Below are 210,214 nucleotides of genomic sequence, written 5' to 3'. Positions count from 1 at the left end.
AGGATGAATGCAGGGTCTTGGTGGAGGACTTTGTCCAATGGTGCAAGCTGAATCATCTGCAGCTCAACATCAGTAAGACAAAGGAGATGGTGATGGACTTTAGGAAGACTAAGCCTGCACTGCTCCCTGTTACTATTGATGGTGAGGACCAAAAAGTACCTGGTAGTGCACCTGGATGACAGACTTGAGTGGAGAACCAACCCAGAGGCGATGTACAAGAAGGGCCACAGTCACTCTAAATCCTAAGGAGTCTGAGTGAGGTCTTTTGGAGTATGCAGGCCTCTCCTTCACATGTTCTACCAGGCAGTTGTCGCCGGTACAATCTTTTATGCGGTGGTGTGCTGGGGCAATGGTATCAACACAGGTAATGCCAGCAGGTTTAATAAACTGATTAGAAAGGCTGGTTCTGTTATAGGAGTCAAACTGAACACACTGAGGCTGTGGTAGAACAAAGGACCTTACAGAAAATCCTAGCAATTCTGGACAATGTTTCTCATCCCCTTTTGGATGCGATGGGAGATGAGGACCTTGATACAATATCTCACTAAAGAGGTAGTGCTGAGCAAACCTGTGGGTCTGAAGATAGATAAACTCCCCTGGTCCTGATGGAATTCATCCTGGGGTACTGAAAGAAAAGGCAGAAGTTATAGTAGAAGCTTTGGTGATAATTTACTAAAATTCTCTGGACTCTGGGCAGGAACCACAGAATGGAAGACGGTTAATGTCACACCACTGTTTAAAAAAGGATGTAGGCAAAAGGCAGGTAACTATAATCCAGTTAGTTTAACATCTGTAGTTGGGAAAATGCTTGAAGCTATCAGTAAAGTAGAAATGGCAAGGCATCTGAAAAGAAATACATCAGGCAGATGTAGCATGGATTCAGCAAAAGCAGATCCTGTTTGACAAACTTACTGCAGTTCTTTGAGGATAAAATGAGCGCAGTGGATAGAGGGGGACAGATGAATGTTATTTACTTGGATTTCCAGAAGACATTTGATAAGATGCCACATAAAAGACTTATTATAAGATAAAGATGCATAGAGTTGGGGTGATGTATTAGCATGGATAGAGGATTGTTTAACTAATAGAAAGCAGAGAGTTGGGATACATGGGTGTTACTCTGGTTGGCAATCAGTGATGAGCGGTGTGCCGCAGGAGTTGGAACTGGCCCCGCAACTGTTTACGATATACATTAACGATCTGGAAGACGGGACTGAGTGTAGTGTATCTAAGTTTGCTGATGACACGAAATTGAGTGGAAAAGCAAATTGTGCTCAGGATACAGAGAGTCCGCAGAGAGATATAGATAGATTAAATGAGTGGGCAAGGGTCTGGCAGAAGGAGTACAATGTTGGCCATCCACTTTGGAAGGAAAACTGGAAGAGCAGATTATTTTTTAAATGGTAAAAGTAATGCAGCATTGCTGTGCAGAAAGACTTCGGAGTACTTGTGAACGAATCACAAAAGGTTGGTTTGCAGGTGCAGCAGGCTATCAAGAAGGCAGATGGGATGTTGGCCTTCATTGGTAGAGGGATTGAATTTAAGAGGAGGGAGGTGATGCTGCAATTGTACAGGGTACTGGTGAGGCCGCACCTGGAGTACTGTGTGCAGTTCTGATCTTACTTGAGAAAATACTGGCTTTGGGGGTGGTGCAGAGAAGATTCACCAGGTTGATTCTAGAGCTGAGGGGGGTTAGACTATGAGGAGAGATTGAGTTGCCTGGGACTGTACTCATTGGAATTCAGAAGAATGAAAGGAGATCTTATAGAACACAAAGTTATGGAAGGGATAGATAAGATAAAGGCAGGGAAGTTGTTTCCACTAGTAGGTGTGACTAGAACTAGGGGACATAGCCTCAATATTCCGGGGAGTAGATTTAGGACGGAGATGAGGAGGAGCAGCTTTTCCAAGAGGGTGATGAATCTGTGGAATTCTCTGCCCAATAAAGCAATGCAGGCTACCTCAGTAAAGATATATACAAGAGAACAGATTTTTGAATAGAATGGGAATTAAGGGTTATGGGGAAAAGGCAGAAGGGTGGAAATGAGACCATGGCCAGGCCAGCTATGATCTTATTGAATGGAAGAGCAGGCTCGTTGCACCTATTCCTATTTCTTATGTTCTTATCTCATATTTTCTCTCCAGTAAAGATGAAGGGTCTTGGCCTAAAAATATCGACTCTTTACTCTTTTCCATAGATGCTACTTGTCCTGCTGAGTTCCTCCAGCATTTTGTGTGTGTTGCTTGGATTTTCACCGATTTGTAACAATATGACTTCTCATTCCTGTATGGTGCAACTGAGCACTGAATAAAGGAAGAGGTTTTGAGTTTAGTTGTTGTGTAGACAATTACAGTATTATATGGACTTGGCTTTGCTCCAAATTGTTTCAAGCACTCACTGTACTCACTTCTTAAGTGTTTTGATTCTTGATCTTTGCTAATTGGCCTTGTTAAAACTAATTTCCAGATTATCAGTATGCAGGCAAGACAGCATACTGCCTTGGATTCTCCAAGTGTAGCATGGAATCTGTTAAGTATCAATCTGCCAGCAGAGACAAAGAATACGCTCTCTTGTGTAGGAGTGTTCGGGCCTGGACATCTCATCTCTAGTATCACCAAAGCAGATTAGCTTATATTCTATTAATAAAAACAAAAACAGTCTTTGTAAGCACGTTTTGTTCAGTGACAAAGATCTGTGATTAGTTCTTGGTAATGTAACTTTAAGTGATCTTTGGTGTTCAGCAGAATTGATGATACCAATGCAGGTATGAAAAATCATAATTTTAAAAACATTTACCTGTATGAAATACTGGAACATCCACAAGATTTAATTAAATCTTAAAACCTTCTAAAATAGTCTTTTCAAAAAATTTGAGGAAGTCACAATTTGATTTAATTTTTAGGGGGTCGAGAGGTTACCAGTAATTATGGCTGTTACGAAATGCACCTCATCCAATATTTGCAGAATATTCTCCCAGAGGAATATTTTGTTGCAGCATTTGTCTAGACTTTTAGAGAGGGGTGCAACACTGCACACCATGAGGAATTCCTGCCAGAAACAGCTGGGTTGTTGTTTTTAACTGGGCATTTGTGCACTCAAAAGCTTGTTAGTTTCATAGTAATGATACAAATTTGAATCAGGTTTAACATCTTCGGCATATGTTGTGAAATTTATTAACTTTGCGGTAGTACAATGCAATTGATAATTTAAAAACTGAATTACAGTAAGTAAGTATATATATGCATTAAATAGTTAAATTAATTACCGGTAGGTAGTGGAAAATAAAAATAAAAGTGTAGTGGGGTAGTGTTCATGGGTTCAATGTCCATTCAGAAATTTGGTGTCAGAAGGGAAGAAGCTGTTTCTGAATCATTGAGTGTGTCCCTTCAGGCTCCTGTACCTCCTTCCTGATGGTAGCAATGAGCAGAAGGCATAATCTGGGTGATGGCGGTCCTAAATGATGAATGCCGCCTTTTAGAGGCATTGCTTCTTAAAGATGTTCTGGATACTGTGGGGGCTAGTGCTGATGAAGAAGCCAACTACCTTTACAACTGTCTGCAGCTTACTTTGATACTGAGCAGTAGCTCCCCACAACGCCTCCCCCCCCCCCCCCCTTCCAGACAGTTAGAATTCTCACCATGGTATATCTGTAGAAGTTTACAAGTGTTTTTGTGAAATACCAGATCTCTTCAAACTGCGAACTTTGGGTCAGTAGCTTGAGATGGCTTGTGGAAGTTTGCTGTGTCAATTAGCCTCAACAGTTTTAAACATTTTTTCTTAAACTGTATTTCAAAACCAATTTATTGGCTTCTCTGTCCAATTCCTTCTTCAGTTTTTTACTTTTTCCACCTATCACCCCCCTGCTTCTCACTTCATTTCTCACCCACCCTCGCACCCACTTACCTATCCCCTCACCTAGTTTCAGAGTTCAAAGGCTTCACCCATCACCTGCCAGCTTGTACTCCTTCCCTTCTCCCCACCTTATTCTGGCTTCTTCCCCATTCCTTTCCAGTTCTGCTGAAAGGTCTCAACCGAGAACGTCGACTCTTCATTCCTCTCCATAGATGCCACCTGACCTGCTGAGATCCTCCAGCACCTGTAGAACCTCGTATTTGTTATTGACACTGGGGCACTTTGATTTGAAAGATACGCCTCATCTTTTTTCCTCTGGTCCTGCTGAAGGGTCTTGGTCCAAAATGTCCAAAAGAGAAAATCTGCAGATGCTGGAAATCCGAGCAACACACACAAAACACTGGTGGAATTCAGCAGGTTAGGCAGCACCTATGGCAAAGAGGATAGTCGATTTTTCAGTCCAAGACCCTTTATCAGGACTGGAGAAAAACAGATGAGGAGTCAGAGTAAGAATGCGGAGGGAGGGGAGGAAGAGACACAAGATGATAGGTGAAACTGGGAGGGGGAGGGGTGAAGGGAAGAGCTGGGAATTTGATTGGTGAAAGAGATACAGGGCTGGAGAAGGGGGAGTCTGATAGGAGAGGACAGAAGCCATGGAAAAAAGAAAGGGGGAGGAGCACCAGAGGGAGACAAGGGGCGGGCAAGGTGAGAGAGGGAAAAGGAATGATGGAGGGGTGCAGGCATTACCAGACGTTCTAGAAATTGATGTTTGTGCCATTAGGTTGGAGGTTACCCAGACAGGCGTTGCTCCTCCAACCTCATTGTGATAGTAGAGGAGACCACGGACTGGCATGTCGGAATGGGAATCGGAAGTAGAATTAAAATGGGTGGCCGCTGGGAGAACCCGTTTTTTCTGGTGGATGGAGTGTATGTGCTTGGGGAAGCAGTCTCCCAATCTACATTGGATCTCACCACATCAATGGGATTATATTATAGACCACCCAATAGTCAGGGGGATTTAAAGGAGCAAATTTGTGGAGAGATCACAGACTTGCAGTTGTGATTGTAGGTGATTATAGCTTTCCACATATTGACTGTGACTCCCATATTGTAGAACAGCCGGGTGGATAGTTGGTCAAATGTGTTCTGAATATAAAAGTCCCAACTGGATAGAGTATGATACTAGATCTCCTACTAGGGAAAATGACAGGGCAGGTGACAGAAGTTTGTGAAGGGGGAACACTTTGCCTCTTGTAACCATAATGCCATTAGTTTCAGGTAATTATGGAGAAGCATAGGTCTGGTCCTCGGCTTGATATCTAATTTGGAGAAAGGCCAATTTTGGTGGTATCAGAAAGGATAATACATTTTACTTTGATATTTGCCAACGATAGCATATTTTCAATGAACTGGATCAGCAAATTTGTGGATGACACCAAGATTGAGGGTGTAGTGGACAGTGAGGAATGCTATCAGAATGCAGCAGAATCTGAGACCAGCTGGAAAAGTGGGCTGAGAAGTGGCAGATGGAGTTTAATGCAGACAAGTGTGAGGTGTTGCATTTTTGGGAGGGAAAACCAGGACTTACATGGTGAGTGGTAGGGTACTGAGAAATGTGGTAGAACAGAAGGATCTGGGAATCCAGATCCATAATTCCTTGAAAGTGACATCACCGGTAGATATGGTCATAAAGAGAGCTTTTGGCACATTGACCATAAATCAAAGTTTTAGTACAGGAGCTGTAATGTCATGTTGGGATCATATAATTTCTTGGTGAGGCCTGATTTGGAGTATTGTGCACAGTTCTGGTCACCTACTTTCATGAAAAGTATCAATAAGACTGAAAGAGTATGCAGAAAAAATATTTATTTACTGATACAATGCCGAGTAGGCCCCTCTGGTCCTTCGAGCCACACTGCCCCAGCAACCCCGGACAAACCTGACTGACCCTAACCTAATCACAGGGCAATTTACAACGACCATTTAACCTACCCAGTACATCTTTGGACTATGGGAGGAAAGCGGAGGAGCAGGAAGAGACCCACACATTCCATGGTGAGGACACACGGGGACTCCTGGCAGAAGGGCACCGGTACTGAACTCCGAGCTCCGGAGTGCCCCAAACTGTAATAGCGTCACGCTAACCGCTACAGTACTGTGGCTCCCTATTTACAAGAATGTCACCAGGACTTGAGGAACTGAATTATGAGGGAAGGTTGATTAGGTTAGGACTTTATTCGCTAGAGCGTAGGAGAATGAGGAGATATTTGATAGAGGTGTACAAAATTATGAGGGGTATAGATAGGATAAACACAAGCAGGCTTTTTTCACTGAGGCTGGGTGAGACTAGGCATGGCACGGACGAGTTGGCCAGTTTCTGTGATGTAGAACTCCTTGGCAGTAAATATGGGCACAGGTCTGTTACTGCTTAAGACTGAGGTACATGCTTCTCCCCGGCACTAACTGTAATTTTGATGGGCTCATTGATCTGAATTGTTAACTCCACTCCTCTCTGTCCTCACAGATACCAACTCACCTGCCGAGTGTTTTCAGAACCTTCTTATGGGAGATATTAGGGTTGTTGACAAGGTGAAAAGGAGTGTAGAAGGTGTGGTGGATGGAGCGATGGGAATGATGGAATTTTGTCCTATAAACACAACTGGCAGGTGGACATATGGGGGTGTAAGGTGCTCCTTCCCTCCACTAGCCTGCAGGTTATGGATGCCTGACCTATGGGTGCCCACTCCTCATGTTGTTAAAGTATGATTCTTGTACTTTATGATACAAGAATGTTAAAGTATGATTCTTGTACTTTATGATACAAGAATGTTAAAGTATGATTCTTGTACTTCTAGTATGTTCATTCCTAGAATTCCGAGAGTGTAGGGGGTGCATCTCTGGCGAAGGGGCTTGCTGTGCCCATTCTGAGGCAACTCACTCACCTTTGGTCCCCACCGGATTCTCAGCTTTCACCTGTGGCTCCAAGTAGCAGCTTGCATACAGTAGAAGCCACACTGGGGACACTGCTTTGACAAGTGGGCTAAACCACTTGAGGGTGGCTAGTGGGTCTCATGCCTCGGTCAGATAGGGGACGTGCCTGTCCTAGCATGCAAAGTCACCTCCAGTGGACTGGGCGGATGAGATCTACAGTGGGATCCAATGGCCAAGAATGCGACTCTGAAATGCTCCGTGCAGAGTGAAGGATGTGACGAGGCACAGAAGTTATGGTTATCCCCGGCAACCAAGGAAGACCCCAGCTGTGTCGCCTGTTCGTGCCCCTGGACTCGGACCTCCAAGGTCGAGGGAGTGGAACTGCCCCAGTGCAGCAGCTTTTCCACTTTAAAAACTCTCCCGCACAGGTTCCCTGTTCTGGTTGGACATGACAGACAGCTACCGCCACTTTCCTAGAACTAGTTTTCTTCTTTCTCTCCCACTGTTAAAACTTGTTATTTTTTCGTGCTCTTAGGTACTTTAGATACCAGTTATTACAATACTGCAGTTACCATATTATGTAATTTTTGTGTATTCTCCAATCTATGGACAAAATTGACTTATGGGCACCGGAGGCAGCCTGACCTGGGTCTGTCTGTGTGCTGGGTTGCCGGAGTGGGGAAGGGGCTTGTTTTGCTGTTGTTGCTTGTACCTTAACGTTGTTATAGCTGGGAGTGGTAGTGGGACAAGCTCACAGGACCTATTAAATACTCCCAGTGTCTCTAATAGCCTCTGACAACCAAGACCAGCTCCTGGATTAACTATTAAGCCCAACAGAACCATTGCTACAGACAGGAAAAGGGGCAAAGGTAGGTAACTGGTGCCTTAAAACCAATTGCTTTGGGCAAATGGGGCTGGTCAGCCATGGTTGGCAGCTCATCTAGGAGAAGGAAATCTCTGATCTCAAACTTCCGCTGTCTTGTGGCTGTACGCACGTATAGGGAAGGCTTCAGGAGTAAACTTTGAGGAAAATTCCGGAGCTGGAGTCCCTAAGGCAGTCCTACATTGAGTTCAACCCTGACTGGCAACTCCTGTGCCACAGCTGGTGACAAACCGTATCAGTCTCTGCCGTTCCTTTGAATTCATTAGCTGCATAGAGAGGGAGAACTTGCAGCATGGCAACAGTTAGCTCCCCGTATCATACTGCCCCGGACTGTGTACTGGCTTGCATATCACGTAGACAGCTTGGATGCAACTTCCACGGTCGACCCCATCCAGCGGAGGGCCTCATTTGTTGCTGGTTGTATGTTGGCTGTGTGTTGCTCTGCTGAGCATTGTGGGTATGCTGTGTTGACGGTGGAAGGTGTGGCGACACTTGTGGGCTGCCCCCAGCGCATCCTCAGATTGTGTTCGCTGTTCAAAGTTCAATATAAATTTATTATCAAAATACATATATAGCACCAAATACAACCCTGAGATTCATTTTCTTACAGGCATACTCAATAAATCCATAGAATAATAACCATAATAAAACTAATGAAAGACCACACCAACTTGGGCGCTCAGCCAGTGTACAAACAACATATTTCACTGGATGTTTTGATGTACATCTGTAATTAATAAATAAATCTAACCTGTAGAAACAGATTTTTGTAAAGGCCCATCTGTAATAATTTTTCCTTAAACATTTTCAAATCAGATTTGCCACAGTTGCTTCATTCCTGCTTTCTATCCATCACAAGATCACAAGACAAAGGAGCAGAAGTAGGCCATTCGGCCCATTGAGTCTGCTCCGCCACTCCACCATGAGCTAAACTATTCTCCCATCTAGTTCCAATTTCTGGCTTTTTCCCCATATCCCTTGATACCCTGACTAAATAGATACCTATCAATCTCCTCCTTAAACACTCTCACTGATTTGGGCTCCACAGCTGTATGTGGCAACGAATTCCATAAATCCACGACCCTCTGGCTAAAAAAGTTTCTCCTCATCTCTGTTTTAAATGGGTACCCTCTAATTCTAAGACTGTGACCTCTTGTCTTGGACTCACCCACCAAGGGAAACAGCCTTTCCACATCTACTCTGTCCAACCCTTTCAACATTCAAAATGTTTCAATGAGATCCCCTCTCATTCTTCTGTACTCTAATGAATACAATCTAAGAGCTGACAAATGCTCCTCATATGTTAGTCCCTGCATTCCAGGAATCATCCTAGTGAATCTTCTCTGAACTCTCTCCAATATCAGCACATCCTTTCTAAGATAGGGGGCCCAGAACTGCACACAGTATTCCAAATGAGGTCTCACCAGTGCCCCACAGAGCCTCATCAACACCTCCTTACTCTTATACACTATTCCTCTTGAAATGAATGCCAACATAGCATTCACTTTCCTTACTGCCGATCCAACCTGGTGGTTAACCTTTAGGGTATCCTGCACTTGGACCCCCAAGTCCTTTGCACTTCCGATTTTTGAATTTTCTCCCCATCTAAATAATAATCTGCCCGATTGTTTCTTCTTCCAAAATGTACAACCGTACATTTCTCAACATTGTATCTCATCTGCCATTTCTTTGCCCACTCTCCTAAACTGACCAAGTCTCTCTGCAACCTTTCCGTTTCTTCAACACTTCCTGCTCCTCCACCTATCTTGGTGCCATCCGCTAACTTAGCCACAAAACCATTTAATCCATAATCTAAATTGTCGATATACAGTGTAAAAAGAAGAGGCCCCAACACCAACCCCTGCGGAACACCACCAGTAACCGGCAACCAACCAGAATAGGATCCCTGTATTCCCACTCTTTGCTTTCTGCCTATCAGCCAACGCTCCACCCATTCCAATATCCTTCCTGTAATTCCATGGGCCCTCGTCTTATTAAGCAGCCTCTTAAGCGCCACCTTATCGAAGGCCTTTTGAAAATCCAAATACACAACATCCACAGCCTCTCCCTTGTCAATCTTATTTGAGATTACCTCAAAAAATTCCAATAGGTTGGTGAGGCAGGATCTTCCCTTCACGAAACCATGCTGGCTTGGGCCTATTTTGTCATGCACCTCAAGGTAATTCATAATCTCATCCTTGAGGATCGACTCCAATAACTTTTCAACTACCGATGTCAGACTAATAGGTCTGTAATTTTCTTTTTGCTGCCTCCCCCCTTTCTTAAACAACGGAACTACATTTGCGACCTTCCAGTCCTCCGGAACTGTGCCTGAGTCTACTGATTCCTGAAAGATCATTTCCAATGCCTCCACAATCTCCAAAGCCACCTCCTTTAGAACCCATGGATGCACTTCAAGTAACTTCCATCTAAGTAACCCAGTTGTAAATTCAACTGCTAACCTTCTGACGTCACTAGAAGGGGAACTGCAGCAGGGATGGAGCGCACCTATCAATATTTTGTAGAAGTGTTTAGATAGTTTGTGAATGCTTTCCACACAATTGCAAAAAAATGTAAGTGGCGATGAAAAAGGAAATGGAAATAAGACTGGGCTGGAATTGGGATTAAAGTTCAAAATTAGAACGATTTAATAACTATAGTGCAGAGTAAAGCAACAAAAGTGATCCCAAGGGTAAAGAGGAAAAAATATTTCCAGTTTATAGTCTGCAAGCAATATGTGAATGTGTAAAATATATCATTAGAAGTGCATCAGCTATATAATATTGTATGATATAGTGACTACAGCTCAGCATTCAATATCATCATTCCCTCAAAACTAATCAATAAGCTCCAAGACCTTGGCCTCAATACCTCCTTGTGCAACTGGATCCTCGATTCCCTCACTTGCAGACCCCAGTCAGTTCGGATTGGCGACAACATCTCCTTCACTATCAAGAAGGACGAAAACAGCAGACAGCTGGGAACACCACTTGGAAATCTGCCTCCAAGTCACTCACCATCCTGACTTGGAAACATATCGCCGTTCCTTCATTGTCGCTGGGTCAAAATCATGGAATTCCCTCCCTAACAGCACTGTGGGTGTACCTACTCCTCACACTGCAGCGGTTCAAGAAGGCAGCTCATCACGACCTTCTCAAGGGCAACTAGGGATGGGCAATAAATGTTGGCTTAGCTGGTGACACCCACATCCCATAAATGAATAAATATTTAAAAAAAACAATCTCTATCAGCACAGGTGCACCCCAAGGCGGTATGCTTAGTCCCCTGCTCTACCTACTTTGCACATATGTCTGTGTGGCCAAGCACTGCTCCAAAGCCATATTTAGGTTTGCTGATGACACCACTGTTGTTGGCCGAATCAAAGGTGGTTGAGATTGAGAATCTGGCTGAGCGGTGCCACAGCAAAACCTCTCACTCAAAGTCAGCAAGACCAAGGTCCTGATTATTGACTTCAGGAGGAGAAAATCGGAGGTCCACGAGCCAGTTCTTATTCAGGGTCAGAGGTGGAGAAGATCAGCAACTTTAAATTCCTCGGTGTTGTTACTTCAGAAGACATATCCTGGGCCCAGTATGTAACTGCCATTATGAAGACAACATGGCAGTGCCTCTACTTCCTAGGGAGTTTGTGAAGATTTGGCATGACATCTAAAATTTTGACAAATTTCTACAGATGAGTGGTGGAGAGTATATTGACTGGCTGCATCACAGCCTGGTATGGAAACACCAATGCCCTTGAACGGAAAATCCTACAAAAAGTACTAAATACAGCCCAGTCCACAGGTAAAGCTCTCCCCACCATTAAGCCCATCTACACGGAGTGCTGTCATAGGAAGTTTGGCTGTTTGACCATCCTGTTGGTTGTGGTCCTTCATTGATTCTAGTGTGTTTCTTGTATTTATTGTGAATGCTTGCAAGAAAATGAATCTCAGGACTGTAGTATATGGAGACATATATGTACTTTGATAATAAATTTACTTCGTACAGCTGATGAATCATAAGGAACAGCAGAGAATGATACCTTTTGGCACCAGTGGTGTCACAGGAGTTGCCAGTCAGCATCGAACTCAACGTAGGATGGCCTTAGGGACTCCAGCTTTGGATTTTTACTTCGGGGTTTACTCCTGAAGCCTCCCCCATGAGTGGGTATAGCTGAAAGGCAGCAGAGGCTTGAGATCAGAGTGATGGCAGCAGAGAGAAGAGAGCACGGCCTGGATGGTGGGGATCCTAGATAATGGATGCTGCTTTCCTGCGGCAGAGCTCCTTGGCTGATGGGCTTAATGGTGGGGAGAGCTTTACCTGTGGACTGGGCTGTAGCCACCACTTTCTGTGGGCTTTTCTGTTCTTGGGCATTGGTGTTTCCATACCATGTTGTGATGTAACTGGTTAGGACACTCTCCATTGCGCATCTATAAGAGTTGGTCGAAGTTTTAGATGGCATGCTGAATCTGTGAAAACTTTTAAGCAGAGGCGGAGGCCTTCTTTGTAATAATCCCAGTATAAACCCTCTGAAATGATAAAACCAAGGAATTTAAAGTTACTAACTCTCTGATCCCCTGTTGAAGAGAGAATTTAATTTTATTTAGAGATATAATGCAGAACAGGCCATTCTGGCCCTTTGAGCTGTGCCACCCAGCACCCTCTGATTTAACTCTAACCTAATCACGGGATAATATGCAATAACCTACTAACCAGTGTGTCTTTGAACTGTGAGAGGTAACTGGAGCATGCAGAGAAAACACACACATTTCACGGGGCGTGCATCCAAACTCTGTACAGATGACATTGGAATTGAGCTCTGAACTCCAACGCCTCAAGCTGTAATTGCATCGCGCTAGCTGGTTGAACATTGCCAGTAAAGGCTGGGACTGCCTGGGGTAATGACGGCAAGGAATTGGACTTTGGGAAAGGCACGACTCCCACTGGAATTGCAGAATCACCCACCCAAAAACAACAACAACATAACCATCAGTCCAGGTACACTGAATTCTGGGTAAGGAAAATAAATGCCTGTTTATCAAATATCCTGGGACATTCCTTACATTAATGCTGCTAATATAAGTGCAGTTGTAAACATCTCAGAAATGGTTGCAAAGGACTGCATACGGAAAATAAAACCAAAGGGAGACTGGTCAAGGTTAATCACACAGTTCTTTGACAATCTACATCGTTTACAAGATTTGATCTGATGTTGGATCTGAGGATCAGAATCAGGTTTTAATATCACTGGCACATGTTGTGAAATCTGTTATGCAGCAGCAATACATAATAATCAAAACTGTGAATTACAGTAAGATATATATACACACATAAGATAGTTAAAAGAACACACACAAAATGCCAGAGGAACTCAGCAGGCCAGGCAACATCTATGGAAAAGAGTAAACAGTCAATGTTTCGGGTCAAGACCCTTCTTCAGGACTGGAAAGGAAGGGTCAGATTAAGAAGGTGTGTGGGGGCGGGGTGGGACGAGACGAAGAAGCACAAGGCAGCAGGTGATAGGGGAAACCAGGAGAGGGTGAGACAGTGAAGTAAAGAGCTGGGAAGTTGATTGGTGAAAGAGAGAAAGGGCTGGAGGAGGGGGAATCTGATAGGAGAGGACAGAAGGCCATGGAAGAAAGAGAAGGGGGAGGAGCACCCGAAGGAAGTGATGGACAGGTAAGAAGGGGAAACCAGAATGCGGAATAGTGAAGGGGGGGGGGGGGGTAAAAACAACTGAAAGTTCAAGAAATTGACATTTGTGCCATAATTGTTTGCACTACTTATTTAAATTAAATAAGTAATACAAAAAAAGTAGTGAGGTTCATGGGTTCAATGTCCATTCAGAAATTGGATGGCAGAGGGGAAGAAGCTATTCCTGAATAGTTGAATGTGTGCCTTTGGGCTCTTGTACCTCCTCCCTGATTCCAGATGGTAGCAATGAGAAGAGGGCATGTCCTGGGTGATGGGGGTCCTTCAAGTTGGATGATGACTTTTTGAGGCATCAGTCCTTGAAGATGTCCTGGATACTACAGAAGCTAGAGCCCATGCTGGAGCTGACTATGTTTATAACTTTCTGCAGCTTACTTCGATCCTGTGCATCCCCCCCTCCCACAATACCAAATGCTGATGCAGCCATTTGGAAGGCTCTCCACGGAACATCTGTATAAATCTGCAAGGATATTTGGTGACGTACCAAATCTCCTAATGAAATATAGCTGCAGTTGTGCCTCCTTTGCAACTGCATCAATTGCTTTGGGGTCGAAAACACTGACTCGTTATTCCTTTCCACAGATGCTGCCTGACCTGCTGAGTTCCTCCAGCATTTTGTGTGTGCTCCTCGGGATTTCCAGCATCTACAGAAGCTCTTGTGCTTTGGATTGGTATTAAACACATGAATTATCAGAAGTGCAATGTCATTACAGTTGAGAGTCAGGCAGTAAAATTAACTTTATTCGTCACGTATGTTTGTACATTTCACTGTGGGCTTCGCTGTACATGTGACAAACAAAGCTAATCTTTAAACTGATAGAGACTCAAGCACAACAAACTCACTCAGGCACTCCCTCTATAGTCTGTGCTTATGAAAATGATACGCATTAGATGCAAATTTAAACCAATACCCTGACTGTTCTCTCAGCTGGATGTTAAGGAACATAGCAGTCTTTTCATTGGCCAAAACACTAGATCCATCTCAGTCAACATCACATCGCTGCTCTGGACAGTATCACGTCGCTGCTCAGAGGATTCATTGTGCTGCAGCTTGTTGCCACGTCTCCCATATTTCGACACTTCAAAAACGTACATCGTTAGCTTCAACCATCTGCCTCCTGAACTGGTATAACCATATAACAATCACAGCACGGAAACAGGCCATCTCGGCCCTTCTAGTCCGCGCCAAACACTTACTCTCACCTAGTCCCACCGACCCGCACTCAGCCCATAACCCTCCATTCCTTTCCTGTCCGTATACCTATCCAATTTTACTTTAAATGACAATACCGAACCTGTTTGTAGACAATACCGAACTGGTGTGGATAACTTCACTCACCTTAACTCTGAACTGATCACTGAACCTAACCTATGGACTCACTTTCAAATGTTCTACAACTCATGTTTTCAGTATTATTTATTTTTGTGTATTTACACAGTTTGCCTTCTTTTGCACATTGATTCTATCATATTTCTTTGTTCTACTGTGAATGCCCACAAGAAAGTGAATCACAGGGTATGTTATGGTGACATATATTGTACGGACTTTGGTAATAAATTTACTCTGAACTAAAGTGATCTGGAATGTCCCAAGGATGTGAAAGGCAAGTGCAGGTCCTGAGTTATTTCATCCAATTATTCATTTCAAAATGGCACACAACTGTGTCAAGCCCTGTTTGTAACATTGCCTTTGAAAACCCCAAGGTTTTATTAAAGGTTAGCTTTCTTGTCACATGCACATCGAAACACTAAATCACACATAAAACGCTTGGTTTTGCGTCAACAACCAACACAGTCCGAGGATGCGAGGGGGGCAGTCCGTAAGTGTCACCATGCTTCCTGTGCCAGCATACCATGTCTAGAGCTCACTAACCCAAAATGCACATCTTAGGACTGTGGGAGGAAACTGGAGCACCTAAAGGAAACCCACACGGTTAAGGAGTGAATGTACTGTTACGAACCCCGTAACTGGGTCACTTACCAGCAAAGATGGAGAGGTCCGTTGAAGTCTGATGGTACTATTTTTAAAAGTATTTATTAGTAAAAATACACAAAAATAATATCAATGCAAATATACAGATAATATACGTCGTCAATACTAAATCTAAAAGTGCGGGTATAATAATAATCAATAAGAAATACGCTCTATCGTTGTCTAGGGGATAATGTATTGTCCAATGGAAATATAAAGTCACTCAGTTCATGCAGGCTGCAGCCATTGGGGACCGCTGGGTTTGCAATGGTTGGAGACAGAAAGAGATTTTGAGAAACTTGCCGGCTTTCCTTTTATGATTTCGATCCGTCAGAGTCTTGTTGGTGTGGCCGTTCACTTGTGGCCTCTCCTTTAGCTAAAGCTGTTCTTCCGTGGTGAGCCCGCCAATCCCAGGCAAGGAAAGGACGCACACGAGCCCCCCCACCGGCTGTCGCTATTAAACGCTGTCACGGGATTTCTAGCGTTTCTCCTGGTGCGTATAAAGGGGTTGTTCCCCAGACCCTCTTTTATTCTTACTCACGGGGTCTCAGATGTCAGTCAGGTTGGGATGATGCAATCTCTCAACCAGCCCACTCTGGTCGTCCCCTGAGGGGCTTCAATGAATAGTACAGTACTCAATACACAATTCCGTCTCCAAGAGACAATAGCCGTTATCAATGGTTTTGTTTCGCTGAGGCCAGGACACATTCCAAACCTTATGGATTCTCTCTCATTTCCTGGGTCCCGGACCCGAATTAATAGCGATCTTGCGATTCTCAAAAAGGAGGGGGCAACTTTGTACCTTTCGGCCCCTCAGAGTTGTGGCACATTCATAACAGTACAAACTCCTTAAAGACAGCAGCAGGAATCAAACTCCAGAATCACAGACACCTCTGCTTAAATTGTGAACATGAGCAAAGCTTAATTAACAAAAAGAATAAGGAACAATAGAGCAATTATGGCAAGTCGTCAACCAATGTTATGCTGAAAGCTCAAATGCAAATCCAGCATGTCCTGGTGAAGTTTACCACCTTCTTTTTGGAACAGAGACAAGCAGTAATTTCTTTAGCCAGAGGGTGGTGATTCTGTGGAATTTATTGCCATAGATGGCTGTGGAGGACAAGATATTTTACATTTAAAGCAGAGGTTGATAAGTTCTTGATTAGTCAGGGTGTCAAAGGTTATGGGGAGAAGGTAGGAGAATGGGGTTGAGAGGGATAATAAATCAGTCATTACGGAGTGGCAAATAAGATTGAAAGGGCTGAGTGGCCTAATTCTGCTCCTATGTTTTGTGACCTTATGGGTATAACTTCACTCAACTTCAATAGCCCCATCATTGAAATGTTCTTACAACCTATGGACTCACTTTCAAAGATTCTTCATCTCGTGTTTTTGATTCTTATTGTTTATTTATTATTCTTTTTCTTTTTGTATTTGTACAGCTTGTGTCTTTTGAACCATATATGTCACCATACACTACCCTGAGATTCATTTTCTTGTGGGAATACTCAATAAATACATAATAAAATCAATGAAAGACCACACCAACTAGCTTGCACATTCAACCAGTTTGCAAAAGACACAAACTGTGCAAATAAATTTACTTTGCTCTTTTTCCTGCACAAGATTTTACTGGGTTTAAAGCACTTTGGCGCATAGGTCACGGAAGGTGCAACAGAAATGCAAAAATTGTTTTTTTTCCCCCTTTAAGCCCTCCTAGGTATTTAAAGGGCAATGAAGTTCTGGCAGGGATGGTCTTTAGACAAGTATATGAAGGAACTATGTTCTGAAGAGTGGAAGTTTTGGATCATAAGAATTAGGTCATTCAGCCCATTGAGTATGCTCCACCATTCAATTATGACTGATTTCTTTTAACCACACTCTTATGCCTTCTCTCCATAACCTTTAATTCCTTTTACCAGTCAAGAACCTATCAGCCTCTGACTTAACCTTCACAACCATCTGTGGATAGAATGCTGGCTGATTAGTAGGAGGCATAGAGTGTGACTAAAGGAAGCATGTTCTGATTGGATCAGTGTTGGGACTGCTTCTTTTTACGTTGTATGTCAATAATTTGGATGACGGAATTGATGGCTTTGTGGCCAAGTTTGTGGACAATAAGTTTATTTTGAATTAAAGGTCTCTTTGCTAATAAAGATTTCCTTATCTCATCATCAACATTTATCTTATTCCATAAATCCATCAAATGTTTTAATATTGGAGATTCTTTCTTTTCCCGTATCCATTTAGATTCCCATTTATATATAAAATCTTCTGGTATATTTTCTCCTATTTTATCTAATTCTTTATTAGATAAAATAGGCAGGAATGGATTCTCAATATTCCTGGATTTCAGTGCTTTAAAAGGGATAGAGAGGGGAGGAAGGGGAGGAGGGGTGGCATTACTGGTCAGGGATACTATTACAGCTGCAGAAAAGGTGGGTAATGTAGCAGGATCCTCTTTTGAGTCAGTATGGGTGGAAGTCAGGAACAGGAAGGGAGCAGTTACTCTGCTGGGGGTATTCTATAGGCCCCCTGGTAGCAGCAGAGATACCGAGGAGCAGATTGGGAGGCAGATTTTGGAAAGGTGCAAAAATAACAAGGTTGTTATCATGGGTGACTTTAACTTCCCTAATATTGATTGGCACTTGATTAGTTCCAAGGGTTTAGATAGGGCAGAGTTTGTTAAGTGTGTCCAGGATGGATTCCTGTCACAGTATGTTGACAGGCCGACTAGGGGGAATGCCATACTAGATCTAGTATTAGGTAACGAACCGGGTCAGGTCACAGATCTGTCAGTGGGTGAGCATCTGGGGGACCTTTAGCATTATCATGGAAAAAGATAGAATCAGAGAGGACAGGAAAATTTTCAATTGGGTAAGGGCAAATTATGAGGCTATAAGGCTAGAATTTGTGGGTGTGAACTGGGATGATGTTTTTTCAGGGTAATGTACTATGGACATGTGGTCGATGTTTAAGGATCTCTTGCAGGATGTTAGGGATAAATTTGTCCCGGTGAGGAAGATAAAGAATGGTAGGGTGAAGGAACCATGGGTGACGAGTGAAGTGGAAAATCTAGTCAGGTGGAAGAAGGCAGCATACATGAGGTTTAGGAAGCAAGGATCAGATGGGTCTATTGAGGAATATAGGGTAGCAAGAAGGGAGCTTAAGAAGGGGCTGAGAAGAGTGAGAAGGGGGCATGAGAAGGCCTTGGTGAGTAGGGTAAAGGAAAACCCCAAGGCATTCTTCAATTATGTGAAGAACAAAAGGATGACAGGAGTGAAGGTAGGACTGATTAGAGATAAAAGTGGGAAGATGTGCCTGGAGGCTGCGGAAGTGAGCGAGGTCCTCAATGAATACTTCTCTTTGGTATTCACCAACGAGAGGGAACTTGATGACGGTGAGGACAATATGAATGAGGTTGATGTTCTGGAGCATGTTGATATTAAGGGAGAGGAGGTGTTGGAGTTGTTAAAATACATTAGGACGGATAAGTCCCCGGGGCCTGACGGAATATTCCCCAGGCTACTTCACGAGGCAAGGGAAGAGATTGCTGAACCTCTGGCTAGGATCTTTATGTCCTCGTTGTCCACGGGAATGGTACTGGAGGATTGGAGGGAGGCGAATGTTGTCTCCTTGTTCAAAAAAGGTAGTAGGAATAGTCCAGGTAATTACAGACCAGTGAGCCTTACGTCTGTGGTGGGAAAGCTGTTGGAAAAGATTCTTAGAGATAGGATCTATGGGCATTTAGAGAATCATGGTCTGATCAGGGACAGTCAGCATGACTTTGTGAAGGGCAGATCATGCCTAACAAGCCTGATAGAGTTCTTTGAGGAGGTGACCAGGCATATAGATGAGGGTAGTGCAGTGGATGTGATCTACATGGATTTTAGTAAGACATTTGACAAGGTTCTACATGGTAGGCTTATTCAGAAAGTCAGAAGGCATGGGATCCAGGGAAGTTTGGCCAGGTGGATTCAGAATTGGCTTGCCTGCAGAAGGCAGAGGGTTGTGGTGGAGGGAGTACATTCAGATTGGAGGGTTGTGACTAGTGGTGTCCCACAAGGATCTGTTCTGGGACCTCTACTTTTTGTGATTTTTATTAATGACCTGGATGTGGGGGTAGAAGGGTGGGTTGGCAAGTTTGCAGACAACACAAAGGTTGGTGGTGTTGTAGATAGTGTAGAGGATTGTTGAAGATTGCAGAGAGACATTGATAAGATGCAGAAGTGGGCTGAGAAGTGGCAGATGGAGTTCAACCCAGAGAAGTGTGAGGTGGTACACTTTGGAAGGACAAACTCCAAGGCAGAGTACAAAGTAAATGGCAGGATACTTGGTAGTATGGAGGAGCAGAGAGATCTGGGGGTACATGTCCACAGATCCCTCAAAGTTGCCTCACAGGTAGATAGGGTAGTTAAGAAAGCTTATGGGGTGCTAGTTTTCATAAGTCGAGGGATAGAATTTAAGAGATGCGATGTAATGATGCAACTCTATAAAACTCTAGTTAGGCCACACTTGGAGTACTGTGTCCAGTTCTGGTCGCCTCACTATAGGAAGGATGTGGAAGCATTGAAAAGGGTACAGAGGAAATTTACCAGTATGCTGCCTGGTTTAGAGAGTATGGATTATGATCAGAGATTAAGGGAGCTAGGGCTTTACTCTTTGGAGAGAAGGAGGATGAGAGGAGACATGATAGAGGTGGACAAGATATTAAGAGGAATAGACAGAGTGGACAGCCAGCGCCTCTTCCCCAGGGCACCACTGCTCAGTACAAGAGGACATGGCTTTAAGTTAAGGGGAGGGAAGTTCAAGGAGGATAGTAGAGGAAAGTTTTTCATTCAGAGAGTGGCTGGTGCGTGGAATGCACTGCCTGAGTCAGATCCACTAGTGAAATTTAAGAGACTACTAGACAGGTATATGGAGGAATTTAAGGTGGGGGTTTATATGGGAGGCAGGGTTTGAGGGTCAGCACAACATTGTGGGCCAAAGGGCCTGTAATGTGCTCTACTATTCTATGTTCTATTCTAATCCATGTCGGTTTATCTTCATCAAAAAAAGATGCAATAAATCTAAGTTGATTTGTTTTGTAATAATTCTTAAAATTTGGTAATTGTAACCCTCCTAGGTCAAATCTCCATGTCAATTTTTCCAACGATATTCTTGACATCTTACCTTTCCAAAGGAACTTCCTCACACATTTACTTAACTCTTGAAAAAACTTCTGCGGTAATTGTATTGGTAGTATTTGGAATAAATATTGTAATCTAGGGAATATATTCATTTTTACAGCATTAATTCTACCTAGTAATGTTATTGGTAACATCATCCATTTATCAAGATCCTCTTGAATTTTTTTCAATAATGGCAAATAATTTAATTTATATAAATTCTTTAGATCATTATCAACTCTTATACCTAAATACTTTATACCATTTATTGGCCATCTAAATTGAGTTATTAATTGATATTGACTATAGTCTCCTTTAGTAAGGGGTAGAATTTCACTTTTATCCCAATTTATTTTGTACCCTGATGTTTTCCCATATTCTTCCAATCTAGAAGATAATTTATGCAATGAATACAATGGGTAAGTTAAAGCAGAACGTCGTCAGCAAATAAATTAATCTTAGATTCCTCCTGATTAACTCTGAAACCCATAATATCTGACTCAGTTCTAATTAATTCAGCTAATGGTTCTATCACCAATACAAATAAAGCAGGTGATAATGGACAACCTTGTCTAGTTGACCTTGTTAACTGAAATAATGTTGAAATTTGGCCATTTGTCACTACTTTAGCTTTGGGATTAGTATTTAAGGTTTTAATCCATTTTATAAAAGATACTCCTAATCCATATTTTTCCAATATCTTAAATAAAAAAATCCCATTCCAATCTATCAAATGCTTTTTCTGCATCCAAAGCAACTGCCACACTCATTTCCTCCCTCTTTTGTGCCAGATGAATTATGCTAAGTAACCGAGTTACATTATCTGCCGATTGTCTATTTTTGATCAATCCTGTTTGATCCATATGTATGAATTTTGGTAAGTATTTAGATAATCTATTAGATAAAATCTTTGCTTTTATTTTATAGTCCGTGTTCAACAAAGAAATAGGTCTATATGATGTTGGCTTTAAAAGATCTCTATCCTTTTTTGGCAATACTATTAAAATAGTTGTCCAAAAAGATTCTGGAAGTTTATGCGCTCTTTCCGCTTGGTGTATTAGCTCCATAAAAGGAGGAATTAATAAATCTTTAAACTTTTTGTAAAATTCCGGTGGAAAACCATCTTCTCCTGGCGATTTATTACTCTGAAGTGATCCTAGATCTTCTTTGACCTCTTTTAATGTAAAAGGTATATCTAATCCCTTCTGTTCTTCCGAATTCAATTTTGGGAGTTATTTGTGATAAAAACCTTTCTATCTCAACAATATCATTTTGTGATTCTGATTGATACAGTTCAGAATAATTTTTTTTTTAAAGTTTCATTGATTTCTAAAGGTTTATAAGTAACTTTATTTACACTTGTTCTAATTGCATTTATCGTTTTGGAAGCCTGGCCTGTTTTTAACTGCCAAGCAAGAATCTTGTCTGATCTTTCACCTAGTTCATAATATCTCTGTTTAGTTCTCATAATTGCTTTTTCTGTTCGGTATGTCTGAAGTGTATTACATTGTAGCTTCTTATTAACCAGTTGTCTTCATTTTTCTTCTGTCATATATCTTTGAGATTCTTTTTCTAATTTTGTAATCTCTTTTTCCAATTGATCTATTTCTACCATATATTCCTTCTTAATTTTAGAAGTATAACTTATTATCTGGCCTCTCAAATATGCCTTCATCGCTTCCCATAATATAAATTTATCATCAACTGAATGTGAGTTTGTATCTAAAAAAAACTGAATCTGTTTTTCCATAAAATCACAAAAATCTTGACGTTTTAATAACATTGAATTAAATCTCCATCTGTAAATCGATTCCTCCTTATCCATCATTATCATTATCAAGGGGGAATGATCTGACAATATTCTGGCTTTATATTCCATATTTCTCACTCTGTCTTGAATATTCGTTGATAATAGTTAAAAATCTATCCTTGAATAAGTTTTATGTCTATTTGAATAAAATGAATAATCTCTTTCTCCTGATGAAGGGTCTCGGCCCGAAACGTCGACAGTGCTTCTCCCTATAGGTGCTGCCTGGCCTGCTGTGTTCCACCAGCATTTTGTGTGTGTTGTTGTTTTAATCTCTTTCTCTTGGGTTAATTCTTCTCCATATGAAGACAGGTGGAGGGGCAGGTAGTGTTGAGGAAGTAGGGAGTCTGCAGAAAGACAGATTACGAGAATGGCTGAGGAAGTGGCAGATGGAATACAGTACAGTGTCGGGAAGTGTCCGATCATGCGCTTTGGTAGAAGGAATAAAAAGGTAGGCTATTTTCTAGATGGGGAGAAAATTCAAAAATCTGAGGTGCAAAGGGACTCTGGAAGTCTTTGTGCAATTTTCCTGAAAGGTTGAGTTGGTGGTGAAAAAGGCAAATGCAATGTTAGTATTTATTTTGAATATAAAAGGAGGGCTGTAATGTTGAGGTTTTTTAAAGCACTGGTGAGGGCTCACTTGGAGAATTGTGAAATTTTGGACCCTTTATTTAATAAAGGATGTGCCGATATTGCATTAATATTATTTTACGCACTATATTTTGAACCTTGGCCCCGGGGGATGTTGTTTTGTTTAGCTGTATACATGTAAATGGTTGAATGATAATAAATTTGAATTTAAAGTGCGCATGTGGCTGGTTAATTGCACGATGAATGGACCCTTATACGGGGTGGGGTGGGGTGGGGGGGGCAAGGCCTCTCTCCTGTTGTGCAGACTTTCAAGAGTGCACGCTTTCATCTTGGCCAGCCTGGCTTGTTGCTCCCACACTAAGTTGCCCAACGTGAACCATGGCGAACATGACTCAGAAAAAAAGTTTATTCCTACTGCTCTGTTGTTATCCTTGCTCTGTGCATACATTATAACAAGAGTGTGGGAGAGAACTAAAAGTACATTTATGGCTAGGAAACTTTAAGTTCACCACCCAAGTCTTGTAAGTGCATACACTTTAAATAGTTGATTGGTTGTCCATCATATTCGATGATGATAGTTTAAAAAAAACACTGTGCAGAAGATTTTAAATACACAAGTTACGTATAAAAAATCACAGAAACCCAAAAGTTGAAAACTTTAATTTAAGTCAGTCCCTTATAACTAACAATGATTTTGGATTCCAGTGTTTTTGCACATAGAAGCAAGCCCAAGATGTGAACAACATTACAGCTGTTTTAATGAAGGGTCAAGAAGAAAATCTGTGCATCCAAATTGCGAGCATCACTTCACACTGGAAGCATAAAGCATAACTGTAAACAGCTGAAAATTTGGAAAACACTGAATGCTCAGCAGGCCAGTCAGCATGTGGAGGAAGAAATATTGCAAGTCATTCGTCCCTTTGTTTTCACTCTCCACAAATGATTCTAGGCTTCGTAAGTGCTACAAACATCTTCTGTTTCTAATCCTGGAAGTTGTTCCTTATCAAAATAAAGCAGAAGTCCAATTCCTTGCAACAGATGTACAGATGGACATTGTCACCAATATGCTCCTTGCACCGGGAGCCTCTTGTACACTGGAGAATATTTCATTGTCATCGGCCACTGGAACTACCAAGGTATGAAATGAAATCATTTACAAGTAAGCTTCCTGGCTGTAAACCATTTAACCCTCAGGTACAGTAGTCTAAGCATTGTCTGTTTAGTTGTCTCCACTGCTTCCATCTGCTTTCCTTGTTGGATCCATGTTGGTTCCTTCATATGTGACTTTGTTTTTCACACCCTCTTGCACCATTCGATTCTGGATCCTCAGCTTTGCATTCTGGTATCTGCAGAACACCCTGGAAAAGATTTAAGATTTTCAAAACCGTATCCTTCAAATACAAAGACGCGCCACTGGCTAGCCTCCCACCATCAACATCCTTGGGTCACCGCTCATCAGAAGATCAATCTGAGCAACCTAATCATGCAATGTTGGCACCGCAATGTGTGGTGACACTTGCAGGCTGCCCTAGCACACCCATGGGTGTGTTGGTTGTTAATGAAAATGATGCATTTTGCAGTATGCTTTGATGTACACATGATAAATAAATTTGAATCTTGAATCTCTGTCAAGGGTAGATCAGGAGCTGAGTATCACGCATTAGATAAGGATAAGACTGGTTTTCGGATGAAAATGACATAAGACAGTAAGACCCTTCAGCCCACTGAGTCTACTCTACCATTCATCAAGGTTGACCATTATCCCTTCCAACCAACATCAAGGGCCATGAATTGTCCTTGGCAAGTAGCACTAAGGATTTGATAGGTAAGTAAGGAACAAGCGGATAGTTTGTGAAATATTAGGTTCACTCAAAAACAAGAAGGAATTTATGCATGAAGCCAGAGAAAGTGGGCTACGAGCTTAACAAGTATCTTGCATCGGTACACATTCTTCTTGGGCTTCCAGCCAGGTACAGGTATCCTTTTGAACCAACGTTTTGATGACAAACTCTGCCACCTTCATCAGGGATGATGCCTAGGCATGTCTAGTCCAGTGGTGTATATACTGTATATACATACATACACACACAGGTATGTCTAGACCAGTTGCATATATATACCCCCAGACTAGACACGCACAGGCATCATCCCTGATGAATTTGACAGAGTTTGTCATCAAAACATCGGTTAAAACCGATACCTGCACCTGGACGGAAGCCCAAGAAGAGTTTATTTGTCATATACAGTGAGAAAGCACTAGATCCTTTTACATCTTGCATCAGTATTCACAAAGAAGAACATGGATGATTGTGTGAGATCAGACAGAGGTATGCTGATAATCTAAGGCAAGTAACTATTAAGAAGGAGGTGGTTTTGGGTGTCTTGTGGATAATCCCCTTAATACTACTGAATAAAAGTGATTCAGTACTCAAGTATGTTAAAGTACAGTAGATGAAAAATGACTCAACTTTCTGAATTAATTGAATTTACCTAACTAGACTAAAACTAGAGGTCATGCGTCAAAGGTGAAAGATGAAATGTTTAAGGGGAACATCTTTACTCCGAAGGTGGTGAGAGTGTGGAGCGAGCTGCCAATGGAAGTGATGGATACGGCTTTGATTGCAACATTTAAGAGGAGTTTAGATAAGCACATGAATAGGAGGGGTAAGGAGGGCTTTGGTCCAGGGTGGGACCAGGCAGAATAATAGTTTGGCATGGACTAGAGAGGCTGAAGGGCCTGTTTTTGTGCTGTAGTGCTCTGTAACTCTAAAATGTGTTCTGGGAGATATTGGAAATCTGTAAAATCTCCCTCCGTAGATGCTGCCTGACCTGCTGAGTTACTTCAACATTCTGTAAGTGTCTGTCTCCATGATCAATGCCACTGTTACAACGTACACAATGTAACAATTATTTCTTTGCTTTTTGCTCCTTGTTCAATCAGTTCAGTGTTGACCTCTGGCTTGGCAGAGGGTGACAGCTGGGTACTGGTATCCCCTCACTTCAGTCTGAATGTAGCTCACACTGCTGCTCTCCTATAAACAGCATTAATAGAATAACACAACACAGACAAAATGCTGGAGGAGCTCAGCAGGTCAGGCAGCATCTATGGAAATGAATAGAGAGACAATGTTTCAGGCCGGGACCGCTCTGCAGGACTGAGAAAGGGAAGATGCCAGAATAAAAAGGTGAGGTGGGGGAGGGGGGGGAAAGAGGTTATCTGGAAGGTGATAAGTGAAGCTAGGTTGGTGGGAGGGACAAAAGGCTGGACAGGAAGGAATCTGATCGGAGAGGAGAGTGGCCCATAGGAGAAAGGGAAGGAGGAGACCGGGGGAAGTGATGGGCAAGGTGGAAGAGGTAAGAGGTCTGAGTGGAGGATTTTTTTCTCTCTGTAAGGAGATATCTACATTCACGCCATCAGGCTGGAGGGTGCTTAGGCGGAATACACCCTGAGGGTGGCCTCATCCTGGCACAAGAGGCAGCCATGGAACTACACTTGCTTTTGGCGGATTGAGGTGCTTGACAAAGCGGTCCCCCAATTTCCGATGAGTCTCGCTAATGTAGAGGAAACTACATTGGGAACACCAGATACAATAGGCAACCCCAGCAGACTCGCAGCTGAAGTGTTGCCTCACCTGGAAGGACTATTTGGGGCCCTAAATGGAGGTAAGGGAGAAGGTGAATTGGCAGGTGTAGTACAGTCGGCCCTCCTTATCCGCGGATCCCGCATGCGCGGATTCAACCAACCGTGGATTGGAAAAACCCGGAAGTTCTCTCTCCAGCACTCATTGTTTGAGCATGTACAGACCATTTTTTCTTGTCATTATTCCCTAAACAATACAGTATAACAACTATTTACATAGCATTTACATTGTATTAGGTATTATAAGTAATCTGGAAATGACTTAAAAGTACAGGCAGTCCCCGGGTTATGAATGAGGTCCATTCCTGAGTCCGTCTTTAAGTCGGATTTGAAGTCGGAATAGGTACATCTGGTATTATTTAGCATCAGTTAGTCAAATGTTTGTCTTAGTATATAGTACATATTTTACCTTTCTATGCATATAAAACACTTAAGAAACATCTGTACAGTATTTCAATAATTAAACCACTGCGTTGCTTAGTAATAATTGTAGCTTTCATCGGGGCAGGGCCTTTCACGTGCTCCATTAAAATTGTTCCGATCGTTGACTGACTGTAGCCTAACGCTTTTCCAATGAACGATGGTGTTTCAGCTCTTTCCGATCGCTTTATTTCTTGCACCTTATTTTAATCGTGATCATTTTCATGAACAGAAACACTGTGGATTCATAACAGCACTGCAGGGTCCTAATGTCCACCGTACTATGACAGGTTAAATAAGGTCCAGGGTTCCGCTGGGTCCTAAAGATCACCGCACTGAGTCAGGTTAAATAAGGGACTTGAGCATCCGCATTTTTTGGTATCCGCGGGAGGTCTCGGAACCAATCCCCCTGCGGATAAGGAGGGCCAACTGTACTCTAGCCGCCTGCAGGGATAAGTGCCAGGAGGGAGATTAGTGAGGAGGTAAAGATACATTTGGTGGTAGGATCCTTCTGGATATGGCAGAAGTTGCAAAGGATGAGGTGTTAGAACTGGATGGTACAGACAAAAGCAGCAAACTCCTCAACACAGCAAAGAATGACCCACCAGGGGCAGATACAATAGGGGCATTTAAGAATCTTAAGATGTGAACTTGGATGATAGAAAAATGGAGGGCTATGTGGAAAGGAAGGGTTAGATTGTCCTTGGAGAAGGTTATATGGCGGTGTAATATTGTGGGCTGAAAAGCCTATGCTGTGCTGTTGTGTTCTACCTTTCTACAGTACTGTGCAAAAGTCTTATGCACATATATATAGCTGAGGTGCCTAAGACTTTTGCAGAGTACTGTATTTGTCAATGTGGAGGAGAGAGTGAGTTTGTAGATCTGGCAAAAGCAAAAGATGTTGGGAATGTTGAGGATAGAGCACTGTGGGATGGGTGGCAGAGAAGGAATGCTGGGCCGGAAGGTGGAGTGGATGCAGGTACATCCAGTCCTGAAACACCAGGCAAGGTCATTTCTTTCCTGATTACAGAATGTCTCTCTAGTGCTTCCCACTCTCTCCCCTGTCCTTACCCCTTTCCCCAACCGTGATTCCAACTCCCTGCCCCCTTCCCATTCTTAGTCCACAATGGAGACCCGTATCAGAATCAGGTTTATCATCACTCATCTGTCATGAAATTTGTTTTTTTTTGCAGCACCAGTACATTCAGTACATAAAATTACTGCAGTTCTGTGAAAATGTCTTAGGCACCCTCTCTGTATGCAGTATATATGCCTAAGAGTTTTGCATAGTATTGCATGTTTCAAACAGAAAGCAGTAAAAGATTAATTAAATTAATCCAAGTGAATGTCCAAATCTTCATAAAAGATGCCAAATGAGAGCATAAAACAAAGGGAAATCTTGCAACCAGGAAGCTAAAAAACATTCTTAGGATGAAATGACAATCAAACTTACCAAGTTCCCAAAGTTGTAACTAGGAAACTCCCCACACCAAAGTCAAAAGATCTCTTTATTCTGCCTGCAAAATAGGGAAGACAGGATTATTGCAATTCAAGGCTTTTTGGTTTCTCCTTCAGCATCTCTAACTTTCTCCAGGTCAAAGGTATAGCTATGGGCCCAAGCTATGCCTGTTTCTTTCTGGGATCGCATATGGAACAGTTATTGATCTGGTTTTACTCAGACCCACTCCCCTCTACCCTTTTGCTATCACAGGCCTGGCTTCTAGCACTTTCAGAATTCCATTTGTAGCCAAATGCTGGCCTGCCCTCACCTTCACATGCTCCACCTCCCGCCTTTCCCAGGTCTCACCATCTCAGGACTGGTCAGTCACCAACATCAACTTCAAGTCCATGAGCTCCCATTCTTCCTCCCAGGCTGCCTCCTGCAAGGACTCCATTCCATTCTCTCACTTCCTCTGTCTGACTCACTTACAAGGACTCTTTATCTCATGTTCTCAATATCTCCTGCTTATTTATTTATTATTATATTTCTTTTTGTATTTTCAGTTTGTTGTCTTTTGCACACCAGTTGTCTGCCCTGTTGGTTTGGTCTTTCACTGATTCTTTTCTGGTTATCGGATTTATTGAATATGCCCACAAGAAAATGAATCTCAGGGCTGTATTTGGTGACATATACTATATGTACTTTGATAATAACTTTACTTTGAACTTTGAATTCTGTCACATTTTTGTTCCACAGATGTCTCTCAAAACGTGTTCCTGATTCATGACTTCCCCTCTACTAATGTGGAGAGAACCTGTGTCCACAGAGATCCTTTTTCCCTGTGGCTATAAGAATCTACAACTCCTCCTAAGTACATATGGTTTAATTTCACATCTGTATTTTGCACTGTTACTTTTTCATGCATAGTTTGTATTTTTTTCATACCTCAATGTTTACATTTTGTATTTTAATGCATATATTTCTGACTGAGCAACCTTGCAATAATTTCCTTCAGGATAAATGAAGTTTTATCTTATCTCATCTCATCTACTACTCACACCGTTGACAGAACAAGACCAGAATTCCCTTGGATTAACCTGCCACCCCACCAGCCCTGCAGGCAATGTACTTTGAGTGCTCCCATCTCCTCCCACTAATTCCCTACATGCAGCTTTTTGCCATTTAGCTAGAGAAGACAGAACACTTGGTCCTTTCACCTCTTCCATTTCTGTCATCCAGGGACCCAGATAAAGCTGCAATTCTCCTCCACGATCGGAGTTCTGTGTGGGCAGGATGAAACCATCATTGCAAAGTGCTTTGAGAGAGTGGTTCTATCACATCTGAAATCCTGACTGCCCACTACCCTGGACCCCCATCAATTTGCCTATCTCACCAACAGGTCAACAGAGGATGCCATCTCCACGGCACTTCACTCTGCCCTGACCCACCTGGACAGCCCCAATTCTTACGTCAGAATGCTGTTCATTGACTTTAGTTCAGCATTCAATACTGTGATCCCCTCCAAGCTGATCGCCAAACTTCACCAGCTTGGTATCAGCTCATCCTTCTGCAATTGGACCTTGGACTTTCTGACTAACAGACCCCGATCCGTTAAGTTAGACGACCTCTCCTCCTCTGCTCTCACCCTGAACACTGGCGTGCCTCAAGGCTGTGTGCTGAGTCCTCTTCTGTACTCCCTTTTCACCTATGACTGTGTTCCTGTATATGGTTCATAATCGAGTTCGCAGATGACACCACGGTGGTTGTCCTGATCAGAAGGGATAATCAGACAGCTTACAGGGACGAGGACCGGCACCTGGCCACATGGTGTGCCGACAACAACCTGGCCCTTAACACCCAGAAGACCAAGGAAATCATTGTGCACTTCAGGCATGCTAGGAGCCACACTCATGTCCCCATCTACATCAACGGAGCTGTAGTGGAGCATGTATAAAGCTTCAAATTCCTCGGTGTCCACATTTCCGAGGATCTCACCTGGTCCCTGAACTCCTCTATCCTGATCAAAAAGGTGCAACAGCGCCTTTATTTCCTGTGGAGCATCAAGAAAGCTCACCTCTGTCCCAGGATACTGACGGACTTTTACCACTGTACCATTGAGAGCATACTCACCAACTGCATCTCAGTGTGGTATGGCAATTGTTCCGTATCGGACTGCAAAGCACTCCAGCGTGTGGTGAAAACTGCCCTGCAGATTATCGGCATCCAATTGCCCACCATTGAGAACATCTACCATAAATGCTGCCCGGGCAGGGCGAAAAGCATTATCAAGGATGCATCTCACCCTAACCATGGACTTTTTACTCTCCTCCCATCCGGTAGGCGCTACAGGAGCCTCCGCTCCCACACCAACAGGCACAGGAAGAGTTTCTTCCCTGAGGTTGTGACCCTGCTGAACCTCACATCACAGCGCTAAGCAGTATTGCACCCATATTGTACTGTCTCAGTACTTTTATATTTGTGTGCTGTAGCACTTACTTTTTATTCACAGTTATTTTGTAAATAACACTATTCTTTGCATTTCTCATTAGATGCTAATTGCATTTCATTGGCTTTGTATCTGTACTTGGCACAGTGATAATAAAGTTGAATCTAATCTAATAAAGTCCAATGACCCCCTGGGTACATGAATCATCGAGACTGAAGTTTGAGGCCTGGTGTTCAGTAAGCAGCAGCTCCTGGGGTCGATGTGATGCCGAGGATCAAGGCCCAAGAGCTGAATTGGAAGTCCACAGGTCAAGGCCCATTTGCTGGAGTCCTGGTCTGCAAATCTCTTTGAGCCCATTGGGGAAGTTGAAGGCCCAATGTCAGCATGTCTGCGTTTGAATCTGGGTCGAAGAAGATGGCCTGTCTTGGGGTTAGAGGGCGGTGTACGTGCGTGGGAGGTGAGAGGAACAGATTTTGCTTTGCTGCTGTTGTTTCGTTGCTTGTCATGTTCTGTGTTGTTCTCACGAGCATTGTGGGCATGCTACATTGGCACCAGAATGTGTGTCGGCACTTGTGGGCTGCCCTCAGCCCACCCTTGGGTGTGCAAGTTGTTAACGCAAACAATGCATTTCACTGTATGTTTCAATGTACACGTGATAAATAACGTTGAATCTAGTCTACTGTATTCAACGCTCATAAGTAGTCTCATCTACACTGGGGAAACTAAATGTGGAACAAGTGATTGATTTACAATATGTTCAGTCCTTAGAAGTGACCACGAGTTTCCAGTTGCCGATCACTTCCACTCTCTATTCTATTCTGGCCTGCTGCACTATTCCAATGAGGGCCAACGCAGGCTTGAGGAATAATATTTCATTCCTTTTCTGGGTATGTTGCAGCCCGAAGGACTCAAGATCAAATCCTATAGCTTCAGATGACATATTCTCTAACATCCTAATGGGTCTTGGCCTAAAATGTTGACTGGCTACCCCTCTCCACAAATGCTGCCTGACCTGCTGAGTTCCAACATTAATTTGTATTTGCTGCTCTGGATTTCCAGCATCCGTAGAATTTCTTGTGTTTATGACTCACTTTCTCTTTTTGGTTGTATCAGATCTGGTCCGTTCTGCGGTCAGACATTATTTTGTACTCATTGGCCTGCTGGGCTGATTACATGGTCTTCTAATTTAGCAGCACGTTACACTGACCTTATAGTCTCACCCTATCAGAGATATGCTTTCTCTGTAACCCAGTACTAACTTGTTTCTGCTCTCTCTTTCCCAGGAGTTTAGAGTTGAAACAATGGCTGTTTTCTCTTTGCACAGATGCTGTTGAGTATTTCCAGCACTTTCAGTTTTTACGTCAATCCTAAGCAGTTGAGAGACCATTTTACAATACTAAGGAATATTTTTGCTGTTGAAATGTTGATAAAGATACTTACTCGTTGCTAAGAAGTGGCCAAACCCAGCGATGACTGCACCAGCTGAGCCATACAGTACGGAATCTCGGGCGCAAGGAATGTTCTGCACATCCAGGATACCCAGGAGCTTAAATGACTAAAAGCACAAAATGAAAGGATTTTAACAACTTTCATTAATAATAGGTTAGAAATCCAAGGTTTACATAAAATTTGAACAGCACAGACAAAATGCTGGAGGAACTCCTCCTCATTCCCTTCCATTCATGGTCTATGCTCCACTGTCTTCTCATATTAGTTCCTTTCTTCTTCAGTCATTTACCTCTTCCTCCTATTATTTCCTGCTTCTAACTTCATTCCCCCTCTCTGCCAGCTATCCACCTTTCCCCTCGTCTGAACTCACCTATCACCTGTCAGTCTGTACTCCATCCATGTCCTCCCACCTTTTTTTCTTGGCTTCTGCCCCCTTCCTTTTCAATCCTGATGAAGGATCTTGACCCAAAATGTCCTCTCTTTATTCCCCTCCATAGAAGCTGCCTGCCTCCAAGAAGACCACAACCTTGTCATGATTAGGAGGCTTGAATGTCTCAATGATCTTTGTTGGTTGGAATCAGGGCTTTATGCTTTAGCTCTTGGTAGGGTCACCCATGCCAAACCAGTCAAAAGGTAGAGAACAGACTAAGATTGGTCCATTGGTTCTCCAAGATCAAAGGTTCAGCTCAGGGCTAACAACTCTGACTGGTAAAACAAAACTGTTACAGAAAAACAATAAAGAATCCTTCTACATCTGAGTGCATTCTGACTCTCCACCCGGAATCTGCATGGCTGACAGTAGTGAAAACTGAGGAAGCTTCTGACATGATGAAGGAAGTCCTGAACACTGCCAGAGGTGGAGGACCTTCACTGCTGTTCTAAACGCCAATGGCGTAACGGGGAGGAAGAGAGTAAATAAGATACTGCCTGACTCACTAGAATCACTTGAGCATATTTGTGTTGCTCGAGATTTCCAGCATCTGCAGAGTCTCTTGTATTAAATTTTACAAAATTAAGTTATACAGCTCACTCCATGAATGATTGTAAAACTTGGTCCCATTGATTCAAAAGCAAGCTCAACTGCCTGGATTAGAAGGCATGAGCTACAACAAGAGGTTGGACAAACTTGAGTTGTTTTCTCTGGAGCAGTGGAGGCTGAGAGGAGATCTGATGAAGGTTTATAAGATTATGACAGGCATTAGATAGAGTAGACAAACAGCATCTTTTTTCCAGTCATGAAATATCTAATACCAGAAAGGATGCATTTAAGGTGAGAAGGGGTAATTTTAAAAGAAATGCGAGGGGCAAGATTTCTTACACAGAGAGTGGTAGGTGCCTGGAATGGAATGTGCTGCCTGTGGTAGTGGATGAGGCAGATACATAAGGGACTTTTAAGAGAAGTTTACATGGGCACATAGATGTGAAGAAAATGGAGGGATATGGACATTGTGAAGGGATTAGTTCAGTTAACCACTTGATTACTAATTTAATTGGTCCAGCACCACAGTGTGGGCTGAAGGGCCTATTCCTGTGCTGTACTGTTCTATGTTCTAACTGAAATGAATGAATAAGCAGTTAGATGATTGTAAGTTTAATGGTTATAAATCTAATTTACTGCTCCTCCTACTGTACCATGAAAATCTAACACCTACCAGAAATGTTAGTCCCTTTCATACTTCAACTGAAACCAACTGTTTGGAATCAAATGACCTTATCTGGTGCCTCAGGGCTGAGTATGTCTGCACCTGTGCCAGCCCCAGCTCCTGCCACCTGTCTCACACCCCTCCCGCGGCGCTCCTCCCTCACCATTCCCAACATCCTTTGCTACTGCCAGATTTACAAACTCGCTCTGTACTTCACGTTAACAAATGCATTACTCTGCAAAAGTCTTTGGCTAAATACATGTGTCTAAGGCGTTTGCCATATCATGGTATTGTCCCTATTTTCTGCCTGCACTGAACTTTCTCTGTAACTGTAACATTATATTGTTATTGTTTTTCCTTTGTATCCCTTTGATGGGAAACCCCTGTGTGGATGGCATACAAAGCTTTTCACTGTATCTCAGAGCACATGTGACAACTATAAACCAGTCTAACAGTTCACATTCTTGACAATGCAGCATTCCTTCAGAAAGGTAAGGTACTGTTTAAAAGTCTTAGGCACATACAGTACATCCTTTCTAGGATACCTAAGAAAGGCACAGTACTGAGTGATGATTAGCCTGATTCTGATAAACCTGTTTCTATTGTGTACTGAGAGTGGGAAGGGGGCAGAGGGACTTTCTGTAATGATCGAAAAACCAATTGTTTCCAATCAAATGAGCTTGGCTGGTGCCTGAGGGCTGGGTATGACTGCACCTTTGCCACCCTCCCCCACCCCGGCACTCCTTCTTTCCACCAGTCCCACACCCCTTCTAGAATGGCGCTCCGTCCCCACCATTCCCAACATCCTTTGCTCCCGCCAGATTTACAAACTTGCTCTCTGTTCCATGTTGACAAGTACAGTACTGTGCAAAAGTTTTAGGCACCCTCGCTATATATACAGTGGCATGCAAAAGTTTGGGCACCCCTGGTCAAAATTTCTGTTACTGTGAATAGATAAGCGAGTAAAAGATGAACTGATTTCCAAAAGGCATAAAGTTAAAGATGACACATTTCTTTAATATTTTAAGCAAGAAAACTTTTTTATTTCCATCTTTTACAGTTTCAAAATAACAAAAAAAGGAAAAGGGCACGAAGCAAAAGTTTGGGCACCCTGCATGGCAGTACTTATTATTGCCTCCTTTGGGAAGTATCACAGCTTGTAAACGCTTTCTGTAGCCAGCTAAGAGTCTTTCAGTTCTTGTTTGGGGGATTTTCACACATCTTCCTTGCAAAAGGCTTCTAGTTCTGTGACATTCTTGGGCCGACTTGCATGCACTGCTTTTTTGAGGTCTATCGACAGATTTTTGATGATGTTTAGGTCGGGGGACTGTGAGGGCCATGGCAAAACCTTCAGCTTGTGCCTCTTGAGGTAGTCCATTGTGGATTTTGAGGTGTCCTGTTGTAGAAGCCATCCTCTTTTCATCTTCAGCTTTTTTTTAACAGACGGTGTTATGTTTGCTTCCAGAATTTGCTGGTATTTAATTGAATTCATTCTTCCCTCTACCAGTGAAATGTTCCCTGTGCCATTGACTACAACACAAGCCCAAGGCATGATCGATCCACCTCTGTGCTTAACAGTTGGAGAGGGGTTCTTTTCATGAAATTCTGCACCCTTTTCTCTCCAAACACACCTTCGCTCATTGCGACCAAAAAGTTCTACTTTAACTTCATCAGTCCACAGAACTTGTTTCCAAAATGCATCAGTCCTGTGGAATTAAAATAAACACACCTCAAAATCCACAATGGACTACTTCAAGAGGCGCAAGCTGAAGGTTTCGCCATGGCCCTCACAGTCCCCTGACCTAAACATCATTGAAAATCTGTGGATAGACCTCAAAAGAGCAGTGCATGCAAGATGGCCCAAGAATCTCACAGAACAAGAAGCCTCTTGTAAGGAAGAATGGGTGAAAATCCCCCAAACAAGAATTGAAAGACTCTTAGCTGGCTACAGAAAGTGTTTACAAGCTGTGATACTTGCCAAAGTGGGCATTACTAAGTACCAACCATGTAGGGTGCCCAAACTTTTGCTTCGGGCCCTTTTCCTTTTTTGTTATTTTGAAACTGTAAAAGATGGAAATAAAGAAGCAATCTTGCTTAAAATACTAAAGAAATTTGTCATCTTTAACTTTATGCCTTTTAGAAATCAGTTCATCTTTTACTCGCTTAGCTATTCACAGTAACAGAAATTTTGGCCATGGGTGCCCAAACTTTTGCATGCCACTGTATATGTGCCTAGGACTTTTGCACAGTACTGTAATGCCAGGGGTTACAATTGTATGTTCTTTAATTGTGAATGCTAGCAGAACTTTGACTGGAAAGTGAAGGTGATGAAGGGCCGAATGGCCTACTCCTGCACCTATTTTCTATGTTTCTAAGATGACACCTAATGGTTACTGATCAGAATACAGATCTGTGTGTGGCCAGTGATGAGGTATGTGAATCTTGGCCAAAGTCCTTCTTCTTAACCATCATCATTACGTGTTGTGTCGTTTGACGGGGGCAATCATAGTCTCATAACCAAGGTTATTCTTGGCAAATTTTTCTACAGAAGTGGTTTGCCATTGCCTTCTTCTAGACAGTGTCTTTACATGATGGGTGTCCCCAGCCATTATCAACACTCTTCAGAGATTGCCTGCCTGGCGTGAGATTGGTTGCATAACCAGGACCTGATAAGCACCAGCTGCTCATATGACTTGGATGACTTGGACAGGTTGGGTGAGTGGGCAAATGTATGGCAGATGCAGTTTAATGTGGATAAATGTGAGGTTATCCACTTTGGTGGCAAGAACAGGAAGAAAGATTACTATCTAAATGGAGTCAAGTTAGGAAAAGGGGAAGTACAATGAGATCTAGGTGTTCTTGTACATCAGTCAATGAAAGCAAGCATGCAGGTACAGCAGGCAGTGAAGAAAGCTAATGGCATGCTGGCCTTTATAACAAGAGGAATTGAGTATAGGAGTAAAGAGGTCCTTCTGCAGCTGTACAGGGCCCTGGTGAGACCCCACCTGGAGTATTGTGTGCAGTTTTGGTCTCCAAATTTGAGGAAGGACATTCTTGCTATTGAGGGAGTGCAGCGTAGGTTCACAAGGTTAATTTCCGGAATGGCGGGACTGTCATATGTTGAAAGATTGGAGCAACTGAGCTTGTATACACTGGAATTTAGAAGGGTGAGAGGGGATCTGATTGAAACATATAAGATTATTAAGGGATTGGACACGCTGGAGGCAGGAAGCATGTTCCCGCTGATGGGTGAGTCCAGAACTACAGGCCACAGTTTAAGAATAAGGGGTAGGCCATTTAGAACAGAGATGCAGAAAAACTTTTTCACCCAGAGAGTGGTGGATATGTGGAATGCTCTGCCCCAGAAGGCAGTGGAGGCCAAGTCTCTGGATGCATTCAAGAGAGAGTTAGATAGAGCTCTTATAGATAGCGGGGTCAAGGGATATGGGGAGAGGGCAGGAACAGGGTACTGATTGTGCATGATCAGCCATGATCACAGTGAATGGTGGTGCTGGCTAGAAGGGCCGAATGGCCTACTCCTGCACCTACTGTCTATTGTCTATTGACCATCCACCACCTGCTCCCTGGCTTCATACGACCCTGGTCATGGGTGGGAGGGGTGGGCAGGCAGGTGTTACGCCTTGTCCAAGGGTGGCCTGCAGGCTAGTGAAGGAAGGAGCGCCTTATACCACCCTTGAGCGAGATGTATCTCCACCCCACCACCCACCTTCTTAACCAATGACACCAAATTCCAACAGCAGTGGTTCCACTTCTAATATCTTACAGGATATAAGAATAACTAGCAACGTCAGAATTGCTTGTCATCATCTTCAATAACTGCTGTGGTCTGTCTGGGGAATATACTCCAGGATATAGAATGTAGAACAATACATCCAAGGAACAGACACTTCACATCATGTTGTGCTGAACTAATAAACCCCTAATCCTTTCTGCCCATACCAGTCCACATACCTGCTTTGTCTGCATATTCATCTGCCTTTCTGAGTGCCTCTTAAATACTGCTATATTTGCCTCCACTACCGTCCCTGGCAGTGCATTCGAAGCACCCACCACTCTGTGTAGAAATACTTTGCTGTGCATCTCCTTTTGAATTTACCCCCTCCCGCTTTAGATGCATGCTCTCTTACTGTTAAGATATTTTGACATTGGGAAAAGATACTGTGGACGAAGCGGCCTGTGCAGTGCTGTACTGTTCTATACGCCATTAGAGTGTAGCGGTTAGTGCAACGCTATTACAGCTCGGGGTGTCGGAGTTCGGATGTCAATCCTGATGTCCTCAGTAAGGAATTTCTACATCCTCCCCACGGAATGAATGATTTTTCCCTGGGTACTCTGCTTTCCTCCCATAGTTCAAAGATGTTAGTAGGTTAATTGGTCATTGTAAATTGTCCTGTGATTAGGTTAAAGTTAAATCAGGGGTTATCAGGGGTTGCTGGGCAGCATGGCCTGAAGGGTCAGAAGGGCCTATTTCACACTATCTTTAAAGAAATAAAATATATCTACTGTCTTAGCAAAAAAAATAAGAAAATCTGAGTACACTTGACCAGTTTTGGCATCATTACACTGGCTGCCTGTGTCCTTTAGGATCAATTTTAGAACACTCTCAATTGTATACAAGTCTCTGAATAATCTAGCTCCTCTGTATACATTGGACTGTCTATCCCTTTACATCCCTAATCATCATCTTATATTTACAAATATTGGTTTGCTTAGTGTTCCTAGAGCCAAGTACATTAGAACTGGTGATGTTGCTTTTTTTTCTTATGCACCAAAAATCTGGAATACACTACTGACTGAAATATGCCAGGCTTGTACTGTGGAACGTTTCAAAACACCGCTAAAAACCACATTTTAAATTTGGACTACTTATAAGATTACTTAAAGCCTATTGATGTTGATTACATTTATATAATTTAGTATATGCAATAAGATTTTATTCTATATAAATTGTGACAACCAGGTCATGCCTTGTTCTCATTGCTACCATCAGGGAGGAGGTACAGAAGCCTGAAGACACACACTCAATGATTCAGGAACAGCTTCTTCATCTCTCCCGTCCAATTTCTGAAATCAGTAGACATTGAACCCATGAATTAAATTAACTTTATTACTTACATCCATCATACACATGTGTAAACACTACCTCACTACTTTTTTATTTCTATTTTTGCACCATTTATTTAATTCAACTATTTATAAAACATATACTTATGGTACTCCACCTTTTTTTAAATTATGTATTGCCTTGTAAAGGAACATTAGGAGATAGTGACCATAATATGATATGTTTTAACCTACAATTTGAGAAGGAGAAGGGAAAATCGGATGTGTCAGTATTACAGTTGAACAAAGGGAACTATGGAGCTATGAGGGAGGAGCTGGTCAAAGTTCAATGGAACAATACCCTAGCAGGGAAGACAGTGGAACAAAAATGGCAAGTATTTCTGGGAATAATGCAGAAGGTGCAGGTTCGGTTCATTCCAAAGAGGAAGAAAGATCCTAAGGGGAGTAAGGGGCCGCCGTGGCTGACGAGGGAAGTAAAGGGCAGTATAAAAATAAAAGAGAAGTATAACATAACAAAGGTGAGTGGAAAACCGGAGGACTGGGAAGCTTTTAAAGAGCAACAGAAGATAACAAAAAAGGCAATACGCCAAGAAAAAATGAGGTACGAAGGTAAACTAGCCAAGAATATAAAGGAGGATAGTAAAAGCTTCTTTAGGTATGTGAATAGCAAAAAAATAGTTAAGACCAAAATTGGGCCACTGAAGACAGAAACGGGTGAATTTATTATGGGGAACAAGGAAATGGCAGACGAGTTGAACAGGTACTTTGGATCTGTCTTCACTAGGGAAGACACAAACCATCTCCCAGATGTAATAGTGGCGAAAGGAACTAGGGTAAAAGATGAACTGAAGGAAATTTATATTAGGCAAGAAACGGTGTTGGATAGACTGTTGAGTCTGAAGGTTGATAAGTCCCCGGGACCTGATGGTCTGCATCCCAGGGTACTTAAAGAGGTGGCTCTAGAAATCGTGGACGCATTGGTAATCATTTTCCAATGTTCTATAGATTCAGGAACAGTTCCTGCTGATTGGAGGGTGGCTAATGTTGTCCCACTTTTCAAGAAAGGAGGGAGAGAGAAAACAGGGAATTATAGACTGGTTAGCCTGACGTCAGTGGTGGGAAAGATGCTGGAGTCAATTATAAAAGAGGAAATTACGACACATTTGGATAGCAGTAGAAGGATCAGTCCGAGTCAGCATGGATTTATGAAGGGAAAATCATGCTTGACTAATCTTCTGGATTTTCTTTGAGGATGTAACTATGAAAATGGACAAGGGAGAGCCAGTGGATGTAGTGTACCTGGACTTCCAGAAAGCTTTTGATAAAGTCCCACATAGGAGATTAGTGGGCAAAATTAGGGCACATGGTATTGGGGGCAAAGTACTGACATGGACTGAAAATTGGCTAGCTGACAGGAAACAAAGAGTAGCGATTAACGGGTCCCTTTCGGAATGGCAGGCTGTGACCAGTGGGGTACCGCAAGGTTCGGTGCTGGGACCGCAGCTGTTTACAATATACATTAATGATTTAGATGAAGGGATTAAAAGTAACATTAGCAAATTTGCCGATTACACAAAGCTGGGTGGAAGGGTGAAATGTCAGGAGGATGTTATGAGAATGCAGGGTGACTTGGACAGGTTGGGTGAGTGGGCAAATGTATGACAGATGCAGTTTAATGTGGATAAATGTGAGGTTATCCACTTTGGTGGCAAGAACAGGAAGAAAGATTACTATCTAAATGGAGTCAAGTTAGGAAAAGGGGAAGTACAACGAGATCTAGGTGTTCTTGTACATCAGTCAATGAAAGCAAGCATGCAGGTACAGCAGGCAGTGAAGAAAGCTAATGGCATGCTGGCCTTTATAACAAGAGGAATTGAGTATAGGAGTAAAGAGGTCCTTCTGCAGCTGTACAGGGCCCTGGTGAGTCCCCACCTGGAGTACTGTGTGCAGTTTTGGTCTCCAAATTTGAGGAAGGACATTCTTGCTATTGAGGGAGTGCAGCGTAGGTTCACAAGGTTAATTCCCGGAATGGCGGGACTGTCATATGTTGAAAGATTGGAGTGACTGGGCTTGTATATACTGGAATTTAGAAGGATGAGAGGGGATCTGATTGAAACATATAAGATTATTAAGGGATTGGACACGCTGGAGGCAGGAAGCATGTTCCCGCTGATGGGTGAGTCCAGAACTTGAGGCCACAGTTTAAGAATAAGGGGTAGGCCATTTAGAACAGAGATGTGGAAAAACTTTTTCACCCAGAGAGTGGTGGATATGTGGAATGCTCTGCCCCAGAAGGCAGTGGAGGCCAAGTCTCTGGATGCATTCAAGAGAGAGTTAGATAGAGCTCTTATAGATAGCGGGGTCAAGGTATATGGGGAGAGGGCAGGAACAGGGTACTGATTGTGCATGATCAGCCATGATCACAGTGAATGGTGGTGCTGGCTAGAAGGGCCGAATGGCCTACTCCTGCACCTACTGTCTATTGTCTATTGTACCACTGCTTCAAACACAAATCTCAAGATATATGTCAGTGATATTAAACCTGATTCTGATGTTTGTTTTGACATATGGATTTTCTCATATTTTGAATATATTGATTTTTCTTTACAATCTATGTACAACACTGAGCCTGCAATGTATTGTATGAAAGGTGTTATATAAATTAAGTTATTATTGTTACTAGCTGAGCATATAACTTCTTTTATGGATCAAAGCTGTGCTCAATATATCTCTGTCAGTTTACGTTTCTCATTAATTGCTGGTCCCGCAGAAAGTAAGCATGTTAACAGATGGTCGCCGTGGTAGGGAGATTTATGGTCGCAACTGTTGAACAAAAAGGGCCGTGTTAAACGTTGTGAGATTGCTGGGCATTTTAAACCCAACTCTGAAGCCGAGTCCACCAAAGAAGCTGGACATGTTAAATGTAGGAGAAGAAGCACTGGAAATGGTGAATCTGTATCAAGAGTTGCGGGGTATTTCCAACAAGTTTCGGCCCAATTTTCAAAAGCCCATCTCACAAGGGGTGACCTTAACTTGACATTGAAGATGCCCACTGCGCTTGCGTCTGACCCTTCACCGCCGCTCCAGCCGGCCATTAATGACGCACTCACTCACCTTGGGTTTCTCCGCCTCACCCTCGCTCGACATGGCGTTCGCTGTCCTCGCTCCCCTGTCTGAAATGCAAACCTCTCTCGCCACCTTATTCGGTGCTCGATGTCGGTGATCAAGCGAACACTATCCGGCCGCGGCCGCGACCGCGTGATAGCTCCGGACGCCGGCTATCTGACGCCATGCGCGGAAGGGCCGGTAGGTAGCAGAGCGCATGCGCGCCCGTCCAGCCAGGCGGGGTGCGTTGCGCAATGTTCGGCGTTAACGATAAAAACTTCACAAAAACGTAATGTACTTTTGAAAATGACTTTAATTTAGCAAACAGAATCTCACCAACTGTGCATAGGTATTTTAAATAAATGCTCATGCGTCATTTGCCCAGTCATTAAAAAAAGTTAAGCGCAGAAACAGGCTTTTCGGCCCTTCTAGTCCGGGCAAGCCATTTAAACTGCTTGACCCCATCGACTTGCACCGGGATCACGGTCCTCCATACCCCTACCATCCATGTTCCTATCCAAACTTCTCTTAAACATTGAAATCAAGCTCACATGCACCACTTGTGCAGGGAGCTCTTTCCACACTCTCACGACTCTCAGAGTGAAGAAGTTTCCCCTCATGTTCCTCGTAAACTTCTCATCTTTCACCCTTATCCCATGATCCATGACTTTTTTAAATACTCCCACCCAACCTCTGTGGGAAAAGTCTGCTTGTACTTACCCTATCTATACCCTTAAAATTTTATATCAAATCTCCTCTCAGTCTTCTACGTTACAAAGGAATGAAACCCTAACCTATTCAATCATGCACTGAAGACAGTTCAGAAGATTGGTTAAAATGTGGAAGTTGTTGCAGCTGGATATAGTTTGGTTATGCATCATGGAAGCATCATACCTGTAGGTAAACATAATGTAGATTCACTAGTGTATCAAACAATATTTTGCAGCTGATATATGAAGAGATATTAGCGTACTGATCAAAAACTTTGTCAAAACAGTAGGATTTGAGAACTCTGGAAATAGGAGCATGGATAAGCTATTCTGTTCACTGAGCTGCTCTACTATTTAACCTGGTCACGGCTGTTCTTCTGTCTCAACACCCATCCCCATTTCATTTAATTCGTCTGCTATCTGGAAGTCAACCAACCTCAGTTTTGTATGCACCTTGGCAGTATACTGGAGAAGAGAATTTCAAAGGTTCGGAATCAGAATCGTGGTTATTATGATGGACGTGTCATGAAATTTATTGTTTTGTGGCAGCAGTACTAGGCAAAGCATAAAAAGTGATGATAAGGTACAATAAATCAATTGCGCAGAAGAGGAATAAAGAGGTAGTGTTCCTGGGTTATGGACAGTTTAGAAATCGGGTGGCAGAGGGGAAGAAGTTGTTCCCAAAATGTTGAGTCGCGATGGGCTAGATAGCCTAATTCTGCTCCAATGTCTTTTGAGTCTTCAGGGTCCTGCACCCCCTCCCTAATGATAATGAGAAGAGGGCAAGTCCCAGATGGTGAAGGTCTGTAATCATAAATGCCACCATCTTGAGGCACCGCCATTGAGTGAGGAAATATCTCCTCATTTCAGTCTTTTAAATGGCCTATTCTTATGAGTCTATAATTCCCCGTGGTTTAAACTCCTCAATGTGGGGCAACATCTTCCAAACACGTCCCCTTAGAATTGTCTGTGTGTTCCAAACACCTTTCGTTCTTCTAAACTTAAAAGAAATATAGCTCTCATTGTCATCATCGTTACGTTCCGTGTTGTATGACATGGGTGATCATAATCTTGGCAATTTTTTCTACAGATTGGTTTGTCATTGCCTCCTCTGGGCAGTATTTTTACGAGACAGGTGACCCCAGCCATTATCAATACTCTTCAGAGATTGTCTACCTGACGTCAGTAGCCTCATAACCAAGACTTATGATATGTACCAGCTGCTCATATGACCATCCACCATACGATCTCGCTGCCCAACCCAAAGCTGTTCTCGACCTGTACAAATCAACTCAAGTGCTTCGAGCGATCCAACCTCACACGTGGGTTAGTTGGATGGGCATTGAAACTGCTCTCTGAATCGCTCACTCCAACTCTATCTGCGTCGATTTTGCAATGCACCAGAATGGCTTATTCCTCAAATTTGCTTTGCCCTCGCTTACTCCTTCATTGTTTGCAGTGATAGTTTACCACAATTTACTTTAGAAAAAGTGTGATTAATGATGTTTTCAGTTGAATTTCTTGCCTTTCGAACTATCAGTAAGCTGATGCTAGTCTTCAGTAGTGCCATCTTAAACTTCATAGGACAAATACCAACCCTTTTCTCCCTCAGACTAATCTCACACTCCCTGTATTACTAGTACAACTTTCCTTAGGTAGTGTACACAATGTATTCAGGGTGCAGTTAACAAACATCGTGGTTCTGATGCAGGGTTTCAAGTTGAAATTGCAACAGTTAATTTCCTCTTGCAGGTGCTCCTTAACTCACTCAATTCCACTAGTAGATTGGTGTTCCAGATTCCAGCATCTGCAGTCTCGTGTGTCTCCATGGCCATACCAAGGTCCAATACAATTACAGTAAAATGTCTTTACTCTTTTACTCAAATCCTTTGCAATAAAATATTTTTGTTCAAGGATATTCAGATGTCCCACTACTCGAAAACGCTCTACGTTTCTGTTTTCTGTCCCAATGTGAATAACATTACATATTTCCACATTTTACTCCATTTTAGAATCAGTTTAATTTCACTGACATAGAATATTCATGGTTTTTTTGTTTTGTGGCAGCAGTACATTGCAATACATATTAATTTTTAAAAATAAATTGCATAAATAGTACAAAAAGAAAACAGAAGAAAATATTGAAGTAGTGTACAAAGGTTAATTTTCCATTCAGAAGTCTGATGGTGGAGGGGAAAAAGCTCCTGTGCTATTACCTAGTCTGTATCTCTTTGAAGCCTCTTTGTGTCCTCATGACTGCTCACATTTCCAATAAATTTCTCACCATCAATAAACCCCAATGACTCGACGGTCCCAGTGGCTCAGGTCCAGTTAGGGGAATCTGGTTGCTTGGTGATAATTTTGCCCTAGTTCTCTGTTTTATCCATCCCTAACTCCCTGTACTTCTCTCTCCACTTTTTCACCTAACTTTTGTTCACCCATCTCAATGTGACTTAATATGAAACATTGTTCAATATGCAAGGATTTGATAAATAATATTTGTTGTTGATGCTGCTTGTCATGCTGTAATTATGACATCCTGTCACAGATGGTGCAATGGTGCATCAGTTGTGCTGCTCCTGCCCCCCCCCCACTGTGCTGTATGGATAAACTTACAAACTTTATCACCAGTTCTTCATATCTCTGCTTCCAAACTTGCCGAGTTTTTAATTACTTAACAATTACTATAAATTATGGTATAATGGAAAGCAGAATGGTATAAACATGAGATTAGAGGCCTGTAATATATCCAACGCAAAATGGCAGCATCCTCCTCCTACCTTCTAGCTCTGACTCCTCATCTTACCTTCTCCAGTCCTGATGAAGGGTCTTGGCTCGAAATATAGACTATACTCTTTTCCATAGATGCTGCCTGGCCTGCTGAGCTCCTCTAGCATTTTATGTGTGTTGCTTGGATTTCCAGCATCTGCAGATTTTCTTATGCCTGTATTATATCATGTGCTCTGTTTACTCCCGCCATTTTACCTATCTACCTGAGTCAAACATATCTTGACCTGTATTGACTATTAGTTTGCTTGCCTGGTTCAAATTCAATCTCTACAGGCCTCATCCAGCCATAGTTGTGGCCTAAGAGTAGCAATTTAGTTCCGTTGATTGGATCTATCGTCTTTACAGCAGTAGAGAACGTGGGCATCACAGAGTAAGGCAGCCCTGAGGAGATGAGAGACCATTAACTTCAGTATTTGATTTAACAATTGGTATCTGGTTTTCCAGTCAGTAAGAGGTGATTATCTATAAGCAGACCAGTGCAGATGACTTCTCCTTTTTCCCTAAATTATCTGGTTATCCCATTACATATGAATTAAGACTATTTATTTATTTAGCAAAACAGTGCTGAGTCGGGCCTTCGGCACTGTGAGTCACACTGCCCCAGCGACCCCTGACAAACCCGATGAACTCTAACCTAATCACGAGACGGTTTACAATGATCAATTAACCTACCTGGTATGCCTTTGGACTGAGGGAGGAAACCGGAGCATCTGGGGAAAACCCAAGCATTCCGTGATGTGGGTGTACAGACAGTGCTGGAATTGAACTCCAATCTCTGGAATGCCCCGAGCTGGAATATCATTGTACTAAACTCTATGTATGGCACCCATTAGATTACGTCAGATAGTTTCCTGTGGCAATTTTTCTGGTGATTCATCTTCACAATTTGACTTGATACTAAAATGCATTCAATATAATTTGAGACAGTCCAGTGTAGTAATGATATTAATAATTATTTTGATGAACTCGATTTTTGTGATTAATAAGGAGATTACTGTGTAAGTACAAAATAAAGATCCCAAGATCCTGGAACAGTTTGGTGGCTTGACAAGCTGTAACCAAAACCTCAAAGACAGGGTTACTGAGGTGTTAACAGTGCATTTTATTGATCAATAATTCACTTTACTCCTCCCATTCTACTTCATAATTCTGTCCCAATACCAGCTAATGCCACAGCTAAAACAAAAAAGTCTCAAATCATGGTTTGAAGTAATTTTTATATTTTGAAATAGAATCTGATTTATTGGCACTGATATCAGCCATGACATTTTTTTTGTGGCAGCAGTACAGTGCAGGCATAACAAATTACGTACTGTAAGTTACAAAAAGCTGCACTGAGGGTACACGGCGGCTGCTGTGTCTGTGGGCTCTGCGACTTTTGCACCGTTCTGCAGTGAACTGAGGCTGAGGTCGTGGCTTCCAGCTGCTCCGGGCTTCATGTCTGTGGATTCACTTTCATTCCAAATGATATTTACTTACTTTTATTGTTTGCACGATTTCTTTTCCCCTGTCTGCATATTGGATGTTTGTTGGTCTTTTTTATGGGTTCTTTTGGGTTTCTTTGTTTTGTAGTTGCCTGTGAGGAGATGGATAAAAGTGTATACACACTTTTATAATAAATGTACTTAGAACTTAAAAAAAAATAATGCAAATGAGGAATAACTAAGTTCATGTGTTCATGCACCTTTCATATATATGATGGCAGTTCCTGAAATAATGAGTCAACAGCTTTAAGATATTTAACAAAAACATTTTAATTTATGCAGCTGGAGTATTTTTGTACAAAATTTTAAATATTATATATTATTCTAACAGGACTGTCAATGAGAATATCTATGCAGTATGACAGCACAGTAAATGAACATTAAGTTACTGTCTGGATTTTCATCTTTAAAAGGTACACAAAAGTTCTGTATGAATAATTCTTTAGATATATGAGACAAAAGAGACAGCAAAAAGGTGATGTGTAGTGCAGAATGTGTAGAATTTTCTCCAATTTAAATATTCAAGAGCTAGGAGCCATTATTCTCAGTAAACGGTCATAAACTTCTTGCCTGACCAATAAGTTAATCGCTTTGTCTGACCCAGTTCTGATCATTCACAACCTTGGAAATGAGCCTGATCTTGATGAACGCTTCCAACCCCTTAACTGATCCCTATCTAAAACTGCCTGTTTCTATCTGTTACCAATTACACTTCTCCATAGCTGGAGCTCATACAAAACTTTTCAATCCTCATTCTCAATCTACATCATCTGATTCGACATAGTCGTAGAGTCATAGAACACTATAGCACAAAAACAGGCCCTTCAGCCTTTCTAGTCTGTGTCTGACTATTAATCTGACTAGTCCCATCAACGTTAAGCAATTCACCTTTCACCAATGACCTCTAGGGTATAGTCTCATTCAATCTCAATGGAAAAAGCCTGCTTGCATTTCCCTATCTATACTCTTCCTAATTTTGTATACCTCTATCAAATCTCCTCTCAATCTTCCACATTCTAGGGAATAAAGTCCTAACCTATGTAACCTTTCCCTATAACTCAGGTCCTCAAGTCCCAGCAACATCCTTGTAAATTTTCTCTGCACCCTTTCAATCTTATTTACATCTTTCCCGTAGGTAGGTGACCAAAACTGGACACAGCACTCCAAATTAGGCCTCACTATTGTCTTAACAGTTTCAACATAAAATCCCATCTCCTGTACTCAATACATTGATTTACGAAGGCCAATGTGCCAAAAGCTTTCTTTACAACCCCATCTACATCTGAATTGAATTGAATTGACTTTATTTCTTACATCCTTCACATACATGAGGAGTAAAAAGCTTTATGTTACATCTCCATCTGAATGTGCTGTGTGCAGTCATAGTAATTTATAATAAATAGACCAGTCAATGTAACATAGAAATACACTCAAATCAGCGTGAGTTAATCAGTCTGATAGCCTGGTGGAAGAAGCTGTCCCAGAGCCTTTTGTCCTGGCTTTTATGCTGCAGTACTGTTTCCTGGATGGTGGCAGCTGGAATAAATTTTGGTTGGGGTGACTCGGGTCCCCAATGATTCTTCGGGCCCTTTATTCACACCTGTCTTTGTAAGTGTCCTGAATCATGGGAAGTTCACAACTACAGATGTGCGGGCTGTCCGTACCACTCTCTGCAGAATCCTGTGATTAAGGGAGGTACAGTTCCCATACCAGGCAGTGATGCAGCCAGTTAGGATGCTCTCAATTGTGGCCCTGTAGAAAGTCCTTAGGATTTGGGGGCCCATTCCAAACTTCTTCAACCGTCTGAGGTGAAAGAGGCGCTGGTGTGCCTTTTTTATCACACAGCTGGTGTGTACACACCACGTGAGGTCCTCGGTGATGTGGATGCCAAGGAACTTAAAGCTGTTTACCGTTTCAACCCCAGATCCGTTGATGCCAATAGGGGTTAGCCCATCTCCATTCCTCCTGTAATCCACAACCAGCTCCTTTGTTTTTGCGACATTGAGGGAGAGGTTGTTTTCTTGAAACCACGGTGTCAGAGAGATGACTTCTTCCCTGTCGACCACCTCGTTATTGTTTGAGATTAGGCCAACCAAGCCATTTTCAAACTATGCCATTTTCAAGGAATTATGGATCTATATTCCCAGATCACTCTGTTCTAGTGCGCTCCCCAGTGTCTTACCACTCATCATGTAAGACCTACCATAACTGGTCCTCTCAAAGTGTAAAACCTCGCACTTGTCTGCATTAAATTCCACCTGCCATTTTTACAGCTGGGACAGGTCTTGCTGCAAGCTCTGATTCTGTCCACTACACCACCAATCTTGGCATCAGCTGATCCAATTTACCACATTATCATCCAGATTGTTGATATAGATGACAAACAATGGACCCAGCACCGTTCCCTGCAGCACACCATTATTGACACTCTCCACTACCACTCTCTGGCTAATGTCTAATCCAATTTACTACCTCATCTTGAATGGCAAATGATTGAACCTTCTTGACCAACCTCCCATGCGGGACTTTGTCAAAGGCCTTGCTAAAGTCCATGTAGACAATATCCATTGACTTGCCTTCATCAAGATTCCTGGTATTCCTCAAAAAAACTCAAAAAAAAGACATATTTTACAATGCTCAAAGCCATGTTGACTATCCTTAATTAATCCCTGTCTATCCAAATATTTGTATATTTGGACCCTTAAAACCGCTGCAAATAACTTTTCTGCTACTGATGTCTCTGGCCTATAATTTCTTGGTTTATTTTTAGAGTCTTTCTTTAACAGCAGAACACCATGAGCTATTCTCCAATCCCCTGGCTTTCAAAGAATGTTTGAAATATGTCTGCTAGGGCCCCTGTAATTTTTACATTTGCCTTCCACAGGATCCGGGGTGGGGCATCCTGCCAGACCCGGGGATTTATCCACTCTTAATTTGCCTCAGGACAACAAATACCTCCTCCTCTGTTATCTATATAGGGTCCATGTGCTCGCTGCTGCATTGCCTCACATTTATAGACATTCTTTATCTTCTGAGTAAATACGATGCAAAAAATCCACTAAAGATCTCCCCCTCTTTTGGCTCCAAGCATAGATTGCCACTCTTCTTCTCAAAGACCAATTTTGTCCCTCCTATTCTTTTGCTTTTAATATATCAGCAGAAGGATGCTCCCTCATCTTGACTGCTAGAGCAACCTCATGTCTTCTTTTAGCCCTCCTGATTTTTTTTCTTGTGTTCTCTTGCATTTCTTATATTCCTTAAGTACTCCATTTGTTCCTACCTGCTTATAGCTGCTGTTCACCTCCTTCTTTTGTTTAACCAGGGACTCAATATCTTTTGAAAACTGAAGTTCCCTAAACCTGTTTTCCTTGCCTTTTATTCTGACAGGAACACTGTACTTTCAAAATTCCACTTACCAAATACACCTTAGCCAGAAAACAACCTATCCCAATCCACATTTGCTAGATCCATACTGATACTATCAAAATTGACCTTTCTCCAATTTTGAATCTCAACCCGAGGATCAGACCTATCCTTTTCCATAATTACCTTGAAACTAATGGCATTATTATCACTAGGTGCGAAGTGTTCCCCAACACAAATTTCTGTCACCTGTCCTGTGCCATTTTCTAATAGGAGCTCTAATGTCACACTCTTGTCTAGTTGGGACTTCTGTGTACTTATTAAGGAAACTTTCCTGAGCACATTTGAAAAACTTTCCCATCAAGTCCCTTTACGGTATAGGATACCCAGTAAATACGTGGACGGTTAAAATCAGTTGCTATTGTAACTTTATATATTTTGCAACCGTCTTCACTCTCTCTACAAATTTGCGCCTCTAAATGCTGCTAACTGTTGGTCTATAATATAATCCTCTTAATGTGGTCATATTTTTCTTATTCCTCAGTTCTACTCATAAAGCCTCACAAGATGAGCTCTCCAGTCGGCCCTGACTGGTAAATGATTGAACATTTTACCTGACTGGTAAGGCCACCCTTTAATCCCTCCTGCTCTATTACTTCTAAAACAATGGAATCCCAGAACAATGAGGTGCCAGTCCTGCCCCTTCTGCCACCAAGTTTCACTAATGGCTACAATTCCACTTGCTGATCCATCCCCTAAGCTCATCCCCTAAGCTCATCACAATACTCCTTGCATTGAAATATAAGCAGCTCAGAACATTAGTCCACTATGCTCAACCTTTGATTCCTGACCTTGTATGTAGGCTTAACAAAATCTTTCTCTGCAACCACTTCACTATCTATTCTGCCCCCTGCAACTGTAGTTTAGTCTAGTAGGTCCAATACAACCCCTCCTATTGTTGGACTTCTGACTTGATTTAAGAAACCCTCCTGGATGCACCTAACAAATTCTGCCCTATCTAAACCTCTTGCACTAAGAAGGTCCCAGTTCATATTAGGGAATTGGAAATCCCCCATGACAACAACCCTATTGTTTTTACATCTTTCCTTAATCTGCCTTCATCTCTGTACCTCAGTGTTCCTCAATCTGTCATGCACTTGGCCCTAGAAAACAAGGTCACTTATGTCAGAATGCTATTTCTGGTTTTCATTTCAGTATTCAACTCTTATTGTCCCACAGACCTTGGTGAACAAACGGCTACTTCTTAGTCTAAATCACAACTAGGTGTTGGTCTTCCTAACCACCAAACTTCAGATAGTCAGGATGCATAATCTCTCCTCCCTCCCCATCATCCTCAACATAGGTGTGCCCCAGGGCGGTGTGCTGATCCCACTGTGGTACACTCTGCTCACGTGACTGCATGGCTAAACACCCAAGTAATCACATTGTCAGGTTCACCGATGACCACGACAGCAGTGGGGCTCATCACCAACAACAATGTGACAGCCGACAGAGGGAGAAGACAATAGACCATAGACCAACCTCGAGGCCTGGTGCCAGGCGAATAACCTCTTCCTCAATGTCAACAAGATGAAGAAGATAGTTATCGACTTCAGGAGAACTTACACCACTCACACCCTTGTTTACAGCAGTGGAAACTGAAAGCAGTTTCAAACTCCTGGGAGCACACATCATGCACAATCTCTCACGGTGGTGGAACACATTCTACACAGTCAAGAAAGCTCTGAGGAGACTGAACAGAGCTGGACTATGCACATCTATACTCATGTCCTTCTACAAATGGCCTGCATCCTAACATGCTTCATCACTGCAAGGTACTATTGCAGTAAGGGTTCCCCCCCCCCCCCCATGCAAGCTGAGGATTTGCCCATCTAAGGAGCATTGCAGCCCTTCCATTGGCTGCCGTTTGGCACTCATGCCAGCTGATGGCACCATGGCACAGGTAGAGTATAAAACTAGCATGCTGAAAGCACCTGTTCTCCTTTGCTCTCTGGGTCACCATGAGCCAGCTCGTGGATAGTGCCATGGAAATTAGAAGTGTGCTGCAGTAGAGAGGGCCCAAAAATACACTTTAGTTAAGTATTTGTAACTGAGTGTATCTTGAATGTTTTGCATTTGTCAGTCCTGTAAATAAATGGGTAACTTATTTAGTATCTTCTGTCCCCACTCACCGAACCCTCAAACCTGATTTCACACGATTGTCACTGCGAGCAGGGTTCGGAGATTGAACAGATTAACCCACCCACCCACCTGTGATTGAAGAGTGCAGAGTATCAGGATAGACCGACAACAGTGCGGGACATTTGGGAGTCTCGCCAACCTACTGGTGGACCATGGGATGCCAGTAGACTGGTCAGACAGGTTGGACTCCTGCGGGGTGAAAATGGGACACAACTTTGTGTCCGTACATAATGAAATAGGGTTCCCCGAGAGCAAGGGGAGCCAGAAGGCTGCTGCCCACCATAGTAAAGCAGCAGTGCGAGACAAACTTACAGAAAGAGAAAGAGGTAAATACTTTGAGAAATGAAATGGAAATGCTAAACTAACAATATGTCATGGTAGCGTAGCTGTGAGTGTGACCCTATTACTATTTGGGGCCTTGGAGTTCGGAGTTCATTTTGAGGGTCCTCTGTAAGCAAGTTTGTATGTTCCTTCCAGGGTGCATGTGGGTTTCCTCTCACAGTTCAAAGATGTACTGGTTAACTGGTCATTATAAATTGTCCTGTGGTTAGGCTAGGGTTAAATCGGGGTTGCTGGGCAGCGTGGCCTGAAGATCTGGAAGGGCCTTTCCCGTGATGTATCTCTAAATAAAATCAAAATAAATAAATGTGCTACCGGGGAGTCTGCCTAGTCAGCACAGACTAATGGGAAAGTACAGGGATAGCCGCTGACTAGTAATAGTGCAGGAATGAAAGGCTGCCCACGGGGCTAACTGGTGGCGAGACCTCGTTAAGGTCTGAGCCCTGATGCTGCAAGGAGGTGACTCCAACATGTGGATGGGAGATGAGGACATTTAGTTAGATAGTGAGGATGAGGAGGAGAGGTTCGAAGAGAGCCTTTTGGTACTCCCCTCTCCAAGAGTGAGCGCCCTTCCCCTGTGCACCCATGACAATTAAGGCCAGACCGGTAGCTACGTTGTCTCAGGCCCAACAAAAGGGACACTGGCCCATTGCCCCTCCAGCTTCCATGGAACAGGGTGACGAAGAGGAGCAAGCTGGTGCAGAGGAACAGCATGAGGGAGAGGGACCTGGGGAGGACAACACTGTGTCTCACCAAAACGACTACCAACAGGGAGTTCTCCACTGAGGAAAGAGGATGTGATTAAATTTCTGAAATGTTTTATTACCAGCTCTGCACAGTCTTTTAGATAGCCAGTTAGTGATGGTAGTACATATATAGGGTCAATGATAGGTTTGTAATTGGGGAGGGGATCTGAAGTGAAGGGCATTTTTGCTGCCCTACCTAATTAGATCCTCCATAAAGTTTGGTCTTCCAGGGATAGGTTTCTGTCCAGAGGCCAAGAGGAGGAGGGTATATTAGGGAGTATTCTGGAGTTGTGTGAATATAGCAGATATTAATTCAAACAAGAACCAGTCTTCAGGTTTATTGTAGAATGTAAATTGAAAACAGTAAATTGAAGTTATATCACACACAAAATGCTGCAGGAACTCAGCAGGCCAGCCAGCATCTATGGAAAGGAATACAGTTGAGGTTTTGGGCTGAGACCTTTCAGCAGGACTGCACTCCTTTCTGTAAATGCTGCCTGGCCTGCTGAGTTCCTCCAGCAATTTGTATGTGTTACTTGGATTTCCAGCATCTGCAGATTTTCTCTTGTTTTGAAATTTAATTTAAAAGCATACTTTTGCAAGATAGTGGCCATAAGAGGTTTGCATATGAATCAGTCAAATGCCAAAACAATGTAGCTTAAGAAGGTTGGTGGACTACTGCAGTACGCTGGCCAGCAAATGATAATTCTGGGTTGTCATAGTGTTATGTTTTGTGTATGGCATGGTGGAATATCCACCGAGATTATACGCGTAATTAGCTCTTCAGGCCTGTGGAGGGAGCCAGAGAGTTTTGGGTGCTGAGGTTTCTAGAATAGATCACCTGTATTTGTTAATTGTATTAATGAGTCATTAAGCCCTGGTGCTTTCTGTTTAATCTTGTTAAAACTTAATTTGACTAGCTCAGGTTTTCTGTGTTCTGTGATTATTTAAGCAGATTCCCGATTAGCACTTATCACTGGGTCCTAGTTCTGAGAATGTTATGAGTTTTTGGGGGTGGGGGTGCATGTGTGAATGTGGTTTGGAACTTGTTGAGGGAAAGAGAGTGGGGAAGGAGCGGGAATTGCTGGGAGGGGGATGTGCAGGTCCGGTAATGGCGGACAAGGTGGGGGAGGTGGGGTTGAGGGAAAGAGAGTGGGGAAGGAGCGGGATAGGGATTTGGGATAAGAGGTAGGCAGCTGGGGAGAAATGGATTATGGTGAAGGGAGAAATAAAGGGAATGAGGAGATAGTGAGAGGATGGATGAATGAAAACGGAGACAAAGGGAATAAAAGTATAAGAAATGACAGTGGAGAGAGTTCTGAAAGTGAGGAAGATGAACAAGTTCAGAGAGGAGGTGTTGTCATAATTAGGTTTAATGAGGAGGCTCAAGGACACATGAAGAAAATTAACCCGTTTGTGCTAACAGCAACTCTGGCAAATAAGATAGGGGAACTAGTATTTGCAAAAGTCCTTAATGATGGCAACCTATTGGTAAGATGTGCGAATGAGGAACAACTTGAGAAAGCACTCAAGCTAAAAGAGATAGAAAAATGCAAGGTGGAATATACAGGGAGGGTGGGAGCATGAAATGGTGGTTGTAAAGGAGTGATCACGGATGTACCAATGAGTATAAATATGGAGGAGTTAAAGAGGAATATCAAAGGAGGAAAAGTAATGAATGTTCAAAGACTGAAAGCAACAAAGGAGGGAGTGAAAAAGGAAGGTGAATCAGTATTGATTGAATTTGAAGAAAAAAGAGTGCCAAGGAAAGTGTTTCTGGGTTTCATGAGTTACCCAGTAAGGGTATATGTGCCAAAGCCACTGAGGTGCTATAATTGTCAAAGGTTTGGACACATAGCTAAAAACTGTAAAAGGCAGAGGAGATGTGCTAGATGTGGGGGTGATCATGAGTATGGAAAGTGTGGAACAGGAGTGCAACCAAAATGCTGTAAATTGTGGAGGAGCTCATAATGTGGTATATTATAGTGGGTGTGAGGTTATGAGATGGGAGAATAAAATTCAAGAAATAAGAGTGAAAAGAAAGATCACTTATGTAGAAGCTGTAAGAATGTTAAGAGAACGGAATAATGCTCCTAATGATCAGGGAGCAAGAGGGATGCGAGAGATGCAGCAAAGAACAAATGACAGGATTTACGTAGACAAAAAGGCTTTAGTAACATTCATTGCAGGAGTGATTAATAGTACAGCTGAGGTAAAGTCAAAAAGTGACAAAATTCAGCTGCTGGTCAAAGCAGTAGTAAACCATTTAGGGTTATTAGGACTGACATGGGAAGAAGTGAGAGAGAACCTCACTAATCAGTCAAGCCAGGAAGTGTCATGGGTTGGTTAATACTCATTATGGTGATTCTTTTGTAATGGAATGCAAGGAGCTTACTGGCCAAATGCCAGGAATTCAAGCACTTTATTAAATAAATGGTTGTAAAACCGGATGTAGTGTGTATTCAGGAAACTTGGTTGAAACCAACTTTAGACTTTGTGGTATATGGGTATACAACGATAAGGAAAGATAGAAATCTAGGGGGAGGAGGGGGTTGTGCTATGTTAATCAAGCAAGGTGTACCATATAGGGTACTGGAAAAAGGAGACGATCAGGAATACATAATGGTGGAAATGTGGGAGAGAGGGGAGGGAGTGGTTATAATTAACTACTACAATCATGTAAAAGGTTGGATTTGGACAGCCTATTAAGGATACAAGGACAAAACAGACATAAAGTAGTGTAGTGTGCAGATTTCAATGCTCACAGCACAATATGGGGGGATCCGATTACAGATTCAAATGGAAAGGTAATTGAAGATTTGATGGAAGCAAGGGATTTGATGAGTATGAATGATGGTAGAGGAACAAGGATAAACATAACAACAACAGGAACTGAGTTGGTATATATTACGTTAGTGTCTAATGTCTTGGCTGGCATCAGTAACTGGGGAGTTTGGACTGCTTCAACAGTAGGCAGTGATCACTGCCCAGTTTTATGTTCAGTGTGTGAAAGAGTTGAAGTAAGACCAGGTGGGGGAGTCCCAAAGTGGATGTTTGGAAAAGCAGATTGGGGTAAGTTCCAGAAGTTAAATGAAGAAGCATTGACAAAGATAGACATTTCTGGAGATATAGATGAATTAAACAGTCAGGTGACTTCAGCAATTATTATGGCAGCAGAAGGATCTATACCCAGGAGTAAAAATAGGATGAATAGAAAACTAGTACCATGGTGGACAGAGGAATGTTTTCAGACTAAAAAAACAGAAATAGAGCATTCAGGCTAGTTAAAAGAACCCATAATATGCAGCATTTGATTCAATATAAGAAGGCACAGGCTTGGTGAGAAGAACTATACGTCAAGCTAAAAGGGCAAGTTGGAGGAGCTTTTGCAACAAAATAGGAAGAACAACACCTGTGGGAGAGGTATGGAGAATGATTAAGAGGATGGAGGGGAGATAGAAGGGATTGGGAGTATCATGTAATGATATCTGAGGAGGAAACAGCAGTCTCCAGCAGGGATAAGGCTGAGATCATGGCCAAGTCATTTGTAAAGATACATAGTTCAGAAAATTTGTCTGAAGAAGGAGAAGGGAAAGAACAATGAGTCAGTACCCAGGTGTGTTAAACAGGAGGGAAGAAACAGATGATATAATTGATGATCCGTTTACTTTGGCAGAAATGGTGAGAGCAATAAAGAGATCGGGAACAAACTCCCCAGGGAAAGATCTAATGTGCTATGTTATGCTAAAAAAGTCTAGGAGAAGGAGTGCTCTTGAAGTTACTGCATTTTTATAACAGAGTGTGGGAGGAGGGAAGGTTACCAAGTGCATGGAAAGAAGCAGTAGTAATTCCAATAAGGAAACCTGGCAAGGATCCGTCAAAACCCACTAGCTACAGCCCAATAGCACTAACATCAAATATATGTAAGATAATGGAAAGGATGATAACAGACAGGTTATTGTATGATCTTGAGAAGAGAGGAATGCTGGCAAGTTAACAGAGTGGTTTTAGGAAGGGAACGAATTCCGTGGACTCGGTGATAAGGTTAGAGACTGAAATAAGAAATGCCCAGGTAAATAAAGAATCAGTAGTTGCAGTGGTTTTTGACATTGAAAAAGCCTATGATATGATGTGGAAGGAAGGATTATTAATTAAACTGCACAAGATGGGGGTTGGGGGGGACAGTTTTTAATTGGATTAAAGATTTTTTGTTTGGTAGAAAAATTCAAATTGGGATTGGATCAGAATTATCAAAGCAGTACATAGTGGGAAATGGCACACCTCAGGGTAGTGTGACTAGCCTGTTACTTTTCATCATTATAATCAATGATGTCTTCACAAAGGTACCAGTGGATATAGGTAGGTCACTTTGCGGATGATGGGGCCTTGTGGAAAAGAAGCAGGAACATAGAGCATATAGTCAGGAAACTACAAGGAGCAATTGATGAAGTGGTGGAGGGGTTATAATTGGGGATGTAGATTTTCAGTAGAAAAAACTCAAACTGTATTTTTCACCAGGAAAAGAATTGAGGTAGGGAAGAAGTTAAGAATGTATGGGATTGAATTAGAAAGGGTTGGATCATTTAAATTTCTGGGAGTTATATTTGATTCACGATTAACATGGGCAGACCATATCAGGAAAGTTGAGGAGAAATGTAAAAAAGTAATAAATGTGATGAGATGTTTGACTGGTAGGGAATGGAGAGCAAGTTGTTCAGCGTTGAAGAGAATGTATGTGGCTTTAGTAAGATCTGTGTTGGATTATGGAAGTGTAGCATATGGATCAGCAGCTAGGTCTCTTACAAGGAAACTGGATGTGATACAGGCTCAGGCTTTGAGAGTGTGCAGTGGGGCTTTTAGAACATCACCAGTATCAGCCCTGCAGGTAGAAATGGGAGTAATGCCTTTGGAATTAAGAAGGATGCAATTGATGGTAAACTACTGGGCTAATTTGCAGGGGCACCATGATTCTCACCCTGCTAAAGGAGTGTTGCAGGAGTCCTGGGAAAATGAGAGGTTTCAGAGGGAAAACTTTAGTCGGGTAGGGAATGATATTGCTAAAGAACATGGAGTGTTTGATCTAAGGATAAGTCCTTCAGTAGTTTATCCAGTTGTAGCTCCATGGAAGCTTGTATGGCCTGACGTAGACTGGCATTTGTTAGAGGTAAAAAGGAAAGGAAAATATAAAACTGATTTGGTAAGTGCATTTGACGGTCACGTGATGGAAAAGTATAGTGATTATACTCAGATTTATACGGATGGTGCTAAGGAACCTGAGACAGGAGTGACAGGGTTTGGGGTGGCTAAACCAGCAAAAGCAATTGGAATCAGCTGAAGAACATCTGATAAGTTAGCGGTGTATACAGTGGAGTTGTTGGCAGTGTTGGTTGCGTTCGGTGGAGAAAGCTAGACAAGTCAAAGCGTTGATATGCTCAGATTCATCTTCAGTACTAGCAAGTTTAAGGTCTTTTCACTCAAACAGTCGGCAAGATGTACTTCATGAAGTCCTTCAGTCAGTCACAAGAGTTGCAAATCGGAGGTCAAGTTAAATTTCTATGGGTTCCAGCTCATGTAGGGGTGGAGGGGAATGAGAGGGTGGATGAGTTGGCAAAGAGGGTGTTAAAGAAAGAAAATATAGAAATGTGCATTAGTATCAGTAAAGCAGAGGTCAAGTGTGTAATCTGGGAAAAAATCAACCAAATGTGGCAAGAAAGATGGGACAGGGAGGGGAAAGGGAGGCATTTATATCAAATACAAAAAAGTGTTGCAGGTACTAGGGTAGGCAGTGGATACAGAAGAGAGGAAACTGTGTGGACTAGGTTAAGGCTGGGGCACTGTGCACTAAACCAAACACTGAAATTGATAGGCAAACACCAGACAAGACTGTGTGAGGAATGTCAGGAAGAGGAGTCAGTAGAACATGTAGTTCTGAGGTGCAGGAAGTATGGGATACAGAGAGAGATGATGAGAATTAATCTAAGGGAATTGGGGATGCAGGAATTCACATTAAAAGGGTTGCTGGGCATGGGTGAGAGAGCACAGGTTAGGGTATTTTTAGCTTTCTTAAGGGGTACAGGGGTTTTTTTATAGGACGTGATGGATAAACAGGAATAGGGTACTAGGATGGCCAAAGATGGGAGGATAAAGTGTAGGTTGGGGTATGTGTGTGATTGGGTGAAGGGATTTAGAGTGTGAGTCTATCACACACTCTGGAGCAGAAAGTGGCGGTAATGCACTACTAAGCTGGATGCCAACCGCCGTAAAACAAGATGGAGAGAGAGAGAGAGAGGGAGAGAATGTTACATCTCGTGGTGTCGGTTTGCTAAGCCACTGAGGTTTAATGGGAACTCTTGTGAATAAACCCTGGTTGCTCTCTTCAGGTTGGAGTCTGTCTTTCCCATGCACTTGGGTTCAGTCTTTGCCAGCCACACTGTGATAGCACTAGCTTGCAGACTGGATGTCTCAGTGTTACTTATTTTGAGGGATGGCATGTTGCATTAAGTGTCCATCTTACCTGTCTATTTCAAGAGAACTAGAATTTAAGAGCAAGGATGTAATGTTGAGACTTCATAAAGCACTGGTGAGGCCTCACATGGAGTATTGTGAGCAGATTTGGGCCCCTTGTCTTAGAAAGAATATGCTGAATCCGGCTCAGCTTCAAAGGAGGTTCACAAAAATGATTCCAGAATTGAATGGCTTGTCGTATGAAGAGCATTTGATGGCTCTGGGCCCGTATTCACTGGAATTCAGAAGAATGAGGGGTGACCTCATTGAAACCTTTCGAATGGTGAAAGGCCTTGATAGAGTGGATGTGGAGAAGATATTTCCTATGTTGGGGTGCCTAAGACCAGAGGACACAGCCTCAGAATAGAGGAGTGTCCTTTTAGATCAGAGATGAGGATGATTTCCTTTAGCCGGAGAGTGGTGAATCTGTGGAGTTCTTTGCCACAGGCAACTGTGAAGGCCAAGTCTTTATATATATTTACGGCGGAGGTTGCTAAATCCTTGATTGGTCAGGGCATGAAGGGATTTTGGGAGAAGGCAAGAGATTGAGGCTGAGAAGAAAAATGATGAAATTTCACCATGATGAAATGGCGAAGCAGACGCGATAGGCCAAATATCTTCTGTCCCCTCCTCGCTGAACCTGCAAACCTGATTTCACTCAGTGGGTACTGAAACTACAGGAAGGCTCTACAACAGGTAGTCAAACTGTCCAATACATCATTGGCATCAGCCTTCCCGCCATCAAGGACATGTATTCCCGCCATCAAAGGTACTGGAAAAGGGCCACCAGCAAGATCATGGCATATCGCACCCACCATGCTCATGGACCGTTTGTTTCACTCCCATTAGGGAGGAGGCTGCACAGCATCCACGTCAGGACCACCAGACTCAAAAACAATTATTTTCCCTGAGCATTTAGCCTGATCAACACCTCCACCCATTAACCAACCCCACCATTAATACTTTATCATTTCCTGTCAGAGTCACTTTATGGACATACAATCAATCTATGTAGAGCCATAGAACACTATAGCACAAAAACAGGACTTTTGGCCCATCTAGTCCATGCCAAACTATTAATCTGCCTAGTCCCATCAACCTACACATGGACTATATCTTTCCCATCCATGTACCTATTTGAATTTCCCTTAGGTCCTGAATACACCACCTCTGCTGGCAGCTCGTTCCACACTCAAACTACCCTCTGATTAAAGAAGTTCCTCCTCATGTTCCCCTCAAACATTTCATCTTTCACCTTTAACCTATGACCTCTAGTTCCAGTCTACCTAACCTTAGGGTAAATGCAAGTGTAATGGCCTGGTGAAGATTTTATGGCTATGCTGTAGGTGTTTCATTTTAGCAGTCTGTTCTGCTTTCAGCCTCTTTGGGTTTGAGCTAAGATAAGTGGCCCTGTTGTTCAAGTTTGGAATGTCAGCCAATCAGGACAGTGCAATTGGGAAAAGGTTCTACTAGAGAACGCTGGGCGGAGAGATTTTTGTGACGGATACTGGTTTGGGTTGAAGTCTTTTTCAGCGGGAGATGGAGAGTGAAGAAGCCCAAGAGAACCGCCACAGGATTTGATCCGGTGGGAATGCATGATCCGATGGAGTCCAAGAGGGGGATTTCTACTGGGGATCAGTGAATATGAGCTGGTGCCATGAGTAGATCGGACACAACAGCTTTTGGAAAATTTGAGCTCCAACTGTGCACATTTGATTATTTAATTATGATGGGCCCTTTTGTTTTTTCCTTTCTTTAATAACTGTTTGGGTGTTAACATTTATAAATATACCTTCTTTATAATTGTATGCAGTCTGTTATTTCTTGTCAATGGGCAATTGCTTTGGGGCAGTAAGTTACACAGTATTCACACAAATTGGGGTTCAGGTGGGTGAGACATCACAACCTCATGGGTTTGGCAGAACCCAAGTCATATCGACCCTAGATATACAGAGTCTGAGAATGGTGACTTTCTCACCATTGAGTCCGGTGGCTGTTAACGAGGGGCTAACAAGCTGCTTCTCTAGAGATGCCCAGTAAAGAGGGGTTTCACAAGAAGGCTTTTTCCATTATCTATAATTTTGTTTACAGTAAGACCAAAGAGCTGATTGAGGACTTCAGGAAGGGTAAGACGAGGGATCAGAAGTGGAGAGAGCGAACAATTTCAAATTCCTGGGTGTCGCGATCTCTAAGGATCTAACCTGGTCCCAACATATCGATGCAGCTATGTAGAAGGCAAAACAGCAGCTATATTTCTTCAGGAGTTTGAGGGGATTTGATTTGTCACTTAACATACTTGAAAACTTCTACAGATATACTGTGGAGAGCATTGTGACAGGCAGCACCACTGTCTGGTATGGGGGAATGGGGCTACTGCACAGGACCTAAATAATAACATTGAAACTAATGCATTATGGTCAGTAGATGCACAGTGTTTCCCTACATAACCATTTGTGATCTGCCCTGTCTTACTCCCTAATAGGAGACCTAGTCACAGTCCCTCTAGTTGGAACCTTATTGATTAAGGAATCTTCTCTCAACACATTTGACAAGCTGTATGCCACCCAGCCCTTTTACAGTATGGGAGTCCTAAACAATATTTGGAAAGTTAAAATCACCTACTATCATAAGCTTATGCTTGTTGCAAGTCTGTGATTCATCTACAAACTTACTGCTGTAAATCTTGGGTGGTCTATAATATAATCCCATTTAGGTGGTCATACTGTTCTTATTCCTCAGTTCCACCCATAAAGCTTCACTAGACAAGCTCTCCAGTCTGTCCTGACTGAGCACTGCCGTGACATTTTCCCTGATTAGTAGTGCCAACTGTCCACCTTTAATCCCTCCCACTCTATCACATTTAAAACAAAGGAACTCTGGAACTATGAGCTGCCAATCCTACCCCCTGCAACCAAATCTCACTAATGCCTACAATGTCATAATTTCACGTGCTGATCCATGCCCTAAGCTCATCTACAGTACTCCTTGCATTGAAGTATCCAGAACTCACCATGCTCAACCTTGTGATTCTTGACTTTGTATGTAGGTAATGCTGTGCACTTTTAGTGGTTGAGTTGTAATATTTTTCTGATCATCTATAATACAAGGGTGCATTATGAATCATCTCAACTGGCACATTATGAGTTGGGGAAAATTGACAAAAATATAACAACATCAAATTAAGTTACAATAAACTTCATAACTTCTAGTAGTTGTTGACTTGCTTGAAGTCTTCTGGCTGGTTAGTGATTTGCTGACTGTAGCTCAGCAGTGTAGGCAATGTGATGGAGGTTACTAACACATTAACCATAGAGCTAATCATTTTCATTGAGTACCACTTCAGCTCGCGTGCAGTGGCTGGCATATATCCACTTACATTTACCTTCTACTTTCACTGTTGAGTTGGGAACACTTGATAAGGACCTTCCCATTGAGCTCCCAGTGGTTCCTTAATCACAACCCACTCACCAGGAATCAGGGTGTGTTCTACTGTTGGATTACTCCAAGTGACAGAAACCTGTTGAGAAGCAGTCTAGACAGCTGGGGTTAATTTCACACAATAGTTAACCACACTGTCTGTCATAATGTGTCTATCAGCCTTTCTGAGATCAAGAGCTCCCAGCAGTGACATAGGATGTCCTGTTTCCACCTCAAACGGGTAAGTTTAGTTTTCTTGTTTGGGGTTGCTCTGTTGCTACACAAGACCAGGGTAGGCCATGGTAAGCCTTCCTCGTGATATTTAGTCAGTATTTGTTTTTTCTAATTCCATTCATTGTTCAACTTTTCCTGAAGATGTGGACAATGAAAAATCCATCATCAGTTCACATAATTCCTGACAAACACTTCCATTGAAATGTGTTCCTTGGTCAGAGCCAATGAGCCAATGTGAAATGGCAATCCACATTTACTAGGAATATAGTCCTTGATCAGAGTTTTTGCTATGTGTGTGGCAGTGGCCTTCCTTGCTGGAATAGCTTCCATCCATCTTAAAAACTTGTCCACTATTACCAGTATGTCTGAGTATCCCTGACACGTTGGTAAAGAAAGGTAATCCACTATTAAGTGTAAAAATAGATCAGGTGGGGCAGGAGAAAATTGTGGTAAAATTTCTGCTGCTCCAGGATTCTTTTTCTGGCAATATCATGCATCTTTCAAACATTTGTTAAGCTTGTGTCCCGAACTTTGGATTGCACCATCACTGGGAGAATCCGTTACTCATCTTTTCCACTCCAATGTGTTCTAGTGAGTGTACCTGTTGTGCCCTTCTCAGTAGATTGTCACCTTGTCGTGGTAGAGAAGCTTGTGTGGTCCTGAGATCCCGAGAGTGATGCCGTCTGGTACTATGCTCCTGGTAGGGTCACCCATGGCGGTAAGGTCGAGGGTGAGGTCCCTGACAAAGAACAATCCAACCAAGACCTCAATGGTGGAACAGGTGGATGAAGTTACTTCTAACTCAACGGCTGTGAAGGTGGATGAAGGCTGCAACAAATCCGTCAGCTCCAATCATCGTGGTTTCCATGCCATTGGAATCATTTGGTTTATTTGTGAAGTATTGTGTGCTTCTTGGAGTGCAACATCAAGTTCACGTTAAACAAATACACGCACAGGCGTCTTCGCTCTGTGGAAATGGAATGAAGACCATCATCCTCGACCTTGAAGGATAGCCATGACTTCTTGTGCCAAATAAGGAAACAATGTAGTTGGAGCTGCTTGTCTATAACTAATGCCATTTCTCCATGTTCTATCACTGTTTAACCTCTCACAATTCTCCACCTAGAACCACTTTTCTTGGTTAGAGCAATGAGCTTGCATCGCTCGATTATCTTCAATGCTCATCTATGATAGAGAGTCCAACTTTGTTTCCATAATTCCATTTGTAGGGTTCATTGTATATCTTCTCAGTACTTCCTCCAATTATTTGACCTTTTTAACTTCTTTTACTTTGTCTTATGCTGCCTTTTTCTCAATTTCATCCACAAATGTATTTCCACGTCTTTCCATTCTAGTAATTTTGGAGGGGCTTTTACATTTTAATACAGCAACTTCTGATGGCAGTTGTATGACATCCACAAGTCTTGTACTAGTTGGCCATTCTTGATTGGGATCCTACAGTCATAAGAAATCCCCTTTGTCTCTACAAGTTTCCAAAATCACAAAATCATACTGAATATCAGTGTGAATATTAGCTGATATTCCTTTTGCCAACTTACAGGCTTCAATCAGAGCTTTTAGTTCTGTCTGTTGCACAGGAGCCATGCTTCCTGATGATGCCTGCACTTTAGTTCCAGAAACAACCATTTCACTTCCTCTCTCAGTCATCCAGGAGCCATCAGTGTACTGAATCAGATCTTTGACAAAATATTAACCAACAGGACACTGTCAGTCTCCAAGTTCTTGAATGAAAACTGCCCTCATGTGTTTCTTGTTAACATACAGGATGAATTGTCTACATATATCAGAGATTCTTAATGCAGGTGCAGTGCACAACATCACCTTTAAAGTTTGATATGCTTTGAGATTTTCTTCTTTGACAGTCACAGGGTCATCTGAAAGCTTACTGTCTTTCAGCAGATTGTTGAGCAATAGTTGGATGGATCTGCCACTGCTTGTCAATGCATTAACCATGGTTTCCTTCCACTAGTTCTCTTCCATCACCACTCTTACCCTGTTGGTGGAACTGGTCCTTACTCTCAATAATTTTTCCATTGGCTCCTCCCACTTTCTTCAAACAAAAGCTGCAGCCATGGCCACTCGCATGGGCCCCCGCTATGCCTGCTTTTTTGTCGGCTATGTGGAGCAGTCTATGTTCCAAGCCTACACTGGTATCATTCACCAGCTTTTCCTACGCTACATCGACAACTGCATTGGTGCTGCTTCCTGCACCTGTGCCAAGTTCATTGACTTCATCAACTGTGCCTCCAACTTCTACCCTGCCCTCAAATTTACCTGGTCTATTTCAGACACCTTCCTTCCCTTTCTCGATCTCTTGTATCTATCTCTGGACTTAGTTTATCTACTGACATCTTTTATAAACCCACCAATTCTCACAGCTACGTGGACTTGTAGGAGGAAAACCTTATATTACGTCTAGGTAGCCTCCAACCTGAAGGCACGAACATCCCTCCCCTTCACCATTCCCCATTCCCATATCTCTTTACATGTCAATCACTTCCCTCTGCTGCTCCTTCCCCCTTTTCTTTCATGACCTGTTCTCAATCATATTCCCCCTTCTCCAGCCCTTTATCTCTTTCACCAATCGACTTCCCAATTCTTTACTTCACCCATCCCCCTCTCCCGGTTTCTTCTTCCCCTCCTCCCACCTCCTTACTCTTCTTTCCAGTCCCGATAAAGGGTCTCCGCCTGAAACGTCGACTATGTACTCTTTTTCATAGGTGCAGCCTGGCCTGCTGGGTTTCTCCAACTCTTTGTGTGTATTATCTGTAGGGCATCTGCAGATTTTCTGTTCTTTGTTTAAAAATGTTTTCATCTTCAGTCCCGCGTGTCTTTGCTCCCTTGGTGTTTACCTGGAGCAAGCTGTGACATTGCCGTCAATAATTATTTCATTACAACCATGCTGACTTGAGTCGCTTGGGGCCGCTGTAAAGTCCATGGCATGTCCTTTCTGTACGTCCTTGGAGGTCAGATGGTGTCGCTGTGTTGAGAGGCTCTCTGACGTAATTCTCCGAAGTATGGATGATGGCGCTGTATTGAGAGACTGTTTGTTGGAGGCTGTAATTTCTCAGATTTCGGAAGGTGTCACTGTATTTGGTAGATTTTTCAACGTAGGTTGTAATTCTTTGGAATTTGGATAGTGTCGCTGTTTCCAGAAATCCAGAAGAAGTTACCCAGGGCACAGCACAGGCGTCTCTAGAGTCACCAGTGTCACAGGCTGGACCGCCCACTTGAAATCACGGTTGCAGTTTTCGGTTTTGTGTTAGTCTGCTTCTGAGCTCTGGATGATGCACTCGGTTGAATTAATGCGTTGTTCTTTCGCTCATTTCAGTTAATGCTCTTTAGACTTTTTTTCTGCCTCTATCATTGTGATTTTGTAGTTAATCCCAAGTTTTGCGTTCCTTTTGATTAGTTAACTCTTTCGATCCCTCACACTCATCTCTAAATCAGTAGCAGGCATTTACACAATATCATCTAGGAGACATGTTTCAGTAGATTCAACATTGATGTTCCTCTCTCGTTAACTTTATCAATCTGGAATGTTTTATATGATAGGCATTCAGTTATCTGCGTGTAATTGGAGATTCTGTAGTTGGTTTCACGACTTTGGCCATTGTTTTTGATTCGATTTTAATTGTTAGATTTTATTAGACTGCAATCTCGAAATAACCCGAATTTATTCTTTTCCCCTTGCTCTGCTGCAAGCTTGCACACGTTTAAATTTTCTCATGCACTCTACTGGCTCCCACGAAATTATTATCTTTTTATCCGTGCTTGTACGAGTTTAATTTTTGAGGCTCTACCGGCTTCCATATTTAATTGGCACTCGACCGATTTGTACGTGGCTCTACCAGTTTATGTTTCTTTTTTTACAGATCTCTTTTCAAAATGGCAAGTTAGCTCCTTACTCCTAACTCCCAGCTGATGATGTAGAAGCCAGAACTAGTTTTCTGTCTGACCAATTGGAACATAAAATAAAATTCTTACCCCTTTTGATTAGGCGCTGAAAATTACACTTTGTGCGATTCTTCCAAGTTTTAAATCTTCATGATCATGCTCACCAACGACGCCATTCTTTGCATTCTGATCTGCTCTGTCCCACTTTCACATCCTAGATGCCCCTCTCCTTCTCTCTTCCCATTCTCACTGCACTCCAGAGACTCAGTCTGATTCTCCTATCGCAGCACCAGCCCCTTTTCTGAGCCGATCACACAGATTACTACCTTTCTGTCCACTCTCTGTCCTAACACAGGGTTCTAACATTGACTGTCCCTCTTCCTCCACAGATGCCGCTGGCATCACCAAGTCCCTCTGTTGGGGACACAAGATGTGGATGCTGGAAAATTCTTCGGGATAGGATATTTGAGCATTTGAAACCCATGGCCTAATTAAGGAGAACCAGCATGGCTTTGTATGGGGAAGGTCATGTAGAACCAAGTTGAGTCCTGACGAAGGGTCTCAGCCCGAAACGTCGACTGTACTTCTTCCTATGGATGCTGCCTGGCCTGCTGCATTCCACCAGCATTTTGTATGTGTTGCTTGAATTTCCAGCATCTGCAGATTTCCTCGTCTTTGCGGTTTTAGTACCAAGTTGATGGAGTTTTTTGACAAGGTGATAAAAGAGATTGATGAAGGTAGAGCAGTGAATGTTGTCTACATGGATTTTAGTAAGGTGTTTGACAAGTCCCTTCATGGGAGGCTAGTCCAGAAGATCAAGATGCATGGGGTTTGTACCAAATTGGCTGTTTGGATTCAGAACTGGCTTGCGCATAGAAGATAGAGGGTAGTGATCGAAGGGACTTAATCAAACTGGCGATCCGTAAGAGTGGCCTTCCGCAGGGCTTTCTGTGCTGGGACCTCTGATGTTTGTAATGCACATAAATGATTTGGATGAAAAAGTAGATGTGTGGGTTGGTAAGTTTGTGGATGATACCAAGCTTGGTGGAGTTGTGGATAGTGTAGAAGACTGGCAAAGTATGCATCGTGACATGGATCAGTTACAGATATGGGCAGAGAAATGGCGGGTGGAGTTTTATGCTGATAAATGTGAAGTGTTTCATCTTGATAGGCCAAATGCAAGGAGTCAGTACACTGTTCAGGCTCAGTGTTGCCGAGCAGAGAGTACTTGGGCTCCAAGTTCATAGCTCATTGAAAGTGGCGACACAGATCAATAGGGTGGCTAAGGAGGCTTATAGATGCTTGCTTTTATTAGTGGACACATTGATTTCAGAAGTCAAGAGGTTATATTGCAACTTTATGGAACTCTGGTTAGGCCACATCTGCAGTATTGCGTACAGTTCTGGTGGCTCCTCTATAAGAAGAATGTTGAAGCTTTGACAAAGATACAGAAGAGATTTACCAGGATTCTGTCTGGTTTAGAGGCCTATCATGAGGGGCTGGACAAACTTGGGTTGTTTTTATTTGGAGTGGCGTATGCTGAGGGGAGATCTGATAGAGGTTAATAATATTATGAGAGGCTCAGATAGAGTGGACAGGGCCATTATTTTTCCCAGGGCAGAATGTTTAATACAAGAGGGCATGCATTGAAGGTGAGAGGAGGTAAGGTCAAAGGAATGTGAGGGGTAAGCTTTTTACTCAGAGAATAGTGGATGCCTGGAATGCGCTGTCTGGCATGATGGTAGAAGCAAATACATTAGAGCTTTTTAAGAGACATTTGGATAGGCACATGGATACAATAGGTGCAGGAGGCCATTCGGCCCTTCGAGCCAGCACCGCCATTCAACGTGATCACGGCTGATCATCTACAGTCAGTACCCTGCTCCTGCCTTCTCCCCATATTCCTTGACTCCGCTATCTTTAAGAGCTCTATCTAACTCTTTCTTGAAAGCATCCAGAGAATTGGCCTCCATTGCCTTCTGAGGTAGAGCATTCCATAGATCCACAACCCTCTGGGTGAAAAAGTTTTTCCTGAACTCCGTTCTAAATGGCCTACCCCTTATTCTTAAACTGTGGCCTCTGGTTCTGGACTCCCCCAACATCGGGAACATGTTTCCTGCCTCCAGCGTGTCCAATCCTTTAATAATCTTATATGTTTCAATCAGATCCCCTCTCATCCTTCTAAATTCCAGATGTAAGGAAGATGGAGAGATATGACATTGTGTAGGTAGGAGGGATTAGTGTTTGTGATTTGCTTTTTAGCTGCTTGTTTTTAGGGCCTGTTTCTGTGCTGTACAGTTCTGTGTTCTATGTAACTCTGCATCATTTCTCCTTGTTACTCCCAGAATAAATCCAATCATTACGTGATCCTAACTCATCCCTGTCTTTATAAATGGAGTCAAAACGTCCGTTTGAACGGATTTCCCTATCTTCACCACCACCTTATTTACCTGTGATAACTGTGTTTCCTTTCCTCACATTTCAATGAAGAACCAGCAGCTGACGCTGAGCAGGAGGTCCAGAAGCCTGATGCCCCACGCCATGAGATCAAGAATAGCTACGTACTTCCCTTCACCCACTCAGTTCTGAAAGTAACCTCATCACTACCAACACCATAACTACTTTATACTGCAGTGACTTTTGTTTTAATTCTGTTCAGATTGTCGTCTTCCTTGCATAATTAATGTTTAATTTCCCCGTTTCTTGTGAATGTTGTGTTCTGATGCGATGTGCCTGTGATGCTGTACGTTTTTCATTTCAAATGTGCAGACTGCTTGTACCCATGAAAATAAACTCGGCTTTGAACTATACATCGAAATGGCTAACTCTCTGATTCGGTCTCTTGCTGCCCTGGGTTGTAAAATAAACGACTTAAGAGTATAACTTTACATTTCACCTGATTGTCTGCTTTTAAAAAAATACATCTTTCTTATTTTACGCTTTCTTATTTTAGTTTCAGCTCCAAACCTCTCTCTGGCGCATTAAATGTCACCGACAACTGAACTGATCGACACGGTTCCCATTCTGCATTGTTACTCCGACGGGCACTGGGTAGTGGGTGCGGTTTCTGATTGGTACAGCAAACAATTGCGTTACGTTTCTCTCTGATAGTCAATCAAGCATACGTCGGAATAAATCTGATGGGCGAATTGTTTCTCCAAAGCACACCGGTTTCCCGCCCTTTATTAGCATACCGCTGTGAGTGCTGTCTATTTCATCCGCATCCCAACCGGGGTTGCTCATTTTAGCTTTGGAAACCGTCTGAAGAAATGCCTGAGGCACAGAAATCCGCTCCCAAGAAGGGCGCCAAGAAAGCTTTGCCCAAACCATCGGGCAAGTCCGGCAAGAAACGCAGGAGGGTGAGGAAGGAGAGTTACTCCATCTACATCTACAAAGTGATGAAGCAGGTTCACCCCGACACCGGCATCTCCTCCAAGGCCATGAGCATCATGAACTCGTTCGTCAGCGATATCTTCGAGCGCATCGCGGGCGAGGCTTCCCGGCTGGCTCATTATAACAAGCGATCGACCATCAGCTCCCGGGAGATCCAGACTGCCGTGCGCCTGCTGCTCCCCGGGGAGCTGGCCAAGCACGCCGTGTCGGAAGGGACAAAGGCGGTGACCAAGTACACCAGCTCCAAGTGAAGAGTGCTGACAGAACAAACCGGAAACCCAACGGCTCTTTTAAGAGCCACTCACAGATTCACTGAAAGAGTTAATATGTAATATTTAGCATTAACCAGTGTCCCAAAGCCATTGAATTGAAGTAAATCTGGAAATTCGTTTCCTTTTTGTACGAGCTAATTCAGATTCTATCTATGTTAATCAATCGACTGTTCGATATAATCCCGAGGTCTTTGTTACATTCTTTCTACTGCACACACGGAAACATCTCTGTGTCTCTCCCGGTTATTAAAATCGTATTTTTGAAGCGGATAATCACTGTTTCTGATTTAATGGCGGTGGGGAATGTGGTTTATTAATTTCTGGCCCATTTTGGCAATTTAATTGAATCCCATTTTAGTGCCTGACATGACCTGGTTCGCGGTTATTTCACAGATATACAAGATATTTTGCTGATGCAGAACAACACAATGCTGGAGGAATTCAGCGGGTCAGGCAGCATCTATGGAATTGAATAATTTAATTGAATCATGTAATTACTACAGGCTAAACTCCAGGCTCAACTGAGTAGAGCGATCTGTTCATATCCTGATCAGGTTCACACAATGACCGACCGCAGCAGAAGATGAGAAATTATTTTTTTTGTTCAGAGCGTTTATGAATAGAAAGATTTCGGCAAATTAAATCCTTAGACACGGTTTCAATATCAACTACACATATGTTAAATGTAAAGTACCGGACTTCAGTAATGGGGTGAATAATGGGACAAACAGATCTGGAATAATTCGAATTTAGATTAGGTTTGAACGAAGGATTTTGGCGGGCTTTTTCAAATTTCATTGTTGTTAGGAAATGAGTGGTTAGTTTCCGCGCTTCTGCTGTTGCTGTCTCCTGAGTGGTGAATGAGGCTGCTCCTTGATTGGATTATTTACTCTCTCCACCAATCATAAACATTTCACTGCATTCCCCCAAAAGCTACAAGAAGGGCGAGGGCTGGCCTATTTCATCATTCTCTGTGAAGTAATTGCTGAGATTGTGAAAAATGACTGGACGAGGAAAAACCGGTGGCAAAGCTCGGTCCAAGGCCAAATCTCGCTCGTCCCGGGCCGGACTGCAGTTCCCGGTGGGCCGTGTTCACAGGCTCCTGAGAAAGGGCAACTATGCTGAGCGTGTGGGTGCCGGAGCCCCGGTCTATCTGGCTGCCGTGCTCGAGTATCTGACAGCTGAAATCCTCGAGTTGGCTGGTAACGCAGCCCGGGACAACAAGAAGACCCGCATCATCCCCAGACACCTTCAGCTGGCCGTCCGCAACGACGAGGAGCTCAACAAGCTGCTGGGAGGGGTGACCATCGCTCAGGGCGGGGTGCTGCCCAATATCCAGGCCGTGCTGTTGCCCAAGAAAACCGGCGGTGCCAGCAAGTGAAGCGACAGATTCTGACCAAGTGACCCAAAGGCTCTTTTAAGAGCCACTCACAGTGTCTGTGAAAGGGCTGTTCTGCGGTTACCGTGAGCGCGGGGGGAAAGAGCTCGAGTTCAGATTATTGCAGGGGGCATTGGCACTTATGTCGGGTTTGAAGCTCACAGCGTGAGCAGTCTGAAATGAGGCAGCTGTGTCCGTTAGTGACTGTTGGCGTGCATTCGGCTTCTCCGTCATCTATTTCATATATCAGCCGGGAATTGGGGGAGGGGTGAAGCATAATCTGTTTAGATGCCAGTGTGTGTGACTGGCTGCCCGGAGAGAGGGTGTCAATTTTAATTTTACTACTCTACATTGAACGACAGTTTAGTATCACAGCCGACACTTGGCACACGTTATCTGCGCCGTTCAAGATGCCGACTTAGATTACAGGAGTCACCCACTGTAATTATAGACAGGCAGGTTTTCTGTAGATTCGAGGAAATCTTGTGCTATGAGTCCGGAGTGAACCGAGCTGTCAGTGTTTCGATGAGCACATTAAGCAGCTTTTATTTCTGCTCCGGTTCACTGCTTCCTTTTGCGAGTGCGTGAGTGGCTCTTAGGAGAGCCTTTGTTTTGTGCTCGGGAGAAGGTGTGTGTCTGCCAAAGCCATAGAGAAATTTCAGAGTATATGTCACATGCATTGCCGTAACCGTCTTATTCCAGACTTGCACCGTGGAGGTGACCGCATTCCAGAGTGGCGGGGTAGGGAGTTAAGTCAGAATGACCGACATAGCAGACAGCGGCCTCACATTTTTCAGCGGTTTAGCCACGACAGAACAGAAACACAGTGTTCCTGATAAACCTAGAGATGCACCGGTCCTATATTGTACCACCTAACACCCTGGATTTTAGATTTCTGCTCAATTCGACGAAAATTAAACAACAATAATCTGGAGAAAGAACAAATACGAAGGACGGAATCCAGAAATTCAGGTAAAACACAGGTCAGGCAACAAGCGACATATGTGACAACAAGGTTTCGATCCCAGATGAGCCTAATGCTCACTTTGACCCTCAAAACATGGAGCCACCTTAACCAACTCCTACAGCTCCCGATGAGAGTGCATCCTCCAGGAGGGTGAACCCACGGAAACCATCTGGCCCAGACAGGGTATCTGCTGAGTTCTGAAGGTCTGTGCTAATCAACTGGCTGGGGTGTTCACTGATACCTTTAACCTCTCCCTTCGCAGTCCGAGGTACCCACCTGCTTTAAACAGGCTTCAATTCAAAAAAAAAACTTTGTAACTTCCCTTAATGACTATTATCCAGTAGCACTTATATCCACTGTGATGAACAACTTTGGGAGGCTGGTGATGAAGCCTATCAACTCCTGGCTGAAAAGCGACTTGGATCCACTCCAATTTGCCTACTGTCAAAACAGGCCAACAGCAGATGCCACTTCTTTGGCTCTTCACTCAGTCCTGGAACATCTGGACAGTGAAGTTGCTTACATTGCCCTCCCCACTTGCAGAGCCGAGTCAGTTTTGGATTGACACCTCCACAATCTCAATCAACACCGGTGCACCACGAGGCTGTGTGCTCAGCCCCCTGCTCTACCAAATTTATACGTCACTGGAACATAGAACAGTACAGCACAGGAACAGGCCCTTCAGCCCACAATGTTGTGCCAACCCAGTTAAAAAGTAAATCAAAACCCCCAAAAGCTAATCCCTCCTACCTACATCCATCTTCATCACATTCATGTTCCTATCTAAACACCTCTTAAAGGCCTCTGATGTGTTTGACTCTATCACCATACCAGGCAGTGCATTTTGGGCATCTACCACTGAGTAAAAAAGCTTAGCCCTCACATCCCCTTTGAACCTACCCCTTCTCACCTTCAATGCATGAAGACCAAGTATAGCCCCAATGACATATGTAAGTTGACCAAATCAATGGTGGCGATGGATAAGCATACAGGAGGGAGATTGAAAATCTGGCTGAGTGGTACCATAACAACAATCTCTCATTCAATGTCAGCAAGACCAAGGAGCTTCAGGAGGAAGAAACCAGAGGTCCATAAACCAGTCCTCATTGGCGGATCAAAGGTGGAGAGGGTCAGCGACTTTAAATTGCTTGGAGTTATTAAAGTTCAAAGTAAAATTTATTATCAGAGTACATACATGTCACCACATACAACCCTGAGATTCTTTTTCTGTGGGCATATTTAGCAAATCCATAGAACAGTAAACTGTAAACACCAGGAACTATACACTATAAACAAACTGTGCAAATGCAGATACAAATAAATAGCAATAAATAATGAGCATGAAGTAACAATATAACAGAGTCCTTAAATGAGTGTAGCTATCCCCTTTTGTTCAAGAGCCTGATGATTCAGGGGTAGTAACTGTTCTTGAACCTGGCAGTGTGAGTCCTGAGGTATCTGTACTGTCTACCTGATGTCAGTAGTGAGGAAGGAGCATGTCCTGGGTGGTGTGGATCTTTGATGATGGAGGCTGCTTTTCTATGGCAACATTTCATGTAGATCTGCTCAATGGTTGGGAGGGTTTTACCTGTGATCTACTGGGCCAAATCCACTACCTTTTGGAGGATTTTCCAGTCAAAGTCATTGGTGTTCCCAAAGCAGCCAGTCAGCACACTTTCCATCGCACATCTATTGAAGTTTGCCAAGGTTTTTGATGACGTGCCAAAACTCTGCAAGACTCCTGAGTAAGTAGAAGCGCTGTCGTGCTTCCTTTCTTTACAATAATATTTATACGATGGGTCTGGTACAGGTCCTCTGAGATGGTGACACCCAGAAATTTAAGGTTGCTGACCCTCTCTACCTCTGATCCTCTGAGGACTGCTGTCTCATTGACCTCCAGTTTCCCTCTCCTGAAGTCTACAATCAGTTCCTTTGTCATATTGACACTGAGAGGTTGTTATTATGACACCACTCAGTGTTGCACAAGTGTGGCGGTGGACGAACCCAAGTGCAGAACATGGGCTCGGAGGCAGAGTCAGGAGGCATTATTGACGTAGCAAGCATGGAATCGGTACCCAGGAGCAATGCTAGACTTAGAGCTGGCAGTCCTAAGAACCATGAAACAAGGTTACTCACACCAGAGTCAACCAATGAACTGGCAGCTCCTTGTTGTGATCACAGGGTCTTTATCCTGCATTTTCTGATGGAAAGCAGGTGTGTGTAGTTAGTGGAACCTGGGAATGACTGGAAACTAAATGAGGGGATTGAGGCCCAATTCCTGAGTTAAGTAGCAAGGTGGGGGATTGCCAGAAGGGACCATGACACTCAGCCACATTTTCAACCTCCCTTCTGTACACTGATTCATCACCACCTTTGATACGGCCCACAACAGTGGTGTAGTCAGCAAACTTGAATGTGGTGTTGGAGCTGTGCTTAGCCACACAGTCATAGGTCTAAAGTGAGTAGAGCAGGGGGCTAAGCACACAGTCCTGTGGTGGACCTGTGCTGATGGAGATCGTGGAGGAGATGGTTTTGCCAATCCAAACTGACTGGGGTCTACAAGTGAGGAAATCCAGGATCCAATTGCAGAAGAAGGTGTTGAAGCCCAGGTCTTGGAGCTAATTGATCAGTTTTGAGGGGATGATGGTAATAAATAATAAGCTGTATTCCACAAATAACATCCTGATGTATGCATATTTGCTGTTCAGATGTTCTAGAATTGGGTGAAGAGCCAATGGAATGGCATCTGCTGTGGACCTATTGTTTCGGTAAGCAAACTAGAGTGGATGCAAGTCATCATTCAGACAGGAGCTGATATGCTTCAGCACCAGCCTCTCAAAACACTTTATCACTGTGGATGTAAGCGCCACTGGCCTCTTCTCGGGCACTGGTGCGATTGAAGCCTGCTTGAAACGTTGGGGGGGGGGGGGGGGGGGAATAACTCACCTGCATGTGACGTGAAGTTTGTTAACTTAGCCGCAGCAGTTCAATGCAATACATAATCTAGCAGAGAGAAAAAATAAATAAAATAAAACATAATGATAAATAAACAAGTAAATCAATTACATATATTGAGTAGATTTAAAAAAAATATGCAAAAACAGTAATACTGTATATTTAAAAATAGTGAGGTAGTGTCCAAAGCTTCAATGTCCATTTAGGAATCAGATGGCAGTGGTGAAGAAGCTGTTCCTGAATCGCTGAGCGTGTGCCTTCAGGCTTCTGTACCTCCTACCTGATGGTAACAGTGAGAAAAGTGCATGCCCTGGGTGCTGGAGGTCTTTAATAATGGGTGCTGCCTTTCTGAGACACCGCTCCCTAAAGATGTCTTGGGTACTTTGTAGGATAGTGCCCAAGATGGAGCTGACTAGATTAATGACCTTCTGCAGCTTCTTTCGGTCCTGTGCAGTAGCCGCTCCATACCAGACAGTGATGTAGTCTGTCAGAATGCTCTCCATGGTACAACTATAGAAGTTTTTGAGTGTATTTGGTGACATGACAAATCTCTTCAAACTCCTAATAAAGTACAACCGCTGTCTTGCTTTCTTTATAACTACATCAATATGTTGGGACAAAGTTAGCTCCTCAGAGTTTTTGACACCCAGGAACTTGAAGCTGCTCACTCTCTCCACTTCTGATCCCTCTATGAGGATTGGCGTGTATTCCTTGTCCTACCCTTCCTGAAGTCCACAATCAGCTCTTTTGTCTTATTGATGTTGAGTGCCAGGTTGTTGCTGCGGCACCATTCCACTAGTTAGCATTTCTCACTCCTGTACGCCCTCTCGTCACCACCTGAGATTCTACCAACAATAGTTGTATCATCAGCAAATTTATAATTGGTATTTGAGCTATGTCTAACCGCACAGTCATGTGTATACTGTATATAGAGTAAAGCTGTGCGCCAGTGTTGATCGTCAGCGAGGACGATATGTTATCACTGATCCGCACAGACTGTGGTCTTCCGGTTAGGAAGTCAAGGATCCAATTGCAGAGGGAGGTACAGAGGCCCAGGTTCTGCAACTTCTCAATCAGGATTGTGGGAATGATGGTATTAAATGCTGAGCTATAGTTGATGAACAGCATCCTGACGTAGGTGTTTGTGTTGTCCAGGTGTGTGGAGCTGTGTGGAGAGCCATTGACCTATCGCAGATGATAGGCAAATTGCAATAGTCCAGGTCCTCGCTGAGGCAGGAGTTCAGTCTAGTCATGACCAACCTCTCAAAACATTTAATCACTGTTGATGTGAGTGCTACTGGGTGATAGTCATTAAGACAGCCCACATTATTCTCCTTAGGCACTGGTATAGTTGTTGCCTTTTTGAAGCACGTCAATGTCACCATATACAACCCTGAAATTCATTTTCTTGTGGACATTGCAGTAGAGCAAAGAAATGCAATAGAATCAATGAACAACTACACACTAACATGGACTGGCCAGCAACCATTGTGCAAGAGAAGACAAACTGTGCAAATACAAAATTACACAAAATAAATAAATACTGTTTGAGTTGTAGAGTTGTTCGAAGTGAGTCCATGTGTTGTGTTCTGTGAACAGTTCAGTGTTGAGGTGAGCGATATTGTCCAGACTCGATGGTTGAAGGTAACTGTTTCTCAACCTGATGGTGTGGGACCTGGGGCTCCTGTACCTCTTTCCTTAAGGCAGAGTGAGAAGGGAGCATAGTCTGTGTGGTGGGGGTCCTTGATGATGGATGCTGCTTTCTTGTGCCAGCGGTCCTTGATGATGTCCTTGCGGAGGACTTTTCCTGTGATGGACTGGGCCATATCATTATTTTTCTTAGGTGCAAATTATCTAAGAAAGTAGAGGTGATATAATAAAACCTGCTTTATTGTATATTTTTCCTGCCAAGATGTACAATTTCTCTTCCTCGCATGATATCCCAGCTGTCAGTCCTTTGTTCAATCATGTGACCTGTATATATCCCTTATAGCATCCTAACCCCATCTTCACAACTGACATAAGTACTGTATCTTCTTTGTGACACCAGCATATTCAGAAATAACTGTGAGCTCTCATTAACACAAGAGATTCTCCAACTGTTATACCATCTACCTCATTATCAGATACGTGATGTTGGTTGGAGTTCACGGGGTGAATGGGACAACTGACACGTGATGTAGGGCAAAGTTCATGGTGGCAATGCCAGGCGGGTTGTAAATGCCATTTTGTGGTTGGTTTGAACTGGTTCTTGCTGGGATAACTTACTCAGAGCAATTGAATGTGGACACAAGGAGTTTCTGCTAAACCTGAGACTATCCTCAGATAAGCTGTTTATCATAGAACCATATAATAATTACAGCACGGAAACAGGCCATCTTGGCCCTTCTATCCATGCCGAACGCTTACTCTCACCTAGAATATATATTATATAGAATATATAAGCACATATAGGAGGAGACTCGTACTCTCAGTTGCTTCACGCCACGGAAACCGGCATAAGTACCGGCCTGATGAGCCAATAAGGCTCAGGACAGACTTTAACTTTTAACTAATCTGGTATGCAGTAAATTCAATTTGCTGATTTATTGGATGTGAGCAGGGGTGGATGGAGGGGCCCTAGTCCTCGGTCACATCAAGGATTAGGCCTGAAGCTACGGTGTCGCTTGTTTGCAGCCGGCCAGAAAGAGGAGACGAAGCTGTTGGGCTTCACTGGGGGCGGTGCAGCACGATGCCCAGAACAGAGTCAGCGCTGCCCTCCCAGGGATTCACTCGGCAGAAGACAAGCTCAGTCGTGGCCCACTGCAGATTCTTTGGCGGCAGTCAATGGACTCTGAAGTTGCAGGGTCGCTTGCTTTTCAGCCACTGTAGGAGAGGCATTTGAACCATCACACTCTACCGGGGGCAGCGTAGTGCAGTTATGGTGACTGAAGATGTAAAATAGACTGAGGGGTCTGTACTATATACATATATATTTGTCTGGTTATGTTTTTCCTAATGCCAGTCTATCGCGAGGTTAACCCCCAGCATTTTGCCGGTATCCATTTTCAGCTGGGTGGACTGGAGCAGTGTGTGGCTAAGTGCCTTGCTCAAGGACACAACACGCTGCCTCAGCTGGGGCTCGAACTCACAACCTTCAGATCGCTAGTCCAACACCTTAACCAGTTGGCCACACAGCATACCGGATTAACCATGTCCAAAAGGGTCTTGCAGTAACAAGAAAAGCCACCATGATGGACACTCGCTGTTTCACTGTGAGCCTCCATTGATTCAGGCAGCAGTATGACACGCAGTTCCTTCATTATCTCCACCAGCAAGCAACTCGCTGATGCTGTAGACCTGCACTCCTTTGAATTCTTAACATACAGCAGGATCTTGCAATCATTAGACATACTTTTAAGTAGAATGGTAGCACTTTTTGTTTAACCTATAGAAGTCGCTGCTAATCTGCCCAGGTCCCATTTTTTTTTAGTTACTTACAAATTGGAAACTTTTTGAATAATATGTTACATACTTTTCCAAATTCATATCCATCTGATATCATGGAAAATTTTTTAGGTTTAAACCCTTATCAGAAGGGTTTAATAGCAACTATTTATGATACGATTATGAAAATACAGCCAGGTATATCAGATAAAATTAAGAATGAATGGGAAAGGGAACTTCAACTTTCTTTACCTAGAGAAATGGGGGAAAATTCTCCAATTAGTTAACTCCTCTTCTATATGTGCTAAACATGCATTGATACAATTTAAGGTGGTGCATAGGGCCCACATGTCTAAAGACAAGCTCACTCATTTTTACTCTCATATAAATCCTGTCTGTGATAGATGTCATTCTGAGGTAGCTTTTTGACTCGTATGTTCTGGTCTTGTCCTCTTTTGGAGAAATATTAGAAAGACATTTTTGATATTATTTCAACAGTTTTGCATATTGATTTACATCCTCATCCTATTACTGCAATTTTTGGCTTACCAATGGTGGAACATAGTTATTTATCCTCTTCATGTCACAAGGGGACATGGAGACTGGACCCAAATGCAGGACACAGGCACTGAAGTACTAGGGGCAGGACAGGAACAACTAAAGGATAGAACAAGATGGGGAGACCATGGCATGCAAAGGTGATCCTGGGGTTCAGAGAGTTCATGGCATGGCACTGGCTAGGCTAAAGGATGAGTCTATGGGACAAGGAATGCTGGGAGGATAGCCCCCTGGGCAGGCCACATAATTTCTGGGCAGGGCCCAGCCTCCCAGGCAGGAACACAGGGGCCTGGGCAGGTCCCAGAGCACCTGGGCAGGATGCAGGGCACAACCTATCAGAAGAGAGGGGTAGGAAAGGGTCAGAGTCCCCCACCAGGCAACTGCAGTCTGGCCTACTTACCTGAAAGAGGCAAGGGATCAGAAGGGAGCTCAGTCCAGGGTGACTACGAGAACAGACTTACAGAACTAGATGATTGACAGTGTGTACTCCAAGCCAGGGTCAAAACAGGCTAGACAGACAAACAAGGCAGAACAGCCCCCCAACTAGACTCAGTCCCAGAGCCCCTGCCAGTCAATAGGCATCAGTTTAAGCCAAGCTGATCCTATTTGGGCTTAAGGGTGAAAGGAGAGATGGCTACAAGACCCGGAGTCTGGAGTCCAAGGACCGGATCAAAACCCGGAATGCAGGCTACAGACCGGACCATAACACTTCAGCTCGTTGGATGATTGCATTCGTTACATTAATGGCTAGAAGATCCATTTTATTGAATTGGAAAGAGACTAATCCTCCTACTACATTCCAATGGTTTTCCCAAACTATATCTTGTTTAAATTTAGAAAAAATCAGAAGTGTCACTTTTGATCTTTTGGTTAAATTCAAAGAAACTTGGAGACCAGTTATTCAACACTTTCACATGATGTAACTTGACCTTTTCCAAATCCTTTTTATTAACCTTAAATATTTGGATAGAGGAGCAGAGTTATTGACATTATTCATTGTATCTGATGTAATATAATAGCCCAGCTTCGTTTAGTTTAGTTTAGTTTTTTTTTTGTTTTTTAATTTGGGTTTTTTTTGACATGTTTTCATTTTTTTCTACCATGTTTAATTTCATGAAGAGTTTGGGAGATTTAGTCCATTTGTGTTATCTATAGCTTTTACTCGTATATACTGTTTACCAACAATGGAATCCCAATCTCTCTGTACTACTATTGTTATTATGCTTAAGTATTTGAAAATTAATAAAAAGATTTAAAAAGAAAGAAAGAAGCCGCTGCGACCAGACGCGTCGCTATCTTGCCGAAAATATTTTCAATTGTTCTTCATTAAGTTTCACGTAGTGGTCTGAACACTTACTGTCTTTCAGCAGTTTGTTGACCAATATTGATGGATCTGCCATTAGCTTGTTAATCAATTAATTAACATTAATTATTAACATTAATTAATTATCATTGATTAACAATTGTTTTAGGTTCAGCCCTGCATGTCTTCACTCCTTTGCTGTTTACTGGAGCAAGCTGTGACTTAGCTGTCAACCTTACCATCACATCACAGTCATCCAGACCTGAAACACTAAGGGCCGCTCTAGAGCCTATGTCATGTCCATCCTGTAATTCCTCAGAGTTTGGATGGTGTTTCTGTACAGGGAGGCAGCGTAGGCTATAATTCCTCGGAGTTCAGAGAGTGTCGCTGTCTCCCGCAATTGTTTGATGTGAAGCATAATTCCTTAGGCAGAGGTTCAGAAGTAGGTGTTTCCCTGGCCGAGGCACCAGTGTCATTAGCAGGACTACAACTTGAAGTCACAGCTGTGCTTTCCCTTTTTGTTTTAGTTTACTTCTGAGCTCTGCACAATGCACTTTAATGAAGTACCGTGTTGCTTTAAATAGAGAAAATCTGCAGATGCTGGAAATCCAAGAAAAACACCCAAAAAGCTGGAGACCAATCCCCTCATTTTTTTTGTCCACTTCTGATGAACAGTCAGGCCTGAAACGTCGACTGTTTACTCTTTTCCTTAGATGCTGCCTGACCTGCTGAGTTCCTCCAACATTTTGTGTCTGTTGCTTAGACAGTTAGATGGAAACTTTATTGATCCCAAAGGAAATTACAGTTTCACAATAGTATTACAAATGCACACCTATACAAATATTAGAAGAGAAGCAAGAAAAAAAAGTTACCTTAAAACTAAGATGTATAAGATTTTGAAGTTTACACTGATAAGATGCAGAATTACCATAATATTATACAGTAATGGGTGCACATTCACACCCATTAAGTGATAAGTGATGGTAGTACTGTATTCTAGAATGCCTGCGATAGCAGGCTGTGGTAAACAGAACTAAACAGAGCTCTGGTAAACAGAGTTTAATAACAGTCTAACAGGAGGGGGTTATCACTTCCCCGGCTGTAGGTTGACTCATTATAGAGCCCGATGGCTGAGGGTAAGAATTAGATCATAAGACCATAAGACATTGGAGCAGAATTAGGCCATCTGGCCCATCGAGCCTGCTCCGCCACTCAATCATGGCTGGTCCTTTTTTTAAAAAATCTCCTCAACTCCAGTTCCCAACCTTCTCCCTGTAACCTTTGATGCCATGTCCAAACAAGAACCTATCAATCTCTGCCTTAAATACACCCAACGACCTGGCCTCCACAGCTGCATGCGGCAACAAATTCCACAAATTCACCACCCTTTGGCTGAAAAATTTCTCTGCATCTCTGTTTTGAAATGGCACCTCTCTATCCTGAGGCTGTGCCCTCTTGTCCTAAATTCCCTCACCATAGGAAACATCCTTTCCACATCTACGGAAAGGTTTAGGCCTTTCAGCATTCGAAAGGTTTCAATGAGATCTCCCCTCATCCTTCTGAATTCCAGTGAGTACAGACCCAGAGCCATCAAATGTTCCTCATATGATAACCCTTTCATTCCTGGAATCATCCTTGTGAGCCTCCTCTGGACCCTCTCCATTGCCAGCACATCTTTCCTAAGATGAGGGGCCCAAAACTGTTCACAATACTCAAGGTGAGTCATCAGCAGTGCCTTTTAAAGCCTCAGCATCACATCCTTGATCTTGTATTCTAGACCTCTTGAAATGAATGCTAACATGCCAGCCTCTCCTCACTACCAACTCAGCCTGCAAGTTGACCTTTAGGGTGTTCTACACAAGGACTCTCAAGTCCCTTTGCATCTCAGATTTTTGGATTTTCTCCCCGTTTAGAAAATAGTCTGCACATTTATTTCTACTACCAAAGTGCATTTTCCGATGACCCTATATAGCGCTCTTTGGAGCAGCGCAGTTGTCTTAGTTTTTTTTTACTAAAAGTGCTCCTCTGTTCAGCCAATTTGGCATGCAGAGGGTGAGAAACATTGTACAGAATTGCCAGGATTTTCTGGAGGGTCCTTTGTTCTACCACAGCCTCCAGCGTGTCCAGTTGCCTCTTATAACAGAGGCACCCCTTTCTATCCACCCCTGTTTTAAATATACCCAATGATTTGGCCTACACAGCCTTCTGTGGCAATGAGTTCCACAGATTCACCACCCTCTGGCTAAAGAAATTCCTCCTCAATCCATTCTAAAGGGACATCCTTTTATTCAGAGACTGTACCCTCTGGTTGTAGACTCTCCCACTACTGGAAACATCCTCTATTTGTCCACTCTATCCAGGCCTTTCAATATTCAGTCAGGTTCAATGAGATCCTCTTCATTCTTGTAAATTCCAGTTATTAAAGGCCCAAAGCCACAAAATACTCCTCATACCTTAACACTTACATTCTTGTAAATATCCTCTGGATCCTCTCCAATGCCAGATTCTCAGATATGGGAGCCAAAACTCTTCACAGTACTCCAAATGTGATCTGACCCTATGCCTTTTAAAGCCTCAGCATTACATCATTCCTTTTATATTCTAGTCCTCTTGAAATTAATGTTAATATCGCATTTGCCTTCAAAACCATCATCCAAATCATTGCCATATAACATAAAAAGAAACTGTCCAATGCCGACCCCTGGCAGAACACCATTAGTAACCGACAGCCAACCACAATATGGTGATTCACCAGGGAATAATCCCTCTTTAATCAGAGAATACTGTTGACTTTGAGTTAAACAAGACTTGTTCCATTTGTTGGGGAGGATTTAAAGTAATGAAACCCCTTTTTACCCTTTTCAACCCCTAGAAACATGGCTGGTTAGCTCCTCGCTAACAAGCCAATGGACTCAGCAGGCAGAAAACCACCTTTCTCGAACTCTGTACATCTAGGGTCAATATGACTTGGGTCCCACCAGACCAGGAGAGCCGGGATGTTTTGACCACCCACACCCCATTCTGAGCAAATACTGTGTAAATGTTGCCCACTTGCAATTGCCCATCAGCAGGAAATAACAGATCATACATTGCATGTAATTGCATGTAAAGAAAATACCTTTCCAAATGTCAGCTTTATCGAACAGTTAGTAGGAAAAAAGAAAAGGAAAAAAAAATAAAAAGGGCCATTACAGATAACCAAGTTTAAATGTGCACATAAGTTGGAGCTCATGTTGAAGTTGTCTTTAACTCACATGCTAGACCCATGGTTTGTGTGAAAGACACATCACCTTCCGAATGTTGGTCAAAATCCATCACAAATGAGCTCCCCTACGGGAGTATTGGTCCTTCCTCTCTGAAGCCATTCATCTGCACAAATCACTTGTGCAACAGGGACGGCATCCTCAGCCAGCTTCCCTCCTGTCTTCTCCCAGCTCCCACCAAAAAGACCTCGAACCACGCAAGTGTCTGTACAAAAACGTCTCCGTCCTGCTTCTTTAGAACCTTCTCCCAATTCCACCATCCTGATTGGCTGACAAAACATTCATAAGTTGAACAACATAGCCCCTTATCTTTAGCTCAAACCCAAACATGCCAAAAGCAGAATCAACTGCTCTTTCAGAACTGCTAAAATGAATTACCTACAGCTTAGCGGTGGAAATCTTAACCAGGGCCTCACACTAATTTGGCAGGGGGAATGGGAACTGCAGTGATATGGCTGAAGATGGTGAATTTGGTATACAAGTAGTTGCAGTGTGTAGTGAGACTGTGAGGATGGACAGATAGATGATAGGGCAAAATTGGAGTCAGTGGGATAAATTGAAAAGCAACATGGGAGGCAAAATCGAAAAGATTGACGAATATGGACTGAAGGTATTATATTTGAACACACAGAGTATACAGAATAAGGTAGCTGGTTTTGTAGCACAGTTAGAAACTGGCAGGTATGATGCTGTGGGCATCGCTTTGTTGTGAATAAAAGAAGATCATAGTTGGGAGCTTAACGTCCAAAGATAGAACTTGTATCAAAAGGACAGACAGTTTGGCATAGGGAGTGGGGTGGCTCTGTAGGTAAAATAAGAAATCAAATCCTTAAAATAAGTGACATAGGATTGGAAGATGTAGAATGGGAAATAGAAAAGGCATGTAAAAAGGGCAATGTTATAATAGTCAAGGCGGATTTCAATTTTCAGATGGATTGGTTGGAACTAGATCTCAAGAGAGAATTTGTAGAATGCCTACAAGGTGTTTTTTTTTAGAGCAGCTTGTGGTTAAGCTCACAAAGGGAAAGGCAATTCTGTTTGTGTAATAAACCAGATTTGCTTAGGAAGCTTAGGTTTCAAGAAAATTTCTAAGGAACAACTTAAAAAATACGACGCGTTACTGAAGCAACTGACAGATTTGGAGACCAGGAACCGAAGGTGCAATATCAGAATTCTTGGGAGTTTAATCAACCTATTGATTTTTGTGCTCAAATGCTGAAAGATTTATTCCCTGATATACTATCGGGAATGAGCGCGTTCACCGAGTTACCCCGCCTAATTGGGATCCTGCCAAACCTCGCTCTATTATCATTCGGTTTTATGACTATCAGATTAAAGAACAGATCCTTCATGAATCAAGGAAGAAACGCATATTACAATTTTGTGATCAACAGTTTCGGATCGTTCAAGATTATCCACCGGAAGTTTTAAGAGGTAGACAGGCTTTTAAAGAGGTAATGTCTGATCTTTTTAAGCTTGGCTGTCGCCTTTCTCTCAGAGATCCGTGTAAACTCAAGGTTACTACTTCTGATAATAAGGTTTCTTGGTTTACGAAGCCTGAAGAAGCTAAGAAATTTTTACATAGTCTCCATGCTTAAATTCAACCTTGAGTTGCTTTATGCTAAATGTTCTATTTTCAGGTGTTCAATCAAGTAATTGGCGCTTTGTTGATAACAAGGTTTCTTTGTTTTACGAAGTTTTAATCATTTGTTTGATTAAGTAACTGGCGCCTTGTTATCTTTCAAACTATGCAAAATATGCAGGCAGACTGCATCCATTTTCTCTTGTTGTTTTCCGCCTTTATATGGGTCCTCTAATGTTACTTTCTCGCAGCTGTTTTTAAACAAAACGTTATATTCTCTCAGTGTTATTTTTATTTTTACCTTCCTTTTAGTAATTTGACTGAAAGTAATTATGTAGGGTATACATGTAGTAATTACTGAGGAATGAAACTATAGGGTGTTTTGCTTTATTTTAAATTCATTCAGATTTTTCCTTTCTTTTGATTGTTTATACACTTTTCGGTCTTTTACTGTTTTTCAATAGTATACAATATTCTATTGCTGGTTTTTGTTTTTTTCATTATTTTACATTTTGTCATTTTGTTTTTTTTCTCCCTTGAATGCCTAAAATTAGTCATGTAGGAAGTTATCTAAACCGCTTCCCTTTCTAATTATTTTCTATTTGTCTCTTTACTCCCTTTTTTTGCACCCGCGAGTATATGTTGTTTTACTTATTGATTTTCCTTATTTGAGTTTCCTTATCTGTCTTTCCTCTTTACCGAGACTAATACTTATATTTTCCCATGGTTTTTTCTCGTAAATAGTGAACTTATTTACTTTGATATTTTGTTTTTGTATACATATATTTACAATCATTTATTCAGCACAACTATACATATATATTTTTTGGAGCCACCAGAGTTTTGGGTTGGGAATGTTATAAGTAGTTTTCAGCCTCCCTTGGCTGATTTTTTTCTTTGGGGGGGAGGGAGGGGGGAAATCGGTTCTTCCAGAAAGCTGATTGGAGGTTTTTACTGTTTTATTTATTCACTATCTACATGTCTGTGATTACCTTTTATACATTACTAAAGGATACTTGATGGATCCTTTTATTAATATACTCAGCTTTAATGTGAAAGGTCTAAATAACCCTGTTAAAGGAAAAAAGATTTTCTCTTGTATCAGGAAACTTAAAACTTGTATAATCTTTCTCCAAGAAACCTATATTCGTAAAGATGATAATTCATGTTCTTTCAAAGGATGGAAGGGTATATATTTTCACTCACCCTCTCAATCTAGATCGAGAGGCGTCTCTATCCTGTTTGATCAGAATGTATCCCTTATTCAACATAATGTAATTTCTGATACAAATGGGCACTTTGTTATTGTTTCAGGTAGTCTTGAGAATAAACTAATTGTATTTGCGAATGTATACACTCCAAATACAGATAACCCCTTGTTCTTTGAACGTCTTTTCTCTTTTTTTGCCTGATTTGAATCGGTATTCCTTAGTGATGGGTGGAGATTTTAATTTTTGGCTTGACCCTATATTAGATAATTCTTCAAGTAAAACCCCTGTCACTAATAAATCAGTCCTATTTTTAAAATCTTTTCTATTTCAATGTGGTATTCTCGACGTGTGGCGTTTTTTACACCCCCAAGAAAAGGAATATTCATATTTCTCTCAGGTTCATCATATGTACTCTTGGATTGATTATTTTTTTATAGATAGAAACTTGCTTCCACTGGTTCGATCCTGTGATTATAAGGAGATTGCTTTGTCTGATCATGCACCTGTGCTTCTGGCTTTAAGATTACCTGTTTACTCTGTACTAAATAGAAGTTGGTGTCTTAACTTATTGTTATCTGATAAAAATTTTCTAAAGTTTTTGGAAAACCATATTACTTTTTTCTTTAAAGAAAATTTTAAAGGAGATACTGCTGGTACTATAGTCTGGGATACTTTTAAAGCATATATTCGTGGAGAAATTATCTCTTACTCTACCTATAAAAAGAAAAAAGCTGACAAAGAAATGTCTGACCTAGCAGCAATATTAAAAAAGCTTGATCGAAAGTATGCCCTATCTCCAGATCCAACTATATATAATAAGCGTATTGAAATCCAATCCAAGTATAATCTTCTGCCGACTTACCCAATTGAACGAAAGCTGTTGAGAGATAAAACTCAATTTTACATTCATGGGGATAGAACAGGTAGTTTATTAGTCAATAGCTTAAAATCTTTTACAGTTAATCGTCAAATCACAGAAATTTTTAAAGATAATGGTACTAAGATATCCGACCATTCTGAAATTAACAATGTATTTAAAGACTTTTACCTTAAGTTGTATCAGTCTGACTCTTCTTTAGATAATACCTATATGAATGCTTTCTTCAGTAATATTAACATTCCTACATTGTCTGCTGATAGCCTAACACAGTTAGATCAGCCTATTTCCAATGAAGAAGTGACTGAGGCTATACGTGCTTTACATTCTGGTAAGACCCCAGGACCTGATGGCTTTCGTGGGGAGTTTTATAAAACTTTCACTATGTTACTTACACCTTATTTATCCTCTGTTTTATCAGAATCCTTTAAATCAGGTAAACTCCCTCAATCTTTTTATGAGGCTTTTATTTCTCTTATTCTTAAAAAAAATAAAAATCCAGCTGAATGTTCTTCATACAGACTGATCTCTTTATTAAATGTTGATACAAAAATCTTATCCAAAATCTTAGCTCGAAGACTTGAAAATATTTTACCATCTATTATATCACATGGCCAGACAGGATTTATTAAAAATTGTTACTCACATTTTAATATACGTCAGTTATTGAATGTGATATATTCACCATCCAAAAAAAAATCAAAGGATTATTATCCTTAGATGCAGAAAAAGCCTTTGATAGGATTGAGTGGAATTATCTTTTTAAGACCTTAGAAAAGTTTAATTTTGGGCCTAATTTTATTCGTTGGGTTAAATTAATTTACTTGTCTCCTACCACTCAGGTTATTACTAACTCTCAAATTCCTAAGCCCTTTAAATTACAGTGGGGAACTAGACAAGGTTGCCCTCTTAGTCTTTTACTTTCTGCTTTAGCTATAGAACCCTTAGCAATAGCATTTCGAGAATCTAAGGACATTTCTGGTATACTAAGGGAAGGTATGACTCATAAAATTTCATTATACGCTGATGATATTTTACTTTTTATCACTAACACTGAAACTTCTTTACCTTCTGTTCTTTCTTTAATTTCCCAGTTTAGTTCTTTTTCAGGATATAAGCTGAACTTACATAAAAGTGAGTTATTTCCTTTAAATAACCTAATGTCATCAAATGCCAAATTTCCATTCCAAGTTGTTACAAGTCAATTTACATATCTAGGTGTAACAATTACTAAAAACTTCAAGAATTTATTTAAAGGAAACTTAAACCCCTTATTGAATTATGTGAAAAAGATGCTTTCTAAATGGTCTCCTCTTTCTTTATCTCTAATTGGCTGAATTAATTCAATTAAAATGAAGATTCTTCCTAAATTTTGTATCTTTTTCAGGCCTTACCTATTTTTATTCCTAAGACCAACTTTGATTCTTTAGATTCAATTTTAACATCTTATATTTGGAATAATAAGCAAGCTAGTTTAAGTAAAGTTTACCTACAAAGAAATAAAGAGATGGGTGGATTAGCCCTACCCAATTTTAGGTTTTACTATTGGGCTGCCAATATAAGAATATTTCTTTCTGGTCTTATTATATTTATCGTAAAGATTGCCCATCATGGGTCTCCTTAGAAGTTAATTCTGTAAAAAATTCCTCTATTGTCTCTCTTCTTGGATCATATTCTTCTTTTTCAGCAAATAAAATAACAGATAACATAATTGTTAAGCAAACTTTAAGGATTTGGTCTCAATTTAGGAAATTTTTTGGTTTAGCGAATTTTTCATTATCATCTCCCATTCTCCTTAATTTTTTTTTATCCCTTCCATGACTGACAAAGTCTTTAAGGATTGGGATGAACTAGGTATTAAGTGTTTTTGGGACCTGTTTATCTCAGGATCTCTTGCTTCATTTGACCAATTGTCAACTAAATTTGCACTCCCAAAAACACATTTTTACAGATACCTTCAAATTAGAGATTTCTTACATTTCCAATTAACTACTTTTCCTATAGGTCCTGATAAAAATTTACTGGATGATCTTTTAAATTTAAAACCTTTTGTTAATGGTTCTATTACCGGTATCTATAACTTGTTGATTGAATCTAGACAAGACTTTTTAGATAAAATAAAAAAAGCTTGGGAGGATGACCTAAATTGTCAGATTTCTGATCATAGATGGAATAAAATTCTTAAACGGGTTAATAAATCATCTTTCTGTGCTTGTCATTCTCTTTTACAATTTAAAGTGGTTCATAGAGCTTATATTTCTAAACAGAAGCTGTCCAGTTTTTATCTGAATGTTTCTCCACTTTGTAATAAATGCAACTCTGCTGATGCCTCTTTAATTCATATGTTTTAGTTTTGCCCTAAAATTGAAAAGTTTTGGCGGGAAGTATTCCATACCTTCTCACAACTTTTTAGGGTCCAATTTGACCCAAATTTCCTTTTACTGCCTTGTTTGGTATTATTGCAGATGAAGATATAACTTTAAGTACTCCTAACCTACAGGTTTTAGTTTTTACCTCCCTTTTAGCAAGAAGAGCAATCTTGCTTAAATGGAAGGAGTCTACCCCTCCTACACATCTTCAATGGCTACGTGATATTATGTCTTATTTAAATTTAGAAAAGATCCGCTGCTGTCTTAAATTCGAAACAATATTTTTATGATATCTGGGGACCTTTCCTAAGTTATTTTTCCAATTTATAAAGTTTAACAGTCCACAGACTTTTATGTATATTTTTATCTTCTCTTCTTAAGCGAATATGTTTTCTTTTCTAATTTATCCATTATCATCCATCAGCATTTTTCTTTGGTAGCTGGTAGGGGGTTGACTTTTTTTATATAAAAAATTTCTTTTATGATGTATGACCTATCTTTAAATTTTTGCTTACGGAGTGGTATACCTTTATGTGTTATGCTATAACATTTTGATCAATTTTATCACAATATATGAATGTACACAAGTTATGTTGAGATGTATCTATGTGTTGCACTCTGTAAATCTTGTTTTTTTTCTTCTGAATAAAAATATTGTAAAAAAAAGAAAAAGAAAGGAAGCTTAAGGTAATGGAACCCTTAGGAGACAGTTATCATAATATGATAGAATTCACCCTGCAGTTTGAGAGGGAGAAGATAAAGTCATATGTTTCAGTATTACAGATTAGTAAGGGGAATTACAGAGGCATGAGAGCGGAGCAGGCCAAAGTTGATTGGAATATGACACTGGTGGGTTTGATGGCAGAACAACAGTGGCTGACCCCACCGCTCATCAGGCTTTTGAACCAGAGGGGATAAGTTCACTTAACTTCACTCACCCCATCACTGAACTGTTCCCACAACCTGTGGACTCACTTTCAAGGACTCTTCATCTCATGTTGTCGATATTTATTGCTTATTTATTTATTATTTTTTATAATCACACCGTTTGTTGTCCTGTGCACATTGGTTGCTTGCCCATCCTGTTCGGTGTGGCCTTTCATAGATTCTATTATGTTGCTTGGATTTACTGTGTATGCCCGCAAGAAAATGAATCTCATATGGTGACATCTCCATACTTTACTCTGAATCAGAATCAGAATCAGAATCAGACTTTAATCGCCAAGTACCTATGCACATACAAGGAATTTACTTCTAGCAGATGTTGTCTCTCAGCTCATAACAATAATAATGATAAATATAAATGAAAATATAGATTATACATACAGGTAGTGCAATCCAAGTAATAGTTAGCCGACAGTTAACCGGCAGTTAACTGTTCAGCAAAGTGACCACAGTAGGGAAAAAACTTCTCCAGTGCCTATTAGTCTTAGTCTGGAGGGATCTGAAGCGCCTACCAGACGGAAGCAGATCAAACAGTCCATGCGCAGGATGGGAGGAGTTCTTTATGATGTTCCCCGCCCCCTTCTTCAACCTGGAAGAGTACAGGTCCACAATAGAGGGCAGGGAGGCTCCAATGATGCGCTCGGCAGTCCTCACTGTGCGCTGTAGTCTGGTTCTATCCTGCTTGGTGGCGGCTCCAAACCACACAATGATGGAGGTGCACAGGACAGACTCAATGACTGCAGTGTAGAACTGCAACAGCAATTCCTGAGGCAGACCGTATTTCCTCAAGAGCCGCAGGAAATACATCCGCTGCTGGGCTTTCTTCAGGATGGAGCTGATGTAAATAGTGTAAATTGTAAATAGTGTAAATTGAATGTAAAAACAAATATTACATACCTTGAATGTTACATACAAAAGGTATGGAATATACTTTGAACTTTGGAGTTCCTGGGAGAAACTTGGAAGGTGCAGCATAGATACATCCCAAAGATGAAGAAGTATTCTAAAGGGAGGATGAAGCAACCATGGCTGACAATGGAAGTCAAAGATAGCATAAAAGGAAAATTGAGGTTATATAATATAGTGAAATTAGCGGGCAGTTACAGGTTTGGGAAGCTTTTAAAAACCAACATAAGGCAACTAAAAAAGTGAAAAGGAGAGAAAAGATGAAATATGAAACTGAAGTGGCCAATTATGTAAAAGAAGATTCCAAAATTTTTCTCAAATATATGGTGTAAAAGAGAGTCGAGAGTGGCTAAGTCACCACAGGAAAATGAAACTGGAGAGGTAGTAATGGGGATAAAGAAATGATGGAGGAACTTATTATGTATTTTATATCAGTCTTCACTGTGGAAAACCTGAGTAGCTTTGCTTTGGGACACTTATCTAAGAAAAGATATGCTGTCTTTAGAGAGCATCCAGAGGTTCACAAGAATGATTCCAGAATGAAAGGGTTAATATATGAAGAACGTTTGACGACTCTGGGCCTGTACTCGCTGGAGTTTAGAAAAATGAGGAAGGGGGGGGGGATCTCATTGAAAGTTCAGATATTGATGTGGGGAGGATGTTTCCTATAGTGGGTGAGTCTAGACTGTGACCTATATATTCACCATGCGGAGCTTCTCATCCCAGATCACAGGTGAACTTCACCCCTTTCTGTACCGTTGTATGACTGGGGGGCTGAGACACTATTTTTACTATGGAGTCTCATGCCTGATTTATTCAGTGATGGAGAATTTTAAATATTTGTCAACATGAAGTGAAGAGCAAGTTTGTAAATCTGGCAGATGTAAAGGATTTGGGAATGATGAAGTTGGAGCGCTGTGGGAGGGGCATGGGACAGGTGGCAGAGTAGGAGTGTGTGGTGGGGTGGTGGGGCTGCAGACACACCCGGCCTTGAGACAACATGCAAGGTCATTTGATCGCAAACAATTGGTTTATTGATCATTACAGAATGTCCCTCTGCTCCCTCCCCTCTCCCTGTCCCCTTCCCACTTTCAGTCCACAACAGAGACCCGTGTCGGAATCAGGTTTAACATCACTCACATATGTTGCAAAATTTGTGAATTTCTATTAGTTGCATTAAATAATTAAAAAAATATATAGTGCAAAAAGCATTGTCAAAGAGAGATTTGGAACCTCCTATGAAGGAGGAGTGTAAAAGTCTCGTAGCTTGGCACATGAACTTTTAAAGAATTCTGCCCTCCTTCCCCCACTTTCACATCCCAGATACCCCTCTCCCTGCCCCTTCCCATTCTTACTCCACTCAGAGTCTCAGTTTGGTCTTTCGGTTGCCCCATCAGCTGATCCTCCCCCCCACCACTCCACACCAACGACCTCCTTCCCCTACACACTCCATCCCAACACAGGGCTCTCTCACCTGTAACGCTGAGTGTACCTCAGCCTCCACAGACGCCGCTCACACCACCAAGTCCCTCCATTGGGGACACGAGAGATGTGGATGCTAAAATCTGGAGCAACACACAGGTTCTGTAACTGTTCTCTGACCAGCAGGTGTGTAGGAGCTGGAGGGGGTTACAGTCACATCCTTCCCCTGGCCCCTATACTCCCTCTTGTCTCCACAACCCAATCCTCCCCTACACCCGATTCTGGCTCTATAATCGGCTCTCCAGATTCTACACACCATCCTCCTCAAGTCCCTGCAGCATCTACATACCTTCTGATTTCTACAAACCTCTCCATCCCCTACACACCCTCTCTGTCTCTGTAACCCCCTCCATCCCCTACACACCCTCTCTATCTCTGTAACCCCCTCCATCCCCTACACACCCTCTCTGTCTCTGTAACCCCTCCATCCCCTACACCCATCCCTGTCTCTGTAACCCCTCCATCCCCTGCACCCATCCCTATCTCTGTAACCCCTCCATCCCCTGCACCCATCCCTGTCTCTGTAACCCCTCCATCCCCTACACACCCTCTCTGTCTCTGTAACCCCTCCATCCCCTACACACCCTCTCTGTCTCTGTAACCCCCTCCATCCCCTACACCCCTCCCTGTCTCTGTAACCCCCTCCATCCCCTGCACCCATCCCTGTCTCTGTAACCCCTCCATCCCCTACACACCCTCTCTGTCTCTGTAACCCCTCCATCCCCTACACACCCTCTCTGTCTCTGTAACCCCCTCCATCCCCTACACCCCTCCCTGTCTCTGTAACCCCCTCCATCCCCTTCACCCCACCTTGTCCCTGTAACCCCTCCATCCCTACACCCCTCCCTGTCCCTGTAACCCCTCCATCCCTACACCCCTCCCTGTCTCTGTAACCCCTCCATCCCCTACACCCCTCCCTGTCTCTGTAACCCCCTCCATCCCCTACACCCCTCCCTGTCTCTGTAACCCCCTCCATCCCTACACCCCTCCCTGTCTCTGTAACTCCTCCATCCCTACACCCCTCCCTGTCTCTGTAAACCCCTCCATCCCCTACACCCCTCCCTGTCTCTGTAACCCCTCCATCCCCTACACCCCTCCCTGTCTCTGTAACCCCCTCCATCCCCTTCACCCCTCCTTGTCTCTGTAACCCCCTCCATCCCCTTCACCCCTCCCTGTCTCTGTAACCCCTCCATCCCCTACACCCCTCCCTCTCTGTAACCCCTCCATCCCCTACACCCCTCCCTGTCTCTGTAACCCCTCCATCCCCTACACCCCTCCCTGTCTCTGTAACCCCCTCCATCCCCTTCACCCCTCCTTGTCTCTGTAACCCCCTCCATCCCCTTCACCCCTCCTTGTCTCTGTAACCCCCTCCATCCCCTTCACCCCTCATTGTCCCTGTAACCCCTCCATCCCTACACCCCTCCCTGTCTCTGTAACCCCCTCCATCCCTCACACCCCTCCCTGTCTCTGTAACCCCCTCCATCCCCTTCACCCCTCCTTGTCCCTGTAACCCCTCCATCCTCTACACCCCTCACTGTCTCTGTAACCCCTCCATCCCCTACACCCCTCCCTGTCTCTGTAACCCCCTCCATCCCCTTCACCCCTCCTTGTCCCTGTAACCCCTCCATCCTCTACACCCCTCCCTGTCTCTGTAACCCCCTACATCCCCTACACCCCTCCCTGTCTCTGTAACCCCCTCCATCCCCTATACCTCTCTCTGTCTCTGTAACCCCCTCCATCCCCTATACCCCTCTCTGTCTCTGTAACCCCCTCCATCCCCTACACCCCTCCCTGTCTCTGTAACCCCTCCATCCCTACACCCCTCCCTGTCTCTGTAAACCCCTCCATCCCCTACACCCCTCCCTGTCTCTGTAACTCCTCCATCCCCTACACCCCTCCCTGTCTCTGTAACCCCTCCATCCCCTACACCCCTCTCTGTCTCTGTAACCCCTCCATCCCCTACACCCCTCCCTGTCTCTGTAACCCCCTCCATCCCCTACACCCTTCTCTGTCTCTGTAACCCCCTCCATCCCCTCACTGTCTCTGTAACTCCTCCATCCCTACACCCCTCTCTGTCTCTGTAACTCCTCCATCCCTATACCCCTCTCTGTCTCTGTAGCCCCCTCCATCCCCTACACCCCTCCCAGTCTCTGTAACTCCTCCATCCCTACACCCCTCTCTGTCTCTGTAAGTCCTCCATCCCTATACCCCTCTCTGTCTCTGTAACCCCCTCCATCCCCTACACCCCTCCCAGTCTCTGTAACTCCTCCATCCCTACACACCCTCTTTGTCTCTGTAAACCCCTCCATCCCTACACCCATCCGTCTCTGTAACCCCTCCATCCCCTACACCCCTCCCTGTCTCTGTAACCCCTCCATCCCTACACCCCTCCCTGTCTCTGTAACCCCTCCATCCCCTACACCCCTCCCTGTCTCTGTAACCCCCTCCATCCCCTTCACCCCTCCTTGTCCCTGTAACCCCTCCATCCTCTACACCCCTCCCTGTCTCTGTAACCCCCTCCATCCCCTACACCTCTCCCTGTCTCTGTAACTCCTCCATCCCCTACACCCCTCCCTGTCTCTGTAACCCCTCCATCCCCTACACCCCTCTCTGTCTCTGTAACCCCTCCATCCCCTACACCCCTCCCTGTCTCTGTAACCCCCTCCATCCCCTCACTGTCTCTGTAACTCCTCCATCCCTACACCCCTCTCTGTCTCTGTAACCCCCTCCGTCCCCTCACTGTCTCTGTAACTCCTCCATCCCTACACCCCTCTCTGTCTCTGTAACCCCCTCCATCCCTACACCCATCCGTCTCTGTAACCCCTCCATCCCCTACGCCCCTCCCTGTCTCTGTAACCCCTCCATCCCTACACCCCTCCCTGTCTCTGTAACCCCCTTCATCTCCTACACCCCTCCCTGTCTCTGTAAACCCCTCCATCCCCTATACCCCTCCTTGTCCCTGTAACCCCTCCATCCCTACACCCCTTCCTGTCTCTGTAACTCCTCCATCCCTACACCCATCCGTCTCTGTAACCCCTCCATCCCTACACCCCTTCCTGTCTCTATATATCTCTGTAACCCTCCTCAGCCCTTGCATTCCTTTGTCTCTGTGACCACACAAAACAGGAGTAGAACTGGCCCGTTCAGCCCATTGAGTCTGCTCCGCCATTTCATCATAGCTGATTCACCTTCCCTCCACAAACGTCTCTAGCATTGATTTCCACAGATTCACTACTCCCTGGTTAAATAAATTCCTCCTCATCTCTGTTCTAAAGGACGTTCCTATATTCAGAGGTTGTGCCCTCTGGTCTGTTACCAACTGTAATGTTTTAGAAACAAATCAGCAGCAAGAGGTTTCACACTGAGTCCGGGTTTAATGTTAAAACCACTATGTTCATGAGTATTTCCTTATAATATAGTAACAATGAAATAAATGAAAGTTAATAATGTTATGTGTATATATATGTAACTATCAAGCTTAGAAATAATTATTGAAGTCTTAGGATGGCAAAATTAGAAAGGTTCAGTAATCCACGGAATAAATGAAGGAGAGAGATTTTTGTATTCCATGTTGTAATGTAGAGAGAAGGTAAGTACGAAGAAGGTATGGGGCCCAAATCTACTCACAATATCCCAAAATCTGATCTGACCAATGCCTTTATAAACACTCAGCATTACATCCTTGATTTTATATTCAACGTCCTCTTGAAATGAATGCTAAAATTGCATTTGCCTTCCTTACCACCGAATCAACCTGCAAGTTAATCTTTAGGGAACCCTGCACAAAGACTTCCAAGTCCCTTTGCACCTCCCATTTCTGAATTTTCTCCCCATTTGGAAAACAGTCTGCATCTTTATTCCTTGTACCAAAGTGCTTGACCATACACTTCCTGACACTGTATTCCATCTGCCAATTCTTTGCCTATTTCCATTCTGCTAATCTGCAGTCCAAGTCCATCGGCAGGCTAATGGAATGTTGGCCTTTATTACAAAGGGAATTGAGTACAAGAGCAAGGAAATCCTCTTGCATTTGTATAGAGCCCTGGTGAGACCACATCTGGAATATTGTGTACAGTTTTGGTCTCCAGGTTTAAGGAAGGACATCCTGGCTGTAGAGGAAGTGCAGCGTAGATTCACGAGGTTAATTCCTGGGATGTCTGGACTGTCTTACGCAGAGAGGTTAGAGAGACTGGGCTTGTACACGCTGGAATTAAGGAGATTGAGAGGGGATCTGATTGAAACATTTAAGACTATTAAGGGATTGGACAAGATAGAGGCAGGAAATATGTTCCAGATGCTGGGAGAGTCCAGTACCAGAGGGCATGGTTTGAGAATAAGGGGTAGGTCATTTAGGACAGAGTTAAGGAAGAACTTCTTCTCCCAGAGAGTTGTGGGGGTCTGGAATGCACTGCCTCGGAAGGTAGTGGAGGCCAATTCTCTGGATGCTTTCAAGAAGGAGCTAGATAGGTATCTTATGGATAGGGGAATCAAGGGATATGGGGACAAGGCAGGAACCGGATATTGATAGTAATTGATCAGCCATGATCTCAAAATGGTAGTGCAGGCTCAAGGGGCCGAATGGTCTACTTCTGCACCTATTGTCTATTGTCTATTGAAGGGGCTGGTGGGGTGATCGGAGGATCGAACTGAGTCTCTGGAGTGGAGTGAGAATGGGAAGGGGGCAAGGAGTGGAGAATATGGGATGTGAATGTGGGGAAGGGAGGGTGCAGAGGGATATCCCTCCATTCTCTGCACATTCATGTACCAATCTGAGACTTTTAAACACCTCCATCGAATCTGCCTCCATCAACAGCCCAACAGCACGTTTCAGGTTCCCAGCACCCTCTGTGTAAAAAGAATTAGCAAAGTTCCAACGTCCACATACGGCTCCTGTAACTCGATGTTCCTGACCACCTCTGGGCTCTGGTGAGAGGACTGGAATATAGACGTCCCTTGTCGATGTTACTTCAGTGATTTGCGAGATCCGGATCCAGACGTGCAGCAGAGTCCGGCTCGTAGTGAGATTGAGTACAGGGTCTGTTCCTGAGAGGGAGGGAACAGGGTGAGTGGGTAGGGTAGACATAGTTAGTGTCCTGGTATTTCTGTGCACTTGCAGTCACCTTCTCCCACTGTGTCTGCACGGTGTTACATGTGTTGGTCTCTACAGGATACAGAGACAGGAACTGTGCACTATGCTGCCAATGTAGGTCAGACTCAGGGAAATGGAGATCAGATCCAGACACTCAGTTTTGAGAAGAAAGGATCTGGGGATTATCTGACATTGCCTCTTAATTCCACAGTGGAGTACAAGAAAAATTGTTGAATGTATTACTGCACAATTAGACAACCATACAGTAAAGGCAGGCTGCTTTTCACTGTCCTCCTGTTGAAGAAGAGGGGTTGAAATTTCCAGCATCAGACAGTGAGAAATCACTTGAAAATTGAACTCCAGTGGGCTCTTGGGAATAACATCATGCCAAGCTTAAGATATCCCAATATTGCCCTGTAGACAAGAATGTTCAAACCCTTGCATATCTGATATTGTAAGTTGTCAACTGGAAGATCTTTGCTGGCCTTCTCTGTAGCAGGAATTGCCTGGTATTTGAATGTATCAATGCAGAACTCAGGAAGTGATGTAGCAAAGTCAGACTCATCAGGCTGATCAGTCAGGGGGTGTGGGATCCCGTAAGGAGAGGAATTAATTCTTTGGATGAGTGAAGGGATGTGTTATAGTTGGAGGGACCATCGGAGTCATGGAGTGTGCAGGTTCAGTCAAGGGGGAGAGGAATGGGCTGAGGGTTTGAATGGCTTTTTTCCTGCTCTTGCATCTGTTGGTGATTTGGGTTGGTGGAGAACTCACTGAAAGGCAACTTGCAAAGACACAGATTGTTTCTCTGGTGCATGAAAGACTGATGTCTGGACCTTGAATCGATGTTGCTGTCTCTTCTGGGAAATTCTAGGCTGTTTCTAGAGTGGGTTACATGGTCAGCACAACATTGTGGGCTGAAGGGCCTGTATTGTGCTGTAGATTTTGATGTTCTAAATGCTAATTCTCTCCTTTGGTTTCTGGCTGGTTTGTGAGAAATAAACAAATTAGTGTATTACTTTACAATTTTTCATCTGATTGTTTGCTTCTTCTTCTGACTTTTAATGGTGGTTGGCAGTGTAACTTAAGGTGCATTACCACCACCAACTAGACTGGAATGAGGTGTAGAGAGTTTGGAAATAAAACTTGTTCTTTATCAACTGAAAACTAAATTACCCGAAAAAGCCCTATGGATTTTAAATAATGAAAGACAATATTGTGAATTAAATTGAAGTCACTTCTATGACTTGGTAACGTTTTTAAATGAAGACTGTCAACCCTCGAAGCTAATAGTGCAGCTCACATTTGCTTTCTTTTAACCTTGTATGCTTCACATTGTAAAATAATGTATTCAACCATTTTATACTGATGACAGTACCTACACACCCAGAGTGATATTGTCCAACAAGGTGTAAGGAATAATTAAGCATAGTATGCCCAATTCTAAGTCAAGTCAATATAATCCCTTCCCTTCTTGTTTTACCCCCTTTTCTCATCAATCCAACAGTTTTATGTATTCTGTAAAGGTATCTCTCCTTTTGCCACAGTCTTGCATAACCCCCTAAAATAAAAACACTCTTCTTGCGATGTTCCCAACAGTCTTCCAACACACTTTTGACGGGGTGATCATTCCTCTGCCCCCTCAGGTTAACCCAGTATGTTAACAACAACTTTATCCTCTGCAACTGTAAGAGCAATTGACCCATTTTAACAGTAAAGCTGAAACAGTAGATGACCTTACCGCAACACAACACAGTCTTAAAGCCTGAGCTTGTATCTCATCCAAACATTTTAAGTTTGAAAATGAAGCTCACCCATGAGCCACACAGCCATAATCAAGTAAAGATCTAATTAAACAAATATATAAAGTCAACAGAGATTTTCATGTATCTCCCCAAGAATACCCACACAGACACCTAGGATATTTAATGCTCCTTTACATTTAACCATATAAACCATATAACAATTACAGCATGGAAACAGACCATCTTGGCACTTCTAATCCATGCCTGCACTCAGCCCATGACCCTCTATTCCTTTCCTGTCCATATACCTATCCATTTTTTTTTACTTGTCATTTTTTAAAAATGACAATATCAAACCTGCCTCTACTACTTCTACTGGAAGCTCGTTCCACACAGCTACCACTCTCTGAGTAAAGAAGTTCCCCCTCGTGTTACCCCTAAACTTTTGCCCCCTAACTCTCAACTCATGTCCTCTTGTTTGTATCTCCCTTACTCTCAATGGAAAAAGCCTATCCACGTCAACTCTATCTATCCCCCTCATAATTTTAAATACCCCTATCAAGTCCCCCCTCAACTTTCTACGCTCCAAAGAATAAAGACCTAACTTGTTCAACCTTTCTCTGTAACTTGGGTGCTGAAACCCAGGTAACATTCTAGTAAGCCTCCTTTGTACTCTCTCTACTTTGTTGACATCTTTCCTATAATTCGGTGACCAGAACTGTACACAATACTCCAAATTTGGCTTCACCAATGCCTTGTACAATTTTAACAATACATCCCAACTCCTGTACTCAATGCTCTGATTTATAAAGGCCAGCATACCAAAAGCTTTCTTCACCACCCTATCCACATGAGATTTGTCAATTATTTTACTGATACTGTGTTTCCAAGTCAGCTTGTTATCCAGCCACATGCCAAGAAATCTTACCACTGACACTTCGTCAAGTGTTTAGCTATACAATTTCAAACTGAGTGTCGGTCTATTGATCCTCTTTGTAAAACATCTAACTTGTGTTTTAGCTACTAACAGCTTAAATTTATTTGCCCACTGTTCGATCTTATTAATTGGTAATTGCATTGTGTGCTTTTTTAAAAATTCCATCTTCTTTAGTACTTTACGTTTGTCTTTTTAAATTTCAGCCCCAAACTTATCGGTCTTTCTGCACCAGATCGGCACGGTTCCCAGTCCATATTGTCATCTGGACCTAGCACCGGGCAGTGGGACGGGTTCTGATTGTTGGAGCGAGCGATAGCGATTGGTTTCCTCTCGTTTCAATCAAAACATTTGTCGGAAGAAATCAGAAGGGCGATTCGTTTCCAGAATTAACCAATGGGAATGTTCGGTTTCGACATCCTTATTAGCATCTGCAGGGTGAGCTGTCTATTTAATCCGCACTCCGAGCGAATTTTGCTTATTTCAGCGTGTAAAACCTGACTGAAGAAATGCCCGAGGCGCAGAAATCCGCTCCCAAGAAGGGCGCCAAGAAAGCTTTGCCCAAACCATCGGGCAAGTCCGGCAAGAAACGCAGGAGGGTGAGGAAGGAGAGTTACTCCATCTACATCTACAAAGTGATGAAGCAGGTTCACCCCGACACCGGTATCTCCTCCAAGGCTATGAGCATCATGAACTCGTTCGTCAGCGATATCTTCGAGCGCATCGCGGGCGAGGCTTCCCGGCTGGCTCATTATAACAAGCGATCGACCATCAGCTCCCGGGAGATCCAGACCGCCGTGCGCCTGCTGCTCCCCGGGGAGCTGGCCAAGCACGCCGTGTCGGAAGGGACAAAGGCGGTGACCAAGTACACCAGCTCCAAGTGAAGAGTGCTGACAGAACAAACCGGAAACCCAAAGGCTCTTTTAAGAGCCACTCACAGATTCACTGAAAGAGTTAATATGTAATATTTAGCATTAACCAGTGTCCCAAAGCCATTGAATTGAAGTAAATCTGGAAATTCGTTTCCTTTTTGTACGAGCTAATTCAGATTCTATCCATGTTAATCAATCGACTGTTCGATATAATCCCGAGGTCTTTGTTACATTCTTTCTACTGCACACACGGAAACATCTCCTCTGTGTCTCTCCCGGTTATTAAAATCGTATTTTTGAAGCGGATAATCACTGTTTCTGATTTAATGGCGGTGGGGAATGTGGTTTATTAATTTCTGGCCCATTTTGGCAATTTAATTGAATCCCATTTTAGTGCCTGACATGACCTGGTTCGCGGTTATTTCACAGATATACAAGATATTTTGCCGATGCAGAACAACACAATGCTGGAGGAATTCAGCGGGTCAGGCAGCATCTATGGAATTGAATAATTTAATTGAATCATGTAATTACTACAGGCTAAACTCCAGGCTCAACTGAGAAGAGCGATCTGTTCATATCCTGATCAGGTTCACACAATGACCGACCGCAGCAGAAGGTGAGAAATTATTTTTTTTGTTCAGAGCGTTTATGAATAGAAAGATTTCGGCAAATTAAATCCTCAGACACGGTTTCAATATCAACCACACATATGTTAAATGTAAAGTACCGGACTTCAGTAATGGGGTGAATAAGGGGACAAACAGATCTGAAATAATTTGAATTTAGATTAGGTTTGAACGAAGGATTTTGGCGGGCTTTTTCAAATTTCATTGTAGTTAGGAAATGAGCGGTTAGTTTCCGCGCTTCTGCTGTTGCTGTCTCCTGAGTGGTGAATGAGGCTGCTCCTTGATTGGATTATTTACTCTCTCCACCAATCATAAACATTTCACTGCATTCCCTCAAAAGCTACAAGAAGGGCGAGGGCTGGCCTATTTCATCATTCTCTGTGAAGTAATTGCTGAGATTGTGAAAAATGACTGGACGAGGAAAAACCGGTGGCAAAGCTCGGTCCAAGGCCAAATCTCGCTCGTCCCGGGCCGGACTGCAGTTCCCGGTGGGCCGTGTTCACAGGCTCCTGAGAAAGGGCAACTATGCTGAGCGTGTGGGTGCCGGAGCCCCGGTCTATCTGGCTGCCGTGCTCGAGTATCTGACAGCTGAAATCCTCGAGTTGGCTGGTAACGCAGCCCGGGACAACAAGAAGACCCGCATCATCCCCAGACACCTTCAGCTGGCCGTCCGCAACGACGAGGAGCTCAACAAGCTGCTGGGAGGGGTGACCATCGCTCAGGGCGGGGTGCTGCCCAATATCCAGGCCGTGCTGTTGCCCAAGAAAACCGGCGGTGCCAGCAAGTGAAGCGACAGATTCTGACCCAGTGACCCAAAGGCTCTTCTAAGAGCCGCTCACAGTGTCTGTGAAAGGGCTGTTCTGCGGTTACCGTGAGCAGAAAACCCCCAACCGCGTCGAATGGGTTCGCGTTCATAATCCGCCATTAATTTCACAAAGCCGCCTGTTCCAGAAGTATGCCGAGCGGTGGCTGGGAGGGAGGAGGGGAATTGGCATCCCGGTGCCTAGACACCGGTGTGTGTCAGCCCAACCTCAGTCAGTCTCCAGAGAGATGGATTTTGTTCTCTACACTGAACCACACTAGCTGACCAGACACTTGGCGCCGACCATTATGCCGATTTAGATTGTAACAAAGAAATTGGACAGACAGGCACAAGGTTTTCCACTATATATTTGAGAGAATCTAATTTCAGAATCCAGAGTGAACAGCCGTCAGGGTATCGACAAATATATTAAAAATAATAAATTACAAACTTTATCTATTTCCGCTCCGGTTCACTGCTTCATTTTGTGAGGCAGCGGGTGGTTCTCAAAAGAGCCTTTGTTTTGTGCTTAGGAGAAAAGGTTTGTGTGGAGGGCTGTTCTTCATTTGCCGAAATACACAGTGCGGACTTGGCGTTTCAGGCCGTCCAGCACATTCTTACACTTGACGTGATCGGCGCAAGTTACCGCATTTAGCAAGGCGGGGATGGGAGAAGCAGAGAGCCGGAATTCTGAAATTCAGGTAAAATACGGGTCGAGCAGCTGCAATCGACCGCAAAATTTCTCTCCTAGATGCCTTTTACGCTCACTTTGTCCTACAAAACATGGAGACACCTTCATGAACTCCCGACAGTCCCCTAACGACTCTGATTTCGGCGTCTGAGGCCGACGTGAATGCATCCTTCAGGAGGATGAACTCACGGAAAGCATCTGGCCCCGAAGGGGTCCCCGGCTGAGTACTGAAGACCTGGGCTGGGGTGTTCACTCTCGTTCGCCCATTTTCAAGCAGACTTTTCAATATACCGGTTCCCAGGGAAAACGTGCCTCAGTGACTATTGTCTGGTGGCACTAACACTGTGATGAAGAGCTTCGGGAGGGTGGTGATGAAGCATATCAACTTCCGCCTGAGCGGCGACTTGGATCCACTCCAAGCTGCCTACCCGCCATGACAGGTCAACAGCGGATGACATTTCATTTGCCCCTCGGTGAGCCCTGGAATGTCTGCGCAGTTAAGTTGCATATATTGATTTTCCTCACTCGCAGACCCCAGTCAGTTTGTATAGGCAACATCTCCTCCACAATCTGCATCAGCACCACAAGACGGTGTTATTAGCCCCCTGTTCTACTCACTTTATACAGTAAGGCCAATTGCGGTTCCAATGCGATATTTAACGTTGCTGACGACACCACTGTCGTGGACTGAAACCAACGAGTCAGCATATAGGAGGGAGATTGAAAACCTAGCCCAGTGGTGCCACACTTAAGAACTTTTTAAAAGCTATTATTAATGCTTTTTGAGATGGTGATTTAGATGCATATCATATTTTTTTTTACTGAGTTAAGTATTGTATGTAATTAGTTCTGCTACAACAAGTGTATGGGACATTGGAAAAAAAGTTGAATTTCCCCATGGGGATGAATAAAGTATCTATCTATCTATCTATCATCGACAGTCCCTCACTCAGTATTAGCAAAAGCAAAGAGCTGGTTATTGATTTCAGGAAGAGGAAATCTGAGTTCCATGAACCAGTTCTCATCAGGGGATCAGAGATGGAGAGGGCCAGCAACTTTAAATTTCCTCCCTGTTAGCATTTCAGAGGATCTGTCCTGGTCCAAGCACCTAAGTGCCATTAAAAATGCAGCACCTCTACTTTCTCAGATTGAGCACCTCACTTAAAAAATCGACAAAATTCTGTAGATGTGTATAGTAACTGAATCATGGCCTGGTATGGAAACACCAATGCTATTGGACTGAAAAGCTTACAAAAAGTAGTGGACACAGCCTAGTACATCACCGGTAAAGTCCTCCTTATCACCAGGTTCAGGAACAGATATTACCCCTCAACCATCAGACTCTTGAACCAGAGGGTTTAACTGCACTTTTATGGACTCTACAATATTTATTGGTTATTTATCATCATTACTTTTTGTTCTCTTCTCTGTAATTGCACAGTTTGTTGTCTTTTGCACTTCGGTTGGCTGTCCATCTTTGGTGTGAGTTCTCACTGATTCTGTTGTGTTTCTTTGTATTTACAGGGAGGTGACAATGCCATCTGGATGTGGAAGAGGACTGATGGAATTTGGTTGACCTGACTGCACCTCAAATGTGGACATCAGCCTGTCTGCTTCTGGGTTACTACCCTGGGAACAGTACCAGCTCCCTGTCTTAGGTTTCCAATTTTCATCCTTGGACTCACATCCCTCCTCGATCCTGCCCCATCCCCCCCCCCCCCTCTTTCTGTAACCTCCTCCCATCCTGGTAAACTCTCACTGCTCTGCACTGCTCCACCAGTGGCCTCTTTTGTACGCTCACACTAGTTGTTTAGACCAGATGTACTGCTGGGGAAGGGATTGTGTGTTTCATTTGTCATAGTTTGGATGAGAATATATGTAGGGTATTTACTAAATTAGCAGTTGACACCAAAACTGAAGGTATAGTGGACAGTGAAGAAGGTTGTCCAAATTACAATAAAACATACATCAGCTGTGAAATTAGGCAAGGAAATGACAGGTGGAATTTAATTAGGACAAATGCCAAAAATTGCATTTTAGTCAGTTAAACTGGGGCACAACATTACGCCGTAAGTGTCAGGGCCCTGGAGTTTGTTGCAGAACAGAGGGACCTCCAGATAGAATTCCGGAAAGTGCCAACACAGGCGGACAAGGTAGTGCTTGACTTCATTTGCCTTCTTTAGAGTCAGGCCACTGAGTACAGGAGTCGGGATGTTATGTTGAACTGTACAAGATGTCAGTGGGACTGTACTTGGGGTATTGTATGCAGTTATAGTCACCTAGCTATAGGAATGAGGTGACATAGCTGGAGAGTGTGCAGGAAACATTCACAAAGATGTTTCACTGGGACTGGAGGGCTTGAGGTACAAGGACAGATTAGGGCAGGCTGGGTCTGTTTCTCTGGAGCATGAAGTGATGGGTTTATATATTAATTCATGGATAGATAAATCTATATTACTCTGTAGCCTCACACTCTGTAATGTCCTCCAGTCCCTGAGACCCTCTGACAGGTCTTCTCTCCTACATCCTTGGTCTCTTTTGATTCCTCACTTCCTGTTTTAGATTGGAGCGTTGTGCTCCGCTGTTTGCCATATGCATTGGTGATTTGGGTGAGAACATAAATGGAAAAAATAATAAATTTACAGAAGTTCACCCTCCTGAAGGATACACACACAGAATAGCAGGGTTGTCGGAAGTTGTGGAAGTTCATGAGGATGTCTCCATGTTTTGTTGAACAAAACCTTCTCAGATATGTCCTTTGGTTTTGCTTTTGAGGTGGTGATTGTAGTCAAGGCCTGATACAGCTGTTGCAGCTTCTGTGGTTCAGAATTGGCATTTCACGTCTGTACACACTTTCCAGAGGTCATTGACCACAAGACAATAGAAGCAGAATTAGGCCATTTGGCCCATCGAGACTGCTCTGCCTTTCCATCACGGCTGATTTATTATTGTCTCAACCCCATTTTCCTGCCTTCTCCCCGTAACATTTGATGCTCTTCCTAATCAAGTATCTTTCAACCTTCACTTTAAGTATACTCAAATGAGTTGGCCTCCACAACCATCTAAAACAATGAATTCCACAGATTCAATACCATCTGGCAAAACAAATTCCTCTTCCTCTCTGTTCTATAGGAATGTCCTTGTATTCTAAGGCTGTTCTGTCTGATCCTACGCACCACACTATGGGAAACATTCTCTACCAGTTCACTCTTTCTAGGCCTTTCAATATTTGATAGGTTTCAATGTTATCATCCCTCATTCTTCTTAAATCCAGAGAGTACAAGCCCAGAGCCATCAAACACCCCTCATATGTTAACCCTTCCATTCCCAGGATCATTCTCGTGAACTTCTTCTGGACCCTCTCCATTTAGGTTATTCTTTGATAAAGGGCTCAAAACTGTTCACAATACTCTAATACAGTCTAATCAATGCCTTATGAGAGTCAGCATCACATCCTTGTTTTTCTATTATAGTCCTCTTGAAATGACATCACTTAATATCACTGCCATTTGTTATGAAATCAGCTGTTTTGTGGTAGCAGTACATTGCAATACATAAAAATACTATAAATTGCATAAGAAGTGTGTGTGTGGCCTCTGTCGGTCGTGGTTGACCATGGGTACTGCGCTCCTGGTCGAAGCTGGAGTGGCCTCTCCAGGGTGCAAGCCAGGGCAGAGCTGATATGGAGATCCGTCTGTTGCCCATGCAGTGGGTCCCCCCCCCCCCCCCCATGCTGATGACAGGTCCAAAGGAACGATGAAAGTCGATACAGTTTGGTGCCAGCAGCATCGCAGGAGTTGCCATGCCGGTGCTGGGTACAGCAGTCAGCCGCCTTCGGGGCTCCGACTCCGGATTTTTCCTCGGGGTTTACTCCCAAAGCCTTTCCCGTGAGCGGGTATAGCTGCAAGGCAGCGGAGGTTTGAAATTGGAGTTTTCCCTCTGCTAGATGAGCTACCATCCATGATTAACGAGCCCCATCTACCCAGAGCAACTGGTTTTAAGGCGCCAGTGGCCCGCCTTTGCCCCTTCTATCAGTGAGAACAGCTCCAACGGGTATAAGAACTATGCCACACGTGAAGGCCAGGAGTTGGACTTGGTTGTCAGAGGCTGTTTGAGACGCACGCCATGAAGAGCATTTGTTTAGCAGTGGGAGCTCGTCCCCACTACCTCACTTCGGCTATGACCACCTTTGAAGCCAAAAAGAAGTGTGTGTGGGTGTATATATAATTTATCTATCTATTTATATATATATATATATATATATTAAATTAGATTAGATTAGATTTGCTTTTCAACTGGTTCGGCAAAATAATGAATGTGACATTGTGTTCTGGTGCTGTACTATTCTATGATCTATGTAGATACATAGTGCAAAAGGAGAGGGGAATATACTGAGGTAGTGTTCATCGGTGCAGTATCCATTCAGAAATCTGATAATGGAGGGGAGGAAGCTGTTCCTGAAATGTTGAATGTGTATCTGTGAGTGTTGAGACATTATATTGCAGTTGCATAAATCACTGTTGAAACGTACTTGGAGGACTGGTCACTTTATTACAGAAAAGATTTGCGGGGATGTTGTCATGACAAGTGGGCTTCAGGCATAAGTAGAGGTTGGCCAGGCCAGCTCTTCATTCGCTGGATTGTAGCAGGGTGAAGGGTGACATTATAGCGATGTTTCATCCTGCTTGAGCTCTCAGGTCTTCTTACACCAGTCTCTTAGATTTAAAAAATCTTCCATAGAAGATAATTGGCAGGTCAGCTTTTTTGAACTATGCTCCTAAACTGGAATTCAATACCTAAAATTATAAGGAATGCAGACTAAGTTGATGCTTTTAACTGCCAGCTTAAAACTTATTTCTTTGACCTTGTTTTTAACTAACAACTTCCTGTCTTTTATTTTTGTGTTTGTTTTTATTTTTTATTTTATTTCAATGGTTGTACTCTTATCCCATTCTAAAGCACCTTGAACTACATCATCTGCATGAAAAGTGCTTTATAGATTAAATTATTATTATTATGAATCTCACCCAACCTCAGTAGAAAACTCCTGCTTGCATTTACCCTATCTATCCTCCTCATAATTTTGTATAGCTCTATCAAATCTCCCATTGTTCTTCTACACTCAGGGAATAAAATCTTAAACTATTCAACCTTTCCCTATAACTCAGTCCTCAAGTCCTTGCGATATCCTTGTAAATTTTCTCTGCATTCTTTCAATCTTATTGATATCTTTCTAAGTGATCAGAACTGCACACTCTACTCCAAATTAAGCCTCACCAATGTCTTATACAAGTTCAACATAACATCCCAACTCCTGTACTCAGTACTTTGATTTATGAAGGCCAATGTACCAAAAGCTCTCTTTACAACCCTATCTACTTCTGACACCACATTCAAGGAATTATATTTTCCCAGATCCCTCTTTCTACCATATTTCTCAGTGCCCTACTGCTCACCATGTAAATCCTACCCTGGTTTGTCCTCCCAAACTGCAACACAGCTCATACTTGTCTACATTAAATTGCATCTGCCATTTTTCCATCCATTTTCCCAGCTGGTCTAGATTCCACAGCAAACCTTGATAACCTTTCTTGCTGACAACTATGCCACCAATCTTGGTGTCATCTACAAATGTTGGTCCAGTTTTCTATATTATCATCCAGATCATTGATATAGAAGACAAACATCAACAGACCCCGCACCAGTCCTTGCAGCTCACCACTAGTCACAGACCTGCATTGTGAGAGACAACCATCTACAATCAATCTCTAGCTTCTCCTGTGAAGCCAATGTCTAATCTAATTTTCTACTTTATCATGAGTCAAATGACCTATCTCCCATATGGTACCTTGTCAAAGGCCTTGCTAAAGTCCATGAGGAGAACATCCATTGCCTTTCCTTCATCACCATTCCTGATAACCTCCTCAAAATACTCTATAAGATTGGTTAGATATGACCTACCACACGCAAAGTCATGTTGACTATCCTTAATCAGTCCATCTATCCAAGTACTCATATATCCAGTTCCTTAGAGAACTTTTCAATAATTTTCCCACTATCCCTAACAGATATCAGGCTCATCAGTCTATAATTTCCTGGTTTCCTTAAACAATGGAACAACTTTAGCTATCCTCAGTCTCATGGCACCTCATCCATTGCCAAGAACGTTTTAAATATCTCTGTTACGGCCCCTGCAATTTCTGCACTAGCCTCCCAGAAGGTCCAAGGAGACACCTTGTCAGACCCTGAGGAGTTACTCACCCTAATTTCCCCAAGGCAGTAAACACTTCCTCCTTTGTAATCTGTATATGATCCGTGACCTCTCTGCTGTTTTTCCTCACTTCAAAGACTCCATACCCAACTTCCAAGTAAATACAGATACTAAAAATCCATTTAAGATCTTCCCCATCTCTTTTGGTTCCATGCATAGATGACTACTCTGATCTTCAAGAGGACCAACTTGAACCTTGTACTCCTTTTGCTCTTAATGTATCTGTCGAAATCTTTGGGTTTTTCCTTCATCTTGTCTGCCAGAGCAAACTCATGCCTTTTTTTAGCCCCCTGTTCTCCTTCTAAAGAGTTCTCTTGCATTTCTTATCCTCATCAAGTACCTCATTTGTGCCTGCCTTTATCTGTTATGCACCTCCTTCTTCTTAGGACCCAGAACCCCAATATTTCTCAAAAACCAAGGTTCCCTAAAGTTGTTAGCATTATTCTGAAAGGAATATACAAACTTGATACTCATAAATTTGACTTTTTAAGGCCTCCCACTCACTGAACACACCCTTGTCTGAAAACAACATGTCACAGTCCACACTTGCCAGATCCTTTCTGATACCATCAAAGTGAGCCTTTCTCCAATCTAGAATCTTAACCTGAGGATCAGACCTATCCCTTTCAATAATTACCTTGAAACTAATCACATTATGATCATTAGATGCCAAACATTCCTTACACAGTGTTCTGTCTCCTGCCTTACTTCATTCCCTAATAGGAAATCTAGTATCACACTCCCTCTAGTTGTTACTTTGACTTATTTGATTCAGGAAACATTCCTGGATACATTTGAGAAGATCTAACCCATCCAGCCCTTTTACAGTGTGGGAGTCCCAATCAATATGTCGAAAGTTAAAATCAGCTACTATCACAAATTCATGTACTGTATTTTGCAACAGTCTGCAACCTCTCTACAATTTTCTCCTCTAAATCCTGCTAACTATTGGGTGGTCTATAATATAATCCCGTTAATGTGGTCATCCCTCTCTTATTCCTCAATTCCACCCATAATGCCTCACTAGATGAGCTCTCCAGTCTGTCCTGCCTGAGCACTGCCGTGACGTTTTCCCCCGACCAATAATGCCACCTCCCCCACTCTCTCATGTCTACAACAATGTAATCCTGGAACACTGAGCTGCCGGTTCTGCCCCTTCTGCAACCAAGTCTCACTACTGGCTACAATGTCATAATTCCACATGCTGATCCATTAAAGTAACAGCTTGTTTCTCAGTGCAACCATTGAGATTAGCAAAATCTTGGCTGATAAGATTTTTGGAAACAAGCGAGACTAATTCAATGAAAGCTGTATAATCCTCCCTATACATTTAACATGAAGAAATAGTTAGTTTTAAAATTGTTGATGTGAGTAGAAAAGAAGTGAGTGATTTCTTGATTATGTAACTGTGAGCAGTGAGTGATATCACTGGATTTCAAACGTTTGAAGTAAATTTTATTAATGAAGTACATATATGTCACCATACATATGGTGAGATTCGTTTACCTGTGGACATACTCAGCAAATCTATCGAATAGTTACCATAATGAGATCAATGAAAGATCAACCGGAGTGCAGAAGACAGCAAACTGTGCAAATGCAGTTACTAAATAAATAGCAATAAATAATAGCAATAGCAATAAATAATGAGAACATGAGATATAGAGTCCTTAAAGTGATATCATTGTTTATGGGAGCATTTCTTCGGATGGGCAAATGAGTGTAGTTAATCCCTTTTGTTGAAGAGCCTGATGGTTGAGGAATAGTAACTGTTTTTGAATCTCGTGGTGCGAGCCTTGAGGCTCTTGTACTTTCTACCTGATGGCAGCAGTGAGAAGAGAGCATGATGTGGGTAGCGGGGTTCTCTGACGATGGATGATGCTTTCCTATGACAGTCTTTCATGTAGATGTGCTCAGTGATTGGGAGGGCTTTACCCGTGCCGTACTGGACCAAATCCCCTACATTTTGTAGGAATTCTTGTTCAAAGGCATCAGGCATACCAGTCCTCCAAACCGAATCATGATATGGTGCCAAGGATATCTAAGATTCTTCAGATGAGTCATCACAAATCAAAGTCCTCAACGAGCAGAAGGCCATGAGACTCGCTACTGTATCAACTATTCTGCATGCTGCTTTAATAATACTTTGTATCACTTAGTAGAAGGAAGTGGAACTTGTACTTGCATCAAATATTTTCATCATTGTTTAGATTTGGTGTTTTGTATACCTTTATGTTTTTCTTATCACTTATTATGCTCTAATAAAATATCCTGCAACAATCCAGAAGTATTCTTTCTTCCTCATTCATCCAACCCCTCAAATCCTGCTCACCTTTCCCTTACTACGACCTGCCACTGGAAGCTGTAGATATGCATACAATTGTAATATTTAAGGCAATGTTGTATAGGAACATGGATGAAAGGGGCTTGGATGCTATGGACTAAGTGCAGGTAGAGGGGACTAGGTACAAGATCAGGTCGGCATGGACTGGATGGGTCAAAGGGTCTGTTTCTGTTCTATGTTGGGAAGTTATGATACAGTTAAATAAGACATCGATGATACCACTTTGTTCACTCTGCTTAGGAAAGATGTCACTGAACTAGGAAGAGTGCAGAAAAGATATACCAGCATATTGGCTGGACTTGGGGGACTGAGTCTGACAGAAGTATTGTATAGACCAGGATTTTATTCCTGGAACAAGAGAGACTGAGGAGTGACCTGATAGAGGTCTGTATTAAGAGGATGCAAAGCATAGACAGGGTGAAAGCACATTGTATTATTCCCAGGGGTGGGGTGCTAAAAACAACAGGACACAGCTTTATGATGGGAGGCTAAAGATTTAAAATGGATACAAGGGGCAGCTCCTTCATGCCCAATTTGGTGCATAAATGGATTCAGCTGCCTGAAATAATGATCACAATATTTAAAATCCATCTTGATTAGTTCATAGAGAGGAGAGGTTTAGATGGCTATGGGTGAAATGCAGACAGATGGGATGAGCTCGCTGGGCAACACAAGTGGTGTGTATGTTGGGCCAAAGGGCTTGTTTCTGTGCTGAATGAATCTATGATTATGAGATTTCTGTCTTCAATTCGGACAATTAATTTCCATCTAGCTTTCTGAATCAGAACTACTTTGAAACTTCCCCGTTTATGCTCCCCAGCTCTAAAGTCCTCACCCACTGATACCTCATCTACCTTCCTGTGTGTTCCTTACTGAAAAACGTACTGACACAGAAAGCTCTCCCAGGTGCACTTTAAAAATTCCACCTCTAATCTTTCCACACAAATCAGTTCCAATTAATATAACTATGAATGCCTGGCAACTGTAACCCCATTCTGCAGATCTCTTCCTCAATCTCCCACCAACAGTTGGGTGGTCTGCAGTATAATGTCAGCAACATGAATGTGCTTTTGTTTCTAAGATCTGCCCATGTGGCCTCATGTAAAGAACATTCTGAGACACCCTCCCTCATTCTTGCAGTGATAGTCTCCCCCATTAAACTTGCAATATCATCCCCTCATTTCCATCCCTCCCCATCTGTGGAATTCATTGCCACAGGCAGCTGTGGAGGCCAAGTCTTTATGTATATTTAAGACAGAGGTCGATAGATTCTTGATTGATCAGGACATGAATGGATATGGGGGGGGGGGAGAAGGGAAGAGATTGGGGTTGAGAAGAAAAATGGATCAGCCATGATGAAATAGCACTGCACTTGATGGGCCAAATGGCAAAATTCTGCTCCTATATCTTATGGTCTAACATCGAATTTGTCTCCCTCACCTCCAGCTCAACCTGTAAATTAACCTTTAGGGAATCGAACACGAGGACTCCCAAATCCCTTTGGATCTCAGTTTTTTTTCTCTCCATTTAGAAAATAGTCAACCCTACTTGACTTATTCTATCAAATTGCAGGACCATACACTTCCCGACACTGTATTCCATCCGCTATTTCATTGTCCATTGTCCTAATATGTCTAAATCCTTCTGTAGCTTCTCTAAACTAGTTTCCTCAGAACTATCTGCCCCTCCACCTATCTTCGGATTGGCCACAAACTTCGCTCGGATATCTGATCATAGGAGTTATCGGAATAAATCTGACGAGTGATTCGTTTCTCAATCAACCAATAGAAATGCTCGAGCTCTCCATTCTTCATTAGCATACCGTTGTGAGCGCTGCCTATTTAAACCTCGCTCCGAGCGATGTTTGTTCATTCACCGCTTGCATCCGAGTGAAGAAATGCCCGAGGCGCAGAAATCCGCTCCCAAGAAGGGCGCCAAGAAAGCTTTGCCCAAACCATCGGGCAAGTCCGGCAAGAAACGCAGGAGGGTGAGGAAGGAGAGTTACTCCATCTACATCTACAAAGTGATGAAGCAGGTTCACCCCGATACCGGCATCTCCTCCAAGGCCATGAGCATCATGAACTCGTTCGTCAGCGATATCTTCGAGCGCATCGCGGGCGAGGCTTCCCGGCTGGCTCATTATAACAAGCGATCGACCATCAGCTCCCGGGAGATCCAGACTGCCGTGCGCCTGCTGCTCCCCGGGGAGCTGGCCAAGCACGCCGTGTCGGAAGGGACAAAGGCGGTGACCAAGTACACCAGCTCCAAGTGAAGAGTGCTGACAGAACAAACCGGAAACCCAACGGCTCTTTTAAGAGCCACTCACAGATTCACTGAAAGAGTTACTCCTCCCGTAAACACGAAAGCATAACTCCCTCCTTCGCCTCTCTGCTTACAAATTACAAATTGTACTTCACACATTTCCAACAGCGATTACGGAAAAAATATTACAAGTAATTGCAAATAACCACTGACAAAACAGGAAACTCAGAGTCACTAAAAGTTACATAGATACTTTGCCATTGAATGAAGTACCTGAGTTCAATGAGCTAATTGAAATTCTGTTCACGTTAATCGGCCGAATGCCGAGCTCTTTGTTGCATTCTTTCTATCGAGCGCACACGGAACCATCGTCCCCTCGTCTGTCGGTCGTTACAAATTGTATATCTGTGAAGCGGATATTTAATAGGTGTGGGGAATCTGATTGATTAATGTCTTTCCCATTTTGACAATTTATATGAATTCCATTTCAGTGCCAGATATGAACTGGTTCATGGTTCTTTTCACAGATACCTTTTGTCTGCGAGTAATTTGTTAAAACGGCAGGCTAAACCCGTCGCAGTCTGAGAAAGAGCGGTATCTTCATAACCTGATCGGGTCCACATAATGACCGACGACGAACAGAAGCGATTTCTTTTGTTCAGAGCGTTTATCACTTGAAAGAAATCGGCGAATTAATTTCCTAGACACTTTTTCAATATTAGTTACACTTGTATTAAACGTGTCGGACTTCAGAAATGGGATGTATGCGGAGACGAAGTGGAGAAATAGATCCGGAATAGTTTGATTTTAGGTTAGGTTTGAACAAAAGATCTTTTGGCGGGCTTTTTCAAATTTCATTTTTTAAGGAAATAAACCGTTAGTTTTCGCGCTTCTGCTGTTGCCGTCTCTTGATTGGTAAATAAGGCTGTTCCCTGATTGGACTATATCCTGTCAACACTGAGATTAAGCGTGGTTGCTCCAATAAAAAAATGTTCGACTGCATTCCCTCAAAAGCTACAAGAAGGGCGAGGGCTGGCCTATTTCATCATTCTCTGTGAAGTACGGTAATTGCTGAGATTGTGAAAAATGACTGGACGAGGAAAAACCGGTGGCAAAGCTCGGTCCAAGGCCAAATCTCGCTCGTCCCGGGCCGGACTGCAGTTCCCGGTGGGCCGTGTTCACAGGCTCCTGAGAAAGGGCAACTATGCTGAGCGTGTGGGTGCCGGAGCCCCGGTCTATCTGGCTGCCGTGCTCGAGTATCTGACAGCTGAAATCCTCGAGTTGGCCGGTAACGCAGCCCGGGACAACAAGAAGACCCGCATCATCCCCAGACACCTTCAGCTGGCCGTCCGCAACGACGAGGAGCTCAACAAGCTGCTGGGAGGGGTGACCATCGCTCAGGGCGGGGTGCTGCCCAATATCCAGGCCGTGCTGTTGCCCAAGAAAACCGGCGGTGCCAGCAAGTGAAGCGACAGATTCTGACCCAGCGACCCAAAGGCTCTTTTAAGAGCCGCTCACAGTGTTTGTGAAAGGGCTGTTCTGCGGTTACCGTGGGTGCGGGTGAGAGGGCTCAAATTTATACTTAATTGCTGTTGTTTACTGCGTGATTAATTGAAATTTCTTATGTTGCGGAACGCACAGGGTGAACAGTCGGGTTGCAGTCCGAAATGACGGAGGTGGGTCCCCCACTGCTTGTTGGAATTGAATGGCTGTATCTTTTATAGGAGTCCAGCGGTGCGATCAATTACATGCAGCTGCCCGTTCCAGAGGAAGAATGGGGGGTAGGGGGTAGGTGAGCGCGACCGCAGGGAGGTGATGAAGCTCATCCTGCATGAGGCGAGGCTTGAACATCATGACAGGTGAACACCAGGTGTCATTTCATTGGCGCCTCGCTGAACCCTGGAGCATCTTTTAACTGCGAGGCTAAATAGAGCGCCAATGCGCTATCTAAGATTGCTGTCGTTGCCCGAATCAACGTATCAGCCACATCGGAGGGAGATAGGAAAGCTAGCCAAATGGTGCTACTCAATATTATCAAAAGCAAAGAGCTGATTATTGACTTCCGAATGAGGGAACCAGAGGTCCCTGGGCCAGTTCTCATCGGGAGAATGCGAGGTGTGAGGAAAATGATAATGGCGTTATCACTTCCGAGGACCTGTCGCGAGTTCGGCACCTAATTGCCGTTACAAAGGAGCTGATGCAACGCCTCTGCTTTCTTAGAAATGTAACAGATTCAGCGTGTCGCCTAAAATGTCGACTGCCTTTTATAGATGTGCTGCGGAGAGCATATTAAATGCCTCATCGCCTGGTGTGGAAGCACCAGTGCTCTTGAACGGAAAAGCTAACAAAAGGTAGTAGATACAGACCAGTCCATCAAAAGCAAATCCCTCCCCGCCTGCAGGTTCAGGAACAGTTAGCACCCCTCAACCAGAGGGGATAACTACACTTTGACGGATTCTACAACCGATGTTCTCGATATTTATTGTTTTCTAATTTATTATTCTTACTTTTTTCCCCTCTTTTTGTACTTATACAGTTTGTCTTAGTTGCGAGTTTTCAATGATTCTGTTGTGTTTCTTTGTATTTACAGGTATTGCAGTGGAACAAAGTGATACAATAGAATCAGTGAAAAAATTACACAATCACAGAGAGACCATTGTGCAAAGGACAAACTGCAAATATGTATAAGTAAATGCGTATGGTGTCACATACAGTATCTACTTAGATAATGAATTTATTTGAAATTTGAACTTAACGTTTCAGCCCAAAGGTCCTTCATCAGATAACAATGTTACCTTTCAATACTTAGAGAGCAAAATTCGAATTGAATTTATCATCTAAGTATGAACATGTCACCATAAACAACCCTCTAAATTGAACTATTAATTTTTTAAAATCACTTCCGACTTCCTTGTCTTTTGAAACACGGAATTATCACCCTTTTTGTCCTGTCCTGGTGTTAACTTCGATTTCCCTTCCCCTGTGGTAAATTTGACATTGAAATGTGTCTGAGAAGCCCCTGTATGCAGTAATTGCCCACTGTGGCTCCTCTGATTGAAAGCTCACTCTGCTCTGCCCCCCAGTCTGTAGACGGGATATAATGTGTCTCGACACCTCTTTGTGGAACCATTTGTGTGTTGGCATCACTGATGTTGCTCCTGTGGCTATAGGCTGGTGCAGCCTCGGGTGGTGGCAATGTGATGTAATGAGCTTCTGTGGTTTGCAGGTTGACGTGGAGAGATGGGGAAGACAGCGACCGGATCAGATGAACTAATCCTTGCTCTCTGCCATTGCCATGTTTCCTATTCTCACCCTTAAGCTCACACCCCTTGTTCCTCAAACCCTCACTCTTTCTGCAACCTCCTCCCATCCTGGCAAACTCTCACTGCTCTGCTCTCCTCCATCTGTGGCCTCTATTATATCGTCGCATTACCTTTTAGGACTGGTGGCCTGTGACCAGATGTACTGCTGGGGAAGGGGTTGTGTATTGTCAAATATATTGATAAGTTGAATGAGAATATATGTAGGCTGATTACTAAATTTGTAAATGACACCAAAATTGATGATATTGTGGACAGTGAAGAAGGTTGTCCAAGCTACAGTAGACCATACATCAACTTTGAAAATAGGCAAGCAGGTGACAGATGAAATTTAATTTGGACAAATGCTGAATTTTGCATTTTAGTCAGATAAACCAAGGCAAAACATTACACAGTAAGTGGCAGGGCCCTGAAGATTGTTGCAGAACAGAGGGTCCTCCAGAGAGAATTCCAGAAAGTGGCAACTTAGTGAAGAAAGGGTTTGACTTCATTTGCCTTCACTAGTCAGGCCAGTAAGTACAAGAGTTGGGATGTAATGTTACAATTGTACAAGACACTGGTGAGATTGCACTTGGGGTACTGTGGACAGTTCTGGTCACCTAGCTATAGTAACAAGGTGATGTAGCTGGAGAGATTGCTGGAAACATTCACAAAGATGTTACTCTGGGACTGGAGGTCTTGAGTTATAAGGACAGGCTGAGTCTGTTTCTCTGGAGCACAAGAAGAGATAGGTTTATATATTAAATCATGGCTAGATAAATAAATATAGACAAAATTTAAATTCCTCTGTAGCCTCACACTCTGTAACTTTCTCCAGTCCATGTGACCTTCTGAAGTGTCTGCTCTACATCCTTGGTTCCTTTTGAAATTTTTAGATTGGAGCACTGCGCTCTACCGTTTCTCATATGCACTGGTGACTTTGATGAGGATGTAAATGGCAAAAATAGTAAACTTGCAGACACCAAACTGGTGGTAGAGTGGACAGTTCTGAATGGTGGGATATAGATTATTTAGGAATGAGGCAAGGTGATGGCGGGTGTGTGTGTGTGTGTGTGTGTGCGTGTGCGTGTGCGTGCGTGCGTGCGTGTGCGCGCGCGCGCGCACGTTTATGTCTTTTGTGCAGTATTGTAGTTCCCTGGAAGTGGGGACACAAGTAGTCAGGGAGGTGAAGAGACATTTGGTGTGTTTGCTTTCCTCAGTTCCAGCCTTGAATACAATTCACCATTTTTCTAGGGTTTGCTTTTCTTGGGCATTGGTGTTTCACCAAGCCATGAGGCAACTACTCTGGATACTCCCCACTGCATATCTAGAGAAGTTCCTCAAAGTTTCAGATGATATGCCAAATCTGCGAAAACCTCTGAGGAAGTAGATCTGTTGTCATGCCTTCTTTGTAATAGCATTTACATACCCTGCCCCAGGTCAGATACATTAATATGACAACACTGAGGAATTTAGTTACTGACCCTCTGCATCTTCAATCCCCCAATGAGGACTGGCTCATGGAACTCCAGATCCTTCCTCTTGTAGTCAGTAATCAAAGATTCAAAGTACATTTATTATCAAAGAATATATAAATTATGCAACCTTGAGATTTGTTTGCCTACAGGCAGCCACAAAGCAAGAAACCCAAAAGAACCCAATTAAAGAAAAAAAGAATAAAAATGAAAAGCCAACACCCAATGTGTGTGAGGCAAAAAAAAACCCACAAATCATCCAAATAACTGAAGTGAACAACAACATTCTCAACCATTCTGAGCATAGAGGAGACGTTGTTATTTGTCCACACAGACCGGGATTTGAAAGTGAGGAAATCAAGGATCAAATTGCAGAAAAGATTCAGGACCTCCTATTTCCTCCTCCTGTAGTCAATAGCCAGCTCTTTGATTTTGGTGCATTGAGTGAATTTGGCCAGTATCTCAAACTCCCTCCTATACCGTATGCTGATTCATCACCACCTTTGATTTGGCCCACGACAGTGGTGTCATCAGCAAATGTAATTCTGGCATTGGCGTTTATTCAACCTCAGTAAAAAGTATAAAATGAGTAGAGCAGGGGGCTAAGCACACAGCCTTGTGGGGCACCTGTAATGATGAAGATTGTGGAAGAGATGTTTTTGCCAATCCCTATTGACTGGGGTCTGCAAGAGTAGAAATCAAGGATCCAGTTAGTTACACAAGAATTATTGAAACCTAGGTTTTGGAGCTCATTGATTAGTTTTGAGGGGATGATTCTGCTAAATGCTGAGCTGTGGTCAATGAAGAGTATCCCAGTGAACGCACCTTTGCTGTCTAGATGTTCCAAAGCTGAGTGAAGGGCTAATGAAATGGCATCTGCTTTTGACCTGTTGCTCCAGTAGGCAAACTGGAGTGGATCCAAGTCACTTCTCGGGGAGAAGGTGTTTCATTTCATCACCATCCTCTCAAAACCCTTCATCAGAGTGAATGTAAGTGCTATTGGATGATAGTCATAGAGGCAGGTTGCCACGTTCTTCTTGTGTGATTGAACCTTGGTAGGTACCTCAGACTACCAAAGCAAAAGATTGAAGATGTCACTAAATACAACAGCCAGTAAATTAGCACAGGTGTTCAGTACTCAGCCAGATACTTCCTGTGAGTTCACCCTCCTGAATGATGCACTGACATCAGCATTGCGACTGAAATAACAAGGTCGTTGGTAGTTGTTATTGCAGTATAAAAGTTGCATTGTTTGCTGTGTAACCAAAACTACGTAGTCAGCTTTGAGCTTGCTATTTGCTATGCATGTATCCAATTTAGTAGGAGAATGAAATCTTAAGAATGTAGAAAATAATGGTGTGTTAATGAGAGGTAGCTAAGAGATGTAGATTAGAACATGATTAAGTCAATGGGTAGAAACAATAGTGGCGGATGTACTTGTGATACGCAACTGTAGACCGATTGGATATGCTAATACAACTAAACCAGGAGATTGCTATAAAAAATGCTATGTACAACGATCGGTGGGCAATCAGCGACTAGCTCAATGACTGTCTCAGCTTTGATTTGCAAATTAAAGTTTAATACTTCTTGAAGAATCTTCTGCGTCTCCTGCTCGTTTGTGTGGCACGAGAAACCACGACAAAATTGGCGACCGCGGCAGGACCGGAAAGAGACCCGCGGAAAGGAAACGGCAGATTGGGGACGCTTCCCAGTCCTCTAGGGACCCCCACAAGGCTAACAGAATTAAGGGTGCACCCAAACAAAAGGTAAGTGCTTTTTGCGACAATTTGGTCTGTTGGTTTTGGGGAGGTCTTGGAGTCTCAGAAGTGTGGAACCACTGCCGAAGGGTCTCTCCGGTCTAAAGAGTCTGGCAGAATTGGGGGTTAACAGGAGGCTCAGAGGATTGATCAAGAACACTGCAGTGAGGGTAAGTACAAATAAGCTAATAAGAAGTTAAGTGAAGAAAAATTCCACGTGGTGTTGGTAAGTCCCTGTGGATACTGCTTCGTATGAAACGAAGGTCTGAACGGGCAGGGAAAGGGAAAATAGAGAAAATCCTCGTGGATATGGCCTTAAGAGATAAGGGTCTGAATAGACGAGGTGCAAAGAGAAGGTTCTGTGCATACCGCTCTGAATAGAGGTCTGTACGGGCAGAACAGAATAGGAAACAAGGACAGTCCAATATATAGTTTAAAGCGCTGGTAGATAGACGATAGACTACGCATAGAATTAGAGTAAATAATATCCAGTAAACGAACTGTGAATCTCTGAAATACCTTAAAAAGAGAGAACAACATGACAGGTAAAGGAACGACAGTAGAGATTCTGAGCAAAAAAATCCCGGTAAATAAATATGAGATCACAAAAACTTCAGAAAAATGGGAAAAGAGAACCAAAAACCTGGTCACAAAATGGCCAAGAGAAGGAACGTTTGATGTAAGCTTGTGTGAAGAAATGGAGGCACTAATTAAAAATTACAAACCAAAAGATAAATCTAAGAAAAGAGGGCAAAAAAGAGAACGAGAAATGGAAGTGCTAAAACTCTTCAGTACGGAGGGAGAAAAGCTGAGGAGGACAGGTAGAATATTGATTACAAGCGAGGAAGACACTAAGGTGCTGGAGAAACAGCCTGTTAGAGAGAGAGGAAGGTACAGTGAGAAGCTGGCTTCAGCTCCGTACCCGGATGCGAAAGAAACAGAAAAGACCCCTCCCTATAATGAGGAAGGAACCCCTAAGCAGTGCCCCCTGCTGACAGGAACAGTAAACATGCAGGGAGAAGTACAAGTTTGGGATAATGAGGAGGAAAAAAGACAATACGAGAAGGAAAAAGAGGCGATATGGAAGGAGATACAGGCAGAAAGGATAAAGGTGGAACAGGCAAAGAGAAAAATGAAAGAAGAGATTGAATGGATGAAATACTTGAGAGAGGAAAAGGAGTATGAGGAGTATCGGTTATACCATAGAAATAAACAGACTAGAAAAGAAAGTGGCTCATCAGGGCAGGAAGAGATGAGGCATTCAAGAGGAAGTGGAAAAAAGATAGGAGATGAGAGTCTTGGAGAAACACAAGAGAGAAGGGAATCAAGCACGAGTAAGGATCATGAGGAGTTCCTGCCACAGGTGTACAGACACGGACAGGAAGAAAGAGAAGGTGACTCATTGGAGGAGCAAGAGTTAAGTGGAGAGAGAGAGGATGCGAGAATTTGTGGGGAAGTGGTGTAGGAGGCAGAAGCCTAGAAGAGCAGAAGGAGGCAGTAGGGGAGTGACTTGCGGAAGTAGAGAGAGAGCTAGATAAGTTACTGAGAGGGGATTGCCAGAGGAGATGCAAAAAATACTCCAGGGGCCAACCAAGTATTGAATCAGGACAGAAAGGAAGGACTCCACAGGGAGACCGAGGGAAGAAGAGGACCCCGGAGACATTTGTGTGAGAGGCAGTAAAGACATACCCTGAGAAAGATGGGGAGTCAGGTGAGGAGGAGAGCCAGGGCAGGTGGGAAGAAGGAGGAAGAATGATGCCGTTGTTAGTTAAAGGATCAGGTCAAGTGCAGTATATCCCTTGGGGATCCCAAGACCTAGAAGGGCTGAAAAACACTCTGCCCAATCTACATGAAGGAGCAGGGAAATGGATTAGAGCCTTTGAAGAAGAAACGGTGGGACGATTATTGGCTATGGGAGATTTGAAGGCACTATTGATAAGGTTGATGGGAACCTCCAAATTTAACAAACTAATGGAAATGGCTGGCATAGTAAACTCGAACGACCCGAGAACTGATGGAGACGGGTTTGACAGAGTGAGGCAGAGGGTATGGCAGGCCCTCAGAAAGCTTTATCCACCCAAAGTGGACCCCAAAGCCTTAAAGGGGGATCCACTGGGAGACACTGAAAACCCAGCAGCCTACGTAGAAAACCAGTTGAAAAGGTGGAGACTGGAGACTGAGCAAGAGGTGGAAAATAGCTTATTTATCACCACACTGTTCCGACATAGCATTTTGGATGCAATGCCTCCGCAAGGAAAATCCAAACTGGAGGAAGTGGTTGGGCTGACGTCAATGACCCCACAAGAACTTAGAGACAACGTAGTCCATGCGGTTGAGAAATACCGGAAAGACAAATGAAGGTTGGCTGAGCAGCAGGAAGAGGTGCAAAGAAAGTTAATACAAATGCAGCTCAAAGAACTCAAAAAGAAGGAAAAAGAGAAAAGCAAAAAGATGCTGCCAGCAACCACCGGTCCGAGTACAGCCATCGAACTGGATGAAGCACCGCTATATGGAGGAACCGATCATACTGTAAGACAAGGGCCGGAAAACCCCATGCCAATAATCAACGTCTTTGGAGGAGCATTCCCACAAATGCCCTATCAGGAGCAGACTAAATTCAAACAGCCCAGACAGGACTGGAAGTCCCAAGGAGGGGGACAGAGGAGCTATGGGCAGAGGGGACCAGTGAGGAAACAGGGGGAAAGAGAGGTAGAGAGATTGTGCTGGGGATGTAATCAGCCAGGTCACATGAGAAGAGATTGTCCGTTTATACCATGACCTGTCACACACCAGCAGGAACCGATAAGAAGGGAACTAAAGTTTAGCCAAGGACCAGCCCCCACAGGCCCAAGCGGACCTGTGAACCCCTATGTGAGGTATTAGGGGTGCCCCGAGAACTCGAGTGGGAAGGGACATTACCCAATGATAACAAGGGAGGCAGACGAGGAACCCATTGTTCAGGTTATGTTAGAAGGGCAACTGACACCAATGATGATAGATACTGGAGCCACGTACACTTGTGTACAGCCACAGTATGCCCTTCACCTTCCCATGTCAGGAAAGTTTATTAAGGCGGTAGGGTTCTCGGGGAAAACACAGTTGACACAGTGCATGGCTCCAGTGCAGTTGAGAATGGGAAATAAAGGAATTGTTTTGTCAGTGCTGGTATTTAAAGGAACTCTGATTAATTTGTTAGGCAGAGATGCCTTATTTAAACTGGAATTAAAATTAGAATGCACCAGAAATGGGCTGAGTGTGGAAAGAGCAGGGGCTCAATTGATAGTACGGGAAGACAATAAGGCTAATGTCTTTTGGATAGGAGACATCGCAGATCAGATTCAGGAAACCTGGGAAAAATGGAAAAAGGGCGTGCAGGCTATATTACCCAGGGCTGTAATGCCCAAATCTGAGCTACATTGTACAGTGATTTTTGACGAGACTCAGAACAGGGAGTTAGAGGAGAGATGGCACCTGGAGGCATGTACCCAACAGCACCTGGAAGGGGAGACTGTGATAATTGGAAAGCAAGGGGCAGCTTTACAAGTTAAGTGGAACACCTTTTTAGAAAAATGGTACAGGATACCGGAGGCTGCGCCCCACGTAATGTTGTTGGTAAACAAGGGATATCAGTCTAAAGACTTAGGACCCTTAGTTAAGAGTGCTGAAACCGTAACAGTGTGGAGGAAAATCACGGCCAGAGGTGTGGATATCAGAAGACAACAATTGCATTAAAATAATGGTAAGTGTAGATATGGTAGGGACAGTGAGAGAGGTCGAAATAACTCCCCAACCACACATGCCATTGCTGGGAAAGGAAAGAGGCCAGCAGAAAGATAGAAGGTTAGATGAGTTGCCATCTATTCTGTGGTCACAGCATGACACGGACGTAGGGAAAATAAAAACAGCTAGTCCGGTGGAAATAAGGCTGAAAAGGGGAGCAATTCCACCCAGGAGACCACAATACCCTCTAAGACCAGAAGCAGAAGAGGGAATAGCATCGACAGTGCAGGGGTTGCTTCAAATAGGAGTGCTTAAAAGAACAAACAGTCCATGCAATACCCCGTTGCTGCTGGTCTTAAAAGCAGATAAATCTAAGTAGAGATTGGTGCATGATTTGCGAGCGGTAAATGATGTGGTAGAGGACTGGCCAGCGGTAGTCCCCAACCCACACATGTTTTTGACTAATGTTCCACCAGAAGCAAGTTACTTTTCAGTGATTGATTTGTGTTCGGCTTTCTTCAGCATTCCTCTGGCCGATCAGTGTCAGTATCTGTTTGCATTTACTTACAGAGGTGCTCAGTATACCTATACCAGAATGCCGCAAGGGTTTAAACATTCACCACGTTTTTAATCAGGTATTGAAGGCAGACCTAGAGGGCATACCATTGGAAAGTACATTGTTACAGTATGTGGATGACCTGTTGATTTGCTCCCACAGTGAGGAACAGTGTGAGCAGGACACTATAACTCTGTTAGAGAAGCTGGCGCACGGAGGACATAAAGTATCCAAAAAGAAACTGCAATTTTGCACGCAGCAAGTGGAATACTTAGGCAGGGTAATATCCAAGGGAGTGAAGGCGATAGCACCAGATCAGATTGAGGAAATAACTAAGGCCCCAAAACCCCAGACTGTAGGGCAGATTATGACGTTTTTGGGAATGGCAGGGTACAGCTCAGATTGGATAGGAGAATATGCTGAGATTGTGGCACCTTTGAGAAAGATAATGAAAGAAGCAGGACATACAAATTTGAAGAACGGCTTACAGTGGAATGAAGAGGCGGAGATAGCTTTCAATACTATTAAGCAGGAATTGCAGTCAGCACCAGCATTAGCTTTGCCTGACTATGAGAAGGTTTTTCATTTGTATGTATCCAACCGACAGGAGGGTTATGTCACAGCGGTTCTAACACAAGAGACAGGCACAGGAAAAGCAAAGCAGCCGATAGCATACTACAGTACGAGACTAGATGAGGTGGCTCAGGGGTACCCACCCTGTTATAAGGGATTGGCGGCGCTGTACTATGCATATGGAAAGGCATCATCTGTAACCCTGGGCTATCCTGTGACTCTGTACACACACCACAAAGTAGCAGAATTGCTGGAAAGAGGGAAATTTGTGCTGACGCCAGCCAGGATAGCAACGTATCAGATGCTATTGACATTTCCAGACATAACTATACAGAGATGCACTACCAGTAATATAGCTGATTTTGTCCCTTTGGGCTATGAAGGAGAACCCCATGATTGTGTAGGGAAGATGATGGCATTTGCCAAATTGAGAGCAGATTTATGGTCAGAACCACTAGAGGATGCAGATAAAAAGGTTCTGTTCGTAGATGGCTCTTGTTATAGGGATTATGATGGAAATCATGCAGGGTTCTCAGTAGTACAGCAGGATCAGTCGAGCTATAAGATTATTAGGATGGAGCCATGTCCCCAACCGTGTTCCGCCCAACTAGCGGAAATCAAAGCCCTAACAGCTGCGTGTGAAATGATGGAAGGGGAGAAAGTAGACATCTATACTGATTCGGCATATGCTCATGGAGTATGCCATTTGTTCGGGGCAGTGTGGAAACAGAGAGGTTTTAAAAAAAGCAGTGGAGATCCCATACAACATTGTCAGCAAATTCTAGACTTAATAAAAGCCATAATGAAACCTAAAGCATTGGCTATAGTAAAATGCCAGGCACATAAAAAGGGAAATGATGTAATAACAAAGGGAAATCAAGCTGCGGACGAGGCAGCCAGAAAAGCGTCTGGGTGTATATCAGCTGTCATTGCCCCCCAGGTAAGCCTAACTCCAGAACCTGAGGTAGAGGACCTAATTGAAATACAAGGTAAGGCAACTTTGGCAGAACAGACAATGTGGAGACGAAGGGGGGCCAAGCAGAACCCGGAAGGCTTGTGGAGCATGGAAGACGGTTTGTTGGTAGCGCCCACCCCTCTACTGACGATTCAGATTTCAGAAGCACATGGGATTGACCATTGTGCAAGGGGGGAAGTGATAAAGAAAATAAAGAAGGATGGTTTTTGGTCACCTTATTTACAGGCTTCAGTGGACTTTGTCTTGTCACAGTGCGAGGTATGCGCACAGAATGCAGGGTTCGGACATCAGTTATTTGACTGGTTAGAAAGTAGACTCGGAGGATGGGGAGCATGGCTGACTAAGATGGCAATAACTGTCAGTATTGTATTGTTGAGCTGTGCGCTTGTGCTGTGCTGTTTGTAGTGCGTGCTGCAACCAAACAATTTCCGATGCTCGTGGCAATTACTGAAGCAAGCTTGGTGGAGAAAGAAACACCGAAAATGTATCGTTACAGCCTACAACACCTGCAGGATGAACAAAAGCAAAACAACAGTGTGGGAGTAGATTGTAAGGGCTTCTGAGTTTTTTTTCCTGTCTCAGGTACAAAGGGACAGGTTTTTGGCTCAGTGGCCCAGGGTAACAGGGAGAGAATACTTTGAGGTCTTGGCGCAGAAAATTATAGTTTAACCCGAGATTTGGGAATAAGTGCTTGAGCTTATTGGGGCTTTTGTGCGCGGACTCTTAGTCTTCTTTCTCTGTGTGAGACCCTATGGGTCTCAAAGGGGGGATATATTGGAGTATAAAAGTTGCACTGTTTGCTGTGTAACCAAAACTACGTAGTCAGCTTTGAGCTTGCTATTTGCTATGCATGTATCCAATTTAGTAGGAGAATGAAATCTTAAGAATGTAGAAGATAATGGTGTGTTAATGAGAGGTAGTTAAGAGATGTAGATTAGAACATGATTAAGTCAATGGGTAGAAACAATAGTGACTGATGTACTTGTGATATGCAACTGTAGACCGATTGGATAAGCTAATGCAACTAAACCAGGAAATTGCTATAAAAAATCCTATGTACAAGGATCGGTGGGCAATTAGCGACTAGCTCAATGACTGTCTCAGCTTTGATTTGCAAATTAAAGTTTAATACTTCTTGAAGAATCTTCTGCATCTCCTGGTCGTTTGTGGGGCACGAGAAACCACGACATTGTGTGAGTTTGTGAAGGTGCCTCCATGTCCTGATGGTCAACGCGTGCCTAAAAGGCATTGAGCTCCTCTGGGAGAGAAAGCTTGTTGTCACTGATGTCGCTTGATTTCACTTTGGAGGAGATGTAGACATTCAAGCCCTGACACAGCTGCAGGTGTAGTCCAGAATTTCCAATCCATATCTGAGATAATTTTCCAGACATCATAGACCATAAGTGTAATGCCCTGGTTAAGATTCTACTGCTAATGCCATGGGCTATTTAGTAGCTCTCTGTAAAAGCAGCGTGTCTTGCTGGTAGCATGTTCTGGTTTTGGCTGAAGATAAGGGCTATGATGTTCAACTTAGGAATGTTGTGTCAGCCAATTGGGCAAATGTTCTAAAGGGAGCTAGGTGAAGAGGGACTTGTGACAGACCCTGGTGGGGTTCGTGTTCTTTTGGGGGGGAGATGTGGAGAAGACAAGATTTGGAGAGACTGCCATAGGATTCAATTTGACAGGAAGATGCGATTGCAAGGAATGCTTTGTGAGATGAAGGAGTCCAAGATGGGAAGTTCTACCAGTGATTGGTAATAACAATTCAGCACCGTGAGTAATATCCAGCTTTTGGAAGATACAAGTTCCAATGAAATGTGCACATTTAGATTGGATTAACTGTAGTAGAACTGTAAATTTTATTTATTTTTTCTTTTCTTCCTCTTAATAACTGCTGAAATTAGTAAATATACTTTTGGTATAATTTCAAGGGGGTGTATGATCTGTTATTTCTTGCCAACCAATAATTGTGTATGAACCGTATTTACACAGTATTCACTCAAATCGAAGTTCCGTTGATCAGAACAGCCCAACTTTTCTGTTTGGTTGAACCCCAGATCATACTAACTCTAGATGTATGTTGAGTATGAACTTTGACTTTGCTGAGTCACAAAGCTGTTAGCAGAGCTAGCTAATGAGCAAGTTTGTATACGAGCCCAGTGAGGGGGTTACCTAAGACAATAGAGGCAGAATTAAACTATTCGACCCATTTAGTCTGCTCTGCCATTCTACCATGACTGATTTATTATCTTTCCCAACCCCATTCTCCCATAACCTTTGATACCCTTACTATAGACTCTATCAACCTTCACTTTAAATATACTCAATGACTTGGCCTACACAGCTGTCTATGGCGGTGAATTCCTCATATTCACCACCAACAGGCTGAACAAATTCTTCCTTACCTCTGTTCTAAAGGGACTTCTGTGTATTCTGAGTCTTGTTTTCTCTGGTCCTAGACACCACACTTTTGGAAACATCCTCTATACATTAGCTCTATCTAAGGCTTTCAATATTCAATAGCTTTCAATGAGATCCCCCCTCATTTTTCTGAATTCCAGTAAGTACAGACCCAGAGACAGCAAATGCTTCGCGTACTTTAACCTTTTCATTCCTGGGATCACTCTCATGACCATCTCTGGACCCTCTTCAATTCCTCTCCACCTAGGTTTTTTCTTGCATAAAGGGCCCAAAACTCTTCACAACACTCTAAGTGTAATTTGACCAATGCCTTATAAAGCCTCAGCAATGCATCTTCACGTTTGTATTCTAGTTCTTTTGAAATAAATGTTGATAACAGAATCAGGTTTAATATCACAGGCATGTCATGAAATTTGTTGTTTTGCAGCTGCAGTACATAATAAAAAAACTAAATTACAATAAGAAATATATATCAAGATGATACTGGCATGCATTGACAACTCTCTGTGGGCTTAGAAAACTGTATCAGTTTTCCTCTTAAATATACTCCTTTTGAATTACTTTCATTGCAATCAGCAGCAGGTAAATTTCCTCTTAATAACAGACTATGAAATTACATCAATGATCTTCAGATCTCACAATCGATGTTTAAATGCGGGGCAGTTATGCACTGTACCTTTAAGGATCAAGGTCACTGCCGAAAACGCTGTAGGAGAAGAAGAATTCAAACCAGGCTGAAGCACAGAGAGATGAAGCCCCCTCTACCCAGCATCTTGTTGGTAAATGTGCAGTTGCTGGAAAATAAGATTGATGACCTCAGTGCAAGGCTGATGAATCAACAGCGGATGGGGCAGATCTCAATTGTTTGTTGCACCAAGACACCGAGTTGGTTGAAGCAGACACAATAAAAGCATTTAAATGATTTTGGAAAAGTACATAGGAAAGATTTGGGATATGGGTCAAGTGCAGGCAATGGGAAATGGGACTAGGTTAGATGGGAGTTTTGGCTTGCATGGAGGAGATGGGCCAAAGGGCCCATTTCTGTTCTATATTACTCAACAACTCTGTCTCTTGTTACCAAGCCATGTTTTGGGTTCTGTGGCTATAACATTTTGGATCAATCGTCTATGTGGGTCATACTGAATTCCATTTGAACCACATCACCCACACTGCCCTTATCAATCTATTTGGTAATCTCTTCAAATAATCAATTCAGTTAGTCAGATGGGTCTCCTACTAACCTCTCTGTACTGACCATCACTGATCCATCCCTCCCATTCCAAGTACAAATTATGCATGTCAGCGTATCTTTCTAGCAATTTCCCCACAATAATTTGAAAAATGCTGGCTTATTTTCTTTTGAACTTATAGTCCTTTAACATCTTTGGACTATTTTTACTGTGCCCATAGTCTGTTTTTTTATTAATTATGCTATTGTTTGCACTGTTGTAACTATATGTTGTAAGTATGTGGTTTTGTGCAGGTCTTGTAGCTTTAGTTTTTGGCCTTGTTTGTCTGGTGGATTTGGAGCTCCTTTCCGGGGAACGCGCTAAGACGGTAGCGCGATATTAATACGCAGCAGCCTCTCTGGACTCTGGATTGGGGATTGCCATACGTTATGTGGATTTTCTAGTGTAGTCTGTTTTGTCATGTGCTTTTGTGATATTATTCTGGAGGAACGTTGTCTCATTTTTTAACTGCATTGCATTTGTGGTTTCTAAATGACAATAAACTGAATCTGAATCTGAATCTTATAATTCCCTGTCTTATCCCTGTTATGGTTCTGGAATGAACATCCCACAAATGCTGTCCTCCAGTCAGCTGACACCTTACCTGTGACCAATGAAGGTTTGAATATCGCTGCCAGGGCCTTAACACTCTCCACTGTTGTCTCTCACAGCAGTGTAGGATCTGATATCTTCAGGCCTTGGGGATTTATTCACCTTTGTCCCTGCTAAGATGTACAATAACCCTTCCTTTTGTAACCTTAATGCACTCTAGAATCTCATTGTCCCAGCTGAAATCTGCACCCACAATGTCTTTCTCCCCACTGAAAGCAGATGAGAACTATTCATTTCAGGCCTTGCCCACACACTCTGGCACCACACACACAGCTTGTCACTTTGATTCCTAACACTCCCCACTCATCCTTGGTTACCCTCTTGTTCTTAAAGTACTTAAAACACCATTTATTAATATACTGATAAAAAATTCTTGAAGTTTTCATGAACCTTAGCTGTCAGTTTTATTTTGTGACTCCACTTTGTCACCAACACTGAGATTCATTTTCTTGCTGGCATACTCAATAAATCCACGATCGAATAATAACCAAAATAGAATCAATGAAAGACCACACAAACTTGGTCATTCAACCAGTGGGCAAAAGGCAGCAAACTGAAAATGCTAAAATAAAATAATGATAATAATAATAATAATAATAATAATAATAATAATAATAATAATAATAATAATAATAATAATAATAATAATAATAATAATAATAATAATAATAATAAATAACCTGCTTATCTACTGCCCATTGTTGTTTAGGGCAGCAATGCAGGTCCCCCAACCCTAGTTGTGTTCAGGACTTCTTCATCATGTCAGTAAGATCGGTTTTCACTCTTGTCAGTCATGCAAGTGGAAACTCAGGGACATTGTCACACTCAGATGTGGGAGGATACTTCATTGTTGTTTCTGTAACAGTTTTGTTTTACCAGTCAAGGTCACTAGCCCTGAGCTGAAGCCCTAAACCTGGAGGACTCTTTGTCTAGCCTTTACTCTTTGAACTGTTCAGCATGTCTAACCCTACCAAGAGCCACAACATAAAGCCTTGACTCCAGCTAACATATCATTAAGGCACGCCAACCTCCAAACCCTATGACAAGATTGTGGTCCATTTGGAGGAATAATAGGTAAATAAGGACTTGAGATGAAGAGTCCTTGAATAATAGGTAAATAAGGACTTGAGATGAAGAGTCCTTGAAAGTGATTCCATAGGTTCTGGGAACAGTTCAGTGATGGGGCAAGTGAAGTTATTCCCTCTGGTTCAAGAGTAATAATTGTTCCAGAACCTGGTGGTGTGAGTCCTGACGCTCCTTTACCTTCTTCCTGATGGCAGCAGCAAGAAAAGAGCATGTCCTATTTGGTAGGGATCCCCGATGATGGATGCTGCTTTCCTGCGACAACGGTCTGTGTGGATGTGCTCCGTGGTGGGGGAGAGCTTTACCCGTGTATCCACTACTTTTTGTAGGACCTTCTATTCAAGGGTGTACCAAGCTTAATGTAACATTGGAGCCTAGAACATAGCATCACAGAGAGACAGGATGTTGAAGTGAGAATTGACACATTATATTGCAGTCATTGGTGAAGCCATACTTGGAGGACCGTGTACAAAACTTGGTCACCCTGTTACTAGGCGAGAGGGCTTCAGCTCTAGGGAGTGGTTGGATAGGCAAGCTCATCATTCCCTGCAGTGTAGGAGAATGAAGGGTGACATGATAGCCATGTTTAAAATGATGAAGGATGTAGATAAAATGGATGGTAACACCCCAGGGTGGGAAAGATCAAAATTAGAGACATGGATTTAGGGAGAGTGCGGAGCAATGTAAACAGGGAATTGTGAGCCTACATTTTCATGCAGAAGCTGGTGACTATATGGGATACCACCCTCTGTCGCCTTCCAGGAAGCTGATAGTGTAACCATTGATGTAGGCTCACAGGCTTGCCCCGTGTCTTGCCTTTGCCTATACAAAGGTTTAGCATTGACCATCCTCTGGTGCTCCAGTACCTCACCCATGGCTGAAGGAAATCCAGACTGCTCTGCCAGTGCCCCTTCGATTATTTCCCACTTTCTCACAACATCCTAGGTTACAACTGATCAGTTCCTGGGGTTTATCCACCTTAACGTTCTCTCCTCCGAAAGGCCATGTCTCTGTCAATACAACAACCCCACACACTCTCCTGCTGATCAACTCTCTGAGGTCAGCTCCTCGCCAATGCAACAAAATAGATTTAGTTTCCCCTTCCAACCCTCCCATGTCAGACCCTGTCCGCTCTGCCCTCTGCACTGACCTTGGTTTCTGTGACGTGTTCCTTGACACCCCATTGCACAGCTCTCAGTTTCATGCTATTTCCCCTTGTTCTGGACTCTACCACCAGGGGGAGCAGATCTTTGCTCTTATCTGATATCTCCATGAATTGCAGTCCAGTATCAGGGCTGTACAGATGTCTGTCCTTGTAGTGCTGGGGTTGTACCGGAGTTTAATAATGGACTAGAATGCTCGACTGTGAGGTCACAAGTCTGTTTGCTCATTGGGCTGTGTGGAGAGTTTTATCAGTCTGTGTCCTCGATGGGGAAGGACTCCGTAAAGTTCCTTCACCGTGTTGTTCACCGCTGAGTTTCTGTACGGGGGAGAGATGAGTCAACATGGTGCCCCAGGAGTGGCTGGAAATGTATAGACTGCAAAGGAACTTTGGTAAAGGAATGAAAGTCAACAACCGGATGTTTATTGTTAATAATTTTTATTTTATTGTAAATAAGTCTTTAATCCACGCCTAAAGTTGAGAGTCAATGAATGGTTTATTGTAAACATCTTTAATTTGAATAGGAACAGAGAGCTAAAGCATAATTTATTGTAAATAACTTAATTTATTGTGTAAGGATTCAGATTTAACGAATTTTTTTTCTATGTAAATAACTTTATTTTGAAATATTCCTGAATAAAGTATTTTTGGAAAAAAAAGTTTCTGTATGGGGTAGGGGAGAAGAGGTGGTTTATGTGGCTCTGTCCTGAAGATGCAGGGCTGCGGTCTGTAAACTCTGTGTTGTTGATAAGAAAGGGTTAAGGTTAGACTGTGCTAAGATCTAAGCTTACAAAACATATGCTGACACATTGCTAAATAAGGATATAAGATTCTTGCAAAACTGTATAGGTACAATCTGTACCTTGTGGTAATCATGAAGAACTAAAAAGGAGTCATTAAGCTAGGAGCTGAGAGCGGAGGTGGATGAAACAGATGGAGATAAGCTGTACTCTTGTGGCTAACTCCAAGGCCGATAAGTGTTTGAGAACTTGGCAGACATGGCTCTGCGGATGGCTAACTCCAAGGACAGAGGATATGAGAAAATGTGTATGTGACCCCCGAAATGTACAAGCCTGTGGGGAGGGGGAGAGTGGAGCTGACTATGAATAATTGTAGGAATGATACAGCAACTGAGGGACACGTGATAACCTACTTGAAATTGTATAAAAGGAAATGAAATGTAATGCTCTGGGCTCAATACTGCTGGAGCAGTTTTGGGTCCGACTCTGCAGACTCGTGAAAAATAAAGCTTTGCCGCTTTGCAGTTTGCTGAGACTCAGAGTGTAGGATTATTTCTGACAGCTGGGGGCTCGTCCGGGATCCCCACTCCGGTCGTGGAGGGCGAGAGGAAGGACATCGGAGAAGGTGCACCCTGCCGAGTTCGGCAGTCCCTGATTCCTTGCTCGTCGTCTGAAACGGCTTGAGCGAGTGAGATCCGGACAGCGCAAGGCGGCAAAGCAGGGAGGAAAGGAGACGGTTCTACGGCACACCGGGTAAGTGAGACTAGCTAACTGAGATCTAGGTGGGTGTGACCGGGTAAACTAGGTGTGACGACACCTAGAGTAAAAAGAACCGGGCCGGGAAGGGAATAATGGGAGGGGGAAGCTCAAAGGAAGAGGAGCCGGAGAGTTCGGGTTTGTTCCCGAAGGTACCTCCTGATAGCCCCCTCGGTAGAATGTTTGCAGGATGGGGATATGGACGAACAAAGGGAAAGCAGAAAAAGAGAATGGTAGAATATTGCAAATTATGGTCCAAACAGCCAATAAAAGGGTCCTCGGTATGGTGGCCACCATTTGGGTCAGATGAGGATTGGGTTAGACAGGCCTTAAACATATATGTAAACTCTAAACCAAATGTGAGAGAGGAAGAAAATGAGTATGCCTCTTGCTGGGTTCCCGGACCAGGAGACTCCGCAAGAAGTTTTAAACTAGAAACTAAAACTAAGGAGGAAGAGCCTCCTTGGGACGTGTTGAATCATCTACCTCCCCCTTATGTTCCCCGGCCCCAGCAGCCCGAACAAGCTGCTAGTGCTCCGCATCCGGATGATCCGCAACGGCAGGCGGAAGAGGAGAGAGAGAAAGGAGAAGGGGAATGCCGGGGAACCTAAGTTTCCCCTGTTAAACCCGAACTGGGATAAGCAGACCGGAGAAGGTCAAGGAAACATGAGAGACATGAGGGAATTCCTGATAAAGGGAATAAGACAAGCGGTCCCCAAGGGTCATAACTTCACTAAGGCGTTCGGAAGCCACCAGAACCCCGATGAGACCCCAACTGACTTCCTGGATAGAATTCGGAAAAATATGCAACAATATGCGGGGGTAGACCCGGAGACAGAGGTGGGACAACAGCTAATTAGGGTAGAATTTGTATCGAAAGCCTGGCCAGACATTCGGAAGAAACTAGAGAAGATAGAGGACTGGAATTCAAAACCCTTGAGTGAATTACTGCGAGAAGCGCAGAAGGTGTTTGTAAGAAGAGACGAGGAGAAACAGAAAAAGACCGCTAGGATAATGGTTCAGACAGTACAGCAAGTAACTACAGAAAACAGGGAAAAGAGGGGAACGTGGTCAGACCGAGGCAATGGCCAAGAACCAGGAAGGAAAACGCGAAGGACTCTAAGATGCTTCCACTGTAACGAGGAAGGACATTTTAAACGGGAATGTCCTAAGTATCGGCGAGAGGTCAGGTCATATGCCATGATGGAGGACGAAGACTAGGGGGGTCGGGGGTTCCTACCCTTGGGGAGAAGAAACTATCGACAGGAACCCCTGGTAAATCTGAAATTAGGTCCCCAAGGGTCAGATACAACCTTTATGGTAGATTCGGGTGCTGAAAGATCCAGTGTAATCCAGATACCTCCCGGCGCCCGAACAGGAACAAGAGTAATGAAGGTATCCGGTATCGGAGGAAAAACGATACAAGTGCCCATTGTGGACAATGTGGAAGTCGGATATGAAGATAGGGCAACAAGGCAAGACCTTCTCCTGCTGCCCTCGGCAGGATTCAACCTATTAGGAAGGGACCTGCAAGTGCAACTGGGCATTGGAACAGTGCCGAACAATGGAGAAATAATAGTAAAATTATTCGCATTAAAAGAAGAGGACGACCAGAAAATAGAGCCCGAGGTGTGGTATAGAGAGGGAAATAGGGGAGGATTGAACATCAGCCCTCTACAGATCACCTTGCTACCGGACGGTCGCCCAGTAAGGAGGAAGCAGTATCCCATTGCGATGGAAGGAAGAAAAGGGCTGCAGCCGGTAATTGAAGGGCTGATCGCAGATGGACTGCTGGAAGAATGTATGTCGCCATATAATACCCCCATCCTCCCGGTGCGAAAGCCGGACGGGACTTATCGGATGGTACAAGACCTGCGGGGTCTAAATGCAGTAGTCCAGACCCGATACCCGGTAGTACCCAACCCGTACACCCTGATGAGTAAAATCTCCCCTGACCATGAATGGTTCAGTGTAATAGATCTAAAAGATGCTTTCTGGAGTTGCCCGCTAGAAGAAAGCAGTCGGGACATGTTTGCGTTTGAATGGGAAAATCCTACAACAGGGCGGAAAAGACAACTCAGATGGACGGTCCTGCCGCAAGGATTCACTGAGTCACCTAACCTATTCGGGCAGGTCTTGGAGCAAGTACTAGCGGAATTCCAATGTGCTCCAGAGAACCAACTGCTACAGTATGTGGATGATTTATTACTATCCGGGCCAACACAGAAAGGGGTGCAGGAAGATACCATCAGATTACTGAACTTCCTAGGGAAAAAGGGGCTACGGGTCTCCAAGAAAAAGTTACAATTCGTGGAAAAGGAAGTAAGGTATCTGGGACACCGGGTCAGTAAGGGACAGCGAAGCATTACCCCAGAAAGGATAGCTGGAATAACAGGGATGTCGCTACCTCGTACCAAGAAGGAGATACGACAGTTCCTGGGGTTAGTGGGGTATTGTCGAATCTGGATTGAGAATTATACTCCCCTGGTGAGATTTCTGTATGATAAACTCGGGCAAGATGAGCAAACAGTAAAATGGACAAAGGAAGAGGAGCAAAAATTCAACTATATCAAGGGGCAATTGATCCGTGCTCCGGTGTTAGTCTTGCCAGCCCTGGAAAAACCATTCCAGCTGTACGTCAACAATGCCGAAGGAATGGCCCAAGGGGTACTCACCCAACTAAGAGGAGGAAAGCGGCAACCCGTGGCTTTCCTGTCAAAAATGTTAGACCCGGTATCGCGTGGATGGCCCACCTGTATCCAAGCAGTGGCAGCGACAGCGGTATTGGTAGAGGAAGCCCGGAAACTAACCTTTGGAGGGAAGATCACAGTGCATTCTCCCCACTCGGTCAGCACCCTACTAGCCCAGAAGGCACATCGGTGGCTCACTGACTCCCGCATTCTAAAGTACGAAACTATACTGATGACCGGAGAAGAGCTAAACTTCGCAAAGGATTCCAGTTGCAACCCAGCCCAGTTCCTCTATGGAGGACTAGAAGAAAAGGAGTCAGAACACGACTGTATTGAATTGTTGGACTTGCAAACAAAGAGCCGGGAGGACTTACAGGAAGTTCCCCTGGGAGAAGGACAGGAATTGTATATAGATGGATCCTCACGATGTATTGATGGAGTACGGCACAGCGGATATGCCATCATTGACGGAGAGACTGAAAGAATAGTGGAGTCCGGGAGATTACCGGGAAACTGGTCGGCCCAGTCATGCGAATTATACGCACTCCAGAGGGCTCTGAGGATATTGGAGAAGAGGATCGGAACAATATACACTGACTCTAAGTACGCCTATGGGATAGTACATACCTTTGGGAAGATATGGAAAGAAAGAGGACTGATAACGGCCAGAGGAAAGGGACTGGCACACGAGCAAATGATAAGTATGACATTGGAAGCCCTGGCCCTACCAAATGAGATTGCGGTAGTACATGTACCCGGACACCAAAAAGGATCAACACCTGAAGCAGTAGGGAACCGTCTAGCCGATGGGGAGGCCAAACGAGCAGCCGTTGAAGACCCGATCCAACTCCTGACCTTGATACCAGTGAGGGAAGGACTTACTAAACAACCTATGTTTACCCAAATAGAGATTGATAGCATGAACCAACTAGGAGCCCGAAAAGACACTGATGGTAAATGGACGGTCCCGGATGGGAGACAGGTACTAAATAAGGAAGTAACCCGCAACATCCTCCAACAGTTGCACCATCAAACCCACTGGGGAGTACAGGCCATGTGCGACACAATTCTGAGGGACTATGTATGCAAAGGAATATACACACTGGCCCAGCAAGAGATAACTGGATGTCCGACGTGCCAGCGGATAAACAAGAAAGTGATGCGATCCACTCCAAGAGGTGGCCAGCCACTGGCCATGAGACCGTTCCATAGAGTCCAGATCGACTTTACCGAACTACCCTCAGTGCAGAGATGGAAGTACCTGTTAGTAATAGTGGATCATTTTACCCACTGGGTGGAAGCATACCCGACCACAAAGGCCGATGCGCCTACAGTAGCCCGAATACTACTAGAAAACATAATCCCCAGATATGGGATCATGGGGTCCATAGACTCGGACAGAGGGACACACTTTGCCTCCAAGACGCACCAGTTGATTTGTGATGCATTGAGTATCCAATGGAAATACCATACCCCGTGGCATCCCCAGAGTTCGGGACGGGTGGAAAGGATGAATAGTACCTTAAAGGCGCAATTGACCAAATTAATGCTAGAAACCAAGTTACCCTGGACTAAGTGTCTCCCCATCGCCCTGTTAAGAATCCGAACAGCACCCAGGAAGGATATAGGAATCTCCCCCTATGAAATGCTGTTTGGACTCCCGTATTGGAATAAGGTAGAAGGGTACCCCACGCTACAAGGGGGTGATATTTTTATAAGGAACTATTTACTGGCACTATCTCGTTCCTTTGCAGAACTGCGGAAGAAGGGTCTCTTGGCCCAGACTCCGCCGCTCGACTTTGCTTTACATCAGATCGTGCCTGGAGATTGGGTTCTGGTACGGACCTGGAAGCCGGAGAAGTTACAACCACAGTGGGAAGGCCCTTTCCAGGTCCTGTTAACCACCGAGGCGGCCGTACGAACAAAAGAGAAAGGGTGGACCCACGCATCCAGAATAAAGGGACCAGTTAAGCCTGAGGGACACACGGAGTGGACCTGTGTTCCCAGTGAAGAACCGTTGGTGGTGAAACTGAAAAGGCAACAAAAATGAACTCAATGTGGACTGTTACATTATTGACTGTAATATATTTAATTCTGTATGTGGGAAAAATAGAAGGGAAATGTGACAAGTGTAGGAACCGAGTTTTGGAGAAAGGAAAAGAACGACCCGGGGCCCTTGTGTCACATTCACATGTAAATGACCAATGTTATGGAAAAGAAAAAGAGGAATGTGAAGAGGGAGGAATAAAATATACCCTGAGAAAGAACAGGGGATATCCCGGTGGATCAGTGAGAGAAGAAAAAGGAGAAGGGAGAAGTTGGAGTGTACGAGAAAGTACATGCCCTGAGACAGAATGGATATGTGAAAGGAAAGAAAAAGGAAGGGCAGAGTTTGGTGGAGTCAGAGAAGAATGGGGAACCTATGGAAAAACAAGACCGGAAATGAAGGAAAACCTGTTTATAGACTTAGCAACTCGAATAGCTACAAGTTTAAATGTAAGTGACTGTTGGGTTTGTGGGGGACCCCACATGAGCGAGCAATGGCCATGGATAGGTGAGAGTTTGAGTGTGTGGGAGCTATTGGCTCATGATTGGGATAAGAAAAGGACTGGGAGGACGCAAGAATGGAAGTTAACAAACTATCCGGAAGGACAAGTATGTGTAGAAAGAAAAGGGAAGGTGAAAGTAGGAGAAAGCCCATGTCAGAGTATAAAGTTGGCTAAAACAAAAAATAATGCCACTTGGTGGCCCGAGGAGCCGACTTGGTACATAACTAAAGGGGCAAAGGACAATTGTACGGCTATGGGAAACAATTCGGGAATCTGGAATTGCAGTGGGCATAACCCGTACGAAGGAATTCCCAGTGTTTGGAAAGCCTGGCGGAAAGCAAGGAAAGGAGGATTTGTCCCAGAAGGTCTGTTCTGGATTTGTGGGAATCAGGCATACACCAAATTGCCGAAAGGATGGGGAGGAGTTTGTTTCTTAGGCCTTATAAGGCCAGAGTTCTTCCTCCTACCCCAGGATGAAGATAGGGAATTGGGAATCAAGTTATTTGACTCACTGAGAAGGGAGAAGCGGGAGATAAAGGTGGGAGAATGGGGCGACGAGTGGCCTCCAGCACGCATCATTGAATATTACGGACCAGCAACTTGGGCCCAGGATGGGTCATGGGGTTACCGAACCCCGGTATATATGTTAAATCGAATAATACGCCTACAAGCTGTAGTAGAGGTGATCACCAACCAAACCGCATTGGCTCTGGAATTGCTGGCTGAGCAGCAAAGCCAGATGAGAACAGCCATATACCAAAATCGATTAGCATTGGATTACCTATTGGCCTCCGAGGGAGGGGTCTGTGGAAAGTTCAATCTGACAAACTGTTGCCTAAAGATAAATGATAATGGAAAGGCAGTGTTGAAAATATCCGACAAAATTCGGAAGTTGGCCCATGTGCCAGTACAAACTTGGAGATCCTTAGGGAACCTGAGTTGGCTGGATAGTCTGCTGGGAGGAAGCTGGTGGCGAATAGCCCTGTTAATATTTGGCGGAATACTCATAATGATAATCATATTACCATGCTTAATACCCTGCTTGAGAGCATTAATAACGCGAGTAGTAGTACAGGTAATGCAGCCAGGGAACCCAGCTGACCCGGCTAAAATGCTGTTGCAACGAGGCAGAGAACTGGAAGAGTGGAATCCCTGGACAAATCCTTAGCACACTCTAAAAAGAAAAAGGGTGGAATTGTAAGAAGAGAAAGGGTTAAGGTTAGACTGTGCTAAGATCTAAGCTTACAAAACATATGCTGACACATTGCTAAATAAGGATATAAGATTCTTGCAAAACTGTATAGGTACAATCTGTACCTTGTGGTAATCATGAAGAACTAAAAAGGAGTCATTAAGCTAGGAGCTGAGAGCGGAGGTGGATGAAACAGATGGAGATAAGCTGTACTCTTGTGGCTAACTCCAAGGCCGATAAGTGTTTGAGAACTTGGCAGACATGGCTCTGCGGATGGCTAACTCCAAGGACAGAGGATATGAGAAAATGTGTATGTGACCCCCGAAATGTACAAGCCTGTGGGGAGGGGGAGAGTGGAGCTGACTATGAATAATTGTAGGAATGATACAGCAACTGAGGGACACGTGATAACCTACTTGAAATTGTATAAAAGGAAATGAAATGTAATGCTCTGGGCTCAATACTGCTGGAGCAGTTTTGGGTCCGACTCTGCAGACTCGTGAAAAATAAAGCTTTGCCGCTTTGCAGTTTGCTGAGACTCAGAGTGTAGGATTATTTCTGACAGTAAACATCTTTAATTTGAATAGGAACAGAGAGCCAAAGCATAATTTATTGTAAATAACTTAATTTATTGTGTAAGGATTCAGATTTAACGAATTTTTTTTCTATGTAAATAACTTTATTTTGAAATATTCCTGAATAAAGTATTTTTGGAAAAAAAAGTTTCTGTATGGGGTAGGGGAGAAGAGGTGGTTTATGTGGCTCTGTCCTGAAGATGCAGGGCTGCGGTCTGTAAACTCTGTGTTGTTGAACTACTGGCTGATGTATCCTCAGACTGCAGAATTCTGACTGTGTGGGGAATTGTAACTCATGCAGTGCTTGGATTATAGCCCTCTATTCCTGTACACTCCATTGCTGGTGTTGTCCCGCAAAGCTCTCTGTTGTAAAGACTGGTGACCTCACAGAACAGTCTCTGAGTCCTCACTGCGCATGCTCCATGTTGTGCAGACCCTCACAGCGCAATGCTCAGTGCTGTCAAGACCCGTGGCCTCGCAGTACAATGCTGTGTTTTTAAAGGTTAATGCCTTCATATAACCACGGGAACACAGGAGCAGGAGTAGGTCATCAGACCCAGCCCACAATTCCATATCATGGTTGATCTGCCCCTAGTCTCCACTCCTCTATCAGTCCCATTGGCCTCATTTCCTCTACCACTCAATCATTTATCTCCCACCTCCTTCAATCCTTCTAGTAATTCAGCATCTGTATCCCACAGGGGTAAGGAACTAGTGTTTTCGCGCTTGTACAGTATAGTGTGTTATAAGCCTGTGTTCTTTCCCTGTAGTACAGGGGTGTATTGTTCGTTTATTTATTTATTTATTTATTGAGTTACAGCACAACCCCCAATTTGTGCTAACCACTACTCCACCGTGTTGTTTCCTGTTAGTTTACTGCCGTCGTGTAAAGAGTGAATGTAGCCCAGTGGGTGGCCAAGTATTTGTGTGACTGAAATAAATCTAGACAATGCGGAAATGATAGATGTAGAAAGAGCTGTGAGTACTTCTTGCATTATCTGGCTTTATTAACATCCAGGGGATCACCAAACCGACCATTCGCCGTCATGCTCGGCGTGGAGGCGCGCAGCGGAATCTCGGGCTTGATCTACGCGGAGAGTAGCGGGGTGCCGAAGGATTTCCTGGAGAATGGGATTCGGTACGCGGTCGCTTACACCGAATACGCCAAGCGCCAGACGGTCACTGCCATGGATGTAGTGTCCGATCTGAAACGCCAGAGCCGCACTCTCAAATGGCCTCGGCGGCTGAGGAACTCCTTTTTTCCCCGAATCAAAGACTCCTCTCAGACCCGAGCCTCCCACCGCCTCACAGAAAGAGCAGATCCGATGTCACTGACCTGAAATGTTAACTCTTTATTTCCCAAATCTGCGATTAAATTTAAAACAAACGGGTGGACGAAGTAACTGTTTATGCCAACCAATTACGCTACAGGACTGAAACCGTTGAGAACACAGACCGGAGAAAATCTGCAGATGCTGGAAATACGAGCAACACAGACCGGGCGGCATCGGGTCGTGAAAAGTGCGGCTGCCACGTTATTAACGGTTATAATGTCTGGAGATTAAATTCCAACTCTTGTGCTGAACGCAATAACCCCATGAGAGAGCTACCTTATTCACCAATGAACAGAGGGCAGCAAGAAAAGCGCGGAAAGTAACTGTCAGTTAGTTCCCCGGATGACCTAAAATTTGAAAAGCCCGCCGAAAAAGTTATTCTTCCGTAGTCAGTGAAAACATACGGTAACTCATTAATTTGCTCAAGATTTATTTTACACTAACAGGCCAGGGTTTTTTTTTAGATCACAATCTAAGATTCAAAATCTTCCTGGTCATTTACGCTTCCAAAAGCAACTGAGGCTGTATTCGCGACTGATTTGTGTAAACTTAATCAGGCTATGCACTGTTCCCTCTTTTTAAACTGCGGTCTAAAGCGAAATTGTAAGGAGAGAAAAAAAAGTTAATCTGTGAAAGGATGTAATACCAGCATCTGCAAACTGTTGTATCTCCGTGAACCTACCATGGATTCGACTGGTTACTAAATGGAAGACCGCATTTATGAAATCATCAGACACAAAATACTGAAGGAACTCAGCAGGCCAGGCAGCATCTATAGAAAGGAATGAATAGTCGACATTTCGGGCCGAAACCTTCCATCAGAACTCTCCCATAGATGCTCCTGGCCTGCTGAGTTCCTCCAGCATCTTTGTGTGTGTTGCTTAGATTTATGAAAATCTGATTTCCTTAACAGTAACCGCGATTACCTGGGAAACACACCCACAGCAGCCAGCTGTAAGGCAGGGTGTGGGACAGATGCCCTAACGGAGAGGTTAATACAACAGCCCAGAATGGCCGATTCTCGGGTCAACCGTTTGTAGATTGTGAGCAATTCAGGAATCTCTCGTTAAACACAAACCGAGGGGTATGAAATTAAACAGAATGAGACAGCCCTTCATTGCCTAGTTAGTGGCTCTTAAAAGAGCCTTTTTGTTGTGCTTTGTGCAGAGGTCGGGTTTAGGCGCGCTCCCCGCGGATGCGCCGGGCCAGCTGGATGTCTTTGGGCATGATGGTGACTCGCTTGGCGTGGATGGCGCACAGGTTGGTGTCCTCAAAGAGCCCGACCAGGTAAGCCTCGCTGGCCTCCTGCAGGGCCATGACGGCCGAGCTCTGGAAGCGCAGGTCGGTCTTGAAGTCCTGAGCGATCTCCCGCACCAGGCGCTGGAAGGGCAGCTTGCGGATGAGCAACTCGGTGGATTTTTGGTAGCGCCGGATCTCCCTCAGAGCCACGGTGCCGGGTCGGTAGCGATGAGGCTTCTTCACTCCGCCAGTGGCTGGAGCGCTCTTCCGTGCCGCTTTGGTCGCCAGTTGCTTGCGAGGAGCTTTCCCTCCAGTTGACTTGCGCGCCGTCTGCTTTGTCCGGGCCATTGTGTTTGAAAAACCGTTCGCAGTCCCAAATAGGAGTGTCGGAGATGAAGCCGAGACCGTCTTTTAAAAGAATCGACGGAGGGCCGCCCCGCATCGTCTCATTGGTGGTAAAGGAGATGTCCATTATCGGGTCCCTGCGCTGCGATTGGCTGTTTTTCTTCTATCGGTCCGGCGGTGGGGTTGGGAATGTTACCTGTGACCAAATATGGAAAGTGGAGCCCGAGGTTCAGAATTCAGCCAATCTGACTGCAGAGACTGGATGCCGTTTCCATTTCAAATCGCCCGCCAATTTCAAGAACAACCGGGTCTAGTTTCTAACCCGAATTATTAAATTTCACGTTAATTTAAATAATCGATTTTACTTCCTTCAATTAGCTGAATCAGAATATGCGTATAGCTTCACTGTGTGAGTGAATTCAGTCCTGCCAGAAAAGGGAATCCGCCTGGCAGGCAGAGAGAATTGAGATTTTAATCTTCTGCAAGTACTGAGGGCCCGAGAGGGAAAACTGAACCGCGAAATGATCGCAAGAATCCTCCATGGACTGAAATACAAAATATATCTACATAACATTAACTAAAATCAGTAATTAAATTCTTTATCTCTTCCCGCTCCAAGTCATTGTGAAATGACAAACCGACTGCCGCGTTCTCCTTTTGCACACAGCCAGTGACGTCAATTAGGTTTATTAGCATCGGCATGTGACATGAAGTTTGTTTAACTTGGCAGCAATTCAATGCCATACATAATCTAGAAGAAAATAAAAATACTACTACTAATAATTAAGTAAACCTTATTCGGTATACTTTATACAGTAAATTTATATTGAATAGATTAAGAACAGTGCAAAAAATAGAAATACTATATATTTAAAAAGTGAGGTAATGTCCAAGAGTTTAATGTCCATTTAGGAATTGGTTGGCAGCGGGGAGCTGTTCCTGAATCGCTGAGTGTGTGTCTTCAGGCTTCTGTACCTCCTGTCTGATGGTAACAGTGAGAAAAGGGCATGCTCTGGGTGCCGGAGGTCCTTAATAATGGACGCTGCCCTTCTGAGACATCGCTCCCTGAAGATGTCCTGGGTACTTTGTAGGCTGACACCCAAAATGGAGCTGACGAGATTTACAGCCTTTAGCAGCTTCTTTCGGTCTTGCGTAGTTGCCCCCACCCCCATACTAGACAGTGACATCCTGGTCCCACTACTCTCCCCTTCTCCGAGAATTTTAGTCACCGTAACCTGTTTAATTGTGCGTTTCTGGCTGAGGCGGGGATACCGCTCTAGTGTTGCCGGCTCGCAGAAGATATCCCGGTATTTTATGAGAAACTATCTTTGAACGGAAGGCAACACGAGTGAATCTGTAGATGCTGGAAATAAATAAAAACACAAAAATGCTGGCAGAACTCAGCAGGCCACAGCATTTTGTGTTTTTATCTTTGAACGGAGCCTGAAGCCGAACACATCCCGAGAGAGCCTCGCTGTTTGATCTGATACTAAGGTCAGATGTACTGGGGATCCCAGATTTTATGGACCTGATTTGGCATCGACATCTGAGCCCGGTTCAGGGACAGGAATCACCCCGATTTGAGTCAGCTCTTTCCTGGGAGATATGAGTGGCTCTTAGAAGAGCCGTTGGTTTTAGGTCATTAGAAGTTGCGTTTTTCTCTTTTTACTTTTTAGCTGCTTTTTGCTTGGTCTTCATAGATTTCGCCTTCGGCTTGGCACTTGAAGACTTTTTGGCCGCCTTCGCGGTAGTCATCTTCTTGGGGCTCTTGGGCTTCTGCGCAGCCTTCTTGGTCGCTGGTTTCTTCGCGGCCGCTTTTTTAGCCGCTGGTTTCTTAGCGACCGCTTTTTTAGGCGTTAGTTTCTTAACTCCTTGTTTTTTGGTGGGAGATTTTTTAGCCACTGTTTTCTTGGCCGCAGATTTCTTGGCTTGAGATGTTTTGGCCGCTGGCTTCTTCGCTTTTTTGGCAGCACTCTCTTTCTTCGCGGCCCTGAAGGAGCCGGAGGCACCCACGCCCTTAGTGTGAACCAGGGAGCCGCTTTCCAATTTCCTCTTTATGACCATCTTGATCTGGCGATTGAACTTCTCCACATCGACGCCGTTGGCGGCCAACTCCTTCTTTATCGCGATTATGGACACCCCTCGGCGATCGCGGCAATCCGCCACAATCTTGTCGATTTGTTCGCCTAGCCTGGGGCCGGCTGGCTTGGTGCGGGTGGCCACCTTCTTCTTCTTCAGAGCCTTGGTCGTGGCAGCGGGCGCGGCTGAAGGAGCCGATTCGGCGGCTGCAGTCTCGGTCATGTCGACGACTCTGCGCAAACCTTCTCTCAATCTCAGATCTGGATGAGAAATGAAGCAGGAGGCGGCGGTGCGGAGCAATTTAAAGGCAGCGAGCGGACGGGGCGGAGACATTTTGATGTCCCCTCCTGGCTGCTCCGTCTCCCTGTGTTTCTCTCTCCTCAAAAACTCTCCGATTTCAATTAAAATTGGTCACCCCTGAGACCCAGACCGCTCTCTGTCTGTACCCGAGGCCAGATTACTTGCTGTAAAGGAAGTTTGGTCCGATTTAAAGGCAGCAGTTTCCATATAAACCAGTTTCACGGCTGCACGGACTTCGTTTTCTACTGCGATTGTCGACATGTTCGCTGTTTTTCGGCAGAAACAATGCAACCAACTAAAATTTTGCGGTTAATTCCTACTTCAGGACCGAACTGGGAAACGAGTGCATCCTATGACCGGGAAATAATTCATTTTCCATAGCAGGGGCTGAAAAATCTAGCAATATAACCGGACTCACAAACACAGTGACACCAGTCTGAGCCGTCCGCCCTTTAATACTCCCTGACAGCGCAAACTGTTGATCCGGTACGTAGCACCCAGCACAAGATTTCCTTTCTGCAGATTATATGGGGCTGAGGAGTTGTGTAGGAGGGAGGGAATAAGATTTTTGGATCTTTGGGCTTTCTTCCAGGGAAGTTAGGATCTGTAGAAAAGAGAAGGTTGGCACCTGAACATCAGGGGGACTAATATACTAGTGGGAAGAGTTGTTAATGATGGGGTTAACTAGAGTTGTAGGAGGATGGGAATCAGTCCCGGAACTGTTGTGGAGAGGTTGTGGAGGCAGATGTTGGTAAGACCTCAGACAGTTAGGAATCAAAAGGATGCATGCAGTATATGGAATAAGGTACGTGAACTTTTGGCATAATTGCAGATTGGCAGGTATGATATTGTATCATGGCTGAAAGATTATAGCTGGGTACTTAATGTCCAAGGATACACATTTTATCAAAAGGACAGGCAGGAAGGCAGAGGGGGTTGGCATTACTCTGTTGGGAAAAAATGAAATCAAATCATTGGAAAGAGGTGACATAGAGTTGGAAGGTGTTGAATCTTTGTGGATAGAGCTAAGGAACTTCCAGGGTAAAAGGACCCTGATGGGAGTTGTATACAGACCCCCAAACAATAGTAAGGATGTGGCATTCAAATTACAACAGGAGATTAAAAAATGCATGCAAAAAGGGCGATGTTCCAATATTCATGTTGGACCAATATGCAGGTAAACTTGGAAAATCAGGTTGGTGCTGCATTACATGAAGGGGGATTTCTAGAGAGCCCATGAGATGACTTTTTTAGAGCAGCTCGTGGGTGATCTCACTAGAGTATCAACTATTTTGGACTGGGTGTTGTGCGTTGAACCAGAATTGATTGGTGAGCTTAAGGTAAAAGAATCCTTGTGAGAAAGTGGTCATAACAGTGGAGTAAAGAGGCATGAGCGAGGAGCTGGCCAGAATTGATTGGAAAAGAACACTGGCAGGGATGATGGCAGAACAACAACGGCTGGAATTTCTGGAAACTATTCAAATGCCTCAGGATATATACACCCCAACGAGAAAAAGGTATTCTAAAGGAAAGATGACTCAACCATGTCTAGCAAGAGAAGTCAAAGCCAACATAAAAGCCAAAGAGGGGACATATAATAGAGCAAAGATTGTTGGGAAGTTAGAGGATTAGGAATCTTTTAAAAGCCAACAGAAGCCAACTAAAATAGTCATTAAGGAGGTTAAGATGGAATATGAAAGTAAGCTAGCAAGTAATATTAAAGTGGATACCAAAAGTTTCTTCAGATACATTAAGTGTAAAAGAGAGGTGAGAGTGGATAACAATGCTGGAGAGCATTTTGTGTATATATAGATTGGTTTATTAAGCATTCTTGGTCATTTAAATAATCCAATATTGTTATATGTATAAATATGTGAATTACATATGTCACTATGCTATCACGTGACACATGATCACGTCACTTAAAGTAAACTCAAATTCGACATCCATTTCGTTTGAATTAGTTTAATGTTTTGAAGTTACAAAGTATAACAGGAACCAATATCCATGTAGGAAGGTTTGCTAGTGATGTGTGTTTGTGAGGGTGGTGGTCGGGGGGGGGGGGGGGAAGAAAGATTGGAGGTTTATACTCCTGATCATCTTTTGTTCACTGTCCCTGTGTTTTCTGTAACATTCTAGTTGTGTTTTAAAAAAAAGCCTTGTGGGCATTCACAGTAAGTACAAAGAAACTATATATAGTACTTGAAAAAAAATTCCACACAGATGGACAAACGAACTAATGTGTAAATGCCAATAATTTGTGCAAATACAAAAATAAGATAAACAAATAATAGATAGGTACTGAGAACATGAGTTGTAGAGTCCTTGATCTGGGTTATGTGGGTTGAACTCCATCTGCCATTTCTCAGCCCAGTTTTGCATCCTATCGATGTCTCGCTGTAATCCCACTGGTCACCAACCTCCATGCAGAATATGATCCATCTACAACCACTCTTTGCCTTCTGTGGGCAAGCCAGTTCTGGATCCACAAAGCAATATCCCCTTGGATCCCATGCCTCCTTACTTTCTCAATAAGCCTTGCATGGGGTACCATCAAATGCCTTGCTGAAATCCATATACACTACATCTACTGCTCTTCCTTCATCAATGTGTTTAGTCACAGCCTCAAAAAATTCAATCAAGGGCACGACCAGCCCTTTACAAAGCCATGCTGACTACTCCTAATTATATTATACCTCCCCAAATGTTCATAAATCCTGCCTCTCAGGATCTTCTCCATCAACTTACCAACCACTGAGGTAAGACTCACTGGTCTATAATTTCCTGGGATAGGTCCTATTCTTTCACATCTTATCCTCTTGCTCTTCACATACTTGTAGAATACCTTGGGGTTTTCCTTAATTCTGTCCACCAAGGCCCTCTCATGGCCCCTTCTGGGTCTCCTAATGTCCTTCTTAAGCTCCTTCCTAGCAGCCTTATAATCTTCTAAATCTCAGATATTACTTAGCTCTCTGAACCTTTTGTATGAGGGGTAAATTTCTCAAACAAATAATAATTAGCATTGGAATAAGTGTGCCAGAGTGGTGATGGTGAGATCTCTGTTCAGAAACACTCTCCAGGACCTTGTCATTCTCTATCCCACCCTGTCCTGCTTTAACTTCCCAAGATAGAGTCACTGATTTATACAGCATTGAAATAGGCCCAACTCATCCCTATCAACCAGATGCACGGCTGAACTAGACCCAGCTACCTGCATTAGGCCCAAATCTCTCTCAAGCTTTCTTATCACAATGTCTTTTAAATATTGTAAATATACCCGTATCTACAGCATTCTCTGGCAAGTTATTCCACATACATGAAATATTCAGAGTGCTAAATTGCCCCTCAGGTTGTGTTAAATAATTATCAGCTCACAATAAATTTATGCCATTTACCTATGGACTTCCCTACCCTGGGGGAAAAGGACTATGGCCATCCACTCTATCTACACTCCTCATGGCTTTATAAACCGTACTAAGGTCACCCCTCAGCCTGCTACACTCCAGAGAAAACAATCTCAGCCTATCCAATCTCCCCTTATAGGTCAAACCCTCCAGTAGCACTCACATGCTTGTGAATCGTTCAGAGGGACAGGAGGAATTTACACAGCATGAGGCTACAGAGGGATTTAAAGAGTCCCTCATGATTTCATATATGTCTTTAAATCTGCTGTCATCTTCCTGTCCTCCAGAACAAACAGTCCCAGCCTATCCAGTCTCCCCTTGTAACACAAGCTCTCCAGTCTTAGTAACATCTTTGAGAATGTTTCCTGCACCCTCTCCAGCTACATCGCAGAGTTCCTGTTGCTGGATGACCAGAACCCTCCACAATAACCCTGCACACAATGCATACGGGAAACGACAGAGCACAGTGCTCCAATCTAAAACAGGAAGTGAGGATTCAAACACAGCCAGAAATGTAGCAGAGCAGGCATTTCAGAGGGTCACAGGGACTGGAGGAGGTTACAGATTAAGAGGCTACAGAGGAATTCATATTTATCTATGTTTATCTATCCATGATTTAACATACCTCTTTAAACCCTGTGCTCTGGAGAAACAGACCTAACCTCTCCTTGTAACTCAAGCCCTCCAGTTCCAGAGTAACATCTTTGAGAATCTCTCCAGCTACATCACCCTGTCCACAATACCCCAAGTGCAATCTTGCCAATGTCTTGTACAGTTGTAACATTGCATCCTGACTCCCGCACTTACTGGCCTGACTAATGAAGTCAAGCACTCTCTTCACTACTTTCTGGAATACTACCCAGAGGACCTGCTACTCTGCCATGATCTCCAGGGCCCTGCCACTTACTGTGCACCCTGGTTTAACTGACCAAAATGCAATATTTGGCATTTGTCTGAATTAAATTACAACTGTCACTTCCTTGCTTACTTTTGCAGTGGATGTATGTCCGATTGTAACTGGACAACCTCCTTCACTGTCCACTATACCTTCAATTTTGGTGTCATCTGCAAATTCAGTAATCGCCTTACATATATTCTCATCCAACTTATCAATGTATTTGACAAACACAAAACCTTCCCCAGCAGCATGTCTGGTCACAGGCCATGAGACAAATAAAGTAATGTGAGTATACAAAACAGGCCACAGAGGGAGAAGAGCAGAACTGTGAGAGTTTACCAGGGCGGGTGGAGGTTACACAAAGAGTGAGTGGTTGAGAAACAAGGGCGGATGCGAGGCTAAGGGTGGGATTAATCCTGAGGCGGGGAACTGGTGCAGTAGGTACTGTTCCCCAGGTGGGAAGCAAGAAGAGAAGAAGCTAATGCCCACAGTGGAGTTGTAGTCAGTCCCACCAGTCCTCTCACACATCCACATGGCATTGGCACAGAGCAAAGTGCGGCTCATCTGATCCAGTCGCTCTCTTCCCCATCAACCTGCAAACCACGGAAGCCCATTACATCGCCTCGCTGCTGCCCAAGGCTGCACCAGCTCATTGCCACGGGAACAACGGCAGTGATGACAGCACACAACAGGCTGCACAAAGTGGCGGTGCGTCACATCACACCCTGTCTGCAGCCTGGGAGGCGGGACAGAGTGAGCTTTCAACTAAAAGATCTGCAGCAGGCAGTCACTGTGCACAAGGTCTTCACGTGGGCATTTCAATGTCAAGTTTGCTGCTGGGGAATGGAGTTGGAATTTGGCACCAGGAAGGAAAAGGGCAGTAATTCCAGTCATCCATGCTTTAAGAGACAGAAAAGTAAAATAGATATAAAGAAAATTATGTTTATTTATTATGTTTTATTTTGTATTTGTACAGATGTCTTCTTTTGCACAATAGTTGCTGGTCAGTCTGCGTTTGTGTATAGTTTTTCATTTATTCAATTGTTTATTCATTAATGTTTATTCTATTATTTATTTTAATTTCTTGCCAAAGTAAATTTGCATCATCATGTACTTACCTTGAGACTCATTTTCCTGTAGGCATTCACAGTAATTACAAAGAAACACAGTGGAATCAATGAAAATGCACACAACTAATAGACAAAATGCACCAACGTAAAAACAAAAAAAAGAGAAAAATTATTAATAAATAAGCAATAAGTATTGAGAACATGAGCTGTGGAGTCCTTAAAAGTGTAATATTCTCTTTGGTTTAAGAGCCTGATGGTTGAGGGGTAATAACTGTTCCAGAACCACATGGTGAGAGTCCTGAGGCTCCTGTACTTTCTCCCTGATAACAGCAGCGAGAAGAGAGCATGGCCTGGATGTTGGGGGTCCCTGATGATCGATGCTGCTTTCCTGTGACAGGATTCCTTATAAATGTGCTCAGCAGTGGGGAGATATTTACCTGTGAAGGACTGAGCCATCCATATCCAGTAAATTTTGTCGGCTTTTCCGCTCAAGGGCATTGGCGTTTCCAAACTATGCTGATACGATAACGGTGAGGAATTTAAAGCTGCTGATCCTCTCCTCCTCTGATTACCTGATGAAGATTGGCTCGTGGACTTCCAATTTCTTTCTCCTGAAGTCAACAATCATCCCTTTGGTTTTGCTGACATTGAGTGAGAGGTTGTTGTGGCACTTTTCAGCCCTGACACTCTTGAACTTTCACCACACTATGTCTTCCACAATGAAGACTAATGCAAAATACTTATTCAGTTTGTCAACCATTTCCTTGTCCCCCATTACTCCCTCTCAGCATAATTTTCCAATGGTCCAAATTTTGCCTCTCTTTTACACTTAATGAATCTGAGGAATGTATTGGTATCTTCTTTAATATTATTGGCTAGCTTACTTTCATATTCCATCTTTTCCTTCCTAATTACATTTGACTTGCCTTCAGTTGTTTTTTTAAAAGGTTCCCAATACTCGAACTTCATACTAATTTTTTCTCTATTATATGCCCTCTCTTTGGCTTTGATGTTGGCATTGACTTCTCTTGTTAGCCACGGTTGTGTCATCCTGCCTTTAGAATACTTCTTCCTCTTTGGGATATCCTGTGCCTTCTGAATTGCTTCCAGAAATTCCAGCCATTGCTGCTCTATTGTCATCCCTGGCAGTGTTACTCCACTATAATACTGATAGTTCTGACTTTAGTGTTACGGTAAGTCTCCTGCAACAATTGAATATAGAATTGAGACAGGTTTTTTTAATAAACAAATAAACATTTATTTAACTCCGCTCAACAAAAATGAAAAGTAAACAAAAGACTAACTTAACCAGAAGGTAACTGCTATACAGCAACTCGAACAGTTCTTAAAGCGATAAATGTTAACACAGTTCTTAAAGTGGTAAATGCTAAAGTCCAAATGATTTATACAGTCAATTAGGAGAGACTTTCCTGAAGTAATGAATTCCTCGACAATGTGATGTTACTGTGATCCCAGCCGAAATATGCCTTGCATGAAAGACTCAAGATGAAGGAAATAAAAACAGCTTAAAGGAACTGACCTTTTCCTTGGTGAATAACATTGCACAACCCTTTCTGCTCTTACAGTCAGGGGTTATCTCAGATGCAGGTTACTATTTCCCTGAACGAAGATCCAATAAGGTCGATCCCGTGTTAAACTGCCGAACTTTACTCGATCCTTCGGATTCCCGTACTTCGATAAAATCTTTGCTCTCCAATACTTCGATTTTAAAATTAAATTGAAGATACATCAAACATAACTGGCAGTGATTTTAAAAACTGCCAGCACACCGATTATGTACCTTGCAGTAGAAATTAAAACTTCACTTTGAAACGAAACTGTGTCATGAAACCAAATACGCAGCACAACGGAGTAACTGACGTCTTAAATGGTGTCTCAACACAAAAACTCCTGCGTCACAGCGGGCTTTCCAGTTTTATACCTGTTGAGAACATGTCACCATGTGACTTCACACTGGCGGGAAATTACATCACCCCACCATCACAAGACCATTACATCATGCTCACCAGATACTCAATTACATCATGGTCACAAGACAGTCACAAGATACCCACGGGGTATGGAACATTAGCTTCCACTCAAATTTCGGGGTGAATTTGCCTACTATGATCACCTGCCCCTAGGGGTTTTTTTTACCTTAAGCTCTAATCAATTCTGGTTCATTGCCCAACACCCAATCCAGAATAGCCAATCCCCTAGTGAGATCAACTACAAGCTGCTGTAAAAAGGCATCGTGTAGGCATTCTAGAAATTCCCCCTCTTGGAAACCAGCACCAACCTGATTTTCCCAATCCATCTGAAAATTGAAATCCCCCGTGACTATTGTAATGTTGCCCTTTTGGCATGTATTTTCTATCTCCCGTTGTAATTTGTAGACTGTACATAACTCTCATCATGATTTTTTTTACACTTGCAACTCTTAATTTTACCCACAACAATTCAATACCTTCTGACCCTATATGTCCACTTTCTAATGATTTGATACCATTTTTACCAACAGAGCAACAGTAACATTTCTGCCTATCTGCCAGCTCTTTTAATCCAAAATGTATCCTGGGATGGTAAGCTCCCAACTACAGTCTTCTTTCAGCCACTATTCAGTGATGCCTACATCATACATGCCAATCTGTAACTGTGCTGCAAGTTCATATACCTGATTCGTTACACGGTGCGCATTCATATATAACACTCTCAGTCCTGTATTCACCCTGTTCAATTTTGTCACCTTCTTCATCCTATCGACTGCAAATTTTCCTTAACATCAGCCTCTCCTTGCTAGTAGTCTCACTGTACATTGCCTTTGTTTGCAAACCAACTACCTCGTTCTCAGCACTATCACTCTAGTTTCCATCCCCTTACTAAAATAGCTTAAAACCTGCGAAACAACTTTTGGAAACCTGCTCACAAGGATACTGGGCTCCCTTGCTGTCAGGTCTAACCCACCCCTTTTGTACAGGTTGTACCTTACCCAGAAGCGATCTCAATGATCCACAAATCTGAACCCCTGCCCCCTGCACCAGTTCCTCAGTCACACATTCACTTGCCAAACCATCCTCACTGGCATGTGGTACGGACGACAACAATCCAGAGAACACTATCCTGAGTTTCAGCTTTCTACCTAGCTCCCTAAAATCTATCTTAAGGACTTCCTCACATTGTCCACCTATTTAATTGGTGCCAATAGGCACCAACACCTCTGGCTGTTGACCCTTGCCTTTGAAAAGGCATGGACCTGATCTGAGACATCCCTGACCCTGGCACCTGTGAGGCAACATACCACCTGGATATCTCTATTGCGCCCACAGAATCTCATCGCTGTTTGTCTGACTATGGAATCTCCTGTCCTCTTTACTTCTCTGCTCCTCTGAGCCACAGCACCAGAGACCCGGTCATTCTGGCTCCCTCCGCACAACCCACCCCCATAGGTCACCCCACTCAATAGTATCGTCAAAAGGGGAACAGTCACACATATACTCTGGACCGGCTGAGAGTCTCCAGCAATCTAGGGGTGACTACCTCCTTGTAGCTCCTATCATTTCATTCTCCTGTATGAGTTGAAGGACCAGTGCACCTTGTGCAGATGTGTTTATCAGGGAGGCAGGAGGTCTCACAGACTTCTCACATCCCACACACAGTACAGGACACCTCCAGAATCCAGATGAAGACATGAGGTTACTTTGGCAGTCAAGGTGAAGAATAATCCTAAGAGCTTCTACAGGTATATTAGGAGCAAAAGGATAGTAATTGATAAAATTGGTCCTCTTGAAGATCAGAGTGGTTGGCTATGTATGGAACCAAAAGAAATGGGGGAGATCTTAAATGGTTTTTTTCTGCATCTCTATTTACTAAGGAAACTGGTATGGAGTCTATGGAAATAAGGCAAACAAGTAGTGAGGTCATGGAACCTATACAGATTGAAGAGGAGAAGGTGCTTGCTGTCTTGAGGCAAATCAGAGTAAATAAATCCCCAGGACCTGCCAGGGTGTTCCCTTGGACCTTGAAGGAGACTATTGTTGAAATTGCAGGGGCCCTGGCAGTTATATTTAAAATGTTGGTATCTACAGGTGAGGTGCTGGAGGATAGCTCATGTTGTTCCATTGTTTAATAAAGGCTGTAAAAGAAATCTGGGAAACTATAAGCCAGTAAGTTTGACGTCGGTAGTAGGTAAATTATTGGAAGGAGTACTAAGAGATAGGATCTACTAGTATTTGGATAGACAGGGACTTATTAGGGAGAGTCAACACAGCTTTGTGCATGGTAGGTCATGTTTAACCAATCTATTAGAGTTTTTTGAGGAGTTTACCAGGAAAGTGGATGAAGGGAAGGCAGTGGATGCTGTCTACATGGACTTCAGTAAGGCCTTTGACAAGGTCCCGCATGGGAGGCTAGTTAGGAAGATTCAGTCACTAGGTATACATGGTGAGGTAGTAAATTGGATTAGACATTGACTCGATGGGAGAAGATAGAGAGTGGTAGTGGAGGATTGCTTCTCTGAGTGAAGGCCTGTGACTAGTGGTGTGCCACAGGGATCAGTGCTGGGTCCATTGTTATTTGTCATCTATATCAATGATCTGGATGATAATGTGATAAATTTGCTGATGATACAAAGATTGGAGATGTAGTGGACAGTGAGGAAGGTATTTAAAGCTTGCAGAGGAATTTGGACCAGCTGGAAAAGTGGGCTGACAAATGGCAGATGGAGTTTAATGCAGACAAGTGTGAGGTATTGCACTTTGGAAGGAGAAACCAAGGTAAAACATACAAGGTAAATGGTAGAACACTGAGGAGTGGAGTAGAACAGAGGGATCTGGGAGTACAGATACATAATTCCCTAAAAGTGGTAGATAGGGTCGTAAAGAGAGCTTTTGGTACATTGGCTTTTATAAATCGAAGTATTGAGTATAAGAGTTGGAATGTTATGGTGAGGCTGAATTTGGAGTATTGTAAGCTGTTTTGGTCACCTAATTACAGAAGGATATTACCGGTAATAAGGTTAAAAGAGTGTAGAGAAGGTTTACAAAGATTTTGCTGGGACTTGTGAAACTGAGTTACGGAGAAGGGTTGAATAGATTAGGACTTTATTCCCTGGAGTGTAGAAGAATGAGGGGAGATTTGATAGAGGTATATAAAATTATGATGGGTATAGATAGAGTGAATGCAAGCAGGCTTTTTCCACTGAGGCTAGGGGAGAAAAAAAACAGAAGGCATGGGTTAAGGTTGAAGGGGGAAAAGTTTAACGGGAACATTGGGGGGTGCTTCTTCACACAGCGAGTGGTGGGAGTGTGGAATGAGCTGCCAGATGAAGTGGTAAATGCGGCCTCACTCTTAACATTTAAGAAAAACTTGGACAGGTACATGGATGAGAGGGGTATGGAGGGATATGGTCCAGGTTCAGGTCAGTGGGACTAGTTTCGGCTCAGCCAAGAAGGGCCGAAGGGCCTGTTTCTGTGCCGTAATGTTTTATGGTTCTGTGAAGAAACGTCGACTGTTTACTCTGTTGAATGAATGTTGCCTGGTCTGCTGAGTTCCTCTAGCATTTTGTGAAGTACACAGCGCGGATCAATGCAAGATTGAAATGGCTCCTGGGACTGGCTGAAGTCCGGCGGCCAGTCACGCATAGCGGTATCTCGGCAGCCCCCACCCCACGCCCCGAAATCAATGCCGGATATTAAGCTTTATGCGCTACAACAGACACGATTTGGGTCGGGCATTCAACGCCGACAGTTGGTGGAAGACCCTACTGTGGGCCTCATTAACCCGCCGGCAATAATCCAATCAGGGAGCTGCCAGCAACAGCAGCAGCGCGGAACCTATCCGCCAAACTGCGATTTGAAACAGCATGGCAAGAATCCTTTGTTCAAACCTAAACTAAAATTCAAATTATTCCAGATCTGTTTGTCCATTTGGACTCGGCATTCACCTTATTACTAAAGTCCGACACATTTAATATAGGAATAGCTAATATTGAAACAGTGCCTGAGAGATTAATTCCTCGATCCTTTTCAAACTGATAAAGAATCGGGGGAAGGGGGGTGGGGAGTGGAATTCGCTTCCGTTTGGGGGGTAGGTAATTTTGTGAACCGGGCTGCTCACCCCAGAACGCGACTGGAGTTTAACAAATTATCTTACAGATGAAATGAAATTCTTCATTTCCATAGATGATGCCCGACCTGCTGAATTCCTCCAGCATTTTCTGTGATTTCCAGCATCGGCCGAATCTCTTGTGTAGCTGTGAAATAATCGTGAACCAGTTCAGGTCTTCTTTGAAATGGAATTCAGAATGCCAAAATGGGACAGAAGTTAATAAATTACATTCCCACAGCGATTAAACTAGAAAAAGCAAATACCCACTTCACAGAGATACCATTTGCAATTACCGAGACAGTGACGCGAAGGGGGGGGGGGTGATGTTTCCATGTGTGTACGGGAGGAAGAATGTAAATAACCAAGACCTCGGAATTATGCCGAGCACTGGACCGATTAACATAGATAGAATTCGTATAAATCCATGAAGATTTTGAGATTTACTTCAAACCAATTCCTAAATATTAATGGAACTCTTTATAATGAATCTAAGTGCCCTCGTGTTTTAGGTTTCGTCAGCACTCCTCACGCAGTTGGAGTACCTGGACTTGGTTTCTGCCTTTGTCCCTGGATATCCCGAACCGAGTGGAAATAATCGCCCGCAATGCTCTCGAAAATATCCCTCATGAACACGCCAGCAAGATATTTCAATGCACCCTGCAATAATCATTTTAAAATCTGATCTGCGCCCGAGCCACTTCCCCCGCGCTCACGGTAACCGCAGAACAGCCCTTTCACAGACACTGTGAGCGGCTCTTAAAAGAGCCTTTGGGTCACTGGGTCAGAATCTGTCGCTTCACTTGCTGGCACCGCCGGTTTTCTTGGGCAACAGCACGGCCTGGATATTGGGCAGCACCCCGCCCTGAGCGATGGTCACCCCTCCCAGCAGCTTGTTGAGCTCCTCGTCGTTGCGGACGGCCAGCTGAAGGTGTCTGGGGATGATGCGGGTCTTCTTGTTGTCCCGGGCTGCGTTACCAGCCAACTCGAGGATTTCAGCTGTCAGATACTCGAGCACGGCAGCCAGATAGACCGGGGCTCCGGCACCCACACGCTCGGCATAGTTGCCCTTTCTCAGGAGCCTGTGAACACGGCCCACCGGGAACTGCAGTCCGGCCCGGGACGAGCGAGATTTGGCCTTGGACCGAGCTTTGCCACCGGTTTTTCCTCGTCCAGTCATTTTCACAATCTCAGCAATTACTTAACAGAGAATGATGAAATAGGCCAGCCCTCGCCCTTCTTGTAGCTTTTGGGGGAATGCAGTGAAATGTTTATGATTGGTGCAACCACGGTTAATCTCATTGGAGAGAATAATCTAATTCACCAATGACGAGGCAGCAACTGCAGAAGCGCGGAAACTAACCGTTTATATCCTAAAAAAAATGAAAATTGAAATTTGAAAAAGCCCGCCAAAAAGTCTTTTGTTCAAACTCAACCTAAAAGCAAATTATTACAAGTGTGTTTGTCCACGTTTCACCTCATTCACTAAAGTCCTACATATTTTACACAAGTGTAAGTTAATAGAGAACGTGTCTGGGCATTGAATTCGCTGAACTCTTTCAAGTGATAAAACGCTCAGAATAAAAACATCGATTCACAGCTTCTGTTCGCGGTCGGTCATTGTGTGAGCCCGATCAGGTTATGAACCGATCGCTCTTCTCAGACTGCGACTGGAGTTTAGCCTGCAGTTTAAAAAAAATATTTCACAGATGAAATTTACATGAACGCTGCCTACCCTACTGAATTCCTGCAGTATTTTGCGTGTCGCTGTGCATTTCTAGCATCTGCAGAATCTTTTGTACACCTGTGAAAGAACCGTGAACCAGTTCATGTCTGGCACTGAAATGGGATTCAATTAAGTTGTCAAAGTGGGACATAAATTAAGAAACCGCATTCCCCACAGCTATTAAATCAGAATTAGCAAGTATTCGCTCCTCAGATACACAATTTGTAATGACCAAGTGACGCAGAGGGGTTGATGATTCGGTGTGTGTGTAGTAGGAAGAATGTAACAAAGACCCTGTGATAATACCGAACAATATGAATGAGCTCATGAAATTTATTTCTTTCTATGGCTAAACATTGATGTAACTCCTTTAATGAATCTGTGAGTGGCTCTTAAAAGAGCCGTTGGGTTTCCGGTTTGTTCTGTCAGCACTCTTCACTTGGAGCTGGTGTACTTGGTCACCGCCTTTGTCCCTTCCGACACGGCGTGCTTGGCCAGCTCCCCGGGGAGCAGCAGGCGCACGGCAGTCTGGATCTCCCGGGAGCTGATGGTCGATCGCTTGTTATAATGAGCCAGCCGGGAAGCCTCGCCCGCGATGCGCTCGAAGATATCGCTGACGAACGAGTTCATGATGCTCATGGCCTTGGAGGAGATACCGGTGTCGGGGTGAACCTGCTTCATCACTTTGTAGATGTAGATGGAGTAACTCTCCTTCCTCACCCTCCTGCGTTTCTTGCCGGACTTGCCCGATGGCTTGGGCAAAGCTTTCTTGGCGCCCTTCTTGGGAGCGGATTTCTGTGCCTCGGGCATTTCAGCGGTCGGTTCTAGACGGTGAAATGAAGAAAATCCCCTCGGAGCGCGGATTAAATAGACAACGCCCACGTCGGTATGTTAATGAGGGATGTGAACATAGAGCATTGTCATTGGTTGATGCGGGTAAAGATTCGCTCATCAATCCTTTGATTGGATATCAGAAGGAACAAATAAAAAATGCTCGAATTCACTAGTCCACCAATCAGAAGCGGCTCCCTCTGCCCGTTAAGGTACAGCAAACGCTGGAGTGACTCAGCAGGTCGCATCACGCCTGTATATTCCATAGCAGGAGAAGCTGGGCAGATATATCAGTATTATAGTGGAGTAAAGGGATTTACAGAGTTATGAGAGAAGAATTGGCTTGTTCTTTGGAAAAGAACATTGGCGGGGATGATGATGGCAGCAATGACTGGAATTTCGGGAAGCAATTCGGAGACAGAATATATACATCCCAAAAGAGGAAGAAATATCGAAAGGAAAGAGAATTCAAAACCCAATATCCAGGCCGTGCTGTTGCCCAAGAAAACCGGCGGTGCCAGCAAGTGAAGCGACAGATTCTGACCCAGTGACCCAAAGGCTCTTCTAAGAGCCGCTCACAGTGTCTGTGAAAGGGCTGTTCTGCGGTTACCGTGAGCGCAGGGGTTCAAGATCGTACACTTCACCCCCAGCAGTATGCTCGGTTGAGGTGATGGACAATACGGAGAGAGGCAGGGAGGGGAGGAAATGATCAGTAACTGACATAGCAGAGAGCGACCTCACATTTTCCAGAGCCATTTTCCAATTGCTTAGCCACAACTACAGCGTTCGAGATAAACCTTCTGATCCCATATTGAAGGTCGCCCAGAAACAGTACCACCTAACGCCCTGAATAACTTTAGATTTCTGCTCAATTCGACGAAAATTAAACGACAATAACCTGAAGAAAGAACAAATGCGATGACCGGAATTCTGAAATTCAAGTGAAACACAGGTCAGGCAGCAAACAAGCGTCACATGTGACGCCAACATTTCACTCCTAGATGAGTTGAATGCCTCTTATGCTCACTTTGACCGTCAAAACACGGAGACACCTTCACGAACTCTCACAGCCTCCGACGACTCGGTGATTTCAGTGTGCGAGGCCGACCAGAGTGCATCCGCCAGTAGGGTGAACCCACGGAAAGCATCTGGCACAGACGGGGTCCCTGGCTGAGTACTAAAGGCCTGCGCTAATCAACTGGCAGGAGGGTTCCCTGGTATCTTTAACCTCTCCCTTACGCAGTCTGAGGTACCCACCTGTTTCAAGCAAACTTCGATTTGACCGGGTCCTTAGAAAAAAGTGGCAACCTACCTCCAACAGCACTTGCATCCACTGTGATGAAGCGCTTTGGGAGGTTGGTGATGAAACATTACAACTCCTGCCCGAGGACTGACTTGGATCCACTCTAGTTTGCCGACAGTCACAGGCCAACAGCAGGTAACATTTCCTTGAACATCTGGACAATGAAGTTGCAGTTGTCGATTTTCTTACTTGCATCCATCTGTGGAGCCTCACGAGATGGGGGAGATCTCAAAGTTTTTTTTTGCATCAGTATTTACTCAGGAAACTGGCACAGTGTATATGGAAGGGAGGGAAACAAGCAGCAGTGTCATGGAACATAAAGAGATCAAAGAGGAGGAGGTGCTTGCTGCCTTACAGCGAATAAAGGTAGATAAATCCCTGGGCCTGACATGATATTTCCTCGGACCTTGAGATAGACTAGTGTATAAATTGCAGGGGTCCTGGCAAAAATATTTAGAATGTCCTCAGTCACGGAAGATTACAGGGTAGTTCATGTTATTCCATTGTTTAAAAAGGCTCCAAAAGTAAACCAGGTAATTACAGGCCGGTGAGCCTGACATCAGTAGTAGGTAAATTATTGGAAGGTGTTCTGACAGATCGGATATACAAGTATTTGGACAGCTAAGGGCTGATTAAGGATAGTCAGCATGGCTTTGTGCGTGGTACATTGTGTTTAACAAATCTTGTAGAGTTTTTCAAGGAGGTTACCAAGAAAGTAGATGAAGGAAAGGCTGTGGATGTTGTCTACATGGACTTTAAGGCCTTTGACAAGGTCCCACATGGAAGGTTAGTTCAGAAGGTTCAGACACTAGGTATCCATGGAGAGGATGTAAACTGGGTTCGAAATTGGCTGTGTGGGAGAAGACAGAGAGTGGTAGTGGATGATTGCTTCTCAGACTGGAGGCCTGTGACTAGTGGTGTGCCTCAGGGATCTGTGCTGGGACCATTGTTGTTTGTTGTCTATATCAATGATCTAGATGATAATGTGGTAAATTGGATCAGCAAATTTTCTGATGACACTAAGATTGGAGGCATTGTGGACAGCAAGGAAGGCTTTCAAAGCTTGCAGAGGAATCTGGACCAACACCACTCTTTCCTGATGTGCATGTCATAAGGGGAAAGGAGGCTGGACCCAAGCGCAGGATGCAGGCACTGAAGTACTAGGGGCAGGATGGGAACAACTGAACGAGAGACAAGACATGGAGACCGTGGTGTGCGTGAGGGACGTGACGTTCAAGGTGATGCTGGGGTTCCGAGAAGGTCTTTGAGTTCAGGCAGGCAAGGCAGGATCCCAGAGTTCAGGCAGGGTCTAGGAATTCACTGGGCAGGCCGCATAACTCTTAGGCAGGGCCCGGACCTCCCAGGCAGGAACACGGGGGCCTGAGCAGGTCGCGGGGCACCTGGGTAGGTTGCCAGGCACAACCCGTTGGCAGCGAGGGATGGAAAGGGGCAGAGTCCTCCGCCGGGCAACGGCACTCCGGCCAGGCCTGCCCGACGGAGGAAAGGGATAGGAAGGGTACTAAGTCCAGGGTGACTGTCAGACTTACTTGAAGAACTCGTCTTCAACGAGGGGAACTCCAAGCCAGGGCAACCGGAGGAACAGGACGAACCCCCAACTCCACTCAGTCCCAGAGCCATACACTGCCAGCCGATAGGCATCAGGTGCACCTCCTTGAGCCCCAACAAGCCACGATGATCCACAGGTGTGACTAATTTGGGCTCAAGGAGGGACGGCTACAAGACCCGGAGTCCGGAATCAGCGGGCCGGATCAAGACCCGGAATGCGGGCTCCGGACCGGACCTTAACAGTGTAGGGAACAGAGGGATATCTGTTAGGAAGAAGTATAAGGTGGCAGGTAATAGGCTGCTGCCATAAGGAATGTAACGCCAAAAATAAAATCCTGGAACAACAGAAAAGCTATAATTAAGTGCTCATGCCCCACCTGATCCATTTTCACAGGGAATTTCAGGTATATTTAGACGTGCTGTAATAGTGGACAAGTTTTAAAGTGGATGGAAAAGATGTTCCAGCAAGGAAAGCTACTGCCACACACACGGCAAGAACTCAGATCAAGGACTCTATTCCTCGATGGGGATTGCCGTGTCACACTGACTCTGACCAAGGAGTACAGTTCACTGGGTTTGTCAGAAATTATATTGACTGATGAACATTGAATGGTCTTTTCATTGTTCACATCACCCAGTCATCTGGACGTGTTTTGAGGGTCAAAGTGAGCATAAGAGGCATTAAACTCATCTAGGAGTGAAATGTTCTTGTCACATACGACGCTTGTTTGCTGCCTGACCTGTGTTTCAGTTGAATTTCAGAATTCCGGTCATCGCATTTGTTCTTTCTTCAGGTTATTGTCGTTTAATTTTCGTCGAATTGAGCAGAAATCTAAAGTTATTCAGGGCGTTAGGTGGTACTGTTTCTGGGCGACCTTCAATATGGGATCAGAAGGTTTATCTGGAACGCTGTAGTTCTGTTGTGGCTAAGCAATTGGAAAATGTGAGGTCGCTCTCTGCTATGTCAGTTACTGATTATTTCCTCCCCCCCCCCGCCTCTCTCCGCATTGTCCATCACCTCAACCGAGCATACTGCTAGGGATGAAGTGTACGATCTTAAACCCCTGCGCTCACGGTAACCGCAGAACAGCCCTTTCACAGACACTGTGAGTGGCTCTTAAAAGAGCCTTTGGGTCACTGGGTCAGAATCTGTCGCTTCACTTGCTGGCACCGCCGGTTTTCTTGGGCAACAGCACGGCCTGGATATTGGGCAGCACCCCGCCCTGAGCGATGGTCACCCCTCCCAGCAGCTTGTTGAGCTCCTCGTCGTTGCGGACGGCCAGCTGAAGGTGTCTGGGGATGATGCGGGTCTTCTTGTTGTCCCGGGCTGCGTTACCAGCCAACTCGAGGATTTCAGCTGTCAGATACTCGAGCACGGCAGCCAGATAGACCGGGGCTCCGGCACCCACGCGCTCAGCATAGTTGCCCTTTCTCAGGAGCCTGTGAACACGGCCCACCGGGAACTGCAGTCCGGCCCGGGACGAGCGAGATTTGGCCTTGGACCGAGCTTTGCCACCGGTTTTTCCTCGTCCAGACATTTCAACAAGCTCAGTTAATTTTTCACAAAGAATGATGAAATACTCGAGCCCTCGCCCTTCTTGTACCTTCTGGGGGAATGCACTGAGATGTTTATGATTGGCGCAACAGCACTTAATCTCATTGGAGAGAGGAAATAGTCCAATCAAGGAGCTGCCTTATTCACCAATCAAGAGGCAGCCAGTAGCAGAAGCGCGGAAACCAACCGATTATTCCTAAAAAAATCTGAAATTTGAAAAAGCCCGCCAAAAAGTCCTTTGTTCAAACCCAACCTAAAATCAAATTATTTCAGATCTGTTTCGCCCACTTGGTCTCCGCATTCACCCCATTACTAAAGTCCGACACATTTAATATCGGCATAAGTAATATTGAAATAAATTGGCTGGGCATTTAATTCACCGAACTCTTTCAAGCGATAAAGCGCTCAGAATAAAAACATGGATTCACAGCTTCTGTTCGCGGTCGGTCATTGTGTGAGCCCGATCAGGTTATGAACCGATCGCTCATCTCAATCTGCGACTGGAGTTTAGCCTGTAGTTTTAACAAAATATTTCACAGATAAAATTAAATTATTAATTTGCGTAGATGCTGCCTGACCTGATGACTAGCTCCAGTATATATCTTTTATGTTTTGCCCTGCATTTCCAGCATCGGCAGAATCTGTGCCTGAAAGAACCGTGAACCAGTTCAGGGTCTGGCTTTGAAATGGGATTCAGGTAAGCCGCCAGAACGGGACAGAAAATAATAGCAAATAAACTAGAATCAGTAATTATCTGCTTCAGAGATGCAATTTGTAATAACCGAGACAGGGACTCAGAGGAAGTGATGTTGGCAACAGATAAAATGCCGGAGGAACTCAGCAGGCCAGGCAACATTTACGTTAAAAAAAAAAGTCGACAATTCGGGCCAAGAGACCTGGACAGGACTAGGTCTGAAACATCGACTGTACTCTTTTACATAGATGCTGCCTGGCCTGAGTTCCTCCAGCGTTTTGTGTGTGTTGCTTTGATTTCCAGCATCTGCATTATTTCTTGTTTGTGAGAAGGTGATTTTAGTCTATTTGGTGGACGTGAATAGAAGTTGAATTAGGTCAAGAAATTTCCAGATTTACTTCGATTATTGGATTATTTTCGAGCTTCCGACCACTGGCTGATGCCAAATATTAATGCAACTTTTCATGAATCTGTGAGTGGCTCTTAAAAGAGCCGTTGGGTTTCCGGTTTGTTCTGTCAGCACTTTTCACTTGGAGCTGGTGTACTTGGTCACCGCCTTTGTCCCTTCCGACACGGCGTGCTTGGCCAGCTCCCCGGGGAGCAGCAGGCGCACGGCAGTCTGGATCTCCCGGGAGCTGATGGTCGATCGCTTGTTATAATGAGCCAGCCGGGAAGCCTCGCCCGCGATGCGCTCGAAGATATCGCTGACGAACGAGTTCATGATGCTCATAGCCTTGGAGGAGATACCGGTGTCGGGGTGAACCTGCTTCATCACTTTGTAGATGTAGATGGAGTAACTCTCCTTCCTCACCCTCCTGCGTTTCTTGCCGGACTTGCCCGATGGTTTGGGCAAAGCTTTCTTAGCGCCCTTCTTGGGAGCGGATTTCTGCGCCTCGGGCATTTCTTCAGTCGGGTTTTAAACGCTGAGAGAAGCAAAACCCCCTCGGACTGCGGATTAAATAACAGCGGTCACATCGGTATGCTAATAAGGGGTGGGGAACTTGACCATTTCTATTGGTTACTTGTGGAAACGAATCGCCATTCAGATTTATACCGATTAATCATTTGATTGGGTATCAGGGGGAACAAATCACAATTGCCCGCTCCACCAGAAGCAGCTCTCACTGTCCAGTAGCACACACCAAATGTTCAAGTCAAGTCACTTTTATTGTCATTTCGACCGTAACTCTGGTCGACCATAAATGTTGGAATTTCTAAGGAGGCCAGGCAGTATCCATGGAAGGTAACACGAGGAAATCTGCAGATGCTGGAAATTCAAACAACACCAGCATTTTGTGTGTGTTCCATGGGAGGTAGCCGACGTTTCGTGCCGAAACCGAAACCCTTCATCAGGACTCTTGACGCAGCAGGGAAGCTACAGAAGGGCTTAGACAGATTAGGAGAATGAGCAAAGAAGTGGTAGATGGAATACAGTGTCAGGAAGTGTTTGGCCGAGCACTTTGGGAGAAGGAATAAAAGTATAGACTATTTTCTAAATGGGGAGAAAATTCAAAAATCGGAGGTACAAAGGGACTTGGGAGCCCTTGTTCAGGATTCCCTAAAGGTTAATTTGCCGGTTGAGTCAGTGGTGAAGAAGACAAATGCAATGTAAGCATTTAATTTGCGAGGACTAGAATATAAAAGCAAAAATGAATGTCGAGGCTTTATAAGGCACTGATGAGGCCTAATTTGAGTGTTGTGAGCAACTTTGGGACCCTTATTTTAGAAAGGATTGTTTGACATTGGAGGTTGACAAAAATTATTCCAGGATTGAAAGACTTAAGGTATGAGGAGTGATTGTTGACTCTGGGCCTTTAACTGATTAGAATTTAGAAGAATTAAGTGGGGATGAATCTCATTAAAACCTATCCAATCTGGAAAGGCTAAGATAGAGTGGATGTGGTAGGGATGTTTCCTATGGGGAGGGGGAGTCAAAGACCAGAGGACACAGTTTCAGAATTCTATTTAGTTATATTTAGAACAGAGATGAGGAATAGTTTCTTTGGCCAGAGAGTGGTGAGCTTGTCGAATTCATTGCCACAGGCAGCTGTGGAAGCCAAGTCTTTATGTATGTTCAAGGTGGAGGTTGATTGTCAGAACCGAGCCACGCTCCCGAATAATGGCTTCAAGACAAATTCAAGGAAACAAAGTTTATTAACAGTTCTGCAGAGCTGGGCCCCCTCAGAGAAGGGAACCCTGAACCTTACAGGGCAGCAGGTTTTATCCTTCTTCCTTACCCCTCCCCTCCCTGACTCGGGAGGTACACAGTCTTATCCCATTCCATATTTGGAGTTGTTTTTTTACACATTTCTGTAAAACAATAGTCCATATCTCAGGACTTCAATGATTCCACAAGCAGTTAATTTGTCAGGCGCTTCTGCATTCCTGCTTATCAGACATAATTAAATCACATTTGTTTTCTGACTTTAACCCAGACATAATTAAATCACATTTGTTTTCTGACTTTAACCCAGACATAATTAAATCACATTTGTTTTCTGACTTTAACCCCGACCTCTTTCAGAAACGCACATCTTAATTTACTTCGACTCTCACATTGATAGATTATTGCTGTAGTGTGAGAGTGTGGGGCTCATTCTGTACCTGTCAGTCTCTGGTACAGCGTGAGAATGTGGATGCATTTTTGCTGATGTAGTCATCAGGGACATTGGAGGTCTCCCTGACTTCCCGCGTCCTCCAAGAGGAGCATTTCACTATCCTGCCTAACATTCTTACTAGTCTAGCTGTGCAACAAGAAAGAAAGCAATCTATCCACCTGTGCCTTTCCCCACCAAAGCCACTGTCTATTGAAACTTCAGTTATATTTATTAATAGTTGAGATTACTAGCAAAACCGGAGCTGAATATACAATTTTTACACTCAAATCAAAGGGTTACAGCACCAAGGAACTTGTCAAAAATACTGAACTCTTGCATCCGTAGGCAAAATGGATAGGGCACTACACAGACGTTGACTGTACTGGATGAGATTCAGCTCCAGAAACTAAATTGTTATCCTGAAGATTCACCCAGAAACGCCAATCATTTTATAAGGATCTATACAACTATAGAGCAAGTCAAATCTTTAGGGGTCAGCCTAGGCAGAGGTGTCAGCTGCACAGATAATCCCAAATATATATACACACTCATCCATCAGCACTGAGTTAGATATATATACACACTCATCCATCAACACTGAGTTAGGCTGAGTCCCACAGAGTTTCAAGTGTCTCCTCCCACCATCCTTTAATGATCTCCTCACTCTGCAACATCTCATTCAGCAGCTGGAAAATAAGATTTCTACAGAACGAAATTGCAAAGAATAACTGTGCCAAATAATAATGCATTTTTGCTTTTCGACAGCTAGCAATTCTTTCAAATTTATATCAGTTTCAAACTGCTCTTGTTTAACTTTTATGATTAATTAATATATCCGTGATTCTAGGCAAACTGCACATTCTAGTTTCCACAAAAAAAAGATAGATTTAGCAATGTGTTAACTATTTTAAAGTTATACATCGGAGAAGCAGAACCTCACTGAAAATCGCTTTACGTGACGATCGGTGAGAGCGGCAGAGCAAATGCCACCATTCACAGTCCCCTGTGGGACAAGGACATAGGTTTCCAGAGGAATTCTGTTTCAGAGCCGCTGAGACGTGCTTGTTAAAGTGAGTTTTGGGCTTAGGTCATTCACACTTAGCAAATGGGTTTCGGCCACTAGTCTTCTGTTTCACGATGCACTTCCTAACAGCTGTGAATACTGGAATACGCTGCTGGTGCCCGGGGGTAGTTTCAAAGACAGACTTATCTGTACTTTGTCCTTTATGTTAAGCATGTAAAATACCAAATAAATGTATTGTGGATTCAGTTTGGAACAATACCATCCCGAATGCTGCTGGCGCTAGTGGAGCGGATTTAATCAAAACGTGTGAAAGCTTCAAAAGAAAGCATTGTCTATACTTGTAAGTGTGTTTAGCAAATAAATATCGAGCCCACATTGGGCTAGCAGACCTTTCCACCGAAAGCGTCTGTCCGTATGGTGCTTGCTGAACCTCGTGTGGTCGAATAAAGAAGCTGCTTTTTATCTACCAGTAACTCTCTCTCCTGTGATTTCATTCACGCTGGGTGAGCAGCGAAGTGAAATTCTCCAATTCCAGGTCTTCAAGCTCATCCAAGCCAGCAAGGTGACATGATTAACAGTCGCACGGCTAGAAAAAGCTGTATAGAAAAATTCACAAGATTACCAAAACATCGTGACAGCACGTTATCCAAGGAAACAGCAAACAATCTAAATGAAAGAATAAAAACACAGTCCAAAATAATTCTTCCTCAGCTACATCTCATGACATATTTTAAGTAAGCAGAGATTACATCAGCATCTTATGGCATTGTTATTGTTGTGGTTTGTCGTGCCCCACAAACGACCAGGAGACGCAGAAGATTCTTCAAGAAGGGTTAAACTTTAATTTGCAAATCAAAGCTGAGAATCATTGAGCTAGTCGCTGATTGCCCACCGATCCTTGTACATGGCATTTTTTATAGCAATCTCCTGGTTTAGTTGCATTAGCATATCCAATCGGTCTACAGTTGCGTATCACAAGTGCATCAGCTCCTGACTTCCCACTATTGTTTCTACCCATTAACTTAATCATGTTCTAATCTACTTTTTGGGCCACGTGTTACCTCATCCCTGGCCACAGTTATCTCTTAGCTAGCTTCTCGTTAACACACCATTATCTTCTTATTTGGCTACATTCTGAAGTTACTGATGTGTTCAATAGTACAGAGACAATACAGAGATTTCATTCTGGCTGTTAAGTTGGATATGTGGCGACCCACTTCCTAGTGCACTCGAACCGGCTCACAAATAGCCAGCGCGCCAACATAAAGGCCAGTTCCAAAAGGGCGCCAAGTCTGCTTTACCAACAAGGGGAAAAGCCCACGCGGGACTGTGAATACGTGCCCCCTACAGCATCCGCGCCCGGGACGGGACTGTGAATACGTGCCCCCTACAGCATCCGCGCCCGGGACGGGACTGTGAATACGTGCCCCCTACAGCATCCGCGCCCGGGACGGGACTGTGAATACGTGCCCCCTACAGCATCCGCGCCCGGGACGGTACTGTGAATACGCGCCCCCTACAGCATCCGCGCCCGGGACGGTACTGTGAATACGTGCCCCCTACAGCATCCGCGCCCGGGGAGGGCGGGATCAGGGAGGCTTTAAAGCGAGGCCGCGAAGTTCGAATAAAATCTTTTTTAACTGCAGTTTACCGACTCCGTGTAGCACACCGCTACAGATACATAGTAAGTATAAGTTAGCTACATTCTCAAGGCATTGTGTGTTCAATACAATACAGAGATTTCATTCTCCTACTAAATTGGATACATACATAGCAAATAGCAAACACAAAGCTGACTACATAGTTTTGGTTACACAGCAAACAATGCAACTTTATACTCCAATATTATCACTGCAACCCCCTTAGTGATCCTCAAGAGTCACAACAACATCTCATTCTTGATCTCAAAATGCCTGATCTCACTGTATTCCACATCCTTCTCCTTAGTGCAAATAACTCGTTTGATATTTCACCGACATTCTTACTCTCCAAGCATAAACTCCCTCCTTTATCCTTGAATGTTCCTCCCTCTTGTTTTTAATGAATGTAAAAATGCCTTGGGCCTCTCATTTCATGCTCCTTTTTGCCCTCCTAATCCCTTCCTTGTGGTTTTCCCCTTCTGGACCTACTTTATTTTCTTTACATTCCTGCAAGGACCTTCCTAAACCTTACCGGTGTAGTCTGCCATTTTGACTAAATTCACTACCTTTCTCATCACCTGTTGCTTTACCCGACCATCCTTGTTCTTCCTCCTGTCCTGAACCCATGTCAGCTGGCTTTTAAATGACTCCCACATGTGGACTTCCCCAATAACAATTCTTCCCAATTCACTGCCCATTTCTTGCCTAAAATGTTGTAATTAGCACTCCTGTAATACAATACTTCCCCTCACCAATCCAAACTATTGCAAACCTTTAGAAGGTTGTGATCACTGTTTCCAACTTGCTCTCCAACTGAAACCTCAGCTCCCTGGCCAGGCTCATTTCCCTGTACAGTCTCCAGTATATTCCCTCATATCATTGGACTATCCACTTACTGTTTCAAGAAACCCTCTTGGATGTACCCAACAAATTTTTCCCCATCTGAACTTCTTAAACTAAGGAAGTCCCCATCAATATTGAGGGTGTTAAAAATCACCAGCTACAACAACCCATTTACTTTTAGATCTTTCCATAACCTAGCTACATGTCAGTTCCCCTCTTTCCCAGTAGTTACTGGGAGGTCCACAGTACAATCTCATTGAAGTGAATGCACTTATCCCATTTTGAGTTTTACTCATATTGACTCAATCTCCACTGTGTCCTGTCTGAGTGCAACTGTGTTATCCTTCCTAGCGAGTAATGCAAATTTCCGCCTCTTTACCTCACTTTCCATCACATCTGAAACATTGCTATTTGGAACATTGAGCTGTCATTCCTGTCCCCCTCACAACGGAGTTTAATGCCCATATCATCATAGTCCTGTGCACTGATACAGACACTAAGTTCATCTGCTTCACCTTGAATACTCCTTCAAGGAGCGGTAGTTAGGGAGTCTGTGTCCATCATTAAGGATCCCCACCAATCACGATATGCACTGTTCACATTGTTACCATTGGGAAGGAGGTACAGAAGCCTGAAGGCACATACTCAGTGATTCAGGAACACTCAGCGATTCAGGAACAGCTTCCTCCGCTCATCATCCAATTTTTAAACAGACATTGAAACCATGAACACTACCTCAGTACTTTTTTCATTTCTGCTCTTTTGCACTACTTATTTTAACTTAACTATTTAATAGACACACACACACACACGCATATATAAGAATTGAAGATACACATGGACTAAGATGTTAACTGTCCTGTGCTATCATCAGTGGGATCATCAGTTGATCAGCCACCTGTCCTCAGGAGTTTCGGACTGCTTATGATCAAGACTCCCTCGAGGTGGTGGGCCCACAGTGCTAAAGCACCACCTCCCACTGATGAGCTTAACAACTTGGCATCTGCCTCTGTCAGAGTTGTTGGTCACTTCCATCCAACAGTAGTCTACTCTTCAGGTATCTATGCAGCTACTGAAGAGTTTACAAAAGATGGATACACTGTCCGACTATCTGCCCCTCTGGACGTACTTAGTCCACACCCATGATGATCCTGCCTCTGCTGCCTCAGCTACAGCCCTGCTGGTAGACTTGATCTCTCTTCTGGTAAAGCCAAGGTCACGCAGCCACTTCTGGAAAGTGAACACAATAAAGCCACGGCACCCTACTTCAAATGGATAGAATGAGACCTTCCACCCTCTGATCTTAATTCTGCATACTTGGTTAACTTGCGCTCATGGGCTTCATCGATGTTGTCTTCCCAGGGGACTGTGAGTTCACCAATAACCACTTCTCTACTGGTGTCAGACCAGATGATTATATCTGGACGCAATGTGGTGAAAACTATTTGCTCCGGGAAACTGCCTTTCCCATCCAGGTCGGTCTTGACACACCAATCATTGGCTGAAGAAAGTATGCTTGATCGTGGGCCTGCGCTGTACACCCTTGACTTGGAGCCTTCTTTCACAAATAATATACGATGTTCTGTGCTGCAGTACTCTCTGCTCAGCCACTTCTGTTACCACTTTGAGAACGTTGTTATGTCTCCAAGTGTACATGCCGCTGGAAAGATTGACTCTGCATGCTCTCAAAATATGCTGAAGTGTTCCCTTCTTGCCACAAGCAGCACACCTGTCTGTCTTATCTTCATACTAGGTGCTGAGGTTGGCAGGTGTTGGGAGCAGGTCGTACACTGCTCTATATAGAAAAGAAATGCGGAGTGGTTCCGTCTGCCACAGGACATTCCAAGATAGATGTCGTTGTTCAACACTTTCCCACCAGGTCCAAGCCCCTTGTTTGGTCAGGCCAGCTGCTTTAGCTAACCTCTTCTCCTCTTCTACCTCTCGTATTTCATGTGTTACAAGCTCATGACGCTCCTTACCTGTAGAAGATGAGCACCACTCGTGGGTTGTCCATCCTAGTCCCTGGCGGCCTAGCTGGGTAGCCCCAACCGTCTCCTTGTGCTTCAATCTAGACTCTGCCTCATCGACTGCTGCCCGGGCTGACCACTTCCTGCCTGAACTCACATCTCGCTGGATGTTCTTGATGACAGGGTCTTTTGAGTCTCGAAGCATCAAGAATGATCCTACCTTGGTTACCTTGACCTCGTCAACAAGAGATTGTACTGGGATGGTAAGCTTTGTCTGGCTACTGTGGATTGCAATATTAGTGAGGCTGCTCGGTACTCCAAGCCACTTCTTCACATACTTGTTGATCTTCTGTTCCATTGCCTCAACATGGGACATTGCCACTTCATAGACAGTTAGTTGCCACATTATCCATGGCATCAGTCCATACTGCAAGCACCACAACTTCAACTTGCCAGGCAAGCCGCACTTGTCGACAGACATCAGACCTCTGCTGACCTGTTCTCCTGTCTCTTGAACCCTCTTGGTGTCTGTCAGCTCCTCTGTGTACCATCGCCCGAGGCTCTTAACTGGTTGGTCCTGAATGGATGGAATCTCCTCTCCACAAAGGGTGAAATGAAAGTCAACCAGCTTTCCTCTCCTAAGGACAAGGCTCCTTGACTTCTTGGTCTTGAACTTCATTCTTCCCCAATCCATTACTTTTTTCATTTCTGCTATTTTGCACTACTTATTTTAACTTAACTATTTAATACACACACACATACACACACACACACACACACATATATAATGTTTGTCTTTTTTCTCTTTATTTATTTATCATATATTTCACGACATAAGCCTATGTCACTATGTTACATCTGATTCTGATGTAAACTTTCTTCCACCTGTTGGCCCCACCGTGTTTCTGAACTTGTCCCTGACCTAACCTCTACCTTACCATCAATCCCTCCATCTACTGGTCTGCTATTTGTTTCCCACCACCCTCACACTCTAGTTTAAACTTTCCTGAGCAGGAGCAGCTCCAGCGAACGTCCCTGCGAGGATGTTGGTTCTCCTCCAGTCTAGATGCATCTCTTCCCTTTGGTACGGGTCCTACCTGGCCTGGAAGGGAGCTAGCAATCCGTGTAACTGAAGCCCTCCCTCCTCCATGAACTCCGTAACCACCTATTCAACTGCACCATCTTTATTTCTTGGAATTGTAGGAAGTCCCTCCACCTGCCCCATCCTGTGCCGAGATTACTGAACAAGCTGTGGAGGAGTCATAGGGGAGGCAGTCAGAATGAAAGGGGCAGGGCCAGTCATTATTTTAAGGGGGAAAAGTTTCAGGCCCCACAAAGTGGATTGTCTAGTGTTGTCTCTTGCTCTGTGAATTCGCTGATCTCCTGGCGCTGTCAGCTACTGGTGAGGTGAGGTATGGGACAGACGTTTCAAGGGTGAGCACAGTGAGTAATGGGTATCATTGAATCTCTCTCTGTCCACCTCTAAAGTTCAGCCAACTTCAGGCATCACTTCACCCAACAGGAACACAACTCGTCTCTGTGAAGACCAACTCATGCCTGCGAGATGCATAGGCAAGCTGAGGGCCATAGAGAGCAGGGTTCGGGGATTTTCGTGGAGACTATCAGAGAGCTTTTGGGTTGAAGCTCATGGTTGCAGAGGGAGCTCACAGCAATTACCCCTCAGAGGTAGACAGTCCACCTTTGTGGGCGAACCTTTCTCTGAGATCAGACGCCAGGTCTCTCCCCCTCCAGGGCCATGCAGCAGGTACACCGTCAACTCCTCCTCTGGGACTGGGCATCAGGCACACTGTCCCCTCCCCATCCAAGTCCAGGCTTGAAGGCAGAGTACAAGGTTAATGCCAGAAGAATTATTAGCAGCATGGAGGAACAGTGGGATCTTGGGGTATAAGTCCATGGACCCCTCAAAGTTGCTGCACAAGTTGATAGTGTGATTACAAAGACGTATGGTGTGCTGGCTTCATTAAACATGTGAATGAGTTCCAGAGCCGTGGTGTTCAAGAATAGTGGAATTCAGAAACAGGAAGGGAGCAGTCACTAAATTTGACTATAAACCCTCCAAAAGCCACTATGATGCTGAAGAGCAGATAAGCAGGCAGAACTTAGAAAGATGCAGAAATAACAGGTTAGTTGTCCTAGGTGACTTTTACTTCCCTAACATTGATATTCACTCCTAATTGTAAAAAGTTTAGGTGGGATACAATTTGTTAGATGTGTCCAGAAAGGATTCCTCACAGAGTATGTGAACAGGCCAAATAGATGAAAGGCCATATTCGATCTAGAGCTATAGTACTGTATAAAAGTCTCAGGCACATATATATATATATAGCAAGGGTGCCTAAGTCTTTTGCACAGTACTGTAGTAATTTTATGTATTGCACTGTACTGCTGTCACAATAAAAAAATTCAAATTTCATGACAAATGTGAGTGATGATAAACCTGATTGTGATATGGGTCTTTGTTGTGGAAAGGAGAAAGGGGGCAGGGAGAGAGGAATCATGGTTGAGAAAAGTGGAAGGGATAGGGAAGGGAGCAGGAAGCACCAAACATTTTGTAATGATCAATAAACCAGTTGTTCGGAATCAAATTATCCTGCCTGGTGTCTTAGGGTTGGGTACGTCTGTACCTGTACCACCTCTAGTCCCGGCATTCCTTCTCTGCCACTGGTCACACCACCCGTGGCACTCCTTCCCAACATCTTTTGCTCCTGCCAGATTTACGAACTCGCTCTCCGCACCATGTTGACAAATATAGAACTGTGCAAAAATCGGAGGCACCCCAGCTACGTATATATATCTGTGTCAAAGATTTTTGCACAGTTCTATAGTAATGTACTTGGTCAGGTGATGTACTTTTCAGTGGGTGAGCATTTCAGAGACAGTGACCACAACTCCCCGACCTTTAACATAGCTGTTGGACAAGAACAGGAGCAGACAATTGGGGTAATTATTTAATTGGGAGAGTGATAATTACGATGGTATTAAGCAGGAATTTGTGAGTGTAAATTGTGAACCGATGTTTTCAGAAAAATGCACAGTAGAAATGTGGAAGTTTTTTTGGGAACACTTGCATGGAATTATGGATACACTTGTCCCATTGAGGTAGGGAAAGGATGGTAGGAACCATGATTGACAGGAGAGGTGGGACATTTAGGAAAGAGGAAGAAGGAAGCATGCTTAAGAATAGGAAGCAAAAATCAGGCAGCGCTCTTGAGAATGATTGGGTGGTCCTGAAGGAGCTAAGGGAGGGTCTTATGAGAGCTAGAAAGGAACATGAGAAGGCCTTGGCAATTAGGATTAAGGAAAACTCCAAGGTGTTCTAAACATAAGCGAGCAGGAGAATGACTAGAGTGAGGATAGGACCGCTCAGGGATGAAGAGGCAAATGAGCCTTGAGGTGGATGAAGTCAGGGAGGACTTTAATGAACACTTTGCTTCTGTGTCGACCAGTGTGGGGTCAGAGTAGAACAGGCTAATGTGGTGGAGTATGTTGAAGCTAAGAAAGAGATAATATTGGAGCATCTGAAAAGCATTAGGACAGATAAGTTCCCAGCTTATATACAATGTGAAGGAAGAGATTGCTGGGTCACTGATGATGCTTGCATCCTCCTTGTCCACAAGAGCAGTATCAGAGGAGTGGAAGATGGCAAATGTTGTTCCATTGTTCAAGAAAAGTAATAGAAACAATGCTGGGAATTATAGACCAGTGAGTCTTACATCAGTGGTAGGCAAGGTAATGGAAACAGACAGGATTTAGAGGCATTTGGAAAATGATAGTCAGCATGACTGTGTGAGGGGTAGGTGAAGATTCGTGGGCCGAATTAAGTATTTCAAGGAGGTGACAAAACAAGTTTATGAAAGTATAGCAGTGGATCTGGTATTGAAATATTGAATTTTGTAAGGCAGTTCCCGATGGCAGGCTCATCCATAAAGTCAGGAGGCATGAGATTCATGGAAACTTGGTTGCAAGGATTTTGCCCACAGAAGACAGAGGATGGTTGTAGATGGAATATATTTAACCTGGAGCTTGGTGACTAGTGGTGTTCTGCAGGGATCCGTTCTGGGACCCCTGCTCTTCGTGATTTTTATAAATGACTTGGATGAGCACGTGCAGGCTGCCTTTACTGCACGATTGTCTAATTGTGCATGAATACATTTCCCGTATTTTCTTATCTTTCTTTGTATAACTAAGGGGCAATTTCAGACCACCCCCAAATCTTTCCTTCTAAAAACAGTGTCTGGATCCGATCTCCATTTCCCTGAGTCACACTCACACCAGGAGCCGAGTGCACAGTTCCCCTCTCTGTATCCCAGGGGCAGACACACAAAGGTAGCCCCATGCAGACACAGTGGGAGAAGGTGACTGTATGTGCACAGAAATACCAGGACGCTAGCTATGTCTACCCTACCCACTCACCCTGTTCCCTCCCTCTCAGGAACAGACCCTGTACTCAATCTCACTACGAGCCGGACTCTGCTGCACGTCTGGACCCGGATCTCGCAAATCACTGAAGTAACATCGACAAGGGACATCTATATTCCAGTCCTCTCACCAGAGCCCAGAGGTGGTCAGGAACATCGAGTTACAGGAGCCGTATGTGGACATTGGAACTTTATTAATTCTTTTTACACAGAGGGTGCTGGGAACCTGGAACGTGCTGTTGGGCTGTTGATGGAGGCAGATTCGATGGAGGTGTTTAAAAGTCTCAGATCGGTACCTGAATGTGCAGAGAATGGAGGGATATCCCTCTGCACCCTCCCTTCCCCACATTCACATCCCATATTCTCCACTCCTTGCCCCCTTCCCATTCTCACTCCACTCCAGAGGCTTGGTTCGATCCTCCAATCACTCCACCAGCCCCTTCCTCAGCTGTTCCACCCTCACCTCCTCATGCTGACTACCTCCCTACCCTGCACTCTTGTCCCAACACAGGGTTCTCAACCCTGTAATGTCGAGCGTCCCTCTGCCTCCGGAGACACCGCTCAAACCACTGAGTCCTTCCAGTGGTTCGAGAGATATGGATACTGGAATCTGGAGCAACACTCAGACAGGGTGGGGTGAGAGGTTATAGCAATAGGGAGGGGGTTAGAAAGATGGGGAGGCATATAGGGGCTGGAGGGGTTACAGAGACAGGGAGGGGTGTAGGGGATGGAGGGGGTTACAGAGACAGGGTGGGGTGTAGGGGATGGAGGAGTTACAGGGACAGGGTGGGGTGTAGGGAATGGAGGGGGTTACAGAGACAGGGTGGGGTGCAGGGGATGGTGGGGTTACAGAGACAGGTTGTGATGTAGGGAATGGATGGTGTTACAGAGACAGGGATGGGTGTAGGTGATGGAGGGGTTACAGAGACAGGGATGGGTGTAGGGGATGGAGCGGTTTATAGTGACAGAGAGGGGTGTAGGGGATGGAGGGGTTTGCAGTGACAGAGAGGGGTGTAGGGGATGGAGGGGTTACAGAGACAGGGAGGGGTGTAGGGGATGGAGGGGTTACAGTGACAGAGAAGGGTGTAGGGAATGGAGGGGTTACAGAGACAGGGAGGGGTGCAGGGGATGGAGGGGTTACAGAGACAGAGAGAGGTGTAGGGGACTGAGGGGTTACAGAGACAGGGAGGGGTGTAGGGGATGGAGGGGGTTACAGAGACAGAGAGGGGTGTAAGGGATTACAGAGACAGGGAGGGGTGTAGGGCACGGAGGGGGTTACAGAGATCAGGTGGTATGTAATTGCTGGTAGGTCTCATGGATGTAGGTCTGGACTGGTGGGCCATGGGTTATAAGGGGGTTTTAGAGACAGGAAAATGGTTGTGGAGGGAGGGTGAGAGGCCAGAGGAGGTTTCAGAGAATGGGATGGATGTGACTGTAACCCCCTCCAGCTCCTACGCACCTGCTGGTCAGAGAACAGTTACAGAACCTGTGTAAAAATCACAAAATGCTGGCAGAACTCAGCAGGCCAGACAGAATCTATGGGAGGAGGTAATAACGACGTTTCAGGCCGAAACCCTTCATCAGGAGACACAGAACCTGTGTTGTGGTTCAGTCCGAAGTCTGTGGTCCGGTCTCCGGACTCCAGGTTTTCCGGTGGTCCCTTGCTGTGGTTGGACTTAACTAGAAACACCTGAGGCTCATATTGGCACTGGGAATATAAGTGGCCCTGGTATTGAGTGTGGTTGGGGGTTGTCTTGTCAAGATCATTATGGTATAGATGGCTGGTGGAAGGCTAGAATGGGCTCTTGCCATCCTTGGGGCTGTGTTGGAGAACAATGGCTTCTTGGGGCCTTGCTGGTAGTAGTTGGAGTGGTCATTGTGGTATGGATTCAGCTGTTTCCTGGGCCAGCTGGGTGGCTGTCAGCCACTCTGAGCTAGGTAGGGATCTGGTTGCTGGCTGTAATGGCTGCTTGGAGCTACCCTGATGTAGAGGTGGAACTGTCTGTTACTTGGTGTTTGTCTTTTCCTGTCCTTGCCCCTCTGGGGTAGGTCAGGCCATTCTGCTGTTACCTGATGGATGGTCCTGCCCCATCTTGGTGTGGAGTTATAGATGAGTCCTGGCTTGTTGGTGGGTTAGTCTGTATACTGGCTTTGTCTGTATACTGTCCTGTCTCATGTCAGTGTCCTGTTAAGATGAGTCCCAGCTTGTTGGAGGGTAAGTCCTGGCTCCATGTTGATTGATGTGCATTTCCTAGTTTGTCCCTAGTTCCAGCCTCCAAGTTCCCCAAGACCCAAGGCTGCAGCCTCCTGCCCCAAGCCTCCAGACCCCACATCCCTAGCCAAGCCTTGTCACATCCTCGCCTGGGTCTGGGGGTCTGAGCCTGAGGCAAGACCCAGGTTCCGGGTCCTTGTCCAGTCTTGGGCTTGGAGTCCACCCCAGGCTCCTTGTTCCCAGTCCCTTGTCCTGGTCCTGCTTCCCCTGCCTAGACTGCATCCCATCCTGTCCTTGGGTTCCAGTTCTGTCTTATCCTGTTTCTGGGACTCCAGTGTCTGTGTCCTGCAGCTGGGTCCTGATTCAACACTTGACTTATGACAACCTGCATGTTCCAGATTTTAGCATCCACATCTCTTGTGTCCCCAATGGAGGGACTTGGTGGTGTGAGCGGCGTCTGTGGAGGCTGAGGCACACTTGATGTTACAGGGGAGAGAGAGCCCTGTGTTGGGATGGAGTGTGTAAGGGAGGGAGGTAGTCGGTGTGGAGTGGTGAAGGGGAAACAGCTGAAGGATGTGCTGGTGGGGTAATAGGAAGCTTGAACTAATTCTCTGATGTGGAGTGGGAAGGGGCAGGGAGAGGGGTATCTGGGATGTGAAAGTAGTGGAGGTTGGGCAGAAGGGATATCCCTCCATTCTCTAAAAATTCATGTGCTAAACTGAGATTTTTACACCCCTCTTTGTAGGAGGCTCCAAAACTCTCTTTTGCAATGCTTTTTGCACTATATTTTAGAAATATTACTTATTGAAATTATAGAATCGTCACACAATCCATGAGTGATAAACCTGATTCTGACATGGGTCTCTATGTGGATGTTGAGTGGGAAGGGGCCAGGGAGAGTTGAATCATGTTTGGGGAAAGGGGAGGGAGCAGAAGACACCAAAAACTCTTTCTGTAATGATCAATAAACCAACTCTGGAATCAAGTGACCTTGATCAGGGCTGGGTGTGTCTGTAGCCCTGCCACTCCACCACACACTCCTCTGTCACCTGTCCCAAACCCCTCCCTCCTCAACACTTCTCCTACGGTGTTCCAACTTCACCATTCCCTGAAGGCACACACAGTCATTTTGCATTACTTATTTAATTTAACTTTATATAAATACTTACTGCAATTCAGTTTTTATTATGTATTGCAGTGTATTGCTACTGCATAACAGATTTCACAACATATGTCAGTGATATTAAACCTGATTCTGAGCGATTTGTACTGAGATCCTTGGTATCAGAATCTGAGAGACCAATATTGCACAGCCATTGCCCCTGTATTCTGCTCTCCAGATCCATGGACACCAGTTTCACTCCAGAGTCTCCCAGTTTATTTACCCCCAGGCCTAGCTCGGTCAGTGAAGAGATTGTGTTGAGATCCTTGGCACCAGAGTCTGTGAGACCATTATACCCCAGCTTGAGTCTCTGTGTCATGTACAGTCTGGGTTTCTCTGAGCCAGAGACAACAGTTTCACTCTTGAATGTTTCAGGGTGTCGTCCCCCAGTCGCAACTCTTGGGCCTTGTGCAGCCAGGGTACCAGCCACTGGAGTCCTTTGCACTCAATATAGCAGCTCTCCAAGTCGAAGTGTTTTATTGTATCATAGAGCTCAACAACATGGGCAGGACTGTGCATTGTATCAAGGTCAGCCCTAATGCCTAGAATGTATTTCCACAGATCCCAGTGCTGCCTGAGCCAGTCTGCAATACTGAGACTCAGAAAGGTAGTGCAATGTGTTCAGGAGCTGCCTTTTACCAGTTTCACTCACTGTAGCATTAAACCACCTTCTTCACCCAGTCAATTACTTGGCAGATTGACGAGGGAATGGACCCAGACACTTCCAGACCCTGGAAAAGAGAGACCAGCAACAAAGTGGAGATCTACTTCAAAATTGTTCATCTATCATGGTGTGGGCTTCAGTGAGGAGTTTCATGATATGCATGCGATGCGGAGTCAGGAATTGTGCAATAAATTGACATTTGTCCATCTGGAATGATCCTTAAATTCCTCTTCTGAAGCAAATGTGCAATTGCCTTTATGAGTAACACACACAAATGCTGTAGGAACTGAGCAGGTCAGGCAACATCTATGGAGAGGAATGAACAGTCAACATTTCAGGCTGAGATCCTTTCTCAGGACCTTTCATCTTGTATCTTTCATTTTTTATAAACTATAATTTCTGTTGTTACGGTACATCTCCGGCAACAATGAATATAGAATTGAGATGTTTTTTTTTATAAACAAACATTTATTTAACTCTGCTCAACAAAAAGGAAAAGTAAACAAATGACTAACTTAACCGGAAGGTAACTGCTATACAGCAACTCGAGCAGTTCTTAAAGTGATAAATGTGAACACAGTTCTTAAAGTGGTAAATGCGAAAGTCCATATGATTTATACAGTCAATTAGGAGAGACTTTCCTGAAGTAACGAATTCCTTAATGTGACGTTACTGCTAATCCCAGCTGAAATATGCCTTGCCCGAAAGATGATAAAGGAAATAAAAAACAGCTTAAAGGAACTGACCTTTTCCTTGGTGAATAACACTGCCCCAACCCTTTCTGCTCTTACAGGCAGGGGTTATCGTGGATGCAGGTTACTATTTCCTGAACGAAGATCCAATAAGGTTGATCCTGTATTAAACCACCGAAGACACAAACTTTACTGGATCCTTTGGGTTTCTGTACTTGGGTAAATGCTTCACTCTCCAACTGAATTGCAAAGGTAGATCAAACCAAAACTGGCAACATTTGGCAAAACTGCCGGCAATAACCTTTGAGACTTAAGATAGAAAGCAAAACTCCACTTTAAAACAAAACTGCGTCATGAGATGAATACGCAGCATAATGGAGTAACTGACGAATTAAACAACGAACTAACCTGCGTCACAGCGGGGCTTTCCCATTTTATACCTGTTGGAACAGGTCATCACATGACCTCACACTGGCAGGAAAATTGCACCATGTGACCTCACACTGGCAGGAAAATTGCACCATGTGACCTCACACTGGCAGGAAATTACGTCACCCCCACCATCACAAGACCATTACATCATGCTCACCAGATACTCAATTATATCATGGTAATAAGACAGTCACAAGATACCCACGGGGTATGTAACACTGTGCTTTTTCACGGATTCTGGAAATTGAGAAGCTAAATAAATTCTATTATAAAACTGTCACTGTATGGAATGAGTTTGTGTGCTCTCTCCACAAGTATGTTTCTTTCCTCCAGGTGCTCTGGTTTACTCCCACCACTTTCCAAAGACATATGGATTAGTAGGTTATTTGGTCGTGGTCATGGTCATTGGGGTGGCACGGTAGCATAGTGGTCAGCACAAGGCTTTACGGTTCCAATGACCCAAGTTCAATTCCTGCTGCTGCCTGTAAGGAGCCTACACATTCTCTCCATGATCATGTGGGTTTCCTCTGGATGCTCTGGTTTCCTCCCACTATCCAAAGACCAAGCTGTTGGTAGGTTAATTGTTTATTCTAAATCATCCTGTGATTACGCTAGCGTTGAATCGGAGCATTGCTGTAAGGGCCTATTCTGTGTTTATCTCAATAAACAATAAATAAACATGGGTGTAACTGGGACAAGGTTGAAATTTATGGGGATTCGTTTGGCAGGAAGGGTCAACATTTGTGCTATGTCTGAATAAAATTAGAATAAAGTACTGTAAGTGAAGCAGGAGGATAAATGGTTGTGTTGCATGTGCAGTATGATTTCCTCATTAGTTTGATGTCCACATACATGTGAATTAGTCATCATTGAAATATAAGAACAATGAGAATAGTCATTGTCCCTCTGTGTACTTAACACCCTCATTGTAGAAGTTACAGGTTGTATTGGTTTGTTCATAGAACTAAAAGAAGTAGGGTGAGGGGAGAAGAACACAAGTTGGCTATAAATATTTGATTAAAAGTTGAAGGGGGATGATAGGTAGGTGTGGGATGGAGAATGAATGAGTACGATGTGAGAAGCTAGGAAGCGATAGGTGGAAGAGACTATGGGCTGAAAAGAGTAGGAAAATCTGGTGGTTGAGCATCTTCACTTCATCCGCCACAACTGTCAGGGTCTCCTGGTGGACACTTCCCATTACCACAACTTGCCTGTCCATGGCCTCCTCTACTGCCACAATAAGGCTAGATGCATGTGGAGGAGCACCTCTCAAATTCTGAAACGCAAGAAAATCAGCAGATGCTGGAAATCCAAAGAAACACACACAAAATACTGGAGGAACTCAGCAGGTCAGGCAGCATCAATGGAAAAGAGTAAACAGTCGACGTTTCGGTCTGAGACACTTCTCAACTTCCAGTAACACTCCCTTCTATTTTACTTGTTCTTCCACCTTCCCAAACCCTTTCTTTTTCATTATTGTGGTGGCTCTCTCACCTCTTCTCCTGCCTATCACCTCCTGCTGGTTCCCCACTCCTTCTTTCAATTCCATAATCTACTATCCTCTCCTATTAGATTTTTTCTACCTATTAGCTCTCAGCTTCTCCTACCTATTGCCTTTGTCCAAGGACGAACAATCACGCAGAGCTTTGTTCCTGAAGACTACCTTGTTAAGTGTGTTGGTGTTTTTTTTAAACCATAAGACCACAAGATATAGGAGCAGGATTAGGCCATTTGGCCCATCGAGTCTGCTCCACCATTTCATCATGGCTGATCTAATTTTTCCTCTCTGTCCCAATCTCCTCTCTTCTCCCCGTAACCGTTCATGCCCAGACCAATCAAGAATCTATCACCCTCTGCCTTAAATGTACGTAAATATTTGGCCTCCACAGTTGCCTGTGGCAAAGAAGTCCACAGATTCACCACTCTCTGGCTAAAGAAATTCCTCTTCATTTCCATTCTAAAAGGATGGTGCTCTATTCTGAGGCTGTGTCCTCTAGTCTTTAACTCTCCCACCACAGGAAACATCCTCTCCACATCTACGTTATCAAGGTCTTTCACCATTCAATAGGTTTCAATGAGGTCACCCCTCATTCTGCTGAATTCTAGTGAATACAGGCCCAGAGTAATCAGACGCTCTCCATATCTCAAGCCATTCAATCCTGGTATCATTTCCATGAACCTTCTCCAGGTTCAGCACACCCTTTCTAAGCTAAAGGGCCCAAAACAGCTCACAATACTCCAAGTGAGGCCTCACTGGTGCTTTATAAAGTTTCAACATTATATCCTTGCATTACATCCTAGACAACACAAACACCTATGTCAGGATACTGTTCATCGACTATAGCTCAGCATTTAATACCATCATTCCCACTATCCTGATTGAGAAATTTCAGAACCTGGGCCTCTGTACCTCACTCTGCAATTGGATCCTCGACTTCCTAACCAGAAGACCACAGTCTGTGCAGATTGGTGGTACCATCTCCTCCTTGCTGACTATCAACACTGGTGCACCTCAGGGGTGTGTGCTTAGCCCATTGCATCTATATACACATGACTGTGTGGCTAGGCATACCTCAAACACCATCTATAAATTTGCTGACGATACAATGATTGTTGGTAGAATCTCAGGTGGTGACGCGAGAGCGTACAGGAGTGAGATATGCCAACTAGAGGAATGGTGCCACAGCAACAACCTGGCACTCAACATCAGTAAGACGAAAGAGCTGATTGTGGACTTCAGGAAGGGTAAGACGAAGGAACACATACCAATCCTCACAGAGGGATCAGTAGTGGAGAGAGTGAGCAGTTTCAAGTTCCTAGGTGTCAAGATCTCCAAGGATCTAACCTGTCCCAACATATCGATGTAGTTATAAAGATGGCAAGACAATGGCTGCACTTCATTAGGAGTTTGAAGAGATCTGGCATATCAACAAATATACTTAAAAACTTCTATAGATGTACCATGAAGAGCATTTTGACAGGCTGCATCACTGTCTGGTATAGTGGAGGTGGGGGAAGGGGGCTACTGCACAGGACAGAAAGAAGCTGCAGAGGGTTGTAAATTTAGTCAGCTTCATCTTGGGTACTAGCCTACAAAGTACCCAGGACATCTTCAAGGAGCGGTGTCTCAGAAAGGCAGCATCCATTAATAAGGACCTCCAGCACCCAGGGAATGTATTTTTCTCACTGTTACCATCAAGTAGGAGGTACAGAAGCCCGAAGACACACACTCAGTGATTCAGGAACAGCCTCTTCCCCTCTGCCATCTGATTCCTAAATGGATGGACACTACCTCACTCTGCTTCAAAATAGCAACAGACAACATGCTGGAGGACCTCAGCGGATAATATAGCATCTGCAGTCAATGTCTTGGGCCGAGAATCTTCGCCTGGATTGAAAGGTAGAGGGAAGATGGTCAGTGTAAAGAGCTGGAGGATGGAAGCAGATCAAGAGATAAGAAATCATAGGCAGATCCAGGTGAGGAGAGGCAATAGATAGATGGAGGAGGGGAGAGTAGGAATAGTGACTGAAGATGAGAGGTAATAGTGAGAGGCTACAAGAGCTGAAGATGATGGAATCTGATCAGAGGGAGGAGCATGGAACCAAATAAGGCTTTGCTTGATCCACAGGGTTCCTCAAGGCCCCAGCAATCTCAACTCTTTCCTTCCTTGGTATCCCAGGATAAATCACATCAGGACCTAGGGTCTAATCCACGTTAATATTTCAACATCTCCTCTTTGTGATGAACATGCCATATATTATCAAGCTACCTCTCCATGACCTGCTTAGTAAATACAGATACAAAGTACTCATTAAAGACCTTGCCCACTTAGACCACAAAGAGCACAATTAGGCCATTCAGTCCATCAAGTCTGCTCTGCCACTCCATCAAGGCTGATTTATTATCCTGTCAACTCTATTCTCCTACCTTTCCCCCTGACATTTGACACCCTGACCAATGAAGAACTAATTAACCTCCACCTTAAATATATTGAATGGCCTGGCCTCCACAGCCTCCTGTGGCAACGAATTCCACAGATTCACCACCCTCTGGCTAAAGAAATTCCTCCTCATCTCTGTTCTAAGTAAGCAACCCTCTTATCTGAGTCTGTGCCCTCTCATCCTAGAGATTCACACACTATAGGAAACATCTCCTGCACATCCCCTCGATCTAGGCCTTTCAATATTCAATAGGTTTCAGTGAAATCTCCCTTCATTCTCCTAAACTTCCAGCAAGATGGCGCCAGTAACCAATAGGGATATCTTATAGATAGCTTACAAAACTACAGGATACTCTTTTTCTGAACTGGGATCAATTGCAGCTTGTAATCTCCCTTTGAAGAATGTGTTTTTGGGCCGATTGAATGATCTGGCACTTCTGTGGGGATTCGGTGCGAAGTACAGCTATGGCCGTTGCTGAGGTTGTAAGCTGCGTTGATTCCTAATGGCAGGATACAAGCCTGTGGTCGGCTCCATTACAGTGTGCCGATTGAAGTGCCAAGCAGGGTAAAAACCAATGGTGGCGAGAGCAGAATGGGTGTTCAGCGCAGTCTGCCCGTGTCTGACCGGTTTCTGACTCGCTGCTGTCACCGGAAGGTACAGGACTCTTGTGTCCAGTGCTGCAAAGTTCGCTCACCTCGACGTCTCATTGCTGGTGGTTCATGGCTGTGGACTCACTTTCAGCTGCGGTTTGATATTTAATGTCCACAGTGCAGAACACGCTTTACTATTTGTGCGATTTGACTGAGGTGCTTCAGTGAGGAACTGGATCTGCAGCTGTGGTCTGAAGCCAAGGACAGTACTGGCTCGGTGGCTGTGACCGTGACCATTGGCCCCTAGAGTGGATTCACTCGAGGTCAGCGGCTTGCAGCCGTGGACTCACTTTTGGGAGTCCCCAGCTTGATTAATGTTTTGTGTGTTACTTGTTTGCTTTTCCTGTTTGCGTGATTTGTTCCTTTATTTCTGCATGTCTGATGGTCTTGTTGTACGGGGCTTTCCTTTAAATGGGTTCTATTGTATTTCATTGCTTGCACCTGTCTGCAAGAAGACAAATCTCAAGGTTGTATACTGTGTACATACTTTGATAGTAAATGTACTTTGAACTTTCAGTACAGCCCCGGAGTTACCAAATGCTCCTCATACATTAACCCTTTCATTCCCAGAATCATTCTTATGAAGCTTCTCTGGACCTTCTCCAATGCCAGCACAACTTTTCTTAGATAAGGAGTCCAAAACTGCACAGCATACTACAAGTGCAGTCTGACCAATGCCTTCTAAAGCCTCAACACTACATCCTTGCTCTTATATTCAAGTCCTTTCAAAATAAATGCTAACATTGCATTTGCCTTCATTACCACTGACTTAACCGTCAAGGAATCCTGCACAGGACTCCCAATTCCCTATGCACCTCAAATTTTTCAATTTTGTTCTCATTTAGAAAATAGTCTACATCTTTTTTCCTTCTACCAAAGTACAAGACCATACACTTACATCGCTATACTACATTCCATCTGCCACTTCTTTGCCCATTCTCCCAATCTGTCTAAGTCCCACAGACTCTCTGCTTCCTCAACACCATCTATGCTTCCAGCTATCCACAAACTTGGCCAGAAAGCCATCAATTCCGTCATCCAAATTACTGACATAATGTATAGTGTGAAAAGAAGCAGTACTTGCAACAGCCCCTCAATGGATACAATTAAATATTCCTGTTTCAGCCTGATACAGCTAAAAAGTACAGCTGCTTCCAAGGTCAGTACAGTAAACAAAGATGTCTTAATGCGTTTAAACAAACTATCGCTGCTTAAAACCGACAGAAACAACACCAATTGTGGTCAGAAGTGCCCACAGAGGGCACCTCGGAGGCAGCGCAGGTGTAGAAGGGGGTTACAAGTGCACTTACAGAAAAGGGGTTTCAAACTCCCTATACTGATTATCTTGCTGGCGAACGTGCAGTCTCTGGTGAATAAAATCAATGATCTCAGAGCCAGGGTGCTGAATCAGAGGGATATTAGGACAGCATGTGTCCTTTGTTTCACGGAATCCTGGTTAACCCCTTCTGTACTGGATGCAGCGATTCAGACTGACGGGTTTACTATACACTGTCAGGATAGATCTATAGATCTAAGGAGAGGTGGACGAGTATGCCTCATGATCAACTTTTCTTGGTGCACAAATGTATCAGTGCTGTCCCAGTTTCTGCTCACCAGACCTGGAATATCTAGCAGTTAAGTGCTGTCCTTTTTAACTACGCAGGAGATCTCCAGGGTCATTTTGGTAGCAGTTTACATTCCACCTCAGGCCAATGTCAAGCAGGCTTCAGATGATCTGAGCAATGGGATCAACATGCACGAAACAGTACACCCTAACGCCTTCACCATTGTTTTGGGAGATTTTAACAAGGTCAGTCTGAAAAAAATCACTAAGCAACTACCATCAACAGATCACTTGCAATACCAGAGGAAACACAATGGACCATTGTTATACCACCATCAAGAATGCCTACTGTGCTATTCCACCCCCTCACTTTGGGAAGTCTGATCACCTGGCTGTATTTCTACTCCCTGAGTATTGTACAGGCAGAGACTGAAGACTGCAGCACCAGTAGTGAGGACCAAGAAAGTATGGACAAGGGAAGCACAGGAGCGCCTACAGGACTGCATTCATCTTTGAACCTGGATGAGTATGCTGCAGTTGTTACTGACTTCATTAAAACCTGTGTGGATGAGTTTGTGCCCACAAAGACTTACTGTACATTCCCAAACCAAAAGCTGTGGATGAACTAAGAGGTACGTCAGCTGCTGAAGGCTAGATCTGTGGCATTCAAGTCTGGAGACCCAGGCCTGTACCAGAAAACCAGGTATGATTTGCAGAGGGCTATTTCAAGGGCGAAGAGACAATTTTGAACAAGGTTGGAGGCGACATCAGATGCACAATAACTCTGGCAGGGTTTGCAGGACATTACTTCCTACAAAGCAAAGCCCAATAGTATGAATGGCAGCGATGCTTCCCTACCAGATGAACTCAACATCTTCTATGCACGATTTGAAAAGGGGAACACAACTACAGCTGTGAAAATCCCTGCTGCACGTGATAACCTGATGATCTCCATCTCAGAGGCCGATGTTAGGCTGTCTTTAAAGAGAGTGAACCCTCTCAGGGCAGAAGATCCCCATGGAGTACCTGGTTATGCTCTGAAAACCTGTGCCAAACAGCTAGAGAAAGTATTCAAGGACATTTTCAACCTCTCACTGCTACGAGTGGAAGTTCCCACTTGCTTCAAAAAGGTAACAACTATACCAGTGTCTAAGAAGAATAATCTGAGCTGCCTTAATGACTATCGCCCACTAGCACTCACATCGACAGTGATGAAATGCCTTGAGAGGTTGGTCATGACTAGACTCAGCTCCTACCTCAGCGAGGACCTGGACCCACTGCAAGTTACCTATCGTCACTATAGGTCAACGGCAGATGCAGTCTCAATGGCTCTCCACACGGCTCTAGATCACCTGGACAACACAAACACCTTCATCGGGATGCTGTTCATTGACTATAGCTCAGCATTTAACACCATCATTCCCACAATCCTGATGGAGAAGTTACAGAACCTGGGCCTCTGTACCCACCCTCTGCAATTGGATCCTCGACTTCCTAACCGGAAGGTCACAATCTGTGCGAATTGGTGATAACTTACCCTCCTTGCTGATGATCAACACTGGCACACCTCAGGGGTGTGTGCTTAGCCCACTGCTCTGCTCTCTATATACACATGTCTGTGTGGCTAGGCATAGCTCAAACACCATCTATAAATTTGCTGACAATACAACCATTGTTGGTAGAATCTCAGTTGGTGACGAGAGGACGTACAGGAGTGAGATATGCCAACTAGTGGAGTGGTGCCACAGTAACAACCTGACACTCAACGTCAGTAAGACGAAAGAGCTGTTTGTGGACTTCAGGAAGGGTAAGACGAAGGAACACATACCAATCCTCACAGAGGGATCAGAAGTGGAGAGAGTGAGCAGTTTCAAGTTCCTGAGTGTCAAGACCTCCGAGGATCTAACCTGGTCCCAACATATCGATGTAGTTATAAAGAAGGCAAGACAGCAGCTTTACTTCATTAGGAGTTTGAAGAGATTTGGCATGTCAATAAATACACTAAAAAACTTCTATAGCTGTACCGTGGAGAGCATTCTGACAGGCTGCATCACTGTCTGGTGTGGAGGGGCTACTGCAGAAGACTGAAAGAAGCTACTCAGCTCCATCTTGGGTACGAGCCTACAAAGTACCCAGGACATCTTCAGGGAGCGGTGTCTCAGAAAGGCAGCGTCCATTATTAAGGACCTCCAGCACCCAGGGCATGTCTTTTTCTCACTGTTACCATCAGGTAGGAGGTACAGAAGCCTGAAGCCACACACTCAGCGATTCAGGAACAGCTTCTTCTCCTCTGCCATCCGTCTCCTAAATGGACATTGAATCTTTGGACACTACCTCACTTTTTTTTAGTATACAGTATTTCTGTTTTTGCATATTTTAAAATCTATTTGATTTGTTTATTTATTATTTTTTATCTTATTTATAATTTTTTTCTCTCTGCTAGATTATGTATTGCATTGAACTGCTGTTGCAAAGTTAACAAATTTCATGCCACATGCTGGTGATTCTGATTCTGTGGATCACCGCTGGTCACCAGCAGCCAATGAAAAAAGACCCCTTTGTTCCCACTCTTTGCCTCCTGCCAGTAAATCAATGGTCTATCCATACTAGTATCTTTCCAGTAATCCCATGGGCTCCTATTTTGTAAAGCTGTCTCATGTGCGGCACCTTGTCAAAGGCCTTCTGAAAATCCAAGTACACAACTCTCACTGACTCTCCTTTGTCTATTCTGCCTGTTATTTCCACAAAGAATTCCAAAAGATATGTTAGGCAAGATTTCTCTTTAAATAATTCATGCTAACTTCAATCAATTTTATCCTTGAAGATGTCCAGGATGCTTGAGAGGCAAGTGCATATGATGGAGCTGATTGAGTTCACAACTTTCTGCAGCTTTTCCAGTCCCCTGTATTGGTGGCCTCTTCCTGCCAGATGCTGTTTACAGTCAATTAGTAAGGTCTCCAAGGCACATCTGAGGAAATTTTTCTGTCAAAGAGTCTTTGGTGACATCTCCTATGGGGACCAAATCTCCTCAAACTCCTATGGAATATGGCTGCTGTCATGTCTTCTTTGTAGCTGCATAGGTATGTTGGGCCCAGGATAGATCCTCAGAGATGATCTCCAACGATGATGCAGCTAGGCCTGAACAATTAAAATAAAATGGGAGATTCAGAAGTGAAACTGCTGCCTGCGGCTCTGGAGACTAGGGCTGTGCGATGTCGGTCTCTCAGGTTCGGGGGCCGAGGATCTCGGTACAAACCGCTCACTGACAGGGCGAGGCCTAGGATCCATCCCCGCTCTCCGCCGCCTGGAGCGGATCAGACCGTTTGGAGAGAAGTGATGCAGGTCTCACATCGAGGGTGCCTGTGCGAAGACGGGGAACATTTTTGGCCGACTTCCCACCCTCCCCTTTAACGCTCGCCCTTCAGGTTCAAAGCTCAATCGGCGCCGTGTGACGTCAGAGGCGCCACGTGACTCCGCCGAGCCCGACTACCCCCTAGTGGGGCCCTGGGGAATTACATAGACAGAAACAGCCCGGGTCGGGCTCGGGCTGGGTCGCAAGTGGGATTGTCTGGGGAGAGAATTATTCTGCTGACCTTGCTGAGGACAGTGCATTAAGCAGTCCGGCTGATGTAATGATGTTAGAATGACAAACACCCCGAATCTGTAGTATCTCGGACACTTGAGGTGTGATTTTATAACCAGCGGTTCCCCAACGCAGAGTGACGGTGAGAAACGGGACTGGTTCAACTCGTAGTCGCCGGTCAGTTAATCGTGTCACAGTGGGAGTAGATTGTAAGAAGCGGATGTCTTTCTCGCACATTAGAAGGTTACACCGTGTATGGTTTAAATTGCTATGAATAAATCAATAAGGTTGTGGATACCGTTCCATTTATTAAAAAAATCATAAAAGCTCGTAATCGAACTGAGGGTTCTCCACATGCTGCCAGCGACAAACTGATGGGAGAACTCTGCGGGTCAGGTAGCATCTGAGGAGGAGAATGGACAGGGGACGAGAGCAGAAGAAAACGATTGGAAGGTAGATTGGAAAGTGATGGGAGGAATGGGACCAGCGCCGGCAAGGGATCGGTCGACACATACGAAGAAAGATGATGGGCGGGCGGAGATAGAGGCTCAGACTTTGCGGTGACACGTTGGACTCGAGATCATGGAATCTGAGAACAGAAGGTGGACCATGGGGCCAAATAAGGGAGGTAGGGTGTCGTAGACCACCCAGGCAGACTTTTGAGGGGAGATTTGATTAAGGTATACAAAATTATGAGGGTATAAATAGGGTAAATATAAGCAGGCTTTTTCTACAAAGGTTGGGTAAGACTAGAACTAGAGGCTATGGGTTAAGGGTGAAAGGTGAAATGTTTAAAGGGGAAATGAGGGGGAATTTCTTCACTCAGGGAATGGTGAGAGTGTGGAATGAGCTGCCAGTGCAAATGGTGAAATTGGGATTGATTTGAACATTAAAAGAAACACTGGATAGGTACATGGATGAGAGGGTGTGGAAGGTTATTGTCCAGGTGCAGGTTGATGAGACTAGGCAGATTAATGGTTCACCACGGACTAGATGGTCTGAAGGGCCTGTTTCTGTGTTGTAGAGTTCAATGACTCTATAAAATGAGGAACTCTTCCAGTCGTCTGTGTTTGGTCTCTCTTGGCAGAGAAAGAGGCTGAGGACAGATGGGTCAGCATTGTAACAGGGAGGTAGTTTAAAATAGCTTGCAATTGGGAGGCACAGATGGCCGTGATGGATGAGGCTCCGGTGCAAGGAGGGGGTCTCCTAGTCTATGCTTGGTCTCAGTGATGTGGAGGGGAGGGATAGAGAGACATGCTACAGATCCTGCCAATGTGGGGTAATGCTGCCCCGTTATAAGACCATAAGATATAGGAGCAGAATTAGGCCATTTGGCCCATCGAGTCCGCTCCACCATTTCATCATGGTTGATCCAATTTTCCCTCTCAGCCCCAACCTCCTGCCTCTCCACTCCCCCCCATATCCCTTCATGCCCTGACCAATCAAGAATCTATCAGCCTCTGCCTTAAATATACATAAAGACTTGGCCTCCACAACTGCCTGTGGCAATGAATCCCACAGATTCACCACTTTCTGACTAAAGATATTCTTCCCCATCTCCGTTCTAAAAGGATGTCCCTCTATTCTGAGGCTGTGTCCTCTGACAAAGGAAGTTAAGGAGCCAAGAAAAGGGCATATAAGGTAGCAAAAGTGAAGACGGAACATCGGGAGCAGTGGGCTAACTGGCTGTGTGTCCAACACTCCTCACAATATTCCAAGTGAGGCTTTTCCAGTGCCTTGTGTAATGCCCTGGTAAAGATTTCTTCTTCTATGTGATGAGGTATTTTATTTTAACAGTTTTCTGTAAGAGCAGAGTGTCCTACTAGTAAGAGTGTTTTGGTTTCGGCCAAAGATAAGGAGCCATGTTGTCTGACTTAGGAATGTTGCACCAGCCAAACAGGATTGTGAGATGTAGCGAAGTTTCTAGCCAGCTGGGCAGGAAGAGATTTCCGAAGGGTAGTAGAATGATTTGGGGTCCTTTTGGCGGGAGCCGTGGAGCAGGGCACAAGGTAGGATGCCGCAGAATGCCATGCTGAAGGGGAGTCCCTGTTGCAAGAAGTACTTTGTGCAGATGAATGACTGCAATGAGGAAGGGCCAGTACTCCTGAGAGAGCCAGTTTGTTCAAGATGGTCTTCGAGGGAAATTCAGACTGTGGCAGGTGCTTTCAGCAGACTGTGGGCCCAGTGCATAAGTAAAGCTATACATCCCTCATGCCTCTGTAATTCCCTCCACTCCACTGTAATACCGATACATCTGACTTTAGCTTCTCCTTCTCAAATTTCAGGCCTTAAGGGTTCTTTTACCTTAAGCTCTCTAATCAAGTCTGGTTCATTATACAATACCCAATCCAGAGTAGCTGATTCCCTAGTGGGCTCAACTATGTGCTGCTCTAAGAAGCCAGCTCATAGGCATTCTATAAATTCTCCCTCTTGGGATACGGCACCAACCTGATTTTCCCAATCGAAATCCCCCGTGACTATTGTAATGTTGCCCTTTTGACATGAATTTTCTATCTCCCATTGTAATTTGTAGACCACAATGGGAGATATATATAACTCCCATCAAGATCTTTTTACCTGTGCAGTTTCCTAGCTCTACCCACAACTATTCTACACCTTCTGATCCCATGTCACCTCTTTCTAATGATTTGATTTCGTTTTTTACCAATAGAGCAAGCCAACCCCTCTACCTACCTGTCCGTCCTTTGAATACAGTGTGTATCCTTGGATGTTAAGTTCCCAGCTATAATCTTCCAGCCACAATTCAGTGATGCCCACAATGTCATACATGCCGATCTGTAACTATGCTACAAGTTAATCTACCTTTTCGTATACTACGTGCATTCAAATATAACACCTTCAATCCTGTATCCATCACCCTTTTCAATTTCGTCCCCCCTTTTACATTGATTGCAATTTTGCCCGGTCATCTCAGCTTCTCCTTGCTAGCACTCTCACTACACTGTGTCCCTGTAAACCAGGGGTGTCAAACTCATTTTAGGTCACGGGCCGGATTGAGCAAAATGCAGCTTCATGCGGGCCGGATCAGTCGGACGCGTGCGAACGCAGCTTTCGTTGCCTCTGTTTTTTCAGCCTGCTCTCATGTGTCTCAGTCTCTGCTATAACTACAAAGTGTTTCACTTTACAAATTCCGTTTCTTATGAAGAAGACTGCCGAGCAAGACTGCCGAATAAACACTAAAAACCCTGAAAACCTGGTACCTGAATAAACTCAGCATTAGCCATATCATACGCCATAGGCGCTTCGATTACTGGGGCCAGCTTTAATAGTAATTAGATATTATCTCGCGGGCCAAAGATAATTCCACCACGGGCCGGATTTGGCCCGCGGGCCTTGAGTTTGACATATATGCTAAACCAACTGCCCCATCCTCAGCCCTGTTGCTCCAGTTCCCACCCCTGCCAGAGTAGACAGTGTTACAATGCCTGTACACTGGAATTGTTTGAGGAAGGTGTATGCAATGCTCATACACTGCAATTGTTTGGGGAAAATTGGATGCCTCAATTTCCTTTTCTTGCAGATGTGCCGGTTTTCTGACTTAACCTCCCAGAGCTTTCTTCCCATTCTGCAGCCTATAAAGACTCCCTTATCAATAGATTGGGAGTACTCCATTTCTTCCCAATTGTTCAGTAACTTTCTGCCCCTCGACTTTTTTCTTCAGATCGGCGGTATGTTTAGTTTAAGGCTGTCTGCAGGCATCAGCCATGTTTAAAGTGGAAAGAATCTGACCTGGAACATAGCCTTAGAGATGTTTTGCAATATTTCAGAAAATGCTTGAATGAGAAATGACTCCACCAATTTATGATTGGAAATCAAACTTTTCCTAGCAAGATTGGAATTCCAGAAACGCTTCTCCAAGCAGAACCAATCGACCTCTTCCGGCCGTTTGCAACAGAACATGACTCTTACTGTCAGGCAGCTCTGGCATACCGGAAAGTATTAAGTAAGGGACATGAGTCCTTTAATGAAGGAATATATTAAAAATAATACAGGTAGCTGATAACTTTGCCTTTCCTCCCAGGTTGGGAGCAGAATTATTTAAGATTTGTAAATAATTAGTTCTGCTAAGAGTATAATCTTTTCTCTAACCAAAATAAATTTTATTCGTTATATAAAGTATTTACAAAATTAAAACAGCGGAAGGCCTTTTCAGTCTTATGTTTGTGGACAATGATTTTCACGTCACACTGTTCCCATTTATACGGCTGCCTGGGGTCGTGCACTACCACCATATCTGCGGAGCTCCTTCACCTAACCCTGCTCTCTCTGTCCAGTAGTGGAAGAACCTTACACTGTGGCCCCTCACCACTGAGCCCTTGCAGTGACTACTCCAAGCTTCAGAGCATCCCTCCTACAGCCTGGAAGGTGCCAGTCAGCAGTGTTTCTCCATGGACGTCCTGATGTCTTGAGAGACCACCAAGTTTCAGGCACACCAAGACTGAGTTAATGATCTCCTAGCAGCACTTGACGCCCATCGGTCTCTGCGATGTAGATCGCCTGCTCAGGGAACCACCCCGCAGTATCTGTTGAGTCCTCACGCAGTATCTGTGGGATGTTCCCCGCTGATCGCTGCCTGATGGCCTTGCGGATGAAGGTGGTGTTCTGGAGGGCCTTTGCCACAAAGGGGACGTAGCTCGGCAAATGATACCATTGTACCTTCCTCAACTACTTCCTGTGGCAGCTCATTCCATATACTCACCATCCTGTATGTGGAAAACATTGCCCTTCGGGGTCCTATTAAATCTCTCCCCTCTCACCTTAAACTTGTGTCCTCTAGTTCTTATTCCTCAATGCTGGGGGGAAAAGACCTATTCACCCTACCTATGCCCCTCATGGTGTTATATACCCCTGTTAGGACCCCTCAGTCTCCTACACTCAAATGAAAATAGTGTCAACCTCCCAAAGTCCTGAAAATAGTGTTGCATGTAGTTCTAGTTGTCTTTTTATAGGAAGTACATGTAGTGTTTGGAGAGGGCACAGAAGAGATTCACCAGGATGCTGCCTGGTTTAGAGAGCATATATAATCAGAGGCTAGACAGACTTGGGTCATTTTCCCTGGAGCAGCAGAGGCTGTGGGGAGATCTGATAGAGGTTTATAAGATTATAAGAGGCATGGATAAGTCGACAGTATCTTTTTTCCCCCAAGGTTCAGATGTCTAATAACAGAGGGTATATGATGGGTTACGTTCAAATCAGATGTGTGGGACAAATTTATTACACAGGGGGTGACAGGGGCTGGAATGCACCGTTGGGTAGTAGAGGCAAATATGATAGAGGTGTTTAAAAGGCTCTTAGATAAGCACATGAATGTGAGAAAAATGGAAGGGTATGGATATTATGTAGGAAGAAAGAGATTAGGTTAGCTTAGGCATTTGATCTCTAATTAAAATGGTTCAGCACAACATTGTGGGTTGAAGGGCCTGTCCTGTGGGGCACTGTTCTCAGAATCCGACTCTGCTATATCACTGATGTCTGTGGTGAGGTTTGCTGCTTCATGGCAATGAGAAGGAGGCATGTCCTGGACGGGGAGGGTCTTTCATGATGGATGCCTCCTTTTTGAAGATGTCCTTGATGGTGGGGAGGCTAGTGCCCATGATGATAATTGATCCAGGGTCCATATATTAAAAAAAATGTAGTGGAAAAAGAGAGCAAAAGGTCAGGCAGCCCTCTATACTGTAGGAAGGATGTTATAAAGCTGGAAAGGGTGCAGAAAAGATTAGCCAGGATGTTACTGGGACTGGAGGGCTTGAGTTCAAAGGGGAGATAGGAAAGGCTGGGACTGTTTCACTCCATTATAAAGTCATGAGGCAAATAGATAAGGCAAACGGTCACAGTCTTTTCCCCGTTCCAGCCAAATGACGCGTCGGAACTCCCTCCCTAACATCACTGTAGATGGACCCAACCCTCAAGGACTGTAGTAGTTCAAGAAGGCAGCTCACCACCACCTTCTCTAGGGCAACTGGGGATAGAATTTAGAGCGTATGTTGTGCTGATATTTTAACCTACGCCAGGATCAATTTAAGCCTTTCCTCCCTTCCATATAGTCTTTCATCATGAGCCTCTTAAATGTCTCCAATACATCTGCATCTATCATCACCCCTGGCATTGTACCCCACGCACCTACCATTCTGTGTAAATAACTTCCCTCTGGCATCAACCCCTCTGTACTCTTCTCCAGGTGCAGTAAAATGTTTCCCCTTTGTTGTAGCCATTGCTGCCCTGTGCCGGCTGTCCACTCTAGGGCGTGGGTTTCCTCTGTTAGTAGAAAATGAAATCAAATCCTTAGAATGAGGTGACATAGGGTTGGAAGATGTAGAATCCTTGTGGGTAGAGTTAAGAAACTGCAAGGATTAAATGACCCTGTTGGAAGTTATATACAGGCCTGTGAACAGGAGCCACGATGTGGGCTACAAGTTACAATGGGAGATAGAAAAACCATGTAAAAAGGGCAATGTTATGATAGTCATGGGGGATTTCAATGTGCAGGTAGATTTGGAAAATAAGGTTGGTGCTGGACCCAAGAGAGGGAGTTTCTAGAATGCCTACAAGATGGCTTTTTGGAGCAGCTAGTGGTTGAGCCCATTAGGGGAAAGGGTACTCTGGATTGGGAGTTGTGTGATGAACCAGATTTGATTAGGGAGCTTAAGGTAAAGGAGCCCTTTGGGGACAGTGATGTTGGAGTTCACCCTGCTGTTTGAGAGGGAGAAGATAAAGTCTGATGTATCGGTATTGCAGTGGGGTAAAGGGAATTACAGAGACATGAGAGAGGAGCTGGCCAAAGTTGCCTGGAAGGTGCTATCAGGGTTGATGGCAGAACGTCAATGGTTAGAGTTTCTGGGAATAATTCGAAAGATACAAGATAGATACACCCCAAGATGAAGAGGTATACCAAAGGGAGGATCTGGCAACTGTGGATGACAAGGGAAATCAAAGACAGCATAAAAACAAAAGAGAGATCACATAATATAGCAAAAATTAGTGGGACTTCAGAGGATTGAGAATCTTTTAAACACCAACAGAAGGCAAAGAAAAAAGCCATTCGAAGAGAAGAGATGAACTATGTAAGAGAGCCTATAACCATATAACAATTACAGCACGGAAACAGGCCATCTCGGCCCTTCTAGTCCGTGCCAAACGCTTACTCTCACCTAGTCCCACTGACCCGCACTCAGCCCATAACCCTCCATTCCTTTCCTCTCCATATACCTATCCAATTATTTAAAAAATGACAATACCGAACCTGCCTCTACCACTTCTACTGGAAGCTTGTTCCACACAGCTACCATTCTATGAGTAAAGAAGTTCCCCCTCGTGTTACCCCTAAACTTTTGCCCCTTAACTCTTAACTCATGTCCTCTTGTTTGAATCTTCCCTACTCTCAATGGAAAAAGCCTATCCACTTCAACTCTATCTATCCCCCTCATAATTTTAAATACCTCTATCAAGTCCCCCCTCAACCTTCTACACTCCAAAGAATAAAGACCTAACTTGTTCAACCTTTCTCTGTAAATTAGGTGCTGAAACCCAGGTAACATTCTAGTAAATCTCCTCTGTATTCTCTCTATTTTGTTGACATCTTTCCTATAATTCGGTGAGCAGAACTGTACACAATACTCCAAATTTTGCCTCACCAATGCCTTGTACAATTTTAACATTACATCCCAACTCCTATACTTAATGCTCTGATTTATAAAGGCCAGTATACCAAAAGTTTTCTTCACCACCCTATCCACATGAGATTCCACCTTCAGGGAACTATGCACCATTATTCCTAGATCACTCTGTTTTACTGCATTCCTCAATGCCCTACCATTTACCATGTATGTCCTATTTTGATTAGTCCTACCAAAATGTAGCACCTCACGCTTATCAGCATTAAACTCCATCTGCCATAGTTCAGCCCACTCTTCTAACTGGCCTAAATCTCTCTGCCAGCCTTGAAAACCTACTTCATTATCCACAATGCCACCTATCTTAGTATCATCTGCATACTTACTAATCCAATTTACCACCCCATCATCCAGATCATTAATGTATATGCAAACAACATTGGACCCAGTACAGATCCCTGCGGCACACCACTAGTCACCGGCCTCCAATCAGACAAACAGTCATCCACCACTACTCTCTGGCATCTCCTATCCAGCCACTGTTGAATCCATTTTACTACTTCAATATTAATACCTAACTGTTGAACCTTCCTAACTAACCTTCCGTGTGGAACCTTGCCAAAGGCCTTACTGAAGTCTGTATAGACAACATCCACTGCTTTACCCTCGTCAACTTTCCTAGTAACCTCTTCAAAAAATTCAATAAGATTTGTCAAACAAGACCTTCCACACACAAATTTATGTTGACTGTTCCTAATCAGACCCTGTCTATCCAGATAATTATATATACCATCTCTAAGAATACTTTCCATTATTTTACCCACATCTGACGTCAAACTTACAGGCCGATAATTGCTAGGTTTACTCTTAGAACCCTTTTTAAACAATGGAACCACATGAGCAATACACCAATCCTCCGGCACCATCCCCGTTTCTAATGACATTTGAAGTGTTTCTGTCAGAGCCCCTGCTATTTCTACACTAACTTCCCTCAATGTCCATGGGAATATCCTGTCAGGACCTGGAGACTTATCCACTTTTATATTCTTTAAAAGTACCAGTACTTCCTCTTCTTTAATCATCACAGTTTCCATAACTACCCTACTTGTTTCCCTTACCTTACACAATTCAATATCCTTCTCCTTAGTGAATACCAAAGAAAAGAAATTGTTCAAAATCTCCCCCATCTCTTTTGGCTCCACACATAGCTGTCCACTCTGATTCTCTAAGGGACCAATTTTATCCCTCACTATCCTTTTGCTATTAATATAACTGTAAAACCCCTTTGGATTTATTTTCACCTTACTTGCCAAAGCAACCTCGTATCTTCTTTTAGCTTTTCTAATTTCTTTCTTAAGATTCTTTTTACATTCTTTATATTCCTCGAGCACCTCATTTACTCCATGCTGACTATATTTATTGTAGATCTCTCTCTTTTTCCAAACCAAGTTTCCAATATCCCTTGAAAACCATGGCACTCTCAAACTTTTAACCTTTCCTTTCAACCTAACAGGAACATAAAGATTCTGTACCCTCAAAATTTCACCTTTACATGACCTCCATTTCTCTATTACATCCTTCCCATAAAACAAATTGTCCCAATCCACTCCTTCTAAATCCTTTCGCATTTCTCAAAGTTAGCCTTTCTCCAATCAAAAATCTCAACCCTGGGTCCAGTCCTATCCTTCTCCATAATTATATTGAAACTAATGGTATTGTGATCACTGGACCCAAAGTGCTCCCCAACACATACCTCCATCACCTGACCTATCTCGTTCCCTAACAGGAGATCCAACACTGCCCCTTCCTTAGTTGATACCTTTATGTATTGCTGCAAAAAACTATCCTGCACACATTTTACAAACTCCAAACCATCCAGCCCTTTTACAGAATGGGCTTCCCAGTCTATGTGTGGAAAATTAAAATCTCCCACAATCACTACCTTGTGCATACTACAAATATCTGCTATCTCCTTACAAATTTACTCCTCCAATTCTCGCTCCCCATTGTGTGGTCTATAATACACCCCTATAAATGTTACTACACTTTTCTCATCCCTCAATTCCACCCAGATAGTCTCCCTAGACGACCCCTCTAATCTATCCTGCCAAAGCACCGCTGTAATATTTTCTCTGACAAGCAATGCAACACCTCCCCCTCTTGCCCCTCCAATTCTATCACACCTGAAGCAATGAAATCCAGGAATATTTAATTGCCAATCACACCCCTCCTGCAACCATGTTTCACTAATAGCTACAACATCATATTACCAGTTATCAATCCATGCTCTAAGCTCATCCACCTTTCTTACAATGCTCCCAGCATTAAAAAAATGCATTTAAAATATTCTTCACCTCTTACTCTCTGTTTATCCCTAATGGTACAAATGAAAGTCCATCTCCCCACCCCCCCCCCCCCCACCCATCCTCATCATATTCTACAGGGGTTATATTGAGAGCATCCTGAGCAGCTGCATCACTGCCTGGTTTGGAAATTGCACCATCTCGGATCGCAAGACCCTGCAGCGGATAGTGAGGTCAGCTGAGATGATCATCAGGGTCTCTCTTCCCGCCATCACAGACATTTACACTACACGCTGCATCCGCAAAGCAAACAGCATTATGAAGGACCCCACACACCCCTGTTATGAATGTACCACAGCTCTGAGGGGCCGAAGGGTGCGGGGGTAGCCCCCTCCTTTGTGAGAATCGCAAGATCACTATTGAGTCAATTCAGGAGACACAGGAAATGAGAGAGAGACATGCAGAATCCACAAAAGGGTTAGAATGTGTCCTGGCCTCCGAAAGGCGGACCCATTGATACCGGCTATTGTCTCTTAGAGACGGGCTTGTGTATTGCATCCTGCATGATGCAATCAAAGCCCCCCCCAGGCAATGAACCAAGGAGGAGGTTGGTAGAGGGATTGCATCATCCCCAACCTGATTGACACCTGAGACCCTGTGAGTCACGATAAAAAGAGGGTCTGTGGGAACAGCCCCTCAGACGCACCAGAAGACACGCTAGAAATCCTGTGACAGCGTTTAATAGCGACAGCCGGTGGGGGGCTCGTGTGCGTCCTTCCCTTGCCTGGGATTGGCGGCCTCACCACGGAAGAACGGCTTTAGCTAAAGGAGAGGCCACAGGTGAACGGCCACCCCCCAACGAGACTCCGACGGATCGAACTCATAAAGGTTGGAAAACCCGCAGGGTAACTGTTCCCATTCTATTCCTATTTCTCTCTCTCTCCAACAAAGTGCAACACAGCGACAACCAAAAGACGGCAGCTTGTGGAACGGCAGTGAACTTTATATTTCCATTGGACAATTCATAATCCCCTAGACAACGATAGAGCTTATTTCTTATTGATTATTATTATACCCGCACCTTTAGATTTAGTATTGACAACGTATATTATCTGTATGTTTGCATTGATATTATTTTTGTGTATCCTTACTAATAAATACTGTTAAAAATAGTACCATCAGACTTCAACGGACCTCTCTATCTTTGCTGGTAAGTGACTCAGTTACGGGGTACGTAACACCCCTCATACAATCTCTTCTCCCTCCTGCTGTCTGGGAAAAGGCTCTGATGCATTTGGGGTATCACGACCAGACTATGTAACAGTTTCTTCCCCCAAGCTATCAGACTCCTCAATACCCAGAGCCTGGACTGACACCTTACTGCCCTATTATCCTGTTTATTATTTATTGTAGCGCCTGCACTGTTTTTGTGCACTTTATGCAGTCCTGGGTAGGTCTGTAGTCTATTGTAGCTTTCTCTGTGTTGTTGTGTTTTTTTTAACATAGTTCAGTCTAGTTTTTGTACTGTGTCATGTAACACCATGGTCCTGAAAAGCGTTGTCTCATTTTTACTGTGTACTGTACCAGCAGTTACGGTCGAAATGACAATAAAAGTGACTTGACTTGACTTGAACTTTACTATCTACTTTTATAATATAAAAGAGGATACCAAAAGTATTTCCAAAAATATAAAAAATGAAAGAGAGGCTAGGGTGTATGTTGGTCTGCCGGGAAATGATGCTGGAGAGGGAGTAATGGGGACAAGGAAATGGCAGATGAACTTAATGAGTATTTTGCATCAGTTTTCACTGTGGAAGACACTAGCAGTGTGTCAGTAATGTGTGTGTGTTGGGGGGAGGAGGCAGAAGTGAGTGTAGTTGCTGTCACCAAGGAGAAGGTGCTTGAGAAGCTGTAAAGTCTGTAGGTAAACAAGTCACCTGGACCAGATGGACTACACCTCAGGGTTCTGAAGGAGGTAGCTAAAGAGGTTGTGGAGACAATAGTAATGATCTGTCAAGAATCACTAGATTCTGGAAAGGTTCCAGAGTATTGGAAAATTGCAAATGTTGCTCCACTCTTTAAGAAGGCAGAAGAAAGGAAATTTTAGGCCATTTAGCCTGACTTAAGTGGTTGGGAAGATGTTGGAGTCCATTATTAAGGATGAGGTTTAGGAGTACTAGGAGGCACATGATAAAGTAGGCCAAAGTTAACATGGTTTCCTTAAGGAGAAACATTGCCTGACAAATCTGTTGGAATTCTTTGAGGAAATAACAGGCAGGATAAACAAAGGAGAGTCAGTGGTTGTTGTTTACTTGGATTTTCTGAAGGCTTTTGACTAGGTATCGCACATGATGCTACTTAGCAAGATAAGAACCCATGGTATTACAGGAAAGATACTAGAATAGATAGAAGATTGACTGACTGGCAGGAGGCAAAGAGTGGGAATAAAGGGGTCTAATCTGGTTTGCTGCTGATGGCTGGTGGTGCTCTGTAGGGGTCAGTATTGGGACCACTTCTTTTCACATTATATGTCAACGATTTGGATGATGAAATTGATGGCTTTGTGCCCAAGTTTGCAGATGAAGACAGGTAGAGGCTGGTAGTGTTGAGGAAGCAGGGAGTCTGCAAAAGGACTTAGACAGATTGGGAGAATGGGCAAAAAAAGGCAGATGGAATACAGGGTAGGGAAGTGTATGATCATGCACTTTGGTAGTGTTACAAAGGCGAAGCAACTCTGAGGGGCCGATGGGTACAAAGTCACCCCCTCCTTTTTGAAAATCGCAACATCGCTATTATTTCGGGTCTGAGACCCAGGAAATGAGAGAGAGACACCCAGAATACACAAGGTTTGGAATGTGTCCTGACATCAGTGGAACGGAACCACTGATAACTGCCATTGTCTCTTGGAGACGGAATTGTGTATTGAGTACTGTACTATTCATTGAAACCCCTCAGGGGACAACCAGAGTGGTCTGGTTGAGGGATTGCATCATCCCAACCTGATTGACATCTGAGACCCCGTGAGTAAGGATAAAAGAGGGGTCGGGGAACACCCCTTTAGACGCACCAGGAGAAATGCTAGAAATCCCATGACAGCGTTTTATAGCGAAAGCCGGTGGGCGCTCATGTGCGTCCTCCCTTGCCTGGGTGGCGGGCTCATCACGGAAGAACGGTTTAGCTAAAGGAGAGGTCACACTTGAACGGCCACGACAACGAGACACCTGACGGATCGAAATCATAGAGGAAAGCCGGCAAGTTTCTCTCTCTCTCTCTCTCTCTCTCTCTCCAACAATTGCAACACAGCGGTCCCCAACGGCTGCAGCCTGCATGAACAGAGTGAACTTTATATTTCCATCGGACAATTCATTATCCCCTAGACAACGATAGAGCTTATTTCTTGTTGATTATTATTATACCCGCACTTTTAGATTTAGTATTGACGACGTATATTATCTGTATGTTTGCATTGATATTATTTTTGTGTATTTTTACTAATAAATACTGTTAAAAATAGTACCATCAGACTTCAATGGACGTCTCTATCTTTGCTGGTAAGTGACCCAGTTACGGGGTTCATAACAGTAGAAGGAATGAAGGCATAGACTGTATACTAAACAGAGAGCATTCAAAAATCCGGGCTGTAAAGGGACTTGGGCATCCTTGTGCAGGATTCCCTAAAGGTTAACTTGCAGGTGGTGAGGAAGGCAAATGCGATGTTAGTTTTCATTCCAAGAGAGCAAGATAGTAAAAGCAAGGATGTGATGCTGAGGCTTTTTAAGACGTTGGTCAAACCACACTTGGAGTATTGTGAGTAGTACTGGGCTCCTTACTTATGAAAATATGCGCTGTCATTGGAGAGGGTCCAGAGGTTCATGAGAATGATTCTGGGATTGAAAGGTTTAACGTATGAGGAGCATTTGATGGTTCTGGGCCTGCGCTCACAGGAGCTTGGCTATTGTTTTGCCTTGTACAACCTCAGTGCACTGATGTGATGAAATGATCGGTATGGGTGCCGTGCAAAGCGAAGGTTTTCCTTGTACCTCAGTACGTGTGTCAATAATAAACCAAGGATTATAAAGATTAAAGAGTAGCTGTATTTGTCACATCTTGATGGAAACTACAATGAAGTATGTTGTTTTGTGTCAACGACCAGCACAGTCCAAGGATTGTGCTGGGGGCAGCCCGCAAGTGGGAGCCACACTTTCAGCGCCAACAACTCATTAACCCTTACCCTAACCTGTCTGTCTTTGGAACGTGGGAGGAAAGCCACACCGTCACAGGGAGAACGTACAAACTCCCTTCAGATGGCAGCGGAATCGAACCCCATTTCAGTGACTGCCGGTGTTGTACGGTGACTGGGCTAACTGCGACGTTATTGAACATTAACTCAACCTTTCTCTGGCTCCTGACACACCCTGTCCTCCTCACCATCTTCACTGCCGCTCGGTCCACGTGACAGAAACAAACCAGCTCACCTGTTTCAGTCGCCCACTTTCTATTTGTTGACAGAGCCTCGGCCTCCTCAGGAATCGTCTCTCGTGATTCAGCCCAGTGTGGCTGGGCCGGGAATAGTCCTGTGCAGTGGGGTCCTCAGTGGGAGGATCAGACCCCATATAACCCCACTCCATCAATCCGGCATCTTAGGGCTTCGGTGAGGATTTTTCACACCTTTCTACGTTATT

At 43.8% G+C, this 210,214-nt stretch overlaps 10 protein-coding genes, 2 long non-coding RNA genes and 2 pseudogenes across 12 annotated transcripts; 7 read left to right on the top strand and 7 right to left on the bottom strand.

Moving 5' to 3' along the window:
- Positions 1 to 23,555: 23,555 nt before the first annotated feature.
- On the bottom strand, positions 23,556 to 42,292 carry cox20 (cytochrome c oxidase assembly factor COX20). The gene is made up of 4 exons (XM_073050449.1): positions 42,153 to 42,292; positions 32,302 to 32,416; positions 28,428 to 28,491; positions 23,556 to 24,272 (listed from the first exon to the last, which is right to left on the bottom strand). Exons 1-4 carry the CDS (start codon positions 42,183 to 42,185, stop codon positions 24,134 to 24,136), a joined length of 351 nt encoding a protein of 116 aa, XP_072906550.1. The 5' UTR covers positions 42,186 to 42,292; the 3' UTR covers positions 23,556 to 24,133.
- On the top strand, positions 42,229 to 70,660 carry LOC140730266 (uncharacterized). The gene is made up of 2 exons (XR_012099550.1): positions 42,229 to 42,344; positions 70,341 to 70,660. It is a non-coding gene; the product is annotated as an uncharacterized lncRNA (long non-coding RNA).
- Positions 47,008 to 116,854, bottom strand: LOC140730267 (uncharacterized). The gene is made up of 3 exons (XR_012099551.1): positions 116,647 to 116,854; positions 76,807 to 76,863; positions 47,008 to 47,219 (listed from the first exon to the last, which is right to left on the bottom strand). It is a non-coding gene; the product is annotated as an uncharacterized lncRNA (long non-coding RNA).
- LOC140730262 (histone H2B 1/2-like) lies at positions 70,856 to 71,715 on the top strand. The gene has a single exon (XM_073050448.1). The coding sequence runs from the start codon at positions 71,120 to 71,122 to the stop codon at positions 71,492 to 71,494; it is 375 nt and encodes a 124-aa protein (XP_072906549.1). The 5' UTR covers positions 70,856 to 71,119; the 3' UTR covers positions 71,495 to 71,715.
- Positions 72,485 to 73,018, top strand: LOC140729970 (histone H2AX-like). The gene has a single exon (XM_073050146.1). It carries the CDS (start codon positions 72,516 to 72,518, stop codon positions 72,894 to 72,896), a length of 381 nt encoding a protein of 126 aa, XP_072906247.1. The 5' UTR covers positions 72,485 to 72,515; the 3' UTR covers positions 72,897 to 73,018.
- LOC140729969 (histone H2B 1/2-like) lies at positions 102,987 to 103,677 on the top strand. The gene has a single exon (XM_073050145.1). The coding sequence runs from the start codon at positions 103,012 to 103,014 to the stop codon at positions 103,384 to 103,386; it is 375 nt and encodes a 124-aa protein (XP_072906246.1). The 5' UTR covers positions 102,987 to 103,011; the 3' UTR covers positions 103,387 to 103,677.
- Positions 104,317 to 118,007, top strand: LOC140730264 (uncharacterized; annotated as a pseudogene).
- On the top strand, positions 115,988 to 116,605 carry LOC140729968 (histone H2B 1/2-like). The gene has a single exon (XM_073050144.1). The coding sequence runs from the start codon at positions 116,009 to 116,011 to the stop codon at positions 116,381 to 116,383; it is 375 nt and encodes a 124-aa protein (XP_072906245.1). The 5' UTR covers positions 115,988 to 116,008; the 3' UTR covers positions 116,384 to 116,605.
- Positions 118,008 to 136,005: 17,998 nt separating the features above from the next.
- Positions 136,006 to 143,697, top strand: LOC140730261 (endogenous retrovirus group 3 member 1 Env polyprotein-like). Its single transcript, XM_073050447.1, has 2 exons — positions 136,006 to 136,732; positions 141,180 to 143,697. Exon 2 carries the CDS (start codon positions 141,472 to 141,474, stop codon positions 143,140 to 143,142), a length of 1,671 nt encoding a protein of 556 aa, XP_072906548.1. The 5' UTR covers positions 136,006 to 136,732; positions 141,180 to 141,471; the 3' UTR covers positions 143,143 to 143,697.
- A 2,524-nt stretch (positions 143,698 to 146,221) lies between these two features.
- On the bottom strand, positions 146,222 to 148,219 carry LOC140730260 (histone H3). The gene has a single exon (XM_073050446.1). It carries the CDS (start codon positions 146,660 to 146,662, stop codon positions 146,252 to 146,254), a length of 411 nt encoding a protein of 136 aa, XP_072906547.1. The 5' UTR covers positions 146,663 to 148,219; the 3' UTR covers positions 146,222 to 146,251.
- A 94-nt stretch (positions 148,220 to 148,313) lies between these two features.
- LOC140730259 (histone H1-like) lies at positions 148,314 to 149,039 on the bottom strand. Its single transcript, XM_073050445.1, has one exon. The coding sequence runs from the start codon at positions 148,958 to 148,960 to the stop codon at positions 148,325 to 148,327; it is 636 nt and encodes a 211-aa protein (XP_072906546.1). The 5' UTR covers positions 148,961 to 149,039; the 3' UTR covers positions 148,314 to 148,324.
- A 9,592-nt stretch (positions 149,040 to 158,631) lies between these two features.
- Positions 158,632 to 167,506, bottom strand: LOC140730258 (uncharacterized; annotated as a pseudogene).
- LOC140730257 (histone H2B 1/2-like) lies at positions 162,558 to 163,073 on the bottom strand. The gene has a single exon (XM_073050443.1). It carries the CDS (start codon positions 163,046 to 163,048, stop codon positions 162,674 to 162,676), a length of 375 nt encoding a protein of 124 aa, XP_072906544.1. The 5' UTR covers positions 163,049 to 163,073; the 3' UTR covers positions 162,558 to 162,673.
- Positions 167,507 to 168,703: 1,197 nt separating the features above from the next.
- LOC140729967 (histone H2B 1/2-like) lies at positions 168,704 to 169,116 on the bottom strand. The gene has a single exon (XM_073050142.1). It carries the CDS (start codon positions 169,086 to 169,088, stop codon positions 168,714 to 168,716), a length of 375 nt encoding a protein of 124 aa, XP_072906243.1. The 5' UTR covers positions 169,089 to 169,116; the 3' UTR covers positions 168,704 to 168,713.
- Between the last annotated feature and the right edge of the window lie 41,098 nt (positions 169,117 to 210,214).

This window comes from Hemitrygon akajei, chromosome 7 (genome assembly GCF_048418815.1).
Source record: "Hemitrygon akajei chromosome 7, sHemAka1.3, whole genome shotgun sequence".
In the NCBI taxonomy this organism is placed as follows: Eukaryota; Metazoa; Chordata; class Chondrichthyes; order Myliobatiformes; family Dasyatidae; genus Hemitrygon; species Hemitrygon akajei.
This window is presented reverse-complemented; position numbering and strand designations above follow the sequence as displayed.

Excerpts from the sequence above, each read along its gene's own strand:
- LOC140730261 (XM_073050447.1), top strand. The coding sequence starts at position 141,472 with ATGAACTCAATGTGGACTGTTACATTATTGACTGTAATATATTTAATT.
- LOC140730259 (XM_073050445.1), bottom strand. The coding sequence starts at position 148,960 with ATGACCGAGACTGCAGCCGCCGAATCGGCTCCTTCAGCCGCGCCCGCT.
- LOC140729968 (XM_073050144.1), top strand. The coding sequence starts at position 116,009 with ATGCCCGAGGCGCAGAAATCCGCTCCCAAGAAGGGCGCCAAGAAAGCT.
- LOC140730257 (XM_073050443.1), bottom strand. The coding sequence starts at position 163,048 with ATGCCCGAGGCACAGAAATCCGCTCCCAAGAAGGGCGCCAAGAAAGCT.
- cox20 (XM_073050449.1), bottom strand. The coding sequence starts at position 42,185 with ATGTCGAGCGAGGGTGAGGCGGAGAAACCCAAG. Across the intron at positions 28,492-32,301 it reads TGGCCACTTCTTAGCAACGA|GCAGAATAAAGAGATCTTTT; the intron begins GTAAGTATCTTT and ends CCTATTTTGCAG. Across the intron at positions 24,273-28,427 it reads GTTACAACTTTGGGAACTTG|GGTGTTCTGCAGATACCAGA; the intron begins GTAAGTTTGATT and ends AATCTTTTCCAG.
- LOC140729969 (XM_073050145.1), top strand. The coding sequence starts at position 103,012 with ATGCCCGAGGCGCAGAAATCCGCTCCCAAGAAGGGCGCCAAGAAAGCT.
- LOC140730262 (XM_073050448.1), top strand. The coding sequence starts at position 71,120 with ATGCCTGAGGCACAGAAATCCGCTCCCAAGAAGGGCGCCAAGAAAGCT.
- LOC140729967 (XM_073050142.1), bottom strand. The coding sequence starts at position 169,088 with ATGCCCGAGGCGCAGAAATCCGCTCCCAAGAAGGGCGCTAAGAAAGCT.
- LOC140730260 (XM_073050446.1), bottom strand. The coding sequence starts at position 146,662 with ATGGCCCGGACAAAGCAGACGGCGCGCAAGTCAACTGGAGGGAAAGCT.
- LOC140729970 (XM_073050146.1), top strand. The coding sequence starts at position 72,516 with ATGACTGGACGAGGAAAAACCGGTGGCAAAGCTCGGTCCAAGGCCAAA.